The 253,424-nt window shown below is 43.8% G+C and overlaps 2 protein-coding genes across 2 annotated transcripts; one reads left to right on the top strand and one right to left on the bottom strand.

The window, feature by feature from the left end:
- Positions 1-14,224: 14,224 nt before the first annotated feature.
- Positions 14,225-130,400, top strand: cpe (carboxypeptidase E). The gene is made up of 9 exons (XM_080192083.1): positions 14,225-14,611; positions 82,847-83,043; positions 88,144-88,311; positions 94,130-94,247; positions 97,268-97,450; positions 103,588-103,727; positions 105,941-106,040; positions 123,278-123,396; positions 129,034-130,400. The coding sequence occupies exons 1-9, from the start codon at positions 14,326-14,328 to the stop codon at positions 129,130-129,132; spliced, it is 1,410 nt and encodes a 469-aa protein (XP_080048209.1). The 5' UTR covers positions 14,225-14,325; the 3' UTR covers positions 129,133-130,400.
- An 11,491-nt stretch (positions 130,401-141,891) lies between these two features.
- On the bottom strand, positions 141,892-152,886 carry LOC145350261 (uncharacterized). Its single transcript, XM_080199372.1, has 3 exons — positions 152,807-152,886; positions 146,196-146,357; positions 141,892-142,960 (listed from the first exon to the last, which is right to left on the bottom strand). The coding sequence occupies exons 1-3, from the start codon at positions 152,867-152,869 to the stop codon at positions 141,950-141,952; spliced, it is 1,236 nt and encodes a 411-aa protein (XP_080055498.1). The 5' UTR covers positions 152,870-152,886; the 3' UTR covers positions 141,892-141,949.
- Positions 152,887-253,424: the final 100,538 nt, after the last annotated feature.

Raw genomic sequence — 253,424 nt, 5'->3', positions numbered from 1 at the left:
GCCCATCTTTGGAGGGATAGGATTTGCTATCTCAAGCCTGTTACAGTCATATAGCTGCAGAACCACCACTTCTGTTGTTGCCACAAACGATTTGATGTCATCAGCCATTCTCCACACAATGGGGAATGAATGGCAGCTGTTCACACCTGCTTGAGATAAAAATGATTTCTCCACATCCCTCTTTGTTAGGTATTGAGTTTGCGACGTCAAGTCTGGGGTGATCAATATATTTGTGTTTCTGTAACCATCCAAACACTAGAAGTGATTAATTCTACAATAATATTGCATCCTAAATATCTGAAGAGTCTTCCACAAGAGTATTTACATTTTAATGATTTTCCAGAGATATGTTCAGATCCTCCTCTGTACAGAATTCACATAGTCACCTGACCACCCTCAACTCCATCTTGGGTCAAGGCAAATTGGCCATGCTACTTCTTAAAAAATAGTAAAGAATGTCCATCATCTTCGTACATGCATGGGCATAAGGTGTATATACAATATATACATACATATATATAGGCAATTCCATTATTTAGTTTATAGAGACTTTGTAGATAATCCTAACCATGTTATAACATTGTCATCATCAAGCCCAGTCTATTAGAGCTTTGTTCCATGTAGTAGTGAGTAGGGTCTATGCTCAAAACCCTGATGTACAAAGGAATGAAGGATGAGAAAAATTAAAATGAGATATCTAACTGCTAAAATAATAAATGCATACTTCAAAACAATGGTAGGAGGCAGCGTGCAAATTACTTTGACCATGTGAAGTTGATGAATCATGAAATGTACTAGCACAAGAACCATCAAGAATGCATTGCTTCAATAAGGCAGGCAGGCTTATGAGACTATCACCATGTTATATGGTTAGCAGCTTGCAATCACCTGATGGCTACACAGCAATTTTGGAAATGGACAACCTCACTGATTTTTCACCACTCTAACCCAAGGCATGGAATTCAAGTGCAGCTCAGTTGATAGCAAAAACTCAAATTGGAGTTAAGCCTAAGATGCTTCTGTTGGAATGGCTTAACTCCTCACTGGATATTCCCACCTCCAGACTCAACAATAAGGAAATATAACTGTGTTCTTTTCTGACAGACTTAATCGTTGCAACTGCGGCCCACTTGTTAGGGGAAGAAGACAAATACAACAGCAGTTAAATAAGAAACCTGTCGAGGAAAAAGCTGTGGAAAACAGCAATGGAATACCAACCAGTACCAATTTTTTTCTTATTCATCTGGTTTGAAATGTTACATGTACTGAGGAAATAAAACACATTTTAAAAATGCAGTTTGAGCTAAAATATACCTGACAGATAAATGTGCATTTGAACAGTTATTGTAACATTGTGCAGTAAGAAAGATAATCAAATAATATGCTTCTGTTTTTCAGGTGAAATGAGTGAGAGTAAAGCAAAGAGAGTTCGCATAAAGGAAGTGGATAGCTGGACATTGAACATTCTTGTTGACTATGTTTACACAGCTGAACTTCAGGTTACAGAAGAGAATGTACAGGTACTGTGTGAGTAGATCATATTCAATATCAAACAATGATAAAACAAACAATTACAATGAGATTGTAGACGTGCATTTCTTTAGAACTTTGAAAGTGTTTGCAGTCTAATAATAATAAGGCCTGTGAAATTTTGAACCAATTTTCAGAGTTTTTGGCTGTTTGATGGGTAACTTGTTACCCTGAATGCTGTTTTATGTTTACATGTAACTGCACGTATGTATGTGTGCATGTAAACGTGTGTATCTTTATTTGTAAACATGTGTTTATATAGGTGACAAAGTTTAGAGATAGTGAAATCAAGGTGAAACAGGCTGTAGTGTGGAAAATTCAAATAAACTGTGCACTAAACTGGATGTGATCTGCTTTCCCTGCAAGTTGGTACTGAGCCGTACGTGTTCAAATTACAGGTCTGTGCTAACTGAGCTGATGTCAGTTGGGGCAGCAGTTGGTCAGCGCAGCTGGCATCAGTTGCTGCAATGGCAGAGCAGTGGAAATGAATCCAGAATTTCTACTCAAATCCTGCCGCAGTGTATGGATGGGTGAATGCTGGGTTAGGACTGGAAGAGGGCTGATTTGTTATATACCCTGATATGCAAATAGCACAACAATTGGTTTCAGCAGTTTGGTTAGGAGGGGAAAATGAGCATGAGCAAGTTGTTGTCTAATAGAAATTACTGACCAACCTCAACTATTATTCTGGTGACTTTGATTTTAACGACTAATTTTAGTTGCATATATTTACATAATGGGTAGGTGAACTTAACATATGAATGTTTAATCGACGTGCATGTGTTTACTACAAGCACCTATCACCATTCAATGATCAAAAAGCACTTGTGTTGCATTTTGCCAACAAACATTTCAAAAGATTAAAATACACACACACCGTGCAAATATGGATATTAAGCTCTCATAACTGCTTATTTTTATTAATCAGAAATGCAATTAGTTGTATCTAAATTCTTGATTCACAGCTTGAGGTTAATATATTTCCCAACATTGACTGGGACAGCCATAGTATTAGAGGCTTGAATGGAGAGAAATCTGAGTATATTTGGGAGGAATTCCTCATTGAGTATGTGGATGACCAGACAGGGGACAAAACTTGACTTCCTCTTGGGAAATAAAGAAGGGCAGGTGACAGAAGTGTAAGTGAAGGATCACTTTGGGACCAGTGACCATAGTTCCATTAGTTTCAAGATAGCTATGGAGAATGATAGGTCTGTCCCAAATGTTAAAATTTTAAATTGGGGCAAGACCAATTTTGGTATCAGACAGGAACTTTCAAAAGTTAATTGGGGGCAAAAGGATGTCTGGTAAGTAGAATGGTTTCAAATTGTGTTAACCAGGGTTCAGAGTAACACGTTCCTCTTAGGGTGAAGGGCAAGGTTGGTAGAAGTAGGGAACCCTGGATGACTCAGGATATTGAGGCCCTGGTCAAGAAGAAGAAGGCACATGACATGCACAGACAGCTGGGATCAAGTGGATCCTTTGAAGAGTATAGAGGGTGTATAGGAGTAGAGTTATGATAGAAATCAGGAGGGCAAAAAGGGGACGTGAGATTGCTTTGGCAGATAAGGCAAAGGAGAATCCTAAGGGCTTCTATAAATGCATAAAGGGCAAAGAGTAACTCAGGAGAGAGTAGGGCCTCATGAGAATCAACAAGTTCATCTATGTGCGGATCTATAAGAGATTAGTGAGATTCTAAATGAATATTTCTCATTGGTATTTACTGTTGAGAAAGGCATGGATGTTAGGGAAATTGGGGGAATAATAGGGATGCCTTGAAGAGTGTACATATAACAGAGAAGGTGGTGCTAGAAGTCTTAAAGCGCGTCAAGGTAGATAAGTCCCTGGCATCTGATGAAGTGTATCTCAGGACGTTGTGGGAGGCTGGGGAGGAAGTTGTGGGTCTCCTAGCAGAGATATCTGAATCATCGACAGCCACAAGTGAGGTGCCTGAAGATTGGAGGTGGGCAAATGTTGTTGTGCCTTTGTTTAAAAAGGGCTGCAGGGAAAAGGCTGGGAACTACAAGCCTGTGAGCCTCACATCTGTAATAAGTAAGTTGTTAGAAGGTATTCTGAGACAGAGTCTACAGGCATTTAGAGAGGCAAGAACTGATTAGGGGCAGTCAGCATGGCTTTCTGAATGGAAAATCATGTCTCACAAATTTGGTTGAGTTTTTTTGAAGGGGGAACCAAGAAGGTAGATGAGGGCAATGCAGTTGATGTTGTCTACATAGAGGTCTTTGACAAGATACCACACAATAGGTTGTTGCATAAGGTTAAATCTCAAGGGATCCAGGGTGAGGTGGCCAAATGAATACAAAATTGGCTTGATGACAGAAGACAGAGGGTGGTTGTAGAGGGTTGTTCTTCAAACTGGAGGCCTGTGACCAGCAGTATGCCTCAGGGATCGGTACTGGGTCCACTGTTACTTGTTATTTATATTAATGATTTGGATAAGAATATAGGAGGTATGGTTAGTAAATTTGCAGATGACACTAAGATTGGTGGCATAGTGGACAGTGAAGAAGGTTATCTAGGATTGCAATAGGATCTTGATCAATTGGGTCAGTGGGCTGTTGAATAGCAGATAGAGTTTAATTTGGATAAATGTGAGGTGTTACATTTTGGTAGATCGAACTGGGGCATTATTCACTTAATGGTTGAGCGTTGGGGAGAGTTACAGAACACAGAGATGCAGGTGTACAGGTTCATAGCTGCTTGAAAGTGGAGTCACAGACGGACAGAATGGTGAAGAAGGCATTCAGCATGCTTGGTTTCATTGGTCAGAACATTGAATACAGGAGTTGGGACGTCTTGTTGAAATTGTACAAGACATCGGTAAAGCCACACTTGGAATACTATCTACAGTTCTGGTCATCCTATTATAGAAAAGATATTATTAAACTAGAAAGAGTGCAGAAAATATTTACTAGGATGCTACCAGGGCTTGGCTTGAGTTATAAAGAGACTGGGACTGTTTTCCTCTGGAGTGTGGGAGGCTGAGGGATGATCTTATAGAGGTCTATAAAATAATGAGGGGCATAGATCAGCTAGCTAGTCAATATCTTTTCCCAAAGGTAGGGGAGCTAAAACTAGAGGGCATAGGTTTAAGGTGAGGGGGAGAGATACAAAAGTGTCCAGTGGGGCAATTTTTTGACACAGAGGGTGGTGACTGTCTGGAACAAGCTGCCAGAGGTGTTAGTAGAGATAGGTACAATTTTGTCTTTTAAACAGTGTTTAGAGGGTTACATGGGTAAGATGGTTATGGAGGGATGTGGTCCAAACGCTGGCAATTAGGACTAACTTAGTGGTTTTTAGAAAAAGGGGGGCATGGACAAGTTGGGCCTGTTGCCATGTTGTAAACCTCTATGACTCTAAAAGCACTCTGTTGAAGAGTTCCCTTCTTTTCATTGCTGTCCAGCCACACTGTTCATTGCAAAGACATGGACGTTGAAATGATGGCTAAATTACAAGGTGTATAAGCCACCAAATAGATTAGTTATTGGGCATGATTCAGTGACATGGAGCATGGTTTGTATTTGATCACAACAGCATTTATCATCATCAAAAAGTTCCCCAAGGGTGAAGGTTCGAGTTGCATTGTTGCGCTCATGATCAAACGTGATTGCGAAGTACCCAACTACAATGTGGCCATTTTAACACTGATTTATGCTCTATTGGGTCAGAGGCGATTTGATGATTTATGGGAGGGGCTGGTGTCCACTGATGTCTGCCTGTGAGTTGAAAAGGGAAAGTAGAGGGAATCAGGAAAGCTAAGTATAGTATTTTTCTCAAAGAGAGCTGTGCGGTTAGGGGAGAGAACAGATCAGACTGAATGTAACATGAATTTATCATAAATTCTATTAAGTTGGCACTCCATCTAAACAAGAAAAATATGGTGGCCATGAGAGCGATTCTCCAAGCCTGCTGCCTTGCTCTATAGTGCAGCAGGCTAGGAGACATCAGGAGCTTCCTGCTGGATGGCCGGGCTCCATGTGTCTCCCAGCCTAAGATTTTGAGTGCGAATGGAATTGTGCTGAAAATCAGTGTGGCACCGATTTATATGTGTTGCTATACCTTTACGTATAATTAGCGGGTCTGTGACGGAACTGTCCCCCCCCCCCCCCCCCCCCCGCTTGCATCATGCTGGCGGCATTTACAACTGCTCTATAAAAGTCGGGAGCTGGCATGGCAACGTTGAACAGGAGCAAGGAGGTAAGTGGTATGGAGTTGCAGTCCCCTGAGTGTGGGAGGGTGGAGGTAGGGCCTGCAAAGTTGCTGGGTGGGGTGCAGGAGTTCTTTGAGTGCTGGAGTTGCTGCCCCCAGGCCCAGGGATGTTCCATTGTTCTCTCTGTGGGGGGGTGGGGTGGAGGAGTTTACTGCATGACGATGGGGCCTCTGCTTCCAGGCCCAGGGATGTCCCTTGTTCTGGCTGGAGGATGTTGTGAAGGACTGCATTGCCTGCTGGGATTATAGGGAGGCGGCTGCTTGAGGGGTCATCAGTTCAGGCAGGGGAGCTCATGTTAACACAGACACTCAAACTACATGGACTCTGTAGGTGAATGGGAACCAATATTGTGATAATCAGGACTCTGTCCCTACCCTGTGTGCCTGATCTGCGGCACATGCCTGGAAGGGAATGCTGCAGTTACACTCATGGCATTAGCTTAAGGGTGCATAATGGCCATGACTGCACACCAGCCTGTAAGCTCTCCCTGCCTGCCCTGTTCACGATGCCAATGGCAGGCAAACTAGTTAGGTCACGCCTGACACCATAGATTGTATTGTGTTGCCAACATCCAAAAGTGGGAGCATTGGTCCCAGTGAGAAAGCGGGGGTGCCAGGATAGTTAAAAGCAAAGACATGTCTGTGTGTCTGTCCGTTTGTCTGTCTGTCTGTCTATCAATCTGTCTGTCTGACTCTCTCTAATCCCCACCATGCGGATGAATTTCAGACTGATAGGTATTGATCTGGCCATTGTGGTGGGAGCTGTTGAGAAGGAGGAGGAGGCTGAGGAGGTGGAGGGACTCGTACAGCCACTGCTAGACCAGCCAGTGGCAGAACCTGCAGAAGGAGGGCAGGGGGCTGTTGGTGAGGCCCAGGAAGTGGGAGTGCAGGAGGATGTGGAGACAGAGGCTATTCAGGACAAGGAGATATTTTGAGAGCCTATCTGAAGCCATGTGCCGTCGCCGGCTCCACCTGTGCAAGGAGATGTCACAGCATGTGTTAGGTGGCAGCTCAGGGGAGGGGAAGGCACCCGCTCCCAGTAGAAGCGAAGGTGATGGCAACCCTGAACTTCCTTCCCACTGGATCATTCCAGGCACCTAGTGGGGACATCTGTGGTATATCACAGGCCCCTGTGCACGGGTGTGTGTACCAGATCATAGGTGCTTTGTAAGCCCGGGCAGACCAGTACAACAACTTTGATGTTGGCCAGGCGCAGCAGGGAGGCCCAGGCTGCAGGCGTTGCTGCCATAGCTGGACTGCCCCATGTGGAAGGGGCTGTGGATGGGACACACCTTGCCCTGTGGTCCCCATCAGGTGAGGGGCAAACTTTTATAAACAGGAGGGGCTTCTACTCTCTCAATGTCTGGGTAGTCTGTGACCACAGACTAATCATTATGCAGATATGTGCAGCTGACAGCTAGGTCCTGAAGCTTTTGGACATCTCTGAGCTATTTGAAGACCAGTCCAGGCTGCAGGGATGGCTCACTGGGGACAAGGGCTACCCGCTAAGGTCATGGCTGATGATGTCATTGCAGAGCCCCAAGACCAAGGTGAGGACCAGTTATAATGAGGCTCATGTTGCCTCCTGGTCTGTTGTTAAGTGATGAATTGGCCTGCTGAAAATGTGGTTCTGGTGCCTGGTCCACTTTGGGGGGGGGTGCCCTCCAATACAGCCCTATGCTGGCCTCACGCATCACATTGTGTGCTGCAATCTGCACAATATCGTGCAGCAGTGGGGAGACTCCCTGGAGGAGGAGGAGGAGGAGGGGAAGGACCTTTCCTCTCCCCCATTCTCTTTCACCCCAACCTGCACACTCAACCCCTCCCCCACCCTATCTCACTCCGTCCTCCCCGGCCCCAGTTGCAGGTCACATCACAGCAGGATATTGGCTGGGGCTGGTGTGCTGGTGAGTTTTTAATCAAGGCTGGCCCGGGCCCATGGGTATTCCCGCCTCCACCCAATGTGCAACAACGGCTGTGATGTGCTCACCAGTAAGGGACCCAGGTGCCTCACCACTAGCATGCCCCACCATTGTCATAGCCTCTATGTTGGTGGGTTGTGTCATTGATGCCGGCACTGATTCACTGGTGCTGTCCTTGGAGGATTCCTCAGAGCCTTCCTCTAACGTGTTTTGGAAATCTCAGCAGGAGCGGGTCGGGGGGAGGTGGGCACAGCGACACCAGAAGGGTTTGGAGCATCAGGACACACCCAAGTAAGAAAGGACACACGTTAGTGCAAGTGAGGGGAAACAGCCTGTGCAGAATGGCACTTACTTCAAAGAAGACCTTAGGAAGAGGGTTCAAATGAGGTTCACTTGCACGCCGGATACTGACCTGACTGCCAGTGACCATTCTCTACTCTGCTTCCCATGTCAGCTCCAGGCCCTGCTTAAACCCACAAGCAGGCACAGCTCCGGCGCTCCACCACCAGTTTTCTTCCTCTCTCTGCTGTTATGTGCGGTTTTCTCCTGTGGGGACATGAGAGGGATTGAAAGCATGATGCATGGAAGGGCAAGGGGTGCAATGTGTTTTGGGGATGGGGGTGCTTGGGTGGGTCATTTCAGGGCAATGCATTGTGGGATGCTGATTGGGGAGGGGGGGGTGCCACAGGGGTTGGGGGCAGTGTTGGGAGAGGGGGGCAGCTGGTGGCTGCCCTTGGGAACAGTTTCACATTGTTACAGCAGCACATGTACTGGTTTCAGAATGCAATGCACACTTATCCTTGCTGCCCAAAGAAGCTCGTTCATCTTTTTTACTGGACTGGCCGCTGCCCCGATTTTCCAATGCCCGGGCACTTACAGCTGCAATCGCAGACTCTCAGATAGCATTGACTGTGTGACCCCTTGGGCTACACCCTTCCTGCTTCTCCTCCACAGCATCCAGCAGCGATGGGGTGTCCAGTGATGTCCAGGTCAGGGTGATGGGGAAACCAGCAACGTCTGAGTCAGTGGGAGGATGGGAAGGTCAGCAATGTCTGAGTTGTTGAGGGGATGGAGAAGCCAATAATGTCTGGGTTTGTGAGAGGATGGGGAGACCTGCGATGTCTGGATCAGTGGGGGGATGAGGAGGCCAGCATATCTAGGTCGGGGGGTGGGAGAATGGAGAGGCCAGTGATATCTGAGTTGGGGGCGGCAACAGGGTGTGGCGTCACAGGTCAGTGGTGTCCGGGTTGGCAGGGTGGGGAGGGGAGAGGTGAGAGGCCAGTGATGTCTATGGGGGGAGGTGGGGTGGTGAGTGGCCAGGGATTTCAGTGCTGTGAGGATGTGTATAATGATCTCCCAGAGATGGGCACATGCACGCTGGAATAGACCCTGCCCCTTGATTTTCAGAGTGAATCCCGCTAGCGCACTCTGTGATGCGCAGAGTATCGGAGATTCATTCTGGAAATCCTGGTAAAAAGATCAGCGGGACTTATTCCAATTATCATGGAAATTGGGGACTTTGAATGTTTTTGGGAGAATCCCGGCCGATATGTTGTAGAGGACTGGCAACCACAGGAGGAAAGTAGATACTAGATGCATAATGACATACATTTGAGTGTTCACCAGTTTAATGTTCATTGAGTACCAGACCCCCACAAACCTCTGGGTGAAAAGACTTTTCCTCTTCTCCTCTCTCACCTTTTTGATAGAATTATTTGAGGAAGTAACAAGGAGGATTGATAAGGGTAGTGTAACTGATGTGGTCTACATAGATTTTGGTAAAGCTTTTGATAAGGTCCCATTAGGCAGACTGGTTAAGAAATAAAAACCCAGGAGATCCAGAGGAAAGAATGAAGCTGGATACAGAATTGACTCTCCTCTGCTTCTTCTAGATTTTCTGCTGTTTATTCTCTGCCAAATACAGGAGAACTTCTGGGTGTACCATGTTAGACTGAAGCTCCAAACATGTGCAAGGGAAACTGTTCATTTTGTTTCAGCTAAACAAGTGGCCTAAATCACCAGAACCTTGTCCTGGGTTCCAAGGATCCAGACACCACTCTGCCTTGGAACTATATTGCTGTTCCTTCACTAACACTGGGTCAGAAACCTGGAATTTCCTCCCTAACAGAACTGTGGGTGTACCTACACCAGACGAACTGCAGCGGTTCAGGAAGGTGGTTCACCATCTCAATTCTGAATGGTAACAAATGCTGGGTCTGCCATCAATGTTTGCACTGCATGAAAGAATATTTTAAAATGCGCAACATAAAACAACAATGAATAATTATAAAGCTGTTCTATCAAGAAAATCCTGTGACTGCAAAGAGCCAGTTCCACTCATGCAGTGTGCATTGTCAACAGAAAGTGAGTGGCTTATATTGACATCTGCAATATTCAGTACTGAGTTCCATGTAATGGCAGATGTAATGACAATCATCTCCGTAATTATAATATTTTCAACAGATACTTAGGGTGGAAATTTGAACTGATGGGAAAAAAGGACAGGAGTGAAGTTGACTATGTTCCCAATCTGCTTCCCTCTCCCATCCGCCTGAAAGTTCAGTTGAGAGTGAGCAGGAAGTCTCGACCAACATATCTACAGGAAAAAGGTTTCAATAGGTCTAGCCTGTTATCAGCAAGGTTTCTGCGGGTCTTGATAATGCAAAAGATTGCATTCAAATAATTAATCGTTTAAAATATGCAATAACATTGAGAACAAAAATGAAAAATGATCAATGTTGCTTAAAGATTTTGGCTTCCACTTTCTTTTCTTCAAAAATGTTGTAGAGATATACAGCATGGAGACAGGGCTTTTGGCCCAACTCGTTCATGCTGACCATGTTTCCTAAACTGAACTAGTCCTATTTGCCTGATTTGGCCCATATCCCTCTAAGCCTTTCCCATCCAAGTACCTTCCAAATGTCTTTTAAATGTTGTAATTGTACTTGCCTCTATCACCTCCTCTGGCAACTGATTCCATATATGCACTACCCTCTGTGTGAAAAAGTTGCTCCTCAGGTCCCTTTTAAATCTTTCCCTTCTTACCTGAAACCAATGCCCCTAGTTCTGGACACCCTACTCTTAGGAATGGACCTTGCTGTTCACCTTATCTATGCCCCTCATGATTCTATAAACCCCTGTAAGATCATCCCCTCATCCTCCTACACTCCGGGGCAAAGATTCCAGCCTATCCAGCCTCTATTATAATTAAGATCTTCCAGCCAGGTAACATCCTTGTAAATACTTTTTGCACCCTTTCCAGTTTAATAACATCCTTCCTACGGCAGGGCTCCCAGAATTGTATGCAATACTCCAAAAAATAACTAACATGGGCAGAAGCAAATGTTACAGGATGTGTAATCAATGTGACTTCAGATTCTGCTCATTGATATTTTTAAACAATATCCACACATAAGACATCATTAGTAATTTACTGAAATTATCCTAAAATACAACTCTTAACAACTTAGTTCTTAGCAAAGTCTTGAAAATGTAATGTGCAATGTTATTTGTTCAAAATTATTTTCCGTGCACCAAATCATTAATTTTCTGTGATCTGGAAATAGGTTATTAATCAGGCTGGACCAATTAAAAATGTATTGCATATCATAAAGCATAATTCTTTCACATCCACATCTTCAAAGTCTAAATCAGATATTTCCGGGGAAATGCGTAAGATGACATTGATGGTGAGAATTTAACAGCTTGAAACACGCCACTGCCCTGAATAGAAGGAGCTTCCTACTTCTGGCAGTACTCTTCAAGGGACTGGCTCTGCTTGCTAGCACGCAAGACTGAATCATAGAATGGTTACAGTACAGAAGAAGACCATTCAGCCCGGCATGTCCATGCTGTCTCTCCACAAAAGCAATTCAGCTAGCCTTTAGAAGGGACAATAGAAAATCAGCCAGAATAGACAGGTCCTGTAGGGCAGGGAAAGGAAATTGCTTTGATGTCTGATACTATTCAAAATGTCTTGAAATGGTAAACCAGATCGAATCTCAGTGATAACATTGTATCATATCTCGATGTTTGTTTTACCAGAGCAAACTCAATGTATTATTAATCTATTAACTGCATTGTTTCGGACCAACAACAAACAATGTCACTTCTTGTTGTGCTATTATTTTCTCTGCTTCCTGAAAGTTGTCCAATCCCACTTCATATATACGTAGAATTGTTCAAGATGTTGAACAGCGTGCATGGGCAGCATGGTAGCAAGCTGCCTCACAGCGCCAGGAACCGATTCCTGGCATGGGTCACTATCTGTGCGGAATCTGTATGTGTCTGCGTGAGTTTCCTCCCACAATTTGAAAGACATGCTGGTTAGGTGCATTGGCCACACTAAATTCTCCTTCAGTGTACCTGAACAGGGGCTGTTGTGTGGCAGCTAGGGGACTTCCACAGTAACTTCATTGCATTGTTAATGTAAGCTGACTTGTGGCACTAATAAATAAACTTTAAAAAATTTTCTTCATGTTCAAGCTCAACTGAGCTTGATACCTTTCATGCTACTTTAATTACGATATTCAAATGATTGGTATTATCTGGAAGTATTGTCACAAGCAGATTTTATGTGTTTCCTTTCACTGCCTGTGAGAGGAGCATGTTTTCTTATCCACAGGATGAGAATCCCAATTAAATAATTTCCAGCAGTAATTTTTATTGCAGATTTAAATATAAATGAGGTTATTTAATATCACACACTTGCCCCAGAACTTAAAATGCAAACATTCGCTCACTTGCAGCATATACTCACATCCAGATTTGCATTTGATGTTCATAATGAATGAAGGAACAGGCCCGAAAGACTGAATGGCATATACTCCCTGCTCTATATTTTCTCTGTATATTTCTATGTATGTGTAAGTGGACACTGAAGTGCTGATAATGAGCTATGTGCCTCTGCTGACTGGGAAACTGGCACCATTCCCATTCATCCTCCAGCAAAATCACCAGGAGGTGGGAATGAGTCAGAGAGTTGCTGTGACGTGAGATTTGGTTTGGAGTTCCCTTCCCTCTTCCCTCTATAAGCCTTCCCTCCCCCACCCCACCCCTGCCACTTGTATGTCTGCTTACCTGGTAGGGGAGAGTCAATGATCAGGCAGGGGACGAGGCTAGCCCATTGTACTGGGGGGTGTGCTGATTGTGGTTTGCCCTGGATGATTAAGTTTATTTGTTAGTCTCATGAGTAGCCTTACATTAACACTGCAATTAAGTCATTGTGAAAATCCCCTGGTCGCCACACTCCGGCACCTACACAGGTACACTGAGGGAAAATTTAGAATGACCAATGCACTAACCAACATGTCTTTCAGACTGTGGGAGGACATCGTAGCACCCGGAGGAAACCCATGCAGACATGGGGAGAACATGCAGACTCCGTACAGACAGTGACCCAAGCTGCGAATTGAACCCAGCACCCTGATGCTGTGAGGCAACAGTGCTAACCACTGTTAATCACTGTTAACCAGCGTTAACCAGTGCTGGCCAATGAGGTTAAATTGAGGAGTTACCTAGTGCAATTTTTCAAAGTCATATCAGTCTTTCGGCCGAGATGAAGGGTGAGATTTTCTGACCACATTCGCCTCAAAGTTGAAAAATCCTGCCCGTGGTCAGGATTGCACGGTCCATGTCCCGCCCGCTACGACTCCTGTGGCAGGCAGGACAGGAGGATTCCTCACAATGTGTTAGGTCAAGCCTGGGAGGGGTGCAAGGCTTCATCTGTTAGTTTGGATCTTGTTTAATTGAGCCCTAGATGGGCTGTAGAGTCTTGTCAGCTTGGAACTGGTTTGTCCCTCATGCGAGGGCCAGGATTAGGCTTGATTTGAATTGGCTTTTTTGATTAGAAATAAAGTACTGAAAGGTATCAATAAAAAAAAGGTCTGTTACCTTGTCAGGATGGAACCAGGTCATAGGTTATTTCCTATTCACAGAATCTACTATGCAGAAGGAGGCCATTTGGCTCATCGAGTTTGGATAACAATCCTACCCAGGCCCTGCCCTATTCCCATAACCCCACATATTTACCATCCTTATTCCCCTGACGTTAAGGGGCAATATAGCACAGCCAACCTACCTAACCCGCACTGTGGGAGGAAATTGGAGCACCCGGGAGAAACCCGCGCAGACACTGGGAGAACGTGCAGACTCCACACAGACAGTGAGTGACCCGAGGCTGCAATCGAACCCAGATCCCTGAGTCTGTGAGGCAGCGGTGCTAACCACTGTGTCACCTCGGTGGTGATTTTATGGTTTTTTTCCCTCTGTGCTTGAATATGAGTCAGCTCTGATCTGTTAAATTCCTGATCATCCCTACTTTACCAGATGGTACGGTGGACGTCAGGGTTGTTTTTCTTACAGTAAAATGATAATAAAAATATTCCTTGGTTGCATTGATGTGTAGGAGAGTGCCTTGGTCACAGCATCCTGACAATAGAAAGGGACACAGTGATGTTATAGCAGCAGTGTGCAGTCAGAATGATCTCCGTTACCCTTGACAATGCCCTTTTAAAGCGTGTGTGTGTGTGAGCAGCTCCTCCCCTCTGCCGGGCTGTCACTTTATTCTCGCTGCTGCTGCTGCTTCTCGGGGCTCCATCCACTCGCCCGGCTCCTTGTTGAAGTGCCGCCAGCCCCGGCTCCAAAGATGACCCTGTGTCGCCTTCTCCTGACTTGCTCGGCACTGTGGGCAGCGGCAGCCTGGGCCAGGGCAGCGATGCCCGCCGCCACCCCGGCAGCCGGCGCCTCTCCCGACTGGCAGTCGCAGGGCATCCCGTTCGAGTACCACCGCTACCCGGAGCTGCGCGAAGCCCTGGTGGGCGTCTGGCTCCAGTGCCCCAGCATCAGCCGCATCTACACGGTGGGCAAGAGCTTCGAGGGACGGGAGCTACTGGTCATCGAGATGACAGACAATCCCGGGAAGCACGAACCGGGTAATTCATACACACATTAATCCCAAAGTCAGCTTCTAAATGAAACCAGCTTTAGGAGGGCATGATTGGGGGGGGGGGGGGGGGTGGAGGTGGGGGGGGGGGGAATGAAATAATAAAGGTCTTCTTGCAATAATGGGACTGGTAAATGAATGACCGTTCTCTTTCTTATTTTTGTCATTGAATTTCAAAGGCTTTCTTTTGTGTCGGGGTAAGCGGTATCTAAATATTGCAGAGTGGTTGCAATAAGGTGAAATGGAGGGGTTTACACAGCTTTGCTGTCTGCTCATTGTTGGGTCTATGTGGCTGCTTGCCTGGGAATATTGTTTTTTTATTATTATTAATGGGCGTGCTGTTTAATCTAATCACCCAGAAGTGTGTTATATTTTGCTGACTTTCTTAAAATAAAGGGTATGCTGTTTGATTTAATCACCCGGAAAGTGTTGTGTTATATTTTGCTGCTTATTTTTTTTAATGGGTGGATTGTTTAATCGAATCACCCTGAAGTGTGACATATTTTGCTGTTTTTTTATATAAAGGGTATGCTGTTTAATCACCCTGAATTGTTTTGTTATATTTTGGGAATGAACAGAATTTGGTGAGAGGGTAATAGTCGAATGGATGATACTGGGGAATTTCTTCCTTGTTTTAACTTGTCACCTACCTGGCAAACCATCCAAAAAAACCTGCATTCAAATCATGTCAGTCCAATTCCCTCTAACTATTCCGGTCATTTTTAATATATGTATAGTACATATATAATTTAGTTCTGCTTGTATTTAATGGGCCTGTGTACCTTCAGATCCCCCTCTCCAAAGATTAAATACAAGCGAGTGAAGGGCCTTCACTCCTCTCGCTCACCTTTTCCATTTTCAAATGGTTGCTGAATATTAACAGTCAGAGCTCGTAGTCCGCACGGATGGAACCAGGATGTGTTTTTAAAACAAATCATCTATAACAAAAATGTCTTGAGTCACGTCATGGGAGGGAGGAACATCATCGCAGGTTGGGCTGCTTCCAAGTTATAGAGACATGTGGATTGATGTATAATTAAACAGATCCCGCTGAAGTCGCGCCAGCTCCTTTCCCACTCTGGGTGACAATAATGTGAGAGCAGCCTGCAGTTGTCATGGAGACTGCTGCTACGCCTCCAGTTTGAGGGAAAAATTATTTTCAGATCAAGGTCGAGGTGGGGTACAATGCCTCATCTTGCCAGCTTGGGCCTTGTATGTCTCTCTTGTGGGGACCATGAATTGGATTCAATTTGAATTTGGCTTTTGGAGCACGCAAAGAGATGGATTCCGGTCTACCAGATCCAATCTGAGCACTGGCTTTGTAAATTTAAGAATGGAAGGACAAATTAAAAGGCAGATATGTTCTAATTCAGGAATGTGTCAGCATATTTCAAATAACTGAAATGTGCTTCCTGGTGAAAAATATTTAGATTTAAGGTAATGTTTATTTTATTCCTGTCCTAAGTAGACTTACATTAACACTGCAATGAAGCTACTGTGAAAATCCCCTAGTCTACACACTCTGCCTCTGTTTGGGCACGGTAAGGAAGAATTTAGCGTGGCCAATGCACCTAACCAAGCATGTCCTTTGGACTGTGGAGGGAAACCCATGCAGACATGGGGAGAATATGCAGCCTCCACAGACAGTGACCCAAGCTGGGAATCAAACTTGGGTCCCTGGTGTTGTGAGGCAGCAATGCTAACCACTGTGCTACCATGATGCCCTTACTGCGAAGACATGGAAAAAAAATACATCAGGTTAACATACGTTGAATGTGGCTGTGGTAGGGTCACAGTTGCATTGGAAACATTATTGTTTGGGGATGAGCTTGTTTTCTAAAGATGTTCACCAAATAGGTAACACAAGAAAATAATTATTTCAAGTTCAATTTTAAGGAATGATCACACTTTTTTAAAAAAAACCCATAGAATTCTCTGCAAATGCTCCAAATATCTCAGCCACAGAATGAAGGTTACCATCCCTGTGAGGCCATTAAGGTATTTCTGAAGGGGGCTAATGCAAAGATTATGTAATTTTTAACTAAAAGTTGAATATAAACGGGCAATTATTTCAGATGCCAGAATCCTAATTAACGTATTTCATTAACAATATTATATGAGCTTAAGTCCAGGTAATTGCACTGACATCTTTCAACATTGCACTGCTGTAATATAAATCACTGGCTGTGCATAAGGTTCCTTTCAGACTGGAAAGCAAAGTCACCTTTCTTAAAATAAAAGGAACATGACCTTTCAGAAGTAATTCATCTTAATAACTCTCTGAATAGAAACACATGCAGCCTTTATTGTGCTTGCTGTTTGGTGCCCATCAGTATGCACTGGGAATGGACATCTGATTCATGTTAATCATGTAGATTGAGGAATGTTTTTGCCTGTGTGGTGTTGTTAAAAGTGAAGTGAGCAACATTTTGGGTTTCATTAGTTTTGTTTGCATTGATGTACCGAGATTCTCTTTATTCATACAAACTGTATTTTGTGGGTCAATACCTTGTGCGTTCCCAAAAAATAGGTCTGTAGGTTAGCAGCAAACAGGGTGCATTAGCCATGCTAAATTCGTCTTCCGTATACCCGGACAGCTATTGGAGTCTGGCGACTATTTTTCACAGTAACTTTGTTTTAGTGTTAATGTAAGCCTACTTGTGACACTAATAAAATAAACTTTAACACTTCCTGCACAATACTGGCATCCACATGGTTCCATTATTCTTAAATGGCACCGAGAATAGCCAATGCATGAAAGAGGAGATGGATGGAAATTGTAACATAGGTCAAACAACTAGGGAAGTACTGCTGGAGTGTAACACATTGACAAACAACTGTTTATTGTTCAATAGCTGATTAGTAAAAGACTATGAATGAATAGGCTGAGGCCAGTACAATATGTATTTTGGATGCTGTCTTCCTTGTGCACATTGCTAAATATTGACTTTTCCATAACACAGTTGTACTTGTATACTGCTGGCTTCTTCAGCTTCCCTGATTTTAATCACCTCACCATTGTAGACTGTGACTACAGCTGCCTGGCACTAAACTCTGGAATTCGCTCCCTGCTTTCCTGCTTTAAGATGCTCCTTAAAATTGACTTCTATGACTAAGCTTTTGGTCATCTGAGCTTCTGTAGCTCGATGCTCCTGCGAAGCACCATTTTATTATGTTCAAAGGTTCTACATAAGCACACGTTATTTGTTAGTGAGCGCTTTATTCTTGACGCAAGATACTGTAGCAACTTGAATAATGATTTGTCTGCAAACATGAAACTGTTTGTTTCTCAACTACACATTTACCATGTTAACCAAAATTGTTCAGGTGTCATGGGTCATGTACTTGTGTAAAATTGTTCTGTTGCCACAATGTATTAACACCTGTAATTAATTTGTTAGCAACGTAATACCAGTCTTGTTCAGTCTGCTTGCTGTCTCCTCCACTGCACATATTATTCCATGAAAACAACTGAGGCAGGCAAGCTAGAAATGAGGATATTAACTCATTAACCATCTTGTTAGAAATTTTAGCCAGTACAATGTCAGTTCCCAAAGGTTTATAGGAAAATAGGGGCACCATTTTCTTGGAGAGGTTAAAGGTCTCTTAGAACACTTGCCATGTCACTGAGTAAGGACACATATGCGAAGGAGATTTGTGAGTCAAGTTCATAATGGCCTTCAACATTAAGCCCAGAAATATAAAACAAGTACTATCAAGTTGTGTGCATGCCTGTGTGTAAAATGAATCTTCTATAATTTTAATTGTGTGGTGCAAATTTATTATTGATCGGAAAGAGCAATGGAAGTGAAATGCATCTTGAAAGGGCGTGTAAAATGAGTGAAGGCAAATCAGCAGACAGAAAGAACATGTACATGCATTGCTCATTGCACATCACTCAACAAAATAAGTGACAGCCATTTACTGATTCATTTCCCAGGTCAATGTCTTGACCAACTGGGTCAAGTTGCCTGCCTTAAATTTCAAACACTGCTTGGCAGTTATCTGTCAGTTGCCATCAACTGGTGCAATCACAATAGCAATGTCTCTACCAATCAGGATGTGCAGATGCCGGTGTTGGACTGGGGTGGACATGATGAGAGGTCACACAATACCAGGTTATATTCCACTTCACTTGATGGAGGAGCAGTGCTCCGAAACCTTGTGATTTCAAATAAACCTGTTGGACTATAGCCTGGTATTGTGTGACCCCTCATCTTGTCTACTAATCAGTCTACATTAACAGTTCTGTGGGTGTAACTACATCCCAGGTACTGCAATATATAAAGAAGGCAGCAAAGCACCACCTTCTCAAAGGCAATTAAGTGTGAACAATGAATGCTGCCTTAGCCATCGGTTTAATGAATAAAAAGAACTTGCTAACCAAAGAGCATCCTCTTCTCATATAGTATGAATTGTTGTTTTCCCCTTATACTAGTATTTTTGAGAAGTGTCCTGATGAGTGCAACTCAAAAAGATTTGACATGCTTCTTTTTATTCAGTAATACTCCAGTTCTGTATTAGTGTACAGTATTGTGTACAGATAGTTTACCTTTGTTAATTTTACCCATCAATTGAGCAGCTTGTTCTGCTCAGTTTTGCTGCTTAACATTCTCGTAAGTACTGAATTGTTGCTTCTGACATGACTGAAGCCCTGTTACTGTCCTTACCAATATCTTTTGGTATGCACAGTAGCTGCTTGATAGTTTTTTTTAACTAAAAGGTAGCTGAATTAAAGACAAGAGAACTAACTTTCATTGATATAACATGTCATCAATCCTCAGCATGGCCCAAAATGTTTAGAATTAATGGATTGCTTTTAAAGTGCACTTACGGTTGTTCTGTAGGCTTTTGCAGCTCTCAGTTTGTGTGCAAAAAGGTTCCCTCAACAAACTAAACAAGAGAATCCTGGGTGCAAAATTAATTTTTTAAAATTCATTCATGGAACATGGGTGAATCTGGCTGGTCAGCATTTATTGCCCATCCCTAGGTACCCTTGAACTGAATGGCTTACTAGGCCATTTCAGAGGGCACTTGACAATCAACCACATTGCTGTGACTTTGGAATCACACTTAGGCCAGACTAGGCAAAGCTGGCAGAATTCATTCTCTAAAGGGCATTAGTGATGGGTTTTCCCGACAATTGTTTCATGGCCATCTCAATTACAGATTTTTATTATTGAATTCAAATTCCACCATCTGCTGGGGCAAGATTCGAACCAGCGCCCCCAGGACATTAGTTGATTTTCTGGATTAATAGTCTCGCAATAATACCACTAGGTCATTGCCTCCCTATGCATATAGGTAGCATTGTTTTTAAGCTACCTGATGTCTCCCAGCAGAGGAGTGGGGCATTTGGATGCATCCGCTCAGTCACAGAATATGTGCGATCTTGATGTTACTGATGTTAGTGGGCTGATGCAACACAAGGATACCAAAATTGCCCTCTGAACAAGGGCAACTAGGAATAGGCAATAAATGCTGGCCAGCCAGTGATGCCCATGTCCCATGAATGAATAAAAAAAATTGGACAAGGTGGTGTCTTCCTTATTTACTTTTGAAGTATGAAATGTCACAAAGCAGGTTAGTCTTTGGCTTGGAGATATTTAAAGGGCCACTCAACAAATTACAGCTAAGAGGCTTTGACTGACTTATACTCAGGCAGCTGAAAATACTGGTGAGTTGTTGAAGAAAATTTGGGATATTTTCCTGACCAAGGAAAGGGAGAAAATATTGTGCAAATGTGATATGAAAAGGTTTTCTCTCACACAACAAGTGATTTGGGTCCGAAGTACACTGCCTGGAAGTATGGTGGAGGCAGGTTCAATCGAAGCATTCACAAGAACATTAGTTGATTGCTTTAATGAGCAGGGATACTGAGAAAAGGCAGGGAGATGGCACTAAGTTATGGTGCTGGTTTGTGTCTGCACTGGCTTTCCAATGGGCCGGATGGCCTCCATTTGTACTGTAACAATTCTGTGATTTTGTAAAGGGTTGGGGTGTGGTAGTTCCAGTGCTACTTGCCCTGCTATATAGGCAGAGAGGGGAAACTCCAGAGAGGAGTAGGAGCACCTTCATTTGAAAGCCCCACCTGAGATGGTCTTTTAGGAGCAGCTTTCCAATGTTGGAATGAACCACGAGTATAATACCTCAGGAGGCTTTGCTTCACTGAGAAAATGGTGATGGAACTGTGACAAGACCAGAAGCCACAAACCAGCATGGGGACCATCCACCCAGTGGACGGGAAGGTCACCACCACCCCTTCCAGCAAACAGTTCCTTTCATGTAAGAATACACAACCTCGGCAACGTGTTGCTTTTCATCATGAATAGAAGTATCTGGCAGGTGACAGAGGCTCTCGAACAGGAGAGAGAACTTCATTCTCTTCAGGGTCAAGCTGCTTGGTTTAAATTTCAAACAATGCCCAGCAGTTATCTGTCAATCGCTATCAACCAATGTGTTCTCCATGGCAATGCCTGTACCAGTCAGCGTCCACCCTGGCAGCACTATGGGTTTGCCTACAGAGACTAGTGGTTTAAGAAGGCAGTTCATCACCTTTTCAAGGGCAATTAGGGATGGATAGTGAATATTGGCCTAGCCAGCGATGCCCACATCCCTTGAATGAATAAAAAAAGCTTGGCAACGCATTAGCATTCTCTTCTTGTACAGTATGAATTGTTTTCCCTTTTATATGAGTATTTTTGCAAAATATCCAGATAAGCACATTCCCTTCACCATTGGCAGGAAGTAACAGGTGAACGAGCATTTGGGTTTGCCAGGAAATCTGGCTTCCCAATGATGCAGGGTGCCACTGAGTGCAAGCACATGTCTATGGGAAGCAATGCCACTCTGTCAATGCGCAATTGGTGGCAGTGCACAAGGAATTCATCTTGGTGAATGCCCACTATCCTGGCAGCATCCACAAAGCTTTCATCCTACAACAATCAGCACTTTTTATTGTGTAAGGGCGCCCTAGACAAAACAACAAGAAAGATGATCGACAACAAAGAATACCATCTCCTCACATGGCTCATGATCCCCTTTCGCTATTCCATTATGCAAGATCAGAGGAGCTTCAAAGCCACAAAGCCATCTTGGAGCATGCTAACATAGAGATATCATTGCTTCCACTGCTCTGAGGGATCTTTACTTCCACATTCTTAGTGGCGAGCTGCGACCACCACGACCTTGCAATTCTGTGGGCCCAGCCACTAGTTGCTGGAATCTGGAACCACCAGGGAAGGAAGAAGAGGAAACCACATTCACCAAGCGCAACAGGGTGGAGTGAGAAGGATTGTGAGGTTTCACTGGAGGTTAAAGTAACTTCCCAACCCCCTAATATGGACTCTATTTCTGAACAGTATATTCATCTCAGACTCACATGACAAAGTTCCCTCTGCCAATATCACTTCATAAAGTAAAAGCAAAATACTGCAAATACCAGAAATCTGAAATAAAAACAGAAAATACTGGAAAAATGCAGCAAGTCTGGCCACATCTGAGCAGATAGAGAGAAACAAAGTTAACGTTTTGAGTCCATGTGACCCTTTAACTCAATAAATGTTAACAGTAAAAACATTCACTCAACTCAGCAAGACATCTAGAATCATAAGTTCTCCTACAGAACTGTGTGGCACAGTGGTTAGCACAGCTACCTCACAGTGCTAGCGACCCAAGTTCAATTCCAGCCTTGGGTGACGGTGTGGAGTTTGCACTTTCTCCCCTTGGCTGTGTAGGTTTCCTCCGGGTGCTCCAGTTTCCTTCCATAGTTCAAAGATGTGTAGGTTACATAGATTGGCCGTGATAAATTGCTTCTTAGTGTCCCAGGATGCATAGGTTAGATATATTAGTAGGACCATAGACCATTACAGGCCTTTTGACCCTTCTTGGGTGTGCTGAACCATTTTTCTGCCTAGTCCAGACCTGCATCTGGACCATAACCCTCCATACCCCTCTCATCCATGTACCTGTCCAAGTTTTTCTTAGTAGGGTAAATACATGGGGTTACAGAGATGGGGCCTGGGTGGGATGCTCTGTTTCAGTGTCAATGCAGATTCAGTGGGTGAAATGGCTTTCTCCTATACTGTTGGGATTCTATGAAAATACTACCTCAATGGTTGCTGCAAAGCTTTCACTGTTAGAGACTGCAGATGGTCCCATTTATCTGAGAAATAGATGGATGGACAAATTTTCCAGCTTGATCACCTTGATTTTAACTGGTGAAAATTGCTTTTTAATAGTGCAATTTGAGGGAAGAATGTTGGCTATGCGATGGCTGAACTTTTTTTTTCCAAATAGTATTATTACATAGAACATTCGACCCAACTACTCAGTTATATTTTGTATGTAAATAATTTCTCTTCTTGCTTCATCTCCATCATCTTATTCTTTCAGAATCTTTCTACTAAATAATTCTACTGAATAATTTCCTTTGTAAAGCATCAAAGCTGTTTGCCTCCACCATTTCCTGTGATAGCAATTTCTACACTCTAACCACTCTCTGAATAAATACATTTCTTCTTATTTTCCTATTGTATTTATAAGTGACTATGTTTACATTTGGCTCTCTGCTACATGGAACTCATCCCTCCATATTTAGCCCTTTCACAATTTACAAAGACCTTTATCAGGTCACCTCCTAAGTCCTTTTTCTAAGAAAAATGCCCAGCCTGACTTCTTATTCTGAATAACTATAATCCCTCATTCCTGAAACCAATCTTATAAATATTTTCTTTGCATTTTCTTCAATGCTTTTCTGTCATTTGGTGTCATTTCAGTCATCCTGTCAGACGATCTTTTAAATTCCCAAAGCATTAGATGGGGGGTGGAGGGGTGGCTTTGGTTTAACACTTTATCTGGAAAATAGCACTTACAGTGTCCTTACATCATCTTTAAATTTTGGTTTCTCTGGTACTCGATTAATTCATGAGTTGTAATATTATTACGCTCACAAAGAGCGATAAGACCACTATAATCTATATTAGCATATATCCCTGCAAAGCATGTGAAATCAGGCTTTTAACATTTTTAATTGCCATATCGAGAGAATGCTTCTCATCATTTGAGATCTGCAGTCTTATTTCTTATTTGTATTGTTTCTTTCTTGGTGATTTGGTCTGCATACTGTTGCAGTTTTTATTTCTCTAGGAAGTATTTAACTCCACATTTGCTTCATTGTTTCTTTGGCACTGCTTGTCAGCACAGTTTTTTGGCAGAGTTAAATTTTCTATTAAGGAATTCATTAGCCAGTGTTATTCTTGCTCTGAAATTAAAGTTGTCTATCAATGAAATGAATTCCAAACTGTGCAGCAGCACCTCATCAAAGTGATTTTCATTAGGAAACAAAAATTGTTTTGTGTGCTTTAAATTTGTGTTTAAACTTTAGAACTTAGAGTCTCACAAGACTAACATTTCACACTCACGTATGTAAAGGATTTGCCTGCCAGAAAATTTATAGGGGCACAATGTTCTGGAGAAATGTGGCCAAATGCAGTTAGTTTCTTAATTACAACACTGACTGCAATTCAAAGTACCTCACTGGTTGTGAATGTTCTCTATTCATTTTTAAATGCATGTTTAAATATTTCTTTCTTTCTCTCTTGGTAGTAATTAAGAAACCGCTTCTTCTGGTCTTCACTTTTTGCCAATAACAGAGTCAGCTGGCACACTGCATGGTGGTATCACTGTGACCTTTGTCTAAACCAAACAATATAGTATTAAGTTCTTATTTCTTGTACATTTTACTGTTCATATGATCTTCTCTTTGATCAAGATCATTATATTGTTCCATGGACTTGCTCCAGTCTGCCCTGACTGATAGGACTAGACAGACGCTGAGATTCACCTTGCTCATTTTGTGCTGTTTGGGAGGCTGCTACTTTAAGTATCATAATGGGAAGCTTTGTCATGTGAACTTGGGATATATTGCTTAGAATATCAGAGAACCTTTGTTATATTATTGAGTGGACAAAATCCTTCCACTCTGAATTGTATCTGTGAACTTACTTCCTATACATCCAAAATGAAGACAGCTCTCTATCAAAACAATAAAGTAGAAGATGGAGGAAAGTTAGACACTGGCAATCATTATGCCTTTCAATCAATAATAGGTAAATGATCACCAATTTTGAGACACCATTCATTCTTAATTTCACTAATGGTTGAGATTGTTTATTTGAACTGGCTTGGAAAAGTACAGCACTTGGTGAAATGTATTAAAGGGATTGGATTTATTAGGCAGAGTTTCAGTGAGTGTCTCCCAATTGTCAGCTTAGTAGAAGGTTGGTGGAAACACCTGAGAAAGGGCATAAACAATTTTACACAATTTTATGAGTTTTGACAGAACTTGTAAAAATGTGCATTAATAAATGATGGCTACACAGATTTGTCAAAGTCAAATTGTTTACGAAATAATAGAGAGGACTGTGAAACAAGTGTGGTGGATGTTGGGATTTGAGAAGGTGTTTGATAAAGTACTACTCAATAGACTTGTTGGAAACAATGAAGTCAATGGGGTTAAAGGTGAATGAGCTGCTGTAATATAAAAACGGCTGAGAGACAGAAAACAGGGTGGTAGTGAATGGTTGCTTTTTAAACTGGAGAGATGTACACTGTACTGTCTCCCAGTGCCAGTTTCAGAACCCCACTGCTCTTTTTCATGTATAGTAATGACATAAATTTCGGTATGGGGACATAATTTCAAAGTTTGTGGAAGACACAAAGCTTTGAACTGTGGCAACAAGGGGATAAGCTTAATAGCAGACTTCAGGAGGACATAAGAACGTAGGAATTTGGAACAGAAGTAGGTAGTTCAGCCCTTCTAGCCTGCTCCATCATTCAATTAGATCTTGACTGAACTCTCCCGGGTCTAAAATCCACCTCCCTACCTGTTCCCTATATCCCTTTAACCCATTTTGTTTTAATCATATCTCTGTCTTGACTCAGACTCCACTGTGCCACGTGACAGCGAGTTGTGCAAATTCACCACTCTCTACAAGAAGTAATTACTCCTCATCTCAGTTTTAAATCTACCACCTCAGCCAGTGACCTCTTGTTCTCGATTGCCCCAGTATCCTTTCACTAGCCTCCTAATTGCCTGGTCTAGGCTATTTCACAGCAGGCACTAGCATACTACCAGTTACCATCAACACGTCTCCTGTTCCACTAGAGGCCCAAACATCCTAGACCACAGTTACACAAATATGAAACATGCCTACCGCTCCATTGCCCACCCACACTTTGGCAAATCAGACCACAAGGCTACGTTCCTGCTCCCAGCTAACAAACAAAAACTGAAGCAGGAAAATCCATCAAAGAAAATCATGCAGTGTTGGTCTGAGGAATCAGATGATCTCCTATGGGGCTGTTTGGATTCAGTGGACTGATCAGTATTGAAAAACTCTGCGACCATCCTGAATGAGTACGCCACTACAGTAACTGACTTCATTAGCAAGTGTGTAGAAGACTGTGTCAAAAAAGTAAATCCACATGTTTCACAACCGGAAACCATAGATGAAGAGGGATGTCCACTGCTTGTTGAAATCCAGATCTGAGGCGGTCAAGTCAGGGCACCCTGACCTATACAAGAAAGCCAGATATGATCTAAGGAGATCCATTAAAGATGCCAAAAGACAGTACTGGACCAAGCTAGAGTCCCAGGCTAGCCACACCGAACCCCACTGACTATGGCAAGGTCTGCAAGACATAACAGGCTACAAGATGAAAGCATGTAAAATCGCCAGCTCTAACACACTCCTCCCTGATGAGCTCAATGCATTCCATGCACATTTTGAGCAAGAGACCAGCAAGAGCATGCCCTCCACCCTGGAAGCCTCGTACAAACCTGTATCTGAAGTCACCATTGTGGATGTCAGAGCAGCTTTCTCGAAGGTCAACCCACGGAAAGCGACTGGCCCAGATGGGGTACCCAGACGAGCACTCAGATCCTGCACGGATCAGCTGGCAGGTGTATTTGCGCATCTTCAAACTCTCTTTACAATGATCTGAGGTCCCTATCTGCTTCAAGAAGACAACCATCATCCTGGTACCAAAGAAAAGCAAGGCATCATGCCTTAATGAGTATCATCTGGTGGCTCTGACATCCATCATTATGAAGTGCTTTGAAAGGTTAGTCATGATACAAATCAATTCTGGCCTCCTAGATTGTCTGGATCCACTACAATTCACCCACCGCTGCACCAGGTCCACAGCAGATGCCATCTCCCTGGCCCTGCACTTAACTCTGGAACACCGAGATAATAAAGACATTTATGTCAGACTCCTATTTATCGACTACAACTCAGCCTTCAACACCATTATTCCTACCAAACTCATCTCCAAACTCCGTAGCCTGGGGCTCAGCTCCTCCCTCTGCCACTGGATCGTGAACTTCCTAACCCACACACTGCAATCAATAAGCATAGGCAACAACACCTCCTCCACGATCATCCTCAACACTGGTGCCCCACAAGACTGTGTCCTCAGCCTCTCACTATACTGGGAGAGATGAGGGAAGAAATTGCTAAGGCCTTGTCTGAAATCTTTAGTCACAGGTGAGGTACCAGATGACTGGAGAGTAGCTAACATTGTTCCTCTGTTTAAGAAGGGCAGAGTAGACAATCTGGGAAATTATAGGCCTGTGAGCCTTACATCAGTGGTGAGGAAATTATTGGAGAAGATTCTTAGGGACAGGATGTACTCACATCTGGAAGATATAGGAAGCACTGTTTTGTGAAGGGGAAGTCATGTCTCAGAAACTTGATTGAATTCTTTGAGGAAGTGACAAGAAAAATTGACCAGGGTAGGGCAATGGATGTCGTATACATGGACTTCAGTAAAGCTTTTGATAAGGTTCCTCATGGCATGTGGAGACAGAAGGTGAAGTCATATGGGATCTGAGGTGAGCTGGTAAGATGGATACAAAACTGGCTTGGGCGTAGAAAGCAGAGAGTGGCAGTGGAAGGGTACTTTTCTAACTGGAGTCTGTGATAAGTGGTGTTCCACAAGGATCGGTGCTGGGGCATCTGTTGTTTGTAATATATATAAATGATTTGGAAGAAAATGTAGGTGATCTGATTAGTAAATTTGCAGCTGATACACAAATTGGGGAAGTAGCAGATAGTGAGGAGGATTGTCAGAGGATACAGCAGGATAATCAGCTGGAGACATGGGCTGAAAGATGGGAGATGTAATTTAACCCAAACAAATGTGAGGTGATACAATTTGGAAGGCCTATTGTAGAACGAAAGTGTACAATAAATGGTAAAGCCCTTAGTAATATTAATATACTCAGAGGTCTAGGTGTGCAGATCCACAGTACCCTGAAGGTAGCAACTCAGGTGGACAAGGTAATCAAAGAAGGCATATAGCATGCTGGCCTTCATTGGTCGGGGCTTTGAGTATAGGAATTGGAAAATCATGTTGCAGCTGGTTAGGTGCATTTAGAGTATTGTGTACAATCCTCCCTCATCCTCTGATGGTCCAATGAAAACTATCCAAGTTTATTCAACCTTTCTTTGTAGTCCATATCCTCCAAACTAGGCAACATCCTGGTAAATCTCTTCTGCACCCTTTCCAGTGCATCAACATCCTTCCGGCAGTGTGGCAACCAGAATGTCTGCGGGGCAGTCAGACTTGGAGGGGTTGAGTTCCTCAATGACTCTTTGGGTGACAGGCAGGGAAACCCCACCACCTGAAATATTCAGGCCGATGATGCTGTCAGATTGATTTTCAGATGATCATTTCCTACAGAGGGCTGCACTGAAAACTCCAGCTAAACAAAATCACAGTGGTCATTAAAGAGGACTGATGCTCTACTGGTCGCTATCTGGTGCAAGATGTATTTTTGCATGATTTTAGTCTTTGTTTTTCCTCAAGTGTCCACAAAATCTTGTACAGTGCCAAACGCAATTGACATCACGTATCATCAATTATCACTTTGGCGTTCTGCAGAAGACACTTCAGTGTGGGAACAATACCTTACAGTAAAATAGCACTATCTCAAGAGCTGTAACTTTGCAAAACATCCAGATTATTATCCTGTGCTGTTCTCGATCCAACTAACATAGTTTGCTTGACTGCCTAGCCCTTGAGGCAAAGCTGGCACTAGCCTATTCCTTTTTGGAGCTTTGAAATCATTTTTCCAAGAAAACCGAGAACTTTCCTCATTAGCAATTGTATCTTTTCGCAATAAAATATGTACTTTGAAAACGTCCTACAATATGTTTGCAGAGATTTCCACATGCTCCATTAATTAAAAATGCTGTAAGTTACAAAAAAATTGTTCTCTTAAACCTTGCCAAAAAAAATTGCCTATTCTTTTTGCCATATCCAGGCATTTTTGAATGGTGAACAGATTAGATTGAATTACATTTTTATATTGGGGGAGCTATCACTTTATTTTATCAGTGACCCCACTTGCAACAAATAAGGCAAATACTGACTTGAATCCAGGTAGCTTTATTAGCATTTTTCCTGTCGTTCTAGCCCAGTTGATTACAATCATATGGTGGCCAGCTATTGATGCGTCATTCATCCTGCTTTCCTTAATTGGCAGTGGGGTAGGATGGCCCTCCTGTTATGGATTTAATTGGGGTGGAGACAGGAAGATAGTATCCCCATCTACCGCTCTCCCACCTGATTAAGTGCCCTGCCATCACCAATCTGGTTGTTGAAGAGGACATTAAATAGGAATAAGTTGGCATGGTTTGTAGAGGGGTATAGACTGGCATAAGGGCTATAAAGTGCCATGGGTTTGCATGAGTAGGGCATGGGGAGTATGTGAGGAGGTATGAGAGGTGAGGTTTGAGAACTAATTTTTGTTGTTTTTTAACGATTGGTACTAAGTCCCAAGTACTGAGACTGGGCCTTTTACATAGTCCACTTTCACAGCCCACAGCGCCTGTAGCTACCTTTGTACTGTTTCCAGGAGTGGTGAGCCCTACTCCTGCCAACACCTGCCCACCTGGAATGAAACTTAGACCATCCAGGACAAGCCTGGTTTGTGGAATTGGGAATTTTTCAGTGCTAAATACATTGCCAAAACTGGTTGAATGACCTGGCATGGAGAGGTGCCTAATAGTGGCACATTCAACCACACCTTGATGTGTATATGTACCTAACCCTTTACTTTGTCTTCTCAAGCCTATCTTAGCACATCATTCCCCATATCAATTTACCTCGCAGATACAGTCATCTGTCTCTGTCATTCTCACATTCCCATTTGTCCATCCATGCTCACCCTCATCCTTATGCAAAGCCATGCTTCTCTTCAACACAGTCACGCTCTAAGCAAAATGTTTTCTATCCATCTATTTGACACATTCAATTACTCACAATCTAATTTCTCTTTCCACTCTTGTAATAGAAGAGAGCACAAAACACTAGGGAGAGGCAGAGAACCAGAGGTGACCCTTCAGCCACCTCGCAACTGACAGCTACAGAGATTGAGCGCTGGACATCAGCAGAGTCTCTGCATGTTTGGCTATCGAAGACAGGAAGATGATGGCCTTACAGTTACCTGGTTACAGAACTAAATATGAGGCAGCCACACGGCATTTGACACATAATCATGTTGCTTTGATGTATTCAGCAAATGAAACGTGATCACATGCATAATGATCACTTAAAGCATCCTTATCCTGACAGACATAATTCATGCATTAGTTGTCTGACAGAGTGTTCCATGGGAGGTGATGCGAGAGCACAATGATTCTGCAGAGGAGGTCATTCGCTCACCACCACTGGACTTATGCAGACCATGCACCAGCTCAGGTACTCACAGTTTGGTGGGACTGGTAAGGAAGATGGTGCAGCAAGCCCAAGCTCTGCTCAGTTGGATACAGATGCTGAAATGGGGCAGGAGGAAATAATCATCAATGGTGGGGATACCGCTGCAGCAGCAAAGGACGTGTGATGCATTAATAGTCACTCCAGCTGTACTGTGCCCAATTGCTTAGAGATTGGAGGAGTCTGTCTTCTTGATTGGCATAATGTTGCAGGCCTTTGTGATGATGTCTTTACCCATAGAGTGGTGATCTACATGCAGCATTGATACAGTAGCACAGTGGTTAGCACAATGCCAAGGACCCGGTTTCGATTCTGACCAAGGATTACTGTCTATGTGGAGTTTGCACGTTCTCCCTGTGTCTGCATGGGTTTTCTCTGTGTGCTCCAGTTTCCTTCCACAGTCCAAAGATGGTTAGGTGGATTAACAATGGGAAATGTGTGGAGTTATGGGGTTAGGGTGGGAAATGTGGGCCTGGGTAAGATGTTATTTCAGAGAGTTGGTGTAGATTTGATGGGCCAAATGGACTCCTTTTGCACTGTAGGGACTCTATGGTATAAAGCAATCAGACATGTGCATGCAGGCTTTCACCACTAGTTTACATTATGGGAATAGGATCCATGATACCCTAGCATCAACCCTTTGTGAAGGTGGGATTTTCCGCCTGTGTTTGCCCCAAAACCGCAAAATCCCACTCGAGGTCAGTGGACCTTTGCATGGTCCGCCCCGCACCTGCTACAATTCCCATGGTGGGCGGGACAGGAAAACTCCACCCTAAGTGTTTTCCAGCTCATTGAAAGCAGAAAAACACAGGTGGGTCAGGGTTGATGGTGAAGTGGGACATGGAACAGGAGAATGGGCTTTGTTTCCCATTCCTTTCTCAATCAACCCAGTTAGTACCTGCACAATATCTTCTGTGCTGGTCGCCAAGTCTGTCCTTGCATGGCTGCAGCTGGAGCTGCCTTTGGTGGGGCTTTCATCGGCTGCAAAACCCAGAGGATCTCAGCCAAGGATATCTGAGTAGTCAGTGCGGAGATTTGAGCAACTTACTGAACTCATTGTGTAATTACAATTCATTGTGTCGGGAAAAGAAAACCTCATAGCTGCACAAACCTATGTGTTACACAGTGTCAGCACTTAAGTGAAGGCTTAACTAAACTTGCCACCAAAAGTTTGCATCTATTGTGTAAATATAGCAACTTTGCACCTTTCAATGATGAGCTAAGCAGTGATACCATTTTCAGGAATTTAACAGCAGTAAGGTTGAAATTGCATCAGCAGCCTTCGAGTGTTTGTGCATCTGCCACTAGTCTCAAGTTACTGCAGAATTTGTCCATGATTTATGGCAAACTCCATTCGTCACATTGTTGTTTTGATCTGAGTTATTCCAAAAATTAAACCTTACTCCTAATAGAAATGCCAAATAAAATCGTCCTTCCTTTATATTTTTTAATCATTCCAGTGTGTTCAAATAATAATGCAAAATCTTGGTCTCAGACACTGTTGTTTATTTGGGAAATGTCTGCAAAATTCAAGAATCTTTTGGCAAAAGTGGCTGCAGTGGGTTCAGTTGTCTGCATATATCTGTTGTGTCATGATTTTATCTCAGGATTCATTAGCTTCTTACGCTAGAAGAGATCTTACTGGAGGCAATGATTTTTTGTTGAAAAAACACATTTATTTGTGTACTCTTTATGAAGGTTAAGACCAAGACATTGCTGGAGCTATTCTCTAAAATGCTGCTCAATCGTCTTCCCTCAGTGAGTGACATAGTTCCTTATATATATGCTCAATAGTTATTCAAGTTAACCCTTTACTTCACATCTCCCCCCAAGGGTCACTTCCCACAAACAGTTAATCTCATGTACTACTTGTGCAGTTTCCATGCATCATAGAATCATGCATTGCAGAAGGAGGCCATTTGGCCCATCAAGTCTGCACTCACCACAATCCCACCCAGGCTCTATCCCCACAACCCATGCATTTACCTAGCTAGTCCTCTTGACACTTAGGGGCAATTTACCATGGCCAATCCACCCTAATCTTTGGACTGTGGGAGGAAACCAGAGCACTTGGAGGAAACCCACAAGGGCATGAGGAGAATGTGCAAACTCCACACAGACAGTGACCCAAGCCAGGAATTGAATCCAGGTTCCTGGCGCTGTGAAGCAGCAGTGCTACCTCATCTACTCCCCTGCCCTTCCAACCACAATATTCCAAATCATTTTTTGCCAAATATGTCAATTCCAACTACGTTCTTGGTTTTCTTGGAGGATATGTAGGACACATGTGTTCTCTATTGTCTCCTTGGAAGGCAAACATATTGGTAGAGTGGGATAGCAGTTTTTCACAACAACTGCCTGCTGGACTGTGACACTTACAATGACTTGAATGCAAAAGCAGTGAAAACTGATTTAAGAGAGAACCCTCCAGGACTTGAACAATCACAACCCCTTGTAAAGGAATTCAGTGCACTGAAATTCTTCCTCTCATCATCTTCCACATTGTGCACTGGGGAGAGGTGGCGATACACACTTGACAAAAGAAAGCACTTCAGCTTCAGTGAAGAACTCTGCGGCTACGTCATTCACTGTTGCTGTGATGACAACAAAAACATTCAATACTTATTTAAAAATGTATTTCTGGGTTGTGGGTGTTGTGGCTGAGGCTGACATGTATTGTCCATCCTTAATTGACCTTCAGAAGGTGCTGGTGAGCTGCCTCTTGAACCACTGCAGTCCCTGAGGTATAGTACACCCATGGTGCTGTTAGGGAATGAGTTCCAGGATTTTGACCTATGGACAATGAAGGAATGGTGATATATTTCCAAATCAGGATGGTGAGTGACATGCAGGGGAACTTGCAGATAGTGGTGTTCTCATGTACTGCTGGCTTTGCCCTTCTAGATGGTAGTGGTTATGGATTTGAAAGAAGCTGTGTAAGGAGTGTTGGTGAGTTCCTGCAGTACAGTGTTTGTGGATGGGGTGTCAGTCAAGTGGGCTGCTTTGTCCTGGGTGGTGTCAAGCTTCTTGATTATTGTTGGAACTGCAGTCATCCAGTGGAGAGAGTTCCACCACACTCCTGGCTTGTTCCTTGTAGATGATGGATAGGTTTTGGGGAATCAGGTGAGTTGCTCACTGCAGGATTCCTAGTCTCTGGCCTGATCTTGTAGCCATTGTATTTATATGGCTAGTCCAGTTCAGTTTCTAGTCAATGGTAACCCACAGGATATTGATAGTGAGGGACTCAGTGATGATAATGTTATTTAATGTCAAGGGGCGATGGTTAGAGTCTCTCTTGTTGGAGATAGTGATTGCCTGACACTTGTGTGGAAGGAATGTTACTTGCCTTTTGACAGCGCAAGCCAGAATATTATCCAGGCCATACTGCATTTGGAGATGGACTGCTTCAGTATCTGAGGAGTCATGAATGATTGTGAACATTGTGCAATCATTAGGGAACATCCCCACTTCTGACCTTATGATGGGAGGAAGGTCATTGATGAAGCAGCTGAAGATATTGGGCCTGGGACACTGCCTGGAGGAACTCTGAAACTGAGGAACCTGAGTGATGAATGAATCATGTAGATGAGAAGAAGAATTAAGGGTGTCCCTGAAGGCACTAGTGAAGACAAGGAAAGGAGGATTCCCCTACTTCTCTTAGGATAGGAATGCCTTTATGCATAGGTAGTAGCATCACTTCCATTACTGCTTCATCTTGAGGCAGCTCTGCTTCAGGCAGTTTTATCTCAGGGTTAGCTGCGGAAAATAGGATTGCACCATCATCAACAATGGAATAAGTGTCAGGACTGGGATCAAGAGAAAGTTCCTGCACAGTACTCTGGTCTGCAGATTTGATTGAGAGTTCAAGAGCAGCATTGGGCATTTTTAATTTGAATCTCAGTAGTAATAGGAAAGATAGCAAGCATCAGTACTACTTCAGATAGTTGCTCTGTAACCAACTCCTTTTGTCTGATGCTGTGACCACTTTCCTAGAAGTGGTACAGCATTCTGCAGGTTGCAATATGTTCACTTTCTTTTATTGCATGTGTTCTAACATGTAAATCCCTCTCTGTGGATTGATGATGCTGTGTGATTGCTAATAGCTGGGATTTGAGTTTAGCCTTCTCTTTTTGGGGCTGGATATCTCCAACTCATGCTCAACTTCAGTATTTTTCAGGCTTCGTGTGATGCTCAATTTGAACTTATTCTAAGGCACTGGAGAAGCTCTTTGAGTCTCTGTTTCTTCAATTAAGTAAAGTTGAGTGCTTCCATGGCTCACTGATGAGATCGAGGTGCGGGCTCCAGCTTACATTTGTACAGATTAATAACCTCTGAACTTTCACTATTTGTTTGACCCAATTTGGAGTTGAGAATCTCATTCTCTCTGGATAGCTTTCTGCTGGCTATTTCCAATTGTTTTTGCATGTTGTGCATGGACTCAGTGGAATTAGCAGAAATATTCATCCCTGTTACATTCTTCAACAATTAGCTAATTCTCCTCAAAAGGGATAACAAGGAACAAAGAAAGGTACAGCACAGGAACAGGCCCTATGGCTTGCCAAGCCTGTGCCAATCATGATGCCCTAACTAAACTTTTAAAAAAACCTTTGCCCTTATCCCACTATTACCTCACTATTCACGTACCCATCCAGATGCCTCTTAAATGTTGCTAATGTACTTGCTTCCATCACCTCCTCTGGCAGCACATTTCAGGCATCCACCACTCTTGGGTGAAAAACTTCCCCCGCACATCTCCCTTAAACTTTCCCCCTCTCACCTTGAACATGTGCCTCCTTGTAATTTACACTTTCATCTTTGGAAAAAGCTTCTGATTATTCAACTTCCACCTTTGGAAAAGGCCTCTGATTACCCAAAGACTTTACGACCATTAGAGTAAGATCCAAGACTCCTTCTTCCAATAGCCTCTGCTGCAGCTTCATTCTCTTGCACTCCTTCCTGAAAGAATAAATTGAGGTGTAGAATATCATCTTGCGGGTGGTCACAGTCATTCTTGGTACATCCTGTTCCTGTTTCTTCTATCCTGTCCCCAAAGAAAAGTGCAAGATCTGTGACATCCTCCTTTGGTTCTTGGTGTTAAATAGAGGTCAATTACAGTCATTTTATTTAACTATGAAACTCTATCAGATAATATGAAGACATGCCAGCTTCTCTGCCTAGCATTTGGTCAGATGCCCATTTACATCGAGGTCAGCACTCCAGTACATGCTTTTCTTTTCCTTCACTGGCCGAGAAAAATGATTTCCTGATTGCCAAGGGCTTGAATTTCTTCAATGGAGGTTGCTTTTAACGGATTTCTCTTTCTGGCTTGTAAACATGGATTGCCTGGAATGGCAGACCACTTTCTAAAATGGCTGACCTTGCCACAGTCACATCACTGGGCCGAGCATTGTTCCCACTTGTGGATCTTCTTCCAGCCACGGGGGGTGGGGGGTGGGGGTTGGTGTTGGAAAATGGCAGTCAGTGCCTTTTCAGGCCATTTCCCTGCTTGCTGCCTTGCTACACTTTTAGTTTTGCAGCCCACAAATTTTTCAATTTCCCTGAGCTGTTCTTGGGAAATTTCCCTTGTGTCTCAGACATAAGCCTTATTCCGTCCCCACCTTTTGGCCCTCAGGCCAGTTATACAACTTTGCTTAAGTTTAAATATTCCTGAGGTTGTAAGAAGTCAGAGAGATTCTCATATAAAAAACCGAAGGTTATTCTATCTCTGATCAGGTCACCCTTTTGTGCTCCAAACTCACAACTGTTAGCTAGGAATTACGATTCATTGAAGAATGAGTTCGCCCCTTCACTGTTTTTGGACTGTGCTGATTAAAATTCACCTCTCAATGACAATATTTTTCTGAAGTTTGATGTATGAGTCAAAGGTTTGGATAACATCCTTGTAGGAGGCTGTCTCTTCATTTTTCACATGTCTGGTCAGATGTTGTCTGCTAAGTGCTACCTTGACCTTTTGTTCCTTTTACTTGTGAGACCTGAAGCATTGCGGTGCAAGGTGGAATGTCTTCTCCAGTTTTGTCTTTGCTCAGTCTATCAGGAGCTCTCTATATTTTGAAATGATTCTAGTAGAGGCAGAACAGTAGCCATTTCTCACCCTGATTTGAGATTGTCCTTTCCCACACTGCTTGTCCTGTCAGTTGCTGGACTGCCCTCGTTATTTTGCCATCTCCGATGTGGTCACTGGATTTTTTCCAAGGATGGGAACATCAATTACAAGGGAGCACAGGATCAAGGGGAGAGGGGGAAAGTTTAAGAGAGATGTGTGGGGGCAGTTTCTCACAGAGTGATGGATGCTTGGAACACGCTGCCAATATGTTCCAAGCAGGCATATTAGCAACGTTTAAGAGGCGTCTGCATGGGTAGATGAATAGGGAGGGAATAGAAGATTATGGACCGAGTAAAGTCAATAAGTTTTTTTTAGTTTACTTTGGGCATTGTGATCGGCACAGGTTTGGAGGACTAAAGGGCCTGATCCTGTGTTGTACTTTTCTCTGTTCTTTGTCCTTTTCTTTGTATTTGTGGATGTGGGCATCGCTGGCTAGTCCAGCGTCTATTGCCCATCCCTAATAGCCCTTGAGAAGCCGGTGGTGAGCTGCCCCCTTGATCTGATATAGTCATGTGGTGCAGGCACACCCACAGTGCTGTTAGGGAGGGAGCTCCAGGATTTTGACCCAGTGACAGTCAAGGAACGGCGATGAAGTTCCGAGTCAGGATGTTGAGTGACTTGGAGGGGAACTTCCAGGCAGCGGTGTTCTCACTTGTTGGCCCCCAAGTCCTTCACCTGCTGAACTACACTGTCGCTGGGCTTCACTTGAAGCTTTTCATGCCTTTTTCTACTGTTTCTCTCTGCGTGTAGTCACAGGTTCACCATCTTATTATTATGGATTTACCTTGGAATTTGTTAGCTTCTTACTCTACAAGAGATCTTTCTGGAGGCAATGATCTTTTATTGAAAAAAACATTTGATGTACATGCTAACTATTTATAAGGGTTAAGTAAGACCAAAATATGGTTGGAGCTATTCACTAAGATGCTTCTCTGTTAACTCTTAGTGAGTGACATTACTCTTTACACACATACACAGTAGCCATCATGGAGTTAACTCTTTATAATATAATAATATGGTTCATATTATGGTTCATAAGAACTATTTCTTATGTTCTTATATGAGCTATATAAGCCTCACTCCATTAAAGATCCCTAGACAGCACCTTCCAAAGGGGCTGCACGGTGGCACAGTGGTAAGCACTGCTGCTTCACAGCTCCAGGAACCTGGGTTTGATTCCCGGCTCGGGTCACTGTCTGTCTGTGTGCAGTTTGCCCGTTCTCCTCATGTCTGTGTGGGTTTCCTCTAGATGCTCCGGTTTCCTCCCACAGTCCAAAGATGTGTGGGTTAGGTTGATTGGCCATGCTGAAATTGTCCCTTAGTGTCCTAAGATGCTTAGGTTAGAGGGATTAGCGGTTAATAATGCATAAGGATATGGGGGTAGGGCTTGGGTGGAATTGTGGTCGGTGCAGGCTCGATGGGCCGAAGGGCCTCTTTCTGCACTGTACATAAGAACATAAGAAATAGGAGCAGGAGTAGGCCATCTAGCCCTTCGAGCCTGCCCTGCCATTCAATAAGATCATGGCTGATCTGTCGTGGCTCAGTTCCACTTTCCCGCCCTCTCCCCATAACCCTTAATCCCCTCTCTTATCAAAAACCCATCAACCCGCGTCTTAAAAATATTTAGCGAGGCAGCCTCCACCACTTCAATGGGCAGAGAATTCCAGAGATTCACCACCCTTTGAGTGAAGAAGTTCCTCCTCAACTCCGTTCTAAACCGCCCCCCCTTAATCTTGAGGCTGTGCCCCCTAGTCCTACTGTCCGTTCAGAGCGGGAAGAGTCTCTCCACCTCTATCCTATCCATCCCATTCATCATCTTATACGTCTCAATGAGATCTCCCCTCATTCTTCTAAACCCTAACGAGTACAAGCCTAGTTTATTCAGCCTCTCCTCATAGCTCAACCCACTCAACTCCGGTATCAGCCTAGTAAACCTCCTCTGCACTCCCTCCAAGGCCAAAATATCCTTGCGTAAGTACGGCGACCAAAACTGCAGACAGTACTCCAGCTGCGGCCTCACCAATGCCCTATACAGCCGCAGCAAGACCTCCCTACTTTTATATTCAATCCCCCTCTCTATGAAGGCCAGCATCCCATTCGCCTTCCTGACCACCTGCTGCACCTGCAAGCTGGGTTTTTGCGACTCATGCACAAGGACCCTAAGGTCCCTCTGCACCTAATCCTTCCTACCATTATTCCTACCAAAGTGGACCACCTCGCACTTGCCAACATTAAATTCCATTTGCCATTTCCTGGCCCATTCGCCCAGCCTACCTAGATCCTTCTGTAGACTCTCCACACCCTCCGCACAATTTGCCGTACCACCAATCTTGGTGTCATCAGCAAATTTCAACACCCTACCCTCGGTTCCCTCCTCCAGATCATCTATATAAATGGTAAATAGCTGAGGCCCCAGCACCGACCCCTGGGGCACTCCACTGGTGACCATCCGCCAATCCGAATAGCACCCATTGACCCCCACTCTCTGCCTCCAATTTGACAACCAATCCTCTATCCACGCTAACACCCTACCCCCAACTCCATGTCCCCTGACCTTCTGCAATAACCTCTTGTGAGGTACCTTGTCAAACGCCTTCTGAAAATCAAGAAAGACCACATCCACCGGCTCTCCTCTATCCACCGCCCTAGACACATCCTCATAGAACTCCAGTAAATTTGTCAGACACAACTTCCCTTTAACGAAACTGTGCTGCGTCTGCTCTATCAAGCAATTCCTCTACGATTCTATGAAACCCACGACGACTTCCATTTAGAAGGACAAGGACAGCAGTTACATCCTAAATCTACTGCAGAAAATATAGTTAAATTCCCTAACTGATAAATCAGCTGAAGCTGAGGTATCAGATCTAAGATGCTCAAACTGATATTCAGCTCCAAACCACTCACCATCCTGACTTGGAAATATATCACTGCTCCTTCGCAGCCACAGGGTCAAAATCCTGCAATTCCCTCCCTAATGGCATTGTGGGTCAACCCACAGCATGTGGACTGCAGCGATTCAAGAAGGCAGCTCACCATCACTTTCTCAAGGGCAACTAGAGATGGGCTATAAATGCTGGCCAGCCAGCGACGCCCATGTCCCACAAATGAATTAAAAAAGAAACTTGTGCAGTTTCATATTGTCTGATAGACAAAAAATAAAAAGGAATGCTGGAGGAGTGCTATAAATAAAAATACTTGAATCACAACAGATTGAACAATACGTAGCTTTGGTTATCATCCTACCATATAACTCACTCCTAGGTACCCATATCAGTGCATCTGGAACTTACTGAAGTAAGAAATGTTTTTAGGTATAGACAGTTTGGGAAACAAATTTTAACTTGATTTGGGTTTTAGTTGTTTTCTTCTTCTTAGACTTGTATCCAATGACATTGCTGGGTTGTGTATCCTTCACCAGACAGCACCTATTGCATTGAGTGCCTTCTGCTTGATTTGCAAAGAGCTGACTAAATTCCCTGTTTATTTACTTGGCTGAAAATTGAAGGATTATCAAGACTAAAGTGTTGCCATAGTGACTGAAGGGATTAGCCAATGTGAGTTATAATTCTTTGTTTTATGAGGAAGCGCAATCATTTGCATGTTTAATGCATTTCCAATTTAAACATTTTGCAGCCCTGCCTAGTGAGGCCCCCATCTGGCATTACAGATTTCAATACTGAGAGAGCTGGAAGGCCCCTGCAATCATGAGATTGATAGGTTTTTAAATGTTATGTGGCATTTTAAAAGGATAGAGATTGAAAGCTGGAGAACTGCTTAATAATAGCGTATTAGTTCAAAGCTATCAACCAAAAAAAAGCTAATTCAACCTGGCTGTCAAAGAGCACACGGCATTAGTGTATAATAGTCTGAAGCACATGGTTGAAGCATTTCCTCTTGCAGTAAGCAATACTTTACGACCAACTACCAAATTTCATCCTGGCTTGCATTAATGGTAATACAATAGACTCCTGTTCTGTGAAGGAAGTAGTGAAATCTGGAAGAGTTGTTTATGTTGCCAGATGTATATATAACAAGCTTAAAGTTTATTTTATTAATGTCAGAAGTAGGCTTACATTAACACTGCAGTGAAGTTACTGTGGAAATCCTCTAGTTGCGCCTATTCAGATACACTGAGGGAGAATTTAGCATGGCCAACACACCTAACCAGCACATCTTTTGGTCTGTGGGAGGAAAGTGGAGCCCCCGGAGGAAATCCACGCAGACACAAGGAGAATTGCAGACTCCACACAGACTGTGACTCAAGCTGGGAATTGAACCAGAGTCGCTGGCTGTGTGAGGCAGCAGTGCTAACCACTGTGCCGCCCACAGTGGTATAACAGCAACAGTTCTCCAAATTCAACTAAATAACAGACATATTAGCTATGTGAGGACTTGTCTGTTGGGTTATTTAAATCCAGAGTTTTATTGAACCAGAATATGCAACAAATGAGTTGGGACAAATTCGTCATCTGTCCGTGAAGGGTTTAGATGAGGGAAGCCTTTCAACTCATTTGATCTCCACCTTTCCTGAATATCAGTTTGGGCATCTTAGATCTGGGTACCTTAGCCAGCTGATTTGTCTGTTATGGGATTTAACCATATTTCCTGCAGTGGATTTAAAGTTTTTTTTTAATCCAAAGTTTGCCCATAAATTATTAATTTTAAATACCCATGTTTAATTGGAAATACATGCATTTGGCAATTCTTCTTTTGCTAGGTAGTGTGACTAGCAGTGTAAAAATTAATAGTCGAAGGACAATTTGTAGCAATCAAAATTTCTGTTTTTAAAAAATTAGATTTATTTTCTAATTTAGTTTCTTACCATGTATCCTCATTCCTCTAATAATTATTTTAAAGTTTCCATTGCATCCCCACTCCAGACAACTGTGTTGACTCTGCCTAGATCACGTGGAGTCATTCATGATAAAATCATTGTTATGTCTGTCACTCCCATTTGTTGTCGGGGAACTGATGTTGGGCAGTAGATGGTTAAGGGATGTATTGCTACAGTTTGCGCACCAAAGCAGCACCGCAGTTTTATTCAGGACTGTAAACCAAGCATTTAGTGCTTTGACCTGCTTAATAGTGAATTGCTGATGGCAGCATCGGCACATTAACGGTTCAGTTGCTAACTTTAAAGCAGTCTCCCAATTTTCCGAATGTAATCCTGTGTGAAGTGGCTCGGCATATTTCCCGGTTGTTCTGAACACGGGTGGGAATTGTACCCTCCCCCAGCATCAGGTGGATGGTGGAGATGAGGTGTGGTGGGAGGGTGGGAGACAATATTGTGTGTTATGGAAGAGAATGCTGCACCTTACCAACTCTGCTGAGATTTTACCAGTGACAGGTAGATGTCGGCTGACCTGCCTGTCCTTGGGCTCGTTGAATCCCCTAATTGGCCAATTAATGACTACTTAAGTGCCTCTTCTTGCTGTTATGATGAGGCCACCAAATAAATCCTGGCAGCCTCGCTGTGGGATCGGGGTGGTTAACTGTTCAGGCACTCTATGCCCACTGGCAGTCTTCACCTGGTGCCAAGGGCCACCCCTTCCCTGATCATTGCACACCGCATTCCGTTAAACAGGGTTGTGGCTTCCTAGGTCAGTACACTCGGACTGGGCTCCAGTATTTCAGTGCAAGGGTGAGACCACCACCTCCACAAAAATGTCTGGTCATTCTTTTCAGACCAATGTTACATAAAGTATATTGTTAATCAGAGAAGTCTGCAATGCCGTCAAAATACATTAAAAATCACAGGAGTGTATTCATTTGAAGAACAATATTAATGAAACCAAATCAACTTCAAATGCCCTTTTTGTTTGTCAATAAATATTGCCAATACGTATTTCCTAAAATTGGCCTCCAATAACCACAACCATTTTCCTTGTGCTGGGCATGGATCCAACCACTTTTCCAATACTCTCCATTAACATTATTTTCACTAATACTCTTGACTTCATGTTCTTGACGTCAATTATTCTTGCATCACCTACAGAATTCATCTTTTCTTGTCCATATTTGTACCGAGGTGGTGGCCAAAATTCTTTGGTCTTGCTGCTACTGCTAGCGAAAATGGAAAATTTTGGGCCCAGCCAAATCTCTGTTTGCAACAGAGGAGCTGGAGAATCCCAGCCGTGGGTGGTGTTGAAGAATTGTGACCTGTTAGTTATGTGATTGAGCCCAATTCAATGATGGGTAATGCCAGCACTGATCACATCCCAAGAATGAGATAGGAAAAGAAATGGCGAACTGGGTTTTTGGTAAATAAGTGTGGCTTGATAGCACTAATGATTGAGAGTATGCTGGTAAAAAGGCAATGAGTTTAAAATTTATTCACTAGTGTCACAAGTAGGCTTACATTAATACTGCAGTGAAGTTACTGTGAAAATCCCCTGACCATCACACTCCAGCACCTGTTCAGGTTCACTGAGGAAGAATTTAGCATGGCCAATGCAACTAACCAGCACTTCTTTGGACTGAGAGGAGAAACTGGAGCAAACCCGCGCAGACACAAGGAGAATGTGCAAACTCAGCACAGACAGTGACCCAAGCCAGGAATCAAGCCCAATTCCCTGGCGCTGTGAGGCAGCAGTGCTAAACACTGAGCCACCGTGCCATCAGATGGATTCAAACTACTTTGGTGGACATGATATTTCTCCACTTCAAAATGCTTCATTGGGAGGGAGTGGTTTGGAGCATTGTAATGACATGAAAGACACATTAACCGTACAAGGTTTCTAATTTTCATCATGTTTAATCCTAAAATTAGCCTTTTGAATATAGTTTCTAACCTGGATAATTCAGACCATTGCTTAGAAACAGGAGTAGTGCACTTTTTAGCTGTACAGTAGTTGGTCTTGACAAAATATAATGGTTGGAGCTTTTTCCTGAAGCATTATGCCTTGCTAGTTCAGTCTTTTATGTTGAATAAACCTAATTTTGTTTGCTATGTTACATGCATGGTGACTGACCTTCATATTTCCTGTAATAACATAAATTTTGCTTTCACAACCAGTCCAAGTATCAAGCCTATAGCTTGGTCTATAATTTGGTTATCCATTGTAAAGTGAAAAGTGTTAATTTGGAACCAGGTCACTACATTACATAGCATTACATATGATGTACAGTACAGACACAGGCCATTTGGCCAACCTGTTCATTTTGGTATCTTTGCTTCATTTAAGCCTCCTCCTCTAAACAAGATAGCGGGAGAGATGAAAAATTGGGCATGCCCAATTCTTGCTAGCCCTGTTCTGTAGCAAAACTAGCCTTGTGCCTGGAAAGGGTGTGAGTTGATTTAAATATTAATTACATGCATAGCAATAGTCCGGACTCACTTAGCTTAGTCTCCTTCCTGGTTGAGTTCCTCATCGGCAAGGGTCACAGATGGTCCCCACCAATGGGGATCAGATTTGTTGGCCTCACTAGTGGGACTGGAGACCATTGAAGTCCCTGGCCAGGGCAGTGCCCATGGGGCAGTGCCAATCAGGCACCCTGGCACTGCCAGCCTGGCACTGTGGCACTGCCGACTAGACGTAGTTAGGGCCTGGAATGGGGGGCAGGGTCTAACAGGTATGGGACCTGAGAGGGCAGGGCCATAATGGGGGGAGGTGATTGGGAGCTGCATGGAGGTGTGGTTGACTGGCCATGTGTAAATTGGGGATGGGAGGGACCAATTGGCTGTGGCAATGATCGGGGGGAGGGGGGGGGAGATCAGCCAGGATTGCAAACTGGGAATGATCGACCGGGATGACCTTCACACGGGGTGGGGGAAGCGGTGAGGGGGGGGGGGGCAGGCAATGAGGTGGGGTGATGATCGGAGAGGAGGGGAGGAATGCAATCAACTGTCTTCCTCTCATTTTCTTGCTTCTTTTCTTGCCCGTTTTACACTTAGAATTTCTTCAAGAAAATTAGCCTTTTTTTGTGTCTTCCAGTGATTTTGAAGGATGTATGGAACTCTAAGTTTGACATAGAAGTTAAGTGCCAAATTGAGTTACTGATGCTCCTTCAGTCAATGTTTGTAGAAAAGATGGCACATTGAGCTTGACATTAAAATGACCCAAAAATGTTTTTACCGGTAATTTAACATCCTTTCAGCACTCCATTAACTGGTAATTGACAGCTTTGTGTTTGATTATTAAATTATTGGATTCTTAAAGCTGCAATATATCTGCTAAATGAACCTTGTCTCTCAATGCAAGGCACAGTTAATTTCCTTTGTTCACCTAAATAAAGACCCTACCATCAGTCAGTGTAAAGTACTTGCCCTTCTGCTTCAACACAGATTGGCCTAAATTACTCAGTTTTTACAGTTTACTCACTCACTCACTCACGTTAAATGATGGCACAGGCCCATTTCACCTAATTTGGCCTGAAATCTCCCAGTTTGGTTTGGGTTGCGAACCCCCACATTCATTTTGCTGTCTGTGAATTAATGATAATAATGAACTTCATTGGTCCTAATAAAATGGATTATTTGTATTGAGGCACCAACTGAATGTCTTTCCGTTAATATCAATGCTCAGTTTAGGGATTACGTCCGGCTCCATGTCCAAGCTAATAGATGTCTCCTACAATTCCAAATATCTATTCATTTATTAGTCACTAGTAGGCTGACATTAACATTGCAATGAAATTACTGTGAAAATACCCTGGTCGCCATACTTTGGCACCTGTTTGGGTACACTAAAGGGCAATTTAGCATGACCAATTCACCTAACCTGCTCGTCTTTGGACTGTGGGAGGAAACCGGAGTATGCAGAGGAAACCCATGCAGACATGTGGAGAATGTGCAAACTCCACACAGACAGTGACCTAGGCTGAGAATCCAACCCGGGTCCCTAGTGCTGTGAGGCAGCAGTGCTAACCACTGTACCACCGTCAAGTTGAACATTGGAAACTCAAAGGTGTACAGCACCAACAGGCTAATCTACATCTACCATTTTTGGTCACTTTCTCACAGTGCAGTGAGGCAGGAGTAACTGTCAGTAATTTCCTATGAGCTAATTTAATGACTGGAAAGACAACAGAATTCCTGTTTAGGCTTTCCCAAAGTTCCTCTGCACCAAAGTCGAGCGCACGGATATATAACTGAGGATTCCGTTTCATTCCTGCTTAAATATTGTGATCACGTGAGTTTTGTGAAGGGCAGAATGTTGTCCAGAAGTACTAAGTATGGCAGTTATTGGGGTAAAAATTCATTATAACCCATTTTAGGCACATAACTGGTGCACATCAGCCTTGGAGACCTGAGATGTGATAAGAATTACAGACTCTATATTTTTTGTACCTCCACAGGCAGTCCACTAAGCTTGCAGCAGCCATAAAGTAAATCCTCCTAGCTCCACAGCAGAGAGGTCATAAAGAAAATGCTGACTAGGCCACAAGAAACTTGCACAAAGGATCCTTAAGCTGGCATTAGGTCCATCTTTAATAGACAAAATGCCATGATTACAGGTAATTGTAGTGGATCTTTTGATCTTGTGTACACACAAAAAAGGCACGTGTTCATGTAACACATGCATTCTCTTATGTGGGCGTGAGTAAAGCCACAGAACAAATTTGTTCTAAGCCGCTGCAGGAGTGATCTCCCCTCGATTCTCCAGCAGGAGATTAGTGGAGGCTCAGGGAAATAATGTACAGTGCTCAGAATGCCAGTTTTTTTTTCCTGAGGTTTCCATTATGTTAATATTCATCCAGTTTTAAAATAAAATCACTTGAACTTTGAAACAAAGCACTAACAATAATGTTGTGATTCAGTCTTATAAGTTTTCCTTCTGTTGCAAGCACATTTTATACTAAATCTTGTTGGAAAAATAATTCTGTGTCAATGATGCACTCTGAATGATGTACACGTAGGCGAATAGTTTCCAGGAAATAGGACAAGAGCTGTGAATCTTTGGAACTGGCTGATTGATGGAACCCGCTCAGTGGGGAGAAAGGAGAGACAATAGTGCACTGTTGGTTGTGTTTTATAGACCGCCAACTGTGGGAAAGGAGGAAAATTGCATATTTTTAGAGGTTGAAATATTTTAGCACTTTTTTATTTTTAAGATGACATTTCCTCTCTCTCTCTCCATCCCTTATTCAGATGTATTATTTCCCTCTATTTCTTTATTTCAATCATAGAGCAGGTTCTTTTAGAATTGCTATTGTGTAATTTGATAGGTTTAGTTAATTACCTCAGAACTATTTCCTCGGGTGGATGTAGCTGTTACTAGGGGGCATAACCATAAGGTTCATGGTGGGAGTTACAGGAGGGATGTCCGAGGTAGAGAGTGGTTTGGTATGGAATGCACTGCCTGCTGTGATAGTGGAGTCGGATACTTTAGGAACTTTCAAGCGGTTATTGAATAGGCACATGGAACACACCAGAATGAAAGGGAATGGGATAGCAGACATTGCTCAGCACAACATCGAGGGCCAAAGGGCCTGTACTGTGCTGTACTGTTCTATGTTCTGAAGATAGCAGTGACCACAACATGATTAAGGAAGAAGAGTGGGTCTGAGACTTGTATTTTAAACTTAAATAAGAGCAGCAATATGGGCATTAAAACTGAGCTAGCTGAAGTGAATTGTAACATTAGACTAGGGGATAGGTCAATTGCACCCCGATCATAACAGGAATAAATCTGCCAACTTACTGGTGCCAACCTGTGTCAAGGGACAGTGCAGAGGCCATTGCCTGGCCATGTCACTCTCCCCCAGGGGGGTATATTCACCTTTATGCTCCCAGGGAGATCTCCACGACAGGTCCATTTACAGCAGATGAACCTGATGTCATGCCGGTGCTTGCTGACTATCTAGTGAGGGTTGAAGTCCCAGAGAGAGTGCTTGCCACCGATGTGCCAATGTATTAAAATGGGATTCCACAGTGTGTTTCACTTTGGGGCCTGGAAGATTGGAATTGGAAACTTGTCGGTGTGAATCACATTTTCTGGATTTTGATGCCCGTCGCCATTCCTGCAGATGGTGAGTGCGGGCTCAAAATCGCCCCCCGGGAATCCTGCGGCAAGTAACTCACCTCCCAACTCCCCAAAGCTTGTCCACCATCTACAAGGCACAAGTCAGGAATGTGATGGAATATTCTCCACTTATCCGGATGAGTGCAGCTCCAACAGCACTCAAGAAGCTCAACACTATCTGGAACAAAGCATCCTGCTTGATTGGCACACCATCCACGAACATTCACTCCTTCTACCACCAACGCTTAGTGGCAGCAGCGTGTATCATCTAAAGGTTCACTGCAGGAATTCATCAAGCCTCCTTAGACAGCACTTTCCAAACCCACAGCTACTACCATTTTGAAGGACAAGGGCAGCAGACATATAGAACATTACCATCTGGAAGTTGCCCTCCAAGCTGCCCAACAATCTGACATGGAAGTATATCGCTGTTCCTTCACCAAACTGGGTCAAGATCATGGAACTCCCTCCATAACAGCAGTGTGAGTGTCCCTACACCACATGGTCTGCAGCGGTTCAAGAAGGCAGCTCATCACCACTTTCTCAAGGGCAATTAGCGATAGGTAATAAATGCTGGCCTTGCCAGTGATAGATCCCAAGAATGAATTAAAAATAAATGTAAAATACAAAAACATTTGAAAATCAGGAGGTGGAAGGGAGAGAGGAGCATGGTGAAATTACAATCACTAGGAAGGCAATACTGAACAACCAATAGAGCTGCAGTCTTACAAGTCTCCTGATGTACTTCAACCTAGGCTCTTAAAAGACTTAGTTACTGATGTAGTGGATGCATTGGTGTTAATTGTCCAAAATGCCCTAGATTCTAAAAAAGTTCCATCAGACTAGAAAGTAGCCAATATAACCCCTCAGTTCAAAAAGGGAGGGAAGGAAAATAGGAAACTATAGGGCAGTTAGCTTGATTTCAGTTATGGGAAAGATAGCTGGGCACTTAGAAAAAAATCAAATTAATTGCAAAGAGTTAGCATGATTTGATGAAAGGGAAATCATGTTGAACCAATTTATTAGTGTTCTTTGAAGGAGTAGTATCTGCTGTGGATAAAGGCGAACCTGTAGACATACCGTACTTGAATTATCAGAAAGCATTTGATAAGGTGCCACATCAATGCTGCTGCAGAAAATAAAAGCTGATGGTGTAATAGATAATGTATTAGCGCGGACAGAACATTGGCTTGCTGGCAGAGTACACATAGCTGCGTCTTTGTCTGATTGACAGGATGTGACGAGTGGAGTTTTGCTGGGGTCTATGGTCGGGCCTGAACTTACAATCTACATCAATGATTTGTATGAGGGATATGAAGATATGATAGCTAAACTTGCTGACAGTACAAAGATGGGTAGGAAAGTATGTTGTGAAGAAGACATAAGGAGTTTGCTGATGAATATCAATAGGTTGAGTGAATGGGCAAGAATCTGGCAGACGGAGAAAATGTGTGGAAAAGTGAAATTGTTCACTTTGGCAGGAAGAATAAATACAGAGTATTACTTAAATGACTGCAGAATTCTGAGGTGCAGAGGGATCTTGGTATTCTGGTTTGTGAGTCACAAAAGGTTAGTATGCAGGTATAGCACAAAATCAAAAAGGCTAATATCCTTTATTAAGAGAGGAATTGAACATAAAAGTAAGAATGTCATTCTTCAGTTGAACAGGACATTGCTGAGACCATGGGCAGGGTTTTGCGGCCTCATTCGTCCCGAAACCTTAAAATCCCCTGAGGTCAATGGGCCTTTCCATTGGCCTCCCCGTCATTCACTCTGATTCTCATTGGGGGTGGGTGGGACAATAAAATTCCAGCCACATCTCAAATACTGTGTTCGGTTTTGGTCTCCATTGGAGATGGTTCAGAGAAAGTTTAATAGGCTGATACCTGAATGAGAGGATTGTCTTATGAGGAAAGGTTGTACAAACTGGGCTTGTTTCCACTGGAGTTTAGAAACGTGAAAGGTGACTTGATTGAAGTATATAAGATCCTGAATGATCTTGACAAGATGTAGAAAGGATGTTCCCTCTGTGGGTGAGTCCAGAACTAGGGACTAATGTTTCTAAAATTAGGGGTTGCCCATTTAGGACAAAGATAAGGAAAAATATTTCCTCTTGAGGGTTGTGCAACTTTGGATCTCTGACTCAAGCAGGGTCAATGAATATTTTTAAGGTAGATAGATACTTTGAAGCAAGGGAATCAATGGTTATTGGGGAGTTGATGGGAATGTAGAACTTGAAACACAAATAGATCAGCCATGATCTTATTGAATGGTGGAGCAGGACCGAGGGCCTGAATAGCTTCGACGTGTTTCTATGTTTTTCTTGTACCAGAGTTGATTTCAAAGTTTTCTACTCTAATTCATCCACCTTCTCAGTTTAGTTCAAGTCAATGTTTGAACCCCTCCATTCTGCTTTTTGGACTTTCCACCATGCTCTTTTCACAGTATTTAACCAAGTCTTACCAAAATCACAAATAATCTACAGTATGACAGTCACAAAGGTAAATACCCTTCTTCCTCCTGCTTGATCTGTTTGCAGTTTTGGGATGGTTAACAAACCATTTTCTTCCAATGTGCCTCCACTCATTCAGCTGCTTAGGACTGTGTTAGTGAGTACCATTCTCATCTATCTAATCATAGCCAGAGGCCTTCCCTCCCATCTCTCACATTGTTCGCTCTGATTTCCCCCAAGGACCTATCCTTAGCCCCATTTCTCATCTACATTCTGCCCCTCGGCAACATTATTTGAAACATAGCATCAATTTTCACATGTATGCTGACGGCTTCCATCTCTGTCTGTTGGTGACCAATGGTGAACCACGCTAGAAAACATGACACAGGAGGTGGGAGGAAATTCCCGACCCATATCTATGTCATCACTAACACTGTGTATTTCCACCTCTGCAACATCACCTGACTCTGCCCTGCCTCTGCACAGCAAGTTCTCATCCATGCCTTTCTTATCTCAACATTGGAGGTCATTCCAAGGCACTGGTTGGACTCCCACACTCTACTCTCCATAAACTCTATGACCAGAATTTTCCAGGCATTGCACAGAAATTTCAGTAGTTCACCAGTCTCCCTGGGGGTTTCCCCGCCAGCCCCAAACCTCGTGGATCTCCCCGCCAGCCCCAGCCCCCACGGACCTCCACGCCAGGCCTACCCCAAGGTCCCCTGCAGATCTGCCCGCCAGCACCACTGTGGGTTTCTCTGCCAAACTCCTGCGGGCCTCCCCATCAGCTCCCCCCGTGGGTTTCCCTACCAGCAACCCCCCTGCAGATCTCCCTGCAGCAGCCCCCCCCCCCCCCCCCCCCATGGGTCTACCCGCAGCTCCTTTCATGGGTCTTCCCACCAGCCCCACATGTGGGTCTCCTCACCAAATCCCCGTGGGCCTCCCCATCAGCCTCCTCCTTTGCCCCCACCGCCATGGGACTCCCCTTCAGCCCCACCTCGGGTCTCTCTGCTGGCCCCCCTCTGTGGGTTTCTACGCCAGCCCCCCATGGGCCTCCCCCAGCCACCTGCCCCCCACAGGCCTCACCCAAACCCCCCCCCCCCCCCCCCTCACCCCATGTGCCTCCCTGCCAGCATCCCGCATGGGTCTCCTGCCAGTGCCCTCGTGGGCCTCCACCCCCAGCGCCCCCGTGAGCCTCTCCCCAGCTCCACCGCCACAGGTCTCCCCACCAGCACCTCTCTCACGGGCCTTCCCCTCAGCCCCTCTCTCCCACACGTCTCCCTCCCAGCCCCCCCGCGGGTGTCCCCCCAAGCCCCCCTGTGGATCTCCCCCCCCCACCATGTGTCTCCTCCCCAGCCCTGCCCCGTGGGTCTCCCCGCCACAAGGGTGCTGGAAGAATTGCAGCCCATGTCATTCAAAACTCTGCTGCTCATATGCCTAACCACACAAGATCCCATTCACCTCCACCCCACTATTCACACAACTACTCTGGCTCCCAGTTAAGCAGCAACTTTGATTTAAAATGGACATCCTTGTTTTAAATGGGTCCTTTCATAACTGCAGAATATTCCAAAGTTCTTTATGACAATGAAGTACTTTGGAAGCGTCAGCCAAAATTCCCCTGTCCTGCCTGCCGTGTGAATCGTAGCAGGCGAAATAGAGAAATTGGCAGACCATCTAAAGGTGTATTGAGCTCAGTGGAAATTTCTGTTGCAGGGCACGTGCGGCTGGAGAATCCCGCCCTTGCAGTATTGGAAATGTTGCAGTAAATTTGCATATGGAGTTTGGGATTTACTAGCCCACCCTGTTGCTGGGATTTTCCAATCCATCAAAGGCAACCCACCCCACACCCCCTCATCCCCATGGCAGGACTAGTGAGCCACAAAAAATGCCATAGACATCTGCAGTACCCTATATATGATCCTTTTGGGATCATAGAATTCCTACAGTGCAGAAGGAGGCCATTCGGCCCATTGAGTCTGCATTGACCACAATCCCACCCAGGTCCTATTCCTGTAACCCCTCTTATTTACCTGGCTAATCCTTCTGACACTAGGGTCAATTTAGCATGGCCAATCAACCTAACCTGCACATATTCAGACCGTAGGAGGAAACTGGAACACCCAGAGGAAACTCACACAGACATGGGTAGAATGTGCAAACTCCACACAGACAGTGACCCAAGCTGGGAATCGAACCTGGATCCCTGGCGCAGTGAGGCAGCAGTGCTAACCATCGTGCCACTGTGCCGCCCACAAAACGTGGTAAATTTGGTCATTTTTTTACTTTGTTTTCCCCAAGGCGATTGCAGCAGCAATAGGATGAATTTGCAGCTACAGAATTATGTCTTAGCCCGATTTGTGCAGTTAAAATTTGAATGACGTGGAGACCATTTTGTTGCACTTATTGTTTCAGATTGTGCTGTTGACCTGGATTGCAGCATCCATTTTCTGTGTGATAATCAAGTGAAAAGACAGTTCAAATCACCTTGCACGTTTGCGAAACAGCGGGAACGGATGACTGTGTTTTTGTGTTGCCTGTATCACAAAACTCCAGTGCCATATGAAGACATTTTTACTATTTTCATAGAAAGGTGCCTGCTGGAGTTAAATGAACACTCCAGTCTGCCAGGAAACAGCTTCTCCACTGTACAATCTCTTGCCCTAGTACGTGTGAATAAATAAAACATAAATCCTCAGGTTTTACCTCCCACTCGACTGCTTTTAATTTTGAACAGTTTGGATGGGTAGGTGTTTCTCCTGCACTGACAGAATCTTCATCTAAGAAAATTAGCTTGGTCAACACTGTAAATATAGCCTCAGACAGCAGTTGAGCATCACTCATGCACTTAAATATCCAAGCCAATTCTTTCCCTTTTGAATTTGACAGGCCTATTCCTTTCTGACCTGACTGCTCCAGGGCTTTAATTAAAAGCCATCAAAGGCTGTACAGTTGACCTCTTTACATGTCGTGACTCACCATGTACTCCAATCGCACTGACCTTTGTTAGCAAGCACAAAGTGGAATTAGTTTCCTCTGGATCAGACAAAAGATGCGTCAGCAGCACAAATTCTCACTGACAATATCATGCTTGATGCATTCATTTTTACATTTGCACAGTGGCGATCTGGCAAATTTACTGGGGGTGAATCACGCCATTAAAATTAGATGCTGTATAGATTTTATGAAGTCGAGCATAAATTGCTGACAGCTCAATGTTGAATGCGTCAACAGTACGTTTGATTTACTTCATCAAGTAGGCTGAGTGAACGTATTTCTGTTACATTCCCGATGTATTGTATTGCATCCTTTTTAATCTTTAAAGTAATCACTATTCCCCCACATGGGACTATAAATTTTTATAATTGTACCATCATTCTGATACTTTCCCAGTCACGCTGCTACTGTTAACCATAAATCATGGGAGCGATGGTGTCACAGAAGTGTTTCACTCTGTTTCGTTTCAGTGAATTACCCCACGCAATTTTCCCACATTGTCAATCTTTTCAGCACTTGGGAGTTTCATGCCAATATAGGGGGAACGGAACCTAATCCTGCCAGACAGGCTGGCAGATGACTGCTCCAGGCACCAGTACACATGCACACCAATCTTCCACTATACCAGAAGATCTCCTGTTTATCTCCCCACAATAGACATGACCTGCCCCTCCCTCCACAGAAATGGCTGCCTCCCCCTCAGATATTGCTGGCCTCTCACTCCTCCTCCATTGATCACACCCCGATTGCAGCCCTGACCCCCAATGCCAGGCCCACCACCACTAGCCCCCAACCCCCGATACAGAGTTTCCCCACTTCCCTCTCCTCCTACTGATCTCCTCCACAGTTAGACTCCAGCCCACATCAGGCCCCGCCCTCTTGGCACTGCCTGGTCCCCAGTGGCAGTACCAAGCTGGCACTGCCTGCCCCTGCTCCAGGACCATCCGAGGGCTTTCATGGTCTTCAGTCCCACCGGTGAGGCCATCACATCTGGTCCCTGTTGATGGGGACCATTTGTGATCCTCTCCAGTGAGGACCTCCACTGGCCAGGTTGAAAAGCTAAGTGAGCCTGGACTCTTATGTCCCAGGCTCACTAATAATGTTTAAATGATTCTATAAACATTTAGATCAGCCTCACACCCTTCCCAGGTATGAGGCTGATTACGCCAGCAAAAGTGGCCTGGGAAGATTGTGAACAGCCTGATGCCGAGCACCATTTTGACTTTTAGCCTCCTGCTCACATTTCTCACCTTCCTATGCTAATCGATCAGCACAGCGGGCATTTTTTTTAGTTTTGAAGAACATACTTGGATATTTTTTGGCGCCCAGCCAAATCTCCATTCACTGCAGCAGGATGGGAAAATCCCAGTCACGGGGCAAGGTCAGTCAGGGAATCTGGCCCTGTCTGTTTGTGGGAGGGAAAAGATTGACTTGAGTGAGGTTGTGTGGGGGGGTGTGCGAGTTAGGGTGAGTGCAAGAAATGAGCGAGTTTGTAAGGGTGAGTATCAGTCTACCATTTACTCAGCCTGTTTTCTTACTCACGCCCACTATCACACACCAATGCATGGACATGCACTCCCGTGCATCCATCCAAACACCCTAACCCTCTCACACTCTGCTCATGTTTATTAATTAATCTCTTTTAACGTAACAATTTATTGCTATGGCATTTCTGTACTTTTGTTTAGCAATTGTTTCTTTGCTTTAAATCTCAACTTTTTTTGTGAAATTCAGTTTATTGCTGTGCTGTCTGAAATTCGTTCATTGGCCTCTTGAGTGAGAAAAATATGCAGGTGTCCACACAAGCGAAAAGTGGGAGAAGGCAACTTTAGTTTTAAAGTTTATTTATTAGTGTCACAAGCAGCCTTACATTAACACTGCAATGAAGTTACAATGAAAATGCCCCAGTCGCCACGCTCCGGCGCCTGTTCGGGTACACTGAGGGAGTATTTAGCATGGCCAGTGCACCTAACCAGCATGTCTTTCAGACTGTGGGAGGAAACCTCATGTAGACATGAGGAGAACATGCAGACTTCATGCTGACAGTGACCCAAACTGAGAATCAAAACCGGGTCCCTGGCGCTGTGAGGCAGCAGTTCTAACCACTGTATCACCATGCCGCCACTGGTTCCATACTATCTAAACTGTATGCATGGTTGCCATTTCTTCTGCCTCATACCATACACAGTATTCATCAACCAGTGTTTTGTTCTTGTACAGATTTATTTTCTAACTCTGTCAATCCTTTCATCACACTGTCTGTGCTTGACACACTCTGTTTGCTGTTCCATCAAAGCCCTTTCATCTTACATCAGATGGCTTTTTTCTGAACTTCAACAGCCCCATCCAGTTTAATAAATGCTTCTGCAGCCAAGGCATCAGTCTGAATCATCAAAACTAATTCTTGTGTCAGAACTATAAATTATTTGCTAAACATCTTGGAGGTGAATTTCCACAAAACCTTTCCCAGTCGTCTGTAATGGAAACCCTGGAGAAATTTGCACAAGTGCTGATTTTCCAGGTTTCTGTAACACTACTATTGAGGTTTTTGGTTGCTTTTTGGAGTCTCATGAGCCTGTGTCATTTTCCAGTGTATGATGGAGAGTGTCTCGTAGGCATTCCAATGTAGTGGTTTATCCGGATGATGTATTAATCATGGGTACTTTGCCTGAAGGACACATCCAATTTAGAAGAAGTTTTGAGACGCTTTAAGAAAGCAGAGTTAGGCTGAAATAGGAGAAATATACATTTACCTACTTAGAATTCAGGGTCAATTCAAAAGGGCTACATTGTGGAGGTCCCAAAGGCAAAAGATGTATCTGAGTTGAAATCATTTCTGGGCATGTCAACCTCTATGGAAGATTTTAAAATGTTTCTATCATTTTAGCCCCAATTTACCAATTGTTAAAAAACACTAAGGATGGAAATGGGGAGAAAAACAGAAGGAAGTTTTCCCAAAAGTTAAACAGGCTCTGCAATCATCTGCCTTATTGGTACATTTTGACCCAAACAAACCATTAATATTAACCTGCGATGCTTCACTGTATAGGGTGGGAGCTGTTTTGTCCCATTGAATGACTGATGGCGCAGAAAGGTCCATTGCCTTTGCTTCAAGGCCTTTGTCTGGCATAGAGAGAAAATATTCCCAAATAGACAATGAAAGTTTGCTGTCATCTATGCAGTCAAATCGTTCCATAAGGATTTTTATAGTTGACAGCTTATAATAGTCTCAGACCACAACCAGTTGTTAGGTCTATACAGAGAAGATAAGCCAGTGCCATCAATCGCTTCTGCAAGGGTGCAGAGACAGGCTCTTTTGTTAGCAGTGTGCGGTGATATGTTTCAGCATCACCTTGGAACGTAAATATCACATGCGGATACACATAGCCGTTTGCCATTGCCGCAAACAGCGTTATCACCATTGGTTCCTGAAGAGGTTATACTGGCTCTACATCTGGTAGAGACCTTGTCAGTCTCAACAAAACACAAAGTTGTGGACAGAGAGAGCCCATTTATTGTCAAAAATAAAAAAGATGTTCATGCAAGGATGGTGGTATGGGAACTCAGAGTTGTTCAAATCTTACCAAATTAGAAGGTCAGAAATAACCTGTGAAGATGGGGTGTTACTATGTGGGGTCTAGGTTTATAGTCCCACCCCAGGGGTGATGGCTCCTGTTACAATAACTGCACAACTCTCATTCAGGTCAAAGTAGAATGACAGCCCTAGCCAGGAGTTATGTGTGGTGGCTGAGCATTGAGCAAGGAATAGAACGGATAGTCACTGCATTAGTTACAAACAGGTTTTACCTCTGCCAGATAATTTGCATCCTTGGGAGTGGTCAGGCTGTCCACGGGCAAGATTACACATAGATTATGTGTTCTTGTATTGATAGACACATAATCCAAGTGGTTAGATATGATGAGGTCCACAATGACTGCTGCCACACTCCCTCTTTCCCTATTTATCTGCCATGGGTCATCAGCAGCTTCACTGGTCTCACCCCAGGAAATTCAGCCAGGGCTCCCGCTCATGTTAGGTGTGCGCGAATTGACACAGCCTGATCCTGAAATATGGCCTCAACGTGTCTGGCTTGATTTGATTTGATTTATTATTGTCACATGTATCAGTATACAATAAAAAGTATTGTTTCTTGCTCACTATACTGACAAAGCATACTGAACATAGGGAGGGAAAGGAGAGAGTGCAGAATGTAGTGTTTTATCATATTGGCTATATGTGCTGCCAGTGCTTCAGACAACATACAAAAGACATTGGCTTTGCCAAGCTGGAATTAAACTGCAAAAAGAGCAGGAGTGCATTCTAATGCAGTACAAAATGGAAAGCAGCATTTATTGAACAAGTTTTACTGTCTTCACCTGAAAAAAAGCAAACTTTTGTGTTGCTCCATGCTTTTGTAACTAAAATTTCATTGTCTTTTGTGCTCAAGAAATAAACCAGCCATGGCCATGATTGACAAGCTGAGGAAGATATTGGTCATCCGTGGTATTCCAGGGTGGAGGCTAGGCAAGCCACCCAGATGGAAAATCACGATTCAATGTTTAAAGTGAAGGATGCTGTCATGGTTAGAAATTTGGCAGCATGGGTGGCTGGTGAAATTGTGGAGAGAACAAAATAAGACCCTTATATTGTTATAAGACCCTTGTCAGACCCCACTTGGAGTACTGTGCGCAGTTCTGGTCGCCTCACTACAGGAAGGATGTGGAAGCTATTGAGAGGGTGCAGAGGAGATTTACAAGGACGATGCCTGGATTGGGAGGCATGCCTTATGAAGATAGGTTGAGGGAGCTAGGTCTCTTCTCCCTGGATAGACGAAGGTTGAGAGGCGACCTGATAGAGGTTTATAATATGTTGAGAGGTATAGATGGGGTGGATTCTAGAGGCTATTTCCCAGGGCTGAAATGGTCGCTACGAGAGGACACAGGTTTGAGGTGCTGGGGAGCAAGTACAGAGGAGATGTCAGGGTAAGTTTTTCACTCAGAGGGTGGTGAGTGAGTGGAATCGGCTGCTGTCAGTGGTGGTGGAGGCGAACTCACTGGGGTCTTTTAAGAGACTTCTGGATGAGTATATGGGAGTTAATGGGATTGGGAGTCATAGATAGGCCTGGTAGGTGTGGATATGATTGGCACAATTTGCAGGCCAAAGGGCCTGTTTGTGCTGTAGTGTTCTATGTTCTATGTAACAGGACCAGTCTCCTATGTCATGGAGATACAAAGCTGCAGGAAACATGTTAACCACCCACAGGGGAGAGGAATAATGGACACAGGAGATCCACAGGTGACCCCAGCAGATGGTGTAAGGATACCAGGATTGGTTACTGGGATTTTGGTTGAGAATGTAGAAAAGGAACAACCAATGGTTGCGAACACAAAGGAGCCAGAAGCTGCCGAAGAACCACTTGTTCCTGGATTAATGAGTCTGCCTCTCTTGTCTATCTAGTCTGGCCCTTTAAATTTAGAAGAGCCAACACTGAACTGAGGAGTTTCACCAGAGCCTGGAAGCCTCCGGACTGATTAAAGCTTTGAGTTTTCCGGTGTTTTTTCCTGCTACCCTTTTTATCTAGAGCCTATTGTGTGCCTTACTAATCCTGTTCTTTGTATTTTGGATTTGAATGGGAAGGGGTGTGGTAGTGTGGCCCTTTAACGGAGGGGGGACATTTCCTGAGAGCCACCTGATTGGCAAGGACCATAAGGATCGCTGTGGTGGGAAGCTGAGCCAATTAACAGGCGAATGTGTACCATGGGTTGAGGAGGGACTTGCAGTTGGAGCCAGGGAGTTGAATAGAACAGTCACATTGTAATCAAGTATGACCTTGTTGTATATATTATTCTTTATTTGGCAATAAAGCCTTTGTTGATTTAAATCAAATCAAGGCGCCCTAAGACTATTGTACCATCCAATTTCCTTTCAAAATCATTGATTGTGTCTACTTCCTTAGCCTGCATACATAGTGAATCTGAGATAATTACCACTCCTTGTGTAAAAAAAACTTGTCATCTCACCCACCCTTCATTGCACCTTTTGCCCCAAATCTGTTAAATCTGTGTCCCACTTGGGCGGGATTTTCTCGTCCCGCCCACCACAGGAATCGTAGAGTACTACAGGTCCTGTTGTAATGGACAGGACCACGCAAAAGCCTGTTAACCTGAGGTGAGATCTTCCGGTCTTGGAACAAGGGTGGCCGGAAAATCCCGTCCCTTGCTTTTGTATGATCAACACATGGGAACAGCTTTTCTTTGTCTACCTTTCTCAGTCCTTCATAGACTTCTATACCTCTGTAACAGATCTCCCTCAATTTCCTTTGCTCTAAAGAGAAGAACATCCCCTGCCCTCCTCCAACCTAATCACTGAAGCTAAAATCCCTCATCCATGGCCTGAAATCGTGCTGCTAAATCTCCCCTGTGTTCCTTCAAGGGCACTCCAAATCCAATCGCGGCAACATGGCCAAAATGGAGGTGCTTTTAACTGAAAGCCTGGGGCCTTGGTGACATAGAGCATAGAATCCCTATAGTGTAGAAGGAGGCCATTTGGCCCATCTGCACCAATCACAATCCCACCCAGGCTCTCTCCCCGTAACCCCACATACTTGCCCTGCCAATCCTCTGGCACTAAGCATCAACTTAGCTTGGCCAATCCACTTAACCTGCAACTTTTGGACTGGGGGAGGAAACTGAAGCACTCGGAGGAAACCCACGCCGACAGTCAGCCAGGGCAGGAATTGAACCCAGGTCCCTGGCATTGTAAGGTAGCAGTGCTAACTGCTGTTCCACTGCGTTGTTCATAAGTTGAAACAATTACACAGAAATAGTTTAGGCTTTAGTTATTGCAACAATTGGAGTATTTAATAATTCTCATGTTTTGGAAGAATGGGACACTTCTGAGGTGAGAGTGAAAGAAGTGCCATTTGTGCATTCTCTTATACAGATCTGGATATTTCATTATGATGTTGTCACATTGTAGTTACTTTTGTAATAATGAAGTTGACATAGTATTGAATTTTTAAAAAATGATGAAATGTGCTATAAATCAAGTATTATTAGTTGGAATTCTGTGATATGTGCCTTGGAAGCCGCTGGGAGAAGTAGCTGCAAATACTTACTATGTTGGAGATGTGACTTTTTTACTATTCTAACTTAGAGCCCCGTGATTTCTTTAACTATCTCTTACTCCACCTAGGGAGATCATGTGCAGTAACAATTGAAATATCAGCTCCACTTAAAAAACCCTGGCCAGAATCTTCCAGCCCTTTAAGCGATGGGATCTTCTGGTCCTGTTGATGGGAATGGGGTCTTCAGTGGTTTGCCGGACCCACTGTGGGTTCTCCTGTGGCGGGGGGAGGGGTGGGGCAGCTGCTAGAACATTCTGGCTTTTTATTTTAAAATCCTTACCCTTGTCTTCAAATACCTCCATGGTTTCCCCTCATCCCCTCCCATCTCTCATCTCCAGTTCTTCCTTCAACCTCTGAAATATTTGCGCTCCTCCAATTAGGACCCCATGACCCTGATTTTAATTGTTTCAGCACTGATGGCTATGCCTTCATTCGCCCAGGGCCCTGATCTCTGGAATTCCCTCCCTAAACTTATCTGTCTCACCACATCTCTCTCTCTCAAGCTCCCTAAGACCAACCCCTTTGACAAAGCCTCTCGTCTTTGGCCCTAATGTTTCCTTAAAAGGCTCTGTGTCAAATTTTTGTTGGATAACACTCCCGTAAGATGCCTTGGGAAGTTTCACTATGAAAATAGAGACCAGGTGGGACTTTCCAGCTCTTCTCACTGGCAGAATCTGCTGATCCCACCGGAGGCAACCCCTTTCGGAGGGTTCCCTGGTGGTGGAGCCACACAAAACGCCACAGACATCAGTGGGACTGGACCAACAGTTGGTGGCCAATGGCGAGTCACCTTCACCCCCAGTAAACAGGGGAGAGGAGCTGGAAAATCTGGCCCGCCATATAAATACAAGTTGTCTCTGAAGAATAACTTGCAGTTATACTGCCTCTGTCATGACCTAACCTACTTCACAGTCAATGAAGTACATTTGAAGTATAGGTGTTTGTATAAAGTAGGCAAGAGAGGCAGTCAATCTGTATGCTGCAAAGTCCCACCAACAGAAAGGAGGTAGTTGATCTGATATACTGCTTCTTAATCGAGTTGATCGAGGGACAAATTTTAACCATGACCCCAAGTGAGGCTCCTTTGCTCTTTGTTGAATGGTGTCATTGGATTTGTGACATCCAACTTGAGTGGAAAGACAGGCCTCGTTTAATCTTCTCATTCACGAGATGGCGTCTTTAACAGTGCAGCATTGGAACGTCAGAATAGAAGTTTTGCTCATGCCTCTGGCTTGAGCCCTCAACCTTTTGACACTGAGGCAAGCATGTTTCCAACAGGCCGAGGTGTAAAGAGTTAAAAGTTTGCTATGTGTGTATGCAGTGCCCGATGGATTAAATTCAAATCCTGACAAGAACTAATACTGTAATTTACCTTTACTGTCATGTGTGGATTGAACAATTTGGGAAGCTATTTTCAGAGGTAGAAAGCCCAAAGGTCAACTTGCATTTTCAGTGTGTGCTATCAGCATTGCTAAAACATTTCCACCTGAAGTGATGAATGACTAATACTCAACATCGCTAATTGCTTAAAGCAACCCGAAGAGAACATCTGTCTGCTGGTAATTACATCCACAAATAGCACTGTATCTAAGCAACGTGTCATTAGGACAACAAAATGTCACTGTGGGGCAATTCTGACAAATAGTCAAATAAAGTCAGACACGCTATCTTCTAAAAGGATATTGTTTCCCTGTTGGAGAGTTTCTGAGCAAGTTCAAATCCAGGAGGAGCTCAAAATTTTCCAACCTGAAAATATCCCTGAGGATTTTGAAAATCCACTGAGTTTCCTTTTAAATTATTTTTTTACATATGAAATCCTTTATCCGCTCATTAAGTAAATCACAATGCCCTTGCCGAATATTCAGAACTTCTGTTTGTCAGAAATTTGTTTTGTTTCAGAATTTTTCAGACTGTCTTTCTCACAGCACTGCTACCTCACAACACCAGGGAGCTGGGTTCAATTTCGGCCTTGAGTCATTGTCTGTGCAGAGTCTGCACATTCTCCCCGTGTCTGCATGGTGAGTGCTCCAGTTTCCTCCCGCAGTAATAAGGTGAGCCGGTTAAGTGGTTTGGCTATGATAAATTGTCCCTTAGTGTTCCAAGATGTGTAGGTCAGTGGATTAGCCATGGTAAATGTATGGGGAGATAGGTTGGGCGGGGGGATAGAGCCTCGGTAAAATGCTCTGTCAGAGAATCAGTGGAGACTCAATGAGCTGAGTAGCCTCCTGCACTGTAAGGATTTTATGAATTGGAATTGCAATGTAATGAAGGTACAGCTCATTTAAATTTATTTAGTTTAGATCGGCCTCGTCCACCCAGCCCTTTAACTTTACCAAGCTTCGTGGTATAAAAATGCTAATTAGGTGAGTACTCTTTGATGTATATATTATCATGTATGGATAATTTGGAAGCAGCACCGTTAATGATATGAATGAGTTCAGCTATAATAATGGATTCATTTTGCAATTCTTCCAGGACTTTTCAGATGGTGGGATTTCCTGCCAAGCCACAGGGTCTGGAGTGAACTTGTCCTCACTGATTAAGCACCGCAAAGCCATTTAACACTCGCAGAAGCGTTAATTAACTGGAAATGGGACTTACTCTCCTCACTTGGGCTGCTGCCCTCACCCATCCCGCCCCCACTTAGAGAGTTTCCAGACAATCTGGAAGCTCTCTAAGAGGTGAGCGGGGTGGCAGCCCAACTGAGGAGTTTAAGACCCACTTCCAGCTAATTAATGTAAAGGAGTTGGGGAGTGGGGGTGGGTGGGTGGGAATGGAAAACCCAGGGTTGTTCAGAAGGGAGTTGAATATTTTGATGGAGAGGCTGGGGTGAACCAGCCACTTTGGTGCCGCAGCTGGGATGAGAAATATGAAAACATTGGGTGGTAAAATAGTTATTATCCTTGATCTAATTTTGTGCTAGGTGTCAGTTGTGCACTCTTACTTCTGTGTCAGGAGGCCATGAGTTCCAGCCCAGTCTAAATAATTGAACATATAGGCCCAGATTTCCATGGAGTCAGGAGAACTCTGCAAGCCTTTAAAAACGGTGGGCGGGACTTTTAAGTTGTGCCACATTTCTGATGCATCTAATTTTTCGCTGCTGGGGCAGTGAGTATGATGTGTCTCACACAGGCAGAAAACTCAAACTCAGCAGTCATTTGATCTTGAATTTACACAAAACTTTTGCAAGCGTTTAACCCAAAATTGATGGAATAAATGTAAGTGTCTTGAAGGATGGATGTGGTCTGTTTAAGTACCATGATCTGGACTCTTTAAATCCCTCACTTGTTAAACATGGAATAAAAGCAGGCTTAAATTGTTGGTGAGAGTTTAAAAATACCCTCTGATGGACTGCTTTGATTCAGAGGCCATCTGGTATAATTTGGGGAAAAGAATTACCATCTGGTTATGATGATAGTTTCACTAGGTGCCTTCGTTGACATTTCGTTAAGGGCTGTTATTATGTCATTATGAATGCTTGAGTTTCAAAAGCTACAATTATCTCATCTGGGAGTTCTGAGTTCAGTTTGATTGACAGTTCAAAGTGACTATTAAAGGATTAGTTGTATTTGATGTGGGATCTGAATAAAAGTTTGTTTTTACAAGAGGTTAACTATTTATGAGATTGAGACCCTTTGACTAGGTTTATTGAATATACATATTCATGAGAGCTGAATTAGATTTTTGGCAGTGTTTTTTACATTTCCACCTGGTTCCTGTGGTCTTCCCCCAGTGAATACCAGAAGGCTGGCTATGGAGGAGGCATAAGGGAGAGGGAGGGGGAGGGGGTGGGGCTGTGGAGGAGGGGGGGTGCAATGAGGGTGGTGATGGTACGGAAGATATGTGAGGCCGTGTGGATGTGTGAGGGTTAGAGGGCCTAACAATGTCTAAAACAACTGGAATGTAACCCCAGGGAACATCAATTCAAGTGGAGAGTATTCCATTATACTTCTGACTTGTAGATGGCTGACAGGCTTTGGAAATTCAGGAGGTGAGGTAATTGCCACAGAATTTTCAGCCTCTGACCTAATCTTGTAGCCACAGTATTTATTTGGCTGGCCTAGTTCAGTTTCTGGCCAATGGTGTCCTCAGGATTTTGATAATGGTAGATTCAGTGAGGTAATGTCAGGGGGAGATGGTTGAATTCGCTCTTGGTGGAAGAGAAATCCAGTCTCTTTGGTGAAAACTGGCTGTCACATGAATTACAAAAGTTTCTACACTTCATAGGGTATTTCATTGGCTGAAAAACAACTTGGGATGGCCTGAGACAAAGTGACCAAGTAATGTTTAGATTTTAAAAGTTAAAAGTTTAAAGTTTATTTATTAGTATCACAAGTAGGCTTACATTCGCACTACAATGAAGTTATTGTGAAAATCCCCTAGCCACCACACTCCGGCACTTGCCTACGTCAATGCCCCTAACCAGCACGTTTTTCAGACTGTGAGAGGAAACTGGAGCACCTGGGGGAAACTCACGCAGACATGGGGAGAACATTGCAAACTCCACACAGCCAATGACCCACAATTGAACCTGGATCCCTAGTGCTGTGAGGCAGCAGTGCTAACCACAATGCCATTCGTGTCACAAGCAATGATCATATACAAGAGCCTTACCATCAGCTACAAGGCGCAAGTTAGGAGTGAGATCGAATACTCTCCACTTGCCTGGGGGAGTGCAGCTCCAACAATACTCAAGAAGCTTGACACCATCGAGAAACAAAGCAACCCACTGGCTTTGCACCCCATCTACAAACATTCACTCCCTCCGCCATCTACGATCAGTAATAGCAGTGGGAGCTATCTACAAGATGCACTGTAGGAACTCATTGGGTCTCCTTAGACAGCACCTTCCAAACCCATGACCAATACTATCCAGGACAAGGGTATAGGAACACCACTCCTTGCAAATTCTATCCCCATGCCACTCATCTTTCTATCTTGTAAATACATCGCTGTTCCTTCATTGTCACTGGGTCAGAATCCTGGAACTCCCTCCCCAACAGCACTGTGGGTGTACCTACACCACATGGACTGCAGCAGTTCAAGAAGGAAGCTCATCACCAATATTTCAAGGGCAATTAGGGATGTGCAATGAACACTTAAAAAAGTTGTAAAGTACAACCGAAATACAAGTTATTTCTTCCCTCATTAAATTTGGCAGTTACTGTAAGGAAGCCGTGCTAGAGAACACCCAACTGATAAATGATTGGTAGTTGCCTGCGATACAGGAACTTGCAATATTCATGAAATAGCGTGAAGGTAAATCCTATGTGAGGATCGATCCTGGATTATGGGAAAGGCTGTAATGTTGTATAGCCATGGTTTGATGAAGAAAAGATGATCTATGGGGTTCATTTGTGTGAGATGTTTGTAGCCATTAGTGTGGAATATTCCATGTTATGGTCCATGTTATTCCATAAATAGTCCATGTTATAGTGATGGTGCTCTTGTTAGGTGGCTCACTGTGAATTAATTAAGGTAACATGTAAATATACATAAGATACTTTGCAACCTTCTTTATCTTCTATTTAACTGTGCATCATATTACACCCTTCTAATGAGTTGAATTGGCTGTAGATGCACAGTGCTAGATTTAAATTACATTATTGGGGGTTAGCAGAATGGGGGTTTAGAGCAGGACGTACTCAATTGTTTCTGGGGTTGTCTATCCAACATGAAAACAATGCTCCTTTCATGTTTAAACATTTTTAATAATCCACTGCGATTGTAACAAATGAAAGGTAGATAATGGGTGGGATCTTATGGCCTCGCTCATTCCAAAACTGTAAAATCCCATCAAGGTAAATGGACCTTCCCATTGTCCCATTCTGATTCCCATGTTGGGTGGAAGGTAAAATTCTGGCCAATGAGCGTATGGCCCTGGATTACTAGTCCGGTGACGTCATCGGTGTGCCACATTCTCCCCAATTTTAATTATTGTATATATTGTTGAATGCGTTGCTGCAACGCTTGACAATGGAACAGTTGCAATATTCATGGTTTAAGCTTTTGGGCAATCTTATTTTGTCTACTGGGGTGGCACGGTGACATAATGGTTAGTACTGCTGCCTCACAGTGCCAGGCACCCGGGTTTGATTCCCGGCTAGTGTCATTGTCTGTGCGGAGTCTGTACATTCTCCTCATGTCTGCAAGGGTTTCCTCTGGGTGCTCCGGTTTTTTCCCACAGTCCGGAAGACGTGCTGGTTAGGTGCATTGACCATGCTAAACCCCCCCTCAGTGTATCTGAACAGACAACGAGGGGATTTTCAACTTCATTGCAATGTTAATGTAAGCCCACTTGTGATGAATATAAGCTCTTTTAAATCTGAGATTTGATCTTTAAGTGACAAAGGTGATAAGTAAGTAGTTTAACCATCAAGGAATTATGATTATAGTATGAAACTTCATCTCTTTACAAGCTGATATGAAAAAGCCTTTGTTAGCATCATGCTCATAATGGAAAATGGTACATCTGATTAATAGGGACGTCGTCAGCAGTCTTTGAGTCATGTTAGATTGTCACAGAGCCTTGTTGACACTGAAATCAGATTACTCTGTAATTTCACCTTGCACAACCGTAAGTTTTCACAAGAGTGTGCATGTTTGTTCGCAGTGATTATTCAGTTGTAATGACTTTATGAAAATTTGTTTTGTGGATGTATTTTTCTTTAGTGGGATAGGACTTGCGGAAATGAGGGGAAATGAGCCTGTAGAGACCTGCATCAATAGCTCATGATGGAAACACAAGCAGTGAAAGTGGTAATTGGATATAATTTAGATTGTTGCACCATATCTTCATTAGCATATTTTGAGTGGACTGTTTGGTGCATTGAATCCTTCTTTTAAAACAATAAAGTGGTATCTCTTTACGTGCTTTTAGATTGGTATCCATTAGTTCAGGTAGCATCAGAACATTGGATATAGTATTGAATGTTTCCACATTGATGCACAGAAGAGCACCAACCTTGCCAAGGGTCACCAACTCTCTCAGAATAGCTGGCAGTTTACCAGAATCAGCATCAATCTCTCGCTGGCCAAAAAAAGCATTCCAGGATTTTGGAATTGCTTTCTTGTTTGTCAGTATCCGACCTGGGCATGCGGGTGGATGAAGTTAACATACATCCCAACATCAGCAGTGAAGGGAGCAAAGAAAGTGGGGAAGCTCTTTCCTGTCTTTGTTTGGTCTGCACCATCTTTAGTACAGGTAGCTAACATGGCATTTGTGGGTTCTGCATCTTCAGTGGTTTGCTTGATGCCTGGAGGAAAAAGTTGCCCCCCGGGACAAATGTCTCTCCAGACTAGTTCATTGAGGCAATGGGCCGAAGTGCTTTGAAAATAAAGCCACAATGAGTAGCCAGCAGTTATTCTGCTAAAACCATCCCCACTGCCCTTTACCGCATAGAGTTTCTGCACCATCATATAATGCATTGTCTCATTCTGGGAAGATGCCGCTAGTTCAAAAGGCTGTGGCAGAGCTCCACTCTCAAGCAGAATGTAAGAGGAACTCGCAGGTTTGAGAGAAGTCTCCTTTAATTATTGTCTGTAGTATTTCGGTAGAATCTGAGTTTGGGCCCTGTTTCTAGTGGATGGGGCCCCACAACATAGGATTAACTCCACATAGCTCAAGATTCGTGACCTTATTCAGCAAAGCTATAACATACGGTTAAGTGTGAAGAACAGAATCATTTACATTGGGCGACAAGGTTAGGCACATTTTAGGGATAAAGGAAACATTACTCTACAACCATCTGTCCAAGAGAATTTGAGAATAACACTGGTTTCACATGTACTAATCACACACAATTAATCAAAATGGAAATAACTTGCCCATTGGTTGTGTACTGCCATTACAAACCAAAAACTACAACAACAATTTTTTACACAACACCTTTAATGCAATTAAACATCCCAAGGAGCTTTACAGTAGCAATATAAAACAAAATATGACACCAAACCCAATGGAGTCTTTTTTTTGTTATTCATTCATGGGACATGGGCGTCACTGGCTGGCCAGCATTTATTACCCATCCTTCATTGCCCATGGACAGCTGAGAGTCAACCACTTTGCTGTGCTCTGGAGTCGTATGTAGGTCGGACTAGTAAGGATGGCATATTTCTTTCCCTAAAGATCATTTGTGAACCAGATGGGCTTTTCTGGCAATTGAAATGGTTTCATGGTCATCAGTAGTTTCTTAATTCCAGATTTTTTTTTGAATTCAAATTCCACCATCTGCCATGGCAGGATTTGAACCCAGGTCCCCAGAACATTGGCTGAATTTCTGGATTAATAGTCTAATGATAATTCCACTCGGCTATTGCCTCCCTTTATCTGATCACTAGGTAAGATGTGGTACTGCACATTATGCTCCAGATAGCATGCAGTGAAGCTACTATGGAGGAAAGATGATGAATGGGGTGCCAATCAAGTGGGCTGTTATGTATTGGATGGTGCCGAGCTTCTTGAGTGTTGTAGGAACTGCGCTTAACCAGGCAAGTGGAGAGTATTACATCACACTCCTGACTTGTGCCTTCTGATGGAGGACACTTTCTGGAGTGTCAGGAGATTAGTTACTTTCTGTAGAACTCACAGCCTTTGAATTGCTCCTATTGTAAGTTTTTATATAAATAGTGGTTGATCCGGTTAAGTTTCTGGTCAATAGTGAAATCCAAGATGTTGATAGTGAAGGATTCACTGACGACACTAGCATTGAATGTCAAGTGGAGATGGCTAAATTCTCCTTGAAGATATTATTGCCTGATACTTGATTGGCATAAATGTTACTTGCCAATTTCAGTTTAAAATTGAATGTTGTCCAAGTCTTGCTGCACACAAGGACAGGCTACTTTATCATCACAGAATCATAACATCATACATCGCAGAAGAAGGTCATTCAACCCAGCGGGTCTGCCCCGACCACATCCCACCCAGGCCCTATCAAACCAGTAGGTTATTATCTAAGGAGTGAATTGCAATTGGAACTGCAGTCATCAATGAACATGCTCACTTCTGATCTGATGATGCAAGGAAGACCATTGATGAAGCAGCCAGAGATGGTTTGTCCTGCAGCAATGCCCTGGGGTCCAGATGATTGGTCTCCAACGACCACAAATCTCTTCCTTTCTGCTAGGTATGACTCCAACTAGTGGAGAGCTTTCCCCCAATTCCCATTGACTTCAATTTTACTCGGGCTCCTTGTTGATTTCCTCTTGTTGGTGCTGGCCACTGTCTGGCACTTGTGCGGTGCAACTGTTACTTGTCACTTTGTTATGCAAGCCTGAATGTTGTAGATGTGGGCACAGATTGCTTCGGTATCTGAAGAATCCTGAATGTTACTGTGAAAAATCGTTAGTGAACAGCAATTCTGACCTTTAGATGAACAGTAGGTGATTGCCGAGCAACAGAAGAATATTGGGTTTCGAACAGTATCCTGATGAACCCTTGCAGTGATGCCTTTGGGCTGAGATAACTGACCTCCAAACACTGCAAACGCCCTTCTTTTTGCAGAGTATCACTCTAGCCAGGGAGAAGAATTCTTCCCCACTCCCGACCCCCCATCCTGATTCCTATTTTCACCAGGGCTTCTTGATTGTAAATCTTGGTCATCTGCTTGATGTCAGGCGCTGCACTCTCCACTTTGCTGTTGATTGCAGCTCTCTTGTCCAAGGTAGAACCAAAATTGTAATGAGCCGGAGCTGCGTGGTCCTGGTGGAACACAAGCTGAGCATCAGTGTGCAGGTTGTTGGTGAGTAAGCGTTGCTTGATAGTTAACGACATCTTCCATCACTTTGTTGATGATCGAGAATAGATGGGGCAACAGTTGACCAGTTTGGATTTGTCCTGCTTTAAGTGGAGAATTGGCCAGGTATGTCCTGTCTGCATTGTCTGGTGGATATCAATATTGTGTCTGTACAGGAACAATTTGGCTAAGAGTGTGGCTAGTTTCAGAGCACAAGTCTTCACTACTATTGCTGGGATGTTGTTCAGGCCCATTGCCTTTACTGTATCCTGTGTGCTCAACTGTTTCTTGATATCATAAAATAAGAAATCATGGCAGGAATAAGCCACTTGAGGCCTTATTTGAACACACTACACCACACAACAACGATGGACCTCAGCTCCATCTTCCTGCATTGTCTCCATTTCCCATCAGTTCTACAATTGCTAAAAACCTATGGACATCTCACTTGAAATTCTTCAACAATGAGTGTCCACAGCTCTCTGGGATAGAGAATTCCAAAGATTCATGATGCTTTGAAAGAAGAAATATCTTCTTGACTGGCCCCTTTATTCTAAGATTGACCACGTGTTCTAGATTCCCCAACCAGGCACAACATTTCTTTCAGCATCTACCATGGAGTAACTCTAATTGGCTGAAGACTGGCATCTGCAATGCTGTGGACCTTGGGAGGAGGCCAACTTGGAACATCCACTTGGTGCTTCTGACTGGAGATGGTTGCAAATGCTGCAGTGTTGACTTTTGTACCGATGTGCTGGACTCCAGATTGAGACTGCGGATGTTTGTGCAGCCTCCTCCTCCAGATCATTGTTTAGTGATCCACCACCATTCACAATGGACTGCAATAAGATTGCAGAAGCTTTGATCCAATCCTGTGGTTGTGAGATCCCTTAATTCTGCCTAATGAACACTGATTCCACAGTTTGTTATGGTTGTAGTCCTTTTGTTGTGGGTTAACCAGGTTGGCGCCTCAGTTTATTTAATGTATTCCTGTTGTTGCTCCTGTCATGCCCTCCTGTACTGCTCATTGAATTAAAGTTGGTGCTTTGGCTTGGTGGTGGGCTGTGGAATATGGTAGGTCATGAGATTCCAGATCATCATGTAGTACAATTCTGTTGCTGCTGATGGACCAGTCTCTCTGGGTGTCCAGTTTGGGATACTAGATCTGTTTTGGATCTAGTTGCTTGTACCACTCAAAATGATGAATCTCTCAATTGATAACAGATGGGAGGAGGCCATCATATTAGTGGTTAAAAAAAGGGCTCTATTTTATGGTTGGTGTGTAGGTTGACTACCAAGGCAGCCAGATGGACTTTTAGCTGATAGGGCAGCTAAAAGGCAGTGTAACAACCAAGATTTTAGGACATATTATTAGTATGTTGCCTCTGTGGTAATTGTCTTTTCTCGTTCCATGATTCTTGTCGGACCATCAATGTTTAACCAATGGGAACCCTCCTAGGTGACATGTTGAAATGATGAGGAGGACCGATGGAGAAATGAAATGGGTCAGTTCGCTCTAGAAGTGTCTGGTGCCCCGTCCCCTACTGCTTTCTCAACTGCACCCACCCCCATCTCTCCAGGCACTGATACCTACTGCATCTGAAGGGAGAGGTGAAATGACCTCATGTTGATTGACCTAATTCTGGCACAGGTTCCTCCTTCCAAAGGAAGTGGAGTTAGCAAACCACCTTTGGCATCACTAACTTGGAAGGATCTTCAGGAGTACCCAGTCAGACCACGTCATATTTGACAATGTGCCACATGATAGAATACACGTTTGACATTTTAAAAACCAGCTTTGCCTATTAATCACTCCTAATCAAGATATCATCAACCCTAATACACTTACAACATGATGACCCTGAGAATGAGACCTCTTGGGATCTAGGTCAGCAGATACACAGATAGAGAATCATGGGAGAACATCTACAGCTACCGTGCACCATCAGGCTGGTGCACTTTCTGATTATAATGGGACGGAATTTTAGTCTGTCATGTCGATGGGATCCTCCGGTCCTGCTGAAGTCAATGGACTTTGACTGTCTTGCTGCATTTTCCAGCCCCGCCACTAACAAAGTGGGGCCATAAAATTCCACCCATGATTAGCGGTAGCCTGAAATGTAGCTACACCTCCTTGTAGGTATACAATAATGCTGGCATACAGGGATGGCATTGGAGCTATCAGCATGCATCCAATATGCTTGGGGGAGTGCCCTTTGCCCTTTTCATATCTGCAGCCATTTATGTTGCTAGCCACTTCATAATCCCTGGCCCTATCAATCTTTGCAAATGTGGGCAGTAGAATACAATACTTATTGAGACTCTCCAAAAACTTGCTAGTTTTAATATCCATATATTGTAAAATCCCCTTTAATTGTTACCAGCTATTTTTTCTGGTACTTGTCTAGCTCAGACCCACTCAAATTGGCACCTTATACTGTGAATAATTGTGCAAATTGAATTTTATCCAAGAGTGTTACTTTATCTCAGTGGGCTTTGCTTTTATTTTTAATCATTTAAGTCTGAATTAGACCTTAAGTGGAAAATTGGTTCCACTGCTCTAACATTGAAACAAATTGAAAATTGTTTTTACTGGTGAAGCTGAATGTTATATAATTCATGAGGAAAATGTGGGGCATTTTCATTATTACAACAGTCATACAATAATTATTCCCCAATTTCTCCCCTTAACTCCAGAAAGCAGAATGGGTAACTTTAATGATGCGAGATCTTGAATTTGTTGTCTATTGTCTGATTTTCACTTCCATTCACCTCAGTGGAAAGGTTGTTTGGGCTTGGTGCCAATTGGTAACTAATTCAATACTGCACAAAGTTTAAAATTACCTCCAGACACAGCGGCTCAAAGCTTTCACCAGGCCGCCAGTCTTAATGTGAACTATCCCAGGCGCCAGCAATAAAAACAGAAAATGCTGAAAATACTTAGCAGACGGAGTAGCATCTGTAGGGAGAGAAACGGAGCTAAAGGCTGGGATTTAAGAGCCTGTGGAGAGCAGGCTGGGTGCTGGGGATGCCATGTGGGTCATTCCCACTGGCATGAAAACTGGCCCTCATTTAGTCAGTGGCAGGAATGGGCCAGTGGAACCACATTGACTAATTAGTCACATAGTAAACCATTTAAAGGCCCAAATCTCCAATTGAATGGTTAACATTCTGTTGGGATTAATGCTAATGGCCCCACCCCACTACTGGTTTATAAACAGCAGCTGCACGTCCTGACTGAGGCTGTGCAGTTGGCTGAGGAAATACCTTACCATCGCACACCATCTAGAATGACACTCAATGTATCGGCGTCACTGAAGGGTTTGAAAGGGAAGTGTCACCAGCTGGCACACTGCCTGACTGCCCTCTCTCACGGGAGGCCCAGTGCATCCATTTGTCCCAGGAGAAGTCGATTAGCTTCTTCAGTAATTTGTTGACAGACTCAGGAGGTATCAAAGTGACAGCTTAGCGGGTACCGGTTGGCTTATGACCATTGTTTGACTTTTGTAACGTGGCACTTGGAACAGATCCATCCAGCACCTGGGGTGAGTGATAACATTGGCCTCCAACTCTTGCCAGCTCACCAGTCAGGATTCCTTCTCTGTGATAAGATAGACTCCCAAATAGAGGTAGTGCTCCAGGCATAAGGTCCCAACCTCCTCCGCGTGGAGTTATTCCATCACTGATCAAACAGGAAACCAGAACATTTTCCTGCTGGTGGATTCCATAGAGCAGAACTACTGATACTTGTGCATCCCCTGCAGGTCAATAGGATCTGTGGACCATGAGGGGCAGCACAATCAGAGACAAAGTCCTCCACACATTGCCCATGCTGAGCCATCCCTTCAACCTCCCCTGCACATAAGAAAGGCTCCATTAAGATGAAATTCAACTGGATAGGGAACATCTCTGATATACTCCTCTCCCTTGTACCATAAAGGTCCAACTAACTTTCATCAGCTACTCTGTAGTGACATACAGAAGTTGAGTCTGGGGGTGGGGGGAGGGTGACAAAATGTATCCTGAACTCAAATTCTTGCAGATTCTGGGTATTCGTGATCCAGCCTGTTGAAAGTCTTCTTCTGATCGTGGAAAAGGAAAATAACTGATGGACTGGAGCTGTGGATCAGGGCCCAGACCACCTGGATGTTATTATGGGTGCTTTGACCCAGGATTGTGAAGGACTGGTCAGGATAGATCATGTGGACCAGCATAATGTTAAGGCGAGCAGGTATGGCCTTGGTAAAGTCCTTATAGTCCATGCTGAGGAGGGAGACTGGGCACTAGTTTTTAAGCAAGTGGCGATGCCACTCTTGGGCAGCAAGATAATGACAGCTCTGAGCCAGGAGAGTCTGTCTAGGACAGACACGTAGTTGTCACTCTGAATGTTGCCAATGCTCTGTGGTCAGCTTGTTTAGCCATGGAGACTTATTCCATGAACCCATGAATAGAGGATTGAGCTACTTGGCACGTGCTGCACTGGCCTTCAGCAAGTCCTCCTGCAAAACTCGGCGAGCATCCTTTTTAGACATCTGGAGAAAACAGGCCAACATAATAGGCTTGGACCTTGGCACTGATTCGCTCTAGATCCAGGATCAGGGATCCATCTTTTTCCAGCATTATGATCATTGGCTGAGGACAGTGGGGTTCTTCGTGGGATTCTGCTGGGGGTTTTGGGGTGGAGGACAGCAGTTCAGGGTGTCGCTTCGTCTCCGATGCTGGGTCACATGGAATTTCAGAGAAACGATCCGTCCCAAACACCATGCACCCGACACCAAAGTCTGGGACACAGTGAGAGGCCCTCCCCTTCCCTGACACCAGCCTGTGACTCAGTGTGTGGAGCAATTTCATTATTGTCTTTGTGTTGGATAAATCTGTGGGCACATGTTGCTGGGTGGGCTCAGTCTCGAGGACCTTGCCTGCCTTGATTTCCAGGACTCCCAAATCCACTCCAAGTGCTAACAATGACCTGGGTGGATCCTCCACCTCCTCATCAGACAGAGGATCTTGCCCATACCCAGAAGATACAAGTTGGATGAAGGGATCTGTTGCACCTTGCAGCCTATAACCTGTGGTATTGGGGCAGGGTGCAAGGTCCGGGAGAAGAGGCATGCGTGGATTGTTGGTACCTCATCCATGGAAGGGTAACCCTTGTCTCAGCGTTCCTTCAACTCAAAGGAATGATAGCTCTTCCTTTTCTGTGAGGGAGATCACCAAGTCAGTTGAGGCCTCCTATTCCACACAACAGTTGCACCCGAGCTCCCACCAGAGGCACTATGCTCTCAGGCTTGGATGCAGTCGCAGTGTTGCTCAGAGTATTGCTCACTGACATGGGCACACGTGGAATTATTTATAGCTTAGTTGCGAATTGCCTCTCATTTCTATTGGGGATGGGGTGGTGTCACCTTGATTTTACTGGTGACGTTGGCTGCTGGTGTTGACTTACTTCACTCACTAAGGTTGGGTTGGAGGAGGTGTGGCAGCATCTGCCTGGTCTGAGAGGTGGGGCAGTTTTTTCAAACAATCTAGGTGGCCCCCTGATGCTGAATAGATAACCCCATCCCTTGCCAATTCCATGTTCACCTTTGGTGCCACCTTGCTGAATACCAGGTGCCAGAAAGAGTACAGGTGCTGAAAGCTTGTCTCCCTCTATCATGTTGAGAGAGATTGACCTCGTCTTGTCCAGTTGAAAGAAGGAGCTATTTCGGGCAAGTGGCCACATGTTGGGTCAAAGATAACAGTTTGATGGAGCAACTAAAGAAAGAGGGGTAATGAAGTAGAGAGGTTTAGGCATTTCCAGAGCTTAGGGCCTAAGGGAACTAAAGGCCCAGACACCAATGTTGGACCAGTTGAGATTGGGAATGCTCAAGAGGACAGATCTAATCAGCACAGATATTAGAGGCTGGTGGTGCTGGGGAGATTACAGAGTTCGGGAGGGATGAAGCCATGAAAAGATTTGGGGAAAAAAAGGAAAAGAATTTAAAAATTGCATTGTTGCTTGGCTTGGAGCCGGTGGGCACAGGGATGATGTTTAAATGTAACATTGAGTGACTGCTCGTTTATATACAGCAGCGATTGCAGGGAAAGAAATTTACAAATAGATAATGAAAAGTGAACCTTCTGTTCAGAAAACAGCACAACCAAAGCAATCAGTTGAGTCCTTTCTTTTAAAATGAGCATTTGCAAATAAACTTGACAATGCTAGAGTTGAATTATACAATTTTCAGATGCTGCAGGCCAATTAAAAAATAATATGTTTAATGCAACCGTGGGTCTAAATCTCACAATCCAATCAGTAGCAAAATGACACGTACAACTAGCCAAATATCTAGGGCAGTAATTTATCACTGTGAAAAATTGATATGAATCCACTTTAACCTTGAATCAGCCAACAGTGTTTTCTATAATTTGGAAGGAAGCAAAGCATTAAAATATTTTTCAATGTATATAAATGAGAACCAGTTTCCAATGTATTATTTAGGGTTTCCTTATCTAGCATTGCATTGTAGATTGTTGGCTTTACAAGATATAGCAACATAACATTGCAGGATATTTAGAACATTCACTCTCCCTTTTTAATATCCTCACACCTAGATTGATCCTATTCATCATACTTTACTAGGGGATTCAGCATTCATTTATAATTACATTTAACCATGGTAAAATTGGAGACATTTAATTCATCTCTCAGTTCCAGCACAGACTTCGCTGTAATCGATTAGAGGATCTCACCATGCAAAAGTGTAAAAGTCCGCAATGTGCATCAACACTCACAACATGTTTGATGCATCCCTGGCCCACAATTAGCATTCAGCAGCATGGGTATTAGTGGTGTAACATCTACAAATGGTACAATTGATAGGAAGCCTGTGATAAAGGCATATAAACTGCTGAGGTACAGGCCACACACATATTCACACATACTTCATTTCATCATAGTTCTACATTATAATGAGAGACTTTTTCTTTTATTTCTGATTAATGCCCTCATAAGTTGTTCATTTATTCCTGAGTTGTCTCAACTGTGAAGTGGCTTGGCAAGTAAATAGAAACCAAGGGGTGAATTTTTATCTCACTAGAATGGTCTGTTGGGTTTGTGTCAAAAGTTAAAATGCAGAATACCAGGAACAGGGGCAGGAATTGGAGTCAAACTGGAAATGGGACATGGGACTTGTGACAACTGTGATTAAATGTATTTTCTGGAGGTTTCATCTCATTACTTTCCCCCATGCTCCAACCATTAGTAGGTCAGCACACCCATCCTTGTGGCATACTGCCTTCCTGTGTCAATTGGAAAATTGCAAAAAGACTCATTGCCTAATTGGACGATGCCCTTTTATCAGCCAAAGAGCATTTTTCTCCCATTTTCAATCTCTTTACTGGATACAAAAATAAAAACTAAAAACAAATCATAAATCCAATCTTTTATAATGTCTCAATGGTTTTTCTCCAAGATTACACATAGCGGCGTCCTGGATGTTGATCTACTCCAGGCCAATCTTAAGATGTTGGTAACTCCATTTAGCCCATCGAATCTGCACCAACCACAATCCCACCCAGGCCCAATTCCTTACATATTTACCCTCCTAATCCCCTGACGCTAGGTTCAATTTAGGACTGCCAATCAACCTAACCCGCACATCTTTGGACTATGGGAGGAAACCGGAGCACCCGGAGGAAACCCATGCAGACACAGGGAGAATGTGCAAACTCCACACACAGATAGTGACCTGAGGCTGGAATTAAACCCAGTTCCCTGGTGCTGTGAGGCAGCAGTGCTAACCATTGTGCTATCTTGCCGCCCAGCAAATCTTGTGGAATAAAACTGTTCCCACTCGGTAAAGTGATGCATCACATGGTTTGGTTGGATCCACATGTATAAACATTGCTGAAAGCCTGCTTAACTTTGGCAAATACTTCACTCTGTGCTTCAGTCCATTCCCAAAGCAGCTGCTTCTTCAAAAGTTGGTGAAGTTGGGCTAAGACTGCGGTACTTCCTAATGGCTTTAACTTTGTTCTTCAAAGGATGTAAGCCTTTAACATTTATCCTGAAATCCAGGTATGTAACTTCATCCACCTGGGAAGTGCATTTCACTCATTTCAAATGGGCTCCCGCATCTTTACATCTCCTCAAAACTTGCTCTAAGTTTGACCCATATTCCTTAGGTGAGGCTCATGTAATCAGCACATCATCTAGATACAACACTACGTTAGGAATGATCTGTAATAAACTTCCCATCATACGTTGAATATGGCACAAGTCAATGAGATTCCAAAAGATAAACATGTGTACTGGTGTTGATGGTGTTGATGGTAACCAACCTATGAGAATCCTCATCCAACTCCAGCTGCTGCTGTGTGTGACTGAGATCTCGCTTGGTGCTAATTTGGCGTAGAGGTCCTCAGCTTTAGGAATTGGATAGCTATCTCTCAGCTCCTTTATTAACAGTAGATTTATAATCCCCACATTTTCTTACAGCACAATCTGGTTTCAGGATTGCAGCCCATTCCAAGAATTGTTGCCAGTGTAATAACTTCGAAAATGACTTGTTGTGGCTTTAAGTTATGAAGTATTTATTATCAACAATATTTATACGTGTAAAAGCAGTGCAATACATGTCCATTTCCTTCTCCTCCCTGGCTCCACCTGAGCTTCCTCCCCAATCTGGGAAGCGTGCCCTTGTTCCCGCTTGGCTTCCCACGTTGCCTCTCCATAGGGTCTGGCCGAATTATGTGGCCCTCAGGGATCGGCCCCTTAAAGGGGCTATGTTACTGCATCTTCATTTTACTAATGGTTCTATTTTGGATTCGTGTTGGGTCAGGCCTCACCAGCCTGAGGAAGCTGATCAGCCAATAGAAGGTGCGAAGGGCTGAGTTAATAAGATTGGGCAGTGCCTTTCCAGCACTGCTTGTGCTTTGGCTAAAATCAAGCATCAGATCAAGCCCAAGATGGGGTGCAGTGTCTCATCTTGTCAACTTGGATCGTTTGAATCCCATATGGGGAGCTTGAAGTGGATTCAATTGATTTTTGAGTTTGGTTTTTGGAGTGAGCAAAGAATGGATTTGGATTTGCCCAGTCCACCCTGAGCATCGGCTTTGTAACTTTAAGAATGGAGAAGGAGCCTCAGCAGACATAACAAGCTGACCAGTAAATCCCATTCCCTTATTCCTTCCCCACCGCTGCTCCCTGCGATTAACTTATTCCCTTCCCCCTGTTTTATAAATTCAACCCCCCCACCCAATCCCTTTCATAATTACCATTTGGCTGCGGAATGTGAGCGGGAGTGTGACAGTAAAACATTTAAAGGAGCCACAACATGTAGTTAATTTATGCAGCATGTTTAGGAAATCACCTGTTTCATCATTTGAGTGTGTCGCAATCATAAGAGAGCTCATTAACAGCTCCTGAGATTTCCAAAGGGGCAGTCGACCATTCGCAGATCAGCTGCAGCCTGATGGCTGCAATGAAGCAGTTTTAGTTGATGGGGAAGAAGTGTAGGCTTGGGCACACCTACTGAGCAGCAATCAAACTTTACTAACTAACCTTTTCCTGCCCTATCTCTTTTCACCTGATGAAGGAGCAGCGCTCCGAAAGCTCATGATTCCAAATAAACCTGTTGGACTTTAACCTGCTGTTACAGTGCCCATTCCAGACCAACACCAGCATCTCCACATCATGGCTACCCCATCTATGGGAAAGGTTGGTTGGTAAAATTTTATTGCTGCTCTGTAGAAGATGTGCTCAAACAAACACTTCTTCCACATCAACTAAAACTGTTTCATTGGCGGAGGAGAAGGAAGCCTGTCTGTGCTTGATGCGGCCAGCAACATTAATGATGGATGGTTAAACTAGTCTGTGAGCCTTAGAATCAAGTGAGGTCAGATATGAGGAATGAGCAAGATGGGAGGGAGTGAAAATTTTATTGGGAAAAGGACATCCAACATGAAAGAGTGGTTCGGTAGATTGACAACAGCAGAAATATGTGCAGATGAGAGTTTGAAATGAATGGGTGAAAGGCTGGAGGAAAGAGTTTTGCAACGGCAGGGTACGGAGGAAGTGAGGGGGGGAGTGGTTGAGGGGGGCACTGTAGGCTGTGGAGAATATATGGAAGTGGATTGTGGTTGGCTTTAGCTGTGAGTCCCTTCATGAAATAAATAGGATCCTTGCAATCCCTTTGATCCACTTGATTGACAGGAGTTGTCCTTAAACTATTCCAATCCTCTCTATCGTTTTAAAGATGTGATTTATTTCTGCAGTCAAGTGATGCTACACATGTTGGACCTCAGTTCTGCTTCACCTTTCTTTGAATGGTACTATCACACATTAAGCTGATCTTTCTCTTCACCCTATCTGTAAATGCAATATTACATTCTGCACCCTCTCCTTTCCTTCTCCCCTATGTAACTCCATGAACGGTTTACTTTGTCTGCAAAGTGCACAAAAAATCACTTTTCACTGTATACCAATACATGTGACAATAATAAATCAATTCTACCTACTCAACAGAGGCGCCTGCCCTGACAGAGTGCACCAGCACAGACAGAGGACAGATTGCCTTACTCTACAGAACCATCCAATAAACAGAAAGGGCAGGAAGTGACATTGCCACAACATTTACCTACTTTAGTAGCTTCCAAGACCTTAGACTATACTGGAACTGAAAAAAGCACCTTTGTTTTTGTAAACAAGACAAACTGTAGCACAATTTCGCACTTTCATTTGGGATTACGAATCAATATTAAAAGTGAATGTGAGTGAATTAATATATTCTTTTTGTCTGCATTGGGCTTGGTCTGAAGCCCAGTGAGCTTACTGTGTTTGTGCTGTTACCCTTGCCTGATCTGTTTGAATTAACTTTAGAGCTTTAGTTTGAACTGAAAACACCAACACAAGTCTGTGATTTATAGAACCACAAAAGAGTGTTTGTGGAGGAGTGGATATCATGGTGTGTTAGTGGATCATTGTCCCTTTCACAAACTGAAGCAGAGTTTCAATGCTGCTCTGAAGCAATGAAAGCCTGGTCTGTCTGAAAGTTCCTAAGTGAATTGAGTGGGCAGTCTTTTAATGTCTTCTCAGTGGGAACATGTTACAATTGGCACTTGGCTGATAATTTTGCAGTTAGAGAGGTGTGGAAGGCAACAGTTAGGATGATGCAGCAGCAGATGCTGTTCTAGAATTAGATTTAGGAATCAAAATAGATAATGGGCACAAAGAACAAAAGTGTGCTGTCAAATGCACAGCCCTCTGACCTGCAGGTCTGCAAAGGTTTGCGTGAAAAATGGTAAACTTTCCATTTTCCCAATGTTGTCACTTATCAGTTTGTCACGTGTGAATGTAAGTGTGGCGTATGTTTCTATTAAACTAGAATGTCACCAAAAAAAATGACTTTCACAAATTTTTTTGAATATTCATTTCAAACCCATCCATATGGAAATGTTCAATAAACTGCTTCCTCTTTAAATGTGAGTACCATTTTTAATGGTATTCTAATGAACATTTTAGTCTTGCTCTTGTGTTGACCTTGGGTTTTGTGCTGCTATGATTTTGCAGGGATGGTGTTTTTCTGCTGTGTGAGCATGGAGTGTGTTAAGCTATAAACTCTGGGGGCTGGTGGGAGCAGGGGGAGAACTGTCTTTTTGACATTAGTACAATCAGCAGCTGATTTCATACTTTGAATTTCTTTCCCACTGAAGTCTGACGGGCTTTCGATTCGCTTTTGCTTGTTTTATAATGTCACTGGAGACCAGTTTTTCTCACAGTAAATCAATTGATGGCAACACAAACACTTCAGCAGCATTATGTAGCCTTTTCAAAGAAAAAAATTGCTTTGTCCTTCTCTTTTTCATCACTACACCTGTTACATATTTTTTTAAAAAAACTGGTGCTTTATTTTCTTCTTGCATCCACTCTATTCATGGGTTAAATCCCTATCATAGCCACGTATGATTTTTTTTCTCTGCTCAGCCTCAAAGATCTCCATCATCTTGCGACTGTTATCTCAGGAGGTTGGGGGGGTTGGGGCAGGGGTTGGGTGGGGGGGGGCAGACCTGCTGCAGGCCTTTGGCACCAATGTTCATCTCTATGGCATTTATAGCTAAAGGAACAGATATAAAGGTAAGGAAGTATTGTTGGAATTATACAAAGCATTGGTAAGGCCGCACCTGAAGTATTGTGTACAGTTTTTGTCCCCTTTTTGGGGAAAGATGTAGTGGCACTGGAGGCAGTTCAGAGGCAGTTCACTAGATTGATTCCAGAGACGAGGGATTTGTCATATGAAGAGAGATTGAACGGTTTAGGCCTATACTCTCTGGAATTTAGAAGAATAAGAGACAATTTGATCATAAATTGAGATATATAAGATGATAAAAGGTATGGATAAAGTAGATGTGGAGCGGATGCTTCTTCTTGTGGGGCATTATAGGACGTGAGATCATGGTCTTAGGATAAGTGATAGAAAATTTAAAACAAAGTTGAGGAGAAACTACTTCTCCCAAAGGGTTGTGAATCTGTGGAATTGGCTATCCCAAAGTGCGATGGATGCTGGGACAGTGAGTGAATTTAAGGAGGCATTAGACAGATTTTTAATTGGTAATGGGTTGAAGGGTTATGGGGAGAAGGCAGGAAAATGGGGATGAGGAGCATATCAGCCATGATCAAATGGCGGAGCAGACTCGATGGGCCGAATGGCCTAATTCTGCTCCTATATCTTATGAACTTATAGGCAGTCAAGGAAGGAACAAACTGCTCGCAAAGAAGTGGGTTAAAATGAGGCAATATATTGACTTTTTTATTACCAGTTTAAGCTGACGTTTTGGACTGTTAGAACAGATTAGGTGTCCAGCCACATGATTTCAGGTCAGGCATAGCCCGGGACAGTCAAGAGACCGGGAACAAAATAAATCCCTGGTATTGAAGTGAAATACAGCACTGCCCTTTAAAAATCCCCAATGTAGATTTTAACTAGTTTCTAAAGTGGATGACTGTTGATTTTTGGAAATGTGCTTAATGTTCCTATCTGCTTTTCTCCTTACAGGGGAGCCAGAGTTCAAGTACATTGGCAACATGCATGGGAATGAGGCAGTGGGACGAGAGATGCTTGTCTTCTTGGCACAGTACTTGTGCAATGAATACCAAAAAGGAAATGAATCGATTGTTCGTCTGATTCACAGCACACGGATACACATCATGCCATCCATGAATCCTGATGGGTTTGAGAAAGCAGCTTCTCAGGTAAGTGGACACCAAGGACCAAGTCTTAATCCCCAAAAAACATCTGGATTCAGGTTATGTTGGATCGAACAGCAAAAAGCTGCAACAGGGAGATGAATCCATCTTGAATGCGCCCACATCTCATTTTGATGGGAGTAGGGCAAGGGGCAGGTGGCCAATCCACTCACAGGCAGAGGATTGTTTGTTTAAAGTGTGTAGCTATTAACCTTTATTTTGACAGTGATTCTGTTTTTATTCCTGCCAGTCTGGTTTTCCAGGCATCTTGGCCAGTGCAAAGAGCTGAGGGGGGCTGAATGCATGAGGTAAGTGCCTTTGCAGCATGGCTTGTGGGCTAGGAGGAGCAGTAGTGTTCTTTTCAAGCTCAATATCTATTCAGTAAACACTGCACTACTCTCTGGCTGCTCTCACCTACCGATAACCACAAGAAACCATCCCCATCACCAAGACCTTCATCTGTGATCACTGTCTGCTTCACTCTCTTTGAGACCACCATTGGCTCCCTGGTCAATGATCATCATCTATGTCCTTGCCCTTCGTGATCATCACTACTTCCACTCTCCCTTCTCCCTGTGACCACTGTCTACTCCCCCTGTCCTCCATGACCACTGTCTACCCACCCTTCCCTCCACCATGACCACCGTGTGCTCCCCTTGCCCTCCATGGCCATTGTCTGTTTTCCCCCCTCTTTGACCACAGTGTGCTTCTATCCCCCCCACCCCCACCCCGTCCAAGGACTACCCCCACACCATACCACCATCTTCCCTCAGCTCCATGGCTATCATTTCTTTCCTCCTTCTCCTGGCATCATCTGCTCCCCTCTGAAACCACCATCTGCTCCTCCTGCATTCACTTTCATACCTGCAGTACACTTTCCTGTTCTTGTAAGTTCTTGTCTTTTGAAGTAGGTTTCCCTCCTGACAAGGTTCAGGCTTATCAGTCAGGCTGAATGTGGATGGGAACCCTACAGAAACAAAAGGAGCCCTTGCCCATAGGTAAATTCTGTAGGGTATTCGGAGAATATGTAATCTTGGACTTCCCGACGTCAACAGCAGTGCTTCCTCCCCTTAAAGCTAACATAGAACTCATCTCCAGGCTACAGTTCTTGACCACATATCACTGCAGAATTTACTCCTCAACCCATTCATAGTTGTTCTGTTGAAATGATAGCCATCTGGTTGGGAGAACTCTGCTTGGAAATGTTCAGTTTTGCCATTCATGATGACTCATCTGCAGATTAAAACAATAATTATATTTTCCTCTACGTTTCTGAAGGCATTGGTGTCATAGTGGAATGCAATTCAGCAAGTTGGGCAATATTCTGTTCATCGTATCTAGCACTATTCATTTTGTCACCTAACAGTTGTACCTCTCCATTTACCAGTTGTGATCACTAGACAGAAAGCTTCCCTGGTGCCTGTAATCTAATCAAAAAGACATTAAACCATTGGCATGGCAACGAGAATAATTCATTGAAATAGAATGGACTGTATTAATGAAAATGTTTGAACAGAAATAAAAACAACTTGTACTTATATAGTACCTTTAATGTAATATGATGCTCCAAGGAGCAGTTTAGCACTGCCACTCAACCTAACCATGATGTGGGTATGCCGGCGTTGGACTGGCGTAAACACAGTAAAAAAATAAATACTAAAACCTGGTGTTGTCAGACTTTTTACTGTACTCAACCTAACCCACATAGGGCTGTAGGAGGAAACTGGAACCCCTGCAGATAGGTAGTGACCAAGGCCAGAATTGAACCTGGGCCCTTGGAGTAGTGAGGCAGCAGTGCTAACCACTGTGCTAGAGTGCTGTTTGAAGCTCACCTGTGGCCAAGTATGACATAAGGATTTAACTCAGATACAGGTAGTTACCAGAGAGAGGCAGCTATGGAACAAGAGCAAGGTGTGGGAAATGAATACATTGGCTTTGGTCCTCTAGATTTTTTTAATTGAAGGAAATTTCTATTTATCCAGTACTGGGTGTCAGACAAGTAGTTTGACAATTTAGTGACTTTGGTTGGGGGGGTGCAGGAGGCCCTAACAGTTGTATTATTGTGTTGTTGGACTGGAGCTGTTTCAATGATTCCCAAAGATTGCTGACTGTAAGGACTTGAAGCATTCATTTTAACATATTTACATGGTATGGAGAGCTTTCTCTCAGGATCTTCTAACCTTGCTTTCCTTTTTGCATTCACATTAGACTCTCCCAGAGTCTTGCATCAAACGAGTATATATCATTCCCATCTATAGGACAGAGACTATAACCGTTAACCCTTTGTGAGACTAGTCTAACATACTCCATTATATTACAGTGGTGAGGATGTTATCAACATTTGTGTAGAATTTTGTGTCTGCAACTTTTCTACTTTTATTATGTTCTTTACGGGTTGAATTGTAAAACATATTGCATAGCCTATGTACAGAGCTTCTGCATATTCAGAAGTGTAATGATTAAGGTTTATCGTGTGTCAGATTTGCTTCTACTGCCATCTACTGGACAGCCATGGCACAAAAAAAGGACAACAATTGCAATGGCAAATCTGCCATAAGATGGCATCAGTGTTCCATTAAAGTTGGATAGACATTTTCGGACACTTGGATTTTAGTTATCATTATGTACATAGTCACTCAATATTTGTGTCACAACAACACTTAAAAAGTAATTTTGCTTTGTAGTACTGAACTTGAATATTGCTGAAAAGAAAGACAGCTTTTCATCAAGCACTCATTGGGAAAACACAAGAATTCCAAGCTTCAAACAATCACTACAATTTATTACTGCAGAAAAAAGGATACTGATTACTTAGCAACTTGACTCTGGTCGAGGCATTGCATGGTGAAAGCAATAGGGAACTATAGGCTCCCCAAGCTCCCGGGTAATTCAAAAACGGTGTAAAGCTTGAATGTGTTCCTTTTGTTTGTAGAGAATGGCTTTCTGTGTATGCTTGTAGGTCACTTCCAGCAAGTATAAATGAACTACTAATGATCTTAAATTGGCTGTTAGTGTCGCTATCAGCACACTCAGGATTGCTCAGCTGGTGCTGCCCAAATGGAGAATCACTTCTAACAGTAGATATTTTGTTTTGTGCCTTGTAAATGTGGGCTGCTGGGGTACAGTTTGTATTCTTTCTATTATGAGCAACTATGGGGCGGGATGTTATGGCCTCGCTTGTTCCGAAACCGTAAAATCCCTCCCGAGGTCAACGAACCTTCCCATGTTCTGCCGCTCATCGCTCCAATTCCCATGGCTGATGGGGTGGTAAAATTCCACAAAGTGAAAAATAATTTATCGAGTGCACTGTTTTGAGATGTTCAGTGTGATACCATAAATGCAAATACACTCCCATTTGTTACTTGCTAAAACAGCTACATTCCCATGAAGAAATGTTGAATAGTGATGAGGTGCTTCGGGGAAATGAAGATGGAGGAGAGAGTGAGGAAGAATGCTCCTCAATCCCTGATAGCTTTTGACTCAATTTTCTTGCCTGATTTCAGACAATATACAGGCCACCCCAAAAATAAAACACAAATTCATTGTCTGTAAAAATGGTGCCAGATGCATTCTTTCCGAATCAGTATTGCATTGCCAGCAGATTATTCCTGGACTTACAGCAAGTTCATAGTTGGGCCATCATTTTAAAACCAGCCTTGTAAGAAGTAGTTTGTTATTGACTCACAGTTGACAATATGTTGCGTCTCTCCCATTTTTCCCCAGAGATGATTTGAGACGGTTCTTTACATTGGCAGGCACTCAAAAACAAAACTCCCTAAGGGAGGAGATTCCAGTTCAATTCATTTGCATGGCACTTCTGCTTTTTATTGCACATTCTAATAGTGAATTAATAAGCTCAGAGCACATTTTAAGTTCTAACCCTCCTTAATAGCATATTCTCAACACGTGTATTTCTCAGTTTAATCTTATCTTGCCTTTCCTTTTTGCAAAATGTTCTTTGTAACCTTCTCCCTCTTGCAATTTTAATGATTGGCCTAGGCCGGTCAGTTTACATGGAATTTACATGGAAACCTTCAGTTTCCATGTAAATAAAGCAGCAATGAGAGAAATTTGGGCTATTATGCATCATCTTGTGGTTTTGGGTCTGACTTAAGATTGCCAGTATGGTTTCTGATAAAGCCTTTCCCTTGGTGACTTACGTATTTTTACGTTCTTGTGTATAAGTGCAAACATATGTACTTTTGCATTTCAGCTCCTGAATATTATGGTGTATAATTGTTATTGTCGTGGGATTTCCAAAGCCCCTGATGAATCTGCATTGCTAAACAGATTACATCAGATGGTTTCCCATCAAAATTTTACTATTCAGTTCCTTCACAAATTAACTATCTATGGTGTAGTTGACTCTAATGCTGTGGACCTTTTACTCCCCATTGTTGATCAGTGGGTTTGCTAGGCATTGCAAGATGTGACCCATGTCCTTGGACTAGGAGTCCCGTCCTCTCTCCCATCTTGTTTCTGCTTAATATCAATATTTTATTCATTATTCAGTAGTATGTATGCTTCCTTCTGTGCACACAAGTGAAAGTCTTTTTGCAAAGTAATAACTGAATGGTTGCACCATGATCCTTTGTGCCCTCTGGGGACATGACCGTCTTTGTTTCCTTAAATTCTTCAAAGGCACAGTCTCTTTATACCACTCACAAATCTCACAATCAACCCCTGTTCGTTACCTTTGATGGATCTACCCTTAGTTCCTACATCGCCTCCATCCTTCACTTCAAATGCTTGCTTCTCTCTGACAGAGCTGGCTTTAGAACTTGTATCCAGCTCGGAAAGTGCATATTCCTGTCACACTGTTGCATGGAAGAAACAAAATGTTTGCCATTTATTAGGAGCTGATACTCCTTTCACCTCTACCTTTCAACTGATACCTTCATCACCAAACTTTTGTATTTCCCCACATCCCCGTTTTAGCAAATTATGTCCAATTCAGTATCAGAATAAACAGGTAATTAAGCAATTGTTGGTAATATAAATGTCCAATTTTCAAGAAATGTTTGGCTTCTGCTTGACAGATCATTTTAATTGCTTTCAACGGTATATTCTTACATATCTCCTTTCCCCCTTATCTTTCTCTTCCAGACCGGTGAACTGAAGGATTGGTTTGTGGGTCGGAATAATGCCCAAGGGATAGACCTCAACAGGAATTTTCCCGACCTTGACAGGATTGTTTATGTGTATGAAAGGGAAGGGGGACCCAATAACCATCTTCTGAAAAATCTAAAGCTTTCCGTGGACAGAAACACAAAGGTAGGATGGTGACTGCGGAGAACTGGGACAAAGTGACTGCTCCCTGAGTAACACGTAGCTTCATCTTGCATGTCAGAATTTATCCCAGTGTTTTCTTCTCTACACTTTGTCTTCCATAGAATCATTAAGATGGAAGAATGTTCATACTCCCCAGTTTTTCTCTTGTGAAAACACACTTATATATACGGACATGCATACAAAGCAAGGCTGACATCCACAGAGGCCTCCCTTGCCAAAAAGGTTACTCACAAGTAGAACTGCTTAGGGAATTGTGGGCCCTTAGTGCCTTATTTATAGAATCATAGAATCCCTACAGTAGTGTAGGAGGCAATTCGGCCCGTTGAGTCTGTACTGACCGCAATCCCACCCAGGTCCTATTCCCATAACCCCACACATGTTTACCCTGCTAATCTCCCTGACACTAGGGTCAACTTAACATGGCCAATCAACCTAACACTGCACATCTTTGTGACTGTGAAAGGAAACCGGAGCACCTGGAGGAAACCCACACAGACATGGGGAGAGCACGCAAACTCCACACAAACAATGATCCGAGGCCAGAATTGAACCCAGGTCCCTGGCGCTGTGAGGCAGCAGTGCTAACCACTGTGCCGCTGTACCACCCTCTTCCATTTGTTCCAGACAGTTGCCTGGGAAGTTTCTGTTGGGCAATTGCCCTGCAATGGGAACCATGTAAAAGTACAGTATAAATCACAACCTTTGGATGGTTGTGACTGTCCTACAGTAACAATTACCCAGGAAAGGTTAGAAGAGCAAAGCAAACTACAGCCCAGGGACAGGCTCTTTAGCCTCCAAGCCTGTGCCAATCATGATGCCCTAACTAAACTAAAAAAAAACTTCTGCCCTTACTTGGTCTGTATCCCTCTATTCCCTCTCTATTCATGTACCCATCCATGCCTTTTAAAAGATGCTAATGTGTCTGCTTCTAATTTTTGGGTAATTAAAGTAGTGATGTTCCCCAACACTCCTGACCACCCGACCTACTGATCACCTGAACCTGATTTCCCCATTCCCCTCAGTTACCTTACAAATTTAACATCACTCTGGCTTCTGGAAGTGGTTGGATCTTATTTACTTTATGGCAGTTAGTGTTGTTAAAAAAGGAGTGTTACTTCCTTACCTCCAGCTCTCCAGACCTCAAGGCACAGACTTGGGAACCTGCTTCAGTTCTTGCCCGGTCTGAGTCGGGAGGTTGGCTGAGAAAGGACTAGTTGGAGTTTTGAAGGAAGAAACCGGGAGTGGAGTGGCGATCTGTCTCTGGCCTGAACTTCCAGGGAATGACAATGTTTCAGGTCAACAATCTTTTGGTCCCAACATGGAGTCGAGTAGTGACCAAGTTACCAAGTACAGAATATTCATTTTCTCTGCCTCAGCCTTTTACTCTCCTTAAACCTCCTTGAAACTAAAAAGCCTTTGTGATTTTCAAACTCTTTCCTCCGTGTTTCTAGCAGGCTTCTCCACAGGATAGTAGGCCATTTTTCAAATTCATTCAACCCCACTTTATTACTCTGCGGAACCACATCTATCAGGGGAACTACTGATGGGGTTAGGAAGTAGAAATCAATAGTTATCTAATCTGTCATTAAAGGCCACTTTTCCTTAAGACTTCTGTTAGTTGCCAAAGTTTCATAGAGCAAGCTGAAACATGTGGGAGATTTGCGATAATCCATTCGTAATGTCCTTATTTAACTACCTTCTAAGTATCTATGTTGCTCCAGATTCACAATACCTATTAGGGTGGCACGGTGGCAATGCCACCTCACAGTGCTAGGGACCCAGGTTTGATTTCAGGCTTGGGTCACTGCCTGTATGGAGTCTGTGCTTTTTCCCAGTGTCTGCATGGGTTTCCTCCCGATCCTCTGCTTTCATCCCACAGTCCGAGAAACACGCAGGTTTCGTGCACTGGCCATGCTAAATTCTCCCTCAGTGTACCCGAACAGGTTCTGGAGTGTGGCTGCCAGGAGATTTTCACAGTAACTTCATTACAGTGTGAATATAAGCCTACTTGTAACGCTAATAAATTAACTTTAAACAAATATAGGAAGGCTGCTTTTATAGTGGGCAGTATAATTTAAATGCATTTGATAGATTATTGGTAAGATTTTCAATTCTGTTGGGGAGTAGGGATGCTAACTATGATTAAATGTATTCTTGGAGGTCTCATCTCATGACTTTTCCGCCACGCTCCAGCCTTTAATTGGCCAAGAAATCCATCCAGTGATACAGTGCCTTACTGCACCAATTAGAAAGCAAAAAGACTCATTACCCAAATGGATGATGCTTGAATATCAGCCAAACAGCCTTGTGCCCCGCCATTTTCAATATTATTATCTTAAAGAGAAATGCTCACAAAAAATGTAAGGCACAGTTAATTTTGTAATGTTGCTGTAATTTGTTTTCTCCAGGGTTGCGCACAGCAGCGACCTGAAGATTGATCTTCAATTCCTGCAGACTCCAGTTCAATCCTGGAGAGTTGACGACCCGGGAGGCATCTGCTTTGGAGTGGCGGGCGGGGGTGTTGGGGCGATTTGGAAAGTGGCTCGGATTGTTGCTACACTGTAACCTGGTCAGCAGCCTCCCAAACTACCCATCAGGTTTTGAGTTGTCCCAAGCAGTCAGTTGTCCTTCTATCAAATCCAGAGACTCTGGCTTTTAAATTTTAAACCCTTCCCTTCACCACCATAGGCCTTTGATCTCAACATTGCTAGACCACAAAGGATGAGAAATACACAATAAAATACATTCTGTCATTTGCATCTTGTTTGAATACTCCAGCAGAGGTGTTATAATATATGTAGCAAATCACCATCATCAATTAATACCCATTGGTCAAAAAGCCTATCCTGCAACAGGCTGTCCAAGCAATTCCGGTCTGCTGGATTTGCTTCAGGAAGCTGACGATCTTGGACTTGATCTCGATAGGATATGGGAATCCAGAGAAACAGACACACCTTTAAGATGAGAGCTAGGCCATTCAGGAGAAAATTGAGTTGCAAGGAGAGGCTGGATATACTGGGACTTTTTTCCCTGGAGGCTTAGGGGTGATCATATAGAAGTCTATAAAATAATGAGGGGCATAGATAAGGTAGATAGTCAACATCTTTTCCCAAAGGTAGGGAAGGCTAAAACTAGAGAGAATAAGATTAAGGTGAGAGGAGAGATATATAAGAGGATCCAGAGGGGCAATTTTTTCACTCAGAGTGGGGTGAGTGTCTGGTACAAGGTGCCAGAGGCAGTAGTAGAGGAGGGTACAATTTTGTCTTCTAAAAAGCATTCAGGCAGTTACGTGGGTAAGATGGGTATAGAGGGATATGGACCAGACGGGGGCAACTGGGAGCAGCTTAGTGGTAAAAGCTGGGTGGCATGGACAAGTTGGGCTGAAGGGCCTGTTTCCATGCTGTAAACCTCAATGACTCTAGTGGAAATGTGAAATTCTCTCCGCACCCGAGAAAATGTGGATGCAGCTCAATTAACATGATCAAAACCGAGACAGACAGGAATTTTATTCAGTGAGGGAATCACAGAATCTGGAGAAAAGATGGATAAATAGAGATGAGGTGTGGATCAACAGTGATTGAAATGAATAGCATAACACGCTCAAAGGGCTGAATGGCCTCCTCCTGTCCCGGAGTTTCATTTGGTGCACTTATTGAGGAGGGGTTGTTTCTAATTGTGAGTTATTCAACTTTTTCCAATCAGAAATACCAAAAAGCATTTAAGTTGTGGATTTGTTTCGAGTTTGTAATTGGGGAGTTGATATTGTTGAATTGTTTCCAGCAATTTTCCCTCACTGATATTGTAGGATTTATTCCAGAGTAACAGTGGTAACACAAAACCAGCTGCGAAGGGTCAACACAGTGCGTGCACTGCTCAGAAGCTGTGACCATTACTTGCACGTTTGCCCTTTGAATTCCCAGCAATGTGTATACCACATTGTGTTGGCCTGTGCAGGCCCAGGGCTAGAGAGATGGCAGCCTTCAGTGAATTGTTAACAACAGGATCCTGCCCTATTGTGGATTTCCTTATTCCTATTACTTCTATTGAAATTGGGCCAACCATCGTCAGAAATGCTTCAATGTAGACTGTGTTTATCTTGCCCTAACGCTGTGCAACTACCAAAGAACAAAGAACAAAGAACAACACAGCATGGGAAACAGGCCCTTCGGCCCAACGAGCCCGCGCCGCCGTCCCATTGTCTGAGTGACCTATTCATGATTTTAGTCTACGCCTAATGTGCGAGGATCAGGGAGGTCCAATATAGGGACAATTTGTTACCCAATCAATCAGCCTAAAAGCGCATCTTTGGGATGTGGGAGGAAACCGGAGCACCCGGAGGAAACCCACGCAACCACGGGGAGAACGCGCAAACTCCCACAGACACAGGCCCAAATCCATGTGTCCGCACAGCAACAGAGATAGTCTCTGAGCTGTCATGTTGCCCTCGAGATGGTCCACGAACGAAATGAAGCAATAGGCAACTCCCGAAGCAACATCCAAGAGCAGCCCACTACAACCTGCCGCATGCATGCCCCTTGCTGGTCAACAAGGTGGACTTAAATGCCTGTGGAGACAAAAAATTCATTATTAAACAGGCAAAGACTGTAACATCCCTGAGGCAAAAACGGAATCCCAAGCCTACAATGTTTAGTAAGGCCTGCTATATCCCCCTATATGTAGACCGCTCATGTGGCTGTCTTAAGTGACTCTCAAAGTATGGGTCCCGCATAGTTCCACATCACCAAAATGAACTCGCTGAGACCAGCAGTTCCTAGAATCCCTACACTGCAGAAGGAGGCCATTCATCCCATCAGGTCTGCACAAACTCCGACAAAGCATCTTACATAGGCCCTCTCCCCCACGTTATCACCTTAGCCCCACACATTTTCCATGGCTAATCCATCGAACCTACACATCTTGGGACACTAATGGTTAATTTAGCACAGCCAATGAACCTGACTTGCACACCTTTGGACTGTGGGAGGAAACCAGAGCACCTGGAGGAAAGGCGAGCAGGCGTGGGGAAAATCTGCAGACTCTACACAGTCACCCAAGGGCAGAACTGAACCAAGTTCCCTGGCGCTGTGAGGCAGTAGTGCTAACCACTGTGCTACCATGTTTCGCCAGTTTGGAAAACTCATTTTCCATAATTCTGTGACACCTGCACAGCAATACAATATTATCAAAGCGAGCACTAATGATAGAAAAATCAACTGGGTATCTTCTATATAGGATTCATTGCAGTGATTGGCACAGAGGATTTATCATACTGCCTGTTTAGTTATCAAGGGTTCAGAGACCAGAAATATTGCACATTATTCGGTATTGGAATGCTGATAAATGTGCATAAGTATAGAGAAAGCCTTTGCTGCCCTGAATTTTTATGATAATGCATATGACTGACTGATAAATCATCAGTATTACTGGGCCTGTTCTGTGTTGACAGAATTGCTGGGAATTTCTTCCCAACAAGTCCACTAGGTGGCGTAAATCACACAGCTTCCCTGTGCGCAGAGGTGAAGTTGCAAGCTGTTCTAGCTATGAAACTTATAGAAGCAGGAAATCTTTTATTTGTAAAAGATAATGCCACAAGCAGCCGTATAGAATGCAAATGTATAGAACAAAGATTTTAGTGCAAAAAATCCAAAACTGTTCCAATAAAAACAAGCTGTGTCCAAGAGTCTTCACATAAAAGTTCATGGTGTGCCTGTACGAGAGTATTTTCATTACTGCTCATGCTTTAAGAGATCTTTGTCAATGTGTGATGCATTATTGTATTGAGAGAGTCTTGTTCCTGCAGCTTGCGCCAGAGACCAAAGCTATCATTCACTGGATCATGGATATCCCATTCGTTCTGTCAGCAAATCTTCATGGTGGTGATGTTGTGGCAAATTATCCATATGATGAAACTCGCACTGGTAAATACAACTGATGACAAATGATAATAAGTGATGTTTGCTAGGTGCATATAAAGTGTTGCCAACATGCCAGACTCTCCGAAGATTGCCACCTTCATGTCAAATCCAAGCCTGTGGACAGGGGGGTCAGCAAACAGGCAGGGCAGTGAGATACAGCAAGGCACAGAGGAGGGAGTAGATAATATCATTATGTTGTCTGGAAGAAATCTCACAACACCAGGTTAATGTCCAACATGTTTATTTGGAATCACATGCTTTCCGAGCGCTGCTCCTTCATCAGGTAAGAATGTGTCACTTGATGTGTCACCATTATGTTACCTGAAATAGAATCTCTACAGTGCAGAAGGAGGCCACTTGGCCCATCAAGTCTGCACCGACTTTCTGAAAGAACCCCGCGCATTTACCACGGCTAATCCCCCTGACCTACACATGTTGGGATATTAAGCAGCAATTTAACATGGCCAATCCACCTAACCTGCACACCTTTGGACTGTGGCAGGAAACCAGAACACCTGGAGGAAACCCATGCAGACACGGGAGGAACTCTACACAAACCTGACACAAGGCCAAATTCGAACCCAAGTCGTGCCACCTACAAAAAGCAGTGCCTAGCTAGGGGCTTGAACCTCACTGACTGAGCTAACTGGTTTCCCAATGATGTTTGTGCAGGAGCAGTTATCAGGTCCGTTCCAACACAAATGTTTGCTATAATGCAAACTTCCCACTTTTGTCAAATTTCCAGCTTGGTTTTTCAGAACTTTGCAGTTGTGATAACTTCCCTTGTTTTGGACTTTCTCAGTATTATATTTTTGGAAATAAAGTTTAAAAAAAAGATCAGTTAATGGACATGTAGTAAAAGCGGGTTACCAAGTGAATGATGACATCTAAGCCAATGGTTTTAAAAGAATCCTAACAGTTCATTTAATTAACTTGATGAAATTAACAAATATAATAAGATGCTTTTCTGGGCATTGTTCTTTTAAAAAAAATCAGTTTTCAGATAAAGGCAGGTTCTACACTTGAAAACCATAACATCACAACATATTTGATTTAAAATATATTTGTCAGTGAATTTTTTTATTTTCCTCCTTTGCTGATGATTCACACGTTTTGAAATCAAAGCTTGGTTCCGGTTTCATTGTCAGATAGTTGTATCTGCTATCAAACCAATTATTTTCCTCACCACTATGGTTATGTTTAAGGACTATCATAATGCAGTCCAGTGCTGACAGCTTTGTTATCATGGAAGTGATTGTAGCGGGAAACCGCCAATCCAGTATTACCCTGTACAAAGTTTTTGATAGACTTTAATCATTTCTTATTGAAAATAAGAATGTGGAGATCAAACCACTACAAAGGACAATCCGGGTAGATTACTAGGAACTGGCTAGGTGTAATAAACTAACAAATGAACATGCATTCTCAGAAAAGGCCTGTTGTTTCCTCTTGTGTGCTTTAGCAACTTTGAGGATAATAGCAGTTTGACCTTGTACAACAGAGCTAGGTGGCACTACTGGTTACAGTAATTTACATCAAACCTTTAATGCGTTGGCACAGTTAGAAATCAAGAATTTATGATTTGGGGCCTTTTTTTATATCACTGTTAAAATGGAAATTAAATTTCAGTTCAGATTACTGAATTGAGTTAAACTGACTCTGTGTTTCAGAAATGTGGTTTTGTGTTTCTTGGATGCTGAGAAATTCCTTAAGCCTCCAGTATGATTAGCAGGAAGCACATATGCACTACAAGCCAAATGTGCGTAGTCTGCCATATTGGTAAAGGCCAAAAAATTGGCATTTACTCTTCACATCCAAATCAGCTGTTAGACTGTTCACAAATGCAAACCAATTTTAACTCATTGATTCATGTCAGAGCGCTGTTTGATGGATTCCAAGCACTGCCACTACCTCATCCATGGTACTCATAGTAGATGAAGCATAAAAAGAAATAAAGCAAGATTTATTTTTCAAAATTGTGCTCAGATGCACATAATTGAACCTTGAGGTATTCCCCAATCTAATTTTAGTTAACTTTTTTTTGACAGATCAAGCAGCAGGGAGAGCAAACTGAAGAAGCAAATGTGTATAAGTTGTTAGTGGAGTTTTTGCAATCCTTTATTTCCTGGACAGAGGTGACCTGGAAAACATTTGTAATAATCTTTATTGCAAGTTTATTTATTTAAATCCCCATCACATGCCACTCAATCCCTCCCATGACATTCCTCTTGTGCCATATCCATCCCATTCCTTCTTTCATTCACAGATCATCCTAATCTCTTCCCCCCATTCCACCCCTTTCTCCTAATGCAGTTTACATCCCTCCAATGCCATCCCATCTCTAAACCTATTTCACATTTCCCAACTCCCCTCCCATGCCACATCTTACCACTCTGTCCAGGAAAGGCTTGCAGTGCCTCTCCCTCCCATGCTATCTATCCCCTCACTCCCTTCCTCCCCCATGCTCTACCCCTTCCCCCACATCACTCACCACTGGGGCTGAGAGAGTTAAGAACAGAGCATTGGAGCCCAATAACCATATCCAGAATCCACATCCCCATCTTCCACCTGACTAACATTACAGTAGCATTCTGGGCACCCCTTTTCAACTCGATTTTATACTTGGATTCAGTCCTTCGGCTTTGCTTTTAGGGTGCTAAGTCCAGTAATGGAGGCTGGGAAATGGTGAGAACCAGTAACAGAGGAACATGTACCGAGCGCTGCCCACTAATTCAATTAATTGACCGATCATTATATGCAGGTGGACAAAAATTGTATTATTATTGGTCCATATCTCATTTCAGATATGAGTAAGGTCTGGCCAATCATCTAAAGTATACAATTGAACAAATAAAAATCCAAATCCAACATGGTGTTTGTGCAGTGAGGTGAAAGCGAATTGTGTGATTGAGGCTTGCTAAAATGGCACCCTGAAATGATCATTACAGAAATAGCATTTGCAGTAGAACTATTCATGTTTATTTAAACAGATTGCTTCAAAAAATGTATGCATGTTTTGGCAGGTTCTACCCATGAATATAGTGCTAGCCCAGATGATAAGATTTTTAAAAGCCTGGCTGAGGCTTACGCCTCTTTAAATCCGGTCATGTCTAACCCCAATAGACAACCGTGCCACAAGAACGATGACGATTCTAGCTTTATTGATGGAATAACCAACGGAGGAGCTTGGTACAATGTTCCAGGGGGTAAGTGAAAATGAATTTATGGAGAGCATTATATTAGGTAATGACATCAAATTCTACCCTGTGTAACAGTCATCTACTGTATATGCTTTAACTATCCGTTTAATTCACTTTGTTACGTAACTGGTGGAAGAACCAATTTTTTTTCTAGTTTACATTATCTGCATGTAATAAGAATAAAAATGCATTTATTCCACCTTCCAAGTCCTCAACAGACCACGAAGAGTTCCACAACCAAGAAATGAATTTCAAGTCCAGTGACTATTGGGCGAATGGAGCAGCCAATTTCCATATAAACCTATAAATAAGTGTGATGAATAACAAGTTAATCTGCTTTGGTGGGATTAGTTGAGGGATGAATTTAACTCAATCCCAGAACTACCTTCCCTGATCCTTGATCTTCATGTTCATCTTATAAGGCAGATGGAACCTCAGTTTAAAAATTAACCTGTAAGGTAGTATCTCTGGCCATGTACCAAGCCTTCTGTACTACAATTACTTTTCTTCTAAATTAGGTGCTGAAATCCTGGGGTCAACTTTGAAACCCCATACTTCTGACTCCGAGGTGAGAGGGGCAGGAATTAGGCTGAAGAGTTGAAGTGTAGTGATACATTTAAGGTTAAATTTGATGTGACCAGGGATCCCAATGTTCCTCGAACCTTGATTGACAGCAGCAACAATTTGAGAATCAAGCATCTGAACCTGTTTATCGCTGATTCCCTGAGCCATATATCTTTCAAACAGAGCAGGGCCAGACGCAGAGCTAGGCAAAATGTACCCTTCTTTGCATACCCTTATCTCAGTTCCTTGTAATTAGTTTGTGACTGGTGCAAAAAGATTCCATATACTCTATTTGTCAGCCAGTAAATTTGAGCTTTAAGACTGAGTCCTTGGAAAGGTTCCAACTTTACTTTCAAGAAAATATAGATTCAAAGGATAAAAGTATTTTAATTACAGTGATAATGGAAATTCACCATGAGTTACTGTTATATGTATTGTGAAATGACAGCCTAGATTGTGGATAGGAAGTGCCTATTTTCCTTGATGTAAAATTTACTATTGTGACTTAGCAGGTTAAAAACGGGACCATATTATTAGTGTGTGAAATAATGTTGCATGTAATGGGTTAAGATAGGCAACAAAGGCCAGCCAGAATATTAAGGCATGCTCTGTGATGTTGTCTCGATTATCAGATTTTCTTTTAGGCAATTTTATGCTCCTGTGTCCTATGTAAATTGGATTGGAGCCTCTGGACTTTTTTAAATGTAAGAGATAATGCGCTGCCAAGATCACTTCTGAATATGTAGGATTATAGACTCCTTGCGAATCTAGCTTAAGAAGCTGTTTATTTGTGACCTCATTTGTACCTGCACACCATTTCTCAAACAAGGAAAAACGAACTGGGTGGTGAATAAAAACGCTTTTTATCATAACGATGCAGTTTACATTTGGACTGAATGGATTCACAAGGTAAGCAAAATGTCAGACTGAACAAATCAGAATAGTAAAGTCCAATTTGTATTCTTTTGAAGATTCCATAAGGCACAATTTTGCAAAATGCTAAAGCAGCTTGTGTAGAGCAAGGATTGGTGAAAAAGAAATTATACTGGCATGATCCCTGTGGAGACTGATATCTTGGAAAACCCTTTAAGTGAACACTACAATGGCTTGTTATTAGACTTTTTCAATTTCAAAACCCACCTCCATGGCAACACGAATCACATGGGCCTTGTATCCGGATAGGAATAGTAATTAGTTGTCCTCCTGGCCGCCAACTCCATTCGAGTTTGGAATTAAATAACATTTTAAAGTATAACTGTTTATAAAACCTGACATTCCTAGAATCTTCCTGTGAGATTTAGAGACTAACAGGCTACTCACAGTCATCAAATTGTCATGGCATTGTCTACAGGGGTGAATATCTTGCACCTTCTTTCCAGTAAAATGAACTGTGCCCTGCCATCTGTCATTATAACTTTATCTCCAAGGCTTGTTGTTGGATGGAATTCAAAATAGGTTATGTAATTCCTTTTTACGCTCAACTAAAGCAACAGTTCCAAAACATAACAGTCTTCTAAAATTAATACTTGTAACAATACATATGCAATGCGCCATGGTAATGAATTTCTTGAGAAATGATTGGAAGCAAAATGTTTGAAGAGACTTAAACATGGGTTTGTTCCTCTGGGGAAAACTACATCTGTGGACTGCTCTTTTGTCAACTGGATAACATGGAGATCCGGGGCACAAACACACATGATTGATTTCCCTGTTAACTTTGCAGGACTAGAAGGCATTAATCCAAAAAGTTACTGATTTGGAACACATTCCAGGCTATTTCCAGTGTTGCAGAATTATGTGGAAATGTAATACTTTCTTAGGTGGATTGGTCACATTGGACATTAATGCATATTTCAGTGTGGCAACTGACAAATATAAAACAATATTGGATTTATTTTTGTCATCAGATATAGATGACAGATAATCTTTCTAAACATTAGCTTTGCTTTTTGTACTTTTGTATGTTGCATGTTACTCTACCAGGCTAATCACTACCAGCCCATATCAAATCTGTTCCAAATTTACTTCTGGGGTAAGAATTATGGAAAAAATTACTTTAACTGGAAAATGATTATTTTTGTGCAAGTTTATTATGATACCTTACATTGCAGGGAGTATTTTTGAAACAGAATACAGTGATGCCATTGAGAGCTGCTGCCAGTTCTTCAGTGCATTTGCCATTAAGAACTAATCAACTGATTTTGCAGAATTAAAGTTTTTGAGAAGGGAATTCAGCAACATAAAGCAGAATAATGAAAGCTGGTTTGTAGAACAAACCAAGGCATCAGTCACCAAATCCATCTTTGCCAGTGATTACAGAAATAATACTTGTGGTTAGGGACTTTTGCTGACATTTTGGTAGATGAAGTAACAGGATGCTGACAGGACTGGGATGTGAATGAACGGACTCAAAACAATGATCTCATTGTCCAACTTACCATTTAGGATTTATTTAAATGTGAATTCTCAAAATTTGAGACTAAGTGCAGTGTAGTCGCAAGGCATGTTTCCCATTTAGTTGGCCACCGGGAAAGCACACCAAATCACCCTGACCTGATCTTATTAATTATGCACCCAGATTTTTGTGCCATATTCAATGACAGGAAGGTCTGGAAAGCTTGTAGCCCACTATTGTGTCCAAGTCCTACATTGAAATGGTGCCCAACATCACTGACTGACCCACTTTTGAAGAAAGATGTGAACCTCCATAAATGAAAATAGACCTCTGGGAGCACTCTGAGACTGGAAGGTGGACCTCCTTAAAATGGAAATGGGTCACCGGGGCTATTTTGAGGCTGGAAGATAGGAGCTGTCTGAGAACCTGATCTGAAAGGTCCACCTGCTGTGGTCTTCCAGGGTCCAGGGTTTCTGGTCACTTCTTTTCTGAACAATGCCCCAGGCATTGCTCAGATGAGTCCTGGCATCTCTATACCATGTTGTCCCAAATGTGTTTCACGTTGGTGTGTTCTCCCACCAGCATTGGAGAGGATTTGGCATTCACTAACAGGATACAAATAAGGTTCAGGCTGGTTTCTGGCAGGTTTTTTGACCAACCATGGTGGGCACCAGTGAAAGATCCCACTGCAAATTCATGCTGACGTGAATCTGAATTCTATCCCCCCGGCCATATTCTCCCACCGTGCCCACCTTTATCCAACATCTGGAATTGCCTTTGTTTTCAGGACTGATGACGTCGCAGCCAATATGGGTTTAAAGGATGCCATTTTGTTGAGGGTTTAGTGCCAGAATGCTATCATTTCAGTTGAGCCACTGACTCTGCTCGCAAGATTGGCTTACCAAATGCAAATAGTTTTCCTATAGCTCCATTTGAAATTTGTCTGACACGTCCCAAGTTGTCTGTATGCAGTTCCTTAGGCATAACGAGGTGTGACATTCCCAAAATTGAGAGGTGAGTTTTTTTTCCCCTGGAGACGGCCAGGGATACATTCCAGACAGAGGGTTAACCAAATGGAATAAGTGTAAATATACATACAGAATATATACAGTGTTGGATTTCTGTTCTGCATTTGTAGAACCCAACACTAAAAAGGTTTACTGCACAGAAGAAGCCATTTGGCACTACAGGTGGGATTGTACAGTCTTGCTCAGGCGAGGTTGTAAAATTCTGCCCGAGGCCAATGAAGATTTCCGTTCTGGGAACTTTGCCCGCCCCGATACTGGGGTGGGTGAGCTGGTAGGGTTTCAGCCATCGCGTCTGTCCAGCTTAATTCCACATTCCAGCACTTGCCCACTATTGTGCAGGTTATGGCACTAGAAGTGCATAGCTAAGTACTTTCTTTGATGCATTTCTGCCCCAATCAACCTTTCTGACAGCAAACTCCTGTGACATTCACCTCTATCTGGGTGAAACTGTACCACAATTTCCCTCCAATTTTTTTACCAATTGCTTTAAATCTATGTGCCTGATTATTAATCTCCCTGTTGAGGAAGGTGGGTCCTTCCTGTCCTAGCTATCTAGATTCCTCACAATTTTACACACCTCTATGAAATCTCCTCTCAGCCTCCTCTGTTTCAAAGAACCTTAACCCATTCAGTCTTCCCTCACAATTAAAATTCTACATTCCTGGCACTACCCTGATAAGTCTCCTTTATAGTGGGCTCACATTACTGTAACACAGTGATCAGAGCTATTTACAGTATTTTAGTGGTAATCTAATAAGTATTTTTTTAAAAGAGTTTTAACATAACCTCCTCCGCTTATCTTTTATTCCTTGGCTAATTGAGGAAAATATCCCATTTGTCTTCCCAGCCATCTTATCTGCCTGTCCTGTGGCCTTGGGGATGTATCCACTCTGTGCAGCCACTTTGAGATCCCTCTGGTGCTCCGTACTTCTCAGTATCCTATCATTTACTGTGTATTCACTTGCATTTGGAGAAGGCGAATAAGGATTCACACTCCTCTGCACTGAGTTTAATTTGAAACTTTTCTGTCCACTGAGCAGCCCATTGATATTCTCCTGCACTTTACAGCTTTCTTCCTCACTACCAACCTGTATGGCTATTTTTGTATCATGTACAAACTTTTAATCATGACCCCTATATTTAAGTCACAAGTCAGTAATGTATACCATGAAAAGCACAGGACCCAGTATTAATCCCAGAGAGTCCTACTGCAAGCAATCTTCCACTCACAAAAGCACTTATTAACAGTTTTTTTTTGCTACCTGCCACTGACCCTATTTTGGATCCAATCTGAATTTTCCTGAACAAATCCATGCTGATAGTTCTTGATTAATTCATGTATTTCTATATGACAATTCCTCGTGTAATATTAGGGATGGGCACATAAAGGGTTAATGTGGGACTGAGTACAGTATTGCCCACGCAGTGATGTAAGAGAACAAATGACCAGCACCTAAGGAGTCAGTGTAGTATTGGACAGAGCTATGTGTAGAAGCAAGCATGGAGACAACTCCTAGCTTGGACCTTTACTATTTCTATGTATATAGCTTCTAGTGGTTAATAAATACTTAGGATTGAACTAAGACTGTGAACACCTTAATAAGACCTACTGAACTACTCCCAGCATCTTACAGCACCTTGGAACTTTTTCCAATGTTTCCCACCACTGAGGCCAGGCTGACTGACCTGTAATTACTCTTTCTGTCTCTTCCTTACATTTAGAACAGCATTAACAGTTCTCTGGCACCACATCTGTAGATAGAGAGGATTCGAATATAGTGGTCAGAATCTCTGTTATTTCCCTCTTTGCTTCCCTTAGCAGTCTGGGATATATTGAATCTTGGTGGGTTTTATGGCCCTGACTCCTTCAACATAGTGCCATGTGATTTTTTTACATGCAACAAAATAGGCAAATGGAGTCTCCACTTAATGCCTCTGCCAATAGTCAGTCAGCTCCAATAGGCCTTTATCTTTCTAAGCAGGTGATGCAGGTAGCTGTTTCTGCGTGACGAATTCAGCATTGGTTAGAAATGGAGTCTAATCTGTATGATAGAGTTCCATGTCAATATTTTTCTTCACTGCATCAATCTTTTTTGTCCATATATGTCCCAGTGAACACTGTAAGATTTTTAACTTTGTTACTTGTTATTTTCCAGGTATGCAGGATTTCAACTACCTGAGCAGCAACTGCTTTGAGATCACGCTGGAACTCAGCTGTGAAAAATTCCCACCCGAAGACACACTCCCACAGTATTGGAAGGAGAATAAAGACTCTCTCATTAATTACATTGAGCAGGTTAGTGAAGAATATCCAATAGACGGGGACCTCTGATCAAGCCCATTTCTAAAAGTGTCACTTTTCACTTGTTTCATCATTTACATTAGGCCAGATGTTTATCAATTCAGACCAACTCTAGAATCTTTTAATGATGGCAGATGGGACTTGGATACAGAAGTCTTGCCCCATTTTGGACACTCACATTTTTCCAGTAAGGGAAGGAGTGGGGTGTGAATCTTACAGGTGGGAAACCCAAACTCAACAGGGCCATTTGAACTTAGAGCTGAGTTCAAACAAGCCCCATTTTGGCTGTTGCAAGAGCTCTAACCTTGTGGGAGTCACAAATTGTTAGAATAGATGTAAACTCATGTGAAAGCTGGAATACATCCGTGTAAGTGTTATCATCCCAGGTCTTTAAATACTCTGCTCATTAAACCTGAAAAAATAGGCTGAAGTTACTAGAGAGAGCTTTTAAAAAACCTGCTAGATTGTCCTGATCGATAAGACATCTGGCATAGGTTAGAAGAAACCATGACTGCTCCTCTGTTTCAATAGAGGTTTTTGTTGACATTTCCTAAGGACATTTATTACATTGTGAATAATTAGCTGAGTTGCAAAATCTGCAAAAGGATTACCACAGCAGGGAACTGAACTCAGAGTTTGATTGACAATTTGAAGAGGCTTTTAATGATTAACTATCTTTGTGAGGTTGAATAGAAATTAATTTTTTTATAACAGGCAGAACCCCTGGGGAGATTTTAAAGCTTTGAATGGGTGGAAATCATTTTCAGTATCAAGTGTGTATAAGTGAGAGTTGTACTAGATTGTTTAAAGAAGCTTTTTCATCTCTACATGGTTGCCAAGTTCTGTGTATCGTGGATGAGTGACAATGGAGGTGGCATGACGAGGTTATGAAACAACTACAGAGAGGCATGGGGGAGGGTCTGAGGATACATGGAGGGATGGGTGGGTGCATCGGTTGGCATGGAAGGGGCATAGAGTGCGTCGGGGGAGGGGCTGAGGAGATGTGAGGGATGAGGGTTAGAGGGCTTAGCTGCTTCTAAAGCAACTGGGACAAAGTCCTAGAAAACTGAGAAAATAAAAACAAAGAACAACAAAGAACAAAAACCAGCCCGGGAAACAGGCCCTTCGGCCCAACGAGCCCGCGCCGCCACCTCAACACCACCAGTCCACCTCTCTACCCACGACCCCTGTCTAATGTTTTATGGCCATCCAGATTGAGGGAAACTGATTTAGGGACAATTTATTCCTGCCAATCAGCCAAACAGCACATCTTTGGGGTGTGGGAGGAAACCGGAGCACCCGGAGAAAACCCACGCAAGCACGGGGAGAATGCGCAAACTCCCACAGACACTGGCCCAAATCCATGTGTCTGCACAGCAATCAGCGATAGTCACTGAGCTGTCATCTTGCCCAGTATCTTGTCCAGTTTAGGCACACACTAACAACATGAAGCACTAGGCCAATCTCGAACAACCAAGAGCAGCCCCAGTATGACCCATTGTGTGTATGCCCCTTGTTGGACACGAGGTGGACCGACTTAAAACCTGTGGACCGACTTAAAACCTTTGCTTTTGAGGTCAGTGGGCCCAACTCTACCCCGGCCTGCCTTCCCAGAGTGAAAATTGGGTTAATGGGGCATTAGAATTGAGGCAGGCCTGCCAAATTGAGAAATTTCCCAACTTGAGTTATCTACCTTGGTAGAAAATCCAGCCCAGTGTGTTATTTCAGAAAGGCTGTGATTACAGAAGAAGTGCTTGACTGGCCTTGTAGTCTCTGTTTAAAATTGGCACATTTCCAGCAGTGGAAAGATGACAATGTTTAAATTACAATTGTATTATCCAAGTGTGTGAAAGATAATATTGATCAAAATGTCGTGTCTTAAATAGTAGTTTGATATCTGTAGAAGGCTCCAATGGGAGCTGAAGAACTTTTCTTTCTCAAAGCTACCTTTTTGGCTTTTTGTCTCCTTTTGTTTCTTGTGGTTTGCAGCCTGGGTATTATCCAATGCAAAACAAACCCAAAGAAATCATTTTACAGATATGAATTCTTTGTGTTCTCCTCTCGACTGTTGTCCTTGTGCAATTGCCTGATAATTTATTTTTAAATAGTTTAGTTCACAAACAATTTTTCTGCTCATGACCTCCCTCTAGGTGGGGAGCTATGGATGTCATTTGGTCATTATTGACATGGTCACAATTGTGTTTCAGGTGCACCGTGGTGTGAAAGGTTTTGTCCGGGACTATCAAGGGAACCCAATTTCTAACGCCACTATATCTGTGGACGGAATAAATCATGATATCGCATCTGGTAAGTATGAACGCATTTAGTTTTTCAATTTTGGGAGGTAAAACCAGTCCAAAGGTGTGCAGATTAAATTGATTGGCCACATTAAATTGTCCCTTAGTGTCAGGGGAGTGGCAGGGTAAATATATGGGGTTACGGGGATAGGACCTGTCTGGAATTGTGGTCATTGCAGGTTCGATGGGCTGAATGGCTTCCTGCTACACTGTAAGGATTCTATGAAAACAAAGGTTAAAGAAGCTCTCCTGCATTTGGCTCCAGACCAGTCTTTCCTGGCACTTATATTTATTGATTGAGGATATCTTCATGTAAGACATTTTACATTCCCCCTCTCCACCCACTGTGAACCCTTTACTTGCGCCACCTTCATTTCTTGCTGCTAATGTAAGTCCAGATAGAACTGCCAAAATTGCCTCAATACAAAGTGATCAGATAGAAGTGGAAGATAATGGAATAATACAACACAGAAGGAGACCATTGAACCAACTGGGTCTTTGCCAGCCCTTTTGAGTTCAATTCCATTGGTCTTACCTGTAATTTAGTATTTAGCCAATTCCCTTTTGAAGGCTGGTGTTGAATCTATATCCGCCACCCTCTCAGGCAGGGCATTCCAAACCCTAACCATTGATTGTATGAAACACTTTTTCCTCATTTTGCTGCTGAGTCTTCTGCCAGTCGGCATAAATCACCTTGTATCCTTGTTCAATTGGCCATCCAGCTTGAAATCACGTTCCGGGGCTGATTGCGGTCAGAAGCATGTTTTGCGCCTGCTTCTGGACCCACTGAATGCGTGCGCTCGATCAGTGAAACATTCAGGCCATGAAAACATATAATGGAAACCTCCGAACTCATCCACAGTTGCGATTCTCCAGTGCTGCTGCAATCAGTGGAATTTTGGCTGAGTGTCAAATTTTCCATTCTTGCTGGCAGTTGAGTGGAAATGAATGAGATCGGAGAATCCAGCCCATATTTTCTACAGATGTTTCAAAAGGAAAAGAATAACTAAAGTGAATACTGGTTCTTGAGTGAGTGGGCCTGAGAAGTGGGAGGATAAAGAAATGGCAGATTAATTGAACAAATATTTTGTGACTGCCTTAATAACAATACAGAAATAATTGTAAATCAAGAGATAAAAGGGAGGGAGGGACTAAAAGCAATTACAATTACCAGAGAAAGAGTTCTGAGAAAATTATTAGAACTAAAAGCTGACATGTTCCCAGGTTCTGATGGACTTGGGTTCTTAAGAGAAGTAGTTTCTGAGGTAGTAGGTGCATTGCTTTTCATTTTCCAAAACACCTTAGCTTCTGGAAAGATTCCATTACATTGGAAAATAGTCAATGTAACTCATCAGTTCAAGAAAGGAGGGAGACAGAAAGTAGGGGTCTACAGTTTAGTTGGCTTAACACTTACTGCACAAAATGCGAGTTCAAAGTGTAGGGGGTAACACATTAGCATTCAAGCCTGGATAGAAGATTTTTTTTAGCTAACAGGAAATGGAGAGTAGACATAAATGGGTCATTTTTTTTGTTTGGCTGACGTAACAAAGAGTGCCACAGGAATCAGTGGTGAGGCCTCAACTATTTACAATCTCAGTCAATGGCTTAGATGAGACATCAAATTTGTGGTTGCTAAATTTGCCAATGACACAAAGATTGGAAGGAAAGTAAGTTTTGAAGAGGGCATGAGGTGGATGCAAAGGGATATGGATAGGTTAATTGAGTGGGCAAAAATCTGACAGATCGAGTATTTTCTTGAAACATGTCAACTTGTCCACTTTGGCAAGAGAAATAAGAAAAATTTAATTTAAATGGAGAAAGATTGTGGAAATCTGCAGCACAGAGAGATCTGCATGTCACAAGGAGTTAGGCTGCAGTAAGTGATTAGAAAGGCAGAAGGAATGTGGTGATTTATTGCAAATGGAATGGAATATAAAAGCAAGGATGTTTTTCTACAGTTATGCAGAGCATTGGTGAGAGCATCTCTGGAGTACCCTGTACAGTTTTGGTCTCCTTATTTAGAACAAAACATCATTGCTTTAGAAGCAATTCAGAAAATGTTCACCAATTTCTGGGATGAGGTGGGTATCTTGTGAGGAAATTTTGGACAGACTGAGTCTATATCCATTGGCGTTTAGAAGAATGAGAAATGGCCTTATTGAAACAAGATCCTGAGTTGGATTCACGAGGTAAATGCAAGGAGGATATCTCTGCCTATGGGAGAACGTAAGATCATAAGAACATAAGAAATAGGAGCAGGAGCAGGCCATCTAGCCCCTCGAGCCTGCCCCGCCATTCAATAAGATCATGGCTGATCTGAAGTGGATCAGTTCCACTTTCCCGCTTTCTCCCCATAACCTTTAATTCCCTTGTCTGTCAAAAACCTATCTACCCGTGACTTAAAAATATTTAGCGAGGCAGCCTCCACCACTTCAACGGGCAGAGAATTCCAGAGATTCACCACCCTTTGAGTGAAGAAGTTCCTCCTCAACTCCGTTCTAAACTGCCCCCCCCCCCCCCCTTATGTTGAGGCTGTGCCCTCTAGTCCTGCTGTCCTTTCTGAGCAGGAAGAATCTCTCTACCTCTACCCTATCCTTCCCCTTCATTATCTTATACGTCTCTATAAGATCCCCCCTCCTCCTTCTAAACTCCAACGAGTACAGACCCAGTCTATTTAGTCTCTCTTCATAGTCCAACCCCCTCATCTCTGGCATCAGCCTAGTGAACCTCCTCTGCACTCCCTTCAAGGCCAAAATATCCTTGCGCAAGTGCGGCAACCAAAACTCCACACAGTACTCCAGCTGCGGCCTCACCAGTGCCCTGTACAGTTGCAGCAAGACCTCCCTGCTTTTATATTCTATCCCCCTCGCTATAAAGGCCAGCATCCCATTCGCCTTCCTGACCACCTGCTGCACCTGCAGACTGGGTTTTCGTGACTCATGCACAAGGACCCCCAGGTCCCGCTGCACCGTAGCATGCTGCAGCTTTTCGCCCTTTAAATAGTAATCCCTCCTAATATTATTCCTGCCAAAGTGGATAACCTCACACTTGCTAACATTGTACTCCGTCTGCCAGGTCCTCGTCCACTCGCTCAGCCTATCTAAATCCCTCTGCAGACTTTCCACACCCTCTGCACAATTTGCTTTTCCACTCATCTTTGTTTCATCAGCAAATTTTGACACCCTACACTCCGCCCCCTCCTCCAGATCATCTATATAAATGGTAAATAGTTGAGGGCCCAGAACTGATCCCTGCGGCACTCCACTAGTTACCAACTGCCAATCAGAATAGCACCCATTGATACCAACTCTCTGCCTCCTATTAGACAGCCAATCCTCTATCCATGCTAACACCTTACCCCCAACTCTGTGCACCCTAACCTTCTGTAGCAACTTTCTGAGAGACTAGAACTAGACGACCTAGTACAAAAATAATGGATTTCTCATTTAAGATGGTGATGAGAAGAATTATTTTCTCTCAGTGGATCTTGAGTCTATGGAGCTCTCTCCCAGTGAGTAGTGGAGGCAGGACCAACGAATACCTTTAAGGCAAAGGGCATTAAATTCTTGACTAACAAGGGTGTCAGATGGTATAGGAGTAGTCAGGTGGATAGATGTGAGGCCACAGTTAGATCGAACAAGATATTATCAATTGGTGAAGCAGGCTCAAGGGGCCAAATGTCCTACAGCTGCTTCTAATTTGTGAGTTCATATGAATGTTTTCTTAATATCTTGGAGTTCTTTAGCTTGGAAAGTGAGGGCCAAGATGTCAGAATATGCAAAAAACTGTGACCTTGTGGAAAGAAGGTCACTGAATACATATTAAAGTGAAGACTAATGTGTGAACTAATCCCGGTGGGAGACCATTGGTGGTTATGCACGGTAGCTAATTTGGTCTCCAAGGTGCACATGGAGCTCTCAGTTGATGATCTCAGGGTTGATTAATTGTAGAGTTTTCATGCATCAGATGATTTCAGAGAGTTTCAGCAGCATACCTAGGCGCCTGTGTCATTAGCACAGGATAAATCAACAAAGGCAGTTCCCCTCGCCACGCCTTTCTGGAAACCAGCTTTAATGTGTGGGGTCAGTGCCGGGACTTGTTCGGAGCAGTTGGGCCCTGTGTGAAAACCTACCTGTTATGAGGCATGATGGCGGAGGAGGGAGTATCACCGCATCTAATAATGTGACTCAGTCCCCCTCCCAGTGACTTCAGTTTTTCCTCGTAACTATGGTTTTCCTTTCACTGGTGAGCCTATGCTTCATGTCCTACCTATCTTTCATTTCTTCTGATAATCTAGTTCCTGACACTCTACAATACCAGTTGCCAGCTAACAGTTACCTTTTATAAATTTGTTTGCAACTTCTTTCACTTTTCTTGTAATTCAGCTTCCTATGCTGATAAAAGCAAGAGAGAAAAAGCTGGAAAATCTCAGCATCTGTAAGGAGAGAAAAGAGCTGATGATTCAACAAATTTATTGGAGTTCAATGAGGATGTGTCTAGGGCAATGGATAGAGGAGAGCCGGTGGATGTGGTCTTTCTTGATTTTCAGAAGGCGTTTGACAAGGTACCTCACAAGAGGTTATTGCAGAAGGTAAGGGGGCATAGAGTTGGGGGTAGGGTGTTAGCATGGATAGGGGATTGGTTGTCAAATAGGAGGCAGAGAGTGGGGGTCAATGGGTGCTATTCGGATTGGCGGATGGTGACTAGTGGAGTGCCCCAGGGGTCGGTGCTGGGGCCTCAGCTATTTACTATTTATATAGATGATCTGGAGGAGGGAACCGAGTGTATGGTGTCGAAATTTGCTGATGACAGCAAGATTGGTGGAACGGCAAATTGCGCGGAGGGTGTGGAGAGTCTGCAGAAGGATCTAGATAGGCTGGGCGAATGGGCCAGGAACTGACAAATGGAATTTAATGTTGGCAAGTGCGAGGTGGTCCACTTTGGCAGGAATAATGGTAGGAAGGACTATTACTTACGTGGCAAAAAACTGCAGCAGGCGACGGTGCAGAGGGACCTCGGGGTCCTTGTGCATGAGTCGCAAAAACCCAGCCTGCAGGTGCAACAGGTGGTCAGGAAGGCTAATGGGATGCTGGCCTTCATAGCGAGGGGGATTGAATATAAAAGTAGGGAGGTCTTGCTGCAGCTGTATAGGGCATTGGTGAGGCCGCAGCTGGAGTACTGTGTGCAGTTTTGGTCACCGCACTTACGCAAGGATATTTTGGCCTTGGAGGGAGTGCAGAGGAGGTTTACTAGGCTGATACCGGAGTTGAGGGGGTTGAACTATGAGGAGAGGCTAAATAAATTAGGCTTGTACTCGTTAGAGTTTAGAAGAATGAGGGAAGATCTCATTGAGACGTATAAGATGATGAATGGGATGGATAGGATAGAGGTGGAGAGACTCTTCCTGCTCAGAAAGGACAGTAGGACTAGGGGGCACAGCCTCAAGATAAAGGGGGGGCGGTTTAGAACGGAGTTGAGGAGGAACTTCTTCACTCAAAGGGTGGTGAATCTCTGGAATTCTCCGCCCGTTGAAGTGGTGGAGGCTGCCTCACTAAATATTTTTAAGACGTGGGTTGATGGGTTTTTGATAAGCGAGGGGATTAAGGGTTATGGGGAGAGGGCGGGAATGTGGAACTGAGCCACGACAGATCAGCCATGATCTTATTGAATGGCGGGGCAGGCTCGAAGGGCTAGATGGCCTACTCCTGCTCCTATTTCTTATGTTCTTATGAGTCCAGATGACCCTTTGTGCTAAAACATTTTAGCACAAACATTCCTTGTTCCAGGCCTACCCAGGCCCCCTCCCACAACTCCTTTACCGGTACATTGATGACTATTTTGGTGCCGCTTCATGCTCTCGTCCAGACCTTGAAAAATTCATCAACTTCACTTCTAGTTTTCACCCCTCCATCACCTTCACCTGGTCCATTTCAGACACTTCCCTTCCCTTCCTCGACCTTTCTGGCTCCATTTCCAGGAGTAGGCTCTAGACCAATATCCATTACAAACCCACTGACTCCCACAGCTATCTGGACTACAGCTCTGCACGCCGCACATCCTGTAAGGACTCCATCCCTTTCTCTCAGCTCCTTCGCTTCTGTCACATTTGATGCCGCTTTCCAAAGTGGCGCTTCTAGTATTTGCTCCGTTTTCCTCAACCGTGGATTCCCATTCAGTTGTCGACAGGACCCTCAACAGCATGCAGTCCATCTCCTGTACCACAACCCTCACCACCTCTTTCCCTCCCAGGACAAGGATAGAGCCCCCTTTGTTCTCACATTTTATTCCACCAGCCTTCGCACACAAAGCATAATCCTCTGCCATTTTCCCCAACTCCAGTGTGATGCCATCACCAAACACATCTTCCCTTCACTTCCTCTGTCAGCATTCTGCAGAGACTGTTCCCTCTGGGATAACCTAGTCCACTCCTCCATTATACCCAACACTTCTCCCATCACTCATACCACCTTCCCATGCAATCGCAGTAGGTGTAACACCCTTTACCTTGTCTATGCTTACCATCCAAGGCCCAAAACATTCATTCCAGGTTAAGCAGCATTTCACTTGCACCTCTTTCAATTTGGTCTACTTCATTCGCTGCTCCCAATGTGACCTCCTCTATATCAGAGAGACCAAGCATGGATTAGGGGATCGCTTTGCTGAGCATCTTCGGTCTGTGCACAATCAGGACCCTGACCTTCCCATTGCTTGCCATTTTAACACATGACCCTGCTCCCATGCCCACATGTCTATCCTTGGCCTGCTGCAATGTTCCAGTGAAGTTCAATGCAAACTGAACAAACAGCATCTCATCTTCTAGATAGGCACTTTACAACCTTCCGGTCTCATCACTGAATTCAACAAATTCAGATGATTTGCTCTACCCCACCTTGACCCCTTTGTTTTCATTCTATTTTTAATTTTTTACTGTTCCCTACCTTTTATTGCTTTATTGTCTTTCCTCATTTTTCTTATCTCCCCCCACTTCTTTCCCCCTAGTTTATTCCCCGTCCCTTCTCTTTTCTCCCCCTTTGCTCCCCCTTTTCTAAATTTTACCTCTGTAACTATGAAACTCTGAAATCACCCATTCCACCTCCCTTTCCCCTCCCTCCCCAAACATCTTTATCTGTCACAGCTCACTCTCTCTGCCATTTGGTCATTCACACCCTTTATTCTCTCTGTGGACTGCCATTAGCAGCCTTTTCCCCTGGTTTCTGTGGCTATGACTTATCTTTCATTCCCTCTCCCTGCACTATAAATATTTCCCACTTTCTATGCCTTTTAGCTTTGACAAAGGGTCATCTGGACTCGAAACGTCAGCTCTTTTTTCTCCTTACAAATGCTGCCAGACCTGCTGAGATTTTTCAGCATTTTTTTTCTTTTGGTTTCCTATTCTGTTAAGTTTGTAAATGCATCAGCTGGTGTGATATGGGTGGGCTGAATGGCCTCTACCTGCACTGCAGAGATTCTATGAGTAGGGCTGCAGTTGCCCCTTCAATGTTCTTCAGTGACTTGAGGGATTGCTGATGACAGGGAGTGTATAAAAATTGTTTTCAATCACTTCTGATGGAGCCACCACAACCCCCTCTAATTCCCCCTTCCAAGGATTTATCTGATGTCAGCTGCTAACTGACAGAAGTCAAAATACTGTGAATCTTGGAAATCTGAAACTTAAACAAAAAATGCTGGAAATGTTGAAGAGGGCAGCTGGCATCCATGGGGAGAGAAACAGAGTTAACATTTCAGGTCTATGATCTTATAGAAGGTGTTAGAAATGGAGGCAGGGAAAAGAGGAGTGGGAAAAACAAAAGAAAAGGTTGTAATATGATGGAAGGGAGGAGAGATTTAAAAAAATGGTGGTAGTGCAAAGCCAAAGGGGACAAAAAGAGGGCAGTAATGGGGAAAATAAAAACCTCGAAATGGACTGAGGGAAAGTGTAAATGGCAACAACAGAATTCTTAACAGCTGGCTGAGAACGATGCTTATGGTCTAAAATTGTGGAGTTCAGTTTTGAGCTTGGGAGGTTGTAAAGTGCCTCATCAAAATGTTCTTTGAACTTGTTTTGAGCTTCATTGGTGTTATTGATACAGAACAAGGTGGGAATGGAACAGAGAATGGAAATGACAAGTGGGCAGAATCCTAGGGCCCAGCTAGTGGAATGAATGGAGGTGTTCGCCCTGTCTGTGATTGGTCCCCCCATTGTAAAGAAGATGGCATCGTGAACAGTGAATGCAATATACTTAATAAAGGAAGTAAGAAGTAAATGACAGTTTAACTTGGAAGGAGTGTTGGGAATCTGGATGGTGGGAAGTGAGGAGGTGAAGAAATAGTTCTCACATCTTTTGTACTTGCTGTGGGAAGTGAAACAGGTGTTGTGGTGTTGGGGAGGTGAAGCAGGATTTTGTGGAGGGACTGGCCCTTTCAGCATTTCGAAGGGGGAGGGCAAATGACATTTCTGATGGCATCATGTTGGTAGTGTTGGAAATGGTGGTGAATGCTCTGTTGCATATGCAAGTTGGCGGGTGCAAGGTGAGGACAAGGAGAATCCTAGCTGGAAGAGAGAGGAAGCAGGAGAGCAGAAGAGGGGGAAATGGGACTGACATGATCACGGATCCTGTCAACCTCTGTGAAGAGGAATCCTCATTTAAGGAAAAAGGAAGATGTTTTAGAAGCATGGGTGTGGACAATAGCATCATCAGAGTAATTTTTTATTAATTTGCTCATTACATGTAAGCACTGCTGGCAAGACCAACATTTATCGCCCATGCATAATTGCCCTTGAGAAGATGGTAATGAGCCACTTCTTTGAGTTGCTGTATACTGTCAGGGAGGGAATTCCTGGATTTAGAACCCAGCATCACTGAAGGAATGATAATATAGTTCCAAGTCAGGATGGTGTACGACTTGAAGGGATCTTGCTGGTGGTGTTGTTCCCGTGTACCTTGGTTTTTCTAGGTGGTCGGTGTAAAAGATTTGGTAGGTGCTGTCAACTTGGCGAATTGCTGCGGTGCACCTTGTAGACTGTACTTCCTGCAGCCACTAAGTACCTGCGGTGGCGGGAGTTAATGTGGCGATCAAGCAGGATGCTTTTCTCGGATTGGCTGAAGACTGGCATCTGTGATGTTGGGATTCTCAGGAATAGTCTGAGTTGGATCATCCACTAAGCACATTTGGCTGTGATGGAGCCCAAGAAACTGGGGGAATGGAATGGAATCCTTTCAGGCATCAGCTGTGAGGAAATGGAATCGATGGAGCTGAGGTTGGCTTATTTATGATAAATATTGGTTGACAGCCCATCCCCAGAAAGAGGAATTACAAAACTGAAGGAGGGAAGATTTGGGCCAGAATTTTACACTCTCCCTCGGGTGGGTTCTGAGGAGCATGGATGATATTCCCTTTGGGATCCTGCCTGTCCCAATCTGAATGTGATTTCACAGTGGGGCAGACAGGGCCACAATGGGAAACTAACCCTTGCCCCCCAGTTAAGGTCCTTGTGGCCACTCAATCGCCTTTTTTTGCCATCCTCAATGTGTAGGCTGCTGGGCGCCCAATGTCTGAGGGTGGGAAACGGATAAAGTTCCCACCTTTGACCTCGGCCAGGTAGGAGGGGGTTGTCTCCATCGCAAGGACCCTCCACTGGGCCATCCTGCTGTCATGGACCAAGATCCCTGCCCCCCCCCCTCTTCTCACCTCACCCCACCTTTCTTCCCATCCCCCAGGCCCACCTCCCGACAATGAAACCGAACCCCCCAGGAAATCCCCTCCCCTTTTTTCCCCGGGACCCCTGGTATTTACCAGTGCTGTGGTTTCTGGGCTTGTTTTCAGTCGTGATGCTTCTGTCACTATAGCGCTGTACTTGGATTCAAGGAGGGACCTCCATCCAGGTGAAGGTGAAGGAGCTACCTGCTGATAATTACCACTTAATTCGAGCATGAAATAGAGTTGAAAATTCAGGCCTTTGCAATGGATTATGTGAAAGGTAGGAAAGAGTATAAATTGGAAGCAAAGTTGATTCACTGAATCCAGTTCCGTGTGGGAGCTGCAATGATAGGGCCATTAATGTACCTCGACACTTGTTACATTGGAGCTTAATGACCAGCACCTCCTCTTTCAGTTAGACATTTAACAGTCTTCCAGGCTCAAAAACATAGGGGACATTATCGTGCTCAAATTAAGCAATGCCCAGGCATGTCCCTCAACCCATAGCGGTTACAGGTACCTTGGTACACCTGAAATGGGCATCACAGCTGGCATCACAACTGAAAACCAGCAGTTATTTGCGCTAGTATGATGTCACGCTGTCTGGGGGTGGGGGGGAGTGTGTACTGGGAGTGGTGGGTGGTTGGGGCAGCCATGGGCAGCTGTTACAGTATCAAGCCCAGTAATTAGATGTTAATGTATTAAAATTTGTGGAATCAGGGCATGAACAAGATTACGTCACCAGTGGGGAAGATCTCAAAATGAGGTCTCATTGGTGCAAATTCCATTTTTGATTGCTCATGAGAATTAGCAGCTATTACGGGATTTGTGCATGTGATCAACGGGACTTTCCGATTCCACCCCTGTATGGGCTCTGCAATTCCTGCTTATACTTCTAGACCCTTGTTCCCCTTACCCCCCACTTTTACCTTCCATCATCGCCGATTGGGCCTGAATCTTCTGAGGAGCTGTAATCACTGTTGAATTGCTGCTCCAGTCCTGCTTTACTTGTTCGTGCCGGAGCTCCACATTTCTGTCCAGGACTTCAGATCCAGGCTTTGCCAGAAATGCACAACATGTCTGACATGGAGCCAATCCACCTTTTCTATGGTATGAGCTGCTGTGTTCCAGTAAGTAAAGAGGTGAAATATCCAGAAGATTCTTTGTAAATCTATGGAGCAAAGGTAAGTGGGTAAGGGATAGAGTGGGTGATGGGGTGGGTAAGGGGATAGAGTGGGTGATGGGGTGGGTAAGGGGATAGAGTGGGTGATGGGGTGGGTAAGGGGATAGAGTGGGTGATGGGGTGGGTAAGGGGATAGGGTGGGTGATGGGGTGGGTAAGGGGATAGGGTGGGTGATGGGGTGGGTAAGGGGATAGGGTGGGTGATGGGGTGGGTAAGGGGATAGGGTGGGTGATGGGGTGGGTAAGGGGATAGAGTGGGTGATGGGGTGGGTAAGGGGATAGGGTGGGCGATGGGGTGGGTAAGGGGATAGAGTGGGTGATGGGGTGGGTAAGGGGATAGAGTGGGTGATGGGGTGGGTAAGGGGATAGGGTGGGTGATGGGGTGGGTAAGGGGATAGAGTGGGTGATGGGGTGGGTAAGGGGATAGGGTGGGTGATGGGGTGGGTAAGGGGATAGAGTGGGTGATGGGGTGGGTAAGGGGATAGGGTGGGTGATGGGGTGGGTAAGGGGATAGGGTGGGTGATGGGGTGGGTAAGGGGATAGAGTGGGTGATGGGGTGGGTAAGGGGATAGGGTGGGCGATGGGGTGGGTAAGGGGATAGAGTGGGTGATGGGGTGGGTAAGGGGATAGGGTGGGTGATGGGGTGGGTAAGGGGATAGGGTGGGTGATGGGGTGGGTAAGGGGATAGAGTGGGTGATGGGGTGGGTAAGGGGATAGGGTGGGTGATGGGGTGGGTAAGGGGATAGAGTGGGTGATGGGGTGGGTAAGGGGATAGAGTGGGTGATGGGGTGGGTAAGGGGATAGAGTGGGTGATGGGGTGGGTAAGGGGATAGAGTGGGTGATGGGGTGGGTAAGGGGATAGGGTGGGTGATGGGGTGGGTAAGGGGATAGAGTGGGTGATGGGGTGGGTAAGGGGATAGAGTGGGTGATGGGGTGGGTAAGGGGATAGAGTGGGTGATGGGGTGGGTAAGGGGATAGGGTGGGTGATGGGGTGGGTAAGGGGATAGGGTGGGTGATGGGGTGGGTAAGGGGATAGAGTGGGTGATGGGGTGGGTAAGGGGATAGGGTGGGTGATGGGGTGGGTAAGGGGATAGAGTGGGTGATGGGGTGGGTAAGGGGATAGGGTGGGTGATGGGGTGGGTAAGGGGATAGAGTGGGTGATGGGGTGGGTAAGGGGATAGGGTGGGTGATGGGGTGGGTAAGGGGATAGAGTGGGTGATGGGGTGGGTAAGGGGATAGGGTGGGTGATGGGGTGGGTAAGGGGATAGAGTGGGTGATGGGGTGGGTAAGGGGTAGAGTGGGTGATGGGATGGGTAAGGGGATAAAGTGAGTGATGGGGTGGATAAGGGGATAGGGTGGGTGATGGGGTGGGTAAGGGGATAGGGTGGGTGATGGGGTGGGTAAGGGGATAGAGTGGGTGATGGGGTGGGTAAGGGGATAGAGTGGGTGATGGGGTGGGTAAGGGGATAGAGTGGGTGATGGCGTGGGTAAGGGGATAGGGTGGGTGATGGGGTGGGTAAGGGGATAGGGTGGGCGATGGGGTGGGTAAGGGGATAGGGTGGGTGATGGGGTGGGTAAGGGGATAGGGTGGGCGATGGGGTGGGTAAGGGGATAGAGTGGGTGATGGGGTGGGTAAGGGGATAGGGTGGGCGATGGGGTGGGTAAGGGGATAGGGTGGGTGATGGGGTGGGTAAGGGGATAGGGTGGGTGATGGGGTGGGTAAGGGGATAGGGTGGGTGATGGGTTGGGTAAGGGGATAGGGTGGGTGATGGGGTGGGTAAGGGGATAGGGTGGGTGATTGGGTAAGGGGATAGAGTGGGTGATGGGGTGGGTAAGGGGATAGGGTGGGTGATGGGGTGGGTAAGGGGATAGGGTGGGTGATGGGGTGGGTAAGGGGTAGAGTGGGTGATGGGGTGGGTAAGGGGTAGAGTGGGTGATGGGATGGGTAAGGGGATAGTGTGGGTGATGGGGTGGGTAAGGGGTAGAGTGGGTGATGGGATGGGTAAGGGGATAGAGTGAGTGATGGGGTGGGTAAGGGGATAGGGTGGGTGATGGGGTGGGTAAGGGGATAGTGTGGGTGATGGGATGGGTAAGGGGATAGGGTGGGTGATGGGGTGGGTAAGGGGATAGGGTGGGTGATGGGGTGGGTAAGGGAATAGTGTGGGTGATGGGGTGGGTAAGGGGATAGGGTGGGTGATGGGGTGGGTAAGGGGTAATGATGAGGGAGGGATTAGAGTGGGTAAGATAAGGGTGAAGGGTAGGTTCGGTAAGATAAGATTGACGGGGTGGCAGCTGAATAGGGTGGTAGGTAAGTGGGGCAGGAGGTGATTGGCAATTGGGTGAGGTGGCAGGTAGATGAATGGATAGGTGAGTCAGGGGGTAGTCAGATCAAGTTGGGAGGGGATGTCAGGCAGGTGGGTAGTCAGATCTGATTGTGGGGTAGTCGGGGGTCAGGGAGGTAGTCAGCAGAATGGGGAGTCGAGAGGTGCACGGGGGCAGTGTGAGTGTGGGGGGAAATCAGCTGTATAGTTACCCAGGAGTTAAACTATTGCTGGAATTTTACCACACTGTCTGGAACGGATTCGGAGTGGGCAAGGGGCGGACAGTGCAAATATCCATTGACCTCAGGCAGGATTTTCTAATCTCGGGTTGAGTGAGACTATAAAATCCCGCACTAGGTTTTTTCTGTCTAATGCTTTCTGGGTGACTATCCAAGTAAATAAGTTGGATTAGAGTTGTGGGTTTTTTTGGAGGGTCCCAGAGAGCAGGGGATTTGCCCATCCGGCAAATTTTCTGGGCAGTTCCATGGATTCAGTGTGTTGGGGCTTCAAGGGGTCCTGTGGCATATCTTCCAAGGAATGTGTGGTCCAGAACCATTCCGAGACCAGAAGATCTGGGCCTTAATCTCTCCTGCTTTCTGTATAACAGACTTTTTCCTGTGGTTTGGCTCTCTCATTCTTTTCTTTCCATGCCTCTGTACTTGTGTAAAATGTGTTCCAGTTCTAACTTTCTTCAGTTTATCAGAAAGATCACTGAACCAAAACGTTAACTCCTTTTTTCTGCTGATAGACCAACTTTGCTTAGTAAAGTTGCTATTCGAGGCGTGAACAGTGCTGGCACTGTGAGCTGTGTGTGCTGATGAGGCCAATGGCTCGGTTTCCACAGCCTCTTGTTTTAGTTGCAAGCTTGACATGTCTGACCTGATAACTGGAGCTAGACCATTTTCCAAATCATGGTTTTCAGGAGAATTGAGGAGGAAATTGAGGGGATGGGGCCAAAATTGTTTGCTCATTTATTATTCCTCTGGAGCAGGAGTTCCATTCTAGAGATGTTCTTGCGTAACCGACGTGTTTCAAATAAAATGTTACAATTACAATTACTTGAATTGAATTTAATAAAAAAAGACATCAACAGTCTTGTAGCGCAGTGGGTAGCATTCCTGCCTCTGAGCCAGAAGCTGTGGGTTTGAAGCTAACCCCATTGACCTGATGGCCAAGGAAGGTTTGTTCATAACGTGGCTGAACAGGTTTAGTGTGTCAACCTGCAAATCCTTTCAAACACGCATTTGGTTGGTAGTAAGAGTGTGAGAGACTCATGGTCAGCCATGCTTGGTGTGGAGTGGTGCCCCTCAAGCTATAAGCCTCTGGCGACAGACTAGTTACAAGTTCTAGCAATTACTAGCCATGAAAACAGCCTTTGTGCATCAGTAGGTCCGGGAAGAGAACTGGAATTGGAATTCAACAGCACGCACATTTATTTTTATGGGAATATGTTGCTGCAAAACCCTTAAGGACATTTGTCAATGTAAAACCAGTTGATCCTCATGCTTTGCCTCTGAAATTCTCCCTTGAGAGAGCAGGCTTTACTGTCAATGCATGGAAATATTGGAGAGTTAATTAAAACTCAATTGACACAATCATGAAGCAAGCACAAAGGATGTAGTGCAGCACACAGGCATAATAACAGCAATGATATTATATATTTCAGTGGAGAGATATGTCCCTGCCCCTTACAGCTGTGGAGGATAAAGGAGATTGGACAGACAAGAAGCCACTTTGTTGATGAGATCTTGCTGTCAGAATGTCTGGAAAACAGCAGTCTTGGGGCTTGTCGTTCCCTTCCATTGCTTACCCATAATCCAATCGCTTCCCGACTTTCTCTCATCACACTTTCAGAAGATCAATAATCAGACCCAAGTTTCGTTACGGACTTAGAGCGAGCATACTTGCTCTAAATCAGTAACTTGTGACAACTTAATATTTACATTGGCCAGGGGTGGAATATTACAGATGATTCGCAAACTCTTGAAACATTTGTTAACTTTCCAACATGATCTCATCTGGGAGTGACTCTCATCACATCTGCACTTGTGGACAGCCAATGTGTAGCTGAAAGCTGTGATTCAAGATCGGGTCAAAGACCACTGGCTCTTTCCAATAGATGTGTGCAACCCTTCTCAACTTTAACTTAACCTATTACTCCAAGATTCATGTTGAACAGTTGCACGCGGAATGAAGAAAAGTAATCATAACAACTGCATAAAACAACGTGATCTGGCGCATAGTACTGAGGGAAGCAAATTCACAGTGTTTTGTCTAGCTCACATTTCAATGTGACCTTACAAATTAAGGATGTGGTTCTAAGAAAAGAAGTGAAGGGCATTGTTTTTGCCAAAGGGCCATTGGACTTGTAGGATAAGGGAGTGGATTTTCATAAAGGTTGTCCTGCACATTTACCAAAACATTTAGAAAGAAGCCTCAGAAATCCTGGAAAAACAGCATGAAACATGTTGACACCATTTTGCTAAGGGTCTCGTGGTTCTTGTGCCAAAGCTATGGTGGGTGACAGGGAGTTCACTCCCTGCTTTCCCAGTAAAGGCAATAGCATGGATGTTACAAATAGATTCAAGAGACAATTCAATATTTTTCTGCAGGGAAGGAATCGAGAGACACGATGATAAGAAGAACAGGTAAAATTATAGAATGCCTACAGTGCAGAAGGCGGTCATTTGGCCCATCAACTCTGCACTGACTCTCTGACAAAGTGTATTACCCAGGCCCTCTCTTCTGTCCTAGCCCCGTAACCCCATGCATTTACCCAACTAATCCCCTTAACCTATACTTCTTTGGACACATGGAACAATTTAGCACAACCAATCTAGCTAACCTGTACAAATTTGGGAGAAAACAGGAGCATCCGGAGAAAATCCACACAGAAAGTGGGAGAACATGAAAACTCCACTCAGACAGTGCTCTAAGGCTGGAATTGAACCCGGGTCCCTGGCGTTGTGAGGCAGCAGTGTGAACCACTTTGTCACCGTGCCATCCCAAAATTGAATTCAAATTTCACCCTCTGCCATGGTAGGATTTGAATCCAGGTCCCCAGAGATTTAACCTGGGTCTCTTAATTATTAGTCCAATTACAATACCATTATGCTACCATCCCGCCTAAATGATAGGCTTGTTAGGGCTGATGCTGTTTCCTATTCCTAAATAATCTTACGTTCATCTATAGACCATTTTAATAATAATTGTGTTTAAATGTTACCGCTGTGTTTCTTGGTTTTTAACTATTTTCATTCTAAATAATCAGGTATACTAGAAGGAGGATGGTAGTTCAGGACAGATTATCCTGAAAGAGGATTTGTCATTCGGTCATTTGCTCGCTACTTACAAAGCTGAAATGAGCCCTCAGTGGCAGCTCACTCCTCCCTTTCAACTTGAATCCTTGTATGATTTTTTCAGGAAAATTCCCACCGGCCAGGAAAAAAAACTGGTGCTTTTGTAGACTTACAAAGATATTGATTGAATCAGAAATTGCTTTGTTACTTAATACTTAGCTGTATTGGACATCTGCCTATCCTTACCTGGTCAGACATTTAGACAATCCCACGAATTCATTGAGAATGGTTCTAATTGGAACATATATGAATTGCAAAAAACTGCCCAGGGCTGGAAGGCACGGTGGCACAATGGTTAACACTGCTGCCTCACAGCGCCAGGTTTGATTCCCAGCTTGGATCACTGTCTGTGTGGAGTTTGCACATTCTCCCCATGTCTGTGTGGGTTTCCTCCAGGTACTCCAATTTCCTCCCACAGTCCAAAGATGTGTGGGTTAGGTGCATTGGCCATGCTCAATTGCCCCGTAGTGTCCTGGGATGCACAGGTTAGAGGGATTAGTGGGGTAAATATGTGATGGTTATGGTTATGAGTATAGGGTCAGGATAGGATTGTTGTTGGTGCAGACTTGATGGGTCGAGTGGCCTCCTTCTGCACTGTAGGATTGCTATGATCTGTCAGTCAAAGAATATCCACGAGCTGCACTAAAACTATAACTGTTGCACATTTTCTTTTTCTTTCTCTTCAGCTAAAGACGGCGATTTCTGGAGGCTTCTGGCTCCTGGCAACTATAAAATCACAGCTTCTGCTCCAGGATTTCTAGCAATAACCAAGAAAGTGGCAGTTCCATTTAGCCCAGCCACAGTGGTAATCTACATCAATTTACTCACAAAACCTTTCACCCCACTTCACACTTCTCCCGTGAAAAATCAAAGAGGTTCCTGTGTGAGAAAGTCTTTTCAGAGGCTGTGTAGATTTGCACACCCAAGCCTGTGTTTTTTCAACAATGGAGATTTTTAAAAAAGCTTTTATTTTGATAAACACTCACTAATCTTTCAATTTCAAATACATTATGAACCATTAATCTTTTCTCAGAGTGTTGGCAATAATGAGTCAGGAAATAATTGGGCCATCTGACACGCTACTGTTGTAACTCCACTGTGAGGGGGTCTTGTTTGGGTGGTGGAGGGGGTCTTGTCCTTGGGAGTCTTGTAAGAGGCAAAAAACTGAACTCCATAGTATGGGTATTTCCGCTTCTCCCACCTCCCGTCCCCACCAGTGGGATCTGACGCATGTGTGATGGTTGGTTAAGACCCAATGAGATGAAGCATTCTGGCCTCCTGAATGGTGGAACCCGCCTGGCCAATTTCCCCAGAAAAGTTAATAAATAAAAAAGTATTTTAAAATACTTTCATTACAAGACACAATTGCCTGTCATATTTTGCTTGGTCTAAATTGTGATTGTAAAATGGGCAGCTTTTGTGCATTAGCTTCATGGTGGGAATTTTATTTGACTAATAATAATTGTTTTATCCAAACTATTCTTTGATTATGCCTCTGTGAAGCATCAATAGATTTTTTCTATTATAAAGTCACTGAACAAATATAAATTGTTGATAAAGTTGTTTTCAGAGCTTACTTACAGACCCTTATAAATAATGATTGGTATTCATTGAATGTTAACCTAATTTGTTAAGATTTGAATTTCCCACAGCTCCACTAATAAGAACATAAGAACATAAGAAATAGGAGCAGGAGTAGGCCATCTAGCCCTTCGAGCCTGCCCCGCCATTCAATAAGATCATGGCTGATCTGTCGTGGCTCAGTTCCACATTCCCGCCCTCTCCCCATAACCCTTAATCCCCTCTCTTATCAAAAACCCATCAACCCGCGTCTTAAAAATATTTAGCGAGGCAGCCTCCACCACTTCAACGGGCAGAGAATTCCAGAGATTCACCACCCTTTGAGTGAAGAAGTTCCTCCTCAACTCTGTTCTAAACCGCCCCCCCTTTATCTTGAGGCTGTGCCCCCTAGTCCTACTATCCTTTCTGAGCGGGAAGAGTCTCTCCACCTCTATCCTATCCATCCCATTCATCATCTTATATGTCTCAATGAGATCTCCCCTCATTCTTCTAAACTCTAACGAGTACAAGCCTAGTTTATTCAGCCTCTCCTCATAGCTCAACCCCCTCAACTCCGGTATCAGCCTAGTAAACCTCCTCTGCACTCCCTCCAAGGCCAAAATATCCTTGAGTAAGTACGGCGCCCAAAACTGCACACAGTACTTCAGCTGCGACCTCACCAATGCCCTATACAGCCACAGCAAGACCTCCCTACTTTTATATTCAATCCCCCTTGCTATGAAGGCCAGCATCCCATTCGCCTTCCTGACCGCCTGCTGCACCTGCAAGCTGGGTTTTTGCGACTCATGCACAAGGACCCCGAGGTCCCTCTGCACCGTCGCCTGCTGCAGTTTTTCGTCACGTAAGTAATAATCCTTCCTACCATTATTCCTACCAAAGTGGACCACCTCGCACTTGCCAACATTAAATTCCATTTGCCATTTCCTGGCCCATTCGCCCAGCCTATCTAGATCCTTCTGTAGACTCTCCACACCCTCCGCACAATTTGCCGTTCCACCAATCTTGGTGTCATCAGCAAATTTCGACACCCTACACTCGGTTCCCTCCTCCAGATCATCTATATAAATGGTAAATAGCTGAGGCCCCAGCACCGACCCCTGGGGCACTCCACTAGTCACCATCCGCCAATCCGAATAGCACCCATTGACCCCCACTCTCTGCCTCCTATCTGACAACCAATCCTCTATCCACGCTAACACCCTACCCCCAACTCCATGTCCCCTGACCTTCTGCAATAACCTCTTGTGAGGTACCTTGTCAAACGCCTTCTGAAAATCAAGAAAGACCACATCCACCGGCTCTCCTCTATCCACCGCCCTAGACACAACCTCATAGAACTCCAGTAAATTTGTCAGACACGACTTCCCTTTAACAAAACCATGCTGCATCTGCTCTATCAAGCAATTTCTCTCATGATGCCTCGCTATTTCCTCTTTGATGACGGATTCTAACATTTTACCTACAACAGGCGTTATACTAACCGGCCTATAATTCCCTGCCTTTTGCCTGGCACCCTTCTTAAACAACGGCGTAACATTAGCCGCTTTCCAATCTTCTGGCACTTCCCCGGAATCCAGCGACGTCTGGAAAATAACCACCAAGGCATCCACTATCACCTCCGCCATTTCTTTCAGAACCCTCGGATGCATTCCATCCGGTCCTGGGGACACGTCCACAATCAGCCCCTCCAGTCTGTCGAGCACCTCCTCTCTAGTAACAGTAATGTCATTAAGACCCTCCAGTCCTACCACCTTTCCATCTCTAACACCCGGCAAATTATTCACGTCCTCCTCCGTGAAGACAGAAGCAAAAAAGTTATTCAGGACCTCAGCCGTATCCCCATCCCCTACCACTAAGTCCCCCTTCTCATCCTCTAAGGGACCAACGTTCACCCTAGCCAGCCTCTTCCTTTTTATATATTTATAAAAACTCTTGCTATCCTTTTTCATACTAAGCGCTAGCCCAGCTTCATAGTTTCTCCTACCCTTCTTTATCAACTTCTTTGTCAATCTTTGTTGACATTTAAACCTCTCCCAATCCTCTTCTCGCCCACTACTCTTAGCTACTCTAAATGCCTCCGCTTTTAATTTAACACTTTCCTTCACCTCCTTCGTTATCCACGGCTTATTACCTCTCCTCCTACGGTCCTTTTTGACCATCGGAATAAATTTCTGCTGAGCACCAAGAAAGATCTCCTTAAAGATTCTCCACTGCTCCTCAGCAGACCTACCTTCCAACGCGCTCCCCCAGTCCACATTCGCCAATTCTTCTCTCATCCTACCGTACTCCCCTCTGTTCAAACAAGGGACGCGTGTCCGGGAACCCACTTTCTCCTCCTCCATCTGCACCAGAAACTCCACCACACAATGATCACTCTCCCCAAGAGGATCCTTCACCGCAAGTTCCCTAATTCTACCCGCCTCATTACATAGCACCAGATCCAAGATAGCTCGCTCCCTCGTCGGCTCCAACACACACTGTTCCAGGAAACTATTCCGGCAGCATTCCAAGAACTCCTCCTCGAGCCCACTGCGTCCAACATGGGTCGACCAATCAATATGTAGATTGAAATCCCCCATAACTACGGCCGTCCCATTCCTGCACGCTGCACTTATTTGCGCGTTAACAGCCCGCCCCACCTCCAGATCATTATTCGGGGGCCTATAGACGACACCCACCAGCGTCTTCCTCCCTTTGCTGTTCCTAATCTCTACCCACAACGATTCTGCTTTCTGCTCCTTGGCTCCAATATCATCCCTTGCTACCACCCTGATGCTATCCTTAATCAGCAGAGCTACGCACCCCCCTTTTCCCTCCTGCCTATCCTTCCTAAACACTTGATACCCCTGTACATTCAGCTCCCAGTCCCTGTCACCTTGCAGCCATGTCTCTGTAATGGCCACCAGATCATATCCATTTGTGCTGATCTGCGCCACCAGCTCATCCACTTTATTCCGAATGCTTCGTGCATTCAGATAAAGTGCCTTCATCCCAGCCTTCACCTGGACCCTATTTGCCGTAACGCCACCAACCATACTCACGCCCCCTACTCCCTTTATTATTGGGATATCCTCGGCCTCTATCCTTACCTGTACCCTCTCCTCAACTTTAGACCCCGTAATGTTACCTACCCTCGCACCCTCCCCCCCCTAATTAGTTTAAAGCCCTGTCTACAGTCCTCTTTACTCTATTCGCCAGGACTCTGGTCCCAGCACGGTTCAGACCAACCCCATCCCGCCCGAACAGGTCCCACCTACCCCAATACTGATGCCAATGCCCCATAAATTCAAACCCATTCCTCCCACACCAATCCCTGAGCCACCCATTCACTTCCTTAATCCTATCAACCCTATGCCCGTCTGCACTCGGTTCAGGCAGTAGCCCAGAGATAACTACCTCGTCGGTTCTACTTTTTAATTCCATTCCCAGCTTTTCATACTCCCTCCCCAGATCCTCAGTTCGCATTTTGCCTACGTCGTTGGCACCCACATGTACCACAATGACCGGATTCTCACCCTCCCACTCCAGGTTCCTCTGCAGCCCAGTACCCGAGCACCAGGCAGACAACACACCCTTCTGTGCACTTTGTCATTGTGACAAAGGACAGTGTCTATACCCTTCACCCCACTATCCCCAATCACTACTACGTTCCTTTTCCCCCTCTCTTTGCCTATGTCCTGCTGCAGCACTGTACCGTGTGCAGTTTGCTCACCAACCTCATCTGCCTCGTTCTCGTCCAGCCCGGAAGCAAGAACCTCAAACCTGTTTTGCAGATTAAGAGGCTGAGGCCTCCGCTCCTCACCCCCCTTCCTCCTCCCAGCAGCCCTCTCTTGTTCCTGACCCTTAGAGTTAGCCAGTCTAGGGGGGGTGGATGTCACTTGCACCCCATTGACAATGGCACCCTCTCTCCCCCTGATGAGCCTCAGTGTCTGTAGCTCAGAGGCCAGCTCATCTACCTTGAGCTGGAGCTCCTCCAGCAACCTGCACTTACTGCAGACATGGTCACTGGGAAGGACCCTGGGGTCCACCAGTTCAGTAGGTTATAAAGTAGGTTATACAGTAGGTTATAAAGAAAGAACAAACTTGTACTAATATAATGCTTTTCTTGACATTTGCTCTTTGATTGTCTGGTGTGTGGGGCTGGTGTGGAGAAGGAGGGAATGTGTGATGTGTAATGGAGAGGGAGGGAGGGAAAGTGGGAAGGGAGGGAGGGGGGTAGTGTATGGTCGTGGGGAGGGAGGGAGTGGGGGAGGAAGAAGAGGAGCTGGGGAGGAAGAAGAGGAGTTGGGGGGATGTTGGGAGGGAGGAATGGGTGAGGCGGGAAGGGGAGTGGGGATATTGGTGTGGAGGGGTTGTGGTGTGGGGGAGGGGGAGCAGCAGGGAAGGGGAGTGGGTGTGTGCAGATGACGTGTGGGGGTAGGAGTAGGTATAGTGGGGAATAGGAGAGGCGATTGGAGGGGAGGAGGTGGAGGGTAGAGGGGGAAGGGATGGAGTGGAAGGGAAGGGGATGGAGGTGTGGAGGGGAAGGGATGGGGTGGAAGGGGAGGGTATTGGAGAATAGAGGAGGTGAGCATGGGGAGATGGGGACGGGGAGGGGATGGGGGTGGAGGGGGAGGGAATGGGGGTGGAGGGGAGAGGGTGGGGGAAGGCGGTTGGAGGGGATGGGGGTGGGGTGCAGCTGGGAAGGAGTGTGATGGGGAAGGGAAGAGGAGTGTTTGTGCTGGGAACCATGTGTCTGTGATTCTGGTGTGTGGAATTCACACAATGCTGGTGTGTGCCAAGCCTCTGCTGTTTATGAATAAATTGCAAAGTGCAGACATTTACGTTTCAATCATTTTTACTTTGATCTGATTCTTTGCAGGTCAATTTTAATCTTGAATCATTTTCCGAGAGAAAAGAAGAGGAGAAAGCAGAAATAATGGAATGGTGGAAGATGATGTCTGAAACACTGAACTTTTAAGCCGAAGGCTATTTCTCCTTTTCAAAACATATGCTTTCATGGGAAGTGGGCGGCACATTGATATCTTTTTTAGACATTGAATTATTTATGTTTTCCTGTGTTTTAATATTACTTGAGTACAGTAGGAGGTGAAGGTGTTATGTGAGGTGAACAATCTAGGGTCCCATCTGCCTTTATCGAGCCACTTCAGCCAGGATATCTGCTGCCATTTGGTGAAGACTCAATTTTGTTCACCTTATTCCCTTCCTTCATGGATTAGTTTAAGCAAGTGTGGTCACTGTTACTGTGTCTTTGTATCTCTGTTCATTTCGCGGTCCCAAATAATGTAATGACTAAAAATATCAGGGCATGTTTTGAAAAGGGGAGGGAGAAAAATATTTTAATTTCAAAATGACACGATGGATAAAGTATGTATGGTCTTCACCAATTTATGTAACTGCAAGTATTCAAAGTGAAGGCTTAAGTCCATTCAGGATTTACTTATGAGGTAAAAAAAAGGAAAGATATCATGTCAGAAGTGGATTTGAAAGTTATTGTTGGTTAGGCTATGAACATGTTGATTTCCACGATGGGCTGAATGGCCTCCTTCTGCACAGTAACACTTCTGTGATCTAGTATTGGTCTGAACAGGATATTTAACAACTTACATTTAATCAACCTGATGGAAGTAGACTATACAGACTATATGCAAAATATAGTAAAACTATGAGCCTGAGCACTTGGGAGTGAAGATTAGATTTTTGTTCTTCAGATTGTAAAACTAATTGTGCAGTACAGTTTCAAATTCCACCACGCTGAAATGTATGAAATTCTCATTATTGCCCAGTAATGAGAAACAATTAAAAGGCTTAACATATCATTTTAGGGAATTTACATGTATTAAATAGTATATCAATGGTATAAAAATTGTCATGTCCTCTTAAAAATTCATTTTGCAATTAGCTAAAACTAAGGACAGTCCCACATGGTTGTACTGGGGAATCTGACGTATTCTGTATTTTTAACTATGTAACAGCACAATATTCCTGATGTTAGTATCTCTTACTTCAGAGAGTTAACTCAGACCAGTGTACAGGATAATTCTCCATTGCATTCAAATAATGGTGGGGTATAATATTATGTTCTGAACATTACACTGTTACCTCAGAAGTAGATGAGAAAAGCAGCTGCATATATTAATGTCCTTGTATCATGCAAAATGTACTGACCTGTAACTTGGGTTTTGCTGTTTAGTGTGTTAGTGATAAAGATGAAATGTTGCCCAATGACTACGGCTTTTTGTCATTTGTTCACACGTGGTCTTGTACTTTCTGATTATAAACTATGTTGGCCATCTCGGTGTCATAAGTCAGATCGGAACTTGTGAATAATACAAGCTAGCAGTCATATAGTAGAGTTCCGCCAAGTAGTTCAATTATTAAAATGACCTGTAACTAGGTTCACTTATAAGCTGGTTTGGAAAAGTTCCTTCTTTACAACTTTTCTTTTGTTCTTATTGATATGGAACTTTAGACTTTTAAAAACTGTTTATTACTCTGCATTATCAGATTATCACCGCACTTCCCGTATCTCTCATAAAAGCCTCAACTACTTGAGGGAGCACAGGTACGTTTCACTAATATTACCCAACTCGATCCTATCATAACGCACCATGCCACAGGAAAGTAGTCAGAAGCCCTAAGTAATTTCCTTCATTGTAACCTGTAGGAACACTAAGGCCAATTGGGAATTAAGCCAATAAAATTGCCGATTGAGGGCATTTGCCAGCTAACATGTCCTGACAGAGATCAATGATGAAGATATCGTATTGAATTGCCCCTCCCTTAGTGAAATTCTGAAATTGGATTGCGATAGACTGCACAATCTCATGGTCGTTACACTTGCACAGAGCATGAATGCTAGTCCACACACAGCATTCTTTAATGCCTTTTGGAATGCAAACATACGGTTGGTGAAAGTGAATTCAGCTTAACCACGGTGGCGTAGTGGTTAAATCTGCTGCTTCACAGCGCCAGGAATCTGGGTTTGATTCCTGGCTTGGGTCACTGGGTGTGCAGAGTCTCCACATCGTCTCCGGGTGTACATGGATTTCTTCTGGGTGCTCTGGTTTCCTCCCACTGTCTAAAGATGTGCAGGTTAAGTTGTTTGGCCATGCTAAATTACCTTTTAGTGTCAGGAGTATTAGGAGAGTAATACATGGGGTTACAGGGATTGGCCATGGGTGGGATTGTTATCAGTGCGTGCCCGATGGACTGAATGGCTTCCTTCTATAGGGATTCTATCATTTGCACTGATGATAAACCGGAAATTTAGAGATGGGAGTGGAATCTTGTGAAGACGACAGAGGTCACAGCCACTCGCTGGAGAGTCTTGGGGGTCGGGTGCGTTGAGAAGTGGGCACCGATGTCTGTTAATTCTTCATCCCTATCCTTGCAGCTGTGAATGCCAGAGGGTCACTGCCGCAAGCCATCCTGTGTAAGGATTCTCCCTCCAGAATGACAGTCTGGCTGGTGTGGCCATCCTTTATCTTTAATCTTTGTGAAATTCATCAGAGGTCTTCTCCATCTTGGGGCACTCTCTACTTCTACCTATGTCCGCAGCTCCTGCCTCTGTTACTGGGACTATTGATCAGAATGGGTTGGAGGGCCTCCCCACATTGGCCCACCAGCTTTGGGAGGGAGCCTGCCTTCTATCCTGAAATGGGGGGACTTCTGGAGGCCACCAACACTTGTGGTCTCCCAACTGACCTTTCCCCCTCAACCATGGGATCAGTGCCCGGGAATGAAAATTCAGCCCTCAGTGCCAGGATGGAGAGCAAGTACTGAGGGCAACACTGCTCTTTCAAATTTATATCCATGCCTTGGTTTCAACAGGCTGAATGCAAAGTGGCCAACTGTGCAGATGATACTGAGCGTGGAGAGGCAATGGAAGCAAGTGAAGGAGGCAGCCCAGAAATAAAGCAATTTGGGAGGGCTGAACACTGACGGCTGAAATCTAATGCAGACTAATGTAAAGCATCACACATCGAAAAGAAATATTGGGCAATATTTAATACGGTATTAAAATAGCTAAAGTTAGAATCAAACACATCAGTTGGTTGGGGGAAATTGACCCCTTTCCTGGTCTATACTCAGTTGTGTTACTCACAGCCTTACTAATGGCAGCTCCTGGGAGAAAGGAGAGGAACTTCCAAGTTTCAGTCAATGCAGCATTTGCTCACTGCAGAATCGTGCATTGTGTCACATCTTAACGAAAATAAACATGTCTCCTGCAGTGGCAATCGCCAAGCCAATTAAATGATGAACTACATAGTTGTTGACCAAAGTAAGACCAAATAAGAAATCATGATCAACTTCACACTGTTCCTTTTAGACTGCATCTTGAATACTTGTCCAGTCATTCATACTTGGAGAAGGTGCAGAAATGACCCATGAGAGCTCTAAGACTAGAAAAACTTAGGGAGTTATTTTGCCCAAAGTTTAAAAACATTGCTACATGGGTGCAATGCTGATAAAACTAGACTGTTTGAAATCTGGATTTGGTTCACAGTTTGGGCCCTAGCTGCTGATTGCTTGAATATGAACTTGCCTGAAGATGTTAAACCAGAAATGTGCAGGTTTTACGCCAAGTGCTGTTTAGATGTAATTTTCATGGAGCAGTATATATGGATTCTCTGGCTTCCCTGCAATGTGTTTCTCACGGTGGGAGGTGGCATGCCATTGGCCAATGGTGGAATCTTCTGATCCCACTGCTGTCAATGAATTTCCAATTGGCCCCACCCCACACTGCCAGGAAACCCACAGCTGGGGTGTGCCATTGACAGACCAGAAGATTCCGTGCATGAACATCCATGAAGTTCTGGCTATGGACTCCTCGTATCCACTTCCACTGAAGGTGTGGAATGGCCTGGTAAGCACATGTCGGTCCATTATTCATGGCTCAGAAAGTAAGGGAGAGCATGCACAGGCTCTTTAATATCATAGAATCCCTACAGTGCAAAAGGAGGTCATCTGGCCCATCAAGTCTGCACTGACTCAACATCTTACTCAGGTCTACACCTACCCAATCCTTGTAACCCCTAATCCACCTTACTTATGCAACTTTGGAAACTAAGGGGCAATTTAGCATTGCCAAGCCACTAACCTACGCACCCAGAGGAAACCCACACAGACATGGGGAAAATGTGCAAACTCCACACAGACAGTGGTACTGGAGGTCTTGGTAAATGAGGTCAGGAGGAGGAGGGTGCTCTATTCCTGCAGGGGGAATGGATGCAAATTAACTTTTCTTGCTTCGCTGTCCCTTTTTCCTGCAGCTGGTGTTGCTCTGCGTGGTGCCACATTCTCTTCCCATTCCTTGTCCAGGTCAAGGGAAACATTGAACAAGAAGTCCATTATCAAACATTCCCCATGTCAGTGCTATATGGTGGAGTAGCACAGCACCTGGGGCAATCCAGATTAAATGTTACTTGAGAATTGGAGTCTTAAGGTTTTCCTGACAAAATTTCGATGTATTTCAAAGGACCTCTTCACAACTCCAGAAATGACAAATATGAAATTGTAAGTACCTCTTTGGGTAGCTCTTGATACCAACTTCACCTTGCTTGCTCCCAATTGGCTGATCACTGTTAGGACAGGACATTTGTTGAAACAATATCCAACAAATCATGTGTAGCCTCTTTAATGAGTATTAGCAGGCACAGTTCAAACTGGTATTGTTAGAAGAGGGTTGAGATCAACTGATGCAGCCACAGTTAAACACTCTACTTATGGTCTCAAAATTCACACATGAGAATGGCCACTTGGCTGAGGCCCAGCAGGGACTGAATGTTAACAAAATCCAACAAACAGGAAGAACAGAGCATTGAAAAATAAAGAAGCAACAATATTTCTCACTTCCTCATTTTTTTTACACATTCTTCTCAAGTTTGTACACCAAGTTGAGTGGCTGCAATTTGATTGATGCCCTGTGAATCTTTGTAGATGAAATATGCTCTTAACTTCTACCCCTTAAGTGTTAAAATCATAGGCCAAGTATAGTATGGATTAGGCAAAGGCTAAATATCCACAAACACTGATCCATCGATGTAGTCTAAACCAATTAATGTGTGAATTTTTCAATTTTCTTTACACAGATCATTGGTATCATAGGATTATTGCTAAAGTGGTTGCTTTTTATAATTCCTAAACTGTGCAGCATGTGACATGTACAAAATGACAGCAGCATTTTGAACTGATTTCTTTCATTGCCAAAAATAAAGATGCAACTGCAGCTCTCTTGAGCAGCAGAACAATGGTAAATACCAATTCGTTAAATCTGGTAAAACTGTGATTGCACAGATTTCAAAACTCTCCACAATTAAGTAATAGCAAAGCTGTTCAGAATAGAAAGATGTAAAACATAGGAAAGGAGAATTTATCAGGACTTCCCTGTCTGTTCAACAAAATGTCATGCTGGGAGCAGTGGAAGCCTGTGGAAAAGCATAAAATCTATAAATGGCATATGGGGATTGTTAAATGAATATGTTAGCACAACGGTTAGCACTGCTACCTCACAGTGCTAAGGACCTGGGTTCAATTCCTGGCTTGGGTGACTGTGTGGAGTTTGCATGTTCTCCCTGTGTCTGCGTGGGTTTCCTTCGGGTGCTCCGGGTTTCCTCCCACTGCCCAAAAATGTGCAACTTAGGTGGATTGGCCATGCTAAATTGTCCTTTAGTGTCTCAGGATGTATAGGTTCAATGATTAGCCATGTGCGGGGCTACAGGGATAGGGTGGGGGTCAGATGCTCTTTCGGAGAGTAAGTGCACTCTCAATGGGCCAAACGCCCTCCTTCTGGATAGTATCATGGTTATAGAGGTTTATAGCATGGAAACAGGCCCTTTGGCCCAAGGTGTCCATGCCACTCAATTTATACCATTAAGCAAGTCCCAATTGCCCACATTTGGCCCATATCCCTCTATACCAACCTTACCCATGTAATTGTCTAAATGCTTTTTAAAAGACAAAACTGTATCCACCTCTGCTACTACCTCTGGCAGCTCACCACTCTCTGTGTGAAACCACTGTGCAACACTACTGTGCACACTGTAGGGATTCTATGGTATTCCACTTTGAACTCATGTTCAGAGTGGAGAAAATGGAGAAAAGATCACAAGGTCAAGGGATCCTCAAAATAAGTCAAGGGGCAAGTTTAGTGTATTCATTATAAGTTAAAAATGGAAATGGAGAAATAATCTAAGATGGACAATTCTCCAGAACCTGGTGCTTTCTGATCCAGAGTATTAAATGGGCAGGGAAATTGTAAATCCATCAACCATTATTTTCCAACGCTCGAGATTAAGAAATTGAATTACAAAATTGCAAATGGCACTCAATTATTTCAAGAGGTTGAGAGGGAGAAACTAAATAACAGCAGAAAGGAACTTACATTTATGAAGCAACTTTAACACCCAGGAGTATTGCCAAAAACAAAGTTTGATACAGAGCCACAAAGGGAGATATGAGGGCAAATGGCTCAAAGGTTGGCCAAAGTGGTAGATTTTAAGGAAGAGGGAGAGGTAGACAGGCACTAATATTTAGGTAAAGAATTCCAGGGCTTAGGCCTTAGGCAGTTGAAACATGGCTGACAACAGTGGAGTGAAGAAAATAGGGGATGTGCAAGAGAATTAGAGCATTGCCAAGGTCTCTGCAGGTTGCACGGTTAAGAAACATCACAGAAATACAGAGGACTGAGCCCTTGGAATTTCGTAGAATCATAGAGTCTTTACAGTGCAGAAGAAGGCCATTTGACTCATTAACTCTGCATTGACAATAATACCACCCAGGCCCTATCCCTGTAACTCCACCTATTTATCCTGCTAATCTCCATAACACTAAGGAGCAATTTAGCATGGCCAGTCAACCTAAACCACACATTTGTGTAGTGTGGGAGGAAACTGGAGCACCCAAAGGAAACACATGCAGGCGCAAGGAAAACGTGCAAACTCCACACAGTTACCTGAGGGCCGGAATTGCACTGGGGTCCCTGATGCTGTGAGGCAGCAGTGCTAACCGTTGTGCCACCATGCCACCTCATCCTTGATAGCAAGGATGAAAATTTTAAAACTGAGGCTGTTCTGGACTCATCAGTTTAACAAGAGTTGTTGAAGTTACTGGAGTATATCATCATTAACAGAGTGACAGAGCATTTGGACATATATGAGCTGAATCCAAAAACGTTAGCAACCATTTCACACAGGAAGTTCCATTAATCCACACTTAATTTGCTTTTAATGGGACAAATGTTGATCAGGGCACCAAAGATGCCCTCTGCTCTTCTTCAGATGAAATGTGAAGCCTTATATTGGTTCACATTGTTTGAATGCATGCACCTGGAAATGCTGAGGACAACAAACAAAAAATAAAGTGCATAGAGTTATGAAAAGGTTGCTTTTTAATGGCATATTTTAACTAGATTACAATTATTTGCAATGTATCTGACAGCAACAAAGCCACCTTTTACAGGTATAAACTTCATTACGTTGGGATATGGAGAAGAAAAGAGCACAACATGTGCCAGAACACTCCAGGCAGAGGGTAGGAAATACGGGTGTAGAGACGCAACTGAAAAAAATATACACTTTGAGCTGGGAGCTGCATGTCTTTATGGACACAAAATGGAATTGTAATGAAATTATAAAAATTAACCATTTTACATATCTTCAATAAACCAAAGTGAATGGATAATATTCCATTTTTACACAGTAAAAATAAAATGTGAAAACTGGCTTAAACCTATCTAAAGAAAACACTTGCAATAATACAGAGCATTGCATAACCTTGGGAAGTCCCAAAACACTTTATAGCCAATGAAGTGTAGTCATGGTTGTAACGTACATAACATGGCTACTAATTTGAACTCAAATTTGATTCCACAAACAAGTAATTAAATAAATGACAAATATTTTACTTTTAATCATGTTCCTTTAGGGACAGGTATTGACTAGAACACCAGGGTGAAAGCCCTAGTTCTTTTTGAATAGTAACATTAGGGCCGGAATTCTCCCACCTCGCCCGTCACTGGAATTTTAGTGGGCAGTTTGCAGACAATGTGAAACCCCATTGACAGATGGGTGGGAATTTCCGACTTTTAGACCAGCACGGCCAGAGAATTCCGCCTTGGATCTTTTACATTTGTGTAAGAGAGCAGGTTTGACAACTTATCGCAAGAATGGCACCTCCAACAATGTGGCACTTTTCAGTAATGGATTGAAACTGTAGCCTGTGCTCAAGGCATGAAGTAGGGTTCAAGCCTAATCTGATACTAGCTTTGTGGCAAATATTGGGCAGATTTTCATATCAGCAACACTGGTGAAGCTAATGGCCCTCACTGTTACTATGTGCAAATCGCTCAGCGGCATTCAAATGAGGAGATAATGCAATGTTAAATGTTGCAGTTCAAGTTCTGCTATTCTTGCATTAGCCTTTAGCCTTCAAAAAAATAGCATTTTGCTGCCTGGCTCAAAAGTGAATTAGTTTAGACACAACAACAGACAGCATCTGTGGAACGAGAATAGAGCCAATGTTTCAAATCTGGGTGACCCTTCATCAGAGAAAAGAGCAAAGAAAATCAGACCTAGATTTATACACTGAGGGTGCCGGGGAGGTGGGGCTGGGGGGGGGATGTAATTGGACACATGAAATGTAAATCATGATGAAGAAGACTGAAAAAGGCACTAAAAGTGTCCATATCACTTAATGGTTACCAGTGGATTCAAAGGCCCTGGGGGTAAAAATCCAGCCTGCCAAAAACTACTGGTCAATCAGAGGCCAACATCTCTCCTGAATGGCAACAGCTACTGAACTGCAGGTACAACATCTACCTGAGGCCTAGGATTGTTACTGGATCTCAGTCCAGGAGTGAGGGATGTTGGGAGGAGGGCCATGCAGTGATGTCACATTAAAGAGGGGCCCGAATGTGGCTCAGCCTGAATAGAAGGAAAGAAAAGAGAAGGAAATTTTGGCAGAAAAACAGCCTACCAATTTCCTTAATTCATGAAGAGAAGAGGAGTGGAGGTGGATGCAAGGGCGGAGGGTGGCCTTTAGCAGGCTGCCCCTTCACAATCCTCTTGCAACTGATCAGATATTGAGTGCCTTTGAACTAAGGAACTCCCTGGGTGCCCGCAAGCAACTGCATGTGGATTTGTTTGTCATGCTTCCCACATGCTAACCCCCTTGCCTATTGCCAGGTTCACAACCATGGTGGCAGGATGAGGTCTTTAAGTGGGTATTAAATGCTCACTGAAGGGCTTCAACTGGCAGCAGGGTCAGGAGGCTGACCGTGGTCCTCCCCACTTCGAGTATAAGTGGGGTGGAGATGGGAAGGCTTCATCTGCCCAATCAAATGTCCCCTGTCACCAACCTCTCCATGGGAGAGGGCCCAAAATTTCACCCAGGGTCTCACATAGTTTCAGGACACAGCACGGTGTGGCTCCATAGATATGGCAATTATAGCTCATTATGGTTTGACACTGCACAGAGTGCAAATTCAGTGCAGTGTCTAATCTGATTCACATAGAATTTACAGCACAGAAACAGACCATATCTCAACTGATCCATGCTGATATCTTGCTGAACATGAACTTCCTCCCACTCCTCTTCTTCTAACACTACTAGTGTAACTTTCTACTCCTTTCTCCTTCATTCCCTAATCCAGCTTCCTTTTAAAGACATCTTTCCTGTTTGGGTCAACTGTTCCCTGTCACAGTCAGTCCCACATTCCAACCATCCTCTGAGTACTGAATTTGTAAGGCACCAGGGCCTTCATTGGATGCTTGGGACATTTTGCAAATTTTGCTTAAACTGTGAGGAGGAATTCAACTTCTCCATTAATCTCTCAACATTTACATTTGGAACTGATTACAAGGAGTTCTATCAGTTCCAGTGAGGCAGGAACCAGGAAATGTGAAGATGGTTTTGCCCGGCTGCACATTTTTGCGTAGATTGTAAGAACATCCTTTGATGATTCTTTGAACAAAGATGGACTGTGGAGACTACAACATCCTGTCATGCAGCTGTTGACATTTTTATATTTCTTCCTCAGATCTTGGCTGTCTGTTATTGGCTAATATTTTTCAGTTTTCATTTGAAGTTTTCTTCTTCAGTCTTAGCTCTGGTTTTCTATCAGATGGCTCAGAATTTTTTTGGGATAAACTTTGTGCAAAGATACGAATATAAGAACTGTGGATACCTGGGTCTATCTACCGTGTGCCTTATCCTTGGAATTATTTTTGATACCAATTGCTTAATACATTTAGCAGGGATGATTTTATCTCTATTTGTCTGCCAGGAGAAATGGAGGGGTGCTGTTGAGAGCAGATGTTTAACATTGATGGTATACATAACTGCTGAAACCCACTCTATTCCCACTGCTTTTCTGTTAGCCTGCCTTTGTAAGCAGTTGGCAAAGATGTCTTTATTGTCATTCTTTATATGTATAAGCCAGGGTCTGATAATCCATGCCTGGTGTCATGAGCAGAGAAGGAATTACAGCCTTCTCAATAGGTGAAGAACACAGAGAAAAGGAGCAAGGGCCAGAAAATGCTCCTATAAGACATGCTCAATGTAAGTTTAGACTATTCGTGCCCTGGGTTATCCCTTTCCTCATCATAAGGGGTTTCCAAAACATACTTCTTGTGACTTACCAGAGTGCTGGTGCCATTTTTTGTTCCTCTGGATGAGTCCCTAAAAATAAGGCACCCACCTACCATCCAGCTATCACCTCCTGTCTGATTTGAGCAGGAGACTACTAGGTATGCAGATGCCCAAGTCAAGGGTGGGGTAGTGGGTCTTCACCATTTTTTCAAGAAGTGCATTCTGCATCTTACCAACTTTTGTTTTACAAATCATTTTACAGGATTTGGACATCGTTGGATAGATCAGCATTTACTGCCCATCCCTAGTTGTGCTTCAGAAGGTGCATGAGGTTTAGGTAAACTCATAGTGCTGTTAAGTAGGATTTTGACCCAGCAACAGGGAAGGAACCACAATATGTTTCCAAGTCAGGATGGAATGCGGCTTAGAGGAGAACCTCCAGATGGTGATAGTCCCAGGTATCTGCTGCTCTTGTCCTTCTAGATGGTAGTGGTTGTGGGTTTGGAAGGTGCTGCCTAAGGAACCTTGGTGAGCTCCTGCAGTGCAACTTATAGCTGGTACACATCTACCACTGTTCATCAGTAGTGAAGGGATTGAATGTTTGCTAAAGATGTAGCAATCGGGTGAGCTACTTTGTCTTGGATGGTGTAAAACTTCTTAAATGTTGTTGGAGCTGCACTCATCCAGCATTCCATTGTACTCTTGACTTATGCCTTGTCGATGGTGGACAGGCTTTGGGAGGGTTGGGAGATGAGTTACTTGCTGCAGGATTCCTAGCCTTTGACCTACTCTGGTAGCTACAGTATTTATATGGCTACTCCAGTTCAGTTTCTGGTCAATGGTAAATTCCAGGATGTTGATTGTGGGGGATTGTGGTGATGTCATTGAATGTCAAGGGGCGATGGTTAGGTCATCGCTTGTTGGAGATGGTTACGACCTGGTAGTTGTCTGGCATAAATGTTGCTTGTCACTTGTCAGCCCATGCCTGGATATTGTCCAGGTTTTGCTTTATTTGGATGTGGACTGCTTCAGTATCTGAGAAGTTGCAAATAATGATCAACGTTATGCAATCATCTGCAAACATCCCCATTCTAACCTTATGATGGAAGGGAAGTTGTTGATGAAGCAGCTGAAGATGGTTGGACCTGGAACATAGCCCTGAGGAACTCCTTCAATGATTTCTTGGAACTGAGACGACTCCTAACCACCAGCTATCTCCCTTTGTGCCAGGTTTGACTCTAACCAGTGGAGAGTTTTCCCCTGATTCCCACAGACTTCAGTTTTGCTAGCACTCCTTGATGCCTTACTGAGTCAAATGCTGCCTTGTTGTCAAGGGCTGTCACTCTCACCTCACCTGTGGCATTCAGTTCTTTTGTCCATGTTTGAAGCAAAGCTGTAATGAGGTCAGGAGCTGAGTGAGAAGAAGCTCATCCCAGTAGTTATATTCCTAATTCTCTTAAAATTTGTCCCTGAATTATCTACTGCAAGTGGAAATCATTTCTCCCTATTTACCCTACCAAAACCCTCCATCATTTTGAACACCTCTATTAAATCTCTTTTTCTCCTTAATTTTCTCTGGATTAGGGAGAAAAACCTCAACTTCCCAGGTCTTTCCTCATACCTGAGACCTTTGTTTTTTTTTCTGGTAAGTACCCTCACCAAGGCTTTAACATCTTCCCAAAATGCAATGTTCAGGATTGGACACCACATGTGCCACGTAACATAATCTTTAGATCAATTATATACAATCCTTACGTTAAGTATGATAAATGTTATTGTACAAATAATGTGGCAGACTGGAGAGTCCTAACCTATGCAGCTGTTTTGCTCCAAAAGGAATGTTTTGCTATTTGATTGAGCACTCTAGACTCTCTTATAAATTAAAAGGCCAATGGGAATAATTATCTCCCACGCTTGTGCCATTCATTCCTGTTACTTGGGAGCTAGATGTTATTTGCTACAGATGCATGTCCTGTTTGCTTGATAGAAGTTAGTAAGTTAGCAAATCTTCAGTTAATTAACACGGGTTGAATTTATCACCAGTAATAAATTAGATGTATAAAATGAGGTACCATACTCGTAGATTGGTAACTTATGCTCAATACTTGCTATCTTTCATGCCTTAAGAAAGTGTATTCCTTCTTTCAAATTTTCGGTACGTTTGGGACTCTTAATTTACAACTCTATTAAATAAATAAACTGGTGTCCCCGGTGGATTCCTTATCTGCAACTTGCCTTTGTTTGTTTTCCAGATTACTTTTTGAGTCAAGGTGAGGTTCTTTTCCCTCAGGGATCAAATCCAGCAACTGGGAATCTACATATGACAGGACGCCAGAGTCCTTGGACGAGGATTTCTCCAGGTTCTTAAAGTCAGCTTCATAGTTTCTATGGTTAGGAAAGGTCACAGGTCTCGGCACTGCATACTTGTTATCCTGAAGCATCTCAAGTGGCAGTTCAAAGGCAGAGGGACCTATTTCACTTAAGGAGCGTTTCAGAGTGCTGTGTTGGAAAGTTGATGTATGCCAGACGGCACCACGGCACATTGAGGAACACAAACAAGATCGAGGCACATCATAAATTGCATAAATACTTGAGTCAGGAGTGGAATGCGCCGGGATGTTTGTCTCTATATGTCCCTCTTCAGCTTTAGGTTTTTTTGCAGTTTTCTGGTTAGTTTGGGTGACAACAGAGTCGCTATTTGCAGCATGGCTGAAAATTCTCAACTCTGTTGACTGCTGAAGCACGTTCCCCTGGGAATTATTCACCTCTCTCGGAGTTAGATTTTCGTGGTTCCCATTTGCTTTTTCCAACATAGCATTTCGCAAACCATTCCTGATAGCGTTGTTGTAAGATGGCGGTGAGGAATATTTTGGAATATTCTCTGTTAGTCGGCTATCCCCTCTGGATCCATTGGCATTGGTGTCTTTTAACGGATTTGCGCCAAGCTTGGCTTTGTTAGGAGACTTGAATGAGATGGCTTGAACTGTTCCATCAGGAAGCTTAAGACAAGAAGACCTGCTTGACTTCTCTTCTGTGTCATGCTCATTGCCAATTCCCACTTGGCGGCTGTTGTTTCCTTTCACATTCCCATTAGCATTGGTCGAGTCCTGATCTTTCCTGACTTGTGTAAAGTGAGCCAGGTTAGCACCAATCTGTGCGTATGTCTCGTCATCTTTTTCTGACAACATTTTGCTGATCTGAAACAAAAAGTGTAATTGCTTGCACTCTATATGGGAGGAATTGGTTTATTTAGACATTAAATAGTAGCAAGGGGGCTTAATTGGTCACAAGAGCACATCAACATTTTCAGAAAGTAATTTAAAAAAGACCAATGCTTTAATTAGACCAACAGCTTCCTAATAATTCTTCTGCTAATTTTTTTTCCTTCACCCTTATTTTTTCCACAATCGGGCCTTTCTGATTTTTAGATCTGGGGGTTTCTTTTTGTCTTTATTAGGAATCTAAATATTGAATGCTGACTGTAGGATATATCAGGCTGGCTTTTCACCCTTGAGATATGTAGCGGGAGTTGGGAAAATTCCCAGTTCGGCCCGTCCACCTCAGGACAAAATGTTCACAGGGGCAGAATTTTCATTCAGGCATGGATGGGGGCTGAAACTGAACCAGTCATCTAGGGAAAAGTTCAGAGAAAACTGTAAGGGCTGCTGGCTGCCAAGGCGGGCTGTTTAAAGGCCAACTTTGATGCAGTGGGATTTGGTCTCATAGAATTATAGAATCTAGAATCCCCACAGTGCAGAAAGAGGCCATTTAGCTCATTTAGCCTGCACTGACAACAATCCCACCCAGGTCCTATCCCATTAACCCCATGCATTTACTCTGCTAGTCTCTCTGACACTAAGTGGCAATTTGGCATAGCCAATCCCCCAAACCCGCATATCTTTGGAGCGTGGGAGGAAACTGGAGCACCCAGAGGAAATTCACACAGACACTGGGAGAAATTGAAACTCCACACAGACAGTCACCTGAGGCCAGAATTGAACCGACCTCCCTGGCACTGTGAGGCAGGAGTGCTAACCACTATGCCATTGTGCCAACCAGTAAAAATAAAAACAGCAAGGATCTCCAGTCCTCTACTTATACACCACTCATGCCCCATCCATGCCATATCATTCCCACCTACCTATCCCTATGGTCCCTCATGCCTCCATGCCAAGCTATACCCTCCCAAACAGCCCCTATGGCCCCATGCCAAACCATGTTAATTCCATGCCCATTCACCCACTATAAACTGTCTAGAAACAATGATCCCTGCAGTGGCAATTATATGTATGAAAAAGCTTTAAAAAGTCATTCAGTAATAACTTTTCCCTTTCTTAAAAAAAACTTCCTTGTAGTACAAACTAATGAAAAAGTCAATATCATCCTTTCAGGTAGCAGAAACTGTGAGCATTTGAAACTTCTTTATCTTGCTTAAATAAATATTACATAATTGACAGCAGAGAACAGAGGGCCAGAACTGCCAATGAAGCAATGTTTTCCCTGAGGCTCAGGTGCTTCAATAAGCTAATGGATTTCTGGACTCTCAGGCTTGGCAGAAATCCAGCTCATCATAGCTGAGCTTAAATATCCCCTCATGCACTCAAGCAAATTCCAGTATCTTTACAATAGAGATCAGCAAAGTCAGCACAGTCTAAGGATTGAACCTAGGATCTTCCTAGTCTCAATGCAACACCACTAGCAGAATTTCCCCCAGTGAGCTCTTGAATATTTTCATTAGTTTTGAACTGCTTCTGTCTGGTAATTATAGAATGAAGTATCAAAAGTACAGGAGTGTCAAATTCAGCTGATTATTAACTTCACTGGACATTCGGAGACAAATCAATTATGAAGTTTTTGAAGTGCCTACGTGCACTGTTGATACACCAATTAAGGAATCCACCAGTGAATCACGTTATAATTGATCTGTTCATTTAAGACGTGCAGGTAATTTTCATAGAAGAAATTATTTGCATGTTATAGATTTTCTTCAAAACTTAACACAATTAAATCAATGGAATGAAAATTCAAGCAGATTTTACAATGGGCAGATGATTTGATTTACCAGGACACCACCCAGGTAATGAAGACAAAAATGACCCCCATTGTTGCAGGTGCTGTGGAGCAACTAAAAGTTGAACAAACTGTACAAGCATAATCAGATGAGCAAATATTGGGGCCCTGCTATTCCACAGGGAGTGTCGCAGACAGCTGCTTACTAGTGTCCACTGCCACTAATCCCTGGCAAAATGCCTGGGGTCAGCGAGGCAGTTTATCACTTGCATGGATCAACAGGTAGGTAATGCCACAATGGCACCACGCCAGTGTCCTTGTCAGTAGAAAAGTTGCTACCCACATGCAATGGATATGGTTGCCAGCCCCTCCCGATCCTAGCAGTCTTCCCCCACCTCGCAACCACAACATTTTGCTTCCACACCCCTGGAAAGTAGCCAAACTGGAAATGTTGCTTTTACAGAGAAAAGATATCCCAGGATTCCAGGTCACTTGCTCGACCTATATCCCATTAGTGGGGTCCACATGCATTCTGGGTGAGACTGGGATGTCTCATCTGACTTGATAATCCACTGAGTATCACTGATAATCTAGGTCCTCATGTACAGCTAGGAAGGAGCAGTCGCTTCATTTATGTATAAGAAGCAGACATGCTGGACATTTGTTGTAACTGGGTGCTATCAGTTCCTTGGGGGATTTCGCTGATGTCTCAGTGGGCGTAGAACACACAGAATTTCAGGGCCAAGTTTAAGGGTGGAATTTTCCACCTGCAGGATCTTCTAGTCCAGTCAAAGTTGACCCCTTGCACCAGCTTCCCCAGTGGCAGGGCTGGTGAATCTCACAAAAGCACATAGACTTCGGCGGGACTGGAAGATCCTGCTGGCAGCCAATGGCTTGCCACATCTGCCATGGGAAAACCCTCTGTGGTGGCATGTGGTGGAGATGTGAGTGGTGGAATGTGAAAAATCCTAACCTAAAAAGTTAGAACTCCATTTAAACTGCATTGGGCATGAACACATCATTTTCAGATTAACTGTTAAACTGATGTTTGTGCAAATTCACAGAGTGAGGGTCTTTTATACTTGCTTAAATCCATATAAGACCAACATAAAAAAAGATTAGGAGCACTTTTCCACACAGATGGCACTGGAAACCAGGAAATTTCTCCCATAAAAGATTGTGAACCCTGGATTAATGGGAACTTTTGAAGCTGAGATTGACAGATTTTTGTTAGGGAAGCGTATCAAGGGACATGAGTCTTAGTTGGGTAACAGGAGTTGAGGTACAGATTGGCAGTGAGGCATTGAGGCAGAGCAGGTCTGAGAAGCTGAATGGCCTACTTGCATTCCTGTGCTTTCTACTTATGACAACAGAAATGCAAAACTGTATTTTAATCCTTTTTTTAAATGAAGTGATAAATACCTGATTGAGTTTAAGGTAGATGAGAGTTATTCCAAAGATTGTTGCAACACACACTAACAGTACTATAACCAGTAGGACAAGAACAGCTACTAAATGCTTCTGCAGGGTATCGGAAGCCTCTTGCTTTCCATCACTTGCAGTGGACTGTCCAGTAACTGGTACCTACAATAAGAAAATGGACAAAACAAAAGAATGAAAACTAGATTTTAACTTAAAGAACAGAAACAGGGAAGGGTATTTAATAAACTTCATTTCCAACTGTATTTTTTACCTCTCTGCTTGTGACAGTCAATCAGCACTGCTACAAACTTGCTCAGCAAGTAGACTCTTTGGGAAGGAGGTTAATTTTCTGGGATTTGGTGGTTAATTTGCCTTGCACCATGACAGGAGTGCCCAAATATCCTCTGGAGGTGTTTCTTTGGTGCCTGCCTGTCGCTTGCCAGTGGAAATTCAACCAAATGTTTGTGGGGGAGAGTGAAGGCAGTTGCTAGGCACTCCCCTCTCATTCTGATCATCTTGCTCGAGGGACAACCAGAGTGCCTCAAGTGGTCTATATGAATGTATAAAGACAAATCTACAAGGCACAAGTCCGGAGTGTGATGGATTACTCCCCATTTGCATGGACGGGGCAGCTCCAACAACACTCAAGCTTGACGCTATCCAGGACAAAGCAGCCTGCTTGATTGGCACCAAATCTACAAATCTTCACTCCCTCCACCGCTGACACGCAGTAGCAACAGTGTGTATTATCTACAAGATGCATTGCAGCAATTCACCAAAGACCCTTAGACAGCATCTTCCAAACCCACGACCACTTCCATCTAGAAGGACAGCAGAAAAATGGAAATACCACCACCTGCAAGTTCCCCTCCAAGCCACTCACCATCCTGACTTGGAAATATATCGCTGTTTCTTTGCAGTCGCTGGGGCAAAATCCTGGAATTCCCTCCCTAACGGCATTGTGGGTCAACTCACAGAACATGGACTGCAGCGATTTAAGAGGGCGGCTCACCATCATCTTCTCAAGGGCAACTAGGCCAGCCAGCGATGCCCATGTCCCACGAATGAATGAAAAAAATAGGAGCAGGAGTAGGCCATATGCCCCTCAAGCCTGTTCAACCATTCAATACGAATGTGACTGATCTGTCTTAATGTGACTGATCTGTCTTAATTCCACTTTCCCACTTGTTCTCCGTATCCCTGGATTCCCTGAAAAACCAAAAATCTGTCTGTATCAGCCTTAAATAAATTGAATGTTGGTGCCTCCACCACACTCTGGGGTAGAGAATTCCAAACATTTGTAACCCTCTGAGTGAAGAGATATCTCCACATCTCTGCCCTAAATGATCATTCTCATATTAAGAGACTCTACACTTATGTGCTAAATTCCTCAGCCAGGGGAAATGACCTCTCAGTGTTTACTGTCGTAGGTTTCTATGAAATTGTGTCTTGTTCTTCGAAGCTGCAGCAAATATTGTGCCAATTTACTCTTCCTCTTGATGTAGGATAACTCTCAACCCAGGCATCAATCCAGTGAACCTTTATTGTTTCACTTCTAAAACAAATGTATCCATCCATAGATATGGAGAACTGTATAGTACCCCAGGTGATCATTACCCTCCCAAGAGCTCTTTTAGTTTAAAGCACTATCCACAACACTATTTAAACAGTATATCAGGGTGCTGATTCCAATTCAGTCATAAAGCAGCCCATTCCTTTTCTTCCCCTATCAGTACCCAGGCCCCTTGAATTGGATCATTTCTACTTACACCACCCTTTGAGCTAAATGTCTAATTCTCTCGGCTCATTGACGCTGTGCCAATTTTCACCTCCTCCAGGTAGTAATCCAGAGGTTATTATTTTGAAGTTTTATTTCTTAATATAGAACTTCAAACTCCTTCCACAGAATGTCATTCTTAGTTCTACATATGTCACTGGTTCCTATATGGAAACAACAACTGGATTCTCCTCTTTCCAATCCAATTGTTGCATGTATAGATAATTACAGTAAGAAGTTTCATAACATCAGGTTAAAGTTCAACAGGTTTATTTGGTAGCACAAACTTTCAGAGTGTTGCTCACCTGAAGAAGGAACAACACTGCAAAAGTTTGTGCTACCAAATAAACCTGTTGAACTTTAACCTGGTGTTGTGAGGCTTCTTACTGTGTTTACCCAAGTCGAATGTCGGCATCTCCACATCATAGATAATTACAGACATAGCTTGAGCCAGAATCATTAGAATAGTCTGACAGATTTAAAGTTTATTTATTAGTGTCACCAGTAAGGCTTACATTAACACCGCAATGAAGTTACTGAGAAAATTCCCTAGTCTCCACACTCCGATGCTTGTTCGGGTACACTGAGGGAGAATTTAGCATGGCCAATACACCTAACCAGGACATCTTTCTGTGGGATGAAACCAGAGCACCCAGAGGAAATCCAGCAGACACAGGGAGAACATGCAGACTCCACGTAGAACAGTGACCCAAACCGGGAATTGAACTGAGGCAGCAGTACCAACCACTGTGCCACCATGTCACCCTTTGCTAATGGTTCAGTCTGTAAGTGCATTCCCTTCTTGTACCAGTTAGTTTATCAAACTGGGATATTGCAAAGGTGTGTGCAATTAACCTCTTCATCCTTAGACTGCAATGGATGGTGGCAATGTGGGGGTAGGGTGCTTGGAGCAGTGCTTGCAGGAGATTAAAGGGGGGGATCGGGGTTCCCACTCCCGATTGCTATTTGATATTGCACGTGGGAATGTTTGCATGTGTAGGTATTAAGTGAATATAGGGTCACCGGATTGAATTGCCTGCTAAAACACACAATGAAGGCTTACAGTGAAGTGCCTGTGCAACTTCCCCAATATGAGTCAGAAACTTTAGGAGAGGAGAGAATAAAATATCGTGGAAAATAGAAATAAAGTCTGACAAGTAGAATTAAAAATCTATCTACTAAAAGTTTGTATGAGTATCTGCTGCCTGGAAACAGATGGCCATTCCCACATGCAAGGCCTGAAGGGACTCCAAGTTTGTCTCGACGTGGCATTAAGTCAGAATTGTCGCAAGCTCAGTGAGCAGTGAAGAGTTTTGCTGATGTTGTCATGTTACTGCAGTTCATTTTACTTTAGTTTCAGCAAAAGATGGCATTATTATGAAATTTTCTATTTAAAACCTGGTGTGCCTCAGAATGTCAAAGCATTCTTCCTTTGAATTTTGAGATGAATTGCAATGAGCTAGATCTACTGAACTACAGGCCACTTCTCAAATCATTGCATTCGTGAAATAAATATATTTTAATAGGATTACACACTTAATGTTGTTGAAAGGTTCAGACATATAGCAGAAAGGAGGAACACTTTTACATTTTAGCTAAGCAAAACAGCTAAAGCAGAACCGACAATTTTAAATGAAATTATTCCCCTTCTCCAATTATAGTTAGATGGACACGAATTGTGAGTGTGTGTATGTCTGTGTTGTGAATTTATGTGCTTTAAGTGTATGTGTTGTGAGTGTATGTGTCGTGAGTGTGTTGTGAACATGTGTGTTGTATGTGTGTGTTGTGAGTGTATGAATGTGTGTTGTAAGTGTGTGTGTGTGTGTGTGTGTGTGCCTGTGTGTGCGTGTGTGTATGTTTATGTGTGTGTGGAGGTGGGGAAGTTGTGGTGAGATAGAATTCCAGCTTTTATCTTTAATTCTCATGCAATGATGCTGTGTAAAACACTTGGAAAAAGCTGACAACATATGCAATCCAGGCATACATCTTGAACAGTTTAGGAGTTACAGAACAGAAGTATCATCGTTTCACATTAATCGTCATCTCCAGGAAGGCATTTGAAAAATAGCTTTTCTTCATTGCAAATGTAATGAATCAGATCTATGACAAATATCATTTATTTGGTGCTAACATCACCAAAAACAAATGAATTGGTCATTCTTGTCATTGCTGTGTTTGGGGCACTGCTGTAAATAAGGTGGTTGCCACATTCACTCACTGAACAAAGGTAAGTTTGAAGTAAATGCTTGGGTCAGATTTTGCAGACAACAATGAACGGAAGACACCAACCATACGATAGATTTATTCTTGGCCATATACTTTCTTTGGACTTTTGTACTCGCAGTTCCTGTTTGCCAACCACCAAAAGCACAGCACTGTTTACAAGGGACCTAAGACCTGTGTGAATAGGATAAGCAGCTCCATTACTAATGAGATTGAAGACCTCATGGTGTGGCGTAGTGTCACAGTGGTTAACACTGCTGCCTCACAGTGTCAGGGGCCTGAGTTCGATTCCCAGCTTGGGTCACTATACAGAGTTTGCATGTCTGCATGGGTTTTCTCCTGGTGTTCTGGTTTCCTCCCACAGTCCAAAGATGAGCAGGTTAGGTTGATTGGCCATGTAAAATTGACATCAGGGGCATTACAAGGTAAATATGAGGGGCTACAGGGATGGGGGCTGAGTGGGATTGTAGTTGGTGCAGACTCAACGGGCTGAATGGCTTCCTTCAGCACTATTGGGGTTCTATGAATTGTTAGTGGGCTGTACAGAGTATGAACCAGGAAGTGTCAATCTAATGTTAAACCCAATGTAAAATCAGGTATGGAAAGCAAAATAAAGAAATGGAAAAAATTGAATTAAGTGAGAAGAAAAGGAGACAGAGTTAAAAAAAAGCAGCGTTTTTATTTTTTAAAATCTCCAACAATTAAGAACTGAAGGACTGAATCACCACACTTGTTAATTTTAATATTTTGTTAACCACATTCTGGAATAGACAAGCCTGAACCTTTCCTGGCATATTTAGTTCTTAGTTAAATACAGCAGCTTCACATTATTTAAATGTCAGGTGTCAAGGGAGCAGGATTCTCCTCACTTTAAGAACAGCAGGGTATTTTGGGCAGTAAGATCTTGAATTTAAGCATTTAATGGCTCATATATGGTCACTAAACATTGCTGTCCAAATTACACTTGAATAGAGCCAAAGCTGTTGGTCGGTTATTTTTATTGCAAAATCTAATCCATTGGAATGCATATGACGTGAATTGAATATGCTGGGAAATGTGATAACATGCTATATAAATTCTTTCTTTCTTCCTTTCCAGTACAGGGTATAGGAAGTCCTCATTTTAACCACAATCATGTTCTTCTATTACCTTTTGAATCTGCCAAGAATTCCAGCCTTCTATTGTTTAAAAGGGGGAAGCAGTTACAGTCAAGCCTGCATCTAACCAAAGGCATAAGGAACTTTTTAACTACAATGGAAGTCTTAAAACAATGAATGAGGTAGCTAACTTTATGAAACTCATTTTGTATTAATCATTGCTATCCAGATAAATATAAATCTACAGCAAACCCTGCATTGTCCAATTAATGCTTTCAATTAATTCATTAAAATTAATGGAATTGGAAAGAATAAAGAAAGAAAATATTAATGTGGAATCATAAAGTGTACCATTCTATAGCGCCAGTGCCAATGTTTCTAGCATCTGAGTAATTCTCTTTCTATGCTGCATGGTGGCACAGTGGTTAGTACTGCTGCCTCACAGCGCCACGGACCTGAGTTTGATTCTGGTCTTGGGTGAGGGTGTGGAGTTTGCACATTCTCCCTTGTGCCTGCATGGGTTTCCTTTGGGTGTTCCGGTTTCCTCCCACGCTCCAAAGATGAGCAGGTTAGGTGGATTGGCCATGCTAAATTACTCCTTAGTGTCCCAAGATGTGTTACATTAGGGGGATTAGTGGGCTGGATATATGAATAGGGTCAGGGTAAAATGCACTTTTGGAGAGTCGGTGCAGACTCAATGGGCTGAATGGCCTCCTTCTGCATTGTGGGGATTCTATGGTTCTATGAATTTGCATTAAATTGGAAAAGTATTCTCCAGCACCCAGTGCAGAATTTCCCATTCCTGTCTATCAGCAACTTTATAGTCTCCTTCAGTGATTGATGTTTAGCACCATTTAACCCTTAAGTATGAGCCATTTGTCCTGCAGATGAAATTTCTTTTTTCCACATGAATTTGCACCTCACACCCTTTTAATTAATTTTATTATGACAAATGAAGAATGCATCTCTTAATATAATATTATGCTGCAGTTGAGTACCTGTTTATTAATGCGTTGAAAGATTAAAGACTCTGTTCTCATAGACTCTACCCCAACTCTCCATAATCTCCAGAGAGAAAGTTCTAAAAATACTCCATGGTCCCAAAGGCCAGTGAGTGAACTGCCAGAATATCAATACAGACATTATTATTAATTTTATTGAAGGATTATTCTAACTTGAATGTATACATTATTCCATTGCAGACTGGGGTTGTTTTGAGTGAGTTTCCAGTTTCTGTACATTAAAATTGCTGGAAAATTGCCTCCAGTGGAATTGGAATGGGACCAAAATCGTCCGCAACCAGTAATGCTAAAGAGATTATAATGGGGATTTAGCAGTTAACACAAAAAAAGACTTCTAATAGTCTGGATTGTGCTTGAATATTAGTCTCAGAAGCAACAGAACAGACCATAGCCTGCTGATCCACCTAATTCCAGAAAGCAGAACTTTTGTACACTCGAAGAAAACTCTGATGACACAATAACCATCAAAGAGAAAATAGTAATGCAACTTACCAGCAATATCTCCAACCAAATGTAGATCAGCACCCAGAACGAGTAGATTATTATGGTGAACATTCTTCTCTGTTTCCTGGGGTTAACAGCAATGACAGAAACCTATGATTGAATCTGTGGAGACTGCAGCACTTGTGGGGAGGGTTAGATTTTTGTTCTGTGTGAAAAAAAGGAACTTTGGAATGAAGCATTGTGGGCGGAATGACACATGGTTGGCAGGAACTTCTCGGAAAATCCAGAGGGAGGAACATTATTCAGTGCAGGCTGAATAAAAATGCAAAAAACACAATGGCAACGTGAGAAAGGGATTATTACAAGGAATCACCGGCAGCTAATTCGATTAGGTGCTTTCTACCGAAAGCTCAGAAAGCTACAGTCCAATTGAAAACAAATGCTCAAATGTGTGGTACAGCGTATTGCTACAAAATGAGTAAACTCCCAAGCTCAGCTGCAGTCTCATGGGATGAAGTTGAGCAGAGGCCAGGAACCACCATAGCCAAGCTTTTCCCTGTTATGTGCCTCAAGAACAAATTTGAAATAGACCGAAGAGTAAGTTGTCTGCCCATTGTCTACAGGGAGCTGGCACTGGGTGCAACAAACCTGAGAGAGAAGCGGTTAACGTAGTATACTATACCCACTGCTTCATTGCGTTTTAGTATTTTGTATGCTTGAACTAACAACGGTTGGAAAATGTGACACATAGAATGGAAAAAAAGTTTGGCCTTAAACTTTTATGAGCCCAGTGGACTTCTCCTGATGTAACTTGATTGGGAATGCAGTGAGACTTACTAGGAAATCTGGTAAATCAGGTTCCAGCTCGGGCTGTTGAAGGTTCTTATGAAGGGACATCCGCCTGAATTATTGAGCACAATTTTCCCATGCGCTTGTGTGGGTTTGCTAGTGGTGGAAGAGGGAACTCCAGTGGGAATCGAAAGGCCAGAAACCCGCTGGCGTAAAAACAGTTTGAAATTCTCCCAATGGCAGTTCAATGGTGGGTCAGTTCTCCCCCATCTGTTAGCGTAAACGCATTTCCATTCATTTGCATCTCATGAATGCTCATTAATACACCTGCTCGCTGAAATCTCCCTATGCGTTTCAATCTTGCGTCATTCCAGCGAGAAATCACATAGCCTCAAACCCATATGAAAAGGACTGATATAGACGTTTACACAGTAAAAAGTCTGACAACACCTGGTTTTAGTCCAACCGATTTATTTGATAGTAAACGCACAAGCTTTCGGGTTAGTCCCTTTGTCAGGTGAATCACCTGACGAAAGCACCTAACCTGAAAGCTTGTGCGTTTACTATCAAATAAATCGTTGGACTAAAACCAGGTGTTGTCAGACTTTTTACTGTGTTTACCCCAGTCCAACGCCGGCACATCCACATCATAGACGTTTACAGCATGGAAACAGGCCCTTTGGCCGAATGTGTCCACACCGACAAGTTTTCAACCAGTAAGCTAGTCCCAATTGCCCGCATTTGGTCCATATCCCTCTATACCCATCTTACACATATAACTGCCTAAATGCTAATTAAAAGACAAAATTGTACCCACCTTTACTATTGTCTCTGGCAGCTCGTTCCAGATGTTCACCACCCTCTGAGCGAAAAAAATTGTCCCTCTGGACCTTTTGGATGTCTCTCCTGTCACCTTAAGTATATGCCCTCAAGTTTTAGATTCCCCTACCTTTGAGAAAAGATGTTGACTATCTATCTTATCTATGCCAAGGCAGATGCAAAACATGAGCAAGGCAGATCTCAGTTCGCTTGAGGTTTCAAGGTGAGTGCAACGTACATAGTCCACCTGCCATTGTGCTGTATCACTCCTGTTGCCCTGAATGCCACTCTGCTAGTGCAGACTAGTTCATTCCTCAGTTCCATGTGAATTGGTTTTTATGTACAGAATTGTGCTGCAGAACTCATAGACCCTCCACTCCAATGGACTGTGGTTTGACTGGGTATAGGGTGTGGGAGGAGCAGAGGCCAGCCTTGCAATGCCCATTGGGCGCCACAGCCTCCGCACATCACCAGGGACAGGATTTCCAGCATGTTAGCTCCACACCAGAAATCGGTCCGGATCTTATTTAAATATTAAATATCTGGAATTCTATTCCATTAGCGGGCCCGGGACGGAAATCTCCACGCTTGCTAGCATCTTCCCCTCCCCACCAGGAGTGTTTCACTCCAACGGGGTTTATAACAGCTACCCATTAATGGGTAGCTGGTGGTCGGCCCCACTGGAGTGAAGGGAGGCCATGGAGGTCCCACCAGGAGGTCAGGAGTAAGGGGAGGTGCTTCCTGGGTGTAACCAGCTTGGCATTGTCAGCCTGGTCCTGTGGCACTGCCCAAGGGGAAGTTTGGCACTGCCCACCGAGCATCGGGCAGTGGCAAAGAGGTGAGGCCAGAGGGGGTGGGGCCTATTGGGGCAGGGCATATGGGGGAGATCGGTGGGAGTTGGGATCAGGGGAAGGGGCTGATTGGAGTTGGCCATCGGGGCGGGGAGTTTGGGATTGCCGCCTGGGTTGGAGGTAGGGGTTGCCGGGGAGTGGGGAAGCCATGGAGATCAAAGGTATTCACAGGCAGCACCAACATTAACGCTACCACAGGAGAACACTGTGGCATTATCAATACAACTGAGCATTCACCAGTCATGACAATAACACAAGAGGAAACACTTGCCACTTGCAGAAGAATATATCAGTGATGACAAGATGCCAACAGACTGCGTTCAGATCTGAACCTTAAATTGCCTACACTCAGGGCAAAGACATTATTGTATCAATACAAGAATTCTGTGAACAGAATGGCGAAGTAGGCATAAAGTCAACAAAATCAAGTAAGAAGGACAAGCATGCTATCTTGCAAAATGACATGCTAAAAAAAAACTTTTATTTATTTGACTTGGGGGCTGTTGAATTTGGACACTGTAGTATTCAACTGGATGTACATCTGGACAGTTATGATGTGGAGATATCGGCGTTGGACCGGGGTAAACACAGTAAGAAGTCTCACAACACCTGTTTAAGTCCAACAGGTTTATTTGGTAGCGAAAGCCACTAGCTTTCAGAACGTTTGCTGCCCCTTCCCAAGGCACGGTACACTGGGGAGACCATGCAGATGCTGCGACAACGAAAGAATGAACACCGCTTGACAATCACAGGCAAGAGTGTTCTCTTCCTGTTGGGGAACACTTCAGCGGTCATGGGCATTTGGCCTTTGATCTTTGGGTAAGCATTCTCCAAGGTGGTCTTCACAACACATGACAGCACAGAGTTGCTGAGCAGAGACTGATAGCCAAGTTCCGCACACATGAAGAAGGCCTCAACCGGGATCTTGGGTTCATTTCACACTATTTGTAACGCCTACAACTTGCCGGGACTTGCAAAATCTCACAAACTGTCCTGTCTGGAGACAATACACATCTCTTTAACCTGTGCTTAACCCCCTCTCCACTCACATTGTCTGTACCTTTAAGACTTGATTACCTGTAAAGACTCGCATTCCAACCAATATTTTGTAAATTGAGATTGTGTCTTTATATGCCCTGCTTGTGAACAGAACTGCCACTCACCTGACAAAGGGGCAGCAAGTGCTACTAAATAAACCTGTTGGACTTTAACCTGGTGTTCTGAGACTTCTTACTGTACGTCTGGATGCCATTTTGGTAAGAGGCACTCTGCGTGTATTTAATAGCCGTTACCAGCCCATAGAGAAGACAGATAATGATGTCAATCAGTCTGCATACCGATACGATTCTGGTGCTACTATTTTCAAATGCCATGCTCCAACTCCAATCTTACAGCTGAGCACAACATTCAAGGACATGAACCACTCCATGCCAGTTCTACTATAAGAAATCAAGAACTACTCAGAGCCGAGTTGCTGGATTAGTTCCTTTGGCTTTTGATGCAATAGCACATTTGTTTGGAATTTTCCTACTGTAAGAGGTGTCTGGCAGCAGGTGACGATGATGGGGGAAGAACACTGAGCAAAGGAACTGATCGGTTCCTGATGGCCCCTCCTTGCAGGGAGCAGTGTCTTTGACAATCTGAGGTGTGGAGCTAGGTGACATGGGCAAGGGAGAAGGCAGCAAGGATATGTCTAGAGCTTGTGAGTAGCACTGTGATAGGAGCTAACACCATGAATAGAGTAGCTTGATGCCCCAATAGTGGCTAAAGATACAGGAAGGGGAATTCAAGGCCCCATCAGACTGACGGACAGCACCCCTGAGTCACAGAAACCCCATGGAAAGAGAGGAGAGAAGGGCTACAGCCAAGAACTGGAGCAGCAATTCAAGGCTGGTCAGTCACTGTGTTCAGGAACTGAGACCATTCATAGGTCAGAGAGCACTGGCTGTCAATATTCTCCTTAAATAGTTTATTCACTGATATTAAGCTCCCCCCTTGAGAATTTATATAGCTTTGATGCCGGTGCAATAAAACAACCTTATTTTATAACCGTTGTGCAGTTCTTGTGCATAAACCTCACATTACATTGTACTTTGCTAAAGTTTGAATAGTTTACAGGGAGCAGTCTGACTGGGGGCTGAAGTATTTTCTGATCATTTAAAAGCTTATGCTGAAACAAGTTGCTTCCAGACATGGATGGCTTTGTAGGCCTTCCTTTTAGAATTAAATACGACTGGGAGAATGAAGAGAAGCCACGCAGAGCTTCTAACTGCTATAAAAGGGATGAAAAGAGGGAGAAGCCCTCTCTGTATGAGGCCCGAGCTATAATGGGTCTTTATGGAGCAATCTCTTGCCTCAGTTTTTGTGAGGGTCAATGCTTGAGATGTCTTTGCTTCACACAAAGAGGTCATGACTGAAATATGTTAACTACTGTAGCCACAATTGCAATCTCAATGCTGGACAAGAGAACATTGCCTATAGCTGTCAATGTGACTGCGGTTCTTGAATGCTATGTGCCAACCACTTCCAGGCTGTGTTACTTCTTCCCACTGCTTCCTGAACATTTGACTGGAGTGGTCCTCCCTCCTCCGGATAAAGGATGTCACTCCTTGTTTCCTCCTCTTCCACCAAGACCTCCACGCCTCAGATTGTGACTGAAAAGCTCTGTGGACATGTGTTTTGCCATTGCTGAAAACATCAAAGCACAGAATCAGTATTCTAATAACTGCCATAACTTCCTGAACCCACAATGTACCTCCCTCTAGGAGCGACAGGCTGCCATTACATAGTGCACCGCAAGCAGCAAGCTGTGCCAATTTACCATGCTGCCTGCAGCACATTACGTGGGCATGAGTTAACTGTGTACTGCCTGCCCCACACCTGGCTTTGCGTAGCCAATTTCACTTCCCTGCTGTTTACTGAATTCCTGTTTAATCAAATGCTTAGGCTTTTAGACACAGCTTTGGGGATTGTTATACAATCCACCTTTCACTATTAAATTTATAGACCAAGTGCAGGAGCTCAATCTGCATTTCATTTTAATTCTGCTGACATGGAACTGCTGTATATTCAGTGCTGAGTAGTGGTTTGGCTGAGTTCTGGCATGACCTGTGGTCACTGTAGCATGAAAGATAACTGCACTGATCTCAGTCAGCGAGATGCCTTCCTGGGTGCTTTGGAAAATCCTGTAGAGTATGACAAGAGCTTCCTGATTGGGACATTGCCTGTGGCAGCGTCAAATTCAAAGTATATGAGAGAAATGAGAGAGTAAAGACCCTCATACTACCTGTGAGATTCCAGTTATCATTATAGCAGAGACAGCAGTCAGTGGCAGTGTACTTGCTATCAGCTCCAGGTGACATTTTCTCGTTGTAGAATTGGACAGGTTTGTTCCGCCTTCTATTACTGTCATGTGTGACACACGTACGACCACTAACATAACTCGTTGACTGCACACTGGCACAGGAGAAATATTTTTGTGAATTGAACATAGCTGCATTGTACATTATTTTGATTGGTTCTCAGACAGTCTCCACATCTGGATTTATTTTAGCAAGTCTATTTAAAGAAACAATTGCTTATTAATCTCCAGCTTCTCTGCGGTCGCGCAGAAATAGACATTTGATGGCATACTGTCCAGTGGCATATTGGTTGCATTAAATTGCTTGAATTTGGAGCTTACTAAGGAGACTTTGAAGTTGTCAAAGACTGCATTATTCTTTCAATATTCTTTCTGTTGTAGTGATCGCACTGAAATTAACAGCAGCCATCAGCCACATTACTGTTAAAATTCTACTGGCTTGGGCATTCAAGGCATCCTCTGAACGTGTGGCAAACATTGGTGAGATTTGTGTAGGGATATGGGGGTAGGGCCTTGGTGGGATTGTGGTTGGGGCAGATTGATGGGCCAAATGGCCTCTTTCTGCACTGTAGGGGTTCTATGATTTCTATGAGATTTGTTTCTCAGCTCATGGATGAACGGCAGAATCAATCTGACAATGTTTAGTAATTATTGTATTTTGTCAATCATTGTAATCTCATTGAGGCAATATAGCAGTAACTTTGACCTTTCAACGATATAAAATTGTTAAAATTACAGACAAAAATATATATCGACAAAAATCGGCATTTTTAAGATGGAGACTACATCATAATGAGATGGTAGCCCTTTTTACATTTGTCCTGATTTTTACTTCAATTGAATTTAACACCCTGAAAATTAAGTTTAGTAGTGTCACAAGTAGGATTATGAAGTTACTGTGAAATCTGCCACACTTCGATGCCTGTTCAGGTACACTGGGGGAGAATTTAGCATGGCCAATGTGCCTAACCAACACAAGTTTCAGGCTGTGGGAAGAAACTGGAGCACCTGGAGGAAACTCACACTGGGAGAACTTGCAGACTCCACGCAGAGAGTCACTCCAGCCAGAAATCGAACCCTGGCCCCTGGCACTGTGAGGCAGCAGTGCTAATCACTGTACCACTGTGCCACCCCATTAGATTTACAAAATTAGATTATAATAAAGTAGAAACGAAACTAGGGTGTGTGGACAGTTTGTGCAACTGATCTTGAGTTTCTCACTCTTTAAATTAATGGAGGAATTTGTTTGCTTATTTTAAAATGGCTGAATGCTCTATTAAAATAGTGGGATGATGAATTTGAAACAAACATGTTAAATGCTCAGACTGTAACCTTGCCAACATTAATTTCTATCCCCTTGTGAGGAGTCAGTTGGTCATTTACTGTAATGATGATTATAACATTGCTTTCATTTTCACTAGGCAATAGACAAAGTGAGCTTGTGCAAGTGACAAGTTCATATTACTGGCGAAATGCAGATTCTCATTGAAATCCACCAATTACCAGTGTTAAATGTTTTATGCTACTATGTCATCCTGTCCTGAACTGGGAGGTGATCCAAAAATAACAGCTGCCTGGCAATGGGTTATTCTTCATTAATGAGACAACAATTTAGGTGTCAACATTATAAGTCTATAATAGAGAACCGTCTTACAAATATGGCTTCCTTGTACAAAATAAATTGCCTTAAAATATAGTCTGGTGATTGATGCTGCCTTTTTTTAAACTCCTGTCTTATTAAATAGAGCACCAATTAACATCAGATAGTAAAACTATTTCTTAGACGACCCCATTTTAACAAGATTAACAACTGAATGGATGAAAGGTTTAAATAATCCTTCATCTTCAGAGGGACTGGGTTACTCTCATTGTTGGACAGGCGGGGAGAGACTTCGTGATGGGTGTTGCAGTGAATTCTGTTAAACGTTTAAAGAGTAAGTAACTCCATTCTTTCTGGGGATTTCTTTGTTTGTCGGGGTCTCCTGTGACTGTCATTAATCAGGTGAACTGAATTCTATAAGGAAAGAAAAATCCTCTTAACCATGTAATTTACAGCCAATGAGAAAATAAAATACTTCATTTGACTGAGTTAAACATGTTCTGTAGGTACATACAATGGAGAGTTTTAACAGCCTATTCAAGATCTTCTCAGGCGAGTTCACTTCAGATTGGAAAATTTTGGACATGGTTTGGAATTGGAAGGTATATTTGTCACATAGATTCATTCATTAAATCACTTACCTTTTGACCGTGCTCCACATACCCGTCAGTTTAATTGTGCTCATTATCCAAAGCTTCCTTGGAGTGGAGCGAACACGTGAATACAGTGTGGATTTCCCACTCTGTAACTGCCCATTGTAGTCATGTGAATTAGACAGCTTCATTGGAAAAAGCTACACTGGAACGCTGCCCAGTTTGCCATCTGCTCCTTTTTCAAAAGAAATGCCAATTATTTGCGAAGGGCATCCAGCTAATTATTGTCAGCTCAATGGATGTAAGGTGGTAATTGTATGATTTCACTTTCCATTCTGCTGCAGGTAATATTCCCATGCCCATAAAATGGGTTGCAAGGCATGCCAGACAAGATGATAAGAGATTTACCTGGCAATTACCTTTATGTAAGAAGAGATGACTCAGTGATATTATCGCTAGACTATTAATCCAAAAACTCAGCCAATGTTTTGGGAACCCGGGTTTGAATTCCACCAACACCGGTGATGGAGTTTGAATTCAATTAAAAACTCTGCAATTAAGAATCTATTGATGATTACAAAGCCATTGTTGATTGTCAGGAAAAACCCATCTGATTCACCAATGTCATTTAGGGAAGGAAATCTACCATCCTTACCTGGCCTGGCCTACACGTGACTCCAGAGCCATAGCAATGTGGTTGACTCTCAAATGTTTTTGGGCAACTAGGGATAGGCTATAAATGATGGTCAGCCAGCAATGCCCATGTCCCATGAATGAATAAAAAAATGGAATTGATGGATAACATATTTCTAAATTGATTTATGTTGCTGCCAACTCTTCTGCGTGTGTGGCTTATGCTGCTATTAATGTATGTATCCTAATTAATGTACTCTACATTCTATTGCATACAGGGTACAGTAAGCAATAAGAAGAGAAACTCCTCTTGTATTACTGGGAAAGAGGAGGAACGCAGTGATGCCAGGCTGTAGACAATGCAACAAGTGTTAGGCAACTCTTGCCAGCACTCCCATTCTGGAATAGACAGACAAATTCCTACCTTGGGGAGCCAAATTTGCAAAAGCTGCTTGCACAGGAAACAATTAGCTCAGCAATGTTACAAGTTACTTACTGAAGAATAGCCAATCTTCAACATTGCCAGTGGGTGTAATGGTTGCAAAGCACCCTGAACTTACATGGCATGGGGTTACTGCAGGCTGTGCACATGTGGATTTAGGAAAACATGCATGTACAGTTCATCCGTGGCTTGCTTAATTAGCTACAGTGAGAAACACCAGCCCCTTTTCTATGGAAATTGTCAGCTGCATGAGATGGCACTGCAATGTTACATAGTGCTGGCATTTTGAAGGTCTTGGCAATCTTGGGTGGCGTTCACATGGGCACATGTGTTTCCTTGCTCGATGCCAACTGTCAGATTAATAGGAAGAAATTCCTCTCTTTCATTGTGCAGCTGGTTTGTAGCCAGCAATACCACAACATACAGGTTCATGCTTACGTTCCTGGCAGCTGCCATAATGAATTAATCTGAAAACAATTCAGTGTGCCACTTCTCCTTGGTTCTGAAAGGGAAGACTCAGCTTTTTCTTGGAAGATTAAGGCTATAATTTTCAGCCAAAGCCAACAACAGCTGCAGGATCCCTGGAATTTTATGAAAACAACTTGCTCATCTTTCCAAACACAAAGTTGGCACAAATTTAGCTACCATAATTTTATTGTCAGCCCTGTCTTATTTTTTCTTGGCACTGCGCTTGCCTTGATATTAGTATATGAAGTATAACCCTTCTGATAGGCTCTCATTGAGTGCCAAGAATGTTTGAGATACCCATGGATCTGGTCCCTTGCCTAAGGAAAGATACACTTGCCATAGCAGGAGTGTAGTGGATGTTTACCTGACTAATTCCTGGGGTGGCGGGATTATCCTGAGAGGAGAGATTGAGAATACTGGGCCTGTATTCTCTGGAGCTCAGAAGAATGTGAAGTGACCTCACTAAAACTTACAAAATTCTTAAGGGAGTAGGCAGGGTTGATGTAGATAAGCTGCTTTGCCTGACTGTGGCGTATCCTAAATCAGGCTACACAGTCTCAGGATAAGGGATGAACAATTTAGGACCGAGATGAGGAGGAATTTTTTCACTCAGAAGGTAATAAATCTTTGGAATCCTTTACCCAAGAGAGCTGTGGAGGATCGGTCATTGAGCATGCTGGAGGCAGAGATCAATGGTTTTCTAGATACTACTGACAGCAGGGGATATAGGGATAGCATGAGAAAATGGCATTGAGGTAGATGATCAGACTGATGAATTGTGGAATAGCCTCAAGGCCCACTCCTTCTAAGTTCCTTCCTAACTCTTCTCATAGTCAACATGCTTGAAACCAGGAAACTTCCTGGTGAACCTTCTTTGCACTCTCTCCAAAGCTTCCACATCCTTTTAGTTCCTAACTGCTGTGTGTCAATATGAGTTTGTTTGGACTGAATTACTCCTTGTTTAAAGGCAAACAGATCGGCTACAGGCTGCACTTATTGCATGGTCCTTAATGTCACGTGTAGGCATTTTAGGGGACTCATATATGTGTGCTGCCATTCTGAACATCATTTGAATGCAGTCATGATCCTGGGAACTAGCTCTGTGTAGCAATTGGATTTGGGAAAATGGCTGACTCTACTAATGAGAGCAGTGAAGATCCATGTCCTGCTTACCCACATCCAGTTGCAAAGCCTGACCAGGTGGAAGAGGCCATTCCCTCCAATTTTGGCCTCTACTGCTGCAGTCTGAGAATCCACAGAGAGAACAACTGCCTGGGTCTTTGTGGGAGGGCCTCCTCCGTAGATCCTGTAAAACTGCCACACTCTACATGGTGGTCAGCATGTTGTTAAAGTTTCCCGTGGTGTGGAGCTAATGGACTTGTCATGATCTGCAAGACTTTTATGGCTGTTAATACCTGCACCAATGTGTGATTGTGTGGCAGCATTGTTGTGTTGAACAATAGATCTGCAGGCTGTTCATTAAGACGTGGTACCTCCTGACCCCATACTCATCAAACTGCTGCTTCCTTACACTTACAAGTTACCATCAGCTGCTTTTGTTCACTCATGTTAATTTTACAAAAGAATAAGCAAGGTGAAATCAGCTCTCCCGTATTGTAAACCTCTCCCAATTTCTGTTTTATTGAATAAAGATAAAAAAGAAGCACAGAAACAGGCCTTTCAGCTCTCCAAGCTTGTACTGATCTTCATGCCCTACATAAACTAAAAAAAATCCTTCTGCCCTTACTCGATCCGTATCACTTTATTGCCTCCCTATTCACGTACCCATTCAGATGTCTCTTAAATTTTGCTAATGTGCCTGCTTCTACCACCTCCTCCAAGCACCCACCACTCTCAGCATGAAAACTTTCCCCACACATCTCCCTGAAACTTCTCCCCCCCCACCCTGAACCTGTGCTCCCTTGTAATTGAAACTTCCACCTGGGAAAAAACCTCTGGCTAGCCACCCTGTCTATGCCTCTCATCATTTTGTAGACCTCTATCAGGTCTACTCTCAGCCACCACCAATCCAATGAAGACAATCCTAATTTATTCAACCTCTCCTCAAAGTCAACACCCTCGAGACCAGGCAACATCCTGGTGCACCTTCTTTGCACTCTCTCCAAAGCTTCCATATCCTTCTGGTCATGTGGTGATCAGAACTGCATGCAATACTCTAAATGTGTCCTAACTCAGGTTTTGTATAACTGCAACATGATTTGCCAACTCTTGTACTCAATGCCCCAGCTGATGAAGGCAAGCATGATGTATGCCTTCTTTGATGGAAATGAGAATCAGGATGCATGTGAGTGGCTAGCTGGATATCAGCCTGATAAAGTTATTGGCAAGAGTTAAAATTCCCCCAATGTAACTTTTGGATTAGTTTTGTGCATTGAAGTTTGTGCATGGTTCTCATGATCACATCCATGTCACTGTTTTACATTACATGGAGATGAGGAAAAACAATCCTTTGTCCCACTTATTGTATAAAGCAGCACAGAAGAACACACAGAGGCTGTCAGTTTTCATAAGTGCAAAGGATAAATATGTAAGGAACATGGTGACTGTGGGAGGGAGGGGAAAGCTGGTGCCTGGTGTTCATAGAGGTCAAGGTGGCTGAGTGAGAGAAAGGGTTCGGGGTGTGCAAGGGGAGACTCGGGGTAGTTCACTTACTCTAGCTGAGCGAAGAAGGCCATTTATCTTCTTGTGACACTGCTGACCCATTCTTTTCTGGAGTGTGCTCGCACTGACCAGGGCTGCCATCCTAACACCCCGCTGGTTGGCCATCTCCTGCTGTGTGGGTAAAAGTTTTGCTGCCCCGTGCCATTCCACTGAGCAGTCTGGTCAGTGCCCCGTCCCTGAAGCATGGTGCTGGCTGCCATCTCCTGCAGTTGTTATGGAATAAGTGCTGGGGAGCCGTTTACATGGAGCTCCCAATGCTTGCAGCAGTTAAGTCATTATGCTGTAGGTGAATTAGAGGGAACACATCGCTGGAATAGCATGAAACTGGAGTGAATAGAAATTAATGCTTATGTGGTGTAAGATTTGGCCCAAAAACATGCCATTGGTGCGAAACACTCTGTTTTTCATGCCACACCCAACACTCTGACATTTTTGGATAAGATTTTGCCCTATGCTGTTTGAGCTGTTGCCAATTATTTAATATTGAAACAAGAATTCAATGAAGCTTCAAGCTGTTACAATGAAGAACTGCAGCATTTAATTTTTATTTTCAAAAAATGTAATTACTGAACGAATAGAACTTAAGTGGAAGCAAGAACTGGGTGAGTGCATGGATTCCATCATTAATGATCTGTATAGGCTCACAGTTAATTGCAGCTATGATATTCTGAGAGATTAATTAACATGCAATCTCACTGTGGTTAGGATCCTGGATTGTAACTCTTTGTGATCTGTTGCAAGAGAGAGAGAGTCTAACTCTTACTAAAGCGGCACAAATTTCTCATTTGACTGGACTCAGAAAGTGAAATAGAGAATTTGTTCATTAGGAAAGTGACGTCCCTTGAAAATGAATGAGTGAGGCCATTCAATATATCGGACAAAATAGAGAAAGTGTATTAAAACAAAAGCCTCCTAAAGTTTATCACTTGCTGTTGGTGAGGTGGGCAACCCCTACACAAGTGGGAAGAATGTCCAGCAGGGGGAAGCAGGGTACTACAGCCATGGAGCGTGAGAAAGCTGTACAATTGTCTGCAATCTAAAATGTAAGTGACCAAACAAGAAAAAAAGAGACAATACCAAAGCCAAATCAAATACATTGAGTGGGAGACCCATACCATGATTTTCCAGAAAAAAAAACCTTCCCAGGGAAATTAATGAAGCAGAAAATAATTACCGGAGCATCAAACTCGAAGTGGATGGGCATCCAGCAAGTTTAAATTAGACACAGGCACGGGTGTTTCAGCCTTATCAAATTAAGTAAATTGGCTTAAATGTATCACACGGCAGCCATCACCCATCCAGTTACAAGGTCCAGAAGGGGCTATACTGGCAATCATAGGACAACACTTGGAAAGACTAAGACACAAGGATAAATAAATCATTGAACCTCTGCATGTTGTACAGAATAAACACAGTAAAAAGGCTGACAACACCAGGTTTTAGTCCAACCGATTTATTTGATAGTAAATGCACTAGCTTTCGAGGTTTCCCTCTTCGTCAGGTGAATGGAGAGTTCTGGCCTCAGACAGAGCGTATAAAGCACAGACAGTTTAGAGATTACTGATTAGAATGCGAATCCTTACACCTAACCTGCTGTTCAAGTCCTAAAGTGGCCGACAATGTGAGTGGAAGGAGCACTGATCACAGGTTAAAGAGATGTGTGTTGTCTCCAGACAGTACAGTGAGTGAGGTTTTGCAAATCCAGGCAAGTCACGGGGGTTACAGATAGTGTGACATGAACCCAAGATCCCTGTTGAGACCGTGCTCATGCGTGCGGAACTTGGCTATCAGTCTCTGCTCAGCGACTCTGCACTGCTGTATGTCGTGAAGGCCGCCTTGGAGAACGCTTACCCGAAGGTCAGAGGCTGAATGCCCGTGACCACTGAAGTGTTCGCCAACAGGAAGGGAACAGTCTTGCCTGGTGATTGTCGAGCGATGTTCATTCATCCGTTGTTGTAGCGTCTACGAACCCAGAGTGATTGTTATTAAGCAGGAAAGCATACTTACAATTGAAGTTGCTTTTTAAATTTGATTAAATTGCTTTAATGAGCAGTTCAACTTTGTATTCAGGAAAGAATTCCCAACATTATTTTCAAGCATAGGAGAGATGAAGACAGAATATCATGTAATCCTAAGAGCTGATGCTAAATCAATTTGTTTCTTTGTGCTGAGAAAAGTCCTTAGACTAAGTGAGATTGAGCAGTGTTACATCAGGGAGTCTTCTCTGTAGTAACCATGATGCGAAGATGCTGGTGTTGGATTAGGGTAGGCATAGTAAAAAGTCTTGTGTTGTGAGACTTCTTTCTGTAATAACTATACCAAGTCACCTTTTCTGACATTAACTGAACTGCTTTGACATCTGGACACCTTGATGTCCCTGGCAGCTTTTTCTGTGCTGCGGTTTAAACTGTTGAAGGTTCAAAATAATAGTGGTTGAATCTTGAGTACTACAAAATTGCAAAATTAACCCACAGGTTTTATCTGCTTGATCTGTTAAGAAAGATTTCACAAGAGCCTTCATTTGGGATTGTGCCATTGATGTCGCAATATAATGTGAATACATTGATAAGGCTGTCAGAAGAAATAAATTGTGTGAGGTCGTGAGGACAAAGCAATTGGAAAGAGGCCATGGGTATCATACCATTGATTGTAAGGAGAATTTACAGACTTTAGAGCCAATGATTGAGGATATGGAATAGTGACGAGACTTCGGAAAAATGAGACATGAACTTGGGGACAGTAGAGAGGTCCATAGTTCCCAATATGCCAAAGGATAAATACACTGGTCCACATGAATAATAGCCAGTTGCACTGGATATCTGTCAGTGCCTGCGAAATTATAGTTCTGCAGAGTTATACTTCTGCATTGAGGGCGGCATGGTGCCTCATAGTGCCAAGGACATGGGTTCAATTCCCAGCTCAGGTCACTGTCTGAGCTTGCACATTCTCCCCGTGTTTGCGTGGGTTTCCTCCAGGTGCTCCGGTTTCCTCCCACAGTCCAAAAATGTGTGGGTTAGGTGGATTGGCCATGCTAAATTGCTCCTTAGTGTCAGGGGGCTAACTTTTCTTTTGTTTACTTTATTCCAATCCAATCAAGTCAAATTAAAGCCAATTCAGAGTCCCAACAAGTTGGGACATTCCCGATCCAAGCTGACAAGACAGGGCTCTCACCTCCTAACTAAGGTAAATGTATGGGGATGGGGCCAAGGCGGGGATTGTGGTCAGTGCAAACTAGATGAGCCAAGTGGCTTCCTTCTGCCCTGTAGGATGCTATGACTTCAGGCGAGGAGGGAAAACAACTGGAAAAAGTAGAGAGGAGCTTCAATAGATTGTGAGTTATGAGGTTAACTGTTCTGTTATAAGGCATTGAAGATAACAGCAAAGTCAATAGAATCCAGGAAAGAGCTTACATGTATTTAGTGTAATATTGCATCCTTTGTGTGTTTCAAAGAGCTTTATAAGAAATGAATTCATTTTGAACTCTTGTCACTGCGGGCAATGCTTCAGTTATATTTTGCATAGCAAATGAGATAAATGATACGTTTAATGGTGTTGACCAGGGCACTGAGATAACTTACTCATTTCTGAATGGAGACATAAGATTGTTAATGTCAACACTAACAGGAACATGGAAACACTGCTTAATAACTCACTTGAGAATGTAGCAATCCCACACTGTCTTTGCAACGTCAGACTGGTTCACATGCTGAAATGCTGGAGGATGTCCTGGACCATGTTACTAGGGATGAGTAATGAAGAGAATCTTGAGAAGTTTATGTCAAAGGTTAGGAAGGTTATGAGTGAACTAGTAGTTTCTTCAAGATTATGAAGGGCTATGATAAAATAAGTAGTGACATTGTCTTTGACAGTCATTAGAATTGTATAAAGCCAGAAATGTATCAAACAATTACAAAAAGATTATAAGGGAGGTTAGAAAAAAAAATCCTCCCTGGGAATGGTTGGAATATGGCATTATCTGCCACAAACCATTGTTGCAACAGAGCCAGAGCATTCTTTCAAAAGGATATTCTACAGTTACACTATAAGGAGGAATATTAAAAGTTGTGGGCCATAAAATTCAATCCTGTACTATTCTTTATTTGGCTGCAATAGATGCTATTTGCAAATATTTAATTTGGAACAGAGCATTTAATTCCAGATCCTAAACTGTAATCTAGCCAGCACAAATCCGCTCTTGTGAGATTTAGCAGCCATTAGGGAATTTGCTCCCATGGCTAGCACAGCCACTATATTGAGATCATCATTGTCTGAATGCAGTCTGCACATTCTCCCTGTATCTGCGTGGGTTTCCTCCGGGTGCTCTGGTTTCCTCCCACAGTCTGAAAGACATGCAGGTTAGGTGCATTGACCATGCTAAATTCGCCCTCAGTGTACTTGAATAAGTGCCGGAGTGTGGCAACTGGGGGATTTTCACAGCGGCTTCATTGCAGTGTTAATGTAAGCGAATTGTGACACTAATAAATAAACTTTAAAAACAATGTATATTTTTGCAAAATAAAACTTCCTTTGCTTTTCACATGGGCTTGACTTACATAATTCATCCTTGGGCAATGTTGCTGTTCTATAAGGAAAGTTACATCAATAGATTAGAAATGGAATGGCTTGGATTGGATTTAAATCCACTGGACTTGGAAGATCTAACTCCACTCAATTTAAATCAAATTGTTTCCATAGAAACGATAAATTAAATTCTGTACATTCTTTCATTTGCTGGTAAAAAACAGAACAATGAACTGAGATAAATTTGACTGTGATCCCTTCTAAAATTCCAATTATTTTTCTATGCAAAATGAAAACCTATTTATTTGTTTGGAATAATTTATTTACCTTTAGCAACAAGCCTTATAATCTAGCAAGTATTCAAGAAACAAATAACTAGCTTTCATCTCTGTGAATCTTTTGCAAATCCCTAGCAGCGTACCTCTTCTGCTGCAAATACCTATCATATTTGCAGTCTTCTGCAAATGCACAATATAAACTGGATAAGTGTATAAATCCCAATGTATTTAATTGGACTAAATCCTAGCACCACTAACAAAAGAGATGTGGAGTAGACTCCCTCCAATTGCAATTAATGTCTGTCCAGCAACTTCTGTAAAATTAAGATTGTGCAATATTAGTGTCATCTCTCCAGTCCAGGATACTTGGGACCAAGTCACTTCTGAATTTCCTGAATGATAGAAAGATGTGGACTGCTTAACCACAAATGTGTGAACTGGAAGACACTGTAGATATGAATATTTATCTGAAACATAAAACAGTGCTGTAATAAAAAGCTGTTTTACTTGTCCATAACCTGTAACTTCCACGTTTCCATTCCCAAGGTGCTTCACTAAGATCACGTTGATAACATGGAAGGGACAGGTGATTTAAACACAATCATTTTACCAAAAGTCGGAAGGGGCATTGAAGTAAAAGGCCAACGGCAAGAGCTGCTAAACCTGGGTCCTGTGCTTCATCCAGTCTGTTGGTTGATGGGATTAGGGTCGGTAATGTTGATGATGTGCCTGCACAGGATTTTCCAACTTCATCAAGCATTTTCTGAAATTTCATCTGTTTCATGAATCCTCCTGGATCTTGTGCACGTACCCAAGGTGCAGAAAAGATTATTTCTCTGTTTCCCATCCTGCTGACACCTGCTTCTGCAGCTTAATATTTGAAGATGGGCACAAGTCCTTAAGTGGCCTTTAAGGGCCTTCCATTCAATTTTGCCACAGAACCCACCTGGGGGCAGCATAATATTCTGCTCATAATTATATTCCTTTTCTACAATATTCCCCTCCCCTGCAGATAAAGTTTGTGTTTGTTTCAGTTCAGTGCTAACAGCCTCCGAGGTGCTATTTACTTGCGTCTGATTAAACCCACATTTTGCTTTGAGATGGTCCCTTGTCTTGTATGGGCACACAATCACTTCTCTTCAGGTTTTACACCCTTCCAGTCCAGTTCCTAATACATATTTTCCCAAATTTACTGCATGTAGAAAAGTGTTGTGATTTTGTGTATGTCTGCCATCCCAAATTAACCCTCTGTTTTTCATCTGATATTATTAATAGTGTCACAAGTAAGTTTACATTAATGCTGCAATGAAGTTACCGTGAAAGTCCCCTCGTTGCCACCCTCCGGTGCCTGCTCGAGTTCACTGAAAGAGAATTTAGCATGGCCAGTGCATCCAACCAGCACGTCTTTCAGACTGTGGGAGGAAACCAGAGCACCCTGAGGGAACACACGCAGACACAGGGAGAACATGCAGACTCCGCACTCACTCTGACTCAAAGTCAGAAGTGAACCCGCGTCCCTGGCACTGCTGTATTGTGCCACCATAGCACCGTACTGTGCCACAGTGCTGCCATAAATTGGCATTTGTTGAGTTAAACCTATCGTTACTAGTAGATACAGGATTAAACCAATGATGGTCTACTTAGTTTCATAATTGATCTGGACAGAATAAGACTGAACCGATTCCGTAAGTTGGCAGCTGTGATGATATTTTAATACTTTGACAAGGAAGTTAAATGATGATTTTAATGATTGATGATCATTTGCCCCCTTACACTATCCACAGACTTTGGGTGTAAAGCTTCCTCAATTATCTCCGAATCTGTTACTTATTGCACAACTGGGTCATTATTGTCACAATTCTGCCATGTGTCTATGCCTTTAAGTCAATATTTACATCAATTTGCATTTGCTTGACATTGAACAAGAGATCACCTTGCCTTTGCTTACATTACAGCTCTCAACCGTCTTCATCTTTAAACATAGTTACAAGCTACGCCATATATTTTGCAAGGTTTCCCTAGGAACACTGCCCCAAAAATTTGCTAAGCACCAAATTGCATCTTTGATACCGAAGACCTTCTTTAAAGCGTCAACACCAAAAAGCTGCAACTGTTCATAAATTGGTCCTGTAGTGGCTTTTCACTGAGTTAATAACTCCCTGTTTCATTGGTTGAATTAAAGATATGGAATTGGAGAGTAAATATGTCGGAAAGCCATTATGAACATCTAATTGTTCCAGAGGTGGTGAGCTGAACAATTACCTAAAAGAAACACAGTTTTGTGGTGAGCAGCTAACACAACCTTGCGACAGTATGCATGAGCCTAGGGGACAAAATGGCTACGGAACCAGTTTCTCAAGATCTCTGGGCTGACGCTATGCGTGTCTGATCTCTTTGTAAAGCTCCAACATAATTTTCATTGCTTTAGGAGCATGAGGCATGGCACCAATAAGCAAGAACTTAGGTGTTCCAGCAGCATTTGCACGTGTCTGTCCAGCGGCCTTTTCATTGATTTTTGCAACACCCCAGAAAACACTCATCTGTGTTTATGACCCTGCATCATATATCCATTCAAGGCTGATTTCCACATTCTTCATTAGCTTCACAAATTCTGTAACATAACATTTTGTGGTCTCTCCATCAATAGAAGTTTATTCACATGTAGCATTTAAATGGCAAACCCCAGGCCTATGTTTGAACTTTTGGATTCAACATTAATGCAGAACTAATTCTCAAATCAAAATTATATTATTTGGCCTTAAGCATAAGCATTGCCCCTAAAAAAGGGAACCGTACGCAGTATGACGCTTTTGGCCATCTCATAAAGCACATTATTGTGGTCAGAAAACTTAACATTGCGCAGTGTTCTATGTTCACTAATTCAGTTAAAGTGTATTTATTAGTGAGACAAGTAGGTTTGCACTCGCACTGCAATGAAGTTACTGTGAAAACCCCCTAGTCGCCATACTTCACCTGTTCGGGTCAATGTACCTAACCAGCATGTCTTTCAGACTGTGGGAGGAAACCAGAGCACCCGGAGGAAACCCACGTAGATACGTGGAGAATGTATAAACTTCACACAGACAGTGACCTAAACACAGGAATTGAACCCAGGTCTCTGGCACTGTGGGGCAGCAGTGCTAACCACTGTGCCACTGTGATTGTCAAAAGACTTAATTTAATTTTATGGCTTCATCTGTTCTTAAATAATTTGTTGGCACCAGGATTACTCATTCTACCAGTAAATGTTAATTAAGGGTTTGAAACAAACAACTAGAATTAATTGAAACCTGTAATATAATCAGAGTAAACTGCATCAACTGGGACTGAATGCTTAGCCATGTATTCCTAGGACATTAACACTTGCCTGCAAGGGATGAGTTAAATATATTTATTAATGCATGATCAGTAACCATTGCTTTAAGGAGCTTGCAGGGAGTAGGTGAAGGAATTCCCAGTATTTTTCCTTCAATTAGCTAGAGATTTTTTTTCTCTAGTTTTGTATTTCCCTGGCAGTTAGCAATATTATTAATTGAAGAGAGCAATTCACAAAATCTCAAAGAATAAAGAACAAAGAAAAGTACAGCACAGGAACGGGCACTTCAGCTCTCAAAGCCTGTGTCGATCATAATGCCCTAACTAAACTAAAAAAACCCTACTCGGCCTGCATCCCTACATTCTCTCCCTATTCATGTATCCATTCAGACGCCTCTTAAATGTTACTAATGTGCCTGCTTCCACCACCTCCTTTGGCAGTGCATTCCAGGCACCCACATTCTTTGTGTGAAAAACTTCCCCTGCACATCTCCCTTAAACTTTCCCCTTCTCACCTTGAACCTGAGCTCCTTTGTAATTGACACTTGCACCCTGGGAAAAAGCCTCTGACTATCCATCTTGCCTATGCCTTTCATAATTTGTAGACCTCTCTCAGACCTCCCCCCAACCTCCATCTTTCCAGCGAAAACAATCCAATTTATTCAATCTCCCCTTATAGACAGCATCTTGAATCCAGGCAACATCCTGGTGAACCTTCTTTGCACTGTCTCCAAAGCTACCACTTCCTTCTAGTAGTGTGGTGATCAGAACTGCACGCAATACTCCAAACACAGACTGGTTAAGGTTTTATATAGTTGCAACATGATTTACTAACTCTAGTACTCAATGCCCCGGCTGATGAAGGCAAGCATGCCATATGCCTTCTTAATCACCTTGGCCATGTATGTTGTCAATTTTAGGGAACTGTGGACCTGCACCCCCAGATCTCATGAATGTGTTGGGGTTCTGAAGCCTTTTATTTGCTCCTTTTGTAAATTTGCATATTTAAAGAACAATTTTTCTGTTTTATAATAAGAGGAAAATTGTTTTCTTGGGTAATGGGGCCTGGGTAAGATGCTCTCTGTCAAAGAGTTGGTGCAGACTCAATGGGCCAAATGACCTCTTCTGCACAGTATAGAATCCATGATTCTATCTGCAACATGCTCCCACAATCAGCAATGTGATAATGACTGTTTTGGTTATGTTGTTCACATACATTACAAAACAATACATATTGGTCAGGATATCAGGGATAACTCTACTGCACTTCTTCAAAATAGTGCCTTGGGATCTTTCACAGCCACCTAAGATGAAGCCTCAGTTTTAACCTCTCATCCAAAAGTGCCTCTAACAGTGCAACCCTCCCTCAGTTCTACAGTGAAGTGGTAGCAAGGATATTATTCTCAAGTCTGGAGGCTTGAACCCACAACCTTCCAATTAAGGAACAAGGGATGATTGACCCTGACCTGTCCCTTCTGATGCAGCAAAAATGAAAACTCCATGCTGCCTGCTCATTATTGTGCTTGTAGTTGTGTTGTCAGCATTAAACACACTGAACTGGCTGTATGCCTCAGCAAGGTTCCTTACTTCATGCGAGGCCAGCACAATTTAAAGGCAGAATCTTCACACACTTAGAACTGTTGCAAAGCTTACACCCACACCTCACAGCTTGCATACACAATCAGCTACTTATCCATGACAGGTACATCACCTCGGCGAACTGCTCCATATTCACTGATGTACTGCCCTCTCTCTTGCAGAACAAGGCAGCAGCAGCTAATTGGCAGGGGCTGAGCATGGCTGCATGTCTTTAAACTGAAGAAGGAGACCGTGTTGGCCACCTTTGAAGTGGCTGTGACTGATGGCATGGCACATAGTGGAGTCAAGATAATGGCATTCTCCTTCTCCTCCATAAACCACACATGTGGGAATCCATACTGGACTTCAGTTTTGTCCCTGTGACTATAGAAAATGCTATGTTCAGTGGCGGAACTTAGGAGCTTTAAGCTTGTCTGCTCTTTTTACCATGATGGACAGCCTCTCCTTGGCGGAAATCTGAGCTATGGTTTCTTTCTAGAATGTTGTTTTAAAAGCAAATGGTTAATTGTAAAAGAAAAACATACAGGGAAGTGGATTTGCTCAGTTCTGCCACTCTTTGCAGTAAAATATTAGCTAACATCTGGGGTCAAGTGCATTGACATCATGATAACGAGTCTAATGCATGTGTCCTTGCATCCTCTGGAAACAGGATCAGTCTGCAGAAGGATCTGGAACCTCAGGCTGCATGTCTCTGAGCTAGTGTAGATCCGAGATTGTGGTTTTGGTGGAGAGGAATCAGTGTTTCTTTGATTGTGTAATTGAAAAGGCAGTGACAAAAACGGAGTAATGCTTTACTTTCACTATTAACAGTGGGATCACTGCATTAAGGATTTTACAATGTCCTTATATCATGTTAGCATTCTACAATAGTATGTAAATTCTTATTTTGTGAATTATGCATAACATGATGTAACTATACCTAGCTTTCTTTAAGTCATCAGTTTGAGTAGTTGTGCATGTTAGAATCATAGAATTCCTACAATGTGGAAGGAGGCCATCTGGTGCATTGAGGCTGCACTGACTCTCCAAAACAGAATCTTACACAGGCCCACCTCTTCAGTCCTATTCCTGTAATTCTGTGCATTTACAATGTTTAATCCACATAACCTACACATCTTTAGACATAGAACATAGAACACTACAGCACAAACAGGCCCTTTGGCCCACAAGTTGCACCGATCATATCCATACTTACCAGGCCATAGAACTATCTATAACTCCCAATCCCATTAAATCCCATGTACTCATCCAGAAGTCTTTTAAAAGACCCCAGTGAGTTCACCTCTACCACCACCGACGGAAGCCGATTCCACTCACCTATCACCCTCTGACTGAAAAACTTACTCCTGACATCTCCTCTGTACCTGCTCCCCAGCACCTTAAACCTATGTCCTCTCGTAGCAACCATTTCAGCCCTGGGAAATAGCATCCGAGAATCCACCCTATTCATACCTCTCAACATTTTATAAACTCTATCAGATTGCCTCTCAACCTTCGTCTCTCCAGGGAGAAGAGACCTAGCTCCCTCAACCTATCTTCATAAGGCATGCCTCCCAATCCAGGCAACATCCTTGTAAATCTCCTCTGCACCCTCTCAATAGCTTCCACATTCTTCCTGTAGTGAGGCGACCAGAACTGCACACTGTATTCCAAGTGGGGTCTGACAAGGGTCTTATAAAGTTGCAGCATTACCTCCCGACTCCTAAACTCAATCCCTCGATTAATGAAGGCTAGCACACCATACGCCTTCTTGACCACATCCTCCACCTGCGAGGCCGATTTAAAAGCCCTATGGACCCGGACCCCAAGGTTCTTCTGCTCCTCAACACTGCTAAGAGTCCTACGCTTGATATTGTACTCCTTCATTCCTTTGGACCTGCCAAAATGGACCACTACACATTTATTTGCGTTGAAGTCCATCTGCCACTTCTCCGCCCAGTCTTGCGTCCTATCTATGTCACACTGCAACTTCTGACATCCCTCCATACTATCCACAACACTACCAACCTTCGTGTTGTCGGCGAACTTACTAACCCATCCCTTCACTTCCTCATCCAGGTCATTTATGAAAATGACAAACAGCAAGGGTCCCAGAACAGATCCCTGGGGCACTCCACTGGTGACTGACCTCCATGCAGAAAAAGACCATCCACAACCACTCTCTGCCTTCTGCGGGTAAGCCAGTTCTGGATCCACAAGGCCAAAGCCCCTTGGATCCTAAGTCCTCTCACCTTCTCAAGAAGCCTTGCATGGGGCTAAAGGGCAATTTAGCATGGCTAATTCACTTAACCTACACATCCTGGGATACTACAGGGCAATTTAGTGTGACCAATCCACCTAGCCTGTCCATCTTTAGACACTAAGGGGCAATTTAACATGGCCAATCCAGCTAACCTGTACATCTTTGCAATTAAGGGACAATTTAGCATGGCCAATCCACCTAACCTGAACAACTTTGTATTGTGGGAGGAAACTGGAGCACCCAGATGTACAGGTACTGTTCTAACACTCAGGCCCAGATTACAAATAGCCATAACAATGTTTAAAAAAAGATGTATTCAACATTATATCCACATTATCACTGGACCTCTAAATTAATTTCATTGTAACTGGTTCTCTTACACTATTTTAATGGGCCATGTATGTGTGTATTTTGTTCCTCAATGTTCAGATGGTAAGAAGTTTCTGGTGATCTTATGAATGTGATTTGATGCTCGCGTCCAGTTGAAAAATTCATTTCCAAACTGAATAGAAGCTTTTTTTTTAAGAACTAAATCAAGCTATAATAAATGAATATGCTCATGAAACACAATAGAACAGGGCAGTAGTCCCTATAAACTGCATTAAAGTGCGACTATATATAAGGAACTTGGTTGTGATACAATATTGCCTCTAGGTGGCAACATCATTGTTCCAATTGGGACTTTCCTCACAGTTTTAACAAGCACTCTGCTGGCCCGATGCCTTGAGTTTGTCAGGATGCCTTCCACAAAAACAAAATGCATGTAATTAACCAATAAAATCAATTCGGAAGGGAGAAACATAGTCAATAATTTTCTACACCGTTGACTCATTTATATTTTTGATGACTTTCAATGTACATTCTTTCTTATATCATTACTAAACAAGTAATAAGTATCACTGTACTTTTCTGTATCAATCCCAGATGAAAGATACATGTGATGGAATTTTACTGTCCCGCCCACCATGGGAATCATAGCAGGTGAGAGGTGGACCATGGAAAGACTCATTGACCTTGGGTGGGATTTTACGGTTTTGGGATGAGCAAGGCTGTAAAATCCCACCTTGTTGTGTTTCAAACGCCTGGCCCACCAAAATACCACTACTCCATAAACTGCACATATATAAACCCAGGCTGGAATTCAGTCCCATCCCTATGATAATAGGAAATGCCTAGTAAAGTGCTCACAGAACAATTATTGGTCTCAAAAACACTTCAAGTTAATTTTTATTAGTGTCACAAGTAGGCTTGCAGTAACACTACAATGAAGTTACTGTGAAAATCCCCTAGTTGCCACTGTGGCACCTATTCGGGTACACTGAGGGGGAATTCAGCATGGCCAATGCACCTAACCAGCTCGTCTTTCGGACTGTGGGAGGAAACCGGAGCAGCTGGAGGAAACCCACGCAGGCAAATTGTTGTAGTCATTGTGGTTACTTTGTTCTTGCATTGGACCGCAATCTTTGCTTTGATCATATCTTGCGTAATTACCTTCTCTCTGCAGCCGAGGCAGAGAAGTTTATGCAGATGCTGGGAGAATACCGGTTCTCTGTGCTTGAGTTCAGGTGGCATAACATCAGAATCTGGAGCTTTATGTATGGTAAGTCAACAGCTTTATTAAGCAAAGTTTATTTATTTATTACTCACAAGTAAGGCTTACATTACCACTGCGATGAAGTCATTGTGAAATTCCTTTAATCACCATACTCCGGCGCCTGTTCAAGTCAATGCAGCTAACCTTTCAGAAACCGGGGCACCCGGACAAAACCCTTGCAGACATGGGGAGAGCGTGCAAGCCCCACACAGACAGTGACCCAAGCTAGGAATCGAACCTGGGTCCCTGGCACTGTGAGGCAGCAGTGCTAATCAATTGCCATCATGCCGCTCACCATGGGAATTGTAGCCAAGCTCCTCCACTGTGGCTTCACGATCCAATTCCTGCATGACAGGCTGGCTCTCTGTGTTGTCTAGAGCTTCATCAATAACAGTGTTCATTCTAGAGTACAGCTCAAAGCAGCATTATACCCATCTAACTGTTTATTGTCAGTGACAACCGCTCCGCCTTTGTTTTTTAATGGAGACATTTTCTTTACTGTTGGATCTGTTTTTGATTGCTTCATGCATGCACCTAATATTCCCTGTTTTGAAGTACATCTGAATATTCTGGCAAAGTTGTAACCAGTAGTCACTGGCACACCATAGCTGAAAATTTCCCAACTCGTCCGCCACAGGTGGGACAGAAAATTTGGCCAATAATGAGGTTGGGTGCAAATTTCCAGTCTTCGGGCATGCGCGGCTGGAAAATCCCATCCCATCTAGCAATCTGTTCGAATTAATCTATTTTGAGTCATCGTATTTGATTCAATTTTGTCATTAATGAGAGAGGACTGTTTGGCTCCAATGACAGGTTCCATCACAGTGATGTTCGCCTCAAAGCAGTTAGCATTTATCCACTCTTCCTTCCTATTGAGCAGGAAGTATAAATTAAAGTGGATAAAGTTAACATCAGTTCAAGTACAGAAAGAGAAATAAATATCAGATTAAAAGACAGAGAGAAAAAAGGATAAAGGATTTTCAAAAAATTAAATTTGACATTTTCAAATCTCCAACAACAATTAATACTTTAGGAATAACCCCCATACTTACAATAGTTGTTTTTCAGAACTAGAGTGTTCAGCGATAAGTAATGTTTAGCATATGGTTAAAAGATGCTTAGAACAGAATGTACAAGATGTAAGTTACTGTGCCAAGTTTACTTTGCATCTACTGTGCAAATACAGCAACTTCACACACTTCATTCTTTTCATTTTTGAACCAGACGGCAAGATGCCATTTTTTGAAGGCTAAAGGCTAATGAAAGAATAGCAGAACTCAAACTGCAATGTTTGGACTTTAAAGTTGAACATTATATTTGCTGCATATCTGAATGTTGCTGAGCGATTTGCACATAAGTTATAGTGAGAGCCATTACTTCACCAATAATGTGAAAATCAATATTTACCATGATGCTGGTATCAGATTAAGCTCAGTGATTATGGGTTTGAACCCTACTTCAGGCACTGAGCTCATTACTGGAAAAGTGCCACATTGTTGGAGGTGCCATTTCTGGGATGGGGTCTCAAACCTGCTCTCTTACATAAATGTAAAAGATCCAATGTTACTATTCGAAAAGTACTAGGGCTTTCTCCCTGGTGTTCTGACCAAAACTTGTCCCTAGAGGAACATGATTAAAAATAAAATATTTGTCATTTATATAATTACTTGTTTATGGAACCAAGTTTGAATTCCAATTAGTAGCCATGGTATGTACATCACAATCGTGACTATACTTCATTGGCTATAAATGCTTTGGGACATCCCAAGGTTGTGCAACACTCTGTTTTATTGTAAGTGCTTCCTTTAGATAGGTTTAGGACAAGTTAGGTTAGGTTAGGTTAGGTTGATTGGCCATGCTAAATTGCTCCTTAGTGTCTTGGGGATCAGCAGGATAAATAGGTGGGGTTACGGGGATTTGGCCTGAGTGGGATTGTTGTTGTGCAGGCTCGATCGGCCAAATGGCTGCCTTCTGCACTGTAGAAATTCTTCCAAAGGCTCACTCCTCCCTATCGCTGTGATGTTATTCAACCCTGCAATCTGTAGAGACTTCGGCAATGCTCGAATTCTCTTGCACATCCCCTATTTTCTTCACTCCTCTGTTGTCAGCCATGTTTCTCCTGCCTAGGCCCTAAGCCGTGGAATTCTTTACCTAAATATTAGTGCCTGTCTACTTCCCACTCCTCCTTAAAATCTACCACTTTGGCCAAGCTTTGAGCCACTTGCCCTCACATCTCCCTTTGTGGCTCTCTATCAAATTTTGTTTTTGGTAATACTCCTGTGTGTTAAAGCTGCATCATAAATGCAAGTTCCTTTCTATTGTTATTTAGTTTCTCCCTCTCAACTTACTGAAATAATTGAGTGCCATTTGCAATTCTGTAACTCAAAGGCGCAATTCCTGAACCTCGAGCTTTGGAAAATAATTGTTGCCAGATTTACAATTTCCCTGCCCATTTAATACTCTGGGTCAGAAAGCACCAGGTTCTGGAGAATTGCCCATCTTCAGTCTGATAATTTCTCCACTTCCATTAATAATGAATAAACTAAGCTTGCCCCTTGACCTTGTGATCTTTTCTCCACTTGAAAATGAGTGCAAGGTAAAATACTATTGAATCCCCAAAGCAGAGTTTCATGGTAGTTTCACACAGAGGGTGGTGGGTATCTGTAACGAGCTGCCAGAGGTAGTAGCAGAGGTGGGTAATTTTCTTTTCTTTTAAGAAACATTTAGACAGTTACATTGGGAAGATGGATATAGAGGGATATGGGCCAAATGTGGGCAATTGGGACTAACGTAATGGTAAAAACAGGTGGCATGAACAAGTTGTGCTGAAGGGCCTGTTTTCATACTGTAAACCTCTGTGACTATGACTCTCTGCAGAAGGAGGCCATTCTGCCCATTGAGACTGCACTTAGTCTCTGAAAGCACATCTTACCCCCACCATATCCCTGTAACCCCATACATGGCTAATCACCTAACCTACAAATCATTGGGCACTAAGGGATAATTTAGCATGGCCAATCCACCTAACTTGCACAACTTTGGACTGTGGGAAGAAACTGGAGCGCCCGGAGGAAATCCATGCAAACATGGGGTGAACCTGCAGAATCCATACAGACAAGCTGGGAATCAACCCAGGGCCCCTGGCATTGTGCAGCAGCAGTGCTAACGACTGTGCCAACATGCTGTTTTATAGATGGGTAGAGTAAGGATACCTGCAATCCACCCCCCCTCAATTACAAAATCATCTTTCTCTGTCTCCATAATTTATCACAAATGTGTAAAACAGTCTGAGGAAGAATTCAAATTTCTGAAAGTGATAAAATGGGAATTACTGATGGAAAAGGTTCATCTGCACACCAGCAGCTCAGAGGATGGGCAGGTATTCCAAGAGAATACCTGCTCTCAATTTGAATAGCTTTCCGATGCAGTATTCTTAGCTGAGAGCGTAAAATATGATGAGGTAGCAAGTGATGATGAGCTGCAACTTACCATTAAAGTAGTAGTAGTTACCATTAAAGAAGAAGTTATGCTGTTAGAAAAGTGGGTCACTCATTCACAGTGGCATAAGGTCAACATTGTTCTTCCTGGCACTCAGGAACTGGAGGCTCTGATTCAAGAGATGCATCAAAAGAGGTTGATTGTAAATGAGCTGAAGCCCATCCTGCTGTCAGGATATACAGATCTATACAGTATATATAGTCAGGATATACAGATATATACAGTGTATACAGTCAGGATATACAAATGCAAATTGCACAGAGCGAGGTCGTAAGCTAGATGCGAGGATTTTGCTAATTGAGTTAATGTCCAATTCCCATATACCTGGCTACAAATGAGGTTAAAGGTTTTGATATCAGGATTTTTTTTGATTTGATTTGATTTATTATTATCACAAGTGCAGTGATACAGTGAAAAATATTATTTCTTGTGCGCTATACAGACAAAACATGCCTTTCATCGAGTACATTGGAGAGAAGGAAAGGAGAGGGTGCAGAATGAAATGATACAGTCATAGCTAGGGTGTAAAGAAAGATCAGCTTAATATAAGTATTTCTGATAAAGCTCAACAGAAATAACACAAAGCTATGTTGTGAAGTTCAATATGCTTTCGGAAGCATCATTTCACACTCTGTTACACAGCCACACAGCCTTTATCTGGTTGAACACACTCTTCCATTATGTCAAAGAGAGAGTATGCATTTTTCTTCAGGTAGAGGTGGCAATATAGGATCAGCCAGATAGATTTCCAGGAAGCCCAAGATGCTTTTACGGAGATTTCTAGTGGAGGTGAGTGGCCATGGATGCAGACATTGTGCCCAAAAGCTGCCTCCTCCTTTCAAGCAGGCTTAATGCTGCAATAACCTTTACTTTTACAGAAAGATCCAAGTCTGCCCCAGATATTATACGGTACAGGGAATTGGGACATCAAAGATCATTAAATATGGATTTAGTGTTTGACATTCAAAAACATAACCCAGCGCTGAACCTTCCATTGAATATATTATTTTAGATGCCTTCAGTAAAGTGTTTATTTATGATGGGAGAGGAAGGGTCAGCAATGCCAAAAGCCACTAAACTTGTTGTCTCAGCAAGTGTTGGTTTCATTCAGTGACCCGGTGTTTCTTAGGGATAAAAAGGCTGAAAGAAAGATTTCCAGTCAGATGGGAAAGGAATTTTATTCCCACCTTTCCACCAGAATTCCATCTAATTTGCATTGACCGTTTAATAGCTGGGACCAAGTGCCCTTGTCTAAAGGAGCCCCTAGGATTTGACATGAAAATTATTCCTTTTATCTCTTCCATTGGTTTCAGCAGAATTGATGCCAACTGAGGTTTGGCATGATTCCCATTGAATCTCATGAATTCATAAAAGATTCTAAATCTTGAGTGGTTTCAGGGCTTAAAAGTAAATGGAAGGTTTAAACACACATTAACTAGTATCATGAGTACAATAGTAAAGGTTGCAAGGAGACCTTAGATCAGCTACTTGTTCAATTAAAACAAAAACCATTTTGAAGGCCAACTCAGTGTAAATTTAATGAGCTGTCCAATGACTCCCACTTCCCTCCTGGGATCAGGTGACAGGTGACTTTGGGCCTGTGGTTTTACACGCTCTCCACCATGGGGGGGTTTTCCTCACCTCATCTTTAAGTCTGTTGTTATTTTTATGATTCACTCTCAGAATGATGGTGTTGCTGACTAGCCCGCATTTATGGTGCAAGCACAGTTGCAGTTTGATAGAAATGGGTGCTTTGCTAGGTTACGACAGAGGGCAATTGAGAATCAATCACACTGGGTGTAGCATTGGAGTAACATATAGAACCGGATTGGATAAAGGTGGCAGATTTCTTTCCCTGAAAGACATGAGTGAACCAGTTGGGGTTTGACGACAATCTGACAGATTCACAATCATTCCATCAACATAACATTTTGAAAAAACTGAATTGAAATTTTCAATCTCACGATGAGATTTGAGTTCTCATCTTCAGGATCAAGCAAGATCAAAATACAGCATCCAGCTTCTAGCTGTAGATTAATGACTGAAATAGGTTGCCATCATTAAATAAAGAAGACTCCATTGCCATCACACCTTTCACAATCTCATTCTCCAGATAAGGGTAGTGTCGACAAGACCAGCATTTATTGTCCATCCAGTGGAGACGAGAGATGATGTTGCAATGATCAATAACCTGCACAAGGCTGTAGAGGCTGGGGTGTTAAATATGCTCTTCAAGGCTGACCTGAACAGAATTTTAATTTGTAAGTGAATGAAGGATTGTGGGGTTAAGGTGGGAAAATGGAGTTGAGGATTATCACATTACCTACGTCATAATCTCACTGAACGGCAGAGCAGACTCGATGGGTCGAATGACCTACTCCTGCTATGTCTTATGGTCTAAACCACCCACGTGTGAAACATGCCCACTTATCCAAAGGCAACTGGGGCTGTGTCTCAGAGGGAGCATGGTGCATGTGCAATGCTGGGAAGGACAGCATGATAAAATCAATTAAAAGATAAATGTTGCAGCAAAAGAGGGAACTCCAATCCCGGAAATGGCAGAGAAGAAGCAGAGTAATCTTACACTGGGGTATCAGAGATCACTTACAAACCGTCTAAACTCTCCTTCAGTAGAATGGAATTAACTAATTTTTTAAACAACACCATGGCCCTTAACTTCTACCTAGCTGCGGAATGCCATTGGCTGCCGGAAATAGGATAATTCCTTCCAAAGTTACCTGCATTCAAAATAGCCAATCTAACTCCCGTTCAGAGCAGCAGCTTTCGGCCTTCAGTTGGACAATCTCTGTAGGCTGTAGTGAGGGAGAACTCCAGCCATGCTCCCTAATCACAGGGACAGTTTGAGAATGCCCGCTGAGGTGATACTGTGAAACAGCAGTTTTAAAGTGCAGACAAAGAGATCAAAAGGGTTCCCTGCTATTGTTAATATATGTCATTTTCTTTTTACTTTTTTTGCCATTTCTTTTAAGCAGTTAATCCTATTGTTATTGGCTCATTTAAATTGTAATTTTTAATTTACTTTTTATGACTTTAGGAAGATGGGTATTATTTGATATGTAAATTTGAATATATGACTTGAAATTTGTTTTAAATCTGTGATTTATTAATTTGTTAATTTCTAACTTTACATTTTTCATTCTTACAAGTGTTCGTATGTTTGAATTTAGAATGTGGAAACTGAAAATGTAATTGGGAAGGAAGGAGATCGGGACGTGTCGGACCATGACTTGGATACTTTATTGCATGAGGTTGAGCAAAGGGAAGTTCACCTTTTGGGCCTTGGAAAATCTAAACCACCATGTGTTCATCATTCTTCTGCCTTGTTTACTTCCATTATGTTATTCATTTAAAATGATCTCATTTTTAAGTGTAGTGTTTTGCTATTCCAATAAAGCATTTGCAGAATTTTGTGAAGTTTAATGAAAAACATTTATTACAATACTAATGTTATAAATACAAAACATTGATACCATGTTAACATTTAACTGAACAATTCAATTTTGTTTTATGACCTCATCTTTTCCAAATTGCTCGCTATGAAATATAGGGGGCGATTTTCCCAGCCCACTGTACTGCAACACCTTGGGCTGGGAGACATCAGCAGGAGGTTGCTTCACTGGCTTCCCGCTGGACGCCATGACCGCTATGCATTTCTGGGACTAAAGTTTTTACAGTGACCAGCTCGGTGCAGAACTGATTACAATATATAAATGAGGATTTTCATTTCATTAGAGGGCCCAGGCCTGAAGTTTCGGGTGCGCTAGTGTCTCCCCCCAGCCAGGAGTGGTTCCCTCCAGCGAGGTTTACAACAGCTCCCCAATAATGGGGAATAGTGGCCCGAGCCCAATGGAGGAAACAGAGACCATTGAATTTTCCCCTCAGGAGGTTGCAGGTAAGAGGGGTACTCCCTGGATAGTGCCATCCTAGCAGTGCCTGCCAGGCCCGTTGGCACTACCCAAGAGGGAAACTGGCAATGCATAAGGGGCATCTTGGCACTGCTCACTGGGCATCAGGCAATACGGGGCCATGGGGACAGGGTCTACTGAGGACCGACCGGTGGGAGTGGTGGGTCCCAGTGCCATTCTGCCAGAGGATAGCTGGGAGTAGGCCGGGAATGGTGGGGCAACCAGGACTGCTGGCGGGAATGGGGGAGGGACTTGGGGGGACAGGGCTTGCCAAGTGGAGGGGGAGACATCAGGGCTGGCCCGGAGATATTCGAGAGGCCAGCACTTGGGGGAATGGGATGGTTAGAGGGGCAGCGATGTGGAGCTGGCCAGCGATTGGGAGGCTGGCAATGCGGGACCACTGTGCATGCTGATCTTAGCGCTGACAGATTGGAGCATGTGCAGTGGCCTACTCAGCGCTATGCTGCTGGCCACTTGGGCAGGAATAGGCCACGCCCACAGATTTTCAGAGCAAATCACGCGAGTGCAATTTGTGACGCACATTCTGAAAATCCTGCTAAAAAAAACCAACGGGAATTTTCATGTGAATTCGGCACTTAGAACTTTTTGAGAGAATCCCGGCCATGCCCTTTAACTTTAACACAACAACCAATTAAGTATTTTTTAATTTAACACAACAGTTTGTTTGTCTTTCTGTATACAAGGAGGGAGGGGATGAAGGGAGGAATGTAATGAAGGGAGAGGAGGAGAATGGAGAGAAGAGGAAGGAGTGTGTTTGGAGATATTAATTTACATTTTACATGTAGCCTGACTCTTCTTTCATGATCACAGTCAGTCACACCAGGAAGATGGCACCTCATAAAGCTGCTCCACAGTTTCTGGAGGGGGAGCTGGGACGGCTATTGGACTTTGCGGAGGAGGGGAGAGCAATCTTCTTCCTCAGAGACTGGAGGTGGGGTCCCCAACGAGAGTATCCTCAAGTGATGTGATGTCCTAATGTGAGGGGAACATACTATGGGGAAGCCCTTTCATGAGATTCTAATCCTGCTCCTTTATTTTCTTCTTTGTGTGAGAAAAAAGCCTTACCTCAGCTTGTTGAGCCTTTATAACTTTATAACTTCTGATGTCAGAACTGCGGGATTATCTCATCTGCCGTCTCATAATTTCCATCCTTTTTCACTCACAGCCTGGCAAGTAATTCATTGACTGCCATTTAAAGTTAAAGTTTATTTAATAGCCACAAGTAAGCTCACATTCACATTGTAATGAAGTTACTGTGAAAATTACCCTCGTTGCCACACTCCAGCGCCTGTTCAGGTATACTGAGGGAGAATTTTAGTCTGGCCAATTCACCTAGCCTGCACATCTTTGGACTGTGGGAGGAAACCGGAACACCCAGAGGAAACCCATGCAGATACGGGGAGGATGTGCAAACTCCATACAGATGGTGACACAAGTTGGGAATCGAACTCTAGTCCTGGCAGTGTGAAGCAGCAGTGCTAACCACTGTACCACTGTGCCACCCCTAAATGGAAAATGTAAAATCCTGAGATGGTTATAAGCCCTCTGGAAATGAAATTCCTTTGTCTTTTCTCTTTTGCGCCATATTAACACGGAGCCCCTGTTGTCTTAACACTTTGGTCTTTGTTTCCTGACTTGTGTCTCTAAATTGGGGAATTCTGGAAGCTGGTGACATCACACTGTCAGGGATGAGGCTATTGTGACATAGTCCTGTGATGTCACAGTACCACCATGTTTGTGACATCATCCTGCTTACCCGTTTCCATAGTGACCAAGTTTAAATGCTGTTGACAGAATGTTTACCATTGATTTGGTGTTCTACCTGCCAACTGTTCATACACAAAACAGATATTGTCAGTGTGCATTGGGCACCCCAGAGTCAACATGATCGTCACAACGTGGACCATTTATTGTTGGGGATTTGAAAGATTATGTGGACCAATGCATTCCATTCTCACCACAACCATAGTGAATGAAGTGGAAATGCCAATTAATAGTGAAAATTACCAAGGAGGAAAACAGCTGCAATTTAACACCACAGATTCCTCAGATATCATTGTGTCAGCTCAACCAGCCTTAAATAATGGGAAGGTCGAAGATCCCACTGAAGAATCTGGACTTGGAGAAGAAGAGGAGCTGAGTCTCCACAACTTTTTGAGGGTCATTAATAATCAGCTGCCTTGGAGGATGGAGAACCTCGAACAAATCATTCAGTGTTGTCAAGAAGATACTGGAACAACACCACGACTGGAAAACATGCAAGATATGAGACATGACTGAATGCTGGAATGGTTGCCTGTGGCAGATCAGCAACTGGTGGAGTCTCCTGCTGCAACTATGAGTCCTATTAAGGTTGAAGGCCAATTAGAAATGGATGTAATCAGTCTGGATGGCAGTGTCTGCGGAATAGAAATATCCACTGGGGAAGTCTCCTCCATTGACCAGAAACCAGATCTAATGGAGGAACACGGTTCATGGATGAGTGACGTTGAGGCATTCTCAATCAACAGTGACATCACAGAGAATAAGAACATAACATAAGAACATATGAAATAGGAGCAGGAGTAGGCCATCTAGCCCTTCGAGCCTGCCCCGCCATTCAATAAGATCATGGCTGATCTTTCGTGGCTCAGTTCCACTTTCCTGCCCTCTCCCCATAACCCTTAATTCCCTCGCTTATCAAAAACCCATCAATCCGCGTCTTAAAAATATTTAGCGAGGCAGCCTCCACCACTTCAACGGGCAGAGAATTCCAGAGATTCACCACCCTTTGAGTGAAGAAGTTCCTCCTCAACTCTGTTCTAAACTGCCCCCCCCCCCCCCCACCTTTATCTTGAGGCTGTGCCCCCTAGTCCTACTGTAATGTCCTAATGCAAACGGACATTTCCCCAATGACACAGATTGGGAAAGCATCAATCTGGAAAGTGACTCGGATACAGACAGCAGTGGTTCCATCTGGATTGCATTGACGGCTGACATGTGTCCCAGTGATAATGAGCAGCCCTTCACTCCGTCAGTCCGCCAGCAAGGAGACCAATTTTGAAACAATCAATGCAGTGACTCCAATCTTGGATGGATAGCAGATGATCACAGCTGAGAGAAAGAGGACAGGGGAAGAGACAGGTCCTTGCAACAACTGTGTACTTCCTCCAGTGTTCTGCTGTGCGGTTCAGGAACTGGAAATCAGGGATAGAAGCCAAATTACGCAGACGGCTGGGGAAATCTCCACCAAATTATGCAGACATTGGCCCAGACTGGAAAGACTGAAGGCCTAACAGAAGGAAGTTATTGTGAAATTTTAATTTTACTGTTTTTCCTTCATTCTCAACAGTTTAATGTGTTTCTGTAATTGTCATTGAAGTTGCATTTAAAACATACAAATACTTTGTGCTCCCAGAGAATGTACAGTGCCCAGTTAATTTAAGATGTTGCCAGGCTACCCATGTTTTCTGCAAGATGGAGTCAGGCATATCGCTGAGGATGAACAGAGCATAGCTCTGCCCTCAATGCAAATCATCATCATTCTCCCACAGAGATCACCCAACAGCATGGAACATCCTGCTGGCACCATGTTACTGGTGAGATGTTAATCCCCATGGTGGGAAAACCTTTCACTCCCCAGTCCTACTCATCCTCAAAGCTATGAAACCACACCGAGTACATCAGCCCATCCGGGCTTTGTTCATTGCCCTGGGAGCTTCCGCCTACTCGTCTGCATTGTCACCATCACCAGCCCCCTTAGCATCCTCCTCATCCGGCATTGTAGTTTCCTTTAGTCAACTGTAGCAACGTTATATCTGATTCCAACTTCTTCCTCTCAAACTAAAAGGAGAATTCTATCATATTGTGGCCATTGCTCCCTAGGGGTTCCTTCACCTTAGAGTCATAGAGGCTTACAACATGGAAACAAGCCCTTCGGCCCAACTTGTACACGCTGTCCTTTTTCTAAACTCCTAAGCTAATCCCAATTGTCCGCATTTGGTCCATATCTCTCTATACCCATCACATCCATGTAACTGTCTAAATGCTTTTTAAAGGTCAAAATTGTGCTCACCTCTATTATGACTTCTGGCAGCTTGTCCCAGACACTAACTACCCTCTGCATGAAAAAAATTGCCCCTCTGGACACTTTCGTATCTCTCCCCTCTCCCCTTAAACCTATGTCCTCTATAGTTTTAGACTCCCCTACCTTTGGGAAAAGATTTTGACTATCTTAACTTCCCTGATCAAGTCTGCCTCATTATACATCATAAGAAGTCTCACAACACCAGATTTAAGTCCAACCAGTTTATTTGATAGTAATCCCACAAGCTTTCAGAAACGGTGTTCCTTCATCAGGTGTGTGGAAGGTTCTGATCAGAGAAGGGCATATAAAGTCACACACAGTTTACAGAATACTGATTAGAATGCAAGTCTTTGCAGCTAACCTGCTATTCAAGTCTTAAAGATGCAGACAATGTGAGTGGGGATAGCAAAGTGCAAATGTTAAAGAGATGTGTATTGTCTCCAGACAGGACAGTAAGTGAGATTTTGCAAGGCCAGGCAAGTCATGCGAGTTACAGATAGTGCGACATGAATCCCGGTTGAGGCCGTCCTCATGTGTGTGGAACTTGGCTATCAGTCTCTGCTCAGCGACTCTGCGCTGTCATGTGTCGTGAAGGCCGCCTTGGCCGCTTACCCCAAGATCAGAGACCGAATGTCCGTGACCACTGAAGAGTTCACCAACAGGAAGGGAACAGTCTTGCCTGGTGATTGTCGAGCGATGTTCATTCATCCATTGTCATAGTGTCTGCATGGTCTCCCCAATGTACCATGCTTCGGGACATCCTTTCCTGCAGCATATTAGGTAGACAACGTTGGCCCAGTTGCAAGAATATGTGCCGTGTACCTGGTGGATGATGTTCTCACATGAGATGATGGCATCCGTGTCGATGATCTGGCATGTCTTGCAGAGGTTGCTGTGGCAGGGTTGTGTGGTATCGTGGTCACTGTTCTCCTGAAGGCTGGGTAGTTTGCTGCAAACAACGGTCTGTTTGAGATTGTGCGGTTGTTTGAAGGCAAGAAGTGGGGGTGTGGGGATGGCCTTGGCGAGATGTTCGTCTTCATCAGTGATATGTTGAAGACTCCGGAGAAGATGTCGTAGCTTCTCTGCTCCGGGGAAGTACTGGACGACAAAGGGTACTCTGTCCACTGTGTCCCATGTTTGTCTTCCGAGGAGGTCGGTGCAGTTTTTCGCTGTGGCACGTTGGAACTGTCGATCGATGAGTTGAGCACCATATCCTGTTCTTATGAAGGCATCTTTCAGCGTCTGGAGGTGTCTTTCGCGATCCTCCTCATCTGAGCAGATCCTGTGTATATGGAGGGCTTGTCCATAGGGATTGGCTTCTTTAACGTGTTTAGGCTGGAAGCTGGAGAAGTGGAGCACTGTGAGGTTATCTGTGGGCTTGTGGTACAGTGAGGTGCTGAGATGACCATTCTTAGTGGAGATGCGTGTGTCCAAGAATGCCACCGATTCCGGAGATTAGTCCATGGTAAGTCTGATGGTGGGCTGGAACTTGTTGATGTCATCATATAGTTGTTTCAGTGATTGTTCACCATGAGTCCAAAGGAAGAAAATGTCATTGATGTATCTAGTGTATAGCATTGGTTGAACGTCCTGTGTGGTGAAGAAGTCTGGTTTGAGCCTGTGCATGAAGATGTTGGCATATTGGGGTGGGAATTTGGTCCCCATGGTTGTTCTGTGTGTTTGGATGAAGAACTGGTTGTTGAAGGTGAAGACATTGTGGTCCAGGATGAAGCAGATGAGTTGTAAAATTGTATCTGGAAACTGGCAGTTGTAGGCGTTGAGTACTGAGGCAGTTGCAGCAATGCCATCGTCGTGGGGGATGTTGGTGTAGAGCACCGAGACATCCATTGTGACGAGGTGTATCCCTGGTTCAACTACTCCATGTGTGCTGAGTTTCTGTAGGAAATCTGTAGTGTCATGACAGAAGCTGGGGGTTCTTTATACAATGGGTTTCAGGATGCTCTCGACGTAGCCAGAGAGGTTTTCGCATAGGGTCCCATTGCCCGATACGATGGGACGGCCGGGTATGTTTGCCTTGTGTACCTTTGGGAGGCAGTAGAGATCTCCAACGCAGGGAGTACGTGGGATGAGAGCATGGAGGGTGCTCTGAAGGTCTGAATCAAAGGTCTTGATCAGAGTGTTGAGTTGATGGGTGTGTTCTTTGGTTGGATCGATGGGTAACTGTCTGTAGTGCTCCTCATTGTTTAGTTGTCAGTGCACTTCTTAGCAGTAATCTGTTCTGTTCGGGATGACGATGGCCTCTCCTTTGTCTGCTGGTTTGATGACAATGTTGTGGTTGGTTTTGAGAGAATGGATGGCATTGCATTATGCTTGGGTGATGTTTGGGGCTGTCTTGTGAGTGCAGTTGGTGAATCTGGTGTTGATGAACCTCCTGATGGCTTGGGCATACATGTCCAGTCGAGGGCAGCAGCCTTCTGGAGGAGTCCAATTGGACTCTTTCCTCCTCAGTTTCTGCACTGCGGATCTCTCTGTCGGCTGTTCCGGTTCATTGGCTGTCTCATTGTGTTCGCTATTGGCCTCTTGGGGTTTACGGATGAACTCCCACAGCCTCATTTGCCTGATGAATTCCTCTGTGTCCGCTGTGAGACTGATGGGATCCATTTTGGTGGTGGGGCAGAAATTGAGTCCTCGGCTGAGAACTTCGACTTCATCTGGTTGAAGTGTGTAGTCCGACAAGTTGACAATGGACTTCCCTGCGGTGGTACTGTTTCCTACTGTGGTACCCGGGGAGGCTTGGTTGCTGCTGGTGGTGATGCCGAGTTTCTCAAGTTTCCTGTTCTTAGTGTGCGTGTAGATGGTGTAGTTTCTTTGTCTCATCTGCTTGGCAGAGTTTTGCAGTTGGTCTGCATCCTGAGCATAAGTTGAGAATATGTATTCTATCTTGGTTTCCAGGATAGAATACATATCCTGGAAACCAAAGTAGAATACATATCATTATACATGTTCTCAACTTGTGCTCAGGATGCAGATCAACTGCAAAACTCTGCCAAGCAGATGAGACAAAGAAACTACACCATCTACACGCACACTAAGAACAGGAAACTTGAGAAACTCGGCATCACCACCAGCAACAACCAAGCCTCCCCGGGTACCACTGTAGGAAACAGTACCACTGCAGGAAGCCTATTGTCAACTTGTCGGACTACACACTTTAACCAGATGAAGTTGAAGTTCTCAGCCGAGGGCTCAATTTCTGCCCCACCACCAAAATGAACCCCATCAGTCTCGCAGCAGACACAGCGGAATTCATCAGGCAAATGAGGCTGTGGAAGTTCATCCGTAAACCCCAAGAGGCCAACCGCGAACACAAGGAGACAGCCAATGAACCGGAACAGCCGACAGAGAGATCCACAGTGCAACAACTGAAGAGGAAAAAGTCCAACTGGACTCCTCTGGAAGGCCGCTGCCCTTGACTGGGCATGTATGCCCAAGCCATCAGGAGGTGCATCAACACCAGATTCATCAACCGCACTCGCAAGACAGCCCCAAACATCGCCCAAGCACAATGCAATGCCATCTATGCTCTCAAGGCCAACCGCAACATTGTCATCAAACCAGCAGACAAAGGAAGGGCCATTGTCATCCTGAACAGAACGGATTACTGCAAAGAAGTATACCGACAACTAAACAATGAGGAACACTACAGACAGTTACCCACAGATCCGACTAAAGAACACACCCATCAACTCAACACTCTGATCAAGACCTTTGATCTAGACCTTCAGAGCACCCTCCGTGCTCTCATCACACGTACTCCCTGCATTGGAGATCTCTACTGCCTCCCAAAGATACACAAGGCAAACACACCTGGCTGATCCATCGTATCGGGCAATGGGACCCTATGTGAGAACCTCTCCGGCTACGTCGAGAGCATCGTGAAACCCATTGTGCAAAGAACCCCCAGCTTCTGTTGCGACACTACGGATTTCCTATGGAAACTCAGCACAAATGGAGTAGTTGAACCAGGGATATTCCTTGTCACAATGGATGTCTCGGCGCTCTACACCAATATCCCCCACGACGATGGCATTGCTGCAACTGCCTCAGTACTCAACGCCGACAACTGCTAGTTTCCAGATGCAATTTTACAACTCATGCTCTTCATCCTGGACCACAATGTCTTCACCTTCAACAACCAGTTCTTCATCCAGACACACAGAACAGCCAGGGGGACCAAATTTGCACCTCAATATGCCAACATTTTTATGCACAGGCTCGAACAAGACTTATTCACCGCACAGGACGTCCAACCAATGTTATACACTAGATACATCGATGACATTTTCTTCCTTTGGACTCATGGTGAACAATCACTGAAACAACTATATGATGACATCAACAAGTTCCAGCCCACCATCAGACTTACCATGGACTAGTCTCCGGAAGCGGTGGCATTCGTGGACACACACATCTCTATCAAGGACGGTCACCTCAGCACCTCACTGTACCGCAAGCCCACAGACAACCTCACAATGCTCCACTTCTCCAGCTTCCAGCCTAAACACGTTAAAGAAGCCATCCCCTATGGACAAATCCTCCATATACACAGGATTTGCTCAGATGAGGAAGATTGTGACAGACACCTCCAGATGCTGAAAGATGCCCTCATAAGAACAGGATATGGTGCTCAACTCATCGATTGACAGTTCCAACGTGCCACAGCGAAAAACCACACCGACCTCCTCAGAAGACAAACACAGGACACAGTGGACAGAGTACCCTTCATCGTCCAGTACATCCCCAGAGCAGAGAAGCTACGACATCTTCTCCGGAGTCTTCAACACATCATTGATGAAGATGAACATCTCGCCAAGGCCATTCCCACAGCCCCACTTCTTGCCTTCAAACAACTGCATAACCTCAAACAGACCGTTGTTTGCAGCAAACTACCCAGCAATCAGGAGAACAGTGACCACAACACCACACAACCCTGCCATAGCAACCTCTGTGAGACATGCCGGATCATCGACACAGATGACAGCATCTCACGTGAGAACACCATCCACTAGGTACTTGGCACATACTCTTGCAACTGGGCCAACGTTGCCTACCTAATACGCTGCAGGAAAGGATGTCCTGAAGCATGGTACATTGGGGGGACCATGCAGGCGCAACAACAATGGATGAATGAACATCGCTCGACAATCACCGGGCAAGACTGTTCCCTTCCTGTTGGCGAACACTTCAGTGGTCACGGGCATTCGGTCTCTGATCTTTGGGTAAGCATCCTCCAAGGCGGCCTTCACGACACACGACAGCGCAGAGTCACTGAGCAGAGACTGATAGCCAAGTTCCGCACACATGAGGATGGTCTCAACAGGGATCTTGGGTTCATGCCGCACTATCTGTAGCCCCCATGAACTGCCTGGGCTTGTAAAATCTCACTTTCAGTCCTGTCTGGAGACAATACACATCTCTTTAACCTATGTTAATGCTATCTCCACTCACATTGTCTGCATCTTTAAGACTTGAATAGCAGGTTAGCTGCAAAGACTTGCATTCTAATCAGTATTCTGTAAACTGTGTGTGACTTTATATGCCCTTCTCTGATCAGAACCTTCCACACACCTGATGAAGGAACACTGTTTCTGAAAGCTTGCGGGATTACTATCAAATAAACTGGTTGGACTTAACCCTGGTGTTGTGAGACTTCTTACTGCGTTTACCCCAGTCCAACGCTGGCATCTCTACGTCATTATACATCACCAGATCCAGAATTGCCTATTCTCTAGTGGAATCTAGCACAAGCTACTCCAAAAACCATTCTGTAGACATTCCACAAATCCTTTATTTTGAGATCCACTACCAACTTGATTTTCCCAGTCCACCTGCATATTGAAATCCCCCTTGATTACTGTAATATTGCCTTTCTACATGCCTTTTCTATCTCCTGATTTATTTCCTGTCCGACATCCTGACTACTGCTAGGGGGCCTCTACATAACTCCCATTCCTTTTGCGATTCTTCAGCTCCACTCACACAGATTCTACACCATCCGACCCTCTATCACTTCTTGCTAATGATTTAATTTTGTTTATTACCAGCAAGGCAACCCCGCCTCCTCTACCCATTTGCCTGTGCTTTTGATAGGATACATATCTTTAGATATTCAGATCCCACCTCTGATCCCCTTGCAGCCATGTCTCTGTGATGCCCACAATATCAATTACAATGTGTGCTCCTAGCTCATTTACTTTGTTCCATATACTGCGTGCATTCAGGTACAGCACCCTCAGTGTTGTGTTGACTGCCCCCCTTCCCATATTTGTCCTTTTATCTGCTGTACCTAACGTTTTATTCCTGACAATTCCTATACTCTCTTCTCTATGACTAGTTCTGGAAACTTCATTAACTTCTACTGAGTTCTGTCCACCATTAACTTGTTTAAAGTCCTTGTCACTTCCCTATTTAGCCTTTCAACTAGAGTCCTGGTCCCAGGTTGGTTTAGGTGGAGCCCATCCCATTGGTACAATTCTGTCCTGTTCCAATACTGATACCAGTGCCCTACAAAATGGAACCTGTCTTTCCCACACCACTCCTTTAGCCATGTGTTTACCATCCTAATCTTCTCTCCTTGCCAATTCGGACATGGCTCGGGTAGTAATCCAGGGATTATTACCATCCTTAATTTAGCTCCTGGTGTCTGACTATGCCAAATAGGCAAGACTAGGAAAGAGGATCTATGTTGTCTGTCTCAACTTGGACCACAACAATTGGATCCTAATCCTCCCACTCCAGTATCCTTTCATGCTAGCCTTACTCTGGCAGTGGGTTGGCAACGTTCTACGCGGGACTCACGATCTGGCTTACAAGGGGTGCTATCAGTCCCCCTAATTATAGAATTTCCTACAATGACCACTTGTTTTTTTGCTCCCCTTCTCTTGAATGGCCTCGTCTACCACAGTGCGGGAGTTGGCAAGCTCAGCCTCCTGACAACCCTTTTCCTCATCCATACAGGGAGCATGTACCTGTTGGACAAGATCAAGAGCTGAGGCTCCTCCGTTCCTGAATTCAGAATCCCTGTACTTGCTTCACTTGCAGTCACACCATGTTACCCCTGACCACTGGTCAAAATAGAGGTAATAAGAACATAAGAACATAAGAAATAGGAGCAGGAGTAGGCCATCTAGCCCTTCAAGCCTGCCCCGCCATTCAATAAGAGCATGGCTGATCTGAAGTGGATCAGCTCCATGTACCCGTCTGGTCCCCATAACCCTTAATTCGCTCATTGATCAGAAATCTATCTATCTAAACATATTCAACGAGGTAGCCTCCACCACTTCAATGGCAGGGAATTCCAGAGATTCACCACCCTCTGAGAAAAGAAGTTCCTCGTCAACTCTGTGCTAAACAGCATTCCCCCCCTCCACCGCCCCCCCATTTTGAGGCTGTGCCCTTTAGTTCTGGTTTCCTTTCTCAATCTGTCGGGTGTGACTGTCTCCTGAAACAAAGTGTCCATTGTGCTGCAGTGTCTGAAGCTCAGACTCCAGCTCATCAATTCTGAGCTGAAGTTCTTTGAGCAACCAATGCCTGTTGCAGATTTGGTCACTGCAGCTCACAATGGGATCTGCCAGCTCCCACATCATATAGCAACAGCACATCACCTGACCAGACATCTGTACTTATTTCATCAATCAGTTTCACTTACACTCTCACCCTTTTATCATCCAAATGTTCAACCAGTTCTCCTGCTTTTCCTTCCTGTGTGAATGAACACTAATGCTCCCCAAAATGTCTCATCTTCAAAGGGGATTCACTGTTCTGTTACAGTTTTGCCGCCAATCCCTGGTTCCAACTAATCCAGGATGGATTTGTTCTCAACCTCCCCCGCTCCCCCAGCTTGGAACTGGCCCTTCTCTCATTAAGTGTTTTTACCCTGGATTGTTTCTTGTTCTTTTCCAGTGATTATCTAACTCTAATATGTTCTTATTATGTTCTAAGTGATGCGGAGACAGGCAGGAAGGAATAAAAGGGCAGTGACAGCAGCCCTTCATTGGATGGAAGAGCAGCCGCCATCATTTGCTGTGACTAACAAGCCAGTGACAGCACTCGGCAGCTTCACCTTCAGTACTCGTGGAGGAAGCTGCTTCTGAAGAATTGGCTTCACAGCTACCCAATGAAGAAGCTACTCCAAAATGGATTGTTTGTTGTGTGTCCATCCTCTCCCGTAGATAGAAGGAAGTTGACACAAATATTCCCCGAGTGACATTATTAAACTAACTGAACAAAAACAATCTTAGGAGCTGAAACAAAATGTTCACCAGCTGTCCATCAATCAGCTCCTTGCTTTGTGCTGTCGTCACCATCAATGGGCAGGATTTTCTCAGAAAAATCTGAAGTGATTTGATTTGATTTATTATTGTCACATGTATTAACAGACAGTGAAAAGTATTGTTTCTTGCGCGCTATACAGACAAAGCATACCATTCATAGAGAAGGAAATGAGAGAGCGCAGAATGTAGTGTTACAGTCATAGCTAGGGTGTAGACAAAGATCAACTTAATGCAAGGTAAGTCCATTCAAAAGTCTGATGGCAGCAGGGAAGAAGCTATTCTTGAATCGGTTGGTATGTGACAAACGTGTGAGCTGTACTTGGTTGGTAGCGATGAACAGGAGGTGTTCTCGCCCAATTTTCCAGCAAGGTAAGTATTGTGAGTCTACAGCACTCAGTGCAATACAGAGGCTGTAAACTGATTTCCGTCAGTAGGGGGCCGGAACCTATTGAGGCCAGGAAGCCAGCTGAAGAATGCTAGGGTCACTATTGTGCACGCCTCCGTATCTCCCAGTATACTATACTTCATAGAATCATAGAAACCCTACAGTGCAGGAAGAGGCCATTTGGCCCATGGAGTCTGCACTGACCACAATCCCAGCCCCTTATCCCATATTTACACACTAATCCCTCTAGCCTATGCATCTCAGGACACTGAGGGGCAATTTTAGCATGACCAATCAACCTAACCTGCACATCTGTGGCCTGTGGGAGGAAACCGGAGCACCCGGAGGAAACCCACGCAGACAGGAGGAGAATGTGCAAACTCCACACAGATAGTGACCTAAACTGGGAATCGAACCCAGGACCCTAACCACTGTGGCTACCGTGCCGCCTGCCTGTAGACAGATACTGTCTACAAGTGCACACGGTATACTGGGAGACATGTCAAACCCTCCACACCGACACCACCCAGCAAATGCCCCCATGGATCCTCCTGATTGCCATCATCCCAATCGCTACATGCCGCCACATGGACCCTTTACCTGATCCTTGACTCCCGTGGTCACCAGTACCCAATTGCTGGCCTCCTGAATGTCAGTCACAACCCCCAATCAAGGACCTCAATCCACAATTGGCAGCCCCAACCCCTGATGGGCGGCCCCACCAATCAACCACCAGCCCCGATGCTGAAATCCCCTCTTTGCTCCCCCCCCTTCCATCCTTTCCCCTTGCCTCCCCCACGCTATTGGCATCTCCCATTTCAGAAATGCCTCCATCATTCCCTGGTCCTGTCAGGCCTCACCCCCAATCAGGAGCTGCCTGCTTGGCACTGCCCAGGTTACCAGGCTGGTAGTGCCAGTTTGGAACCGCCCATGGGGCACTGCCCAGCCATGCCCCCGACCACTTGGGGGGCTTCAGTGGACATTTGTCCCACCAGTGGGCCATCAGCATTGGTGATCCTTGCCGATGAGGACCTCCACCAGTGAGGTCAGAAGGCTAAGTGAGCCTGGACTCATGTCTGGGCAGCTGATTTTGCCGGCAATATTGGGAGAGGTGAGAAATCCAGCTGGAGCCCACTTTTTTACCTCTCGCTCATATTTCCTACCCTGCTACATTACTTGATTAGCGCAGCAGGATGGAAAAATCCCATCCAATGTCTTTATTCAACTCTCTCCCTAGAGCTTGAACTCTAATTCAACACAGTTTCTTTTAGTTAGAGTTTTTAAACTGATATCTTAATTTAGATAATTTTGATGCAGACCAACTTAAAATGTTTATCTTTGCCGTATGCAATGTATTAGATAAAAATTCTTAAGGTTATATATTTAATCAACTTGTCTTAATTCTTAGTATTTTATTAATTAGTTGCTCTCAGTTTATATTGTATTAAATTATTATACAATGTTATATTAAATGCTTAGCTGCAGACTTAAGCCCGACACGCCTCCTTATGTTCTGATGATGGGATGTGAATGTTCATACCAGCTCCATTTACAGACTCACAGACAGAGAAAAAAGTGAAAGTGAGAGAAAAAGCATGAAAGAGGATGAAGGAGTGAGAAAGAAAGTGAGAAAGAGACAGAGAGCAAGGGAGAGATAGAATAAATGAACGAAAAAGAGCGATTGGAAGAGAGATGTTACTCCACACATGGCCTCAGCCTCTGTGAACAGAACACTCTGCTCATGGCCTCGGTCTCAGTGATCATTCCAGTCGGTCTCACCCTCTTTGATGACATTGCTCACAGACTCAGTTTGTGTGATTGTTCCACTCCCTGAGCAATCTCAGAGTCTGAGCAAGATGGCAGCATTGAGTGCATTGTGGGGGCTGAAGGATTTTACAGGAGGTAGACAGGTTGTAATAGCTGGAGGAGGAGGTAGAAAGAAAGGAAGGGTTATAGAATCTGTAGGCCCATAAGAACTGGAGAAGATTACTGCGATAGGATGGCTTATCTCAGAGGAGAGATACAAGAGAATGCTCTTGGCAGTCAGGCGAGCTGAAAATGCCTGGCAGTATTCCAACGGGTGTTACTGAGGTTGGGAGAATTGTTGGGGTTACAGGAGCTTTGGAATATTACAAAGATAGAGTGTTATGAGCTCTGAATGAGGTTACACAAATAGACAGTTGTACGGACAGTTGTGTGGATTCAAGGATGTAACAATGATAGAAGTTTTGCAGGAGATGGAGGATATAGATTGTAGTCTCTGAATGATGACTGGAAAGGTTTTAGGTTTGGTGATCTGAAAGAGAAATGGAGGGTTCTAGTGGTTGGAAAATTTTGTTTGGGTGAATTGTGTGGTAACAGAGATAGAGTTAGATGGGTTGGAGCTATTAATAGAGGTAGGGAGAGTTATAGGGCCCAGAAGAGTTGACAGTGTTTGTGAGAGCTGTTTGCTCTGTTTGATGTTATAGTGATGGGGACGGGTGAGGCAGCGATGATTCGATGGGAATTCCAGAGTTCAGGGTCTAAGAAGGTAAAGGAATGTCAGCCAATGATGAAGCAACTGAAATCAGAATTGGGAAACAGGTTGGAATTACAGAAACACAAATATCTCTGAGATCTACAGGACTGGAAGTGATGACGGAATGAGGGAGAGATCAGGCATTTCCCTGGCAATCCCAAGTTCTCCCTCAGTGCTGCAGGTATATCTACACCTTGGCAACTGCAGCTGTTCAAGAAGGGAAATTATCACCATCTTCAGAAGGGTAACCAGGAATGGGCAATAAATGCTGGTCAAACCAGTGATGCCTCACATCTTGTAAATTAATTTTTAAAAATACCTATACCCGCCGTACAAATTCATCTCTCACTGTCTTCACAATTTATCACGTACGTGTAAAGCAATTTGATGAAGATTTTACTTGAATATTTCTGTCATGAAACAATGGTCGATTCAGTTCCTTTGATAGTCCACATTCATTAGAATTCTCAAAATTATTTAGCCATTTCCAGATTTTCATTTCTGGGACCTTGCCAGGGGCATATTTGTTTGCCATGTGTCTATTTTATAACAGTAACAGATTTGAATAGTGCTTCATTAACTTTAAAGTACTTTGGAGCAGTGTTGCTGTCGTGAAAAGCACTATATAAAAGCAAATCCTTCGTTGTTCCTTCAATAAGAAATAATAAAAACTGAATTGAATAGTGGTGGCAACTTGTCAGAAATTAATCTACACATGTCACATGATTAGAATTATTTATATGACATTAGCTTTTAAAGTTTTCATAATAAATTATTTAAGCTTTATTCAACAGGATAATAAAGTGATACATCCAAGTAGCTCTAACCACCTGGAAACACGCCACAGATCACAGAATCATACAGTGCATTCGGCCCAGTCTGCACCGACCATGATCCCACCCAGGCCTTACCCCATAGATTTACCCTAGATTTACCACTAAGGGGGTGATTTTACCATTTTGATTCTGAGTGCTGAATCTGGGCGCAATTCAGATCAGATTTGGAAATCTGTTCTCAGGTGCTCCCATACATATCCTGCACATATCCTGAAAAAAAAATTGTGAGTCTGAATTGCGCGGTGGGCAGAGCTTATCGCACCTGAAACGCTACTGCTCCGATCGGAGCCTTCAACTGCACATGCGCAGTAAAAAATAATCGAAAACTGTTCCCCTGCCACATGGTGCCCGAGCCGGTTAATGCCTCCTCCTGGTCCCAACAGACATTACCCCACCCCCACAACATGATAGATACATTTATTATTCCCCCATTCCCCCCTCCCCCTGCTGCCCAGACCAATCGCGGCCTCCTCCTCCCTTCCCCTCCACCGATCTCAGGCAGAGTGGCAGCGGACCCACCTTCCCCATCACCGATCTCAGGCAGAGTGATCCACCCTGCCCCCTCCACCCTACAGGTATCAGGCAGAGTGATCCCACTCACCTACACCCCAGACTCTCCCGCAGAAGGCCCCCAACTCCTCTGGACTCTGATGGCTGTGTGATACCTCCCTTTCTCTCCCCTGTCCCCAATCATTGAGGCACTGATCCCACTCCCTCAGCAAGTGCTCACTTGCCTTCCCATCAATGCTAACAAGCCAAACTGCATGGAACTTGCTGGAATGTTCTGCCAAACTGCCTCCAGCTGACCTCCCCTAACAAGGAGCAGCTCCGTTAAAAACTCAAGAATAGACAAGCGGGCAGGCAGTGCAGGACAATGTGCACACCACCAGCCACCCGATTTTCTGAAGGTGACATGGGGAGACTGCTGGATACAGCAGAGGCGAGGCGAGGCACCCTCTTCGCTCCAGGAGGATGCAGACCAAGGGAGGGGAGACTGATGCAAATGTGGTCTGGGATGCAGTCGCTGCCTCGGTCAGTGTCAGAGCACTGGCCCCCTGAACCGCAAAGAACTTCATCTGTGCAGCAAGAATGATGCTGAACCCCATCTAGCATCATTCCCCCAAATCTCCCTCAGATCCTCCTGTCTCCAGCACCCTGCATGCTTCCAGATCCTGACCCCCAAGCACCTCCTTCCTATCCCCCACAAGGGCCCCACTGATCTTGCTCTCTAAGGGCCACCACCTGATACTCTGCAGGAGTCAGGCCACCATTTCTTTCATGGCTCCTTCTGTCTCCACAGAAGAGGACTGAGCACAACACCCATGAGAGGGCGAAGACAGAGGGTGGTGAGCCAGACATCCGGATCCTCATCCCCTTTGAGGAGAGGGTGCTGGAGCTCTCCACAGAAGAGGAGATGTGGGCTGTCAGCGACAACATGGTCGGGCTGCCGTCATGAGATGTGCCAGACGTGAGCACTTGTCATTCCTCCACTCACTTTGAGGCAACTTCTCGAGGGCACAAGTTTCGGGTGCGAGGGCCAAGGTTTAAAGGAAACGTATGAAGCATGTTTATTTGCATAGAGAGGGTAGCTGGTGCCTAGAGCTCATGGCCAGGAGAGGTCATGGATGCAGATTCGTTAGTGACCTTTAAGGGGCATCTCTACAGCTTTGTGAACAGAATTGGAATTGAGACATATGGTCCCCAGAAGGATAAGGGCTAACAAATCAGGTGGGCGGCCTGATCGCTACAGGCTTGGAGGGCCAAAGGGCCTGATCATGTGACATAATTTTGTTGATGCTTTATTCTATGTTCAATAGAGACATGTGAATCATGTGTTTGGCATCCCAGATTCCTCTCCCTCCCTTGCACTTAACTTTGTGTCCTGTGGTGCAGGAACAGATCTGGATGCCCCAAGGCCTTCTGCCATCGAGGTCCTCTCCTCACCATCCTAATCATGACAGCTTGGATGAGTCCATGGAGGCTATGGTTGAAGGGACCTCCAAGGGTGGCACTGTTTATTTGTCAGCTTCCACCTCTCAGTTCACCGTCGCAGAAACTGACACGTCAGTGAGTCCAGTTAGTGGTGAGGCTTTTGGGTCACTCTCTGGCGAGCACGACACTTCTGCCGATGTACTTTGGGTGAAGGAGGGAATGTTTAAGACCTCTGGCATGCGGTGGCCTGCTGGAGGCGAGGACTCAGCTGGCCCCAGGCTACATGCTGGGCCTCTGACATCACTTCTCCCTCAGCTGCTAGAGATGCAGCAACAAAGCCAGAGAACGCAGGAGGGACTGATGGTCAGACTGGACCGACTGCGAGGTTACTGACAGGAGAGCCAAAGCTTTCAGGTGTACCAGCTATTGCCTGTCTTGCGTGCTTCCCAGGCCAACACTGCGATGGTAGTGTCAGCATTGGAAAGCCTGGGGCAGGGGATCCTCACCATCAGGCTGCAAGCCATGGCTGAGTCTCAGCAGGCCACAACTGAGGGACTGAACAGGCTTCTCAAGATTCTGCAACCTATGGCTGAGAGGCTTGAGAGCTTACAGGAGACCCAGCAGGACGGCGCTGAAACACAGCAGGCTACAGCAGCAGCCCTTGGGAACGTGGCCCAGTCTCAGAGGACTATGGCTAAGGGCTTGCAGAGATTGGCCCAGTCGCAGAGGGCATTTGCTACAGCCATTGGGAGATGGCTCCCGACTCAAGTGGGCCATCGACCACCACGGGTAGGATGCAGGTTGTCCTCCAGGACTGGCGGGGCCAGGAGACGCTGGAGTTCCTGGAGCTCACTGCAGGAGCGCCGCTGTCCTATTAAGTGATCCAGGGGCGAACAGGAAGCCCAAAAAAGGAGGAAGGTCTCAAGCCCATGCCGGGATCTTCCAGCCAGGAGACTGTCGCTGCGGCTTTATCTTCTGACTCCCTCCTTCCTGACATCAGGGCATCTCAGGCACAGTGGGATGAAGAGGGTATCAAGGAAACATCCCAGATACCGGAACAGGCCAGGGCCCTTAAGGTGTAGGGCCTTCACAGGATACCCAGCATGCACATCACAGGCCAGGGGGAGAGGTAGGCAGCTAGCCCCCTCTACCTCTGATGTACAGTCTGGGGAGTCACTGAGATGTACTGGTAGTTCCAAGGTGTATTCTTCTGCCCATTCCTCCTGCACAGCCAGATTATGCAAAGCACACCACCACAATGCAGGAGGAGATCAGAGAGCTGTATTGGAGAGCTTCTCCAGATTGGTCCAGGCACCGGAATCGCATTTTGATGAGCCCAATACACCTCTCTACTGTCAAGCGGGTGGCTACATGGGCCTCATTATAGCCTCTGCACAGGTGAAATCAGCCATGTCTGAAGCGGGTAACACATATCATCCAGGAGCTACCCCACAGCCTGGGCTCCTCCTCAAATGCCTCCGGGATGTCCGACCTCCTGACGATGAAGCTGTCATGCACAGTGCCTGGATGTCTGGCACATGCGTGCATGATGGTCATATTTCGGTCACACACTAGCTGAACATTCAGGGAGTGGAACCCCTTCCAATGGACAAATCTTCGCGATTCTGGGGGCCTTGAGAGCAACATGTGTGCAGTCGATGGCCCCCTGAACGTTCAGCATCCCTGCAATGGCAGCAAACCCTGCAGCCTGGGCTTCCTGATGGGGCAGGTCCAGGTTAAATTTGATGTACTGCCCAGCCCGGAAATACAGGGCTTCAGTGACCTGTTTGACATAGGTGTGTATGGAAAACTGGGAGATGCCACAGACATCTCTGCTAGGGCTCTGGAAAGAACCAGTTGCATAAAAGTTCAGAGCAGCCATCAATTTGACAGCCACTGAGAGTGGGTGCCCCGTCCTGCCTCTAGGTGCCAGGTCCTGGGACAGGTTGCACAGATGTCGTACCATCTCCTTTCGGAGGCGGAGATATCGGTGACACACGGTGTCCGACATCTGCTTGTGCACAGAACTTTCGGGGTCTCTGCTCCCTCCTTCTCCTACACCCTCTCTCTGGATGAATGACAGACACCTCCTGCCTCTGGTGGTTGTCTCCCTCTACTCCTGCAAGTGGTGACCCCGGTGCCCGCAATTCTTCCTCCAGCTCCTCCCTCTCAGCTCCAGCAGCAACCCAGAGAACAGCAAGATCGATTGGTTGCATCGTAAAAGCCATCTCGTCACTCTGAAGGGGAGGGTGGGGGGAGATGGAGAGGAGCGAATCTGGAGATTATGCAGTGCTGCTTGACCCTATCACATTCACAATTACAGCCCGCCTGCCCCCCAATTCCCGCAGCCACACACTCCCCGCAATCACAGCCGCCCATCCCCCAATTCCCGCAGCCACACGCTCCCCACAATCACAGCCCCCCCACCCTCCAATTCCCCCAGCCACACCCGCCCCCAGAACCACAGCTCCATGCAAAGTTGAAAGGCTGCAGCAATGCTCTTTACAATGGCTTTGTGCACATCCTTCAGCTGGAAGTGAGCTGAGTGCGCTCGGACCTAGCAGCACCGCAAGACCCGGGGTCAGTGCTGAGACCCGCGTTGCAAGTCGGACATCGGAGACCCTGCTGATCAACAGCCCCTCATCCCCCCCCCACATTTGCAGAGCCACCACCGACCCAAGAAAGAAAATGGCCGCAACGACAGGACACCCGTGAGTAGCAGAGAGCTGTTGAATGCTAAGCACATACCTCCTCACTAACCCTCACTGACGAATTGCCCGAATCGGACTTATATTGAGCATATCCATTTCGTGCCAATTCAGGATCGGCTAACGTGGTGGTAAAGGGGGAAGTGCTGGTAAAGTTGGCCGTGCAGCCCATTTGTTCAATTTAAATGCATTTAAATTGCTGTTGCGCCCGTTTCAGGTGCAATGCCAATCGTGGCCATTTTTGGACCTTTGTCAAGGGGAATTTGGTGTGGATGTGGGCGCTTATTGTGCTATTTGCCTCACGCCTGATTTTACCACGTATTCACACCCGAAAATGGACACAATGCAATGGTAAAATCGCCCCTAAATGGCAAATTAGCCTGGCCAATCCACCTGACCCGCACGTCTTTGGACTGTGGGAGGAAACCGGAGCACCCGGAGGAAACCCACGCAGACACGGGGAGAATGTGCAAACTCCATACAGACAGTGACCAAAGCTGGAAATCGAACCCGGATCACTGGTGCTGTGAGGCAGCAGTGCTTACCACTGTGCTGCCCCTAATCCCAAGGAATTCTCAACCCGTTCTGATTGAGTATTGACCTGGAAATGATAAATACTTGTTTGATCAACCTGCAAAGCAAATGACTGGCAAATATATCAATGCTTAGGACGACAGGATGTAACAGCTACAAATGCAATCAACCCAGTGTTTGCATTTCTTTTTTCTGCTGATAAACTGCTGTCTGAACAATGTATGGATTTGCCTGATAACGTGACAGCTCATTGATTAAACTGCAGTCCAATCAATCATCGTAGAATCAATGTCGAGAGATGGAGAAATAGGGCTAAATGGTGTTGACGGAATCTATAATGAATGATTGGGCTCGGGTTTATCAACCACTGGCACATTTTGGTGCAACAACCAAGGTCCACTTTCCTGTCAGCGAGTGACCCATTAGAAACAATTAACTACCTCCTTTGTTGGTTTGGAAAACAAAAGTGCAAAGTAATAGCAAATACAGGTTATCTCGTCAATGCAAATGGGATTACTGTGCTACACTCATTTTGCAGTAAGGATAGCGTAATGGTAACTGGATGAAGCTTTTCTCTTGTGTACTTTGTGAAAACCTAATTGGAAGTTACTCTTTATTTTCAAATGAAAGATCTGGCTGTCTTGTCAGCCATTTGCAAGTCAGTGATAATTGAAGCTAGCAAATTATACTCCATACGCATGAACCTCTGCTTGTGCCTCCCTCCATCACCAGTGATAACAACTGTGCACACAGCTCCTTAAACAATGCATCAGCATAAAGATAGCCATAGAGTCAGCAACTTGTTACCAACAAAATCATTTCTATTGTCTGAAAGAGGCGATCAATATTTTATAAAAACTAGATGTACTTGTGCTTTACAGCAGCTGCAGCATTATTTTGAGCCATGTGCCAGCGCGTGAAGGGAAAGACTTATGGGTCAACATGCTCCGTGGAGTTTCCTTGCATTGCCTTAGGTGTTTGGAGGGATTTAACCAAATTTTTTACTAAATTGACCTGACAATTTTCTTTGTTTCTCCCAGGAAGCTCTGTCAACAGTGTGTATGGCTGTACCATATCTGCATGGAATGGAAGTCATTAAGTGAATGGCCTTTCCATATCCCTCCTTCAAGATGCTTGTAGTTTCAGCTAGCACTTCTTACGTACAACATGTGACAGGAACCTAGGCACAGTCACATTGTATGTGTCACTAGACTGTGCACAAACTGAGTTACACCGTAACACCAACTGTGGCGATGCTATTGAAATCTATCTTCAGTAACAAAGGGCAGAATTTTGTCAGACCATTGGAAGCGGGTTTGGAGGTAGTGGCAAGCTGGGTGGAAAAATCCTGGAAATTTTCATTAAGTCAGGATGCTGATGTGATCCGACCCTCCACCTGCTTTCTCAGAACGGGAAGGAAAGAGAGTGACAATCCCCTTTGCCCTAGAGTAATTCAGAAATATTTGAGGTTGTTTGGAAGCCAATTATTAAACAGTTTTTGATTGAATCCTGGATTTACCAGCCACGGAAACAGTTTCCTGAGCTGTCAAAAAGTTGCCAGGGTCACCATGGTGAATGCTCTGTGGGAAGAGCTTTTTCATTGGAATTGACAGGCTGTGAAAGTTTGATCAGTTAAACTGAGGAGCTCCAGCTATAGCCAGCGAGGGACTGTTAAAGTATTTCTTCTTTCTAAGAGTGCTTTCATTGTTTGATAGTTTTTTGCCAACTCCTTGGAAGGCATTTCACTTTTCTAGCACTTCACCCACCTTCTGCTGCACTTCCCCACTGCCAGCCTTCAACAACTAATGCTGCTACACATTGCACTTCTGCTGAGGATTAAAGACAATGGCCATACCACTACCAAATGTTGCAGCAGTGGCAAAATACCAGCAACAGCACTAGCTGCCCTCTCCTCAGCTGCCTGATCTTCCACAAAACAACTGGAGATGGACATAGTGATCCAGTTTGGTGAGATCCTCAAACACAGAATCTAAAGGCAGAGAACTAGCTCTGTTGTCATGGCAGAACGCCAGTGTCTCAGGAGGTTCAGGTTCTCACGGCAGCTTGCTGCTAACACTGGCTGCAGCTTCCTGGAATAGGGTTCCCTTCCCACGCGTTGCCAGTGATTGACTAGATGCCAGACACTGGAGCGCCAGCCCATGCCCTCATCAAACCAAGGCCTCCTTTGCTGTCTCAGGTGGACGTAGAAGTTCCCATGGCACAGGGAAGCTATCCCCAGTGGACTGGCCAATCCCTCAGTCACCATCACAAAAAATGGATTAGCTGGTCATCTCCACACTGTTGTGAATTTGCTGTGTGTGCATTGGCTTTTGCAATTTTTACATTGCAACAGAGACAATAAGTCCAGAGCAATTGTAAAGCACTTTGTTGTGTTTAAAGATCATGAAAGGTGCTATATGAATGCAAGCCTTTCTTTTTTATTCCTATGATATGTAACAGTGTATGTATTTCTGTCTGGTATTTGGTTACACTGAGATATTCCTTTCCAACAGATTAAAAATTAAAACAATTTTTTTCAGTCACAATAAGCTTGCAATGAAGCTAGTGTGAAAATCCCCTAGTCACCACACTCCAGCACCTGTTTGGGTACACTGAGGGAGAATTTAGCATGGCCAATGCACCCAAACCACACATCTTTGGCCTGTGGGAGGAAATCGGAGTACCCGGAAGAAACCCACCCAGACACAGGGAGAATGCACAAATTCCACACAGTGACACAAGCCCAGAATCGAACCTGGGCCCCTGGCACTGTGAGGCAGCTGCACTAACCACTGTACCACAAGTGGCCCCTAAGCAATAAAAGTAAACAGTAATTTTCTTTAGTGTTTATTGCAGTTTCAGCAGGAGACAAGTCAGCAGTGAAGTGAGAATTTGGTCTTTAATAATATTGCTACAACTGTGATAGATGATAATTTCCTATCAAGCAGCACTGTGATTTATTAGTATCCAATAGTGGCAATAACTTAAAAAATAAAAATCCTGTTGACTGTAGATCATGCACAATAGCATTCTCTCTAACTTGGAAGAAAGAAAGTACTTAATTATTTCACAAAGGAGATCGTATTTACTTCAAATGTACTTGAATTCTCTTAAATTCTAATTAAAGGGTGGCGTGGTGACACAGTGGTTAGCACTGCTGCCTGAGAGTGCCAGGGACAGTAACTTCATAGCAATATTAATGTAAACCTTCTTGTGACCCTAATAAATAAACTAAATCACATCCTCAGCAGTTTACCTACATTACATATCCACAGTTCCTTATTTACTTCACATATCAGCTGGACTCATATCATAGTGTAGAAGGAAATTAGTTACCAATTTTTTAACATAGGAAGCAATATTAAAAAATATCAGATGGACACAAGAATGCAGCAAATGTATCTTAATATTGCCACTGGGATTTCCTTAGCAGTGATTTTGCTGGATGTCTATTGTAAGTTTTTGTTAATATGAATTAATCCATGCCTGTGCTACCTGCAGGCTTGACTATTTTAATATGCTCCTTGACTATGGCCTAACTTCCATCCTCTGTACATTTTGACACAACTCTACACCTGAATCCCACCCTCCATCAAATCCGACTCATTTGTTGCCCCAGTCTTCATTGACTAATATTGGTCTTCGTTCACCAGTTCCTTTGTTTTAAAATTCTCACTCTTAGGTTTAAATTCTACCTGAAATTTAAATTTAACCTGAAGGTTATAAAGGGTGGAATTTTACGGCCCTGTTGTGTCAGGGACGGGACTGGAAAATCCAGCTAGCCGTTCACAAAGTCCATTGACTTTGGAGGGAATGGAAAATGCAACCAGCAGGAGGGGCTGTAAAATTCTATCCTAAATCTTCTTTCAGTTCCCGTCAGTGTGGGAATGCTTCAGTATAATTGGCTGCTTATCTGCTTGTTAACATCACTGCTGCTACAGGCCCTTTATTTGGCACAGGTTTAAATTGTCAGGAAAGGGAAAATATTTTCTTTGAGTTTAACTGCAAGCACACTTCTAAAATCCAAGCCAATGTCTCTGTGAAACACTAAGATTTTAAAATTTTATTGCCTTCCCACTGGCATAATTGAAAGTGGGTCAGCAGGGAGGTGGGTGGTGGGGTGGGGGGTGGAGGGGGGGATGTTTCCCACTGGGGCATATAAAATAAAGCAGATGGTCAGAGCCCACCACTGCACCACCCATCCCCAACATTCCTTCATATTACAGGGGGCTGTAAAGGCCTACCTTTAGGACTATTGAGGCTCTTATGCAGCTCATTAATGGCAACGACTTTATTCCATCTCCACCACAATAATAGGTGCAACTGGGGAAGGTGCCAGGAAGCCAACCAGTTTGGGAGCTTCTGTGGTGTGGGGTAAAGATAGGCAGAAAGGGCAGGGTACCTCTGTTGGGACATTCTCTTTGCCCATCAGGGGCACCCCCTCTGAAAGATGGTCCCACCCTCCTGCCCAGGTGTCTCCACCCCAACCTCTAAACATTAATGTTCCCCCAACACCGTTGTTGGAGTCACAGAAATGTGCCTGCGCAACAGTGCTGTGTTAAGTCTGGACGAGAACTTAAATTCTGGGGAACGCTTGCAGTACCAGCAGCAGCCACTAATGTGTTCTGGTGCTGTTGAGACTGCAGAACTGCTGGCCAATTGGGTTGAGTGGATGCCCTTGAGATTGGTATTTCCTGTAGCTGAGGTCACACTCTTACCAATTAAAGCGCCCCCCCCCACCCCCCCACCACCCAGTGTATTGTCGCTGTGAGGCAGCCCGAATTGAAATTAAAATTCACTGCCATGTTGGAATGTCTCTCTGAACAAATCCCGTTGCTGAACCAAGTGTTGAAATTGACAGCTGCTGACAACCAGGTGAACAGAGGCAGATAGCCAATTTGGCCACTTAAAGGCTCAATTAAAGATCGTATTCTTGGGCCGCTGACATTTTTCTGGTGGTGGTGTGGTCCCCACCTCGTAGTCTTCCAGTGACTGCTTCTCAGCAACTTCCCATTTTCCAGCATGATTCACGACTCCTCGGATATTGAAGCCATCCATGTTCAAATGCAGCAAGATATGAACAACATCCAAGGTTAGACTGATAAGTGGCAAGTAACATTTGCACCACACAAATGCTAGGCAATGACCATCTCTGAACAAAGAGGAACTGACAATCTCCCCCTGCCATTCAGTGGTGTTACCATAGCTGAATGCCCCACTATCAACATCCTGGGGATTACCATTGACCAGAAACGGAACTGGATTAGCCATATAAGCATCATGGTTACAAGAGCAAGTCAAAGACTATGAATCCTGTAGTGAATAGCTCATCTCCCGACTCCCCAAAAACTGGCCACCATCTACAAGGCACAAATCAGGAGTGTAATGAAATATTCTCCACTTTCCTGGATAAGTGCAACTCCAACAACTGTCAAGAAGCGTGACACCATCCAGAACAAAATCCACCATCAATGCACAGTAACAGAATGTGTTCCATCTATAAGATGCACTGCAGGAACTCACCAAAGTTCCTTAGGCAGCACCTTTCAAAAGCATGACCACTATCATCTTGAAGGGCAAGGGCCACAGATACCTTGGAAGACCACTATTTGGAGATTCCCCCCAGTCCCCGCTCAACACTTCACCCAATGTCCAAGCCACTCACCACCTTGACTTGGAAATATATTGCTGTTCCTTCATTGTCACTGGATCAAAATCCTGGAATTCCCTCCACAGCAGCACTGTGGGTGCATCTGCAGCACATGGACTGTAGCAGTTCAAGAAGTTAGCACATCACCACATTGTCAAGGGTAATTAGGGATGGACAATAAATGCTAGCTTAACCAATGGCACCCACATCTGTAAATGAATAAAAAATAATTTAATAAATTGTTGTTGAAGTGGAAAATCTGCCACGATCATGCTGTATGCTGGAGCTTTCTCGAGGGGCTGAATGGTTTATTTTAATCTCTATTTCCTATGTTCTTATGTTCCTAAAACCAGGAATAAAGCTGGGATGTTTCTGTGCTGGGAAACTCAGTTATCACAAGGAGTTGTACATTTACCCATCAAACGACTGGGAGAGATTGTCTTTCTCAGTTTGAATAAGCAATGAGGATCAAATAAATATTGCAATAGAGTCGTAGGCTGGAGCCCTCTGCCCTAGAGTCTGAGTTCGGTGGTGGCCACAGAAGTGGGAGAGATTTCTAGAAAAAAGAGCCTGACTGTTGACTACACAGGATCTTGCATGGTTCAGTTCATTGAATATGCACCCGCTCATTGATTCTCATGAGGAGGGCAAGCAGGAAATTGCTGGCCCCGCTGTTGCCTCAAAGTTGGTCAAAGTTCAGGGTGCTATATCCAAAGGGCACCTGGACAGCCTGCATTATCCCATCCACTCTATCCCGGCCCCTTCTCCACCATTCTTCACTAAGTCTTGCTCCCTTCCTTGGTCATCCTCTATGCAACTTGCACAGCCACCACTCACTCTCAGACAAAGGCTGGCATTTATAAACAGTGCAATGCCAGCTCATGCTTAATCACAGAAGAAACCTATATTGCCAATTGCACACCATTTAAGTATAATTATAAAAGAGAACTTTCTCATTTCTGACTGTTGGGAATTTTGGAGGAGGAATTTTATTCTGGTTAGATAGCCTTTTTTATGAGCACACATGACAGGCTAATGCATGCAAGCGGGCTTCCTGACATTGTTCATCAGGAAACTCAACCCACCTTTAACCCACCTTTAAAGTCCCGAGACCAGAATTCCTGAAGTTCATCCCACTGTCAGGAAATTGATTTTTGGTCTCAGGCCAAAATAAGTTTCTCCAAACACCAAGCTTCCCCCTGCTGGTGGAAATGGAAGCTTCCACCATAGAATCGTTACAATGTAGAAAGGGCCATTCAGCCCATCTATCTGTGCTGGTTCACTACAGAGCAATCCATCAGTCCTATGATGCCACTCTATCCCCATAGCCCTGCATTTTACTGCACTCAAGTGATCATCCAATTTCCTTTTGAAATCAATCATCATCCCCACCACCCTCATGGCCACCAGTTCCGGGACATTCCCACCAGAGACTTCTTTATAGTCTCCCTGTAACCCTCGCCCAAAACCTTGAATCCATGTCCCCTTGCCCTTGTATCATCAGAACAGCTTTTTTTAAATCTACTTTATTTAAGACTGTCATAATCATTTATACTTTGATCAAACTTCCTTTCCATCAAGGCCAACAACCTCCAACCTAACTTTGGAGTCACTCCCCCCCAAAATCATTCTGGTAAATCTCCTTTGCACCCTATTAATGATGGTCATATCCTACCTAAAGTGTGCTTATACTCTCTTCATGGTTTAACCAGAGCTTTCTAAAAGTTCAGAGTAACTTCCCTGCTTTTGTACTTTATGAAGCTAAGGATCCCATTTGCTTTGCCAACTCCATCTCACTATATCCTGCTATCTTCAAAAATCTATGACAATGAAATTCCAGGTTGCTCTGTCCCTCGACAGTATTTAGAACTGTGTCATTTAGTCTATGTTATCTTTCCTTATCCTAATGTAGAAAGAAACTACATTAAATTCCATCTGTTCATTCAGCCAGGTTAACCATGGCTGCAATTTCCCCAAAACAAATGGCGAGATCACCTAAGCGATCTGCACCGATCTGTCACTGATCTCCGAAGCCCCCCTGCATGGCCTTCATGCCTGGTCTCTGCTAATGGAGACCAGTAGTGATTCTCACTGGTCTGGTGCCATGCCCGAAGGTCAGAAAGTCCCAGGAGCTGGGAGAATCTGCATTGAATGGGCTATGCATATTTAAATGGTACTTTATACAGGTAATCGGCCTCTCGCCCTTTCTGGGTGAGATCTGGTTTGCACCATTAGAAAGGGACCAAGACAATTGCAAACCATTTGGCACCAGGCCACGAAATTGATTTTAGGCCCGCACGCTATTTTCTAGAATCGGTGCGATCTGTGCCAGACGTGGCGAGGTTGGGAAATTGCTCCCTGTGTTTTGTTGCAGTCAGCTGATATCATCCTTGCTACACTCCAAGTTTGGCATCATCAACAAATTTTGAAATTTTATCCTGCATCCCAATACTCGAGCCATTTTTCAAAAAAGAAGTGATTATTGAATATAGAGAAACACCAAAGTTTCCCATTTCTCCTGTCTAACTGGCAACTATTTACTCTGGTGCACTGTTTTCTATCCTTAAGTCAAAGTTTTATCCCATTTCGCATGTACTCTCCCACTCCATGAGCTCACTTTGCTAACCAGTGGTACTTTGTCAAATGTTTTCTGAAAATTCACACAAAGTTCATTGCTTTCCCTTCATCAGCCTCTGTTACTTCATCAATAAATTCAATTCGATTAGTCAAGCCTTTTACAAGTCTGTGCTGGCTCTCCTGAAATACTTCAAACCACTCCATGTGCCAGCTTGCATTCAGCTTACACATACAATTCACACTGCAAAAGGTAACAAAAGAGAAAACTAGTTAACTGAAACACTTGGTGCAAGAAACAATTTGACTGAAGCATGGCTGACACAGCTTAATGGATTGGGGATGCTCACTCACAGTAGCTCATTGTATCTTGCACAGGAGAGAAAAACTGTTGTCAGCTGAAATGCTTTCTGGTTGCCGCATATCAATCTGCAGCGATAAGAAAGCTGTGATGCCCCGCCAAGCCTTTTATGTTTATAACTTTGCGGAGAACTTCCTATGACTCAACTATTTGGGAGCAGAATATCACAAAACTGTTATAAATAATAGTTCTGCTGGGTGCAAGGAGATGCACACACAGAGTGACACACAATGAATGACGTAGTATCTTAAATCGTTTGCACTTCCCAAGATGCTGAACTGTACAGGAACTCTCAAATGGAAAGCATGTTGCAAGATAGCAGATGTGTCACAGGATGCACCACTTCTGCAGGGCTTCCCGTAGAAGTCATATAATAAATGTCTGTCTTCATGTTAAATGAGTACTCCAGCCATGTCTTTGTTCTTTCTTTACAGATTTGGGCTGGCAACCACAATTTGATTCTTCCCTAACCAAAGTACAAAGAGTCCATTGGAGCCAATTTTTGTTTTTGCAGTTTTGTAACATCCAGCACCGCCAAGATGGGTTCTCAACTCGACTGATAATCCAAAATGATTTGGGAATTGGGACATTTTTAGTTAATGATAACACTTGACCATAACCAGTTTGGGTCAGGATGCACTCACCAATGAAAAGTAGTAGCACCTGTGCTCTTGAAGATAAAGCACGGGATTTTCCCATCCTGCCCGCCACTGGAATCATTGCCAGTAGAACAAGGACTATGCAAAGGTCCGTTGACCTCAGGTGGGATTTTCCGGGTGAGTGTGGCCGGAAAATCATGTCCACTAAGTCACTCTGCTCATGCGCAATCTGCATTCTCACCTTGGATTTCTCCATTATATAAATTGTGTCTCTGTTTACAAACCCTGCTCCCATCCCTGCTCCTGCCCCCTACTCTTCCCAAAACAACATGTGAAAATCGTTTTCAGCTTCCAGTAAGAAATCACTGATTTTGTGCTCTGGGAATATTTCCAAAGTCTGCCAGCCAGGGATTGATGCCCCAGAGGCATGGCGTGAAACATGCATTCATTTCCCCTACTCACCAACTAGTAGAGAAGGAAAATATATAAACATAAACATGCTACTACATCTGCCAGCTTTCTGTGTTTTCATGAAGGGCTTGAAATAGTCATCAAGAATTCTCCAAGATGACACGTGAAGTTTCTGTGGAATATGGACTGGAAACCAGAAAAAGAAAAATAAATGTTCCGTAAAGTGAAATGATCTTTTGATTAACACAAAAGCACAAAAAATACAACTTGGCAAGAGATTGGCTGAATGTCAGTCTGGTGTCTAATTGCCTCAAGTTTGCCTGGGAATAAAACCTCAAAAATAATACCAAATCAATGGCAACCTGCCATTCCAGTTCAAAGCTTCTCATGTCATTGAAACTTCCATTCACCCAACATGATCTCAGCAGTAGGAGCTGATATATGTACATCTGGAAGTTTTATTGGGAATAACAGGCCCTGTAAGCTGAGCCAAGCCAGCAAAAGAATATGTGTTCTTTTCATTATATGAGGAAAACGTTTCAAGAAAATTTTTAGCTTTTCACATTTTGCCCTCAGTTTTGTATTTCCCTACTGAAGGTGCTGATCCTGAAAATTCACCAAGTCAAATTCCCACATAAACCTTTGGAATGCACCCACTCACGACCGCAAGCATTGATCTTGCCAAAACCCATGGATTCAGTGGGATTAATCCAGTACTGGACTCTTAGTGAAGAGCATCCATAAAATTCAGATTCATTTGAGACACCTGTCAGATGGAGGAGGCACAGAATAGTCCTGACTAAAGGGGCCTTCCCTGCCATCCCCAGAATTATCTTCTATGGGTTAAAATATCTTTAGATTTTACCTACATTTTTGTGAATCTAGGACTTATCGCAAGTCATGACTTCTATGATGGGCCCTACTTTTTTCAGCTGTCTAGGATGCCTGACCTTACTCAGCATAATGACTGTACTTTACTGTTGTGGAACAGGTGCTAAAATATCCAATCTCGACTTGGCTGCCTCTGGCAATGCCCTTCCTTGGCCTCTTTGATGCAGTTGCACTCTCATCGCTGAAAGAAGGCCTAGACTACACAAAAAACTGCAAGATCAACCCAGGTATCATGGTCATGTGTGGATTTGTGGTGATTGTCCCTTACAGAGCAACAGAGCAGAAAAGGGTCACCTGGCTTATGGAGACCAATTGGGGCAAGAATGAGTGTCCAACTCAGGGGGTAGTGTCCTCTCTTGGGCATGTAGAAGATGTGTGGAAAACATGTAGGGACCAGGGCAGCCATGTGGACTGCTGGCCTCTCTACAGTTTTTCATGTTAACCTTTTGTGTTTCTACTGAAATCTGTGAATGTTTATCAGACCTGGTCTAATTATCAGCCTTTCTGCTTGAGTTTTGGTTGGATTGTATAAAAATGGCTGGACGTTTTCTGCCCCAGCGAAGTACATATGGGGCCCTTTGGCTCTTCAGATATCTGCAGCCATCCAATCCCCAATCTAGCTTTGAAACATTAGGGAATATTTTCCCGTTGGTGTGATGTGAACATCAAATTAACCTATTTAAAATAATTGGCTTAATTCCAGTTTTGGAAAAAACAAGCAGAAAATATTACTTTATGTGACATGAGTGCAAGTGTCAGCAGATTATTCTTTCTTAATGGTAAATTACATTCTAGCTTAATTCTGTCTCCACATAATTAACATTTTCCAATGAAGGTTACATGGATGAAGCTAATCAAGAATGGGAGGCATTGTTGCTTCCCCCAACCACCTCCCACACTGTCACTCCCCTCCCCTCCCCCCGACCCCCTCCCCAACCTCTGTTAGCCCAAGAACCATTCTCAGTGCCACTTGTGTTGAAATCAGCCAAATCAACCTGGTGCAGGGTTTATAACTGGCACATTATTGATGTGAGGGGTTTTGTATCAACAGAAATTTTATAAACCTTTTGCAGAAAGAAGAGTGAAAAAGTCTTTGGCAGAAGATTAGATCCACTGTGGAGCGTTGTTAATTCGCAACGAGGCCTTTGAGGTCTTATTATCTACCCTTCTGGGTCTTATTACTCTGAAACATAGGCACTGATTTATTTAGGTTTTAATGTGTTCTTTTATTGAAGCGTAGAACAAATAGAACTATTGAGTTCTATTGAGGATGACCGCCTAGATTTTTGATTGGAGCTAGTGTCACGCAAGAAACAATTAAATGAGTTGCTGATTTATGCTAACTTGTAAAAAAGTTCAATGCACGACAGGAGATTTAAACACAGATTTTAATGATTATCTAGTAAATGATGAGCGTGTGTGTGATTGCTGAGGCCAAACTGAGTGCCATTTCTTCTTTGGGTTGTATCCAAACCATCAACGTAACATTTTTCAAGATTATTCCTTCTTCAGATTGCATTATCATAATGTTGACAAGGAGCATGAAATAGCCAGAACTAACACGATTCCTGTGCTATATTCTACGTGCTATCAGCTATGGGACGATGGTGGTGTGCTGGTAATGTTACTGGACCAGTAATGCAGAGCCAAACTAATGTGCTGGGGGTATGGACTTAAATCCCACTAATGTGACATTTAACTAGTACATTGGGAAGATAAAGCTAATCTCGGTAATGTTGACCATGAAGCTATCATCAATTGACACAGAAATCCCAGGGAAGGAATTCTGTTCTCCTTATTCAGTATTCTAGAGTATCCAGTATTCAGGGAAGGAATTCTGTTAGCCTTATCCAGTCTAGCTGGCCAACATGCAACTCCAGACACACAGCAATGTGATTGCCTCTTTACTGCCCTGTGAAATAATGAGTAAACCACTCAGTTCAAGGGCAATTAGGGATGGATAACAAATGCCCTCCTTGCCGGTGGCACCCCGACCCCATGAAAGAGTAAAGAAAGTTGTGTTATTATCGGGCTTAGAGTAACAAATGGCATTTCTTTTCAAAATGAGTGAAGGAATAAGTGAAATAGCGCAGAGACAAATGTCATATCGATGCTGTAATACAGTTGTTACCTACGCCATTGAGAATAGTTTCAATTCTTGTCTCTCTCTTAGACAGTCACTACAATTGGGATAAAAAATAGCTGTAAGATTTTATGTATGCTATTATATTCAAATTGTGAATAATCATCAGTGAACTGTGGGATGTCCAGTTTATGTGAATTGGGATAAGGCCACAATAGGAAAACAGAGAAAAGCATAAAAAAAGTGGGACCTGGAGGGACAAATACTCACTCTGGAGGAATTGCTTTGTTTGTAACCCTCCAAAAATTGAAGAGAAATTGATGAGGAAGTAAGTTATCTTCATAATCTGCTGAAGAAGTCTTATATGTTACATGAGTCAATGAAACAAAGACTTGTCCATACCAATAGAGACTGAATTCCTCTTCAGTTTTGGAGAGTTTGAATCAGAACAGTTCTCCAGGAACAGCAATCCTCCAGATCCCATCCTCCTTTATATGTTCCTCTGTTTTCCTATTGTGAGAAAATTATTCAATACTTAAATATATGAGTGGTGACTTCTTCAGTTGTGAGGCATTAGGTTTAGTACACCACCTCACAGAGTTCAATAGACTAATTGTTAATTTGTGTGCTGGCATTTGTTCTGGTTACTCAACTTTTATTTCCAATGTAAAACAATATCAGTGTTATTTTTATTTGCTAGTATTTTTATTTTGATTTAATGAGTCTTATACACGGAATGTTAAAAAGGTGCCTCAATAACAACACAATACAGATCTCAAAACCTCGCAGTTAAATTCAGTGGATTGTTTCTGTGCCAGATTCCATTTATTTCACCAAATGAGTCACCGAGGTCCAGTGAACTTATCCTCTTATGGCTCAGTGTAAGAACATGAGAACTTAATTCTCATTTGAAATGATATACCTGCCACTGTGCAGACTGGATGCTTCACAGCTTCCAGACAGCAATGTAAAAATGAAACGGGATAAATTACATTCTTGGTGTAGACAAGATTCAGGGGTCAGGATACAATAGGAAAACAGAGGAAGGTATAATGGAGGATGGGATCTGGAGGATTGTTGTTCCTGGAGAACTGTTCTGATTCAAACTCTCCAAAATTGAAGAGGAATTCAGTCTCTATTGGTACGGACAAGTCTTTGTTTCATTGACTTGTGTAACATATAAGACTTCTTCAGCAGATTATGAAGATAACTTGCTTCCTCATCAATTTCTCTTCAATTTTGGAGAGTTTCAAAAAAAGCAATTCTCCCAAAGTGAGTATTTGTTCCTCCAGATCCCATTTTTTTATGCTTTTCTCTGCTTTCCAACTGTGGCCTTATCCCAATTATTGTCTGTACAAGCATAAATCTATTGTGCACAGAACAAAATACTTAACGCTTTATTTTTCTACTTTCTTCCCCCACAAAGTGATCAATGCTGTTTTTTTGCTGCAGTGCAAATATACATTAGGGTAGACAGACACCTTGGAAGGATTGTCCAGAAAGCAACTCTTCTATTTTGTAACTGAAAAGTGCTTCATTGAATTTGCAACAATACACAGCAACTGGTATTAAAACAAACAGCTGGAAATTCCTTCTTCTGCTGCTGCAGCCACAATGAATTGGTCTTAATGCCATCTCTGGAAAAGGCTGAAAGGTGGGCCATAAAATGGGGCTTGGGGTGTGAGACTCCCATTCTCAACTAAAAATGTCCAGAACAGGAATGTTTGAGGATGGTCTTTCCAACCAGGGACCAATTGTAACCCTTCAGTGGACAATTAAGGGCCATTTAATGGTCTCAATCTGTCACTATTGTTATTCACACAGTGAGGGCAAACTGCTAGGTGTACCCTGGCAGGCCTGCTGATAGTCAGAGGGGGAAGGAGTGGGTTTTCCTCCTACTGAGGCACGTTGGACAAAATTTTCCCATCCCACCCAACACAGGAATCAAATTGGGCTGGGTATGGATCACGCAAAGATCTGTTGACCTTGGACAAATTTTCCGGTATTGGGGCAACTTTGGCTGGAAAATCCCTCCCCCTGTGTCCAATGGAGGGTTCTGTCAATGTTCAGGGCCACCTCATATTTGAAGATCCCCCGCCTTCCCCCCTTTAAACAGATCAACATTCTCATCGTTACCCTCACTCTCAGGTAACAGGAGGCATGTGAGAGTGTCCTTGATGTGTTTCCTCTGTGTTTCTGGGCTTGCTTCCTATGTCGAAGCTCTGAGTAGAGCATTTATTTCCAGAATCTCATGTCAGACATGCGGATGATGTGGCCCACCCAGCAGAGCTGATCGTGTGTGGTCAATGCTTCAGTGCCGGGGATGCTGGTAATGGATTTGTAGGATCAGTGAAGGAAGCAAGGAAAATGTCGAGGGGAATGAGTAAAATGAACAGATGTGGAGATGACCACCTGATTTTCTTTTTCTTTTTGATGGTGGAAGGATTTACAATATTTTAGAATTAGCACGTTACCTTCTTAAAAAGCTCGGTCTCAAATTACTTTTATCAAAGGTCTAGCATGATTGGTGATCTGACTGATGATAATTCTTCAGTTTTGAGGTGTCTGCTGTACATAGTTCACATCTCCGAACCATATAGGCATTAGTTTTAAGATATGTAACCAGCAATGGTGAAACTGTAGAGCAATTTCTTTATTTTGTCCAGCTATAATCCCATACTGTTGAGTGCCCGGAGACAACTGTTTTGGAAATCATCACAAATTTAGGTTTGGACATCAAAAATTGTCATGGTAGAACTTCAATAATGCCACAGATATGGCAGGAAAATATTCAGGTCTACAAGCAAGATAGAACAATGCAACACCTGTGCTGTATTCATCCCAGTTCCAATCACTTCCTGAATTTAACCTGCAATGCAATAGCTGAATTGCGTGAGACGATTGTGCATTTTTTTGACTTTGTTCAAAACTTGTATGTTTCTTTTCGGTTTCCACAGATTGGTGGAATGTACTGAGATCACATGGCACATGGAAAACATTCAATGGTCAAAAAAATTTGTAACACCGACTAGATGGTGTTTTGGCTTTGAAACTAACTTTGTCGATACAAAGAAATGTTTATCAGACAGCGGGTGGGAGGGAGAATTCCCCGCTTAGCCACATCAAATTCAGAGAAATTATTGTGAAAGCTGAGCAAAAGTTTGGGAGGTACGATGTTATAGTTTTTACTGTGTTGTGGAATTGTTTGTTTCAAAGAATCAATGCTGTCTCAGCAAGTTGCTGCAAAATGTTGATGTGACAATTATAAATGCTTCATAACTGTTAGCCTCAGTTAGAAGTTTTGTCATGGAAGTTTGAAAACACTGAATCTCAATGGAAATAGTGGCACTAACATGAATAAAAGGTACAGGTCCCACTGATGATGAGAAGCGTACAAGATACGGGGAGTTATTTTTTGAAGAAACTAGAGACAATAAAATCACTTTAAAAGGGAAAGAGAAGATTGTCGTTGAGATTGTCAATGTTATTTGTGATACAATAATGGCACAATTGCAGGGTAGAAGTGAATCTTGAAGGAAGCTGTTGAATTATTTTCCTTGCTTTCCGACAAATGTTTGGATGAAACTGATAAGAACTGTTGCATTAAGAAATGAACTGAATTCTACCCAGAGGACATAGACACAAACCCTTCTGCAGGTGAAGTAAAATTCATCCATTTCATCAATAATGATGAGCTTTGTGCTTCGAGATCACCAGCCGATTTGTACAGACTTGTATGTGGTAGTTTTCAGGCAACCTTTCCAAATGTGGAGACCATTCTGAAAATATTTTTAACAATACCTGACACAAATGTTTCCAGTGACTGTCCTTTCTCTGCATTGAAAAGATTTAAAAATTAATTGCTAATACGAAGAGTCAGAAACGTTTGATAAGTTCAGCAATACTGACATTTGAAAGTGCATCCTTACAAGATTTTTCCTATGATGATGTTATTGATGATTTTGTGAAGAAAAAGTGCAGAAGCAAAATGATCTAGATATCTATGGATTCCAAACAACTGATGAAGGAAGAAAATCATAAAAATATGTCCCACTTCCATATTCTCTTGTTTAAATTCTGTTTTGAAATGGGACCACCATTAGTGGGTCTAATATCATGGCTGTGACATGCAAATAGCTATAACCTGTGAGTAACTACCATCTCCCTCTCAATACTGGCCTTCATAAAGTCCCTTCTGGACAAAGAATGAAATCCTAGCAGACAGTTGCCAGCAAGCCAATGATATTTTTCTTAATCCCTCCAGTGTAGATGGAGGCCATTCTGTCCAATAAGTCTGCACTGACTCTCTGGACTCTCTATCCCGTAAACCCATACATTTACTGTAGCTAATCTGTCTAACCTACTCATCTTGGCACACTAAGAAGCGATTCAGCGTGGTCAATCCACCTAACCTGCACATTCTTGGACAGTGGGAGGAAACGACAGCACCCAGAGGAAACCTACACAGTCATGGGTAAAAAGTGCAAGCTCCACACAGACAGTGATCCAAGGCCAGAATCAAACCCAGGTCCCTGATGCTGTCAGGCAACAGTGCTAACCACTGTGCCATTGTATCAATGATATTGGACTTATACTCCTTGGGCTCCTCTTGATTGGAGTATTTGCTCCCACATTAGATTTCTTCTGGTTCATTCTATCCTGCACTGGTCTGTGCTGTGTTGTAATCATATCACTGGCTGCTTTCTCCATCTTGTTGCTGTTCGGCCTGTTCTATGTTTGTTTGCCTCAAGGCACACAGGTTGCAAAATTGACCATCCCACCACTATGCTCACAATAGGTAGGCTTGGGTTTCAATTAATCAATTACAGGTTTGCTTTCATCAGTTAAAAAGCACTAAAGCAGTTAATCAGCGATTTGCCATCTGTGAAATATTTTGTAATTTTGCAGTTTGTGTTGAATTCATCAGTCACATGCTTGTTTTCATAAGTCACAAAGCACTGAAACAGTGAGCGGTGATTTGTGTACTTGTTCCTTTTGGGGTACTGTGGCTTGTGTTATGGATTTGAACTTATCAGTTACAGGCCTGTTTTCATAAGTTAAAAAACACTGAAGCAGTGATTTGTGTACTTTTCTATACTTTGGTGGCTTGCATTGTGTGATCTGAAGGTGGGTGAGGTCAGGTGGAAAATGTTTTTATTTGAATTACTGAATCCCTGCAAGACAGAAGGAGCCATTCAGTCTATCGAGCCTGCACAAACAACAATCCAACCCTGGTCCTATCCCCGTAACCCGACGTATTTACCCTGCTAATGCCCCTGACACTGAGGGGCAATTTAGCATGGTTAATTCACCTAACCTGCTCATCTTTGGGCTGGGGATCATGGCTTGATGTCATTTGGGGTAGGGCTTGATATTAACCAGGGGAGTGGAGCACCATGTCATAGGGGCGGCGGGATGTGATGTGATGGGGGGATCCCCATGGAGGCAGAGCATCGAAAGTGTAAGTCTGCCTCTCCTCTGATGCCATTAGGGCCACCCATATAGAAGCCCACAAACTTACATTCAAACATTGTAATTAATTCCCAAAGGACTTTATGTTCCATGAACTCTGGCTGCCTTTTCACAGCTCCCCTGAGTCACCCCAAGATGTGCTGTTAGGCTGATTGGCAGGAATAAATTGTCCCTAAATCAGTTTTCCCTCAATCTGGATGGCCATAAAACATTAGATAGGGGTCATGGGTAGAGAGGTGGTGTTGAGATGGCAGCGTGGGCTCGTTGGGCCGAAGGGCCTGTTTCCCAGGCTGATTTTGTTCTTTGTCTTTGTCTCTTTGTCTTTGTCAGTTCAAAATGACTTATTAAAGAGCACTGTCCAATCTGACATAAATAATAAACAAATAGCTATCAGGTGCAACGGCCGAGCATTTTTGACGTCGCTGCAGCTGTTTGTTTTTTTTCATTTAAAACAGATAAATGGGGGACACATTAAAGATTATTAAATCCACTGTCAGATTGGACAGTGCTCTTTAATAAGCCATTTTGAACTGACTTGGGGAAGCTGCAAAAAGGCAGCCAGAGTTCGTGGAACATAAAGGCTTTTGGGAATTAATTACAATGTTTGAATTTAAGCTTGTGGGCTTCAAAATGGGTGGCCCTAATAGCATCAGAGGAGAGGCAGACTTACAATTTCAATGCTCTGCCTCCATGCGAGTCCCCCAAAATGAGTTAAATATCAGCAGCAACATGGCCATTAAGTTCAAGTACTTTGCAGTCATATCAGTTGCTTTTCTTGTACCTCCTGCTGACTGAATTTGGGCCTTCCACTTTGAATTAAAGCATTCTATTTTTTTCACTATCTAGTCAAGTTCTGAAATCCACATCAATTCAGTCCCAAAGTTGTTGGATTTGAGGTAACCTCCCAGTATTTCAATACAGAGAAGGGAGCACTTCCTGCAAAGCAAAGAAAAACAACATTTGGGTTCTACATTATGCCAAAACTTGTAAGGAAAGCCACAAGAAATATTTCGGTGCAGACACATTTGTAAATGTGTTAAAAACATCTGTTGGTGATCCTGTGGGTAATTCCTGGTGAAATCTGGTCGGAAACCCTAGAGAAACAGTGTAAACAGTTGTGACCCTGTGGTTTGTGCCGATTTTGCATCCTAGTGACGACTATGTTGGAGAACCCTCACCCAAATGTTACAGTATAATGTATATTTCAATGCGACATCAATGCTCAAAGTGTGGAACTCATTTTCAATGCATAATGAAAACAGTGGCACAGGTGAAAGATTGCATTGTGAAAGTCACTTACCCAAGCTTTACATTTAAGCCCATTTGCAGCTTTACAGGAAATCCTCAGTGAAGGTATCCTATTCAGGATCACAATCCTTTAGGTCAACTCTTGAACTTTTCAATTCTACTGGAAAACACCCTCAATTCTCAAGTTTATCTTCTTAACTGCAACTTCCTCTTCCCTGGAAACATCGTTCAAACCCCACAGCTTCAGTACATCTTCCAGGCTGACATTTTGGTGCTGGGCTGAGGGAGAATTGCATTGTGGAAGATGTCCTCTTTTGAATGAAATATTAGTTTGGCATTATTTCTACCTGTTTAGTTTTTATTGTGATGATTCAGGAGTGTTTTTTTCTCATTCTCTAGCCAACATTTCTCACTCAACTAATACCACCAAAAAATATTTCATTTATTTACAGTTAATGGGACCTTGAGGTGCATAAATAAAGTGTCTTATTTGTGGTCAGAAACAATGGTAAAGTGTCTGCCATGTAAGTACTGGTGGAATTCCTTGACACCAGGAACTATTGATAATCCTTCTTACTCAACTTGTGAGCAGCCTTTATCGGCCTTTGAGAGGGTTCTTGAGATATAGCCTATTGGTCTTTCAAATCGGTCATCTACCTCATGGGACAATGCCACACTAATGCCACATGGAGAGGCTTCACAGGTTAATACCAATTTCTAAGACAGGTTGAAATGTACTAACTGTTAAGTGTGAGACCACCAGCGACGTAACTCCAAAGAAGTCACATGGAAAGGCAAGCCCAGGAAGAATGAGGTTTACTGATGAACCGTACTCCTTACACTCCACCCCTCGATTGCTTGTAGGGGTAGTTTCCCAGGCAGATCACTCCACGCCTTGGGTCCCTTGACTAATCCTTTTAAAGAACTATGCCCCGATTACAGAACACTAACATGTTCGTAGAATACAGTAATTGTTTTACACTATTTAAAGCTTCTTTTCTGGGGAACCTTCCAAGACTAACACTTCAGCAGAATATGCAAGGGGGCCAATAATATCTACAAGTTGGATTAAAAAAAACATCCATAGTAATTTACCATTCCCAAAAATGAACTCAGATGTGTTCGAGGGTCAATGCTTCTTTTATGGCCTTGACCTTGTCATCCATCCTTGTGCATCTACATGGTACCCCGCGTAGGTTACATCAGTGGCCTGAATAGTACCTTTCTTCTTCATGAGGCAAACTCCAGCCTCTTCAAATCTCTTCAGTGCCTCCTTCAATTTTTGCAAATGCTCAGCTTCTGTCAATCCAGTTATGACAACAACATTTAGGTATTCTACAATTCATGGCAACAATGCTGGGTGCACTGGTAATTATTTGATACAAATAGTCATTATTTATGTGGACCAGTGTATTTATTCACTGAGACAAAAGGAATCCTGAATTTCCTCTGGGCCAGATTTTCACTAGTGAGATGGATAGTTTGAAAGGCCTCCAAACGTTGTGATTTCCATTCTGGGAAGGGGGTTGGGGGTGTTGTGAATGGTGGGTGCAACATACAGTTGGGCCTGCCAAACCTTGAGCACAGTCTAGGCAGACAAGGTGGACTTGATGGCCTTCTAGCCATAAGGACATCCAGTGCTACTGAAAGAGTTCTTACAGCTGTCCTCACTGTGCATGCTTTTGGCTGGGACTCCAGACTCTTAAAAGCTCTATCTCAATAGAGAGTTCTGTTATAACAACTGGAGAGGACTGTTGACTTTACATGATTGACATCTTTAAGTGGCTTTAATAATTTATTCTTCCTGTGATCTATTGTCACAATGTTTATTTGCACAAAATGAAGAAGTGTGGATTGCTTGCCTCCTTTGTTATTGGCTATTTAATTGTATAAGGTTGTAGGAATGGTTGTTTTTTTGCAAAGGAAGAGTTGTGAATGATATTTTTCCTGAGCTGTTCCACATATGCCATTGTTATTATATGGTCATTTGTTCTGTACAAAAGGTATACTAGGTGAATGGGCATGGAAGGGCCATGAGTGGGCACAGGGAATATAAGGAGCCACGGGGGTGGAGGTGTTGGGTGGGAGTGGAAGCATGAGTTGACATCAGTCGATATGGGAGCTACAGGTGCCTATGGTGTTGGGTGGTGATAATGAGTTCCCATATGTTGGACATGATTAGGGGACGTGGAATGGATTTGGTTAAGACCTGTTGAAACTATATTTCAAAAGTTTCCTGGAATCCAAACTGTCAGTCAAGTCTTGATTAAGGGAATGTGAAACTAGAGAAACTGGCCTGACTCCATGGAGATTGTGGCATGCTAGGAGGTGCCTATCCTTGGAAGTGAGCTGGCCAGGTTACCTCCCTTATCCCAAGCCAATGAAAATGAGGGGCTTTTCTTTGTCCCTGAGCTCAGGCTTCATTCTATCAAGGTCCACCTCCTTGAACTATCCACATCTATAAATACTACCTAAATGCTGTGCCATGATGCCTGGGGCCTCTTTCCAGTTGCTTTGCCCTCCTGGCCTCACACAATTTGTCTTTTCTGACAATCCTATCACTGCTTCACATGATATTATTGCAGCAGTGGCATAATCCCAAATGAAGGTTCTTATGCGATGTGTCATCACATGGGTCATTAACACAAACACTGTAGGTTAATTGCCAGCTGTTCGAATTTTGCAATTTTCTATTATTTGATGCTCAACCACTATTCCACTTTGAATTTTCCTCAGTTTCTCATTGCACCACAAACATAAGTGCTAGGAATACAGAGATGATCAGAGGTCAAAGTGTAAATAAAGGAGTATGTCATTTTGACTGAATTATATTTTCCTCCCTTCCCTTACATTATCCAATATAACTTGCGCTATGTTAAGCACAGCCTTAATTTTCAGAGCTATAAACTTACTCTTAAAAAAAACTTGGCCTGAGAAACAATTCAACTAATCTCAGAAAATGTGACTTGGTATATAAATTACTTGGGATTTGAAGCAAAAACAAACCACAAACCTTCTGGTCGTTACTTACCGTGAGGCGTACATTTGTCTGCCTCTGTCAAACTGGCTGCTTCCCATCTGCGTTCATTGATATTACTCCTCTGACAGCACAAATACCTGCAGAAGCTCAAACTACATCCACACTCTGACAACTTGTTTCTAATTTCTCACTCCCTCCTATGCAGAAATTCAAAGGCTTCCTCCCAATTTTCAGATATATCTTTCAATTTGGACACTTGGGCATGGAACTCCTGAATAAATTGTCCAATCCCAGGGAGCAAATGAAAACTGCTGTATACTTCACTAATGCCCTTTAGGAAAGGGAATCTGCTGTCCTTACCTGGTCTGGCCTACATGTAACTCCAGAGCCACAGCAATGTGGTTGACTCTCAGTGTCCTCAGGCAGCTAGGAATGGGCAATATATGCTGGCCAGCCAGTGATGCCCCAAGTCCCACAAATGAATAATAAATAAAAAAGTTCCCCTTATGGACAAAGGGGTGCAAAAAAAAATCATGAGGTAGGCCTGGTAACTTGAACACTGAGAGCTCTTTATTCGAGATGTGCACTGTTGGACTGTCAGATCTCTAACTGCTCAACTGGGTCCCACACTGGGGCAGAGCTACTTGCCTAGGGGTAAACTGACCAGCACATTTAAAAGGGAGTCCACACCACAGCCCCCAACATACAATATTCACTTATATCACAGAAACCAAATGTTTTTAAGGAACAAATGGGACGACATTTTGAAATATGGAGGATATTCATGCTCAGCTGGGAATATAGCAAAGTGAGTCTCGTGTTCATGTGACAGTGGTTGCACACAATTGTTTTTAACACCCATGTCTCATTAACACTCCATTCTTGACAGAAAGGACTGGGAAATGTATTTATTTATTTAATGTGTTTATTTATTGGTGTCATAAGAAGGCTTGCAGTAACACTGCAATGAAGTTACTGGGAAAAACCCTTAGGCGCCACATTTCAATGCTTGTTCACGTACACTGAGGGAGAATTTAGCACAGCCAATGCATCTGACCAGCATGTCTTTCGGGCTGTGCGAGGAAACCGGAGCACCTGGAGGCACAGGGATAATGTGCAGACTCTGCATAGGCAGTGACCCAAGCAGGGAATCAAACCTGGGTAGCTGGTGCTGTGAGGCAGCAGTGCTAAACACTGTGCCACTGTGCCGCCCAATGTTTGCCTGGTTGATCAATTGAGGATTTGTATTTGAAAAGAAAAGATTTGCAAGTGTGTGGGAAAAGAGCGGTCGAATGTGACGAATTGAATCTTTCAGAGACCTAGCAAAGGCACACAGGGCAAATGGCCTCCTTCTGCTGTAAGATGACTACTCTGTACAGTTATATTTCTTGGCACCCATGTGCCAATTATGAATGAAGGAAGTACAGCTTTGCAGAATTCCTAATCATGCTGTTGGGATTTTGGAGCACATTTTCAGCTGCTGAATTGCCACCTGAAAATAGTGGTGTTTCAACACTTGTTGAACATTCATAGGATCCCTACAGTGCAGAAGAAGGCCATTCAGCCCATCGAGTCTGCACCGACCACAATCCCACCCAGGCTCTATTCCTGTAAGCAGTGCTGGATTTAGACTTGGTGTGGCCCTAAGCTATATAAAGCTTGGAGGCCCCTTGTTAAAAAGTTACACCAAAAGGTCTCACAAAGGTGCATACCAAAACAGGACATTGGGGCGCCACAAAAAAATTGAAAACAAAATTATGCCTTTTAATTATTTAATAGCAAGGTATTTAAAGTGAAAAATACAGATTATTTTCAATTGAATGCACATACTGATTACATATTTATCATTTGGCTGGCTTGATCTCTCTCACAGATTATAATGTAGTATACCCTGGAAACAATACTTAAATGTAATTTTTAAGATAATTTTAAGATACATTAATATATATACAAAATGCTGACAAAATAAGTAATCACTATCATTTTTATTAATAAAAGTAGTAATGAAATCGTTTGCAAAATCAGAAAACTGATATCAGATACAACTTCTCTTTCTCATTCTCTTTCTTGATTTCTCAAAAGCAAAATCATGAATTATGTCCTCAAATTATATGCTATGCAGTTCTATGCACATGATGTCACTTGAACAGTATCCTTCTTGAGTTTTGAATGACCGCTTTGAGTTTTCAAATGGGCCGTTCCAGTGTTGACACTCTGGAGGACCCTTAAGGATCCAGTATGAGAGTTCAACCTCGGTTAAGACACTCCATTGACATACATCATTGAGTTTTGTGACTTTTGTTGTTTCAACTGTGGATGTCAGCTCTGCAACACTCACGTTTACGTCACTTCCAGTGTTTTCCTCAGCTAAGATTCCAGACTCTGTTGTCTCTGTAGCAGAGGCACTAGACAGTGGTTGTTTTGGACTTTGCTGATCACCTCGGGTTTGTGGATCCTTATCTGTTTCTGGAGTAATGTAACTGTCGGTGTTTGGTAATTTTTTGAGATGCTCTTCAAGCTGGTGTTTTCTTTATCTTTCCTGGTATCTGCTCTTAAATGTTCTGTTCATTGTAAACCTTTTGAAATTTTGTGAGGCCCCTGTGGATTGTGAGGCCCTAAGCTATAGCTTGTTTAGCTTATGCCTAAATCTGGCACTGTCCATATGCCACTCATGTACCCTTGTAATTCCCTGACACTAGGGTCAACTTAACATGGCCAATCAGTCTAACCCGCACATTTTTAGACTGTGGGAGGAAACTGGAGCACTTGGAGGAAACCCACACAGATACAGGGAGAATGTACAAATTCCACATAAACAGTAACCCAAGGCCGAATTGAACCTGGGTCCCTGGTGCTGTGAGGCAGCAGCACTGACCACTGTGCTATCATACCACCCCGATATTCTTACACTCAAAGAAATGGGTCTCAGGTAAGAAGTCAAGGAGTATTTCTCGTAAAGGCCTTGTAAATTCTATGGAATGGTACAGCCATCCTTGGGTTACTCACAAGGTTCTTTACAGCACAGTGATTGCTTGCTTATTGCTGTAGTTCTCATCAGTTATTGATGTGATTAGCAAAATAAGTGGCAATAGCATCACTTTTTTTTGTCAGTGCCCCGCATTCTCTCAACACCTTGGTAATCACTTGTTGGAAATTACATGGTGAGTGACGGCAAATTACAGGTTGGATTCCTTTTCATAATGCTTTCTGAAATGGGGCAAGATGCTACTGGAGAATGAGGTAAAGTCAGGTTGTCAGGCCCACTGCCATCTACCTCTTTAGCCTCAACTTCCCTCCTTCTGTGCTTGCTACAAATTGTGCTTGTCATCATTCCCAGCCTGCTGTTTGCAAAAGCTAGCTTGCAGCACATTTTGCTGCAGTTTTGTTCCAGTCACTGCTACTTCCTGTACCTGATGTGGAGATGCCGGCGTTGGACTGGGGTAAACGCAGTAAGAAGTCTCACAACACCCTGTTAAAGTCCAACCAGTTTATTTGATAGTAATGCCGCAAGCTTTTGGGATGCTGTTCCTTCGTCAGGTGAGTGGAGAGTTCTGGTCTCAGACAGAGCATATAACAGCACACACAGTTTACAGAATACTGATTAGAATGTGAGTCTTTACAGCTAACCTGCTATTCAAGTCTTAAAGATGCAGACAATGTGAGTGGAGACAGCATTAGGCATAGGTTAAAGAGATGTGTATTGTCTCCAGACAATAGTAAGTGAGGGTTGGCGACATGAACCCAAGATCCTTGTTGAGGCCATCCTCATGTGTGCGGAACTTGGCTATCAGTCTCTGCTCAGTGACTCTGCGCTGTCGTGTGGTTCATGTCGCACTATCTGTAACCCCCATGACTTGCCTGGGTTTGCAAAACCTCACTTACTGTACTTGAATAGCAGGTTAGCTGCAAAGACTCGCATTCTAATTAGTATTCTGTAAACTGTATGTGCTGTTATATGCTCTGTCTGAGACCAGAACTCTCCACTCACCTGACGAAGAAGCAAACCCCGAAAGCTTGTGGGTTTACTATCAAATAAACTGGTTGGACTTTAACCTGGTGTTGTGAGACTTCTTACTGTGTTTACTCCCTATATCTGCCATGTGGAAGATGACAGTAGGTGGGTATAGTGACACCAGGGTTTAGTGCTTTCTCTCCCTACTTAGGAGGCATGCTTAACTACCTGCGTAGGCCTCAGTCTATTGATCCTCAGGACTTTTATGCCCTTTTAAATATATTGGCACATGTTCAGGAACAGCCCTAAGGTAGTATTTATTGCTGGGGTTTTGTGAATGGGCATTGATGGATTTCTTCTTGGTGATAGAATTCCATTAGGAACTCCTCTGCATATCAAATAACCCAAGCTAAGGAAATGGCTTGAAATTTGGAGCAGATTTGGGAGTGGGGAGGTCGGACTGAAGTCTTATTTTTACAAATTCACTGCATTAAAGAGGACAATATAATTTTATATTCTACAATGTTAAATGAGATCCTGTCTGAAGTCATATTTTGGGAAAAAGAATCACATTGCAAACTGTAAATCTAAAACGTTATAAAACCAGTAGAGACTAACCAAAATAAAAATGTATATGCAAATTGCTGAAGGATAAAGGATGAAGTATGACTGTTTCATTCAGTTTCCTGAGCTTCTCAAATGTTCTTTGAATAATATCCGGAAAGTTCCTTCTAAGTAGTGACAGACCTTGAATATCATCATTGGGCGTTAGCTTTGTGGAATCTGACATGGAAACAACATTTGTCTTCTTTGTTATCACAGAAAATTCACTTTTTGGTGGACCAAGTTTTAATTTTTAGATCTATTATCTCAATTTAACTTTGAGCTCATTGACATGCTTGTTGTGCTGAAGGTTCTTTCAGCATTACAGGAAACAGGCCCACATTAACATCACAAAGTTATAATCCCTTTTTTGTGCTGATGTTCTTTCTCAAAACATTAGCTTATGTAGTTGTTTTAACTTTGAACAAAATGTAAGTCCCTACACAAAAAGTTGGATCAACCAATACTGTTGCCAACTGTGACTGATTTTCACTTAACAAGCAACATCGAAAATGGAAGTTCATAGCTTCTTGTCACTTAACAAGCCCTTCAGCAATTATCGATCTGAATTTGACCTTTCCACACTACCTCTATAGTACTACCCTCCTGGAATTCACAGATCAATACTGAGGCATTGATTCCACAAACCTAGATTGGACAATTTACATGGACCTTAATAAGGCATTTAACATTGTCAGCTACAATGCGTGATGTGATAAGACTGAAAACAGGCAAGTTTGCTGAATCTTTGTTGTCATTTGCTATAGTCAGTGTGAGGTCAATCTCTGCTGTGCAATAACGTTATTTCAAGTTTTTATGCCAACATAGCCAAAATGTGTATATATGGTCAATGTTCTGTTCTGCTTACACGATATGGTACTAATTTTAAAAATATATTTTAGTTTCACTTTTTTACTCTTGTTTATTTAATAATATTTTGCCCACAAATGTTAAAATGTGCACGGGACAAATTTTTAACTGTCTCCCATTAAAATTTATTCGGTGAGCTAATGTGGTCTGACTTGAAGTAAAATATTTATAGGATCAAGTGGACTTCACGTTCCCCAATCTTTTAGTTAAAACTTTGTAACAAAGTTGCCAAGTAATCACTGCACTCACTTTGCAAATTGGTATGTCCAACTTATCACCACAGATCTTTCTCAAATCCAGCAAAATATCCAGCAAAACTAATTTGAGATGACAAATTAACATCTAGGGCGAGATCTTGTTTGCCCCGCTGCCAGTGTGAATGGAGAATTTGGCACTCAGCCAAAACTTTATTCACTGAAACAACATTGAATCCCAGCCGTGGACGAAGTCTGAAATTTCTGGCGCTAGTTTTAAAATGTTGCCAAAGATTTTGCTATCTTAAAATGTTCAAAAGACAGTCATGACCTATAATTGAATACTCGCAATTCAGAAGCTCTACTGGTTGGTCGATTGCTATTTTTGTTGTGAATTGATATACAGGAGGTTCAAGTGTTAATTCATTCTGGACGGCATAAAACCCATTCAATCACTTTCATGTGAGGATGGATGGATTTCTTATTTTATAGCAACTGAATATGTTAAATTCTGTTTTATTTTTCAAGGCTTGCATTCTGTAATTCTGTCTGTCCTGCCCAGGAACACTGTGAAACCAATGGCCTTACCTAGGATTCTTGCAGCAGGAATACTGGATAAATGAGGTGATGATATGGAAAGAGGAAGTACCTGAAGTACTTTAGGAGGCAGCACCACTAGGGTGGCACTGTAAACTAGAAACAAAGTCCAGCGCAAAACTTAAATTTGATGGAGTTCTTTTTAACTTTGTCCTCCTGATCGGCAGCCTCATCTCCATACTTCCCCTTCCAGGACAATACCAATCAGAAATTTGAGTGTGTGCTACATTATCTGACCATTAATTTATTGGATCGTAAATGCTGAATACACAACAGTTGACTCCAAAAACCATAGGTGGAATGTTCATGTGAATCCTATTCCCCTGCAGAGAAATAATGCATAGGTGTGTAGTTTGGGAAGGTTGGGGGAAAAATGCAGCAGGGGCTCCAAAAATCAGTTTTACACCGGGTAAAATGATGGTGGGATCTTTTGTTGCCTGCTGCCATCGCGTTTCCCTATAAAAGTTGGCATGAAACCAATTTGCCTCCCATTTATGAGGTGCACACAAAGATCCAAATCTGCTCCCCATCTGATTACTCGTGCGGCATGCAGGAAATCACACTGGGCCAATGTGGTATGTATATATTGGCATTTATTGGAAGAAGGCCTGGGACTGCCTCCAGTGTTTGGGATTGAGGCTGCCAGTAATTCTGGACTCTGGAACACACAGTTGTGGATGGAGGAGCATCTTTCAAGCAAATCTTCAGGCTTCAGTTTGTTCTGTGCCTAGACACTTCTTAGAAATGGCACAGGGATATACTAGTGTGGCCTGAGCCATTCCGCCCAATCCACCGCATAAAAAGTCACAAATCCCCCATGCATGGATTACATGATACAATGTGAATTTCCAGCATCTTCTCTGACCTCACCATAGCACTTAGAACATAGAACATAGAACATAGAACATTACAGCGCAGAACAGGCCCTTCGGCCCACGATGTTGCGCCGACCAGTTACAAAAACAATGACCCACTAGCCTATACCAATCCCTTTTCGTCCATAAACCTATCCAGAGATCTCTTAAACGCCCCCAAACTAGACGCATCTACAACTGCAGCAGGCAGGGCATTCCAATCCCTCACCACCCGCTGGGTAAAGAACCTACCCCTGACATCCGTCCTGTAGCTACCCCCCCTTAATTTAAAGTCATGCCCCCTCGTGCTAGCTTTCTCCATCCGAGGAAAAAGGCTATCACTATCCACCCTATCTAAACCCCTAATCATCTTATATGTTTCAATAAGATCCCCTCTTAGCCGCCTTCTTCCCAACGAAAACAACCCTAGATCCCTCAGTCTCTCCTCATAGGACCTCCCCACCATACCAGGCAACATCCTAGTAAACCTCCTCTGCACCCTCTCCAACGCCTCCACATCCTTCTTGTAATGCGGGGACCAGAACTGCACACAGTACTCCAAGTGCGGCCGCACTAGAGTAGTGTACAGTTGCAACATTACACTGCGACTCCTAAATTCAATCCCCCTACCAATAAACGCCAAGACACCGTACGCCTTCTTGACAACCTTATCTACTTGATTCCCAACTTTCAGGGATCTATGTACACACACACCTAGATCCCTCTGTTCATCCACACTATTCAAAGTCCTCCCGTTAGCCCTATACTCGACACATCTGTTGCTCCTACCAAAGTGAATTACCTCACACTTCTCCGCATTAAATTCCATCCGCCACCTCTCGGCCCAGCTCTGCAACCTATCTAAGTCTCCCTGCAGACTATGACACCCTTCCTCACAATCTACCACACCTCCAACTTTGGTGTCATCAGCAAATTTACTAATCCACCCAACTATACCCTCATCCAGATCATTAATAAAAATTACAAACAACAGTGGCCCCAAAACAGATCCCTGAGGCACACCACTCGTAACTGCACTCCATGATGAATATTTACCATCCACCACCACCCTCTGTCTCCTATCTGATAGCCAATTCCTGATCCAACTTCCTAGATTACCCACAATCCCATACATCTGCATTTTCTGCAGAAGCCTACCATGGTGAACCTTATCGAACGCCTTACTAAAATCCATGTATACCACGTCAACTGCCTTACCCCCATCCACCTCTTTGGTCACCTTCTCAAAAAACTCAATAAGGTTAGTAAGGCACGACCTACCTGCTACAAAACCATGCTGACTATTTCTAATCAATTCATTACACTCCAAATAACTATAAATCCTATCCCTAATAATTTTTTCTAAAACCTTGCCCACAACAGAAGTAAGACTCACCGGTCTATAATTCCCGGCAAAGTCTCTGTTCCCCTTCTTAAACAATGGGACAACATTCGCTATCCTCCAATCCTCCGGGACTACACCAGAGACCAATGACGACCTGAAGATCTGAGCCAGAGGCTCTGCAATCACCTCTCTAGCCTCCCAGAGAATCCTAGGGTAGATCCCATCCGGACCAGGGGACTTATCTATTTTCAGCCCCTCAAGAATTTCCAGCACATCCTCTTTATCAACCGTAATACTTTCTATTTTACACCCCTGCGACCCAATGTCCTCCTCAGCTATATTCATGTCCCCCTGCGTGAACACCGAAGAGAAATATTGGTTCAATACTTCTCCAATCTCCTCCGGTTCCACACACAACTTCCCCCTGCTGTCTGTAACTGGCCCTAATCTTGCCCTGACCAACCTTCTGTTCTTGACATACTTATAGAACGCCTTAGGATTCTCCTTAATCCTATCAGCCAAAGTCTTCTCATGTCCTCTTTTAGCCCTTCTCAACTCACTCTTCAACTCCCTCCTAGCCAATCTAAAGCTTTCTAGTGCACTATCTGAGCCCTCCAATCTCATCCGAACATAAGCCTCCTTTTTCTTTTTAACCATCGACTCAACTCTTTTAGTGCACCACGGTTCCCTAGATCTACCAAATCCACCATGCCTGACAGGGACATACCTATCAAGGACTCGCAGTAGCTGCTCCTTGAAAAAATTCCACATTTCAGATGTTCCCAGTCCCTGCAATCCCCTAATCCAATCCATGCTTCCTAATTCACTCCTGATAGCCTCATAATCGCCCTTACCCCAGCTAAAATTGCTGACCCGAGGTTCACGCCTATCTCTTCCCATCACTAAGGTGAACGTAACCGAATTGTGGTCACTATCACCAAAATGCACACCAACTTCCAAGTCTAGCACCTGGTCTGGCTCATTTCCCAGCACCAAATCCAATATAGCCTCACCTCTAGTTGGCCTGTCTACATACTGAGACAAAAAACCTTCCTGCACGCTTTGTACAAACACTGACCCCTCTAGCGAGCTAGAACTATAGCAACTCCAATCAATATTCGTAAAGTTAAAGTCCCCCATAACAATTACCCTATTACTTTCACTCCTAACCAGGATTGTCTCCGCAATCCTTTCCTCAACCTCTCTAGAACTTTTAGGAGGTCTATAAAAGACTCCCAACAGGGTGACCTCTCCTCTCCTATTTCTAATCTCCGCCCATACTACCTCAACTGACAAGTCCTCATCAAACTTTCTCTCCGACACTGTGATACAGTCCTTGACTAGCAATGCTACCCCACCCCCCCTTCTACCTTCTTCTCTACTCCGACTAAAGCATTTGTACCCCGGAACCTGCAACATCCATTCCTGACCCTGCTCTATCCAAGTCTCAGAAATGGCCACAACATCAAAGTCCCAGGTACTGATCCACGCTGCAAGTTCATCCACTTTATTGCGAATACTCCTCGCATTAAAGTACACGCATTTCAAACCCTGCTCCGCCCCACCCCCACTATGCCGTGCCTTGCATTCCCCAACTATGCCCCCCTCACTTTCACCCCCTTTCCTCACTATCCCTCCCCCCCTCCGAATCAGTTTAAACCTTCCTGCATCGCTTTTGCAAATTTACCCCCCAGGATATTGATTCCCCTCTGGTTCAGGTGTAGACCATCCCTCTTATAGAGGTCCCACCTTCCCCAGAATGAGCCCCAATTGCTCAAGTACCTGAACCCCTCCCTCCTGCACCATCCCCTCAGCCACGAGTTCAAACTTTCCCTCTCCCTATTCCTCTCTAATCTATCCCGTGGCACAGGCAAGAGTCCAGATATAACTACTCTTTCTGACTTCGCCTTGAGTTTCCATCCCAACTCCATAAATCTTTGCTTAATATCCCCTTCCCTTAATCTCCCTATGTCATGTGTCCCCACATGAACTATAACTTGGGGTTGATCTCCCTCTCCCCTAAGAGTCCTGAATACTCTGTCCGATACATCCTGGACCCCAGCCCCTGGTAGGCAACACACCAGCCCAGAGTCCCTACCCTTACCTCCAACTCTCCTATCCGTCCCCATAACCGTGGAGTCCCCAATCACGAGGCCCAATCTCTTACCCCTAACCACCTGAGGCTTGCCAATAGGCTCACCCCCAGAGACCTGCTCCCTTTGGCTATCCCCAGTTGATTTCTCCTCAACTGTAGCCTCCAGGACCGAGAACCTATTTTGGAGGGGAACAGCCCCAGGGGATTGTCCCCCCAACTGCTTTTTGCCCCTCTTCCTGGCAGTGACCCAAGACTTATTCCTAGGAGTGACTATCTCCTTATAACTCCTTTCTATGTCCTGCTCCACTTCCCGAATTATACTTAGTCCCAGGATGTAAAATTCTACCCCCACATCTATGAAACCAGTATTGTTACAGAGGTTAGGGGTGGGATTTTACGGCCTCACTCGACCCGAGACCGGAAAATCCCACCTGGGGTCAACATTTCCATTGTCCACCCCTCGCCCGCTCTGATTCTGTGCTGAGTGGGGCAGTAGAATTCTGATGTAGATATGATAAAGAAACAGAAACATATGTCAGAAGGACCAGGGTTTGATTCGTGGCTTCACTCACTGTCTGTGTAGAGTTTGCACGTTCTTCCTGTGTCTGCATGGGTTTCCTCTGGGTGCTCTGGTTTCCTCCCACAGTCCGAAAGACGTTTTGGTTAGGTGTATGCTAAGTGCTCCCTCAGTGTACTGAGTGTGGTGACTAGGGGATTTTCACAGTAACTTCATTGCAGTGTTAATGTAAGCCTACTTGTAACACCAATAAAAAATAAATAATAACTACTGTCCACCACTCCCTCCTGTTACGTGTGCTTTGAATCAATTTATCTTTTAGGGATGAGAGAGGGAGAGAGCAAGAGATAGACTCATACTCTCAATTCCCTGTCCCTTCTGTCTGTAATCACTTTAGTTTATTTTTGAAAAAATCCAGGGAGTGTGTTCCCAAGCCCCTGTTAGTGTGCATTCTACTTAAAATCTCCCAATTACAGACATTCAGTAATTTAAACAAGGAGGATTTTCTATTCACATTCGCCTGAGAAAGAGTAACGATTTGTCAATAACACATCACTCAACCAAGGAAGAGATAATTAAAGATAATGATGCACTTCTACAAGTATTGAAACCAAACATAATGATTCATGTTTCAAAGGTCTTTTAGCACCCAATAAAGAAGGGATCTTTTCCACCTCTGGAATTGTAGTTCAGATGGCTGGGGTCCTATCTGGACTAACAACAGGATTCCACTGAAGGGAAGACTGTTTCACAGGTTATGGTGGCTGTTGTAAGCAGTGGTCTGAATATTTTATACTTTAACTTGGGGCTTTTTGGAAACAGCTGGAGGTGACATTTAAAAAGATCTTTAAATTTGCACTATTTGAAAGGCAAGATGAAGCAGCCTTTTCTCTGCAGCTACCATATTGTTGACGTTAGCTTGCAGACTGCCCAGGTCTCATTGTGCTTTTGGAAGAAAAGAATTCCTGAATCAGAGAACAGTTTCAATCACTTGTTTAATGGTCATTAATATACAATCAAAAGCAAATGGTAGTCTTTCAGTACGAAGAAATTAGTTTCAATCACATGGTCAAAAACCAATAAGGTTCAATAAAGATAAATGATGGTCTTTTGAACTTTACTTGTGGAAAATAATCTTGGTAGCTTTCCTTTTTTGCATTGCAAACCTGGAGCCTATTGTTTCTGTGCTTTGGATTAGGCCTCACCAATAGAAGGTGTGAAATTCCACAGAGGAGCGCTGTTTAAACACATCCATTCAAGGAGCCAAGCCTCCGCTCATTACAATTCAATCCAGAACTTTCCAAAAACTTGTTAGTCTTCTTGTATTTTCAAATCATCACCTGACCCTCTTGACAGTCATCTTAAGGATCCATTTTAAAAGGAATACAGCTTTTAAATTTGTAATATCTTCATGCCTGTATTGGCATCACACAAGCTCAAAACCGTGGATGCTGCAAATCAGAGACAAAATCAAAAACAAAATGTTAGAAATACTCAACAGATCTTGCCTCATCTATGGAGAGTGAAATAGAGTAGATGTTTCAGGTTTTGTTTACAGAAACTTGCATATACTCGCACATGGAATACTAACACAGTTAGTTTGTGGGTACATAAGAACATAAGAAGTAGGAGCAGGAGTAGGCCATCTAGCCCCTCGAGCCTGCCCCGCCATTCAATAAGATCATGGCTGATCTGAAGTGGCTCAATTCCACTTTCCCGCTTTCTCCCCATAACCCTTAATCCCCTTGCCTACCAAAAACCTATCTAACCGCGTCTTAAATATATTTAGCGAGGTAGCCTCCACCACTTCAACAGGCAGAGAATTCCAGAGATTCACCACCCTTTGAGTGAAGAAGTTCCTCCTCAACTCTGTTCTAAACTGCCACCTCGCCCCCCCCCCACCCCCACCCCCCAGCTTATCTTGAGGCTGTGCCCTCTAGTCCTGCTGTCCTTTCTGAGTGGGAAGAACCTCTCCACCTCTACCCTATCTATCCCTTTCATCATCTTATACGTCTCAATGAGATCCCCCCCTCATCCTTCTAAACTCTAACGAGTACAAGTCCAGTCTATTCAGCCTCTCCTCATAGCTCAACCCCCTCAACTCCGGTATTAGCCTAGTGAACCTCCTCTGCACTCCCTCCAAGGTCAAAATATCCTTGCGCAAGTGCGGCAACCAAAACTGCACACAGTACTCCAGCTGCGGCCTCACCAGCACCCTGTACAGTTGCAGCAAGACCTCCCTACTTTTATATTCAATCCCCCTCGCTATGAAGGCCAGCATCAATTATCAAGGGGCCACACGGTGAAGCCTTCCATTGTTTGCTGGAGCTGAGAGAGAGAGAGCTAAGATTTTACCTGTTAAAAACCTGTTTAAAATAAGTTTAAAGCACTTTACTCTTTGTAGAACTGTTTAAAGCATTTATTTATTGTATTTACTGCTTTAAGAATTCTGAGGGTGTGGTGAAAAGGCATTTGTGGACCAGCCTGCTTTAAATCAGCGCCAGGTTTAAAAGGAGGCCTGGTGTAGACAGCGGGCAGCGTCTGAGCGGGCAGCGGAGTGAGGGGGAAGCAGAGTGAGTTAATAGGGCTTAATATCAAAAAGGGCTTGGAGGAAAAAAGGCCAGGTGAGTTTGTTTGAAAAAAAAACAAGGAAAAAAATTTTTTTCAAAACTACTACAGCAAGAAACAAGGAAAAAAATTTTTTCCCCATAAAAAATTACAGTGAATAATGGAGGGGCATGTGATGTGTGGTTTCTGTATGATGTGGGAACTGGCGGACCCCAGGGTCCTTCCCAGTGACCATGTCTGCAGTAAGTGCAGGTTGCTGGAGGAGCTCCAGCACAAGGTGGATGAGCTGGCCTCTGAGCTACAGACACTGAGGCTCATCAGGGGGAGAGAGGGTGCCCCTAGACTGGCTAAATCTAAGGGTCAGGGACAAAAGGGGGCTGCTGGGAGGAGGAGGAAGGGGGGTGAGGAGCGGAGGCCTCAGCCTCTTAATCTGCATAACAGGTTTGAGGTTCTTGCTTCCAGTCTGGAAGAGGACGAGGCAGGTGAGGTTGGTGAGCAAACTGCACACGGTACAGTGATGCAGCAGGACATAGGCAAAGATAAGGGGAAAAGGAACGTAGTAGTGATTGGGGATAGTGGGGTGAAGGGTATTGACACTGTCCTTTGTCACAATGACAAAGTGCACAGAAGGGTGTGTTGTCTGCCTGGTGCTCGGGTACAGGATGTCGCAGCTGGGCTGCAGAGGAACCTGGAGTGGGAGGGTGAGAACCCGGTCGTTGTAGTACATGTGGGTGCCGGCGACGTAGGCAAAGTGCGGACTGAGGATCTGGGGAGGGAGTATGAGAAGCTGGGAATGGAATTAAAAAGTAGAACCGACAAGGTGGTCGTCTCTGGGCTACTGCCTGAACTGAGTGCAGACGGGCGTAGGGTTGACAGGATAAAGGAAGTGAATGGGTGGCTCAGGGATTGGTGTGGGAGGAATGGGTTCGAATTTATGGGGCATTGGCACCAGTATTGGGGTAGGTGGGACTTGTTCGGGCGGGATGGGGTGGGTCTGAATCGTGCTGGGACCAGAGTGTTGGCGAATCGAGTAAAGAGGACTGTAGACAGGGCTTTAAACTAATTAGGGGGGGGAGGGTGCGAGGGTAGGTGACGCTACGAGGTCTAAAGTTAAGGATAGGGTACAGGTAAGGGAAGAGGCCGAGGATGTCCCAATTGGTGGCGTTACGGCAAATAGGGTCCAGGTGAAGGCTGGGATGAAAGCGCTTTATCTGAATGCACGAAGCATTCGGAATAAAGTGGATGAGCTGGTGGCGCAGATCGACACAAATGGATACGATCTGGTGGCCATTACAGAGACGTGGCTGCAAGGTGACAGGGACTGGGAGATGAATGTACAGGGCTATCAAGTGTTTAGGAAGGATAGGCAGGAGGAAAGAGGGGGTGGCGTAGCTCTGCTGATTAAGGATAGTATCAAGGTGGTAGCAAGGGATGATATCGGAGCCAAAGAGCAGAACGTGGAATCGTTGTGGGTGGAGATTAGGAACAGCAAAGGGAGGAAGACGCTGGTGGGTGTCGTCTATAGGCCCCCGAATAATGATCTGGAGGTGGGGCGGGCTGTTAACACGCAAATAAGTGCGGCGTGCAGGAATGGGACGGCAGTAGTTATGGGAGATTTCAATCTGCATATTGATTGGTCGACCCATGTTGGACGAGGTGGGCTCGAGGAGGAGTTCTTGGAATGCTGCCGGGATAATTTCCTTGAACAGTGTGTGTTGGAGCCGACGAGGGAGCGAGCTATCTTGGATCTGGTGCTATGTAATGAGGCGGGTAGAATTAGGGACCTTGCGGTGAAGGATCCTCTTGGAGAGAGTGATCATTGTATGGTGGAGTTTCTGTTGCAGATGGAGGAGGAGAAAGTGGGTTCCCGGACACGCGTCCTTTGTTTGAATAGAGGGGAGTATGGTAGGATGAGAGAAGAATTGGCGAATGTGGACTGGGGGAGTGAGTTGGAAGGTAGGTCTGCTGAGGAGCAGTGGAGGATCTTTAAGGAGATCTTTCTTGGTGCTCAGCAGAAATTTATTCCGATGGTTAAAAAGGACCGTAGGAAGAGAGGTAATAAGCCGTGGATAACGAAGGAGGTGAAGGAAAGTGTTAAATTAAAAGCGGAGGAATTTAGAGTAGCTAAGAGTAGTGGGCGAGAAGAGGATTGGGAAAGGTTTAAATGTCAACAAAGATTGACAAAGAAGTTGATAAAGGAGGGTAGGAGAAGCTATGAGGCTGGGCTAGCGCTTAATATAAAAAAGGATAGCAAGAGTTTTTATAAATATATAAAAAGGAAGAGGCTGGCTAGGGTGAACGTTGGTCCTTTAGAGGATGAGAAAGGGGAGCTAGTGGTAGGGGATGGGGATATGGCTAAGGTCTTGAATAACTTTTTTGTTTCTGTCTTCACGGAGGAGGACATGAATAATTTGCCGGGTGTTAGCGATGGAAAGGTGGTAGGAATGGAGGGTCTTAATGACATTACTGTTACTAGAGAGGTGGTGCTCGACAGACTGGAGGGGCTGATTGTGGACAAGTCCCCAGGACCGGATGGAATGCATCCGAGGGTTCTGAAAGAAATGGCGGAGGTGATAGTGGATGCCTTGGTGGTTATTTTCCAGACGTCGCTGGATTCCGGGGAAGTGCCGGAAGATTGGAAAACGGCTAATGTTACGCCGTTGTTTAAGAAGGGTGCCAGGCAAAAGGCGGGGAATTATAGGCCGGTTAGTTTAACGTCTGTGGTAGGTAAAATGTTAGAATCCGTCATTAAGGAGGAAATTGCGAGGCATCTTGAAGGGAATTGCTTGATAGGGCGGACGCAACACGGTTTCATTAAAGGGAAGTCGTGTCTGACAAATTTACTGGAGTTCTATGAGGATGTGCCTAGGGCAGTGGATAGAGGAGAGCCGGTGGATGTGGTCTTTCTGGATTTTCAGAAGGCGTTTGACAAGGTACCTCACAAGAGGTTATTGCAGAAGGTCAGGGGACAGGGAGTTGGGGGTAGGGTGTTAGCGTGGATAGAGGATTGGTTGTCAAATAGGAGGCAGAGAGTGGGGGTCAATGGGTGCTATTCGGATTGGCGGTTGGTGACTAGTGGGGTGCCCCAGGGGTCGGTGCTGGGGCCTCAGCTATTTACCATTTATATAGATGATCTGGAGGAGGGAACCGAGTGCAGGGTGTCGAAATTTGCTGATGACACCAAGATTGGGGGAAAGGCAAATTGTGCGGAGGGTGTGGAGAGTCTGCAGAAGGATCTAGATAGGCTGGGCGAATGGGCCAGGAAATGGCAAATGGAATTTAATGTTGGCAAGTGTGAGGTGGTCCACTTTGGTAGGAAGAATGGTAGGAAGGACTATTACTTACGTGGCGAAAAACTGCAGCAGGCGACGGTGCAGAGGGACCTCGGGGTCCTTGTGCATGAGTCGCAAAAACCCAGCTTGCAGGTGCAGCAGGTGGTCAGGAAGGCGAATGGGATGCTGGCCTTCATAGCGAGGGGGATTGAATATAAAAGTAGGGAGGTCTTGCTGCAGCTGTATAGGGCATTGGTGAGGCCGCAGCTGGAGTACTGTGTGCAGTTTTGGGCGCCGCACCTGCGCAAGGATATTTTGGCCCTGGAGGGAGTGCAGAGGAGGTTTACTAGGCTGATACCGGAGTTGAGGGGATTGAGCTATGAGGAGAGGCTGAATAAACTAGGCTTGTACTCGTTAGAGTTTAGAAGAATGAGGGGAGATCTCATTGAGACGTATAAGATGATGAATGGGATGGATAGGATAGAGGTGGAGAGACTCTTCCCGCTCAAAAAAGACAGTAGGACTAGGGGGCACAGCCTCAAGATAAAGGGGAGGCGGTTTAGAACGGAGTTGAGGAGGAACTTCTTCACTCAAAGGGTGGTGAATCTCTGGAATTCTCTGCCCGTTGAAGTGGTGGAGGCTGCCTCGCTAAATATTTTTAAGAAGCGGGTTGATGGGTTCTTGATAAGAGAGGGGATTAAGGGTTATGGGGAGAGGGCGGGAAAGTGGAACTGAGCCACAACAGATCAGCCATGATCTTATTGAATGGCGGGGCAGGCTCGAAGGGCTAGATGGCCTACTCCTGCTCCTATTTCTTATGTTTCTTATGTTCTTATCCCATTTCTCATTGAGACGTACAAGATGATGAATGGGATGGATAGGGTAGAGGTGGAGAGACTCTTCCCGCTCAGAAAGGACAGTAGGACTAGGGGGCACAGCCTCAAGATAAAGGGGGGGGCGGTTTAGAACGGAGTTGAGGAGAATCTCCTTCACTCGAAGGGTGGTGAATCTCTGGAATTCTCTGCCTGTTGAAGTGGTGGAGGCTGCCTCGCTAAATATTTTTAAGACACGGGTTGATGGGTTTTTGATAAGCGAGGGGATTAAGGGTTATGGGGAGAGGGCGGGAATGTGGAACTGAGCCACGACAGATCAGCCATGATCTTATTGAATGGCGGGGCAGGCTCGAAGGGCTAGATGGCCTACTCCTGCTCCTATTTCTTATGTTCTTATGTTCTTATTTGCCTTCCTGACCACCTGCTGCACCTGTCCGCTGGGGTTTTGTGACTCATGCACAAGGACCCCCAGGTCCCTCTGCACTGTAGCATGCTGCAGCTTTTCGCCCTGTAAGTAGTAGTCCTTCCTACTATTATTCCTACCAAAGTGGATAACCTCACACTTGCCAACATTGTATTCCATCTGCCAGGTCCTCGCCCACTCGCTCAGCCTATCTAGATCCCTCTGCAGACTTTCCACACCCTCCACACAATTTGCCATTCCACTTATCTTTGTGTCACCGGCAAATTTCAACACCTTACCCTTGGCTCCCTTCTCCAGATCATCTATATAAATGGTAAATAGCTGAGGCCCCAGCACCGATCCCTGGGGCACTCCACTAGTCACCAACCGCCAATCCGAATAGCACCCATTGACACCCACTCTCTGCCTCCTATTTGACAGCCAATCCCCTATCCACGCTAACACCTTACCCCCAACTCCATGCCCCCTAACCTTCTGTAACAACCTTTTGTGCGGCACCTTATCAAACGCCTTCTGAAAATCGAGAAACACCACATCCACCGGTTCCCCTCTATCCACCGCACTAGACACATCCTCATAGAATTCCAATAAATTCATCAGACACAACTTCCCCTTAACGAGTCCGTGCTGCGTTTGCTCTATTAAACAATTCTTCTCAAGGTGCCTCGCTATTTCCTCTTTGATTACGGATTCAAGCATTTTTCCTACAACAGATGTTAAACTAACCGGCCTATAATTCCCTGCCTTTTGCCTGCTACCCTTTTTAAACAACGGCATAACATTAGCCGTTTTCCAATCTTCCGGCACTTCCCCGGAATCCAGCGAGGTTTGGAAAATAATCACCAAGGCATCTACTATCACCTCTGCCGTTTCCTTCAGAACCCATGGATGCATTCCATCCGGTCCTGGGGACTTGTCCACCATCAGTCCCACTAGTCTGTCGAGCACTGCCTCTCAAGCAACAATGATCTCATTCAGACCCTCTATCCCTACCATCTTTCCATCGTTATCACCCGGCAAACTATTCGTGTCCTCCTCCGTGAAGACCGAAGCAAAAAAGTTATTCAAGGCCTCAGCCATTTCCTCATCCCCCACCACTAAATCCCCCCTCTCATCCTCTAAGGGTCCAACATTCACCCTAGCCAGCCTCCTCCTTTTTATATATTTATAAAAACTCTTACTATCCTTTTTTATATTTAGCGCTAGCCTAGATTCATAGTCTATCCTTCCTTTCTTTATCAACTTCTTCGTCATTCTTTGTTGATATTTAAACCTCTCTCAATCCTCTTCTCTCCCACTACTTTTAGCCACTCTAAACGCATCAGCTTTTAATTTAATACTCTCCTTTATCTCCTTCGTTATCCATGGCTGATTATCTCTTCTCCTACGATCCTTCTTTACCATCAGAATAAATTTCTGCTGAGCACCAAGAAAGATCTCCTTAAAGATCCTCCACTGCTCCTCAGCAGACCTACCGACCAATCTACGCCCCCAATCTACATTTGCCAATTCCTCTCTCATCCTATCGTACTTCCCTCTGTTCAAACAAAGGACACAGGTCCGGGATCCTACTTTCTCCTCCTCCATCTGCATCAGAAACTCCACCATACAATGATCACTGTTCCCAAGAGGATCCTTCACAACAAGGTCCCTAATTCTACCTGCCTCATTACATAACACCAGATCTAAGATAGCTCGCTCCCTCGTCGGCTCCAACACACACTATTCAAGGAAACTATCCCGGCAGCATTCCAAGAACTCTTCCTCAAGTCCACTGCGTCCAACATGGGTCGACCAATCAATATGTAGATTGAAATCCCCCATAATTATTGCCGTTCCATTCCTGCACGCAGCATTTATTTGCGCGTTTATAGCCCGCTCTACCTCCAGGTCATTATTTGGGGGCCTGTAGATGACACCCACCAGCGTCTTCCTCCCCTTGCTGTTCCTAATCTCCACTCACAATGATTCCACGCTCTGCTCTTTGGCGCCTATATCTTCCCTTACTACCACCCTGATACTATCCTTAATCAGCAGAGCTACCCCCCCCCTTTTTCCTCCCATCTATCCTTCCTAAACACTTGATACCCCTGTACATTCAGCTCCCAGTCCCTGTCACCTTGCAGCCACGTCTCTGTAATGGCCACCAGATCATATCTATTTGTGCTGATCTGTGCCACCAGCTCATTCACTTTGTTCCGAATGCTTCACATTCGGCAAGCAATTGGGAAGTCATGTTGGCCTTTGCTGCAAGGAAACTGCAATTGTATGGAGCTTTGGTGAAATCACACCTGGAAAACAATGTGCACAATATTGGAAGAATTTACTTGCTTTACATACAGTGCAGTGAATGTTCATCAGATTGATTTCGATGAAGAGAACTCAGTAAATTGGGATTATGGCTCCTGGAGCTTCAATGAATGAGAGGTGACTGCAACAAAACATATGAACAATGAAACACTGACCCTCTGTGCCCATTGGAGGTCCATTGCTGAGGTTTTCAAACTCCACAAATTACTGTGCCAACCCCCCACCCCTTAGCTGAGTGTGTCCGTCCCCAGCAATTGTCCAACTGTACTTAGCTATTCACGCAGTTCCATTGAGGGTTGCCCTGGGAACTAAGTGCAGAACCAGCACTGGCCACCGCTTGTGGAGGTACTGCTGGGTCGAGCGAGCTGATGGAAATTTCATTGACGAGCAGCTTTCAGTGGCAGTACTTCCTCCCTGGATGGAGGTGGAAGTCTCGCCTCAAGCTAAAACTGCCATTAAATGGCTGTGGTGTGAACTGGGCAAGTTGGAGGGGTAGGCTTATTCCAGATTTTGATACTGGGTGGGGTGGTGGCAGGACTGGTTCATTTTGATAATCATAATCATTTCAATACATTCTTTATTCACTTCCATTACAAATAATTTCCATTACAGTCAATAAGTGTAAACTTTATTTCCAAGCTCTCCATTGACAATTGGAAACAGATTTATGCAATACAAACTACATTTAAAAACACGTGCAGAGGGCACTCAGTAGAGCACATACCTCTATCATGCTGTATTAGCTCAGCATTATTACAATTAGACAGCTATTCCTTAAAGCTTTTCCATGACTTGTTGGTGCTCTGCAACAACAAAGCTCAGAAAAGAAAGATATTTTATTCAGAGCTTCCATCTCATTGAGGAGGCTTCAGGCCAATCCATAAAAAAATCAATTTGTCCCATCGACAAATATTAACGGATCCTTTAAAAAAATCCAGGATCCAAATCGAGATCCGAATCTTCACCAAAACCTAATCTGTTTCTAATCTGTTTCTAATTATCTCAGTAAAAGTAATAAATGTAAACATGGGCAAATCAATTAAAATAGCAACACATGATGATCCAAAGTCCATAGGATATTGTCAATGGTGCTCATAAATTAGTTAGAAATGTATAATTTAATTCTGTTAGGAGAGAAGAAGAAAATAAATTAACATAAACCTCCCATTTTGACACAAGTTTAGTGAACCTGGGTTTTGTAATGCTTCATATTGAGACAGGTAGATTTTCATTATTAGCGATTCCAGCACAGGGCTATGTCAGAAACACTTATAGGGAATGTGAATCTCAGCGTAATCCACTGTCCGAGGATTATTTAGTCTATAAATTTTAATAAATAGAAAATTGTGGAGCAGTGAATGGACTATGAGGCTTAATTGCTGACGTGTATTTGGGAAAAGCAAAGTTGTCAGCCAGGAATGTGAAGGTGAAAATATAATCATCAGAAAAGAATGAGAAAAGGCAATATCAGATTCTGAAATAAAAAAGCAGAATGTGCTGGAAATGCTGATCAAGTTGGTAAAACGTGGGTAAATATAAATAGATGGAACTCTTCAGAAAATGTTTGGAAACATTTCATTTTAAGATGTCAACTGTCTTTCTTCCTCAGATGGTGTTGGTCAAGCAGGTGTTAGCTCTACTGTTGTCACCCTGCATTAAGTCTTTTTAAAGAAGATATTTGACACATCTTCGTTTGATGTGACTATTCCTCATGCATCTACTTTCCTGCAATTATTGCTTGAGGCTTGATCATTTTCTACTTGTTGACTTCTATAATCACACTCCAGTTTAAATAATCTACTGAAACTCTTATTATCCCTGTCTCTGATCATTTTGCAAATCTGAAACAAACAGTCTCTTAATCTTCTCTGAATTCAGTAGATTGATTCCATAAATAACCTGAAATAAGTCAGTTGTTGGTCAGGGATGTGCTTGTTTGAATGTACACTGGGAGTAATCAACAATGAGCACTATTCAAATGATTGCAAACTCCAGATTTTGGGGATTTTTGTTTGGAATCTGCATTGAAGTGTTGAAGAATGGAACATTGATATAACCTGTTGACTCAATATCAATATCAAGCATTCTTAAATTTGTATACCTATCTTGCAAATGCTTGGCACTGATATTTGGTTGTCTAAACAGATATAGAACAGATGTCAGAGGTAGGTCCTTTACTCAGAGAGTAGTAAGGCCATGGAATGCCCTGCCTGCAACAGTAGTGGATTCGCCAACATTAAGCGCGTTTAAATGGTCATTGAATAAACATATGGATGATATTGGAATAGTGTAGGTTAGATGGGCTTTAGATTGATTTCACAGGTCAGCGCAACATCGAGAACCGAAGGGCCTGTACTGTGCTGTGATATTCTATGTTCTGTGTTAAAACACTTCACCATACTTTATCGGATAGAACATGCGTCAGATTAAGAGTAAAGTGCCTTCTCTGTCTAACAATATAATCGGAATTCATCTGATTGCTTTATATAATGCGATCATGGGCAGTATTTTACCATTTTTCGTCTAAGTGCCAGGCGAATGTGGAACTAGGAGAATTCCACATCCATTTTTTGGGTGTGTTTTTAGACCCCCCCCACCCCCCACCCATATCCACTCTGGCTGCAAAATTCTGAGTGAGCTTGTTGCTTGCTGCAGAAATCTGTGGGTGGGGCTTAATACATCAAAAAGCTTGCAGAGGAACGTAGGGCACATGGGCAGGCCTCTGATGCTGCACATGCGCATTAACAATAGCAGGGGTCTGACAGACAGAGAGCTGTCAGGCCCCTGCTACTGCAGGCAGCTTGAAGCAACATCTCCTCCCCCCCGCCCCGCAGTTGTGGGGACATGCGGCTATAGATGCACCTCCCTCCAATTCCCCCACCAGCCAGACCAATCGCGAACCCCCTTCCTCCCCAACTGATCGTGGCCCCACTGCCTTCTTCCCATTGATTATTGCAGGGAGGCAGCAGGTCTCCTCACGCTCCTTCTCCCCACCGATTGCTGCAAACTGGCAGCAGACTCCCTCCCCACATTAGCCCACCCCCGGCAGCCCCACCCCATTTGCCTCACTTCTGGCACTGCCTGGTAGGCATTGCCCAGGTGCAAGACTGGCATTGCCCAGGTGCCAGGGTGGCACTGTCCAAGGGGCATCCCCCCTTGCCCTCAGCCTGCCCGGGGGGAGGTGGGTGGGGGGGGGTGATGGGGGACAATGGACTCTAGTTCCACTGATGAGGCCAAGTCAACTGCTCCCCTTTCATGGGGTGCAAGTCTGTTCCTCGCCGTAGAGAACCTTTCCTAGCGAGGTCATAAAGGGGGTGAGCCCGGATGATTGAGCGTCGGGCTCGTTAGTAACATTGAAATGTTTATTTAAATAAATTTCAATAAATTAACCTGCCTCTCGCCCGTTTCTGGTGGGAGGCTGACTGCGCCAGAAATCCTATTGTTGTAAAATGGTGCTA

The sequence above is a fragment of the Carcharhinus amblyrhynchos genome, chromosome 1 (genome assembly GCF_965287045.1).
Source record: "Carcharhinus amblyrhynchos chromosome 1, sCarAmb.v2.hapA, whole genome shotgun sequence".
Lineage (NCBI taxonomy): Eukaryota > Metazoa > Chordata > Chondrichthyes > Carcharhiniformes > Carcharhinidae > Carcharhinus > Carcharhinus amblyrhynchos.
The sequence above is the reverse complement of the archived record's forward strand: the minus strand, read 5'-3'. Positions and strand labels throughout refer to the sequence as shown.

What these genes read in the sequence shown, in the direction of transcription:
- cpe (XM_080192083.1), top strand. Translation starts at nt 14,326, where the DNA reads ATGACCCTGTGTCGCCTTCTCCTGACTTGCTCGGCACTGTGGGCAGCG. An exon ending in TTGAGAAAGCAGCTTCTCAG is followed by an intron (nt 83,044 to 88,143) that starts GTAAGTGGACAC and finishes TTTCTCTTCCAG; the next exon opens with ACCGGTGAACTGAAGGATTG. An exon ending in CCGTGGACAGAAACACAAAG is followed by an intron (nt 88,312 to 94,129) that starts GTAGGATGGTGA and finishes TTGTTCCTGCAG; the next exon opens with CTTGCGCCAGAGACCAAAGC.
- LOC145350261 (XM_080199372.1), bottom strand. Translation starts at nt 152,869, where the DNA reads ATGTTCACCATAATAATCTACTCGTTCTGGGTGCTGATCTACATTTGG. An exon ending in TTTGGTTGGAGATATTGCTG is followed by an intron (nt 146,358 to 152,806) that starts GTAAGTTGCATT and finishes TTCTTATTGTAG; the next exon opens with GTACCAGTTACTGGACAGTC. An exon ending in TCTACCTTAAACTCAATCAG is followed by an intron (nt 142,961 to 146,195) that starts GTATTTATCACT and finishes TTTTTGTTTCAG; the next exon opens with ATCAGCAAAATGTTGTCAGA.